The 288,358-nt window shown below is 37.2% G+C and overlaps 1 protein-coding gene across 2 annotated transcripts; it reads right to left on the bottom strand.

The window, feature by feature from the left end:
- Positions 1 to 82,338: 82,338 nt before the first annotated feature.
- On the bottom strand, positions 82,339 to 272,682 carry Phex (phosphate regulating endopeptidase X-linked). Of its 2 annotated transcripts, XM_027927395.2 has the most exons (22): positions 272,565 to 272,682; positions 267,358 to 267,426; positions 259,855 to 260,016; positions 228,747 to 228,833; positions 227,502 to 227,728; positions 219,411 to 219,479; positions 217,052 to 217,168; positions 212,940 to 213,023; positions 211,502 to 211,647; positions 201,102 to 201,195; positions 198,566 to 198,694; positions 179,232 to 179,333; positions 141,434 to 141,511; positions 132,737 to 132,840; positions 123,668 to 123,726; positions 102,364 to 102,418; positions 98,292 to 98,359; positions 95,824 to 95,954; positions 90,484 to 90,549; positions 89,324 to 89,428; positions 85,015 to 85,091; positions 82,339 to 82,558 (listed from the first exon to the last, which is right to left on the bottom strand). In XM_027927395.2, the coding sequence occupies exons 1-22, from the start codon at positions 272,680 to 272,682 to the stop codon at positions 82,456 to 82,458; spliced, it is 2,250 nt and encodes a 749-aa protein (XP_027783196.1). In that variant the 3' UTR covers positions 82,339 to 82,455. The 2 variants fall into 2 exon arrangements, with proteins under 2 accessions (XP_027783196.1, XP_027783197.1); XM_027927396.2 differs by lacking the exon at positions 85,015 to 85,091 and having other exon boundaries at positions 82,465 to 82,558.
- Positions 272,683 to 288,358: the final 15,676 nt, after the last annotated feature.

Genomic DNA, 288,358 nt, shown 5'->3' with positions numbered 1-288,358 from the left:
GGAGAATTTCACATGTCATTAGTTATGCTGGACCGCAGGACCTCTTCTCTAGATATATGAATTGCATCAGTGGGTTTCAAATTAACAGTTATTAACATTTGGAATCCTCTTCTTTTTCTAAATTTTACCAGTACATCTATTGACCTTCACAGCTAATATTCTGGGTAGTACATATGTGCTTGCAAAGGCCCCAAAATAGAGAATGGAAACATGAAGAGAGAGACAGAGGAAGAAAGGAACATGAGTAAGGAGACATAGGGAAGATTAGGATTAACTATATGAAATCGTCTGCATTCTATTGTTTTGAATGTTTGAAAATGACAATTTCATATGATTTAACCTAAATATAAATATCGCCCTCATTTTGATAAGAAGAGAAGAGAGAGGCATTATACATAAGAATGATCTAGGTGGATGTTCTCTCTGATAATCTACTTTTAGATATCAAAAACAAGTGACAATTTGTACCAGGGCATGATTTTGAGATCTGTGAGAATGGAAAGAAGGCCTTTAAAATGGCCACATCAGGATGAATGGCTAAAGGGTCAAATGCTAGTCCATGTCTTCTGAGTTGCCATTCTCCTTTTAGACTCTTAGTTCAATGGATTGTCGATTGTCCACTTTCTGAGGGATGGTTCTACACTGCATCACTATGATATAAACAAAAGTCCTAAGTCTACCTTGTGTTGTCAGTCGGAGTACCCAGGTGTCCTGGGACTGATAAAAGCCCACAGTGCCATTTCTATTTATTTTTTCATTTCACAAGTGAGGCTAGACTGTTTCCGATTTTGTCACTTGACAATTTGGTTTGTGTCAGAGTCAGTGTCTCTTACCTCAAGGAGAAGGAAAGAGGAAGGAAAATGACAGTAACTTATTTTCCTTCAGAACGTATATTTTTCTGACACTCTACTTTCAGATAGTTGAAAACTGGATCCTTGCCAGGACCTCAGAATGAGGAACATGGTGTTATACCACGGAGAATAAATTGGGCAGTGGTTCTCAACTTGGGCTGGTTAGCACACTTACGTGGCAGGAGCCGTTTTAAAGCACATATTCACAGACCTACAAACTCAGAAACCAGAAGAGTCTGTCTTCTGGTTCTCAGTCAGGGTCATTTAGCGCCCCCCAGAGGACATTTGCCAATGTTTAAACAGTACTGGAAGTTTCTATTGAGTAGAAGTAGGGACACTGGTAAACATCATACAATGCACAATAAAAAAGAATCCATCCATGTATACACACACACACACACACACACACACACACACACAATCTTATTCTTTAGTTGGTATGTGTGGAAAAGTAACCTTATTGAAAATAAGGTGAGTATATGCGGCTTGTGATGTATTATGGGGGAAATGATTTAATTATGGAGGCAGAGAATGCTTATATTTAGTATTTTGTGTTGCCAAATCTTTCTTATTTTATAGTGAATACTGAGATTTAAACATTGATTCATTAGGCAGAAATGGAGTCTCTGCTATACCTACTTGATACTAAGGTTTCTACTAATGAATGTAAAAGGATTTTTATCATTGTTTTTATTTTTGAAAGTCTTTCCCATGGTTTCTTGGAATAGCAGTTGCTAATGAAGAGAAACCATCCCCAAAGGTAGATTTAGAGGTAGATTAGAAGTCCATCTTTTTTAGACTCCTTTAATTCATGACTTTTCTCCTTACTGCACGTTCATTCTGGGGAAAATTTGCACATGAAGAAGATAGCTCTTTGGACCTTATTTTTGCATCCACCTATGCATTCATTCACATATCCAGTATTGCTTGAGATTATACTGTATTCCAGGTACACATAAGGTTTAGTGCTGAGGCTACAGCAGTGAACAGACATAAAAAGATCTTGCACCCAAGGAATTCACCTTTTTTGGGGGAAAATGCACACACAGAACTCAGTAAGCTACTCTGTATATAATTTGTTAGGTGGTATAGAGAGAAAATAAACAGGAAAATGATAAATGGTAGAAGGGAAGGCCTCCTGAAAGAGGAGACACTTGGGCAGAGAGCTAAAGGAAGAAAGTGAGAAGATGAAGAACATACAGTACCATGGGAATAGCAAGTGCAAAGCTCCTGGGTTAAAGATATATGTTTGCAGCAGAAAATAAGACTCATCTAGTGGATCTGATCGAGCTCATATTTTGAGATTTGCTTTAGGGACCCCTGGGGAATTTGTGAAATTAACTTGGGAATGTAACTCTGTTCACTTCTTTTCTACCTACATGAAAATTTTAAAATAAGGAGCAATAACTTAAGGTCAGATAAATATAGTTTATTTGCCCAAAACAGAAGGATTTGTGTTCTGTATCTTTATCCAAAGGGAGAAAAAAAATATGGTCCATAGTTAGGGACATAGTGCTTATTAGATAGGGGGGTAGCAAGGGAGCATAGCAGTTTCCACTTTGCAAATGACTAAGGATATTGGATAGAGGAAAAGTATGGATGAGCCCAAAGCTTGGCCCAACAAAATATAAATGGATAAACAGAGGCACTAACCACTGATGTGGGGCTTGCTACATAGATGGAAGGTCACCACCCCTGGAAAGACATTCATGCTTGAAGAAAAGTAAAAATCAAAAAAAAAAAAAAAACACAACAAAAAAATGAGCATTACTGTTAAAAACAGGCATATATTCAAGGTCTGGGAATGCTTAATTAAAATATACAGATATCTGTTCAAGGCACCTAGAGAGCCCTTGGAGAGATGGATAAAAAGCAGCCAAGAAGGAAAAGGCTCTTTTTAAGAGTTTCCTAAAAGGGTATGCAAAAGTTACCAGGATAGCACAAAGCTATTTCTAGCCCTTTAGAAAAACTAAACAGAAGCAAAGCCTGACCCTTCCTTGGTAAGTTGTGCCTATTACCAGATAAAGCTTTCACCTCTTTAAAGCTTTGAGCCCACTCAATCATCTTATAACCATGCTATCTGACAAAAATAGTCATATTTTCATTTGTTTTTCATTTTAATTTTTGATAACAGATTTTCTGTCTGCAATTCACACATTATCCAAAAGCTTCTGGCTTTCTGGAATTGTTTGGAGGGGAAGAATTATAATTATTCAAATGTCTGGGTTGGTGGTTCGTAACCTTATGAATACAAAATAGTATGGGAGCTTAATAACCCTTTCACTGTTCCACTCTACCTTTTGGAGCAGGTAAATGGATGTCTAAGAAAATCCAGGAAGATACATGTGTATATGTGTCATTCTGAGGTCTGTAGGCCAAAGAACCTTACTTTGAAAAACACTGACTCCCTTTCCCCCATCAGAATTCATTTGCTCACTGATATAGTATGGTTATTTGGTGAGTGCTAAGGAGAAAAAATAAAACATGGAAGCTGCCCAATTTGCATTATAATTGTTCCAAAGTGTGGCTTCTGTTTATAGAAAGCATGGGTTCATGATCCTCTCTATGCCTAGATTCAAGTACTACATGACCTAGTATGTTGCTGACTACCTGGCATGAGATGAAGAGAAGTGTTTGTGGGGTTTTGTTTGTCTGTTTGTTTGTTTTAGTTGTAGATAGACACAATACATTTATTTATTTATTTATTTATTTATTTATTTATTTATTTTTATGTGCTGCTGAGGATCAAACCAGTGCCTCATGCATCCTAGGCAAGCACTCTACCACTGAGCCACAACCCTAGCCCTAAAATTGTTGTTCTTGATGACTTGTGTTTTACCTGGTCAAGTCATGGCATGTCCACTAAGATGACAGTAAGGTACATCAGCTATGCCTTAAAGTTGGCAAAGACCGTTGGGAGATGCAACCCTGAAAAACATGGTTTGATAGCAACCCAGCAAATTGGAAAGGACATTATTATATCACTGTTTGGTTGAGACCAACCAATATGATTCCATTCCTTGCCCAGGTTGTTAGTTTGTGTTTCTCTTGTTTGACCAAAAGCAGAGTGTATGTATAAAGAGAAGAAATCTGGATATGGAGATACTGGGGCCACAGACCTCAGAGCAGCTTCTGGGTATCTGTGTGACCCTAGCAAAGTCATTTCTCTTCTTATCCTCTGAAGAATCAAAAGGTAGAATTAAAAAAAAAAAAAAAAAAAAAAACTTCTAAAGGACCTTCTTGTTCCTGCCCACTAGTTGTGATTCCAAAACCTAAAAGGATGTTCACGGTTAGTGCTTACCTTAGAGATTAAAACCAAGCATTGGATGCTTTTCAGGCAGAGGGGAAATAGAACAATTTGGGCCATGGGACACAGAAAGAGGATTTAGTTGGAAGGACCCAGGAAATCAGGAGGCAGGAGAGGGGAGAGCCTGGGGGAAAAAAAAAAAAGAGAAGAATGTATAAACCACGGTTTTTCAACCTTGGCACTATTGACCCTGATGAAGTCTCCTACATGTGGGACAGTCCTGTACACACCAGATGTCAGTGGTGCTCCTCCAATCTCCAACTCTCAGACCCCAGTTGCAACAACTACATGTCGCTAGACATTTTTGAATGGCCCATTGGCAACAAAATTATTCCTACTTAAGAACCATCAGTTTAAATCAAACAAAGATGATGGCTTTTTCCAGAAAATCCTCATAATAATTATTCCACATATTGAAAAGAAATATATGCAATTTCTACTATTGTACACATGAAACTATCACTTGTCAACAATGTAAATCTGAAAGGGAAATATTATTGTCCCTTCACAAATTGAACCTCCAGCAAGTTCAGATATATGAAAATAAAGGAAAGTTAACAGAAGTGAATGGGTATAACCACCAATGGCATAAAAATGGCAGATAAGAAAAGGCAGAAAACCAAGTGCGTTGGCGCACATCTGTAATCCCAATAGCTTGGGAGGCTGAGGCAGGAGGATCGTGAGTTCAAAGCCACCCTCAGCAACTTAGCAAGGCACTAAGCAACTCAATGAGATCCTGTCTCTAAAAAAAATAGAAAAAGGGGCTGGGGATGTGGCTCAGTGGTTATGCACCCCTGGGTTCTATCCTCTGTACCAAAAAAGAAAAGAAAAGACAGAAGACAGAGCATAACGTGGTATGAATGAGGATCAGTAGGGGCTGAAAAAAAATGAGGAGATCCTTGAAGGTGAAGAAAGAGATGTGAGGGGAGTAGAAAGAAATTAAAACCTACAAAAGAATGAGGAAATTCATACTCTCTCTCCCTCCTCCTTGTGTGTGTGTGTGTGTGTGTGTGTGTGTGTGTGTGTATTAGGCAGATTTCTCAGGGTAGAGATAGAGAAGTCTTATTCTGAGGGACAAGAGACTGGATGAAAAGAACAACTACCATCTGAATACAGGAGAACAAAAGAATTAGAGGCTGGGGCCACAGGAACTGGAAGCACAAGCACATGCAGTGGTAACACCTGAGCACATAACATCAGCAAGCAGGGTATCAGTGGTACTTGCTTATGTAAATAGAATGGCACAGCTCCACCAGTCATTTTGCAGCCATCAAGTCTATACTGAGGGTCTGCTAAGTGCCAGGCACTGTGTTATCTACTGGAGATATAAAGCTAAAACTCCCTAGCTTCATCCTCAAGAAGATGAAGTCTATCTGGTCAAGTTCACTAAGAGGAAGACAGTCCATGATTGCTGCACTGGGAGGAAACACACTGAGATTCTCAGTTCTTGTTGCTTAGACAATGAAATAGCATAATCGGGGAAGAAAAGCAGCTCCCAGCACGCTCCCTACCACCTTCAGTTGGCTTTAAAACAGCGATCAGGATAAAAGTCTTATATAAGGTTATATAAGAGGTTCCAGAAAACCTCAAAGCCATCCCTCCCCTCAAAGAATGAAGATGATTTATAGCACTGATTTTCAGGGAGACCCTCTTACTGTCCAGTCAGCTGAATTTCTGTAAATTTTAGATGCCCAAGGGTTGGGTTGCTGTTTTGAATTAGTTCCTCTTGCCAAGGGATATAAGAAAATGCTCCCGAAGGAAGCCTGCAAAAACAGCTCATTACTGTGCAATCCATTCCCCCGCCACCTCGCAGAAGATTCAGGCAGAAAAGCTTTGTTGCCACCGTCTGATAACAGAGGTGGTGGCCTGAATACTAACCAGAAAGCCGCAGAGAAGGATATGTTTTCTGAGAAAATGTGTCTCTTCTGCAGGTAGAAAAACAACAAGACAAAAAAAAAAAAAAAACCCACAGGTCTCCCTTCACAAATCTCAAGTGGGTAAAGCTGCAAATATCTAGGGAAGGATTGGGAAGGTTAGGTCTGGGGGTCTGGTTTTGTGTAATCTGTTTTCAATGCTTCCCTTTTGCAAGCTCACATACAGTGCAGTGGGTTTGCTCAAATGAGCGCAAACAAAGGAATAAATTTGTTTGAAAGGGCAGGCTTCATTATACTCTAATTAATGTAAATCTCACCCACAGAGAGTAACCAAAATAAATAGCTATAGTAATTAAAGTTTAGAGGTTTTTGTTTTGTTTTGTTTTGTTTGGGGAGGGGACAGTTTAGGAGTGGCTGAAAAGGATTCAGATGGGGTTTCAGGAATGAAATTTTTGTATAATAATTTTTCAGAAGAACAAACTACCTAAAATAGTCGGGTGGTTGTCCCTAATCCAGGTCAGTAAATTCTTTCCTTTTTCGGAAGGGAATGCACCATGCTCCCTCAAAAGGGTTTTGGAAAACAAAGAGACAAAGTTAAAAACTAAAATTCCTTCAAAAGTTTTTTTAGCCTAAAACAATAAAGGAAAAGAGAATGAAATCATTAAGGCACTGTCATATTGAAATAACCAGACCAGCAGAGCTGAAAAATCAAAGCTGAGTTTATTGTTCACCAGGCATGGGAAAATTGTGTCATGCCAAAGTGAGTTCATTGAGTCTTCTAGAGTCTCCCCAGGCAGAAGGGCTGGATAGGGTCAAAAAAGGAATTGTCAAATAAGGCAGGATTCTGTAAAGTATTTTTAATTGGTTAGGGAGGGGATTATAAACTCTCATTTGGGATTGGCCCTTGCCTGATTCACATCACAAAAACACAGGCAACATTTTCAAAGTGGTCCAAGATGTGCTACATTGAGATTCTGCCAGGTTTGGGGTCATATAGCAGTCACTTGAATAATAAAATCCCTAGTACTATGTAGGAATTTCCACATTGTATTTTTCAAGATGCCCTGATGATGTAACACAGGCTACCAGTAAGGCAAGTTCTAGGAATGCAAACATTTCTGTGAACAGCAAGACAATTAGTGCCATGCTTGCTTCCATTTGTGACATATCCACACTGCCTGTTGAGGGAGCCAGACAGTGAGGCTTTGATATGCACAAAGACTAAAATGAGCCTGGTATAGTTGATAAGCAGCAAGAAGGGCAATGTGGCTAGAGAAAAATAAGAAAGAGGAGAATAAGAAGAAATAAAGAGATTAAGCAATATACTAGTCAGGGTTCTCCACAGAAACAGAACAGATAGATTTCCAAGTCTATGCAGAATCTCAGTCACATTGACTCAAAAAATTGACCATCACTGGTAGTGTCCAGGTCTGCCCAGAACATGGTAGGACCCAAACTTTTACTCCAAATAGAAATCCATTGAAGGATTTTGAGAAGGAAAGTGGCAGAGTCCAATTTACAATTTTTGAAAGATTTCTCTGTCTGAAATGTGAAGAAAATTCATTCTTTAGGGAAGTAAAAGTAGAGGAAGAGAAAACAGAAGGCTTGTTATGATACTCCTGTAATAGTGGTCCACGTTATGCTTTGAATATAGCTCTTGCTGCTCTGCCACTACAACTTATTTTTAAAATGGGCATGTGTCTTTCTCTGCTTCTCTCCCTGCTCCTCCCTAATAATGTCTCCCCTTCTTTAATCTCAGGGGAAACAGGATTATCTTTCTTCCCCATGTTAGGGTTATCTGTCCTTGAGTACATACCCACCATAGGACCCATTTTTTTCAGAATTAGGGATGGCACCAGAAGATCTCAGAAATGACTATCTCCCAAATTAACAAGTGAATTACAACTCCAACAGAGAACATGTGGAATTCAGCCTTTGAACCATCTCTTTAAAAGCCCCTGATCCTGCTGATGGGCAGAGTCAAAGCCTCTGGGACAGGAGCCCCCTCTGCTTCTCCTTTGCTAGCAGAGCAATAAACTTTCTTTTCCCTTTTTCTCAAAACTGTGCCCTCATTATTAGATTGGCAACCAGGACAAGAAACAAGCTTCCACTAACAGTCCAAGAGATAATTGTGACTTCTAAGTCAAAACAGTAATAATGGATAGGGGTAAGATTCATGATCTGTTTTGAAGGTAGAGCTAACAAGACTTGATAAAGGATATAGAATTTTTTTAAAAAAAGAAATCAACATGACTACTGGATTTTCAGCCCAAGTACATTTTTAAAGTTTCAGGAAGGGTGAACTCTAGAAAATCAAAGGCTTTAGGGGGCTGTTTAGATCAGGACATGTTAAATTGAAAATGCTAGTAAAAAATGCATGTAAATGGCATCTGGGTATATGAACATGAGTTTCAAATGAATGCTAGAGGTATAAATTGGAATCATTAGCATTCAGATGTTATTAAAAGCTACAGCACTGGTTCAACATGGAAACCATTTGATAATATTCCTCATCCCCATAGGGCATGTTTATATGTTGATGGTAGAAATGGTTTATATGTTGATGAGAAGAAAAAATGAGCAATACAAAAGAAAGGAGAACAGGTGAAGGAATACAGTCCTTGGTTTGAAAAGGGAAGAGATGTACATGGGGACAGGTTGACTTTGGAGTGGAGCAGTAACAGAATAGCTATGACAGGAAGGGAAGGGAAAACATAAGGTTAGAGATGCCTACAAAATAAATTTAGTAGAGTTGTGGCAGGAGAAAGAGACAGTAGTATTTTTCTGAGTACTTCTCGGTGAATTAAGAAACAGAGCCATCAAGAAGAGTGAGGGAAAGAAGGCAGTACTAAGTTTTTAAGGGGAAAAGAAAGTATGAAATAGTTTCAGAGAATGCGAGAGAAAACTGAACATAGATAGTCAAGTAAACTCAAATTTACAGCCATTAATTTGAAGTGAGGCCAGTAGCAGGGTGGTGCATTTTCCCTCAGATATAAAATGGACAGAAATTTGGGTTATCCTGGGTTAAGAGGATTGGATAATTTAGAGGCCAGAGATTTAAGTACAAGATTCTCTTGGATGTGAAAGTTGCAGGACAGAGTAGTAGTGGAGGGGAAGGAAAAAAGGAAGTGAGCAATGACCTAAAATCTCCATTAAAATAGGGAGGTGGCCAAGAGGTCAGTAGATATAGAAAAGAGTTGACAGTTGAAATAAAAGGCTAGTAGGACGGTAGCATGTGCTTCGAAGGAGCTTTGGTTTTGGAAGTCTGGTGAGTGAGGAAGAGAAAAACTGGGAAAATAGACCAGTGGTTCTCAACTTGGGGTGACTGTGCCCCAACGGGGCTTTTAGCAATGTAAGGAGACATTTTTTGATTGACATAACTGGGGAGGGAATGCCAGTGACTTCTAGTGGGTAGAAGCCAGAGATGTTGCTAAACATCCCAAGTTGGATAGGATATACCTTGTGACAAAGAATGATCCAACTCAAAATGTCAATAGTGCCAAGGTTGAGAAACCTGGAGTTAGATCAAGAAAGTTAGGGAATGTTCACAGGAGAAGAAGGCTTGTTCACTGGACAGACTGAAAGGGCCTCAGTAGTAAAGAAGGTATTGGAAATTGATCAAAGCAGGAGACAAAGCCTATGGGGAAATGGACCTGGAAAGCAAAAGGGACCTGGGAAGATTGACTACTTGATGGTGACTAAGTGTATCAGATATCATTGGTTTAGTTCTGAGAATGAGATGGAAGAGCCATTCTATTTACAGTTTTCTTCTTTGGATTAGTCTCTTTGGTAAGTTATGGAGGTAGAGAAGGCAGGATCAAAGATAGAGGAGACTACACACACACACTCCCACCACCACCATACAAATACAAACCCAGGTGCTCACCCAGAGGAGAATCCCAGAGTTTCTCTTTTGTCCTGCTGGTAGCCAGAAGCAGGGCAGTCTTAACGCGAGCTCAACCTAGCCTTCAAAGGTAGGCCATGAAAAAGAGACATAATTTTGTACAATATCAAGATAGATGTCTATAAATGGGCAAAAACTCAAAGTCATAAAATCCTATATTAAAATGTCACATTTTGAAAATGATGGAAACTGAATATGTGTGGTGTGATAAAAAAAAATTGTAAAGTGTTACTGTGCCAGATGAACGTACCTTAAATGTGTCATTTACATTTTGACAGTCTCAAATGCTCCCTTTTGATTCTCTTCTTTGTGCTAGAACACTGCAAATTCAGAGGAATTATGGCTCTTGTTGTTGAAGGACTTTCCCTCATCCCATTTTCATAGACAGAGTCATCCACATGAAGGAAAAGCTAAAAATTTCTTAGAAACATTATTTTTTTCTCAAAACATCAATAATTTCTCTGTTATATAAAGTAAAAATTATGTTAGTGAATAACCACTCTGTGCCAAGAATTGTGAACCCCAAAGGAATACAGTATTTTAATTACAGCAATTCTAGCTATTTCATTAAAACATGTATTTAATTTTCTGAGGGCACATAAAAAAGCACAAAATTTTAAGATGATTCTTCAGATTTGGTTGTAATATTATAAACTTTACAAGTATTTAAAAATTTGGCCATAAAAGAAATTTTATAGTTTTAAATGTGCTACTTTTAAAATGTATCTGGGAGTTAAACCATTGAGTAAGATTTTGATACCAGATATATTTGAGTTGACAGTCAAAACATTGTTTGTAGCCCTGGATTATTTTATTTCAAGTACCAACACATTAAATTGTGCATTATAAATCCAAATTTTTCAGGAACATTTTCATGATAAGCAAATGACCAATGATATCAATATAGCTATTTGACTCAGTTAAAATTCTGCCCTAGTGATTTTTTTCCCCATGCTGGTGACACTCAGCTTCCTTTCCTTGTGAGAATGTCTCCTTGGTCTCAAGGGCAACTGAATTGTATCTCATAGAATGATGAATACAAATTCAACACTACCACCTAGAAAATATCCTAACACTGATAACAAGTGTAAAGAAAATAGTTAAAATATTGCTTCTAAATATTATTTAAATGTCAGCAAATTATTTTGCTTTGTGTGAATAATAATGAGTCTATGAAAACTTATTTCTGAAAAACTCTACTGTTAAAGTTATAAATTTTTTTGTGGGTAACCTCTTGCTGGGACTACCAAGAAAAGTATTGCCTATTAGTGAAGTTGTATTCAACTCCACTATTCCACCTCAACAAGTAAATCAAGATAAAGAGAGACTGGCGTTTAAAAGGAATAAAGTCATTTATTTCTTCAGAGAAGGAAAAGAGAAGGTTGTGGAGAGGAATGAGAAAAGTACTCTATCCAGCTAAAACACCTTGTTTGAGATTATTTTCCCCTCTTCTTTTTTTCTGTGTAATAGAAAAATAAACAACAAGGAAGACAGAGAGAGAACAGAAAAAGACAGGGAGGAAGAAGGAAGAGGAGTAAAGGTGGGAAAGGGAGAGGGAGAAGGAGGGAAAGTGGGAGAGGGAGAGTGGGGGAAGTAGATGTGGACAGAAAATGCTATGTCATTCCCTCCCCTCCCACCCCCACAGAACTCCTTCTCTGGCAGCTGATGGAGACTGAGGCCAAGAGAGAAGCTGTGGTCTTGTTATGAATGAAGAAGATCTGAGAACTTTAAATCAAAGCAGAGTCACAGAGCAGAGAAGCTAGGCTGAACTCAGGGAGTTCAGCACCAGAGCAAGCAGATGAGAAAGGGGACCAAAGGTTTTCCTCTCAGAAGCTGTAAAAGTTGAAAGAAAAGGACCAGGTATTACCATAGCTGTCAAATGGTGAACAAAGGAAGCATTTTAACTTCAGCTGGTTTACTTTACAAGTTATAATTAAGTTACTTTTAAAAATGTCTGTTTTACAATACGAGTTTAATGAAGATATGCACATTTGATAATTATAGTATAGAAAATGTACAGTTACTCATCTTTGGGTGGGAATTCAGGCAGAAACTGCTATGCAAGCCTCAGGAAAATTGGTGGCCCAGTCAAAATGAAACGTGACCAAGGTATTGGCATTTCCTTGGCACTACCTTGGCACTTAATAAACATTGGTTGAAAGAATCAATAAATACATAAATGAATAAATGCAAGCAAGCTGGTCAGTGAATCCTTAAAATTTCAGGAAAGGTGTGCTAGGATTGAAGAAGCCAACCTGGAACGAAACAAAAACCATGTTATAAACTAACAGAAAATGCCTCCTCCTCCAGCAGTCAAGAGCATCACTCAGATTTTAATGACAGAGTTATGCATTTTTACATTAAAATAAGCACATGGATTTGACAGCTTAATTTACAGTGTTTTCTCCTTACCACTTTGTTTCTGCTAAACAAGAACTAAATGCCCAAATGTATGCAATGTGGCATTTCGGATGTTGAATGGCAATGAACAACCTCAGTGACATAGTATGACAAGCATTTCCTCCCAAGAAAGCTTTCCAGGATGTAAAACTTGCTTCCCATTTGTGTTGCTTGAGAGAGTGATTAGCCCTCCCTAAAACATGCTTTGCAGTTAATCCTCTCAATAGTGCATTGGTAAGCCAACCAAAGAACTCCGTGCATTAAGGGATTTGGTCAATGACCATGTTTTAATGACCATCAGATCACCAGACACTAGAGTTCTTTTACCTGAAATTTCCCTCCTGACAGGGACTGCTTTAAATATTCAGGCACTGGGAGATGGGTTAGGGAGCAAAGCCAAGAAAAGAAAGTGAATTATCAGCATACCAGCAACTTGGAAACTAGCTGGCAAGCCAGCTTCTTAGGTAGAAATGCCCTTAGCAGAGGCAGATTGTCTCACATTCCATGTTGAGTCTTTTACCTGCTCTTTTAAGTAACAAAATATGGCACAGCAGGAACATACCACCTAGAGGACACGTCCTCAAGCCTAAATTAATGACTCCATGTAGCAGCATGGAAAATATTAGATATGAATCTGGGGAATAATTAAACCTGGCTTTCCCATTCCCTTCCAATGGGACGTGGCACTTCCCCCTATTATGCAATGTCCAGCCTCATCTTGGTCTACTATGGGGTTATATTTGTAATTTTTACACAGATTGTGTTAAATAGTCAAGGATCTTGAATCAGATAGTTAACTTCCGGATTGGAACCCAACACATTTATTTTATGGCAATGTAACATTGGAAGAAATAATTAATCTCCTTAGGAATAAGTTTCTTCACCAGAAAAAAAAAATGGAATACGGCTAGTACCTCTGTTATGAGGTCATTGTGAGAAATGGAATAATGCATGTAAAATGTTTAGCAGATTGGCATATAATACACACTATAGAATGTTCACCACTAATAACAGTTATCTATTATCATAATTATAGCTATTCTTTGGAATTATCAACTCTTAAAGTTAGTAGAGGTTTTAAAAAGCATTAAAAATAAAGTTCCACATTAAAATGCCCTGCTATTATTTCATTTTAGTTTTAGCATATACTTTGCAAGTTCTACCCCCCAGAGATTTCGATGGAATTTGTCTGGTTGGGGTCTGGAGATCAAAAGGTTCTTATATTTCCCTAGTGATCTTAATGTGCAGCCAGTATTGAAAGTCACCACCCTTCACATTATAGATTAGAAGAGTGAGTCCCTTAAAGCTGAATTGACCTCCTCAAGGCCATATGGCCACTGGGTATGTATGAGACTCAACCTCAATTTCAATATTTGATATGTCTTGAGACTCAACTCCAAACCCTATACAGTACTTTTGCGCTTTGCTCATAACTCTTAAGAGTCTCCTCAGTAAAATTCTACCTGACATTTCTTCTCTCCTAAAATATGTATTTTTCATCTATATAGGGGATTTGGAAAAGAAGATGTCAAGTTCTTGAGTGGCAAGTAACCCCTAATGGGCAGTACAATCTTCAGTCTGGGGAATTTAAAAGATCAGGGAGCTGGGACTCAAAAATGATTCCTAGGTGCTGGACAATGAAAGGATTTTAGGACAGTGAAGCACTGTCCCTACAGGAATGTTTCAATGTTGTCATCAGAGGCATGCATGACTGAGAGCTGAGATGGTTTAGACTTCTCTGCCTGGTGGTCAGCACACTGGCAGTTAAGAAGTAGACAATAAAGTCATATTTACTAGAGCCTGTTCAATATTCAGGCCATGTCTTTGCCTGCATCTATTTCTCTTCCTTCTAGATTTTGGATTTGTAGGTATGAAATTTAAATTTTCAACAACATAAATATGTTGTCATACAGCAGCCTTACTCTATTTCAGGCTCATTTCCACCTCTGAGGCTTTGATTATGCTGCTCCAACCTCCAGTAATGCCTTCTCTTCTCTTCCTTTCCATCTGTGTAATATCCTACCCATTCATCAAGGTCCATCTTTGCTTTAACTATCCCTACCTTGAAAATTTTCTCTTGCTGGTGAACTATCATACTGAGTCAATATCACAGAGTTCAATATGTAATCCAATTTAGAAACTCAATTATAAGCTCCTAAGGGTAAGAACTTGCAGAAACATTTTTCTGTATCTAATATAACACTAGACTGGCTGAGCATATATCAGATTCCTGATAAACAACTCTAGTTCGTTTATTTTTGACCTCTTGCTAAAGGGGAAGTAATGAGTGGGATACTGGAAAAATATTATGGGTAAGCTAGGAATAAAAGGGATTAATGAGTAGATAAATATTTGTTAGGTTGAGGAGGAATTGATCTAAAGAGTAAATAAGTGTATAAAGAGGCAAAACCTCTACTCAGGAGAGTAAAAGTGGGCCTGCTAGAGATAAACATGGCATGGAAGATGGTTCCTGAAAACAGCTAATTCTCAATTCACATAGAAAATTCACAAGGAGATTAGAAAAGTGATTTCTTCCCTTTGAAATACAGAGAGAAAGTTAAGGTACGTTTTGTGGAAGTTTGGATTATCATGCAGCAAATATTTTCTCCGTCCTCTCCCACTGTGAGAACACTATACTACCTTGCCCCTTAATTTTGAACTTCACCATGTGACTTGCTTTGGACAATGGCATGTTAGAAGACGAGATGCAAACAAAGTCTTAAGGGTGCTTGTATGACTAGAAAGAAATATGGAGATTCCTCAGAAAACCTGGAATGGAACTACCATTTGACCCAGCTATCCCACTCGTTGGTTTATACAAAAAAGACTTAAAATCAGCATACTATGGGCTGGGGTTGTGGCTCAGTTGTAAAGCACTTGCCTTCACGTGTGAGGCACTGGGTTCAAGCCTCAGTAAATAAATAAAGGTATTGTGTCCATCTACAAGTAAAAAAAAAATTTTTAAATCAGCATACTACAGTGACACAGCCACCTCAATTCACACCTCAATTCACAATAGCTAAACTATGGGAACAACATAGATGCTCTAACCAGATGAATGGATAAATAAAATGTGGTAAATATATACCATGTGATATTACTCAGCTTTAAAGAAGAATGAAATTATGGCATTTTCAGTAAATGGATGGAACTAGAGAATATGATGCTAAGCGGAATAAGCCAATCCCGGGGCTGGGGATGTGGCTCAAGTGGTAGCGCGCTGGCCTGGCATGCGTGCGGCCCAGGTTCGATCCTCAGCACCACATACAAACAAAGATGTTGTGTCCGCTGAAAACTAAAAAATAAATATTAAAAATTCTCTCTCTCTCTAAAAAAAAAAAACAGAAATAAGCCAATCCCAAAGATCCAAATGCTGAATGTTTTCTCTGCTATGGCAGGTGTTAATTCACAATAAGGGGGAAGGTAGGGAAGAATAGAGGTACTTTGAATTAAGTAGAGGGGAGTGAAAGAAGGAGAGGGTATATGGGGGTAGGAAGGATAATTAAATGAATCAGATACTATTACCCTATATACATTTATGACTACACAACCAGTGTGGTTCTACATCATGTACAACCAGAAGAATGAGAAGTTATACTCCCCCCAAAAAAAGAAATTGAAGGATTGAGGACCTTAACATCCCTGCTGTGTACCACTATGTCTTTAAATTATGTATATATACACACACACACATGAATGCATATACACTATACACACACACACATATGTATACATATATTGCTTTTTAAAAAAGGTAATGCACATGACCAAGTATGATGATACCCAAGAAAGCAAAACTAGCTCAACATTTGAAAATTAGTGTAATTCATCACATCAAAAGGCTAAAAAAATTAAAATCACATGATTATATCAATACTTGCAGAAAAAGCATTTGACAAAATCCAATACCCATTTTTTTTATAAAATCTCTCAGTAAACTAGGAAAAGAGGGGAACTTCGTAAATTTGATAAAACATACAAAAATTCTATAGCTAGCATCATACTTAATGGCAATAAACTAAAAGTTTTCTTACTAAGATCAGGAACAAGGCAGAATGACATCTCTTCCACTCTTTTTCAACATCATACTGGAAGTCTTAGCTAATGCTATAATCCAAAAGGGGAAAAAAAGGAGAAAAGGTATACAGATAGGAATGGATGGAAAAAATGGCCTTTGTTTACAGATGACATGACTATCTGTGTAGAAAAATCCAAAAGAATTCACACACAAAAAAATCCTAAAACTAAGAGGCAATTATGGCAAGATTGCAGGACACATGGATAATAAGTCAATCAATTATATACCAAAAAAAGAACAAGTATAATTTGAAATTAAAAACACAATACCATTTATATAAGCACCCAGAAGTAAAATATTTAGGTATAAATATACCAAAACTTGTACAGATCTATAAGGAAAATTTTAAAATTCCGATAAAAACCAAAACAAGAACTAAATAAACAGAGAGACAGTCTGTGTTTACAGGTAAGAAGATGCAGTATTGTCATGATGTCAGTTCTTAAGTTGATCTGTTGAGTCAATGTAATCCCAATAAAACCCTAGCAAATTGTTTTGCAGAAATCAACAAACTGATTCTAAAGTTTATGTGGAGGGGCAAAAGATACAGGATAGCCAACGCAATACTGAAGGAAAAAAACAAAGTTGGAGGAATGATAATACTCAAATTCAAGAGTTGCAAAGCTATTATAATCAATATTATGTGTTATTAATTAAAGAGTTGACAAATAAATCAATTGAATGGAAGATAACCCAGAAACAGGTCCACATAAACATAGTAACAGGGCAAAAGATGGTACTAGAACAACTGGACCTCCACATAAATAAATAAATAAACAAATAAACAAACAAACAAACTTAAACACAGATCTTATACCTTCCACAAAAAAATAATAAAAAGTAGATCATAGTCCTGAATGTATGATGCAAAACTCCTAGAAGATAACAGGATAAAACTTAGATGACCTTGGGTGTGGCAATGAATTTTTAGGTATAACATCAAAGTCACAATTCATGAAAGAAATAATTGATAAACTGGACTTAGTACTGAAATTATAAACTTCTGCTCTATGAAAGATAATGTCAAGAGAATGAGAAGACAAGCCACAGATTGGGAAAATATGTTTTGAAAATATATCTGATAAAAGATTCCTACCCAAAATATTCAAAGGTCTCTTAAAACTCAACAACAAAAAAAAGAAACAAGCTGATTAAAAATGCGTCAGAGATTTTAACAGACAGCTCACCAAAAAAGATATCCAGGTGGCAAATAACCAAATAAAAAGATGCACCACATCCTATATCATCAAATTTAAACAATGAGATACCATTACAGATTCATCAGAATAGTCAAAATCCAGAATATTGATAACACCAAATGCCATCAAATATGTGAAGCAATAAAAATTCTCATTTATTGCTGGTGGAAATGTAAAATGGTACAGCAACTTTGGAAGACAGTTTGGCCATTTCTTATAAAAATAGACAAACTCTTATTATACAATTCAGCAATTATATGCCTTAGTATTTACCCAAAGGAGTTAAAATTTATGTCCACTCAGACACCTGCATAGATATTTATAGTATCTTCATTCATAATCATCAAAACTTGGAAGCAACCAAGATGTCCTTTAGTAGATGAATGGATAAACTGTGATACACCCAGACAATGGAACATTATTCAGCACTAAATAGAAATGAGCTATCAGGTTATGGAAAATATGGAGGAATTTTAAAGACATATTACTGAGTGTAGCCAATATGAAAAGGTTACGTACTATCTGATTCTGATTGTATGACATTCTGGGAAAGGCAAAACTATGAATACAGTAAAAATATTAGTGGTTGCCGGGGTTGTGGTAGACTGGGAAGAAAGGAATTGGTGGAGCACGGAAGATTTTTAGGGTGATGAAAGTACTCTATATGATCCTATGATTATAGATACATGTCATTATATATTTGTTCAAACCATAGAATATGCAACACCAAGGATGAACCGTACTAAACTCTGGATTTGGGGTGATTTTAAAAAAAGGTAATACATTCACATAATTGAAGTTAGATTTTTTCTATACACATACATATGAATAAAAGTGGAATGTCTCTCTTCTACCTGTCCCACATCAATCTAGTCTCCCATCCATTAAAACACAAGTAATTACATTTAAACTTTTTAAATATAATTCCAGAATTTCTTTGTGCAGATAGAAATCATCTTCTCATAACATAAATCATCTTCTCATAACATAAATCCTACCTGTTGTTCTGTATTTTTTAATACTTCATAATATATCCTGCTTTCCATTTCAGGACATGAAGAATGCCCTCAATTTTTTAAAATTGCAGCATAATATTCCATTCTGTGATTGTTATTGTGACCTTTTAAACTTTCAATAAAACTGTATTATTGCTTGAATGATTTCAAGTTTTATATTTCTGACATATAAATGTTTTATCACCACATTTATTATAAATGTGATAATAATGATTCAAAGTGAAAATGTGGTAATTACAGGATGAGTTTTATGGTGTCTGAAAACAATTTCTGAGATGTGAGGAATATTAATACCAAAAAACTCAAGAATCCTGAAGTCCTCTTGGTAGAAAAAGTGAATTCAGAAATAAGAAACTCCTCTAGGGGGAGACATCACTAAAACACATAAGACCTGGATTCATGCAATACCCACAAGACATGAACAACTAGAACTCATCTTTATTTGTCCATGCTTTAAATATTTTCCCGATGAGCAAATTAAATTGGAAAAACACAGACCTGCCTTTTATTTTCTGTTAGAATTCTGGGGATATAGCTTCTGCTTTCACAGGTCTTTAGAGTCATGTTTTCTTTTGTTTCTATTCTTTCCCAGAGCACCATCTGGAATTAGATTTATGAATGTTCAAAATTTTACTTTATAACATCAAATTCCTTACTTTGCAAATTCCTTGGGGTTTTAAAATTTTGTACAGATAAAACTATTCTGCCTTTTGCTGACTAAATATTAAGTTTAATAATAAATTATAGCCATTATTATGAAAGTTTTAGTTGTCAATTTTTGCTACACAACAAACTTCACCAAAATGTAGCAACTCAGAACAAAGATTTTTATTTTCTTCACAGTTTTGTGAGTCAGGAATTCAGGAAAGTCTCAGCAGGTGGGCTCATCTTTTATCCATGTGGCATCACCAAGGGAGCAGGAGTGTCTAGGAGTGTAGCTCAGTGATAGAATGTGGGTTTAGCATATACATGGCCCTGGGTTCAAACCCTAGGACCATGAAAACACAAAAACAAGAAGGGAGGAGGGCAGAGGATGGGCTTTTAATATAACTTCTTTACTCACATGCCTGATGCTTCATGGTCTCTGTCTCTCTGTAATTCCGTCAGTCTTTCTTTCCCTCCAAGTATTGCATTATCCTCAATGTTTTCCCATGTAGCTTATGTCACTCAGAGCATGGAAGTGTAAGTGTGACCAGACTTCATATCTGGCACCATGGGTCTCTAAGAGTGAGTGTTCCAAAGGACAAGATATGGACCTTACCAGTCTCTTCTGACGCAAACTCAAAAAACATCAGTGTCACTTTCACAGTATTTTTTCGTCAAAGGGGACATGGAACTCATCTATTGGAAGAAAAAATATCAAATAATTTGTGATAATATTTAATTTTCACAAAGAGGATATAATCTGTCTCCCAAAATTTCACCACAATATACAGGCAATATATGTATTTATATCTTAAAGATATAAGAGATATTAAAACAGTACATGAAGAAAACTTACTATACGGCTTATGTTTTAAATTTATTTTTATTCATACATGATAACTATATATAATAGCAGAATTAGGCCCAGACAGGTTATAAATCAATTCCATTTATAATCTATTGGCTAATGAGCCTTTATAGATGCAAATGTATCTGAGAATTGTAACCCCTGGCTGGGCAGCTGCTATTCAGGAACACTACTACACAAAGTGGAAAACACAAATAGTTGTTGGACAACTAATATATCCACCATGGTGTTCAATGAATGTTAGTTTTTATAACTTATTCTCATAATGTCAATGGTTATGATTTTTCCATTGGTCCAGAAGCTAAAAAATAAGTTAAAATTTCCACCTCATGAAGAGATCTACCTCTATGTTAGACTATGTCAAGTGCCTGTCCTCTCATACCTCCACGTCATAACCTTTGAATCCCAAATTTCAAATATTGAACTTAATTCTCAATAGTTTGGTGTTTAATAATTAAAGTGAGTTCTTCCAAGTCACTTCAGAATAAATCAATCATCTTCCATAGGAAGGCCAGAGACACAAATCTACAGTGATATTAGACAGAAAGTGAAAGAGAATGATTGGAGGCTACAACAGACCTTTGATGGCAGGTGATTTAGGGCAGGCCAAGAGTTTTGTTTGGGGAGAAGGCATTTTCCCAACTGACATTGAAAATTAAAATTGTTGGAGGACATTAGCAGCTTCCTGCTTGAGTGGAACACTATCTAGAGATTTAAAACCAGATACACACACACACACACACACACACACACACACACACACACCCCTCCATGGTCACCACTTTCTTACAAGCTATTAAAACCACTGTCTGGAATACCATTAGTCATGTGCTAGAGTTCAGCATGAATTCCTTAATATCAATGGTATAAGAAATAGGCATTATTAGAGAAAGGGGATTTACAAGACAGGGTCAGGAAAAAGGAAGTTGCGAGACCCCATTCTCCTGTTATTCCACAGAAAGATAAAATGCTAAAAGTTAAACAATCTGCTGGACCTGCAACATAGAGTTGTATTTCCCTTAGGTCAAAGGTTCTCAACAGAGGGTAAATTGCACTTTAGAGGCATTTGGTAGTATCTAGATACAGTTTTGATTATTATACTTGGGAGGGTAGATGCTATTAGAATCTGGTAGGTAAAGGCCAGAGATGCTGCTGAACAATCTACAATGGAAAGACAATCCCCTACAACAGAGAGTTATCACATCCAAAATTTCAGTGCCAAGGGTTTAGAAATACTGCATGAGAGAGACATTCCTACTATGGCAATCTCTCTCCAAGTAGATTCAGAATTGCAAAAGTTCTGCTCTATCCCCTTGTATCAAGTTCTACAGAAAGGTTGCTATATAATGTCCTTCTGATTTTAGTTCCATCAAAAAGGAGAGCCTGCATGGCATGGCATGCATACAGTATAGTCTAATTTGGACAGTGATCCCAAGGAACAGAATTTGGGGTAGTAGGAAAAATGGAACAGAAAGGATATGAAGTGAACCTTAGAGCACATTAGTAAGCTGTCACTTCTGTGGGCAATTGGAACTCAACCTTCTGGAAATCCCCTGAGGGAACATATAGAATGTGCCTCAGAATTATCTACCCTAGGGACCAATATGTATCTACTGACTGTCATCTCCCAGTGGTCAAGGGTTTTCCCTTTAGGTTTATGCATATCCTCAGAACACAGGAGCTGCAGGGAAGTTTTAGATCAGATTTTAGTGTAGCCAAGGTAAAGTAGTGTTAATTTCCACTTGCATGTAACTGGTTGCCATCACAGGAAGATAGGTGGGTCAAGAGGATATGAGGTGGGGCACAAAAAATGCCAATATGCTCATTCTAGCTATTTATTTTGCCGTAAGGGGTCCTTCATTAAACTCTCTCCACTGTCCATCATTCAGATTTACAGACAGAAACAAGTAATCAAGCTTATAGTAATTTATCTGCCAGAGTGAGATGCCAGCCTACAGGGAGCCTGATTCCCTCTCCTGGTAATGTTACATTTCTATTTGTACTGAGTTCTTTTTTCCAAACAGCTCTTAGGCAATATTTAAAATGTCCAGATAGCATACTAGGTTGGAGCCTTTCTCTACATCTTCTGTCTATAGAGTTCAAGGTTTTCAGATCCTTGAGGGAAGTGGTTAGGCTGCTGCAGCCAGCTATTACCACCCTTTGGTACCCAGGATTCTGTTTTCACAGTGAGTCCACCACTCTGTAAATTCCAAACTATCAACTGCTCTCAGGCCTGGCAATCTTCTGGTGGACAATGAAGCCATGGGGCATTGGTCATAACTGGACTGAGAGGTCTGGTTTGCCCTTTCAATGGCTATGGTAATCAAGATGACCATGGTCATCCAGTGGCCTTCCCTCATTCCAAATGACCCTGCTTGACAGACCTCCAGATCTCTGTCTTCACCCCCAGGAGGTATCTTTCCTACCTCTAGGGTTGCCCATTGGATCTTCTACAACCAGACAACAAGAATTCCACCCCTTCTGTTATGCCAGGTGTGTCCATTTGTGGTTATTACCTCTTGTGTTAAAGGACTTATAACAAATTCCACAATGTTACATCATGTAGAGAAAAAAAGAAACTTACAAAGCCAGGGTCATAAGAGATGACAGGGCATAAATGTCCCACCCTCGCATTAGCCACATGGAGAAACATCCCAGGGTTGGGTATGGGTTTACATGTAGGAAAAAGAGTGTGGCTCTTTCACTCCGAATCTTCAAGCACATATGAGTGAATGTAACCAAAAACACACTCCTGGGCACCAAGATATCTGGATTTGGGTCCCATCTGTTTTCAGGAGTTGCCCGAGACCACCAACTGGCCAATATCTTAGGACTTCAGGAAAGCTGAATTTGTGTACATCACTCCCACTGGGAGAAATGGCACCAGAATGAATCAATTATTATATTTAGTAAGGTAATATGCTGTTCAAAGTCCCTCCCCCTATTTCTGAGCTATTAAGTTGCTTTCTATTTGGTTGCCATTTAGTTATCTTCATTATTTGGAACTGTTATAGACATTTTGCTTTTTAACAAATGAGGTGACATGATTGGATTAATGTCTCAGAATATGATTTTATTAGCAAGGATAAAGAATGGATTAGCAAGTAAAGGTTAGGTACACAGATCCTCTGACGGGGAGAAAGAGGGTGGCCTAGTCTAACAAGCTCATTGACTAGACCACCCAGGATGAGCTTCCTGGGTCACCATTGTACAATCTAGCTCCTTGCATCCCAGAACCATTGCAAAATACTGTTTTAGTAATGTATTGGTGGAAAACGTCAGCAAGCAGTTCTAATTTTACTGCTAGGAATGCCCTCCTACCAATATACCTTCACTTATCCTTCTCACATTTTCCTTGCTCCACACATACTGCACCTAAAACCTTCAGCTACAGAAAGAAATGTTAACTCTTAAGTGGAAATATTTCCTAGGAAACTAGCCATATAACCATCTAATCTATTAAAAACTAATTAAAACAAAATAAATGAATAAGAAAGATTCACCATCATTACATTAAAATTCTATTGAGTCAGATGCCCATAGTTTCTAAAATACCATCTAGAAGAATCTGAAGGGACTAATGTTGACTTTTGATACTGTGCTGGGAAACAGTGAGGATACACGACAAGAAAAACATTGCATCTGTCCAGATTCTCTCTCTGGCCACTACTGCATCCATTAATTTTATGTCCAGATGACAGCATGCCTCCTAATGTTTGCCTTGCCACTTTTATTTTTCCCAGTCACTTTCAGCAGTCCCCTTGGAAAAAAAAGTAAAAACAAGTGCCTGGCAGGGAAAACACAAACAAAGCTTCATTGGTCCAGATAGACATGTGCCATCATCAGTTCTGACAGCAGCCTTAGACAAGGAGCAGACAAAATGCTCTCACTTCCATTCTTAAAACAAGAGAGAGAGAGAGAGAGAGAGAGAGAGAGAGAGAGAGAGAGAGAGAGAGAGAAGAGATAAAATTATAATGCATATTGGGGAGGTTTCCTCAAATGAAGGCAGCATTGAAAAAAATATTACCATTGTGTTTGAATGCAATTGATTCCCAGTGTGTTTATAGCACAGACGAAGTAAACATGAAGAACAGCAGGTAAACAAAACTGCCAATGTCATTTAGTCCAGAAGGGTGCTGCACCCTAACAACACATGGAGAGAATCAGTAATCACGTTTTCTTTCAGCCTGTGGTTAACAAATCAGATAGACACACAGGGCTCTCTAGGTATAATGGTGTGCTAAAAATAACCTCCTCACCTCCTTATGTAACCCAGAGGCAATCTCATTCAGTTTCTAAATTTAGAGTCCTTAGCAAAGGCCAGTCTGGTGGGGAGGTGGTTGGTAGTGCCAGTTAGCAAAATGACTCATAGGGTTCAGCTAATAAAAATTAAATTTATTTCTCTCTGCAATAATATGTGAAAGGATTCAGGTATAGGAAGCATTTTTAAGAGCTGCAAATAAGATAAAGCAAGCTCTGTTACAGCAATCAGCGCAGGAGAGAATGAAAGAGGGCCATTTAGACTCCAATTATCTTGTAATGGAAACAAAAATCATATTATGTTTATCTCATAATCTTATGAGGAGGAATTCTGATAGTACCAACAAAGCCACAGCTTGCAGACTGTTCATAGGTGGGGGTCAGCAACTGAAATTAAGGTGATAATTTCTGAAGCAAAACCAAGATTTACTGGCTTTGACATTTTCCATTAAACAGACACATGCTTTCCTTCTCTGACCCATTCCACCGTTCATCTCCTGCATCAGTTCTAATAGCAAATTTATGAACAGAACTACACAAACACATAGAAACACCCTACACAATTATTCCCCCTTCCTCATTATTTAGTAGTATGGTTAAATAATAAAATCACCTTTGTTTCTAATCTCTAATTGCAAATTATTATTTACCCTGGTAACATTTCCATTTATCCAGTTTGAATACTACAAGAAAATTCTAATGACCAGAAATATTTTGCAGTAATCTTTTACAATAATAAATGCTCATTATGGTGTTTGAAGACTTACAACATCCTGAAGTATCTCTTGAATTATGATAGAAAGACAGTTTCCTGATTTCAATGAAATATATTATGATTCTTTGAAAATTGTTTATTGTTTATTGTGGATAGATGAGTGGAATTTTCCATAGCCATGGGGAGTGAAAACATAGCTTCAAGTCCAAATTTTCTGGCAGTTTATTTCAGGAAAATTTATTTGAATATGCTGAGCTCAAAATCCTCACCTGTAAAATGGGCTAATAATATCTTAATAAAGTACTGTAAATTTCAAATGAAATAGTACTTTGAAAATGATAAACTACAAAATTATTCAGGTTTGTTTTTTACTCTTTGAAAACTAGGTAAACTGCTGGGCATCGTGGTGCATACCTGTAATCCCAGCAGCACAGAAGGCTGAGGCAGGAGGATCTTGAGTTCAAAACCATCCTCAGCAACTTTCTAAGCAACTCAGAAAGACCCTGTATCTAAATAAAATATTTAAAAAGGGCTGGGATGTGGCTCAATTGTCAGTGGTCAAGTACCCCTGGGTTCAATCCCTGGTCCAAAAAACTAAAAATAAAAAACTAGGTAGAATATAAAACTTATCAGATTAACCCTTTCTTTCCTTCTCAAGTGGTTGAATACATTTAGCAAAACTTTATCATAATGAAGACAGAGAGTAGTTCTGCATTTAAAAAGTACACCCTGTTTATTTTTAAATAAAAGTGTTCTAATATCTTTAGCACACATTTAAATCAATATGAATTCTGTATTGAGAAATTCTAGGTGGGGCTGGGGATGTGGCTCAAGCGGTAGCGCACTCGCCTGGCATGCGTGCGGCCCGGGTTCGATCCTCAGCACCACATACAAACAAAGATGTTGTGTCTGCCAAAAACTAAAAAATAAATATTAAAGTTCTCTCTCTCTCTCTCTCTCTCTCTCTCTCTCTCTCTCTCTCTCTCTTTTTAAAAAAAAAGAAATTCTAGGTGAGATAACTGTATTTTCTTTCTAAAACTATTTCCTTATAAATATAAGGAAAGTCCATAAATCAAATGGACTTCTACCACATAGAGAAATTATTAACAACCATATATAATCTGATAAAAGTAAAAGAGCATATTCTTAGATGATGTGTATTGAAATACATTTTTGCAATCACATTGCACAGCTTATATGTATATTTCATATATCAGAAGCTCACTACCAAAGAGATAGGGTTTCCAAAAATATCTTCTCCATCTTTGCTACTTCTTTCTATTCCTGGTAAAAACACTTAAAATAATACCAACCTCTTAAATTGTTTTAAATTCACACTATAGCCTTGTAAACTATACCCCCTAGGTTGTACAGACCTATATAACCTATTAATTTAGTATAACTGAAACTTTATACCCATTAAACAGCAACTTCCCATTTCCCTCTTCCCAGACCCCTAGAAACCACCATCCTACTCTGATTCTATGAGTTGTACTATTGTAGATAAGTGGAATCAAGAAATGTAAGTTTATATACATGTATGACTGCACACATAGAGTGACTCTGCATCATGTACAGAGAAATGAAAAGTTGTGCTCCATTTGTGTACATGAATTGAAATGCATTCTGCTGTCATGTGAAACTGATTAGAACAAATAAAAATAACTTTAAAAAAATAAATGTAAGTTTATTGTACTTAATCATGTATTTGTACAGAAAGAAAACTGGAGATATAGCCACAACAGAAGAAAACATTAATTAAATTCATAACTTGAACTTTTATTTACATATCCATTCCCACAGCTAATTATTTATTCAAATATGAGCACCTTCCATAAGTAGGGCCTGTAGGGAAATAAGATGCTGGAAAAGAAGAAAATATGATAGCAACAGCTTACACTGATACTGCCCTTATGTTATGCCAAGCATCATTCTGCACTGTTCTAAGTACTTTACAAATACTGATGTATTTAATCCTCCTAACAACTCTGAGTAAATATTATTACTATATCCATTTTATAGATGGGGAAACTAACATGCTGAAAGGTTAAAACTAATTTTCCCCAAGGTCTCTCAACATCTGACTGGCAGATGAACAACTCAGATAGTCCAGCCCCTGAATCCATGTGCTTAACCACTATGCTATATGGCCTGGACACTGAATCTTCTTTTTCCCCCAACAGCAAGGATGTAGCCTGCTGGCCCTGACTTTGATTCCAGATCCAGAATGGTCCCAGATACTTGTCAGTATTTCCTGTTAAGTGTATATATGGCTAATCAAAGTTCTTCCTTGATGGTGACATTAATCACAAAATACTTAGTTACAGCAAAAAGTGAAACCCTCCCAAACTAGAAAAAAACAAACTTTGTCTCATGATCAAAGTATCAATGTATACTCTGCTGGGAATCCCTGCATCTGCACTTCTTGCTATACCTGCCGTCCCATCTCTTTGGAAATCCTTAATGAAATAAATCAGGAATTTGCAGTATAGTGAGCATGAGGACTCCCACTGTGGAAATAGCTGTTGAGGAACTCATCACAATTAAACCGTCCTGAACTTTTCAAGAGTGTTTCTACCTTCACAACATCTAAAATTCACAAGAAAGAACCAGTGTAACTAAAGTATTTAAAACACTAGATAAAAAAACTGATCTGGGGCCCACTTTTGTTTTCATCCCTGTCTAGGGGCTTAACTTGATTGGATCATTTAACTCCAGAACATCCCATCTATAAACCAGGCAAAATGTCAGGCACAGTGGTACACAACCTAATCCCAGTGGCTCAGGAGCCTGAGGCAGGAAGCTCACAAGTTCAAAGCTACCCTCAGCAACTCAGTGAGGCCCTAAGTAACTTGGCAAGACCCCATCTCTAAATAATAAATAAACAAAAAGGCTAGGGATGTAGCTTGGTGGTTAAGTACCCCAGGTTCAATCCATGCTACCAGATATATAAATAAACCATTCACATTGGGAAAGAATTCAAAAGCCTTTTATATAAAACTCCATGACTCTAAAGATAGACTTGACTAAAACAAAGGAACTTGAGTAGAAATATACACAAAAGAGAGTATGAAATTTTTCTTTTGTATTATTCAACAGTCATAGACCTAATCATTTCCTAGGAAATCCCTTCAAAATTTTGTGCTCTGAGGCAAGTGAGGCTCTAGTCCCCAACCAGAAAGTCCATCACAATCATCCCCTACCTCCAGGTGGATCTGCCAATGTAACAAAGAACCTCTATAAATGTTAGCCTGTCAGGGCTGGGGTTGTAGCTCAGTGGTAGAGCTTTTGCCTAGCATGTGTGAGGTACTGGGTTCAATCCCCAGCACCACATAAAATAAATAAATACATAAAATAAAGGTAAAAATATGTTAGCTTGTCCTGGTATACAATACTCTGTCAGCTATACCCAATAAGAACCATAAAAGCCAGGCACAGTGGCACAAACCTGTAATCCCAGCAGCTCAGGAGGCTGAGACAGGAATATCACGAGTTCAAAGCCAGCCTCAGCAAAAGTGAGGCACTAAGCAACTCAGTGAGACCCTGTCTCTAAATAAAATACAAAATAAGGCTGGGGATATGGCTCCGTGGTTGAGGGCCCCTGAGTTCAATCACTGATACAAAAAAAAAAAAAGAATCATAAAAGCCACCCATATAGTGAACCACAATTCACAGGAGCTTGCTGAGCATTAACGCTTAAGAGAGAAAGAAATGCAATGGAAAGCCTACTACTACTGAAGCACTAGAAAGAAATGGCATCATGCTCACTAAATTCAAAGTAAATAATGAGAAAAATATAGGGAAAACACATACACAAGGAATATGCTCCCAATCCTCTGGTGTGTAGTGACCTATCTAACTAATTCAACTACATATGAAACAGTTATGAAATAAGTGGCCAAAATATTTGGTGCCAAGTTTACGCACAAAATGTGTACACTTTACTCATAGAAAGGAGGTTCAAGTCCTCATTCACAATGTGTATGTTCTAATTTTATTTCAATATTGCCATATTGAAATAAAAACAAAAAGACTCAAGACTGTAAGTTTGAAGTGGGGTAGGAGGTGGGGGTGATTAGCAGAAATAGGCACACTGGCCAGGTATGGTGGTGCGTGCTTATCATCCCAGCAGCTTGGGAGGCTGAGATAGGAGGATCATAACTTTGAGGCCAGCTTCAGCTGCTCAGCAAAGTCCTAAGCAACTTAGTGAGAAATAAAATACTCTTAGTCTCAAAATAAAGATAAAAATAAAAGCTGGGGATGTGCCTCAGTGGTAAAAGTGTCTCTAGGTTCAAACACCAGTATATAAAAAGAAAAAGAAAAGAAATAGGCACACTGACTGGGGTAAGAGGAAGGGAGAAAAAAAAAAAAGACACAGAAACTTAAAAAAGGAAACTCAAGTAGTAGTCAAAAGATATAGCAATGTCAGGCCATTCAGGGAATTGAAGCCCCTTGATTACATCAGTAGAACATGAAAAATTAGCACAACTATTGTTATTCAAGGTGATCCTATAACACCCAAAACATTTAGACCACATTCAGGATTAGAAGTGAAGGAATGAAAGAGAAATGAAATGCATTATAAAGATTGCCACCGAGTAATTAAAATAAATTAAATGTTGACATACATACAATTTTTTCTTTAAATGGAAAATTTCTATACCAGACCAAATCATTTCCTTCTATTGCAACCCAGCATGCTTACTGGTGATTATTCTGAAGATCCATGCAATGCATCATACCAAAAGCTTGAAGTAATGGCATGCAAATGAAGATATTTGGCAAAAATACAGACAGAATTTAGGGTTTGCTCTCCAGGTCACAAAAGATGAGACAGGAGAGGGAAGGGTACTTATAGTGGAACAACATTATTATTTTAGTTACAAAATCCCTGAGGTGAAGATAACATTATCTAAGCTTTGAAATCTTAATCAAAATCCTTATCATGTGAAGTGATGCTATCTCTGAAATTTAAATCCCTGGGCTTGAGCCTATTTGCTTATGATTTCTTGAGATTGCAACGTCAACATCTATGTTTTCAAGGGATGTTTGAAAGTCTCCAGTTATCTTCCACAAAATCCAGTTCTTCTGCATTTCAGTGTAATGGAATCCTATATGAGGTGCCTGCTGTTATGCAAGCACCTTGAAAGGTAGGTGATTTTGTGGGTGTGGAACCTGATTGAACAAATCTTACTTCACACCTCAAGCTGGCCGTGAAGCACTAAGCAATGTGGTGCTTGTTTTGTGAAACCAGGGCCAGGAAGCTCAACAAATCCTAATATATATACACATTTAACTGACTCCACAGCAAAAATGCTCTTTATTTCCTCCTACAGGTGGAGAATATTGATTCAACTACGATCCCTGGGCAGAGAGACAGAATTAAGATTTCATCTGTTTGCCTTTGTAGAGAAATCCTTTCCATCTAATAGGGCATGGAGGAATGACCTACACGAGCAAGCACAGGCATGTCTTTCTATTTCTTCCCTTTCTTCCTTCCTTTTTTTCCTCTTTCTTTCTCAGATGTCTGTATTTTCCCTGCATTTATATGTGTATGCTCCATAGTTTCCCCCATCACTATATTGAACTAGAAGTTGGAATAAAGCAATGGAAAATCCCCTTACAGAAATCCCTACTGTCAAATAGCATCTCTTACTGAGTCATTTGCTCCTCTAACTGCCTAGAAAATGGCCTCTTCCAGTGAACTAAATGGCTTCTCAAGTTGCTTGAGAAATCTAATGCACCTCCTTCTACCAGGCAATCTGCTCCCTTTTCATATGTAGCATTAGGCCTATTATCCTTAATTCTACACCCACACATGCTGTTACCTAGGCAACAGCATCCCCAGATCACACATTGGTCAAACCAAAATCTTCCACCATCTTTGTGAGTCAAATGGATGGCTAATATAATCAAATGTACCAAAATTGACTTTCAAAACAGTTATAAAAGGAAATTTGTAAAAATAGATAGAACCTTTGTGGTCAAAAGGAAGGTTGGTGTGTGCAGGGAGGTGTTTGGTTAGTTGTTGAAGCATGAGGAGACAGTCTCTTTAGGCCAGCTTGGTCTTCCCAATTCAAGTAGCAACTGAGAAGGTGCTGGTGATGGTTTGGGAAAATTTTTTCTGTTCCTTGGAGGAAAAAATCCAAATGTAAGATATTGTGACAGTTTGGGATCTCCAGAAAGACACTCTAAGTGAAGGATTGAGGTGCAAATGGTTTATCTGAAAGCTAATTATAAGCAGCATTCTAAGAGTAGGGTGGGGGTAGGGTGGGGTGTGGAATGGAGCAGGAAAGAGAAAACAACAATGCATTAATGATCTGATTTCTGCTGTGGATAACTGGGGCACAATCCTACTAGAGACCATATAATAACAGTGTAGAACATATCTCAGTATTACCTGACCGATGGCAGGGAAGCTGGGCATTTATACACCTATTGCCATCCTTTGTAAATTGAGGGTCACTCACATGTATTAATTTCCAAAGGATTTGCAGCCCACCCTGCACAGGGGCTCAATGAGCACCTGCTGCCACAAAGAATCTCTGGCAGAGAGACATAAAAACCTGATGGTAGTTACTGGAATCATCTGCAGTGATCTCCAAAGTTTCAACTAAAGTATCAAAGGCAATTGGAAACATAGTGAAAAATTCCAAACCACAAAACCTTATCAATAAAATTTGCAGGAGTCTTGACAACCAAAAGACTAGGACTTGAAATGGGGCAAAAAAAAAAACAGTATGTTTTTTAATCAAGGCCAGCATTAATTACACTGTCATTATTTTCTGATCAAACAACTCAGAAAGAAGCTGGCCTCCGAAGGTGAAACCAGGACAAGAAAGTATACACATTTAAGGTCCTCACATGGCCAAGAAAGGAGTGTGTGTGTTCAAGAGAAAAGGAAGCCACACCCAAGAGAAAATCAAAAGTAAAAATCCTCTGCATCAGACTCCCACCCACGAAAGCAGGAAGTCTCTGCTCTGTCCCTTGGGACCATCTTTGACATCTGGTGTCTTGACAGTTGCCCCCCAAATCAAGGAGAAAGTCACCATGCCATGAGTTGGGAAGATAAACCTAGGGCATTGTGGGGCTTTGCCTTAAGCCAAGGAACATGATGGTAGCAAGCACCTCAGAGAGTAATGGAAGAGTACAGCAGTAATGTCTGACCTGTCAGTTCAGCTAACAGTTCTCCCTTCATCATCTTACTCATTACCTGTTTGGCCCAGACACTCAAGGGACTCCAGACAGTGAGGTGAGGAGAAGGGGGAAGAACAGTCACATCCAGCAGGAAGGAGACCAGGAGAGGAACACACAGGCCAAATGAAACTGGGACTGTAAAGAAGAGGCCAGGTAAAAGCAGAGTGATTGAGTGAACAGGCTTGAAGTGAGACATGGTTTGCTTTTAGCAAGTTTTCTAACTTCTCGGTGTTTCAGGTTCTACATCTATAAAACAGAGATGATATTAAAACCTACCCCAGAATTATTATGAGTTAAATGAGATAATCTTGATAATACTCTCAATGCAATGCCTAGAACACTCACTAAATGGTTACTTTTGAGTAGTTTAGGAGAGCAAAGGGCTTGAGTAGGTCTGTAGATGGAAGATATGGAGGCTGGGAAAGGTGAGATGTTTAAAGTTAAAGTTGGAAAATGACATCTTACAGGGATAGGGAGAAGATGGAATCAGGAATCAAAAGCACTAAAGTCCTCAGGGAATTTCTATTTAAAAATTTCTGATAAAGATGCAATCTATTCTATTATTATTAATTTATAGGTACAAATTCTCTACTAGACCCTGAACTCCTTCATGAACCTTTAATTGTTGAATTCAACCTATGTGTTAGGTACTGTTCTTGGCATTAAGGTGGTGAATTTAACAAAGTACCCGGCCTTCATAGGGCTTACACTGGGGTAAAAGGAGTTAGTCATAAAGACATAAACATTACAAGGATTACAGTCATAAGAGCTACAGGAAATAATGAAGCCAGGATGAAAGGAGGATGAAGTATCAATATGGAAGGTGAGGATGATCTGTGAAGGCTCTGTTGATAAATTGGTGTTTGAGCAGAGACTCCATGAATGTGGCCAAAGGGGCCAAGTGGATATTCTAAAAGAAGCTTTTCAGGCAACAATATTAATGAAGAGTGTGAAGAAGAGCATGGCAGACCAGCAGGGCTTAGGGGTTAGGAGGGAGCCAGATGCAGAAGTCATGTAAGGCAAACCCTAGTGCACAACAATCATTTGGGAAGCTTTATAAGACCCAAATTTGGGGCTGCAACATAAACAAGTTTACTCAGCATTTGAAAGTGGGACCCACACATGGGACTCTTTTAAAGATTCCCTAGATGATTGGTGTATAGCAAAATAAAAGAACCAGTGAAATAGGTCTTTGAAGGCCATATTAAGAACTTGGGCTTTTACTCTGAGATGGAAAGCCATGGAGTGTTTTCAGCAGAGAAGGGCCATGATTTGTATTTTCAAAGGCACACTCTGATTGCTGTATGTGGAATGCACTAGAGGGGGAGAGAGGAATGATGCAGCAAGACCATTAGGAGGCAAAACGCTATCATTGATTTCCTGTATCCCCAGTGTTTGAAGACATAAAATTAATATCCCAAAGACATTCCCTCTGCCTGAAACCTCCAGATCTATGAATGGTTTATCACCATAGTTCCTTCAGAGACTTGCCAGATAAAATGCAGGATGTCCAGTGAAATTCAATTGCAGATAAAAGATAATTTTTCAGTATTTCATGAGACATACTAAAAACTATTAGTTATTTGCCTTGATATTCAAATTGAACTATATTTTTATTGTTATATTTACTTTTCTATTTTAACTGGGTCCTGTCATTTTACTTGCTAAATCTTTCAACCTTACTTTCATGTTTTACTCAGAGGAGGCTTTCCCTGACTATCAAATACAGAAATGAAGCACTCTCCTCTGGATCCTCAATCACCTTTATTCTATGTCATTTATTTTTAGAGCTCTAAGCCTCACCTGGCATGGTATACATAGATTTGTTCCTCAGTTGTCTTTCCCACTACACTGTGAGCAACTGTAAAACAGGAATTCTATTATATTCTCTTTGGTATCCCCAGAACTAGAACAGTGCCTGGCACATAGGACATACTCAACAAATATGGTGGCAGGAATGAAGTAAGGAAAGAGTGAAAGGAGGGAAGGAAAAAGAAAGGAAGTAAACATGGTAGGGAGGGAAGAACTGAGAAAAAAACCAAGGACAGAAGAAAAATGGATAGCACTACAGATATTTTCTGGAATAATGAAAGGAATCTTTAGAAAGCTCAATTCTGACTTTTCCTCTCAGGGCATAGGAGTTGAGGTTATCTGATAAAACTGGGAGTCAAAGTTGGGCAGAAAATTCAAAGAGAAAGAAGAATATTTAGAATGCTCCCAGCAATGAGGAAATAGGAAATCAAGTAAACAGTGGAAAATAAACAATTGTCAGAATAAGGGACCTGCATGAGGTTGACAAGCAGAAGGTGTAAGAACGCTCACTTAGGTAGACTTGCAATCCTATCCAAGGTGGCTGAGCAGCTAGTGTTAGGAGAAAATGCACATAATAGCTGTTTGGACAAACAGCTGAGGACTGAGAGGGCCAAATGATCAAGGAGTCCAGAAAACTGACTCCTAACTTAAGATAACCCAAGACTGGATTAGGAGGTGAGAGGATCTAGGGGGAGATTATTAGACTTACACCTGAAGAAGGGGATGACAATGGGATGACAACCAAATCTTGTTGCAGGGGGATATAGAGTTAGAATATTGTGGTCAGACAGAAGAATTTGAGAGTACAAATCATCAGAAGTTATACCAGAGCAGTTCATTGCTCAGACCCTGATGCTAAATTGTTGGAGTTTGAATCCCAACTCTGCCACTTACTAGCTGTGTAATTTTATGTAAACAACTTAATATTTCTGTGCCTCAGTTTCCTCATCTATAAACTAGGATTAATAACCATTCTTATGGAGCTGGGGTTGTAGCTTAGTGATAGAGCACTTTCCTAGCATGTGTGAGGCACTGGGTTCAATCCTTAGCACCACATAAAAATAAATAAATAGAATAAAGGTATTGTGCCCATCTACAACTAAAATATTTTTTAAAAATAATCATACTCACCTCATAAACTATGCTAATGGTGATTAACTGAGTTAATGTATGTAAAGTACTTAGACTAGTTCATAGTAGGTAGTTTGTGTTACTATTATAACTGAGTGTATGGGTTATTACCATTTAGTGGAAATGAAAGTAATTGTAATACAGGGGGACCAAAGTAAGACAAAAAAATAAAATAAAAAAATGTACCAGATGGGTTTTATCATAAGAAATAGGCACAAATAACTCCAAGAAAAACTAAAGCAAGGAAAAAGTAAACATAAAATAAACATTGAATACATCATTAACAACAGAACTTATTAACACATAGTTTTTCTAAAATTAGCAAGTGTATTTTTGAAGATAAAACAAGTAAAATTCAAAATAATGCAGGCCATTAGGCACATGATATATTCACATTTTAATAATTATAATTACAAATGAGATACTGAAAAACAGGGGCTTTTCTTTTTCATTTTTGTACCAGTTGTGTATAAAGCAAGTGAATCATCAAATATTTATTGGATACATGAATTAAAAACAAGTAGATGGAAGGAATATTTACATCCTTTACCATTTATTGTCTATGAACTTGTTTGCTTTTAAATTCTTTTTAAAATTTTCAACAGGCATGACTTTCCTGTGTTCATATATGAATACACAACAGTTTAACTCCACATCATGTACAACCATAAGCATGGGATGCTAATTAGAATAAGCCATACCCCACCACGTATGTATAATATGTCAAAATATACTCTTACCATCATGTATATCTAAAAAGAAGAGATTAAATAAACACACACACACACACACACACACACACACACATATATATATATATATATATATATATATATATATATATATATATATAAATAATTTGAATGCCTTTGCAGGTATTAAGGATTGACTCACAACAGACCAATTTTTGTCAAAAAAACCTAGGAAAATAAATGATACCAAAAAGAAAGAAAGAAAGAAAAAGAAATAAAGGAGGGGAGAAGGGCTAGAAGAAGGAAGGAAGGGAAGGAGGAAGGGAAGGAGGGAGGTAGGTCTGTTTGAAAGCATCAGACAGCTGCAGAAACAAGCAGATCAGTAAAAACAGGAAACTGCAGAGAAGTGAGCTGGCATTCTGCATCTGCTTTTTCCTGAGGGCACGTGACAATTCTAGCCATGAGGCACTATAGGCGGAGAATGCCAGCTTTAACCAGAAAGAAGACTGCTACTAAGAGGCAAAGAAAAAAATCAGAGCTTTGAAGTCTAGGATCCAAATGAAAAGGAACAAACATAGATCTGAGTCTTGGACTTGACTGATTTTCCCCTAGAAACATTTGCTGAATTCTGAAGCCCCACAAGACAAGAGGCTAACAAGTTAAGCAGAAAGTCTGTCAACTACAGAGGGTTGCTTTTGTCAGTCTTTCCATACTGAGATGTCTAAGACCTTGGGATTGGCCACAATAGAAGAGTTCACAGAATATCATAGATTCTTGGTTGGAATACTTAGGGGGCTATATTCTAGGGTTATAAAGCAACAAATAGATATATACTTAAGAAATTCCAACCCAAACCTGGATGTGTTTCCTGATGAAGTCCTCTGAAGAAAAATAACATCATCTAGACCCTTCAAAACTTCTTATACACAAGTATCTGAAATTTAATCAAATACTACCACATAGTCCAAGAATCCCAAAGTAAGAGAAAAATGAATAGTATTCATAGACCCTACCCAAAGATGGATCCATATTAGCAGACAAAAACTTTGAAACACCTGATTAACATTCACGACAAATTGCATAAAAGAGAATAGATGAAAGGATAGAAAATTTCAGAGAAATACTATCTATTAAAAATGGAAGCAGGGCTGGGGATGTGGCTCAAGCGGTAGTGCGCTCGCCTGGCATGCGTGAGGCCCGGGTTCGATCCTCAGCACCACATACAAACAAAGATGCTGTGTTCGCCGATAATAAAAAATAAATATTTAAAAAAAATAAAAATTAAAAAAATAAAAATGGAAGCAAATGGCACTACATTTTCATGTGTATCTGAAAAGAACAAATAAAATTATTATTTTTTTAAAGAGAGGGAGAGAGAGAGAGAGAATTTTTATTTATTTATTTATTTTGGTTTCAGCGGACACAACATCTTTGTTTGTATGTGGTGCTGAGGATCGAACCCGGGCTGCATGCATGCCAGGCGAGCGCGCTACCGCTTGAGCCACATCCCCAGCCCCAAATAAAATTATTTTTAAAAATGAGAGTGAATGGGAATTCTACAACTGAAAAATATAATATTTGAAATTAAACACTAAACAAATTGTGTACTAAGAGATGAGACCAAAAAAAAGAGGAATTCATGGATTGGGAGACAGTCCAGTGGGAAATATATACCCTGAAGTACAGAACAAAAGGATGGAAATACTAAAAGGAATATAAGGCAGATATGGGAAGTAAGTAAAATATCTAACACACATGTAATTGGAGCCACAGAATAAAGATATGATAGAATAGTGAAGAAGCAATATCTAAAGAGATAATGTTCGAAGATTTTTCCAATAGACAAAAAGCTATAATCCACACTTTTAAGAAGCTTATTGTACTCAAAGAAGGCTAAAGACAAAAAAAAGCCAGATATAGAATTGTAAAACTTATAATATTGAAAATGAAGAGTGTTTATAACAGCTCAATTCACAAAAACTAAACTATGGAACCAACTGAGGTGCCCTTCAATGGATAAAGAAAATGTGGTATATACATACAATGGATCTTAGTCTTAAAGAAGAATGAAATTATGTCATTTGACAGTAAATGTATGGAGCTGGAGAATGTTATGCTACATGAAATAAATCAATTCCAAAGAACCAGAGGCCAAATGTTTTCTCTAATATGTGGCTGCTAATTCACAATAAGGAGGGGCTAAGGAAAAATAGAGGCACTTTGGATTAGACAGAGGGGAGTGAAGGGAGGGGAAGGGATATGGGGGTAGGAAGGATAGTAGAATGAATCGAGCATTAGAAACCTATGTACATATATGATTGTGCAACCTTTGTAACTCTACATCATGTACAGCCAGAAGAATGAGAAGTTATACTCCATTTATGTATGGTGTGTCAAAATGCATTCTACTGTCATGTGTAACTAATTCGAACAAATTTTTAAAAATTAAAAGAAAACAAAAAGTGTAGTTAAGGGTGTACCTCAGTGGTAAAGTGCTTGCCTGGTGTGCAAAAGCCCTGGGTTCAAATCCCAGCACCACAAAATAAATAAATAGATAACTAAAAATAAATAAAAACAAACAAGGGGGAAAGATACATGAAGGTAAAATATTAAGACGCATAGATAACTTTTCTAAAAATGTGATAGAACCCAGAAGGCAAATGGAATGACAATTTAAAACTTCTGAAAGAAAAAAAAAACTGCCAACTTATTTTTCAGCAAAATATTCTTCAAAAGTGTAAGTGAAATAAAGACGTCTTCTGGCAAAAACAGAAAGAATTCATCACCATCAAGCCTGCAATACAAGAAACACTGCAAAGATTATTTTTCTGGAAGGAGGAAAATAATCTGAGAGAGAAATATGAAAATACAACCAGGAATGAAGAACAACAAAAGATAAAACTAAATGAGTACTGAATATATAAAACAATAAAAATAATTTGTGGAATTTAAAATATAATCAGACTACATGAGAACATCACAAAAGACAAAAAGGAGATAAATAAAGTTCAAATTGCCTACTATCCTAACATTTTCAGAAAAAAGGAGAAAGTAACAACTTGTATTCAGCTAATAAATTCAGAAAATATGCCATAGTCTCTAGGATAGCCATTAAATGAATAGTAAAAGATGTGCATTTAATGAGCTACCTGAAGTAAGAAATTGAATAATAAAATTATTATTATCCAAAAGAAAGTAAGAAATGAGAGATAAGGATCATAAAACAGGTAGATCAATTAGAAAACATATAGTAATACAGAAGAATATAAACTCAAATATATCCACAATCATGTTAAATATAATTTGTCTTAGTGGATTAAAAGAACTTTCAAGTATGCACTGCGTATAACAGAAAAAATTGGAACACAATTACACAAAGAAGTTGAAATTGAAACTATGTAAAAAAGACATTCCATACAAACATTAACCAAAAGAAAGTTAGTGTTCTATACCAATATCAGATAAAGTAGATACTAAGACAAAAACAATATTTGATGTTAGGAAAGATATTTCATAAGAATGAAAAGATCACTATACCAGGAAGTTATTAAAAGAAGCCAATCATATAGCTTCAAAATATACAAAGCAAAATTGGCAGAATTAAAAGGAAAAATAGACAAATCCATAATTATTGTAGGAGAATTAAATTTAATTGTCCAATTATATAGTATAAAAATTAGACTTTTGAAAATAATAGTTTAAAACATTTTACTATAATATGAATTGTAATGCATTCTGATATCATATATACAAATTAGAATAAATTTTTTTAAAAAAATTTTCTAATCTATTATATTTCATTAACTCTATATATGCATTACTTATATTCCTTCCTTTTTAAAGGTCATTTATCAAATGTTATGGTTTTAAGCAGATAAATTAAATAATAGAATTACATTTAGCAATATCATGATAAACTCTAAGAAATAAAATACAATGAAATCAAGTGGTGGAGTGAGTTGGAAGAGATTAATAAATACTTCCTGATGAAATATAATTACAAATATTATATAAAATTATAATTATAAAAGTAGTCACCAAAACAAATATGTGAACATTTGTAATTATCAGAATAGACTAAAAAAAACAATAATACTAATCAAACGATTAAAAGATGTTTAAAAGATATGGAACCAAAACCAAACAACTATAACCAAAAACAAGATGAGTATACTTCTATTTCTGCTAATGACAGATTAGGCAATTTGGATATACTTTCCCACTAAGAATTTCTAGAAAAGTATGACAAAAAAATGTTTAATCTGATTAATGGCCTCATAATATTAAAAAGATAAAGAGGTATTACCTGGACCAAATTCAGAAGAGAATTGATGCCCTGAAAAATGAACCCTGTGATTAGAGTCTCTTCTGCTGGGGATGTAAAATAGCCTTGAAGGGATCAGCTGAGAGACTTGTAATTCCGTCAACATAGTAGAAGTGAAGGAACAGACGGTAGCATCAGAAACCACTAATATGTGGAGTTAACAGGGTACTGACTAACCTTCCTCACTTTCCACCTGGATTTGCAACCTAAAATTAGTGTGAACTGAAAACAGACAGGCTATTGTAAGGACTATAGGTCATATTCAAATCCTTTTAAGTCCCTGAAATTGATGAGGTGATCCAGATTGCTAGTGCCTTTGGGCAATGGGCAGAAGCAAACGAGAATCCTCTCTGGAGGTAAATAGCATCATCTTGCATCTCAGATTATTTCTACCAACAATTTTTCAAATGCAATGACCTGGCATATAAAGAGAAGCACACAGGCAACACACACACAAGACAACATGAATTAAGTCCAGCAATGAAAAAAATAGCTATAAAATAACAAGGAAGGATATTGGAGTTATCAAACAAGCTTTTGTTAATAAATATGCTAACCAAATAAAATTCAACTTTGAGAATTGTAGCAAAGAAATGGAAATATATATATATCTATATCTCAAGGTCCTTCTCCCAGCACCAAAAATGTACCCAAATCCAAAAATAAGTGAATAGTCTTTATAGCATTGGTGTGCAAAGTTATTGATTCATTTACTTAATAGGAATATTGTGAACAAGTTTTCTGCATAAGCCATCGTTAGATTCTGAGAGAGGTAGGATGAACTTTATAGACCAGGTGTCATCCCAGCAATGTATGAAAACATGAATTGGTGTGAACATACTTTATATACAAACAGAGATATGAAAAATTGTGTTCTATATGTGTAATAAGAATTGTGATGCATTCTGCTGTCATGTTTTTAAAAAATAAAATCAATTACAGATTAAAAGAGAGAGAGAGAGAATCATGAGTTCAAAGCCAGCTTCACTCAGCAAAAGTGAAGCACTAACCAATTCAATGAGACCCTATCTCTAAATAAAATACAAAATAGGGTTGGGGATGTGGCTCAGTGGGCAAGTGCCCCTGAGTTGAATTCCCCATGTCCCCCCCAAAAAAGAACTTTCTAGCTTATAGTCATATTTATCACACATATTATTCTAAGTCAAAAAAGCCTTACCTGGAAATGCCCTATGATTCTCCCTATGTTGTTTTTTAAAAGGTGAAGAAAAAGGAATAAGCATTCATGTTGAAATGCTCTGGTTCTAAATTTATTCTGTAGGGGAGTTGCTAAAGATGGATGGATGGGAGGCCGTCATTACTGTGTGGTGTGTACAAGAGTTGGTCACCTTAATCTGGAATGGTAAGAGAAGAATCACAATCATTCATACCCCCAGAGCACAATGGCTTCAGTCTAAGTATTATGATCACACAGGACTCTAGGTCAGCACCATTCTTCAGCCCACATAAGAAGCATAAGAAACTTGGTCCCATCTATATTTGAAGCTGTATTGATTTTGGGACTGTTGAAAGCAATATATTTCTTTTCAATTTCTTTAAAACAGGAAACTGCTGAAGCCTCCTGGAGAAAATAACCTATTCTCAATACTGAGAGGACAGTTGAATTAAAGTGTAAGTTACTTAACTTCCAAGATAAATATCCCTCATAGCAAATATGGCCTTGAAAAGTTTCCATTTGGAGCCTGGGAGGGAACAAAGTTATTTCTTAGGAGCATGAACTTCTCTGAGACAGATTCGTGAACAAAGGGGATAAAAGCAGATCTGTTAAAAGAAAACATGTCCTACATATCCTGTTATTTGTCCCAAATACACTAGTGATGTGTTGTTGAGAAAAAAACAGGAGAATACCTAGAAAGAGTAGTATGTCCCCACAAACTTCTCCCTAAGGCCAGGGTAGGCCCACATGCCTCATGTACATGTATCCATGACCTCTGTAACAGCCACAGATGATGCTGGCTGAAATAGAAGTCCAATAGTCTGGGACTTCATGTCTCCCCTGGCTCCAGAGTTGTTCAAGAGGCCTCATTTGCAATCAGGCCTGGAGATGGGGACCATTAAGATCTGCCCAGTGTTAGGTTTCACCAGCCCAGCACTAAGTTCCTGAGCAATCTTATCCTTACTGCCCTGTCATACTCCAGTGAAGGGGTTGTGATAGTATTGGTGAAGGCAGACCCTTTGCCACCTGGGCTGATGCTAAGCTGGGTCATGCCTGAATCTCACAGCAGCAAGGACCTATGCAGTTTCACAGGCACAATGAGGCCCACACCACAACTGGCAGTGACATAGGCTGACACGAGTCTGTTGCACTGGAGCACAGGTCTCTGCCTGGTGTCAGGGCAGTTCTAGAGCTCTACCTGTGAGTGATGGCCTGGTGATAGCTGCCCTGGTGGTGAAGACAGTCTCTTGACCACCAAGGCTGGCACTTAGGCTGGGTTATACCTGAGTCTCACAGCTATAGAGATGTGTACAGATTCAGGGGGTGGGCAGGTGTGCTCCAGGCCCAGAGCAAAGCTAGAACTGATGCAGCCTAAACTCAGGTCTGTCCCACCAGCATACAGGTCTCCACCTGATTCAGGGGCCAGTGTAGAGGCTCCTTGAACTGTGGCATGCATATGGGGCTTTCAGTTTCTATCTGGTATTGTGTCTCATCCCTGTGGGTCTGGTGCTGAGCTCCAAGACAAAACCCTGTGTTAGCTTTCATGTCCTACTCATTGCTGTGCTGCCCAAAGATGGGGGAATGGTGGTGATTACAAAAGCCACCTGGCTGGGGTTGGAGCTGTGGCTCAGTGGCAGAGCACTTGCCTAGCATATGTGAGGCACTGGGTTTGATCCTCAGCACTGCATAAAAATAGAACAAATAAAATAAAGGCATTCTGTCCATCTGCAACTACAAAAAAATTTTTTAAAGCCACTTGGCCTAAGGCAATTCCAAGGACTCAGTCCAAGTGTATTGTCTGACACTAGGGGTCATAGGACTTTGCTCAGGACTCTGATACTTGGTTCCAAGTCTAAGACTTGGACTTAATTCCTTCTCCCGCAAGTGGGAGTGGTCTCTCTCACAGCTGGGCTGCTTAGAGTAGGAGGAGGGGTGGAGGAGGGGCAACTCTTTACTTCCTGCCTTCTTCAATACCTCTTTTCATTTTCTTATATGAAAAGCAGGCACTGTATTCTCTCAGCTCATTTTCTTAACTCTTGTGAAGGTAGTTTGCTATGTGAATAACTTTTTAGCCACCATCTTGTTACACCTTCCCCTACAATTAAAGGATTAGAGGAATGTAGAAATCAGTGTTCTCTTACACCACTCTCCTCAATTATGTTCTTATATAGCCAAGTGATCCAAGGACTGAACTTATGAGATTCTTGGGTTGTTGTTTCATGGGATATTACAGATGTGTTACACTTCCAAAGTGAGTGAATACATAACTTCAATGGCTCCTACACTTCTGCAGTTATAATAATCTGGGTGATCCTATTTGGCTTTAACACATTCAAAGTAAATCCAAGAGGTTATCCTCAGTATAAGAACAAAACAATGAATTATCCTAAAATAAAAGACATATAAGGTAAAGAATTTGGGGTTTTATGATAAGATTGCTAGAAAATTTTCTCACAAATTTTCTTCCTCCAATTAAAATCACAATCCTTACTATCTTCACATACTTAAACTGAAGGAAATTTTGTTCTTGCTGCATTCAATGGCTAAGTTTGCCAGGTCTTTCCATTTTGATGTAAAATGAGTACTTGAAATGTCAGATGGCTCCTATATAATTCAGGATGTTCTCCTTGACAATCTTGGTGGGGAGGGGGGACTGTCAATTCAGGAAAAATTATGTTTTAAATTAAGTACTGAATTCATGGTACATAAAAACACAACTTGATTAACATTTAACTCAAGAATATAAACAGAGCAGCTATAGATATTGAACATGCATAGTCACAAAATGGTTCAGAGGGATTCCAGGTTAATTACCCACTATTCCTTTCTTGCTAGGAAATGGATAAAACCATTGCTTAATGATAAAGATAGAAAGCCTGTTCTGGTTGAGATTCTTTTTTTCTCATCACATTACTGGTGTAATGTCCACAGATACATTTCTGTATGGCCCAACACAATTCCAAACAGGGATTACTTCCTGCTGTATGAAGGGATTATGGGTTCTACTAAATCCCTGAGAGGCAAACCTCCTACAGTGTGGCTGCACAGGTTTGGTAGATCTCGCTAAATTCAGGCAGGGAAAGTAAAAGAGTCTCCCCATTGTTCAGACTTATTTATACAAGTGTTTCTAGCTCCCTAGAAACAGAAGATGAGGGTAAGCTGTTAAAGTATAGCTGTTTAAATGTCTGGTCATAAGGGCAGGGCATGAAAATCGGACAGAGCTCACTTTCACCTGGGAAGCATGGCACTGGTGCTAACTAATAGATGCACAAGTGAAGGTGGATTCAAGAATATACAGACAATTCAACAGAGCTACCAAGCCATATCTTAAGCAGCTGGATAGAATTAAGGTTGCTAATCAGTTCACTTTCAAATAAAGAGATTAGCTTAGATTATCTAAGCAGGTCCAATATATATAATCACAAAAGTCCTAAAGTAAGGAAGAAAAAGGCAGAAGAGTCAGAACCAGAGAGATGTCATTATGAGAAATATTCAACCAACCCTTGTTTCCTTTGAAAGTGAGGAAGACACCCTGAGTCAAAGAATGCAGGAAACCTCTAGAAGCTGGAAAAAGCACAGAAACAGATTCTTCCTTAGAAGGAACTCAGCCTTGCCAACACCTTGATTTTATTTCCTTTCAATTGACTTTTTACCTGCAATACATTGATTTTAGCCCAGTGATACTTCCTTCAGACATCTGACTTCCAAAACTGTAAGAAAAAAAAATCGGTAATTTTAAGCCACTGAATTTGTGGCATTTGCTACAGAAGCAAATTAGTACAATTGTTGGAATGGTGTTGGGCTTTTGGGACTTCTTCAATGTTGCCAGTCTGTTTATGAAAGACTGGCATGAAGACTAGTATTCAAGCAGTATTCAGGCATCTTCTTCCAAATCATTCCCAGGTATACCACCATGACTAGCCTGTCTCCACCTACCAAAATATGCCCCCCAAATCAAATTGCTATAATTTATGTTTTAAAAATACCTCACATTAAACCAAATTTTAATTGTACAACTGGACATTGTATAACTCTCTGACTACAGGAGGAAAGAGGGCATAATATGTTATATAGCTAGCTATTGCTGGATGTGGATAGTGGATGATCCCCCTGTCATTGGCTGATCCTGTGTCATCAGCCAAATCCAAGCCTGGGAAATATTCCTTGCCAAAGGCAAGGATGTTATCTGCTTTGACTCTCAGCTTTTGTGCTAACAGTTATCGGATGTCCCAGGACAATGAGTTTCCTGGGTGAAGCAAAATGTTCCTAGCACTGCAATAGTAGGATAGCTGCAAAAAAAAAAAAATGTTTCTAGCTCTGTAACATTTTAGTGCACAAAGAAGCTTCTGACAACTAACAAGCCTTAAACAATTTACAATCCCCACAGAGTTTAACTTCCTGATTATGAGACCTTATATAATAAACTTGCAGAGCTAGTTCTGGGTCATTGTTCCTCCATCAGAGTGCAGTACCCTACCTGCCCCCAGCTTTACTTGATAATGTCTCTGTGTTTTCTTTGTTTCTGTGTTTTTCTCGTCTCCAGTTGCCCCTACTTTGTTGTTGCTGTGTGGGTTGTAGCAGCTCTATAATTCAATATCCCAAAATTCAATGACTTAAAACAATAAACATTTATATTGCTGCTCACAGAACGACTGTATGATTCTTTAGTCTGAGCTGAGTTCCCGTGTAGGTGTGCAGTCAGCTTTGGGTTGGGTTGGTAGCTATTCTAATCTTGGCTGAACACTCTCACATATTTTGTGGTTAGCTGACTGTAGATTGGTCTAAAATGGCTTTGAATGGGAAAATAATGAGCTCTCCTCAGCATGTTCTCTTTTTCCTAGCAAGATAGGCAAAGTTTATTCTGATGATGGCAGAGCCCTCAGAGAGACTGGAAGGACACAAGGTCTCTAGGCTCAGACACTTCTGCCACATTCTGTCATCCAAAGGCAAATTACAAGGCTATCCATTATGCAAGACAGTGAGAAAATGGACTCCATCTCTGGATAAAAGGACCTGTGAAGAAACATAAGAAGGGATGAAGAATTGAGGCTAATTTTGCAATCAGCCTGCCATGTGCATAAAGCAAACATTATATGAAGTCAAAAATTTGGGGGAAAGTTTGCACACAAATGAACAATTGTCAGTGACATAAATAGACCAACTCTTTCCTACTGTATGATGATGTATGCTAAAAGGTGGGATTTTTCCCTTGTTTTTATTCAGCAGAAGAAAAAAAGTTCTGTACTTGATCCCAGCCAAATAGGAACTCCATCCATACCAGATTTTTTACCCAGGTATGACCTTGAAAGATACTGAAACTATGGCTTCTTTCTGTTGGAAATGAAATATATCTATTGACTATTTTGTCAAAGGAAAAAAATGTATTGTTTTACTCAGCATAATATTGTTGGAACTGTTGGGGGATGTGCCAAATTCTGACACATTTCAGAATGATTCAGTTACTAAAACTTTGCTAAGATAATTCCAAAACTCAAGACATTTTTTTTCCCTGAATTATCCATTTCATTGCCCACTTCTTCCCCCTCCTTTGCTTTTGTAAACGCAATTCAAGCAGTTTGCATTTTTCCATCTGGGATTTCTGAGCCATTTAAAAATTAAAGCAACTGGATCAGAGTAATAATAAAAACAGTCAATAAACAGTATGGCATGGGCACTGAACATTAGAACATAGTCTGACGTTAGGTTTTGCTCTGGCATGAATTCTATCAGGAGAGAGCTATTTTAATGAGACCACTCAGAGGACTAAATATGTATTCTCTGGAGTATTAGGGATACTGCTGTGGAAAATCTAAGATGCAGGAGTCAGGCTGACTAATCTCCTTGACAGCTGAGGAAAGGAAGCTGGCAACACCTACACCACTACATCCAGAGTTATTGACCTCACCAGAAGGTTCAGTGTCAGTTCACCTTAGGTCTTGTCCCACAGGACCACCTGGAGGAATGAACACAACTCAGCAGAGAGAAGCTGTCAGTATTGCCAGATTCTCAGGACTGAGGAGGAAATAAGGAATTAATTGGAAGAAGGAAACATTTTTATCTTCATCAAGGTAATGATAAGGAGTGATCCAGATCAATGAGAGCAATTCTTATCAACCGCAAAAGTGTTGATGAACAAATCAATTTTTTAAAAGCTGCAGTCAGGCCCAGAAAGCACTAACTCAGTTTCACAGAGTGCCCCAGTCAGGTAAGACCTTTCCTATTTTCTATCCCTCTCTTACCCCAATCCCTTGCACTTCAACCCGGGAGGACCACAACCTCCACTTCATTAAATAGGGGAAAAGAAATCAAAAATAAAAGGTGGATAAGGCAAGAAGCTGACCACAATACTGTCCCTAACTGTTGGCCTTTCCCCAGCTACAGCTAGAGATGTAGAGAAAGTTTCATACTTTGCCCATCACATTAGACTGGAAGTTTTAATTAACTGACCAGAGGGCTTTCTATCTCAGAGTGTTAGGAAAAACCATGGATGGCCTGAATTTTCATCCAGAGCAAAGTAAAATGTAAAAAGGAGAAGAAAACTGAAAACAAAAATACAAATTGCTTTAAAATTAAATATCACTTTTTATCCTTCTTTGATGAACCAGTACAAAGATTCATCTCTTGTGGAAGAAACAAAAATAAGAAATCAATTATAGTTACATGATAACAGGTAGTGATAGGGCATGAAGAAAAATAAAGCAGGTTTAGGAGATATGGCAGGGAGGGGTGGTATGGGTGGTGTTGGAAGGTGGGATTTTCTATAAGGTAGCCAAGGAAGGCATTTGAACAGAGACACGAAGTGACAGAGTCAGCCTTAAGAAGATCTGTGGGAAATTGGTCCAGGCAGAAAAACCAGCAAGCACAAACTGCAGAGGTAGGGAGAAGAGTTTGGCAGTCCACAGAATCTTTTATAGGATATATGGCTGGAATAGAGGAGTAGGAAGGATTAGGTCATAAATTTGGAAAATTCACCAGGACTCTAGTCATATACAGTCATGAAAAAGGAATTGGACTTGAAATGCAATCCAAAAGTGTTTGAGAGCTAATTTCCATTCTAAAATGATTACTTTGGTTATTATATACAAAATGGATATAGTAACCCTGACAATGGAGACTGACCAGTGACTAAATTTGCAAGGCAGCTACTTCCAAATTACCTAGGTTACTTACAGAAAGGGCAGATGGCTAAGCTCCATTCATTCCCCAAACCCACTGATTCAGAATACTGTGTGAACAAGGCAAAGGATGCTTTTTTTTAGCTGACTCTTCAGAAGATTTTCTCATGTTGTCAAAATCGAGAATCAGCACCATACATCACGCAGTGACCATTTTATGAGCACACAGAAGAGAACTGATGCTTAGTATCAGACTTATGTTCCCCATGAAATGTGCAGGCTTTTAATTTGCTTCTTTGCTTTAACCATATTTCATTCATCATTAACAATGATCTGTGCAGAATTTAGCAGTTCAAAATCTCTTGGTTCCAACTTGAGCTTGGGCTCAATTTTACTATTTATCTTACCTTCATTTCCCCATTGATATTTATTTTTTATTTTTAGTATTTTCACATTCATTTTATTGTGTTAAAGAATTAAACTGCAGCCTTGGTAGTCTTCAGAGCAATATAATACACCATACATACATTTAATTTGGACTTCTGTCCATTTTAACTTCAAAGTCTTCTCTGATACAGGGCAGGGATTCACATTATTTTTCCCTTAAAGAAACACTAACAGTAATTTTATTTTTCTACCCACAACTATCATTCAAACAGTAACTGGATGAGTTCATTCCTAATACCATTTAAAAATTTTGTCTACTACAACACATTCATCTGATCTGCTTTGCTGGATAACATATGTTTCCTAAACTAAACTAAAAATAAATCATTTTAAGTCTTCTTTTTTTAACATGTGAAAATTTATTAGGATACATTTTTGTCCCATACATCATCTAAATAGTGTCATACCACATTCCACCCTGGTGAATGTCATTACAAATGGGAGAACTCTTCATGGGTAGTTGATAAGACAAAGCAAATTTGGCTATTTTCTTATTACATGAAACAAAGAGCAGCATTGTATTTTTTGAGATTTTTTAATTGGTTCATAATACTTATATATAACATTAGGATTTATTTTGACCTAATTATAAATAGATGGAGTATAGTTTGCTCCAATTAAGTCCCCAGTACTTAACTCTAACTCTCCCCCTCCTCCCTCTCCCTGTTCTCTTTCTTCTACCCTACTGATCTATTTATATGCATTGTTTTAAGTTAGTGTCTTGTGGATATACATACAGGTGCAATTCACTGTGATGTAGTCATATATGTATATAGGAAAGTTAGGTCAAATTCATTCTACTGATTTTCCCTTATCCTGTCCCTCCTCCCCGCTCCTCATCCCCTTCTTCTACTCCCCTGATCTTTCTTTTATTTTGATGGTGTCTCCCATTTCCTTTCTCTCTCTCTCTTCTCCCCATCCCCTAATTTTAAACTAGCTTCCACGTATCGGAGAAAACATTCTACCCTTGACTTTCTGAGTCTGACTTATTTTAAAAGTTTCTAAACAAGACAAATAAGAGAATCAGATATGAAATAGTAAAAATACCCACAATAATGTAATAGGAACATTTACCACCAACATTTTATACTATTGTGTGCCATGCTTCTACAACAAGGATTTCTCACTAGTAACATTAGAATCTCAAAATTGGTGGGTGTGAAAATCACTAATGTTTTTAAAAGTCTATTAATTATTTTAGGCTGGTCAAGGTTAAAATGGCCATATCTTATTTCTTACTTGAGCTCTAAGTTCCGAGATGTGTTTGTAAGCAATTGGCCGAGGCAAGAATTTATTTAGCCTGTACCTGAAAACAAAATGAAATATTAGCAACCAGTTCATCTTTTGCAAAAAGAAATATTTTCTAGAGCTGGGAATGTAATGCAAGAATAAGTTGCCTAGCATGCACAAGGCCTACAGATCCCTAGCACTGCCAAAAAGGAGAAAGAGAGAGAGAGAGAGAGAGAGAGAGAGAGAGAGAGAGAGAAAAGAAAAAATATCTTCTAAATTTATATACTATAAACTAGTAAGTGATATCTGCATACAGACATTTCATGTTTATACTATATACCATTTATGAGGAAGGAAAAACTTCATGAGGATTAATTAAAATGATATTTCATAATATTCTAAGAATGTTCATTTATACATATGAATTCTGTATAAAGTGTAAATAGTAATCTTAGCTGTAACATAATAACCCCCTACAATGCAAAAGCTGATTCTAAAGACACCTTCTAAAGTAGTTAAATTTCATAGGATTTAGTCATTATTTTTTTCTTCTCCAATACAAAGTCATCTGGTTAACTTCAAGCTAAAATGTTCCAAGGTTAGATTTCTCTACCAATAAAAAGAAATAGGAAATAGCTAAGCCTAGCAGCACATGCCTATAACTTTAGCACCATGGAAGTGGAGGGAGGAGGATCACTTGAAGTCAGGAGTTCAAGACCAGCTTGGGCAACACAGAGACATTGTCCCCTCTTCTCAAGAAAGAAAGAAAGGGAAAAAAAGAAAAGGAAAGGACAAGAAGAAAGAAACGAAGAGAAAAAAGTTTTAATTTCAAGAGGAACAATCCTTATCATACAATAATAAAAGACAAGTATGAGTTTGTGACTATAAGAACTCCCCTCATTAGTACATTATTCCATTTCCTCCATGACATTCAAATTGGACTTTAAAATTCAATACACAAGAAACCACATCAGAACAGGATCAAACTCTACCATGAAATGAAAAATTATAATAATGTCTATTCAGCCTTAAATAACTAGTTTAGGACAATGGTCAGAATAGCACACACTTCATCTAAATGACACAATTTAAACAGTGCTCTAAAATAATGTTACTTAATGACATATAATAACTAATAAGTGTGGTGCATTATGTGATTCCAACCATTCTGTTAAAAAAAAAAAAGCATTAACAAGTAACAGCATCCCTACCAGCTTGGAGCTTACAGAGTCAATTACTTTGGGCATAACTTTCCAAATGATTTAGTAATGCCTTTTAACATTACAAACATAAATCTATCATAGTATTGGAATTCTGACATATTTTGGTGTTTCTGGGGCTGCCTAAAAATGAAAAGGCATCCAAGTGAAATGCATTATAGACTTATTAGACTTCAAAACTTCAGTTCCTAAAATATGAAATAATTCTCTACCATTCAGCTATCTGCTTATACGTTCTACTAAAATTTTTACTTCTAGGATTTTTATTGTACTTTGGGAAATTAGTGGTAAAACACAGCTTTTAAATCCAGCATGTAACTTGCTTAAATTCACATAAAAATAGCATTTTACAACTATATTGAAATTTAATCATTTTAAACAGGTTAACAAAATGTACAAAAAACGAAATACTTTGAAGATAGAACAATGTAAATTTTTTTCAAAAAAAAAATCTTACCACAGAAGACCACCTTTGGTTCAATTTACCACAGTAGGGGAAAGAAGTGGTTAAAATATAGCTGTGCTCTGGTCAGCCACTTATCCACACTATAGTATAAAACATGAAATAAATCCTAAAGACAAGGTTTAAAGCCATCTTTAAAAAAATTCTAAGTATTTTATAACTGTCTCTGTAAGAGGTGCTTTTTCTTCCTCAAACCCTCAAAGTTTAATTAAAGGTTGAGTATATTTAAAGTTTTTTTCCCTCATCAGCTTTTCAGTTCAAAAATCCCATTATCATTGTTAATAGTGTCTATATTGTGTTCAATCTGAATTATGTGACCCAGGAAGCAAGGTTGGAGGAGGTAGACAAGGTGACAGCCCTTTTTATACAAGCCTTACACCAGGACTTATTTCATCTTGTGTAAATGATGAGCTCAGAATTTCCAGATCTTCATTGAACTGGGGTTAAAATAAAAAAAGTAGGATTATAATGATGATGAGAGAATTCACATACAGATAGATCATAGTTTTGAGCTAAGGTAGATCCTAGAGGAGAATTTATTTAAAAAGGCAACTGGGCCATAATATATCCAGAGGAAGAGATTATTGGTAATGGATTAGATATCATGGGTAGAGGTGACCTTCAAACAGAGTAAGGGGTACCTGCTTCCTTGGGAGAAGGGGCATTGTATCCTTTACTGATAGTGTAGGAGATAGGAGTGGCACATAACGTTGCTCTGTGGATATATATTATGGTGAAGGAGTGATACCACTGGTTGACTATGAGGTAATAGTTCTTTAGTACCAGAATGAGAATCATCATCAAGAGGAACAATTATTAAATTACTGTATTCTATTGATGAAATGCAAATGCTTTCCTGATGGACCAAAGGAGGTGGAGGTGTAGAACGTTCTGAAGGAGCATCAATATCTTCATGAGGCTGACTATCATACTTGTGTGGCACCACCTACTGCATAGGAAGTGATAGCATCATGTTGTGCTGCTTTGGTGGAATACAGCATGTATGGTCCTCGTCTAGTAGCAGTTGAGGGATTTCAGAGATTGTAGCTGGTAGTGAAGCAATGAAAGGATGAACTTTTGCATGGGTAACAAGTTTCCCAACTATCTTTTTTTATGGCAATGGTTGATATGAGCTTTGAAGTCTCTTTGAGATGAATACATTCTCCTGTATCCCTGAACAATGCTACACATGAAGATAGAACCTCATGTATACTATTCAATTCTCAGTGCAGGGTTATTAGAGATTGGACATGTCTTAGCTCCATTTTTTCTTATAAATTAGCATAGTTGTAGCAAAAAGCATGCTTAGATGAAATTGTTCAGCCACAGATTTTAATAGGCAAATCACATTTGTCACAGAAATGAACTGGTAAATCCTCATTTTCATTTATGATGTTTATCTTTTTTCTTTTTCCCAATAGTTCATCTTCTTTATAGTCATGTTGCTCTTCCTTATATTCACATTCTTACCAGCAGGGAGCCCATTCACAGTTCTCGGAATTTGATATATGGATTTGTTTTTGTTTTTGTTTTCCCTTCCTTGGAAATGATCTTTAAAGGAATTCATCTGCAAACATCAAGTGCCTCAAACATTTCAGAACTATGAATATCTGGTAACTATTACCTGAGTCATCTCCAGGGCCAGAGCAATGTGTGGATCCCAGGAAGCTAGAGTACAAGTGAAATCTGATTCCCCCCTCCCCTATGCAGCTTTCACCTTCAAGGACTTCCATCTCCTCTCATCTGCCTTATCCCACTACTCTAGCGAGGGAGTTGGGACAGAGGAAGTGAAAGCTTCAAGTGTTGAGGTTGCTGCTGTTTAGTGCTAAAAGAGAAGGTGGTCTTTATGGAAATAGAAACTGATGGGAATGAGGAATAATCTCCCTGCAAGTGCTACAGGAAACGTCCAAGACAGACTAACTGCCTTATTTTTATTCTTTTGCACTTTTGTAAACTGCCTTAAATCCCTCATTGGATTAGATGGGATAGTGTGTGTATATGTTTATGCATGTGTGTCCATGTGTGTGTGTGTGTGTGTGTGTATATATATATATATATATATATATATATATATATATATATACAAAAAAAATGCACACACATTTAAGATTTTGTGATTTCATGATACAATGAACTTAAAATCTCTATTATCTGGAGTAAGAATTGCATTTATCTAATCAAGGAAGAATCATGTAAAATGTAGTGAATACGGAACTAGACCCTTTCTATCCATATTTAAAGAATGGCTATGGATATTTAGACCAAATTTTCCCAGTTCCAAAGTTTCCACCTGCCTGTAGGTACAAACTGGATCACAAAAATAACAACACGCCATATTTTTCTGGCCTCACTTCCACCCATAATTGTGGTATTTCTACAACTCTAGCAGGAAGAGCAGTATTTCCTGTATGTGGGAACATTTACTCTCTTGGCTATGTCAGCTGCCAGTCCCCCTCAAAACAACACCAGATAGCTATTAAGATAATCACTTATATTGGTTTTTCCATTGCTGTTAATAAATTAAATTATTTTAATTTATTTCCCAATATTAAATAATTATTGCAGTCCTAGAATAAACCCAAGCCTGTCATGGTGATTTTTTATTTAACAGAGTGCTGGATTCTCTTTGCTTTGGTGATAACACATGCTCAAATTCCAAATAAAATAGTTATGATTTTAAAAAGAACAAAACCATTATCAATTAAAGTGTCGTATGTTTATTGAGATATAGAAGAACACTACCTTAGTAGAATCCAAGTAGTATCTTACAAGGGTGGATGGCAGGATAGGATATTAGAGACTAAGCTGGGCATCTAATTTGGATTGGGCAGATTTTATGACATATCCATAGATTGGTGAAAAGGAGGTAAAAATATTGAAGTGAATTTTGGTGGGGGAGATATGATTCTTGCTATGTGAACTCTTATTTTCCACACCATTTTTATTTTTTGGAAGAGGGTATTTCCTGAAATAAGCAGGTGAATTTGCTTATCCTCAGAACTGGCTAACAGAGGAACAGAAAACTCTTCATAGTCCCATTATTGTTTTACATGGTGACAGAGAATTATGTTGGTTTCAATAATTACCACACAGCAGTGACTATTTTCCTTCTCCCTGGCTCTGGCTTGTTGAGTTATTGATTAGGGCTACATTCGTGATAAAAACACAGCAATGTTCATATAACCACCAAAGGCGTCAATGCTCACCAATGCCTCAAGCTACTGAAGACCCCCCACTGAAGATACTGCTGAATCCAAGAACATAAATGGATTTCCATACCCTCTTTTATTTCATTCTGTTACATGACCTACAAAGCACTTCAGACTTATACTCTTCAGTGTCTTAAAGAGATTTTTCTGATTTTGAACTTTTAATTTTTACTTTTAGTTAATGCTCCCCTGCCAAGGACTTAAGCACTGCAAGATCATAGTGTCTGGTTTAAATTTAATTTAAATGATGTCACTTTCCTCTGATACCCTCCACTATTTCTTGAACCTTTTCAGTATCTCAGAAATGCTACCCTCTCTTAGGATTCAGTAACTCACAGGAAGCAACTTTATCCCTCTTGAAAATAAATTCCTTATGGACACATCTCATGAAACCTCCATACACACGTATCATTAAGCCCAGTGCACTTTTTCCTCTCAAATCAGGCCTCTCCTTACATGTTGAAGTTTTAGGTCATTTAGAATTTTGTCGGCTTTAAAAAAAAAGCTGTATTTTTTAATTGACAGATTAATTGTACATATTTATGTGTCACATTATAATGTTTTCATACATTTATACATTGTATATTGCTCACTTCAGGATACTTAGGTTATCAATCCTCTTGAACATCAGTAATTTCTTCATGATGAGAACATTCAAGATACTCTCCTCCAGCTATTTTGAATTATAATAACACATTATTAACTACAATCACCCTCTGTGTAATAGAACACTAGAACTTATTCCTTCTGATTCTGATTTTGAACCTGTTAACCAATCTCTCCTCATCCTCCTACTTTCCTAAGCCTCTATTCTGCTTGCTAATTCCAAGAGTTCAGCTTTTTATTTTAGATTTGACATATGAGTGAAATCATGCAGTATCTTTATTTCTGTAACTACTTTATTTCAATAAACATTATGATATCCAGAGAGGCACTATGTTGCTGCAAATGATAGAATTTTGTCCTTTTTTATGGCTGAATATTACTCCATTATGTATATATACAACAGTTTTTAATAAGACAAACTTGTTCTTACAAATGTATGAATGCTTTGTTTTGCCCTATGATAATCAATGAAGCAGAATTCTGAGCAAAACTAAAATTTATAGCATTAAAACATGCAAATGTTTTTGTTTTACAATTATAATGACTTGCTTGACAGGCTTTTTATGAGAGTCCAAGTTTTTTTAGTGATATGCATGTAATTCAAATACCATGAGTACAAAGGGGAAGATCTGTGAAATATAATGTTGATAATTTATTGTCTCTTCTTTCCTTGAAGGAGTATTTTTCTGTTGAAATTGATATTTTTTTAATTTGACAGAATTTTTGTCCTTAAACATGACCCTGAAGAAAAATGTCAGTTCCAAACTGGTTAAAAATGCTTCTTTTGCTCATTGGGTCTACTTCAAATTATTTCATGAACAATAAGTTCAGCTTTTGAGTAATGAAAGCATGCTTTACCACAAACAAGCAATGTCAATTTCTAGTCCAGATACTCCACACCCAGAAACTGCCCTCATTCAGCACTTCCAATACCTCTAGTTGGAGTATTTGTTTGTAGCTGAGAAGTGCTCTCCAAAGGCCCATGTATTAAAGGTTTGATCCCCAGTGCAGCAATGTTCACAGAGGGGGCTTTTGGAAAGTGATTGGATCATGAGAGCTTTAATCTCATCAGTCAATTAATCCATTGATAATTGAATGGAGTCCTGAGAGGTGGTGGAAACTGTTAAGTGATAGGCATGGCTGGAGGAAGTATGTCACTGGGAGTGTGCCATGGAAGGGTATTTCTTGTCCCTGTCCCTCCCTTTCTGCTTCCAAACAGCTAGGAGCTGAGTAGCTTTCCTCCATCATACCTTTCCCCATTATATTCTTCTTCGTCTCAGGCCCAAAGCAATGGAGCCAGTCAACTATTGACTGAAACCTCTGAAACTGTGAGGCAAAATAAACCTTTCCTCTTTTAAGTTATTTATGTTAGGTATTTGTCCACATTTATGAAAAACTGACTACCACAGAAGCCTATCCTGGAAGCCCTTAATAAATATTATTTGGTCAAATTGTTGCTAAAATAAAGGGTGTTGACCTTCCGTTTATTCCCATCAGATTTAAGAAGTTATCTTGTTACACTTGAAAAGCTGTCTTTACAAATTGATCTTTATTTAGTGCATTTAAAAAAGAAAAAAAATTAAATGGGTTTCCATTCAGCCACATCCTTTAGGGTATACTCTGTCCTTCAATCTCATTGCTCTTAAAAGTTGCTAGACTTACATTCGATTGACTAAAGGGAGATTCAGTGTCTGTCAGCCTGTAACAGTGATGAGATATAAAAAGGTTTGGGTTTGGAGATTTAAAAGAGATGGACCTTTGGAAATTGCTCCTATTCACAGAGGCCTATTAGAATTTGGCTACCTCTTTTAAAAAAAATCGAAATGAGATTGGCGATGAAGAATTATGGACTGCACAAGGAAGGAGTATCAACATACACAATTAATACCAGGAAACAGGTTGAAACATCTCCGTTTAAGCCACATGCCATCTGGCCCAGAAGCAGTCATTCTACCAGAGTGACACCAAAGGTCGGCAGGAGCGAGAGCCGTATGTCCCACTGCCAGGCTCCTGGATTTTATTTCTCATTTAAGGGAATCTGATCTGTCATTCCTCTTGCTCCTGTGGGTTTTAAATTCACATAATCAACATATCACTGCCAGAGCCTTAGTAATAGCTGAGGCAGTTTAAAGGTGAGCGGAGAATAATCGTACTCCCATGCCAGATGCCTTCAGTTCTGCAAAGAAATAAAACGTCCATCTCAGGCTCCAAAAAGTCAGGCAAATTGCTCTGTGTGAAGGAGATCTCGCCTCTCCTCCCAGATGTGCTAGTAGCTATATTTTACATCCTGGGAGGGCTGGTCCTTTGCAAATTTAGAGCAGTGGTTCTCAAAATGTGGTCCACAGACCTCTGGGGATTCCCAAGGCCCTTTCTGAGGACCTTAGAGGCCAGAACTATTTCCCTAATAATACCTAGATGTTATTTGCCTTTTTCACTATTTGACATTTACAGTGATGGTGAAAAAGCAACAGTGGTAAACCCCTGGAATCTTAGCACAAGTCAAGGCAATCTTACCAAATTATACTATAGCAATATATATATATATATTGCTATAGTATATACTGCCAGTTTCACTTAGAATGTTCTTGATGAGGTGCTAAAAAATTATTAATTTCATTAAGTCTCAACACTTGAATATACATCTTTTTCATATTTAGTGTGGCAAAGTGGAAAGTACACCTAACACATTCACTGCATACCAAATTGCAATGGGCAGTCTTAAGAAAAATCATTTATGCTATCATTTGGGTGGGAAGTTGATCTATCTGCTTTTTTGTGGGACACTATTTTTACTTGATAGAACAACTGATAGACTATTCAAAATTGGATATTTGATGAACATTTTCTCAAAAATGAACCAATTTATCCAGTTACTTCAAATAAAACAACCATCAATATTTGTTGTCAATAATAAAATTCAAGCTTTTGAATGTAAATTGGAATTTTGATAATCTTGTATCTATGAGTGTAACAGCTTCCCAGCACTAAAAACCTAAGCTGATAAAAATCAGTGATGATTAATAATGAGCTTTATATTTTGAAATTCTATAATGATATGCTTCAACATTTGCAAGATCTGCAAAACTCAATCAATGATTTTTTTCCTTATCTCAAGACAGTGTCTTGCTGAGTTGCTCAGTGCCTCACTAAGTTGCTGAGGCTGGCTTTGAACTCTCAATCCTCCTGTCTCAACCTCCTGAGCTGCTAGGATTATAGGTGTGTGCCACTGTGCCCAGCCAACTAAAATTTTCAAAATGCACAATGCTTGATGTTAAACAATCATGAAGGATTAAATGAAGGTCAAGATAGCAATGGGTTTTACTCTGAGTATGAAAATTCATTTTTATGTTTCAGAAAATCTATTGCAACTAATATCTCAGAAACTATAACTGAGTTTTAGTTTCAAAGAACACCCTCAATTATCTGAAAGGCTATTCAAACACTCCTGCTCTTTTCCAACAATATATCTGTATGAACCTTTCTTCCTATACTTCACCAACACCAAGTATCAAAAGAGATTGCATTCAGAAGCCTACAAGAGAATCTATTTGTCTTCCATAAAAAATTCATTAAATATATTTGCAAAAAATTTTAAACAATGCTACTCTACTCACTAATTTTTTTCTTTAGGAAGATGTATTTTTCATTAAAAAATGTATTACATGCATTAATGTGTAATGGGTGTGTGATTGTTATATTTAAATATTATATGAATATTGTTATATTTAATTTTTGTTTCATGATATATGTACTCTACATAAACAAAAACTCTTTGGTGTCCTCAACAACATCTTAAAAGGTAGAAGTTCTGAGACATCTCAGCATGTGAGAAGTGTTACTCTAGGTGAACACCTTTCTTCTCAGAGACTGCCCTCCCTTCCCGCTGCCCCAAACTTTGTCGTATCCAATTCAAATGGCCCAGAGGGTCCCAGAACTTTCCCATCTGCTAATAATGGTGGCATGGGGAATGGAAAGAAAGAGCAAAATAACTTAAATTCCAAGATCTGTGCCAGGCACCTAACACATGGTATCTCATTTAATTCTTACAATAGCTCTGTGAAGTAATAATAATTGTATAGGTAGGTGCACAATAGGGCAGCAGGATATCTGTGTAGCCAATCTTATTGCATGGGTCAGAAAAAACACATACTCCTCTTTTTGCTCTCTGATCATTATTATGTGAGCTGCTTCCCCCTGGCACACTTTTCCACCATGATATCCTGCCTCACCTTGAGCCCCAAGGAATGGAGCCAGCTGTCTGTGGACTGAGACCTCTAAAACTGCATTTCTGGTACGGGAACAAAGAATAACAACAACAACAAAATCACTCCTTTAAAAGATTGCATAGAATCTCCTCAAAATCAGAAACAACAACAAAATGAACAAGATGAGATCTTTGGCCCAGAGACAAGATCACACTTGCCTGGCGTCTCAAGACTGTCTGGGAAGCCAGGTCCACACAAGAACATGAGACATCTGTCAGTCCACTTGACAGCAGCGAGGATCTCATACCAGCCATCTAGGATAAAAGCAGCCTCTACCATTTCTGCATCTCCAGAAAAGAAAACACCATGACCTCCGTTGAAAATTTACCAGCACCCCAACACAATCCATCAGTCTGACTGGAGTAGGCTTCTCCACCAGGACAATGCAGACACACATGTCCCATATCCAAAGCCCATAGAATTCTTCAACAGATAATTTTTTAGCATGTACGTGGGGTCGCACAGGAGAACTGTGAGCTCACTTTGCTGCTTGCTGCCTCATCTTCAGCAAGAGACCAGCACATTGTAGACATAAGGAAGTTCTGCACAGATGTGTTCCAGCCTGAGGAACCACCAAGAAGGAAGAAGAAACTTGGAGAGGAGGTAGTAGTCATGCAACTCAGAGACTTCACCACATAGAGATGTATTGTGCAGACAGAGAAACACAACAGAAAATATGGACACCGTGGACTGGTTGGGATGGCAATATTCTGGTCCCTTTGGGTTTAGGCTCTGTTGTCCTGTGGAACCTGAGAGAATTTTCAGTCAGCTACACCTCAGTTGGAAGTGCCCATGAGATTATTTCCTGAAGAAAGTGATAATGAAGAAGAGGAACTTGCTGTCCCAGAAAGAACAAGGTAGCGAGAAGGAAGACAAGGAGTACAGAGCATGAGTGTTGGCACTTCCAGGCTCTGCCTACACCCCCACCTTTAGCTTTTCCTCCAATAGAACCATAAATGTCCAAATTTTCCAATTCAGAATGTTTTGAGGTCTTTGCTCTTTGTTTATTTCCTAACCATTTGCCTTCCCCCTTAGACTTTCCCAAGAGTCATCTGTGGTCACTGTCCTGCCTCTATGTATGCTTCTCTGCCTACTATGTGACATTAGGCTAGACCACAGCATCCAGGGTTCCTTGATGGGAAGTAATCCTCACCCAAAGTGAGATGTGTGGGGGAGAGGGCAACATCCCAGGGAGGTTGGCGGGGTGGCACGTGGTGTGAATATCAGCCTGGATAATACAAAACTCTACATCTGGATTCAGAAGAGAGTGGCTGTAGGCCCGGCTCTGGCCCTGACTGGACACATTACTTTGGACAGCCCATCTCGGTTGTCTGAACCTAGATATCTTTATTTGTGAAGGGAGGAATTTTTCAAGATGGTATTTGAGGTCCTTTATTTCAAATGTGTATGTATGTATGTGTGTATATATATATATATATATTTTTTCTGTTGCTATAATAAAATCCTGAGACTAAAAAAAGGGAAAAAAAAAGAAAAAAAAACACATACTAGCTAAGAATTATTTATAAATCAAATAAATGAAAACATCTTATAAAAACAGCACTGCTAATTTCCAAATGCATGTGGGTGATGTGATAAATAAAACTTTGCTGTAAAACATTAGCAAATTCATAAAAGCTTCTGATTCATACAGTGTTGTTTTAAAATCGCAATCAATGAATCGTAGCATACTTGTGGGAAGCATAAAATTTTCTGATAATTGAAAAGGGAACAAAGGGATCCTCCTCTTAGAAGACACTGAGAACCAGTACACTGCAACTACACTGAAGCTACAGCAAACTCAGTGCCTTCAGGCCAATGCTAGGCTGTTTGGTGTGGTACCCTTAACTCCAAAAGTTCATATTTTCCATCAAAGTATTGGAAACTCTAGTCAGAGTCAACAGAGAGATAAAGCCAACTAATAGCCTGGTGCCACATGGGTTAGATGAGGGAACCAGATAGAAAAGGCTGGAAGAGCTCTGGCTAGGGCCTAGCACATGCTAGACAAGAATTCTACCACTGAGCTGCAACCTCAACCTCAACGTCTGCAGCTTTGGAGACAGAATTTAAATAGTAAAGAGAGCAATTGACCTTCCAAGTCCAGGGAACAACACAAACAGAAATGTGGAAAAGGCAATACACTTGACTCAATGGAGGGCTCAGTTGGGAAATGTAGTTTAGGGCCAAACGCTGGAGGGCTGGATGAACTAATGAGGAGTATAAACTTTTCCCTATAGGCAATTCAAAACCATCAAGTAAAGAAATAAAAGACAGCAAAGTGTGGGGTAGATTGGCAAATTGGGACAGGAATTGAAAAGTACTATTAGGAAGCGATTTACAGTTTAGGACTAAGATGGCTCAGGTCTGAATAGAGGAAATAGAAGCCAAAAGTAATGAGCATTACAGAGATGTTAAAGGGTCACACTTTGATGACTAAGGCAATAGAGAGGTGGGAAAGAGAGAAGAGTCCAATATTTCAAGCCCAAGAGACTATCACATTGTCCAATTACAGAGGAACCATTTGGCCTGGGGCACATCTGCTTTACTCTACATTTTCACACATTTGGTGCTACAAAACGTGAGGACTTTGTTTATTGACATGAAAGAATTCTGACTGTTCTGACAAGGTAATCAGAATGGTATCCTGAACTTACCACTGGTCAGTTTCTCAGCCATTTATAAGATGTCTGCCCCTTCCCTCCACACGATAGTAAGATGTGGATTTATTTTAAGGGCTGCAGCTGCTTGGTCACTACCCAGCAGTGTTAGTTTTTTTTGCTGCTGTGAGCAAAAGACCTGACAAGAACAATTATAGAGGAGAAAAAGTTTATTGGGTACTCAGTTTCAGAGGTCTCAGTCCATAGATGGCCAATTCCATTGCTCTATGCTCAACATGAGGCAGTACATCAAAGCAGAAGGGCCTGATGGAGGAAAGCAGCTCAGGACATGACAATCAAGAAGCAGAGAGAACTCTCACTCACCAGGGACAAAATATATACCCGAAAGGCACACCCCAATGACCCACCTCCTTCAGCCACACCTTCCTGCCTACAATTACCACCAGTTAATCTCTATCAGTGGATTAATGTGGTGGTCAGGTTAAGGCTCTCATAATCTAATCATTTCACCTAAAAACCTTCTTGCATTATCTCACACATGAGCTTTGGGGGACACCTTCTATCTAAACTGTAACACCAGTCCACATACAGACAGGTCCCCTCACTGAACAATTCTGTTGGATTCTCCCTGGACTATTTGACTGGCAAGGTGTTCTGGCTTGCCTTTAGTTTTCAAGGATGCTGCCTTGGATTGGAGGCCTTGCTTTTATACTCACATCTTGGCTTTCTGGCCTATGACTCAATTGTATTCAGCTTTACTCCATAGCTCTGGACAAGTGGCACCTGCCTCCAATCTCCCTATGCTTTTCCAGACCTATTTAACTCTATCTTGTCTCTCTCTGTTGTAAATCAAGATCAGATGGGCTTTTTACATAGAACTAGGGACAATTCTCAAAAGCGTTTAGCAATAGTTAAAAGCAAAGGGATCATAGAAATGACAAGATGGAAAAGGAGAAGGAAAAAGCTAAAGAGGAAAATTTTCAGCCTGGAGAACAGGAAGGAGTGGGCAAGGTTGATGAGATAATTGTCTTCAGGTATAGAAAGGGCTCTGCTGGAGAGAGGAAGCTGGCTGTCCTCCCATCCGGCCAAGGGCACACCAAGGGCTTAGTTGCAGCATGGGGGATTTACGTAAGATAAAAGAATTTCTTGAACAAATGTGGAAATGGGTTTCAGAGGGGTTTTGTATAATTGCCTTCGCAGGAGATGGCTAAGAATAGCATAACTCCTCCAGCAGCCGGAAGGCAAGGAGGTGTTCTATGGACAAGCAGGAGGTGAACATTGTTTGTTGCCCCTTCTATAACCTCCACCCTCCCCTTTTACTGTAGGAATAGAATTTTCCACACTCTCTTAGGCACCCATGAAAGAGCTCAACCCTTTTCCAGAGCAAGGGTTCTTGGCCAATTCCTGATATTTTTAGAAGAAAATCAGCTAGTAAAGCCTTTGCCCCAGTGGTCACCAGAGCACTCTAGTAGTGATAATTCCAAAAGCCATAGAGGCAATTTCTGACAAAATGATATCCTAGGCAGACTCAAAATTGTTTCTTTAACTGAAGGGTTGCATGGCTGGTTTTTAATTAGAATGGATTAATACAGTGTTCCCATTTATAAAAACCAAAATTGAAAGGATAGAAAAGCAATGAGGTGATTTAACTCAGGAAAATATCCTCTGAATCCTCTTCCTCACAAATATAACCCTTCAAAAAAATATAACCCCTCAAAAGAGAGGGGAAATTAAATAAAATAATTTTTGTTATTTTTTTTATTGTTGGTTGTTCAAAACATTACATAGTTCTTGACATATCATATTTCACACTTTGATTCAAGTGGGTTATGAACTCCCATTTTTACCCCATATACAGATTGCAGAATCACATCGGTTACACATCCACTTTTTTACATATTGCCATACTAGTGTCTGTTGTATTCTGCTGCCTTTCCTATCCTCTACTATCCCCCCTCCCCTCCCCTCCCCTCCCCTCCCCTCTTCTCTCTCTACCCCCTCTACTGTCATTCATTTCTCCCCCTTGTATTATTTTTCCCTTTCCCCTCACTTCCTCTTGTATGTAATTTTGTATAACCTTGAGGGTCTCCTTCCATTTCCATGCAATTTCCCTTCTCTCTCCCTTTCCCTCCCACGTCTCATCCCTGTTTAATGTTAATCTTCTTCTCATGCTCTTCCTCCCTACTCTGTTCTTAGTTACTCTCCTTATATCAAAGAAGACATTTCGCATTTGTTTTTTAGGGATTGGCTAGCTTCACTTAGCATAATCTGCTCTAATGCCATCCATTTCCCTGCAAATTCTATGATTTTGTCATTTTTTAATGCAGAGTAATACTCCATTGTGTATAAATGACACATTTTTTAATCCATTCGTCTATTTGAAGGGCATCTAGGTTGGTTCCACAGTCTTGCTATTGTGAATTGTGCTGCTATGAACATCGATGTAGCAGTGTCCCTGTAGTATGCTCTTTTTAGGACGTTAGGGAATAGACCGAGAAGGGGAATAGCTGGGTCAAATGGTGGTTCCATTCCAAGCTTTCCAAGAAATCTCCATACTGCTTTCCAAATTGGCCGCACCAATTTGCAGTCCCACCAGCAATGTACAAGTGTGCCCTTTTCCCCACATCCTCACCAGCACTTGTTGTTGTTTGACTTCATAATGGCTGCCCATCTTACTGGAGTGAGATGGTATCTTAGGGTGGTTTTGATTTGCATTTCTCTGACTGCCAGAGATGGTGAGCATTTTTTCATGTAGTTGTTCATTGATTTTATGTCCTCCTCTGAGAAGTGTCTGTTCAGGTCCTTGGCCCATTTGTTGATTGGGTTATTTGTTATCTTATTGTTTAATTTTTTGAGTTCTTTGTATACTCTGGATATTAGGGCTCTATCCGAAATGTGAGGAGTAAAGATTTGTTCCCAGGATGTAGGCTGCCTATTTACCTCTCTTATGGTTTCTTTTGCTGAGAAAAAAACTTTTTAGTTTGAGTAAGTCCCATTTGTTGATTCTAGTTATTAACTCTTGTGCTATGGGTGTCCTATTGAGGAATTTGGAGCCCAACCCCACAGTATATAGATCGTAGCCAACTTTTTCTTCTATCAGACGGCGTGTCTCTGATTTGATATCAAGCTCCTTGATCCATTTTGAGTTAACTTTGGTGCATGGCAAGAGAAAGGGATTCAGTTTCATTTTGTTGCATATGGATTTCCAGTTTTCCCAGCACCATTTGTTGAAGATGCTATCCTTCCTCCATTGAATGCTTTTAGGCCCTTTATCAAATATAAGATAGTTGTAGTTTTGTGGATTGGTTTCTGTGTCCTCTATTCTGTACCATTGGTCCACCCGCCTGTTTTGGTACCAGTACCATACTGTTTTTGTTACTATTGCTCTGTAGTATAGTTTGAGGTCTGGTATCGCTATACTGCCTGATTCACACTTCCTGCTTAGAGTTGTTTTTACTATTCTGGGTCTTTTATTTTTCCATATGAATTTCATGATTGCTTTCTCTATTTCTACAAGAAATGCCGTTGGGATTTTGATTGGCATTGCATTAAACCTATAGAGAACTTTTGGTAATATCGCCATTTTGATGATGTTGGTTCTGCCTATCCATGAACAGGGTATATTTTTCCATCTTCTAAGATCTTCTTCTATTTCTCTCTTTAGGGTTCTGTAGTTTTCATTGTATAAGTCTTTCACCTCTTTTGTTAGGTTGATTCCCAAGTTTTTTTTTTTTTTTTTGAAGATATTGTGAATGGAGTGGTTGTCCTCATTTCCATTTCAGAGGATTTGTCGCTGATATACAGGAATGCCTTTGATTTATGCGTGTTGATTTTATATCCTGCCACTTTGCTGAATTCATTTATTAGCTCTAATAGTTTCTTTGTAGACCCTTTTGGGTCTGCTAGATATAGAATCATGTCACCTGCAAATAGTGATAATTTAAGTTCTTCTTTTCCTATTTTTATGCCTTTAATTTCTTTCGTCTGTCTAATTGCTCTGGCCAGTGTTTCGAGAACTATGTTGAACAGAAGTGGTGAGAGAGGGCATCCCTGTCTTGTTCCAGATTTTAGAGGGAATGCCTTCAATTTTTCTCCGTTCAGAATGATGCTAGCCTGAGGCTTAGCATAGATAGCTTTTACAATATTGAGGTATGTTCCTGTTATCCCTAGTTTTTCTAGAGTTTTGAACATGAAGGGATGCTGTACTTTGTCGAATGCTTTTTCCGCATCTATCGAGATGATCATATGGTTCTTATTTTTAAGTCTATTGATGTGGTGAATAACATTTATTGATTTCCGTATATTGAACCAGCCTTGCATCCCAGGGATGAATCCTACTTGATCATGGTGCACAATTTTTTTGATATGTTTTTGTATCCGATTCGCCAGAATTTTATTGAGGATTTTTGCATCTAGATTCATTAGAGATATTGGTCTGTAGTTTTCTTTCTTTGAAGTGTCTTTGTCTGGTTTAGGAATCAGGGTGATGTTGGCCTCATAGAATGAATTTGGAAGTTCTCCCTCTTTCTCTATTTCCTGAAATAGCTTGAAAAGTATTGGTATTAGTTCTTCTTTAAAGGTTTTGTAAAACTCTGCTGTATACCCATCCGGTCCTGGGGTTTTCTTAGTTGGTAGTCTTTTGATGGCTTCTTCTATTTCCTCGATTGATATTGGTCTGTTTAGGTTGTCTATATCCTCCTGACTCAATCTGGGTAGATCATATGACTTAAGAAATTTATCGATGCCTTCACTATCTTCTATTTTATTGGAGTATAAGGATTCAAAATAATTTCTAATTATCTTCTGTATTTCTGAAGTGTCTGTTGTGATATTGCCTTTTTCATCCCATATGCTAGTAATTTGAGTTCTCTCTCTTCTTCTCTTCATTAGCATGGCTAAGGGTCTGTCAATCTTATTTATTTTTTCAAAGAACCAACTTTTAGTTTTGTCAATTTTTTCAATTGTTTCTTTTGTTTCGATTTCATTAATTTCAGCTCTGATTTTAATTATTTCTTGCCTTCTACTTCTTTTGCTGTTGATTTGCTCTTCTTTTTCTAGGATTTTGAGATGAAGTGTGAGATCATTTATTTGTTGTTTTTTTCTTTTTTTAAGGAATGAACTCCAGGCAATGAATTTTCCTCTTAGAACTGCTTTCATTGTGTCCCATAGATTCTGATATGTGTGTCTGTGTTTTCATTTATCTCTAAGAATTTTTTAATTTCCTCCTTGATGTCTTCTATAACCCATTGATCATTCAGTAACCTATTGTTCATTCTCCAAGTGATGCATAATTTTTCCTTCCTTCTTTTATCGTTGTTTTCCAGTTTCATTCCATTATGATCAGATAAGATGCATGGTATTATCTCTACTCCTTTATAATGTCTAAGAGTTGCCCTGTGACATAATATATGATCTCTTTTTGAGAAGGATCCATGTGCTGCTGAGAAAAAAGTGTAACTGCTTGATGTTGGGTGGTATATTCTATATATGTCAATTAAGTCTAGGTTATTAATTGTATTATTGAGTTCTATAGTTTCTTTATTCAACTTTTGTTTGGAAGATCTCTCCAGTGGTGAAAGAGGTGTGTTGAAGTCTCCCATGATTATTGTATGGTGGTCTATTAGACTCTTGAACTTGAGAAGAGTTTGTTTGATGAACATAGCTGCACCATTGTTTGCAGCATATATATTTATGATTGTTATGTCTTGTTGGTGTATGGTTCCCTTGAGCAGTATGTAGTGTCCCTCTTTATCCCTTTTGATTAACTTTGGCTTGAAATCTATTTTATTTGATATGAGTATGGACACTCCTGCTTGTTTCCGAAGTCCATATGAGTGATATGATTTTTCCCAACCTTTCACCTTCAGTCTATGTATGTCTTTTCCTATCAAATGCGTCTCCTGTAGGCAGCATATTGTTGGATCTTTTTTTTTTTTAGATCCATTCTACTAGCCTGTGTCTCTTAATTGGTGAGTTTAAGCCATTAACATTTAGGGTTATTATTGAGATATGGATTGTTCTTCCAGCCATATTTGTTTATTTATGTTACTTAAAATGGTTTGTTTTTCCTCTATGATTATTTTTCCCTTTGTACTACCTTCCACTGTTGGTTTTCATTGTTATTTTCCATTTCCTCTTCCTGTAATGTTTTGCAGAGGATGATTTGAAGAGATGGTTTTCCAGCTGCAAATTCTTTTAACTTTTGTTTATCGTGAAAGGTTTTAATTTCCTCTTCCATCCTGAAGCTTAATTTCGCTGGATACACAATTCTTGGTTGGAACCCATTTTCTTTCAGTGTTTGAAATATGTTGTTCCAGGATCTTCCAGCTTTCAGAGTCTGTGTTGAAAGATCAGCTGTTATCCTGATTGGTTTACCCCTAAATGTAATCTGCTTCCTTTCTCTTGAAGCTTTTAAAATTCTCTCCTTATTCTGTATGTTGGGCATCTTCATTATAATGTGTCTAGGTGTGGATCTCTTATGATTTTGCACATTCGGAATCCTGTAGGCTTCTAGGATTTGGGATTCTGTCTCATTCTTCAAGTCTGGGAAGTTTTCTCATATTATTTCGTTGAACAGATTGCTCATCCCTTTGGTTTGGACCTCTATACCTTCCTGTATCCCAATGACTCTTAAGTTTGGTCTCTTTATGTTATCCCAAATTTCTTGGATGTTCTGCTCATGGTTTCTTAACAGTCTCGCTGAGCTGTCTATGTTCTTTTCAAGTTGAAATACTTTGTCTTCATTGTCTGATGTTCTATCTTCTAAGTGATCTACTCGGCTGGTAGTATTCTCATTTGAGTTTTTAAGTTGGTTTATTGCTTCCTGCATTTCTAGGATTTCTGTTTGTTTTTTATAACCTCTATCTCCCTGTATAGTTGATCTTTTGCTTCTTGGATTTGTTTATGTAACTCATTGTCGAAGTGATCTTTCATTGTCTGATTTTGCTGTCTAATGTCTTCCTTGAGACTCCAGATCATCTGAAGCATGTAAATCCTGAATTCTTTATCTGACATTCCATCTGCTGCAGCTGTTACCTCTTCTAAAGTTGTGTTGACCTGCATTGCTTGTGGTCCTTTCTTTCCTTGTCTTTTCATACTGCTCGCGTTTCTTTCTGCTTGGTGAGACTGTTGTGGTATTGAATTTTCCCCCTATATATTTATATTGCTCTTGTATAGTTGCAAAGTCTCCCTTGCAGGGGTGGGCAGCGGCTGTGCTGCTCCTCCAATTGGGGTGATCTGTCTACCACGCTGGCAGGCTGCTGGGCCTGTTCTCCAGGTTGCAGGTCTGCCTACCTTGCAGGCGCAGGCAGCGGCTGTGCCCCTCCTCCAATTGAGGTGATCTTTCAACTAGGCTGGCGTGCTGCCGGGCCCCTTCTCCGGGACATGCGGTCTGCCTACCTTGTGGGCGGCAGCTGGGACCTTCCTCCAATTGGGGCGATGTGTCTACCACGCCGGCAGGCCGTTGGGCCTGCTCCACTGGTCGGTCGCAGGTCTGCCTACCTTGCAGGCGCGGGCGGTGGCTCTGCTCCGCCACTCCTCCAATTGGGGTTATGTGTCTACCACGCTGGCGGGCTGCTGGGCCTGCTCCACCGGTCGGTCACAGGTCTGCCCACCTTGCAGGTGCGGGAGGCGGCTCTGCTCTGCCCCTCCTCCAATTGGGGCGATGTGTCTACTTGTTATTTGTTATATATCCTGATTCTCTCTGTAATCTAAAATATCAATGGTATTATATAGTGGTATAAGCTTCTAGTGTGTGTGTCTATATGTGTACAAATATATGTATTTTTTCAGATATTTGTACATTTTTGTATCTATATAATTATATAAACACATGTGTAAATTGTATATGACAGTATACATAGGTACCACTTTTTTTCTGTTTCCAGAATGATATTAGTCTAGGACTAATCAGAAAAAAATTACCTTTATCTTCTCAACTGACTGATTTTGGAAAAAAACAAAAAGTTTGCATGCAAGTGCACAAGATAATCTACACTGTCCTCCACTGAAAAACTATGAAATGTGTCATTGGGTTTTCATTCCAAGAATGCAACAAAAAGCAATTGCTAATCTTTCTCTTTTTCTGTCACAGCACTGTACATGTGTGTACGTGTATGTGTATATGTGTACGTACATGTGTGTGTGTCTGTGTGTGTGTGTGTGTGTTACTGGGGAATCAAACCTCAAGCCTCATGAATATTAGGCAAGTGCTCTCCCATTGAGTTCCAGCCCCAAACCGAGCACCATCCTTTGATGTATACAGTTGTAAAAAGTTGTTTTAATGGGGGAGGGAAAGGAAGAAGCCTAGATGTGTTTCATCATTCATCAAGATGAAGGCTCTACTCCTTTTTTAAACTGGGGGGGGGGGGGGGAAGCACAATTCCTACATATCAAATCCAAACCCATCAGTTAACAATTCTTTCTTGATAGCTCCCCATCTGTCCCCTCCCATCACTCCTACGCCACCAGTTTATTGTATGTCCCATGGATTACTTCAATGGCCTCCCAACTGGTCCCCTAGGCTTCAATCTTATCTCTCTCCAAGTATTCTCCATACGAGCATCTGCTAACACTTCATTAAATAAAACCTAATCACGTCACCAATTCAAATGTTCAGTGGCTCCCAAATGCTGGTAGGATTGAAACCAAATTCAGCATCATGACTCTTCAAGACCCCTCTCTATCTGGCCTGTCAAACTCTCTTGCTTCTCACTAATCCCTCCTTGGCTACTCTCCAAGTTCTAGCTTCAGCAAGCTGTGTTCAGCTCCTCTCAATGGGTTATTTCAATTCTCACATCTTTGTGCTTTCCACAACCTGGCCTTTCTACCTGGAACTATCATCCTCTACTTTCTTTCCTGGCTGCCTCCAAAACGTGTTACAAAACTTAGGTCCAGTGCTGAGGGTATAGTTCAGTGATAGAGCACCTGCCTAGCATGTACAACAACCTGAGTCCCATTGCCAGCACTGGGGAAGAAAAACAACCACTCAGTCCAGCTTCATCTTTTTATCAGGAAAGCTTCCCAGCCAAGACCCAGTATAATCTCTTATTCACATCCCAGTAATAAGTGTGGAATTGCCTACAAGCACGGACAAAGCAAGAGTTGAAAGAATGAGGGGAGAAAATATTTTTGAAAGAATTTTATATTCAGAATTCCTTCAAAAAAATCAAAGTAGTTATTTTTGTTCTGTTAAACAGGCCCACTAATACATGCAATCTTTGTGGAGGAAAAAAACAAAACTTACTTGGACTTTCTTATATTTTGCTGTTAATTTAAAAAATCTTGATGAAACATACATATATAAATGTGCACAAATCATTCATGGAAATAGCATCCAGATCAAGAAACTTAATATTATCAGTATCTCAAAGGCCCCCTTGTCACTAGCCCCCAGAATTAATAACTCCAATGACTTCTAATAGCATTAGGTTGGTTTTGCATGTTTTTATATTTTATGTAAATGGAAACAAATTATGTTCTGTTTTGTGTTTTACTTCTTTTGTGCAACATTATGTTTGTGGGAAACACTCAGATTGTTGCATGTAGTTTTAATTTGTTCATTCTTGGTTTTGTAGGTTAATATTCATTTATTTGCTTACTATACTGTTGATGGGCATTAGGAGCCTTCCCAATTTGGGACCAATAATGCTTCTATGAATGTTCTCCCACATGTCTTTCAATGAACATAGGCTTGCATTTCTGTTAGGTATACATTAGGTTGAATATGAAACTGCCAATATTCAACCATTTTTTTTTTTACCAATTAAAACGATAACTTAATACCTGGGAATGAAATTGCTGAGTCATAAGACACAAGTATATTCAGTTTTAGAAGATCCTGCCAAATAGTTACCCAAAGTAGTCACACCAATTTATACTCCCACCAGCAGTATATGGAACTGTGCCTATGTCCGTTTTTATTATACCATTCTGGGGAGGGATGGGAGTATATAAATAAATCACATGGTGGTTTTAATTTGCATTTCCTTAATTATCAGTAAATTAAGAAACTTTCACCTATTGATTGGTGGTTTGGTTATCTTATTTTGAGAACAAGTTCAAGTCATCTGCCCAATTTTCTATTGGATTCTCTGCTTTATTCATTTATTATTATTATTTTGATTTCACAGCTGAAAGCATTGTAATTCTTTAATTGCTTAGCTCTATAAATATTTTTATGCACTCCTATTCCCAAAGAACTCTGTTTTTACCTCTATTCAATTATATATTATACTGTTGAAATTTTTATTTGCATATCTACTTTTTCTTATGAATTGCTAAGTATTTTAAGTCATTAAATAATTGGGAAATAGAACTTTTATTCATCACTGTACTCCCAACCCTAGAATAATATCTAGCAAATGACTCAATAAATATTTGTCCAGTTAACTGAAATACATTTAGCATATTTTCCCTAAATTTGTGTTATCTTTTATACTCTGTTGTACATTGTTTATTCCAGCAAGACAAATTGCATGAGACAGCCATTCTGCCCCTGTCTCCACTAAGTTACAAAAGAACACTAGTTGTAAATGAACAAAGATGAGTATCAGAAATTAGAATTTTTCAATAAAAATGAGTGACTACAACTAATAACAATCTCATAACTGATGAGAAAAAAATTAAGATCTCAATAGGTTAATGGGTGAACACTGATGTATAATTTTTACCAAATGGGGTAAAAAAATCTAATTACAAAATAAATCAATTACACACCTATATATTTAATAGATATAAATATTAGTAAAAACGAAATTTTAAAAATTGTTGATCAGGTTTTATAAATCTGACAGCATTTTATACTGTTCTTTATTGCACTTTATGTAATAGTTGTTGGTTTATATGTCTGCTTCCTCCAATGTACTATCACTTTCTTATAGGCAAGACACATTTCTGATTTTTGTTTTGTTAAACAGGCCCACTAATACATTCAATCTGTGTGTGTGTGTGTGTGTGTGTGTGTGTGTGTGTGTGGTATTGAGTACTGAACTCAGGGCCTTCAGCATATTAGGCAAGTATTCTACACTGAGCTACATCCCCATCTCCGTACAATATTGTCAGAATTATATTTTTCAGTTCATTTTGCAAGCCATATGTGCCTTCTTTGATGGAGCAAATTCACTTCTAAGTATTTATTCTAAGGAAATGATCAAGAGGAAAGAAAAAAAAACTCCACACATTAAGTTACTTATCTCTGTATTATTTACAATAGTGAGAAAATGAGAATTTCTAACAATAAAGAATTTATTGAATAAATTATGTCATAGAAAACTGTAAAGAATATTATGCTGCCACTATAAATGGACAATTATTAAGCACCTATGCATTCAGGCCATTGCTGCTACATGAAAAAAAATCATGCAAAATCATATTACACCCTTAATAAAATTATGCCAAATAATTATGCATGGATCCAGAAAGCAGCATGGAAGAAAACAAATAAGAAATTATTGGAAATTTTAAGGTGGCAGGATATTGGAGAAGGTTCTTTTCTTCAATGTTGTAATTGTTCATTCATTCATTCATTCATTTATTACCCTAGTATATCACATATTTCACTTATTTGTTCTTGTCTGTCTCTTCAAGTCCAAGCTCTGAAAGGGCAGGAGAACTTATCTGTTTTGCGTATTACAATATCCTCAGCAGTCACGAAACAGTGTAAAGCATGTAGTAGGTGATCAATATTTATTTTTGTAATGAAAAAATAAATGCGCTTAACAAGGATCTCTTATGTGTCAGGCACTGTTCCAAGTGCTGTAAATATAGTATTGAATAAGATAAAGTTCTAACATCATGGCACTTAGAAGATGTTGGAGGAAGACAAATAATAAGAAGGGAGAAAGGGAGGGAAGGGAAAGGAAGGAAAAACAAACAACTCTGGTTAGATCTGAGAAGGTAAGGGACAATTGAGGGGTGGACTTTAGTTAAGGGGCCTGATTTTAATAGAGTTATGTGAAAGACACATGAAAAGCATTTCAGGCTAAGAAGTAAAGGCCCTGAGACTAAAAAGACGGGAGAGTGCTTAATAAAGTTAAAGAAACAGAAATATGACTGATGTAGCTAGGAAAAAAAAAATGGAAAGTGACAGCAGTCACTGAGAGCCAGGCCATATAGAGCTTTTGGGTCAGAAGAAGTTGTTTGGGTTTTATTGTAAATGTAAAGACACTGAAGATTTTTGGCAGAATAATGGCAATATTGTTATTATAATTCTGTTATCATACTATTATAATATTGTTCGTGAAGTTTGGGTTTAAAGTCACCAAAGTCCTAGATTAATCAACATGCAATATTAGCAACTAAGACGCTGCCTCATGTGTTATAGGCACATGTTAAATGACAGTTGATTTTTCTTTATTCTACAGTAAATAATCACTTTGCACGTAATACCAATTTTCCTGGGTGAGGGAGTGCCTTATTATTACTACAGTTTGTAGACTAATTTTAATATGCTGAATGCTTTACAATGGTTTTTATTTAATGCTTACAATAAAATTGAGGCACTGAGCTTTCAGCTTCTAAAGAACCATTTGTGCTTCAAAAAGCTTTTGATTGATTTCTTCTCAATAAGGTATGTGCATTAACTCAAATTCAATTGGCACCAGAGCCAGGGCTGAGGTCAGGTGTGCAAATCAGAGTTGCAATGTGAATCTCCAAGGACTAAGTTTGGCCTTTGTTGATAAGTAGAAATTTTCTCTGGAGTATTGGGATGAATCTACTCTAGCACTCTTCTAGATATATTCTTACAGCAACTTTGGAAAGTGGACAGAAATACATTCCTTTCATCTTGAGTGAATTTTCCAAGAGCTAAGTTACATGATTTTAGAAGTAATGGAAAATACCAAATGTTCATGTGCACTTGTTTTATTAGAATAACTAAGAAAAAATATGATTGGCCTCTGAAGAAAATACAATCTTCTAATATTTGGCAGTTTAAAGGAATCTTTAGACTTAGTTACAGACATTGCTGGGTAAAGGCAATTATTCAGCACAGAACCTTATGTACAGAAGTAATTATTTCAACAAAAATTTTTATTAGATTTTCTCATTAAGAAAACAAAATGTAGACTTCCCCTTAAATGTAGCAGGCTCAGATGTAGATCTTCCCCTCTTCAAAAATGATTATAAAATGTTTTCTAAAAATGATTAAAGCCCACATGATGAAAATAATGGACCCCCTACTAGAAGCAAGCTAAAATATCCTGTAAAATATCAGAATTCCTCAAGTCTTGGGAGCTCTAGGTAACAGAGACTATAAGAATGCTTATTAGGGTTAAAAACAAGGTGATTGCTTGAAAGTCCCTCAACTACCCACAGACAGTGTTTCAAAGGTTTTCTTCTCTGGAAAAGTGACCTAGAGATATTCTGGTTTCAGGAGACTGAACAGAGAGGACAGGGAAAACCCAGAACCAAACACAGGTATACTTCAGAGAAGTCTGCCAACTGAACTGAGAATGCCCCAGCCAGGAAATCCAGGCCTTAGGGTCACCATAGTTATATGTTTGCCTAAGGGAGTACTTGAGAAAAGTGAATTCAAACCCAGCATTTCATTACTGCTTGCTACTTAAATGCTCATGGGCAAGTCATTAGTCTACCCAAGCCTTGGTTCCCTCACCTGTAAAATGGGTATAATATTAGGTATCTGAGTTGTTGTGCTAATTAGATTAGATAATATAACTAAGGCATTTTGTACATGTCTGGCACATGGTCACATGTTCAATAAATGATATCAAGCATTATCAGTGAAGGCCAGGTTCTGGTGTCCTTTCTAAATGATTCAAAATGAAACTACCATCAAGTATGAATTCCTGTAAGCTGACTCCTTTTGATATGGATGTTATTTTCCAATAGATTACTACAGAAGCACACCTGAAATTTTCACTAAGTCACGGGTCAAAATTGTGTTTGTGAACATTTCCATTGCCCGGTAAAGTATTAGAGAAAAAGCTCTAAAATCAGACAAATTTTGCTTTGTTTCTGGTTCCTCCAATTACTAATGTGGTCTTGGTGAGTTCAAGAAGTATTCCTCACCTGTGCAGGGAGAACAACTATTTGCATGATTGTTGTGAAGATTGTCTATAATGCAGGCAAGGTCATAGCAGAGTGCCTAGGACATGGTGGGGGTCAACAAATAGGAGCTGTTTTAATTATGATTATTATTAGATGAAAAATTATAAATGCCAACTAAAAATTTGGTTAATTTTGGAATAAATGTAATCTGGATTATTTTTGCCATGCATCAAATGTCAGTGGGGAAGGAATTTTATCTATTATCCAGTACTGGTTTTACTAACTTCAAATCAATTTTGAAATTAACAAAATATACTTCTAAATGGTAAACTACACTTTTCTTTTTGTCTAGGATACTGCAGGTATTTCAGTCAAACTGGCAATAGACATAATACTCAATATTTTAAGTAAGCTTTAATTTAGAAAAATTAACCTAATCATTTAGTTCATTTAGTTAGTGGCATTTATCTCATAATCAATGGGCAAATGAAAACAATTTTTATACAAATTCTCTAAAAATACTGGAAATATTGTAATTTATTCCAATATTATGTTTCATAGGATATTTTATTTAATTTCTCATTGGGATATATTTAAAAGCTTAGAAAATATTGTAAATCCATGGCTTAGCCACAGATTCTTATTCAGTTACCTTCTTAATTGAGCCAATTAACAAAACAAAATACACATTCAAATGAAACATGTATCTAAACCATTTAGGAATAATTAAAATTATAGATCAGGTTTTCTTTCACTGATCACAAATTATTGTAAAGCTTTTGTGCTGCTCATTTCCGGGTTCACTTTGGTGTGTTTATTAAAGCACGGTATTGTCAGATCACGGGGAGTATCTCATTTTCATTTTCATATCTCCAATTCTAAAGGGGATTAAATTATCCAATTAAGCCGTTAATTAAAAAGACTCCTACAGAATAAACTGCAGGCTACCAATGGCATTTTCAATTTTCATTGTACTCTGCTCAAAAGCAATTTACTAAATTCAAAAGAGCTCAAAGTTACTGCCCTGGAATTCACTTTATAAGGTACAGTTAGCAGTGCTACCTGAGAGTCCAACCCATTTCCTCTTCTTTTGGGTTATCTGGCTGGACTACATAACCCAGCCTCCCCTTCAGTTAGATTTGGCCACACGACAGTATTAGCCAATGGAATCAGAGCAGAAGTAATGTAGACTATTTCCAATATTATCCCAAATCTTCCACTCAGCACTTCCATGTTGTTTCCCCCTCTGCAAGTTTCTTGCTGATGAACATATATTCAATTATGTGTTCAAAATGGGAGAAGAAACCTTAGTTCCCAAATTATCAGCTGGAGGAAAGAAATTCATGGATCATCAATACCTATTATGTATATAACAGAAACAAAAAGTTAACTTAAACTGTGTTAAGCCATCAAGATTATCTGTTTCTACAGCTAGTATGATATAAATTACTAAAAAAAGCAAGTGAACTTGAGTCTAATTAGAAATATTAATGTAAATACTTTAAGTCTAATTAGAAACATTAGCCTCCTTCAAATTTTGATCAGGTCCACTTAGATATATACTTGAAAGCAAACTCAATACCTATTGGATCTCTTAAAATCAAAGTTATATAGGCCACAGCAAGGGAGATTCTGGACTTCTTGTCTCCATTCCCCAAAGCCCTCCTTTCCTGTCCATATCCCAAAGATCACTCAAAAACTTGGGCATTTATATGCATGTTTAGTTCTGCCACTACCCTACACACAAAAATTCTCATTTCATGGATCAGCTCAGAAGCTAGAAACTCAGGAAGTAAACTCTACAAAAGGGGCACTATCAGGTCATACTCAGCCACTTATTATCCACTAATTCTATCATTTGATATATATTTCCTGTACATGATGCCATGACCTACTACACAATGGGTTGACCTAGAAGCCTAGAAACCAGTACTTTTCCATATCTTAGAGCATATCAGTGCCAGAAAGGTATTTAAAATAATGAACAGAGGACTCTACTTACACTGGCAACCTAACCCAAATAGGCTCCATAAAGAAGTTAGTATGAATTCTATGGTATGCCTATGGAGTTATCTGGAATCAGGCTTTCAGAATCCTCCATTACTTGGGTCTATGGGTCACCACACACTTCTAGTTCTCTGAAAGTGCACTGGGCACAGAGGCTCCAGTAGCATGATGGCAACTATCCTAGAGAGCCATAGCAAATTAGAAACAAAAGCACACAGAAGGTGAGTTAGAATGCCCCATCAAAGGGGTTTGCTGGGATCCGGACCGAAGGAGCACCAACAGTGTCCTCCAGGGGCGTTGAATAATTCCTTCTCTGTGTCCCAAACCATACCCCAAGTGGTCTAATTGTAAGCACTTACATATGCATCTCCCATGTTGACCAGATTGTTTGTTGAAGCCAGAGACAGTATATTATCCACCTAACTATAGCTGGTTTAGGGATGTAAATATAATGGGTGCTCAGTTATGAAGTGCTGAATGAATGACTATAAATTGGACTGTTAAAGAATGGTAACAGCATATTCGGGTTCTTTGGTTTGATAGTAACAATAATGTCACTTTTGTGAGACCAACCCTATAGTGGTCAATTATTTCCTCAAAGGCATGTCTTTTTCATGGAGGGAACATTATGGCAAATGCAGTTAACCACATCTGCTGACTTACATTTTAGAAGAAAATATAATGACTGCCTTACAAATCTTTAATTATCTACAGAGCAAGTTACTACATTAAAATTCTACTTTCCTAAACCAAAAGAGATAGTATACTACAGTGCATTGTATACTTTTTAATACAGTCTAAAACAGAATATTAATAGATGTACTATATCTTCGTATTTTTTTTAAGGAGAGAAATGGAAAGACTTCAAGCTACTTTTTATTGTCCTTAAAAAGACTGTTTTTATTGTTTCAAAAGTAGGGGAAGAAAACACAATCAAACTCATCTCACAAAGACTATTTAGATAAAAAATGCATAATCCAATAACATCTTACTTTGAACCAGTGGGACACTTCCACTGGTGATGAGAATGTTGTATGAAACAATCGGATATTTTTCCATGATTTAAGATGCAACAGAAGCATTATGTTAAAAAATATTGAGGAAGAAGCCTATCAAGTGCTTTGATTATAGAAATGTTGATTGAATAAATATATTTGGAAATAGGAGTACTAAGGGATGATGATTAATCCAGAGGGCAGTAATCCAAAGCCTAAAGACTCTGTCTTTTCTTACTCTGAGATACCTGACAAGTAATTTCAAGCCTGTCCATTTCTCTGGCATGAGCATAACCTGTCTGGCAAGCCATAGTTCCTAGTTGCTTCTTAGTGATAAAATTTATGTGCTGTGCTTTAAGCTCCATTGAGGCAAGGCACTAAATAAACCTGAGGATAATTTATTAATCCTGAATTTGCATTAGTCATATCCCAGTTCATGTGGTAAAAGGAAAAAATATGAAAATAGGACGCCAATGCTGAGTACTTGGTGAAAAGCTCAGCAAAGCCAGTCTGGGATCCAATATGTAATTTACTTTTAATTTACCATAATGATTTTTGTAAAACTTTATTGGCTCTCCTCCAATAGATATGCTCAGCAAGGATCGCCAAAATCCTGTCTTCTCTTCAGAGCCACATTCTTAGGCCAGTTTCTGTCTACTTTTTCCTTTTCCTTTCTAGTTGTATCTTATCTTCTTCCCTCTAAACTTGATCAATGACTGTTTCTTTTAGCAGCCTATATCAAAGAGAAGGACAAGAAGACTATAATTTGAAGAGTTAAACACAAGCATTTAGAAATCTGATCCTACAAAATTGTCTTAGTTAATAGTGATGATTTTATATTGCTACTTTGGTTTGTTTTAATAATGTCCATACTATACACAATTTTCAGTAGAATTGAGTTAGATCAAGAAAAGTTAATCAGTAAAAGTTAACTCTGTCATCAAGAAGCTGTGAGAGACCCAACTGATCACCAACCAGTTTTCCTGGACTAACAAGTGACTTCATTTCCACTTCCAAAGTCATAAATCTATGCTTTTATCAAACACTTTCTCTGACCTGCAGGAATATGTTTATTCAGAATTTTAAAAAGAAACCTAGAAGGAAAATACTATTCATATAAGCATGACAAACTTTAGCTAATTTTAAGCACTCAAGTAAGGAATAAAACAAAAAATATTGTACATGTCTAAATCGAATTGAATTGCTTACTCTAGAGAAAAGGCACATACATTTCCAGCACCCCTGACCTAGTACTACTTGTTTTTAGACATACAAACTAAGGTCACATTAAGCTGTGGTTAAGAGGAGGAAAAGGTAGCTGCCCTTCAGAAGTTTATCCATTCGGAGAGGAGGAAAGTCAAGGGGAAAATCACTCTCCTCTGACTAATGCAGTGTAATTGTTTTCCTTATGATGGTTCCCCTCCATTTTTCTCTCTTCAGAAGTTCCCATGGTTACAAAAGGACGTGGCACACACTTACATGTCTTTTAAAAGGATGACAAGTCACAGAGATGCAAAATGACCTCCTGTGGTTAGTCTGAATTTGTCATTTTGCTTTTGAGATTTTCCCTTTGGCCCACTTAACCCAGTATCTCATGTACAATGAATAATGTGATGGGGTGTGGGGGGGGTGCCTATGTTAAGAAACAGGAAACGCCAGGTAACCACTTTAATGCTATTTCAGTTTTATCCTACATACACACACAACTAAAAGATAGAGGGGTTCACTTAAAAGGATAATGCTCTAAGGATCAAAAACAGTACTGCTCTTTCTTCAAAGACTTGAAAAGTAAAAATTATATTCCTTAGTTCTATTCAGGAATTTTAAATTGAATCAGTATATTCTAAAATGGCTTCAATCAAGAAAATTTTTAAAAGGTTTTCTTTTTAAAGAGAGGGAACATTAACTGAGATGAAATGGAAGAGCATTTTGCTCCCTCTCAATGTAGTGTTTATCCCTTTGCACTAAAGGGAAATGAAAGCCATTTGTTTCTAATGGGGAATTGGAAAATCCTCCACTCAATACCTGCTCATTGAAGAACCAGGATCATGCAGACTAGATAAAATTTTGGAGATTTCATCTCCTAGTTTTCCTGTTGTTGCATGACTAGGAGTTTTTACTTCTTCTGGGACTTAATATTGCCTTTTCGTCCTATTTGATAAACTCAACCTTTACCTAGTAGACTTATTGTCATCTTTGTTCATGCTGACCTGAACAAGGCAATCAGCTGCATCAGATGCAAGTTATGAGGCACATTTTCATTCACATAGACTCCAAAGTTGAAAGTAAGAACTTCATTGAAAAATGTAAAATGGAGATCCAACATAGTTCTTATTTAACTACCTTAGCATTAAGAAATGCTATAGTAATGACTGTCCATGAAGTCTAGCAATGCAGTCCAAAGAACAGCAAGGCCTTCTATATATGCATACACATGTCTTCATCACTGAGGGTTACAGGTTTACTAGACTGAACTTTTTGATGGACACATTCTACTTAGGACTCCTGAAAAGCTACAGATTGAAATGGTATGTACCATTGAGCTATGACTAACTAAAATGGAAAATAGCAACAATTCAGCAGATAGCACTTTAAGACACATAGCCCAGGGATTTACTTTTGTTAGTTTGATTTTCTAAAGAAAAATCCATGGTCCATTTCTTGCTTTTACTTTTTTAAGATCTATGACTCTCAACAGATACTGTTTCGATCCAAGCAGGTCATCTACCCAAATAATGAAAACACATCAAAAATAAAAGTCCTCAGGGGAATATAGGCCTAAATAAGTGGGCAGTTGTCTCAGGATGGCAGAATACAGCACTCCAGCTACCAGAGTCGACAGGAATCCACACCTCTGTTCATCGAGGAATTATGTGGGCAATTAAAAGCTTTCTGGAATTCTTCAAAGTTGCTAATGGCACCATTGACCCTGAAAAAAGATATGGCAAAACACATGTCATTTAATTCATCAACAGGTTCTGGATGAAATTGTAATGGTATATTGCTAGAAAGGATCTTGACATTTATTTAATCTGTTTACAGGAGAAATAGCTAAAGCCCCAAATCATTAAGTAAAATTCCAAAAAATTAACAGCACTAAGACTAGAACCAACATCTCCTGAATGCCAGGCAAATGTTCCTACTACTCTTCCAACATTCTTCAAAATCCTTTAAAACTATACCATCTTCAATACTTAGTTTTTCCAAGATTTTTTAAAATTTAACTTTTATGGAATGTATAATTGATATAAAGTACATGATTCTTAAATGTAGAAACCACTAATTTGTTCATGGGTACCCAATATTACTACCATTCAGATCAAGACAGGATATTTCCAGTAACCTGAAAGCCCCTTTGTGTCCCCTACCAAGGATAACTACTATCCTGACCTCTATCACCATAGCTTTGCCTGCTTTTGAATTTTACATGAATGGAATCCACAGTATTCAGTGTTGTGTCATTGACTTCTTTCACTCAACGTCTGTAAAATCATTCATTTCCAACTATTTTTAAATAATTTTTTCAATCTACAAAAATAATTTCTCTTCTCTAAATTTCTGTTAGTTTGGGGGGATCATATTTACCTAGAATCTAGTTAATGCAACAACCAACTAATGGAAAGCATCTAATTGTTACAGATAAATACTTCTTCACTAGATTTTAGTTCCAAAATCCGGTGTTCTTGCAAGTTCCCAACTGCAGTAAAGACTGTGGATTCCTACTCAGCACTTTGATTGTAAGTGCTTTTTGGAAGTGGTATTTCCATTGTGTGATTTTCACTGCACTCAAAATCTATAGTTACTGCAGACATCAGTTTTAAAAAAAACTGCCCCCCTCATCTATTTCTCACTCAACCTCACATTCAAAAGGTTGACTAGAAACTCAGCATTCTCAGCCACTGACTATTTCTTCCCTAATGACTTTGTTACCTAGAGGCATTTGAATGAATGTAATGGCCTGTATCCAACAAATTCTCATAACCTCTTGTGTTTTAACTGGGATGTATGGGTAGGGGTGCATATTTCATAGTGTGCTTCACCCTAGGCAAGTGTTAAAGATAGAATATAGCTGATAATTAGTAAGCATACTCTGTAAATTATCAGCTAAAAATCCAACATTACAGGCAACTAGTTAGTAAAAATAAGTTTCTAAAAACTTAACTGTTGAGTAATTAATCTACTGTGTGGCTTCATCTGCACCATTTGTCAGTGGGAGCACATTTTTAGTCCATTAGAAACTGTCAGGCTTCATGACAGTTTAGCCCAGTGGGGGAGAATTTCCAACACAGTGATTAGATTTTTATGCTACTGGGTAATTTATGGTCAATGTTCAAAGCATTTCTAAGGCAAGATTTTAGGAATAAGATTTTTAAAATATAGAAGAAATTTCAGATGACTTTCTTGCAATATGCAAATGGATTCATTTAAATATTAAATGTAAAGATATCCAGGTTAATATGTTCTAAGCAAAGAATGAATAACTATAAATTATTATGATTTCTTATCATGATTATATGTCCTCTACTTAGAAAATTTCTCTCGGGCTATGGAACCAAGGACAGGGTAAGTAATATCAAACATAATTTTGTTTTTATTTAATACTTTATACATTCTGACAATTAAGAGTGTAATTCATAATCCTGTTCCCTTCATATGTAAGCAATTGTTTCAAAATATGATGCAAGCTGAAAGCCAAAATATAGTGTCCTGACTCTAGATATGAATTATAATTGCTCAGTATCACCATAAATCTTCCTTTGGGTTCAGATCTATTCAGAAAGTGGGCATGCATTTATGTATGTTGGATGGCTGTGTGGAAAAAGTAAGAAGTATTAAACAGAATATGCTTTAACATGAAACAAACCAGAGTTCTAGATGTTTTAAGGCAAAGTGCCTCATATTATATCTTCTTTGGAGATAATAAAATTTGGGTTTTGGCTCAGACCTCCCCCCAAAAAAATTAGGTAGTTGGGTGTTTTCAATATTTCAGTTTACTGATTGCCCATGGTGATCATAGCACCCATGTATTGCTGCCTTTCAAAATCTGGAAGATCATAAATAGAATTTAATACTAAAGCTATGATTTGGATTCCAAATTACTTTTGTATTCCCATGGATCTCTGGAAACTAGAGATGTGTACAACTGCTCATCAACAGAAATTTAGTTGAAAAAGCACTGAATATACCAGCTTACTACTATTGCAGAAAAAGATGTTTAGTTTCTGTTTGGCCAGATTTGGTTATCTGCAAAATGGAGATTACACCTTCACAATACAGGCTTTTGTTTGCATCACTCATGAGTAGTACACTGGGATGGAATGATGGGTGTGGTGTGGGGCAGGAGATATACAGTTAAAAACTGGTATCACCCATTTAATCATTTACCTAAATTGAGGGGGGCTGTGAGCACCAATTTGAATTTGTTCTCGGGCAGCTTCTGGTCTATAAGAATTGCACCTCACCTAGAAGAGAAAGGCATCCCAATAAATAAGCTTCCATTCCAATTATACATTTTCTAGTTTAACTGCTCCAAATTATACCAAAATATAATTTTAGAATGAATAGATGACAAACAATTTTAGCAGACTAGATAAAACCTTCATCAGTAGTAACATCTATTATTCTAATCCCCAGAGTAGGAGTTTTTTCAATATGAGTAATTATACAATTTGGTAAATTAGAGAGTTTCCAGACATGTGCTTTAAATAAAAAAAAATCATATATGTGCCCCAAAATTAATCAATGCATTTTCTTCAATTAATTTAATGTTTTAAATATCCCATATCAAATGTAATCATGCTCATTTGAACCAATAAAGTAAATCGGCCATTTAGAATTGAGTATGGTCATGAGAAGTTACTATTTTGCCCCAAGTATTTTCCTTGCCTCAACCTAGTCTCAGCCTGGAACAGGAGTACATTTCTCCATTTCCTTTGAAGTTAGGCACAGAAATCTAACTTGTTCTGACCAATGAAACATGAGCAGAATGATAGATGTAACTTCTGGGCAGAGGCTTAAAAAAACTGACAGAAGTTTTAAGAGCCTTAGGAATACATTAAGGGGCAATGCACATTTCCTTACATTTCTTCCCTATACCTGTGGTGACCATGAAATTACATGTCAAGATAAAGATTCCAAACCCTAGGCCCTTATGTAAAAATTACAGGCAGGGCCCTACTGCTAATATATGATGGACTTGGAGCATGAACAAGAAATACACTTTCGTTATGCTGTTCTTTTCTGCAGTATAACCAACTTAATTCTGACTCAAAGTATATCTTCAAATATGATATAATCTTCAAGTATGAACAGGACTAGGACACATGGAAACGGTGGTGGGGAACATTCTAATGGCAGGGCAAATGAGAAAATGATTGGGAGAGGGGGAAGGCAAGACACTGAACTTGATTGCAATAGGTTGTATATAATTGGCAGCAATGGAAGACCAAGTGAGACAGAATGGCGAAAGATTTTTGAAGTCCTAAGCAATAGACTAAAGTTTTTAAACTATATTTTAACATTGTTCTTGAGCAGGAAAATAAAATCCATATTTTTCAAAGATTTGTCTGGTAGGCATGTAGAGTAGAAGGAGGAAATTAAGAGACTAGTTAGAAGATTATTTATGGGCAATGAATATCCACTAAATAAGTAGGAATAGGAATGGAAGAAGTAGAAGGATGAGAAGAATCTCCAAGAAAAGAAATTGATAGGTCACAGCAACTGCAAGAATATAGGAAACAGGAAAGGTGATATGATGCTATTAATTTTGATGACTATAAATCATCAGTCATTGTGTTTCTGAATTGATTTTGAAAATGTTTTTTGTAAATGATTCTTTAATTTCCTCAGAAGCTATCTAATGTGAACTTGTTTTGACATTTGATTTTTACCTCATTTCTTTTTAGGTTACTTCGTCTTATACCCTTACATTATTATATATAATTGTCTATGTCACCTATGTCACTTAAGAGATTTCTGAAAACACATTATAGTTGTTACTATTTTCCTAGTACCTTCCCAGGAGGGAAAATAACTTTGCTTCCTATAAGCAGACTTAACTCCAATGTGCAAAAGATTGAAAATATCCTCATTCTGTCAGTAGGAAAAGCTCTAAGATAAATTTCTCATTAGTGATAAAAATAGCTTTCCACTTTTTCCCTAAATCTCTTTACTTTAAAATAAATCAGAAATGGTTTCATATTACATTTGGAAACATTTTAAAATTATAACTATATCATCACTATTAATTAGTTTATTTCATCTGTGAAGAAGTAATTTGGACTAGGATGTAAATAGTAAAAAGGAATGAACCCTTGTAGTTTGTCCTCTAGATCTGGGATTAGCAGACTCTCTGTAAAGAGACAGATAGCAAATATTTTAGTCTCTGAAGACCAGAAGGTACCTGTTTAACTAATCAACTCTGCCACTGTAACACGAAATCAGCTAGAGTATAGCTATTTTTCAATAAAACATTATTTACAAAAACAGGAAACTGCCAACCTTAACTGGAGAAAATTCTTACTGTTGTTTGTGTGCTTATTTTAACACCTGACCCTATAATTACCCAAAAGGAAGTCTACCTAGTTGAATTGTGTTAGCCTTTTCCTTTTGAAGCAATTGATCTAAAAATATCAAGCATCTTCAATCTATTCAGCATCTTTGCTGGGTGCTATGGAGGAAAATAACAAGTATAAGGATCCAGAAGATTAGCTGTGGAGATCAACCTGAAAGTCTTGAACATTTTGAGAGCAATTAAGTACTCAACTGAATGTTAGTAAAAGGAAGTATAACAGGAGTTAGAGATAAAAGAAAATAATGAGGACTGGACTGGAATCCTTTGGGAAGAGTTATGGATGAGGTGAAACTCAACATGGTTCCTGAAGAAGAAAGCTGAGACTGAATAATAATTTGGGGAGGAAAAGTAGGGAGGGGGCCACATTATAAAAGGAGAATCAGAAGCAAGGCCACAGAGACAGTAATGAGCATGACATCATGGGGGCGGAAGTGGGGATACTGCCTGGATAAGGTTGAGTTTTTCTGATCCAATGAAGCTGTAGGAAATTAAAACAGATCAGGTAGAGAAGGATCAGACTGAGAACTTTGAAAGCCAGATGAAGGTATTTAGACTCAATGTTATAGACATTTGAGAACCATTGTTGTTCTTTTAGTAGATCAGTACCGAAATAAAATGGTATTTCAGTGAAATGTAAAAGAGTAGTAAAAGATGCTGAAGTAAGGAATACATGCCATAAGGCTGTTGGGATAACCCAGAGCAGAAGACATCAAAGCTTTGCCTATAGATGAGATAGGGTAATGGGGATGCTGTAGGCTGAATGTTTGTTTCCCCCAAATTCAGCAGAACCTTATGCTACTGGCATCCTGATTTCAGACTTTCAGCCTCCAGAACTATGAGAAATACATTTTTGTTTATGAGCCTGAACTGCCTAAAACAAGAGAGAATGAGAGGTTGAATCTAAACAGTATTTAAAAAGATGAAACATCTGGGATGGAGCTGGAGCTCAGCAGTAGAGCACCTGCCTTGTGTGTGTGATGCACTGAGTTTGATCCTTAGCACCACATAAAAATAAATAAATACAATAAAGGTATTGTGTCCATCTACAACTAAAAATTTTTTTAAAAGATGAAACATCTAGATTTGGTAAAATATGGACAGTTAAATCAAATAGACTTTCTAACTAGGGAGATAAAAAAACTGGGTGTATGTTAATAGAAATCTGAAAACTAAAAAGGAAAGTGATTTTGTTGATATTGGATTGATCAATGATAATTGGTTTGGTGTTTTCATGCCAGTTTCAAGAGCTAAAAGATCCCAGACAGGTAGGAATTCCTTAATCAGAGTATTAAGAATTAGGAACAGGTAGGAATTCCTTAATAAGAGATGGATGTGCTTACTGAGGAATGAATGCAAAGACTTAGGAACAAATGGTGGTACTGATGAAAACTTTTGTCAAGCTTTGAGCATGTACTTAAATGTTTGCCCACTGTGAGGCCATACATCAGAACCTTTATAGACACATCATGACTTTTTTGAAAATGTTGTCTATACATTTGTGACACAAACCAGTGCAATAACCAATGGCAAAGAATTGGTACTTGCTTCATTAGCCAGAGACTCAACTGAGAATTATACCTTATTTAGTGTTTCCTTCCAATTTCTGCCCCAATAACATATTAAACTCGTGAAAGAGTAACATGATTCTCCTTGCCTTTGTTGTTATTTTTCAGCTCCAACAGTCCTTGTGTATTTATTTGACAGTTGGGAACCCAGACCTGAGTGTCCCCCATAGGTTGAGAGGGATAGAATGAATTCAGCAAGTGAGGCAAAGGAAAAGGAGAAATGTAGGGAAGGGCAGGGCCACAAAAATCAAGGAACACATTACTGGAAATGATTACAAGTAGTACCAAATGCATGAAGAAGTCCAGATATATTGAGGAACTATATGGTTAATTAGTTAAAAAATTAGTTCACTGGTTAAAAAATACCAGTGAACTTTGAATCAATAGGTTAATTATTATATGTTTTACAGAACATTAAGATGATGGACTTTATCCTGAAAGTAATCAGCGAGAGAATATTTTGGACAAAATTAAAGTCATGCCATTAAACTATGATGAAAGCCACAAGCTCAAGTTCTGCATTACATCCTTGATGCCCCTTCCTCAGTGTACTCACATGGGCATAACTCAGGAAGAAGAGCTGGTTGTTGTTGAATGTAATGCCTGGTAGGAGAGGCTCCTCAACTCCTTGCCTTCTCTCATTTACCCATTTCCTATAAGCCTAGAGAGAGAAACAGGATAGATGAGCTGTGAAATGATGATTTTCCCTTTATTCCTCCAATACAGACATATTAAATATATACTCCTGCCATTTGCAAAATGCAATGTATCAAATTTTCCTTTAAGAAAACACCTAGAAGTTAATGTCTTTCCACTTAAGAGTGAAGTAGGTACACCAGAAAAAGACCTTACACTCAATAACTACCAAAGGAGCTGAGCCACAGTACTGAGACATTAAATAATTCTTTTTAAAAAGAATTCAACATGGGACAAACAAATGTAACACCATGACAAGGCCCTCAGGGAAATATATCTGTGGGTACACATATTATCAATTCTTTATTTTTTCCAATTAGCAGGAAAACTATCATCATTGATCACCATCATTTTATAAAACAAAATTTATTTTAATAAGCATATAGGAAGGATATAGCCTTGTAATAATAATCTGGTCTTTTTATTATATTTTGATAAATAGCCTTAAGAAAAGGATATATAGCACATCAAAAACTTGGTCTTTAAAGTGAATGTATTTAGCTTTATGAAAAATTTCCCATATTATACTTGTTTCTTATTTAACCAAAGACCAATGGATGACAAAAACAGTATTATAGACTCTTATCTGGACCAATACATGAGAATCACTAGCCTCTGCCCATAATTTAGACTTTTGGTATTTTAAGATAAAATTTTAAGTAGAGAGAGAGAGCTGTACTCAGGGAAAACTCATATGTACCTAGCCCCAAGGAGGTTTCTGTAGCATACTTTGATATGATTGTGAGTGTATTTTCTGAAAACTTTCTTTTAAATTCATGATTCTTAATAACAAATATTATTCTTTAGGGTAACTTTATGCCTCAAAAACAAAAAAAGAAAGAAATGCAGATCTATTTATGTAATAGAGCATAATAGAGTTGATGGGGAAATACAATTCTATTTATAGAAACTCCAGAATACCCAACTCCTAAGAACATGTCTGCAGTATAAATTGAGGTGCACCCATACAGTGTTTTATAGATTAATTTTTAAAACCACAGCAAACATTGCAGTTCATACCCTAAAAGCTTCCCGCAGACCTCCATTATCGGCAATATTTTCTCCTAGGGTCCTCTTCCCCTTCACCTAACAAAAAGAAAAAAAAAAAGCGTTTCACGGTCAACTATCATTCAGCAAGAGGCATAAATATTATAGCAAGCAAAAGTGTCATATTTTAAAGAGAAAATTACATTCAGTAAATCAGAGGTAGTCATAATATATTGCGAGATGGCAAACTAACCCCAGCAAGGTGCTCCTGAATATAATAATTTCTATTTTATTATGCTGCACATTACTTTCTCACCCTCTTTAATCTCACCAATTTTTTCTAGCTCCAATAAAATATTAACAATATTCTGAGTGACTCTGGTTTAATGGGAAAAAATAGAAATGTCAATACACAGATTACTTTCTCTGATTAACTCATATAATTTGAGTATTCTCCTCATTGTACCTATGTTTCCAAAAATTTGCCATCCATACAGGAACAAGATTTCAAGAACAACCATTATCATTTTACCTCTAGTAATTTCCATGAAAAATTAAAAGAAGGATAGCTCTCCTGGGGAACAAAAATCAAACAGTAGTGCAGACCACAAGGTCAAGGTTTGCAATGTGTATGACACCCAGTCAAGCACAGAGAAGATCATTCTTCTGATTATTTGAAAACCATTTCTTAAAATCTCAAATGAGCCAGAACCTAAATATTTTAAATATTCTAAATCAATACAGCTCACAACCCAAAGCCACCCTGCCACTTGTTTTAGTACAGGCTACCAGGTATGACTGGGTTTTACATTTTTCAATGATTGGGGAAGAACAATAAAAAGGAGAAGAATATTTTATGGTATGCAAAAATTATGTGAAATTCAAATTCAGTGGTCATAAATTAAATTTTATTGGAACACAACTATGCCCATTCATAAACACACTGTCTGTGGTTACTCATTTTACAAAAGCAGAGTTTAGTGTTTACAATAGAGACCACATAACCTACATTGCCTAAATTACTTACTGTTTGGACTTTTACAAAAATATTTGCCAGATCCAGTGTAATAGGCAGGATACTGGCCTCCCAAAGATGTCTACATCCTAATCCCTAAAACTTGTAAATATATTATCTCACAATGACAAAGGGGACTTGTAAGATATGATTAAGTCAAGGATCATGACATGGGAACATTGCTGGATTACTCAGGTGTACTCAATGTAATTACAAGGGTCCTAAACAGGTCAAGAGAGTAAGTGTCAGAGTGATCCAATGTGAGAAGACTACACTGGCCATTGCCAACTTTGAAGGGAGGAACCATGAGCCATGGAATATGGGCAGCCTCTAAAAGTTAGAACAGAAAAAGAAACAGATTCTCTCTTAGTTCCTCTAGAAAATAACATAGACCTTCTGACACCTTGATTTTACACCACTGAGACTTGGGTCAGACTTTTGGCATACAGAACTACATGACAATAAGTTAGTGTTGTTTTAAGTTACTAAGTTTGCAATGATTTGTTACAGCAGCAACAGGAAACTAACACAAGCCATGGATCCTACCAACTCTTTACTTTTAATCTAGCCCAATTTTCCAGGTATTAAATAACACTAACAAATAAAAACAAATCTTTATAGAAGTACTTTGGATTAGACAAAGGGGAATGAAGGGAAGGTAGGGGGGAAGGGAGTAGGAAAAATAGTAGAATCAATCCAATATAACTTTCCTAAGGTCATATATGAATAAGTGATCAGTGTAACTCCACACCATGTACAACCACAAGAATGGGAAGTTATACTTCATGTATGTATGATATGTCAAAATATACTCTATTATGTATAACTAAAATGAACAAATAAATTTAAAAAAAATCTTTGAAAACATTTTTTGCTATAATCACCCAGAATAACCCTGCTAAATTTAGTCCCCAAAAGTCAGCATTCCTGCTTTACCTACATTCTTTTACTACAATTCTATGAGGTAAGTCCTATTATTATCATTCTTATTTAATAAATGAAGATCTGAAACTCAGAATATGTAGCAGTTGTTGTTAGTATCCCATTGGATCCCTTTTTCTACCAGGACTATGAACCCATTCCTGTAACTGATAACAGCTCAGGAAGTAAACCTTAGTTTATGAAAGCTACCATACCTGGAGGTTGCTGGGAAGTTATACTCCACCTTCCAGTAACTGACTAATATGCAGGTGGAAAAGCCCCATCCCTTGCCCCTGGGCTGAACAATTTCCATGGTATGCTTCATGCTCTAGAACCCTTTGTGGGATCAGGGTAAAGCTAAACTCCTCCTGAAACCAATATGTTTTCCTCACTCCCTTACAAGTTTCTCATGAAACTACTTTGATAAATTACTGATCTAAGAAACTCCTCCTTGGTCTTTGCTTCTAATAACCTGCTCTAAGATAGAGTGGCTAAGTAAACTGCTAACATTTCTCAGAGATTGAAACCTAAGCAGTCTTCTGTCTCCAGAGTCTTTGTTCCATAATGCATAACTTCTCAACTCCTCTTGGCTCTTGATATTTGTGTTTATATCCACTCAAGCTTAAATATCTCCTTCGTTTTTAGTCTAAGCTTTATAACTAAAATAGAAGCTTTTGAAGTATCCTCAACCTCTGGTTCCTGGCACTATGGACAATCTCAGTGAGGGACATGGCTCTAAGTTTGACCTCTCAGGACTTAACAGCTGCTGATAGTCTGTATCTTTGGTACCCCATCTATGCTCCTCCCAATTCACTGAGAGAGAGAGAGAGAGAGAGAGAGAGAGAAGACTAAATCTTACAAATGAAACCAGAAAAAATAAACCATGGCACCTTTTGGCTACAAAAGAAGCCACCCACTCTCCTGTGTGAATAAGACAGAAGCCGTTTTCTGATGGTTGGATGGACTTACACTGAGACAGTCATGCCTTTTCTATTGTCCTTGTAATGAAGATACACATTTGTCAGAACTGTTTCAATATTTGACACTTTGTTCAAAATGGATGCCTACCTATACATCACCCAGGTATAAAATGAACTTAAACTAAGAGAACCAGAGTATAATATTGGGGGTAAGAATGCCAACTCTGGAGTTATGAAGATATAAACTCTAATCCAGACTCTACTGTGGGCACGAATCTCTTTGATCATCAGATTTTTCATATGTAGAGCATGTATACCTAGTAATATGTTCACCTCTGAGGAACATTATGAGGGTCACATTAATTTCAGTTAACTGAAAACTCCCTCATGCCTACAGATAATAATCACAAAGAAATATGAATCTTTTTACTGCAAGAAAACTACTGTTGTCTTTTCAGACCTATAAGTCTTTATTTTCTCTGGAGTAGGCTACCTCTTAGTATGAGACAAAGAATCAGAAATATTAACTATCTCTTACTGAGCACTTCTTGCAACAGCATTATGCTAGTACTTCACTCATTTAATTCTTACAACAAATTAATTAGTTCAGAAGTATTTACCCATTTCATAGCTGAAGACACTGATACTTAGAAACATTAACTTGCCTAATTCATAAACCTGGGAATTTATCTTGGTGTATATGATATTCTTTTTTTTGCTGGACATATAATACTTGTACATATGTATATGGTACAATGTGATATAAACATATATACATTGTATAATGATCAAATCAGAGTAATTAGCAAGTCCATCACCTTGAATTTTTATCATTTCTTCATAGTGAGTATATTAAAAATCCTTTCTTCTAGTCATTTTGAGAGATCCATGCAGTATTGTTAACTATAGCCACCCTACATGCAGCAGAATACAAGAATTTATTACTCCTATCTATCATACTGTCCCCATTGGCCAACATTTCCCCACCTCCTAACCCCCTACTATCTCCAGGCTCTGGTGACCACTATTTTCCCCTCGATTTCTATGATTGACTGACTGACCTACCCCCCAATCTCTGTAGCTTTCTTTTTCCTGAGGATGGAACCCAGAGCCTCATGCATGCTAGGCAAATGCTCTACCACTGAGTGACATCCCTGCCCTTTTTATCTTATTTTTGAAATAAATTGCAAGTTGCTGAGGCTAGCCTCAAACATGTGATCATCCTGCCTCAGCCTCCTGAGTTACTGGAATTATAGTCATATGCCATCACAACTAACTGAAAAAGATTTGTTTTAATAAATGATGCTGGATCAACTGGTTATCTTCTAGGAAGAAAATATCAGTGAATTATCATATTAAACTCCATAGAAAAATCAATTTCACATGCATGAAGAATTATATGTAAAATAACAAAACAATAAACAGCATTCCCAGGAAAACTAGAAGATATGACAACTTCTTAACAAAGAATGGAAAAGTGGAAATGATTTTCAATTTTAAATATTTTATGTTGAAACATATCATATACAAAGTCCAAAGGATAAGTAACAAATCTGGGGGAAATATATATAATGGAAACAACAGGCAAAAGTTTAACATCTATATTATTTTAAAAGGTTGTTATAATTTGACAAGAAAACAACAACTCAATAGATAATCACACATAATAAAGGAGTTTATTGCATCAGCATTTGTAACACCTCAACAAGAGATTATTTGACTAAATTATAACAGAACATTCACACCCAGGATTCTGAGGCAGCCATTGGATACAATGTACTAAAGTTGCATGTATCCCTACCTTTAAGCAAGCAGGGGGAAAGTATAACATTGTAACAAATGTTATAACCAATGTTATAGGTAGGGACAGTAAGACTGATAATAGGAAAAGGATATGTAAGTGAAGACAATAAAAGGAAAGAATTGACATTTCATTCACACAGACCATGTATAAAATTGTGTTCGTGTCTTTATGGAAAATTATTATATAATGGAAAATAAACATTTAAAAAGTATGTTTCCTTTGTTCAAACTTCTAAAACTATGAACTCTTAACCAGTTCTCAGACTATTAGTTCAAATTAATGAGAGTTGATTTCAATAAATTAAACCTAAGCAATAGTTTCGATGGAATTCTTTTAAGAAAATGTCATGAGATGTAGGAGATTTATAAGGATGTTATTGTTTGTACTACAGGATTTTTTTGACATTAAGTCTGAATCTAGGCAAATAAATTAATTCATAGATCCATCTTTCTCAAACTGCAGCTTTTATCAATCACCACGGGGATTATAAAAAGACAGACAGACCACAAGGCTATCAGGCTCCACCCCTAGAGATTCTGATTCAGCAGGTCTGGAGGAGAAATCAAGAATTTGCATTTCTAACAAGTTCCCAGGGAAGGCAGATGTTGTTGATCTCAGAAGCACACTTTAAGAACCAATGGTCTAAAGCAAGCTAATATCCAAATGAGGAAAAATGGTCCATGAGATGCTTCCTTAACCACAGTTGTACTCACATTTAAGCCAGCTTTCTTCCAATAATAGCTGCTATACTGGTTAATCATGCACTTTGTTTTTTCTTTAAACTTTTCTTCTGAATCCATAGACCACCAAGGATCTAGGTTTCCATTTTTGTCAAATTTTCTACCTAGCAAAAAGGAAAGTTAAAAGACATTAGTGTTATTTATGGAAACTAAATTCAACATCTTTCCTTTTTCTCACCTTGACAAGCTTTCAAAATGCAGTCATAACAGCAGGGAACACCCTTCCTGAGAACAGCTTCTGCATTCTTTCCAATATCACAGGTTAAATGTAAAGAGGGAGAACAAGGATTGAGAAAATTCTTTCCTTCTAAGGAACAAAGAGCATTTTTAAAAAATGAGATTCCTCAATTTAATGTATGCACCAGTCTTATCCAAATTTGGATTCTGTGTTTTCACCTGATCTGACCTGAAATGTTCTCTGGATTGTGAAATGAAATGGTTTCATTCAAAAAGTCTGTGGAGGGAACCAGAGCACCACTATCAGTGAAGTTCCAAACGATCCATAGGAACAGATCCAGCGAGTTATCCACACATAGGACCATACACCCTACTCAGCCCCATAGGAACATGTTTCCTCCAAGTTGCCAGGAGCCAAGAGACATATAAAAGCTGGTATAAATCAATCTACAGTCATCAGTATGGATAGAAGGACCCATTTTTTCCTACTTAGACAAGGAAGATTGCTCTAAAAAAGAGAACTTGGAACAAGAACAGAAATCTCTAAAACATAATGGGGAAAAAAGATTAGTTACACATGGTATATTGCTATATGCTAACTCACTAATTTCCCTGCACTCTTCAAAACAACAATTTAGGTACATCTAGACTACTGTCTATATTCAAGGTTACTATATGGTTTAAATTTAATTATGCAAAAATTGTTAAAAGGTCTCCAAAACAAGGGTCCCCTAAGAAAGAGCTTACATGAAAGCCCTCTACCCAAAGGTGTTAATTAGAACAATCCAAAACTCTTTAGCAAGACTGTATGCTAATAATACGACCACCTGGAATGGTGTGGAATCACTGCCCTCCACCCACCAACCAAGCAATCATTAAATAGTTAGTGCACATATACTTATATGTGAATACACTGTTCTAAGTATTGGTCACAAAGCAAAATTCTGTCCTTTGGGAAAGATTCCAAATGGATCTGGTGGAGAATCATACTTAAATTTCCTAGGAAGAAACATACAAAACCAATTGCTTTTGTTTCATAGTTAAGACTCTATTCTCAGATAAACCAAATGTCCAAAGGTAGAAAAATGAGTTCCAAGAAGTCAGATGATTACAAGGCAGTTACATTTTAACAGAGAGAGGGAGACCAAGAGGTAGAAAAACTAGGTGATTAAGGGCAGGCTGGTGGGGGCAGGAAGAAATGTCCAGAAGAAAAAGAACCTGAAATGTCTCTGGCCCTGGGGTAGGCATTCAGTAAAGGATGTTAGAGACACTACAGGCACAAGGGAAACAAGTCCACAGCATTCCCTTGGGCCAGCCAAGTTCTTAAGACTGCCTGTACAGACATTATTATTACTGTGTGTATATATGTGAATGCATGACCAATGTGATTCTGCAACCTGTATACTCAGAAAAATGAGAAATCATATCCCATCTGATTCAAATGTATGATATGTCAAGGTCATTGTACTGTCATGTGTAACTAATTAAAACAAAAATAAAATAAAATAAAAGATTGCCTGTAAATCATTTTGTGGATGTGATAATAGTTTGCTAATTCATAAACGTCATAGATTTCCTATGGCTTTCCAATAATACTTCAGAGAAAGGAGTGCTGATCTAAAATAAGGACTCTCAGAGGCAATCATTTCTTTAGTTTAGATTATATTCTGCTCTCTTTTGCTTAAATGTCATCATGATGTACAACATATTCTATATTGTGCCTTATTAGACAAGCCTAGCCTTGATAAAAACAAACTCAGAATATATGCCAATATAAAGAAAAACAATGATTAAGCATTGCATAAGCCTTGGAATTGCATAAAGAAACCAGTCAGCCAAGCTCAAAGGCCTAACTTGGCAGTGCAGCATGTAGAGTCATCTTTGGGGCAGAGCTTGCACCTCCAGGGAAAACATCTCAAAATGGTGAATTTTAAAAAATGACAAAGGGAAGAAGCTATAATACAATTCCTGTAACTACTGTGGCAGGTACAGCAATCCTGATATAAATGCAGAGGTAATATCATTGGAATTACAAGGTCTTCTTTTTTATTCTCCCCCAATTACCAATGAGAATAATTGTTTATTTATTGCAAGCTATCACAGCAAGACATGTGGAAAAGTTTTCAATCAGCAATTGTATTTATTGTATTGGACAATTTTTAGTCTACGATGCTGTTGCTATGCAAAGATAATAACAACAATTAACACCCACATAGTGAACATTATTACAAAAGTGGCAGCTTATAAAATAAACTAGTACTTACCATTATTATCAAATCCATGTGTAAATTCATGTCCAACAATTACTCCGATAGCACCATAACTCAGAGATCTGTATCATAAATACACAATTTGGGGAAAATTATAAGCATGAATCTGAGAGCATAATCCCTTAATTTTTCCAACAAAAGCCAAGACAATCTGTTTTCTAGTAGCCATAATAATAAAAATCTAATAACCATACACATGAAACTGTAAAACAAACTGTCTAAACATACCCTTCTAATCAAAATGAACAAAGAAAATACAAATTCTAACATTGTCTTTGTGACCTTGTATAGACCTTAGTATCCTACCCTGAAAAATTAAGAATATGAAAAAGATGATTTCTAAAATCCCTTCCAGCCTCAGATTTCTATGATTCTACATCTGCTCTAGTGATATTTTATACTTATGAACACTTAAAACAGGGCTTAAAAAGATCCTGTCAGTAAATATACTATTTTTTATCTGAAAACTTGTTGAAAAGTCACTATAATCTTAGAAGTTAAATTGTTTTCCAAATATAGTCATAAAAAAGAAATAGAGCAGAGATTAAAAGGGATCACTCTGTTTTCAAAGGTAGTCACATTCCTGTTTCTGTGGCAGACAAGCTGACAACTGAATAGCAAAGGCTGTGAAGCCTTCATCAAATTTGGAAAAGGTGTTATATTATTTCTCCTCACCTCTGAAGAAGCATGCATTAGACTCCCTACAATGGCAACCACCAATAATTCCACGCACCCTGAGTAGACATGCCCCCTCTTCCAATCAAAAGGGGATCTATTTCCCTGCCCTTGGATCTGAACTGGCCCTGGGACTTCTCAAGACTAAGAGGAAAAAAAAAAAATGGAAGGGGCCAGGTATGATCTTTGGGCTAAAGCCTGAAGAGACCTCATAGTTTCCCTTTGCTACCCTTTCAAAAGTTAACTACAATGTAAAGAATTTCTACATAGTTGGAAGGAAAGGTCAGGTGAACCAAGAGAGAGACTCCAAAAGTTGAGAGACTCTGAAGGAAGAGAGGCCCGTCTCATTAAAGCCAGCCCAAAGATCCAGTAAAGTCATCATCCTCCTCCAGCCCTATGCACCTACCCAGCCAACACCACAAGAAGCAGGGACAAACTGTCTTCAGTTTGGTCCTGCCCAAAATATAGAATCATCAGCCAATAAATGGTTATTTGGTGGTACTTCATTATGTAGCAATTGATAACTGAAACAAACATATGCATAATATATGAAGAAATCAATAATGGGATTTCCATATGTGTATGTGTATAATTTTCTCTCTCACCTATAAGTTCCATGAAGACACAACCCTTATCTACTTGTTCACTGCTAAATTCTCTGTACCTAGTACACAATAAGAAAGTTAACAATGATTTAACTAATGCTTAATTAACTTTACCATTTCATACAAATGGCAGATCTATATGTATCTTATTGAAGTCATTTAACCTGTGGATGAGGAATATAGACTATTTAGAATATTACTGTTAGGATTCTTCATGAGATTTACAATGATGCTAAAAATCTCTCACAGTTGGTTCCTGACATGCAACATCAAAGTCACCCAGCAAATAGATAGGACCCATAACTGGAAAGAACAGAAATTTCTGAAGCAACATGTTATTACAGGATATAATGATCCTTAACATGCTAATTGTTTGTCTCAACTATACCCAAGGAAGTGCTGTAAGATTTAATTTTTCCCCTTGGTGGCAATTCTTTCCTTTGTTATTTCTTTCCTGCAAGGTAATTTGCATTTGGGAAAAAAAAGCTTCCTACTGTTTTTCCATCATTGCAAACCTTCATTAAAGAAGTAAGAGCAAAATTATGCATTTCAATCATGGAGCTATCATAGCAGTATGGGACAAACTTGTAATTTTACGTAGTGCTAATTCTTGCAGCAGTAGCTATCACTATGCAGCCTGCAACATTTAGTTTTTCCAGATTGTTCAGCCCTGGGAATGAATACTCAGTCCTCTACAATCTTCAGTCAATGCTGTTGACTGGATGAATTTAAGGCACAAAAAATGGAAGCTTATAGAAACTGCTCTGCAATAAATGTCCCTTAAGAGGAACTGCACCAACAGACTTTCTATTTGCAAAGGATAATAGAGAACTCAGAAAATGACTAAGTTTAAATTAATAAGTTTCGATTCTCAGTTACAAAGTCACAATCCTTTGGACAAGAGACAAAGAAAAGGTACTTTTATATGATTAAACCTTATAATGGTAATGTTTCATAACATTAAATTTATATCCTCCATTTTATCAATGGACATTATTTAAATTAGCATGACATTATTTAAATGCAACTGGCTGGCCAGAAATCTGAAGAGCTCCTGTATTGAACATCTAGCCTGCCAAAAATAAAACAGGAAAGATGAAAATTTCACTACCTACTCAGTTTCTCTTTTGTTCTTACCATCCAATGGGTTTAATATATACAGAACATTCACTGTCAATAATAAAACAACTATATTATTATCTGGACACACCATGATCTCATGCTATTATAAAGTAGGCTACCCTGTGTTTGGATCATAAAAATCTCCAGGTTGAAAGTGGTTTTGAGGTCATCTAGCTCAAACTTTCTACTAAGAGGCATGGTTTCCTGTACAGAAACTTGTTCAAATGGTCATAAGGTGTCTGCTTTGATATTTCCAAATGACCAGGAGCTCAGCCCCTTCTGAGGTAGCCAATTCTCTTTTTGGGTGGTTCTATAAAAAACAGTTCTAATATTGATCTGAAATTTCTTTCCCCTGCCTTCAATGTACTGATCCAGTAAAGTCTAGCTAAACACCTGCTGATTTTCCTGAATATAAGAAATCATTCTGCCACCTTCATTTTCCTTCAAAAACATGAAAATAATTACACAATTCACCTTCAAATGTTCTCAAATTCTTTCAGTTATTATTATTCAATCATGAACTCTAGACCAGCATTTCCCAAAACACAGGGAAAAGAGTTTTTGAATCTCTAGGTTAAACCCATTAGGTTTCTTTCTTGTAGAACTTGGGAACTTTTATGCTGATGAGTATTGTGATTCTCCAAAAATAGAAGGGTGAAGGGATTACTAACTTCTAACATTTCATGGAACACACACTTTTGGAAATGTTGTAATGCTATCTTGGCCATTTACAATTCAGATTCTCTCCTCTGGAAACAATTTGACTTGTTCATGTCCTCATAATTAGACCCAACACTCAGGTGAAGGATAAGCTGACTAATGTGAGCAGAAAGGATACCCAGTTCTTTGTGGTTATCAATCAATTAATACAGTATAGATAGATGCATGGGAAGCCATCTCACTGGACCGTGATTTCTTTGTCTCCAGCATCTCTATGTTCCCAATGCCAAACACCCAAACAATACTTCATAGCTATTTGTTGAGTGAATATCTTAATAGATGATAGATGGCTTAGTAAGGACATAGAACTCTTTAGGAAAAAAATATAAATCTCTCTCACTGAAGTAACAACTATGGCTGAGCCTAAGATGGAACTAATAGGCACAAATATTAATTCCTAAGTTTCTATGACTTTGACTTTGATATCAGAAAATCATGCTCATGAACTCAGTAACAAATCGTTGAACTAGTAACTTCCAAACCTAACCATACTATTTCTAAGTCTCCATCTACCTAACAACAATAATAGAAGCTCAGTTAAATTTTTACTGATAAACAAAATCAAAGAATTCTAGAACTTTTAGTTTAAAGGAATCTTGGAGAATATTTGGCTTAAAACTTTAGTTTTATGGAGATATATCTATGTCTATATGTAAAATCTTAAATATAGGGAAAATTGATTCCAAATATCTGGACACTAAAGAAAACTATGCAGCTGAGGCCTGAGATGGTATAAAAGTTGATTAAATACAAGCCTAAAATTTGCATTTATTGTAACAATGATGCTGTAGGCTTTCTTGGTAGCTGCCCATGTTCCCTGAGTACTCATCATTTCTAAACAATCAACAACTTAATTCTTTGACTTTATATTTTGACCTTTGCAAAGACACCATGATCTTCCCTCCTAACTTGTCAATAATTGGTTTCTTTACTAATTTACTCACCGAGGATATTCTGTTCCCCAAAAGAAAGGCTTTTGCAGCTCTCCTGCTGGAAATCCTGCGAGAAAGAAAACCAAACAAACAAAAAATGTTAAGGGATATAGAGATTGATTCATTGAATTCCTCCTTACAGCTAAAGCCTGAAGCTTCCAAAGGCCCATCTGGAACTAGGGGCCTCTAATCTCTTTAATGGTGATATTAATTCATCTGAGCTTGAAATAAGTGCATTGAACCATTCCAAGGACACTATTTTGCACAAACATGCTATTGGCAGTATCCGGCTTGTGGAGAACTGGGATCTTTCATATACAACATGCAGAGAAGGCTTCAGGTTGTCCAGCAGCTTCTCCTGATGCAAAAAGGGCCCAGCTTCATGAATATGCAAACTGTGCAGTCACACAAGCCCCACATGAAGAAGGACTGCACACTTGGTGTAGAACTTTACTGTCACTGTCTTGAAATTCTTGGTAATTTAATCTTCTAACTTGTATTTTGTTCATGAAGTCTAAAGGGCAATGGAGCATTTGTGTGAGCAGAAGAGACACACATTATATTATGTCTAGTGTTTTTATGTAACTCATTTGCACACAGCACTCTTGACACCCCAGGAGCACAAGATTCTGGCAGGCCCACAACATGTGGGAGTTCAGCCACATGCAAGTTGACTATAAGACAAGCCTGTTACTCTGGAACTGAGTGAGTAGGTGCTAGGACAGCCCCAAGAAGCCGTGGTTTCCATGTGAACCAGAATTTGCTTAGTTCACTAAAAAAAAGGTAATAGTGTTCTACGAAACAAAATGATTAAGGAACCCTGTCATGTCCTTTATTTCTCCTGTTACTTCTCTGTATTGGCCAACCTCTTACACTGAAAATTATAATATAGAAGGAAAGGGAAAGATAGGGCAGTGCATAATTTCTTTTCCTTTCAATTCTTCCTTACTCGTAAGTAAGATGAAGTTAGAATGTTGGTAGACTGTACAAGTATTAAGAAGTAAAAACAGTTCTGTGCAGCATCTCTACCTTGCTAGTATGAATAAATATATAAATAAATAAATATATATATATATATATATATATATATATATTTTTTTTTTTTCCAGGATGGGGATGTAGCTCAGTGGTAGAGTGCTTGCCTAGCATGTGTAAGGCCCTGAGTTCAATTCACAGTATCACCAAAAAAAATAATAATAATACATGCACACACAAGTTACATATAAACTATGATTTTGGTGGGTCCATATACAAATTACATCTTCTCATATTTGCATTTAAAACTGGCATTATGCAATATAAACAGTAAAATTCATGCTAATGATATAAAATGTTAGTTGTTCTTAGAATACCAATCAATAAGCATCAAAAAATACTGTGACATGTCAATAGAGAGAGACCATGGAAGATAAAGCTTTATATTTTGGCACCTGCAGTGGTACTTTTTTCTGCTTTCTGCACAAGAAGCCCTGCATTTTCATTTTGCACTGAGCCCTACAAATTATGTAATTGGCCCTATGTGTAGATGAGGGGGAGAAATGCTTGGCTTTGTCCTTTCAACTCACCACTAAAAAGTTTGCACCCTGGGTTGATCATGAGAGTTGCCTTTACTAGTCATTACAGCTGGGAATTCAAAGAATAGTAACTGAGAGAGAGAATGAGAAAGAAAGAGGGGGGTCAGGGGAAGGCCTTCTGCAGTGTCCTTGCCTGCTTCAGAGCAGCTGCTCTAGGCCCCATGAGACTGAAAGCTCTTTTCTGAGTTCTTCCTCTCCCCCACTCCCCTGCAAATTTCTTTCTTCCTCCCCTCCATGGCATTAATTTAGAAGTAAAATGTTAGTTTCATAAGACTCTTGCATATATATTATTTTCTTTTGTATTAATAATATCATAGTTTGAGATTTCAAGGTACAAAACTCAATTGCAAAACAGAGATGGATCCAGTTAGGTTTTCTCTTCCTTCAAATAGAGGAAACTGCATCTAATATAACCAAATTTGAAGGGGTAATATTACATTAATCTTCATAATTTCCACATTTCCTTAAATATCTTTGGCATCTTTACATCATTATCCCATTCTCCTCATTGGGGGTGGGGTGATTATTTTTAGTAAGCAATTCTTATTTGGATATATGTACATATATATGCAAGTATATACTACATATAAATGCAAATCACAATTTTTATATAAAATTTCAGTTGCAAACAATAAATCATCCAAAAGCAATGATATTTCCTAATAAGAACAGTGATCATAAACCAATGTGATTTAATTGTTAAACCATTATGGATTCCCCCACCTGCTAATGTGCCCAGCTGGAAGCAGTTATGTCCATCACCAACCTCTTTATAGGAAAACATCTGACACCTGCATGAGCCTTGATTTCTGCAGCTTTTGCTTTCAGGGGCCTCAGACTCAAGTGCCACAGTCATCACATTACCTTGATCAACTGTATCTTCTCAGGTTTGCAGGGCCATGGAACCCAATACTGATAAACACAAGAATCTGATGCCCTCAGGCATGTTTTGCTGAAGTGAATGGATTAACAGTGTAAGCTGCAGTTTGGGAGATGTCAACTAGCTAGAGTGATAGATGGAATCCCAACAGGGTCAACTCCGTATCTTATCTCATAAAGTGGATAAGTTGCATTAGCAAAGATGGAAGTAAAAAATAAATAAATGAAAAGGGATTTTTTTTCTTTCCTCATTTTAAAAATCAATTTTTCTTATGTTTTCTCACATTCATTTGATTTCAGTATGTGGGTGTGGATGTTTGTATATGAGAGGGAGGAGGGAGAGGAATGAAAAATTTTAAACTATTTAAAATGGCAAAATTAATTAATTTGCTAATAGGTAACATTGGCCAGAATGTAAGAAGTATATTGGTGGGAGTGCAAACTGTTACAAGCATTTTGGAGATCAATTTAGTCATCTCTTCATGCTTAAAAATGAGTAACTGGGGCTGGGGATGTGGCTCAAGTGGTAACACGCTCGCCTGGCATGCGCAGGGCGCTGGGTTTGGTCCTCAGCCCCACATAAAATAAAATAAAGATGTTGTGTCCACCGAAAACTGAAAAATAAATATTACAAAATTCTCTTCTCTCTCTCTCTCTCTCTCTCTCTCTCTCTTTCTTTAAAAAAAAATGAGTAACTGGACTGGGAATGTGGCTCGGTGGTAGAGCCCTTGCTTAGCATGCGTGAAGCTCTGGGTTCCTTCCCCAGGACTGCAAAAAAAAAAAAAAGTAAATAAATAAAATAAATGAATAATTCCCTAGGTGATGATATGGGAAAGGCTCTAAGAGATATTAAGTGAGAAAAATTAATCAGAAAAACAGCATTTTAATGTGGTGTATGGAGTTCTTTTGTGTAATGTATGTATAAATGTATTTATACATACGTATATCAAGTTCTGCTATAACAGAATCTGTTATATAAAACAAAAGACAAATATCGTCCAACATGATAGATAACTAGTGAAATTTGGGGACATAACTCCAACTCACATTTGCTCACATAAAATTCCATCCACGAGGAATGCTAGCTAGCTGAAAGCAGAAAACTGAACCCAACTGAACTAAATCACATAGGAATAAACAAAATGCTCACCAGAACACACTTCAACATGACCAACTGCCTTAGTTTACAGCATGGGTTACAAGCTGCACCCACCACATTTGGTTTAAAACTTTCCTTCCAATTGCAGATAGTCCTCTTTGCACCACTACACAATATCTCACATGGGCAACCCCTCCAACACCAACATCATAAGCTAGCTTCAGGTCTTTTCAAGGGAAAGTGCTATATTTACTATAATATTTGCATATTGACCAATTTAACATATATAAAACTAGCTATCTTTTTTATTAGCCCCCCCAGATTTTATTTTTATATGTCACTAATAAAATTTTTGAGGGCTGGGGTTGTGGCTCAGCGATAGAGCGCTTGCCTAGCACGTGTGAGGCCCTGGGTTCAATCCTCAGGACCACATAAAAATAAACAAATAAAATAAAGGTATTGTGTCCAACTACAACTAAAAACTAAATATTAAAAAAAAAAAAGGTTTGATTGTGTCCCAACTCCATTTCTTCCATATGCTCCATGGCTTTTATTACAAAATTTTGCATAATTCAGTGATGCTTAGGAACACATACATCCCTGTATAGCAAAATTGACTGTGCACATACACATATGAGTATGTATGCAGATATACACACACCTACCAGTAGTTCTCAAATGTTATCATGCATGAGAATCAATAGAGAACTTGTTAAACTACAGATAACTAAGCCTTATACTCAGAGTTCCTGAGTCAGTAGGTCTAGAATAGGGCTGAGAATTTGCATCTCTAGCAAATTCCCAGGGAACATTGGTGCTGTGGATCCAGGTACCACACTGTGTGAATTCACTTCCCAAGCACCTGGAGTTCACTGCACTCTGGAGTTCACTGCTGTATTACTTGTAATTGGAAAAAAAAAAAAAGTGTGCAATACGCCAAACGTCTAATAGGAGGGGAATGACTTGTTTACCATATGACCATATCATGAACTGATATGCAGAAAATGGAAAGAAAGAGGTCAGTCTTTTGTTGGGGGATTGAACCCTGGGGTGCTTAACAACTGAGCCAGACCCCCCCCTTTTTTAAATATTTCATTTAGAGACAGGATCTTGCTAAATTGCTTAGGGCCTTGCTAAATTGCTGAAGATGGCTTTAAACTTGCAATCCTCCTACTTCAGCCTCCTGAGCCACTGGGATTATAGGCGGCACCTGTAAAGAGGTCAGTTTTAAAAGTCTATCATGGAGGGGCTGGGGTTGTGGCTCAGAGGTAGAGCACTTGCCTAGCATGTGCAGGATGCTGGGTTCAATCCTCAGCACCACATAAAAATAAATAAATAAAATAAAGGTATTGTGTCCAACTACAACTAAAAAAAATATTTTAAAAAAGTCTATCGTGGAAAAAAATCTCCAAGGTATGTTATTGGAATAAAGCAAGGTATAGATATAGATATCTAGATACCATTTATTTTCTTAAAAAAATAGTTACCCTATCAGTCTGAGTACATACACACACACATTTTTCACAGAAAATGTCAAATACATATCAAGGTTAGGATGTAGCTCAGTGGGAGAGCACTTGCTTAGCATACACAAGGCCCTGGGTTCCATCCCCACTACTATACACAAAAAGAAAGGAAGGAAATGAAAAATATATATATGTATTACAGTGATTGTAGTGGTTAATATTTGGAAAAAATTGGGATTGGGGTTGGTGGTAGGTGATTAAAAGGGCCTTGAACATAAATTTAATGTATTAAACTTAACTACTCAAAGGTATTCAACTTGTGAAATTAAAATTAACTCTTTTAGAAATATGTGTATGTAATACAGAAAATTCTTGCAAAGGCTATCCAAAAACAGCTAACTAAGCTAACATAGTATTAATTTGCTCTTTGTTAACATTATCAAATTCTATTACTATTTCAAACCAAAATATAGATTGTAGTTATATGATTTCAATGACTAAAATCATAACAAAAGAAAATATTGTTGTAACAACCTCATTATTCATTAGTAATAATTTATCTTTTTTCAAATTTGCACCTGGGAAAATCAGTGGGACTTGCTTTTGGTTTTCTACTTAGGTTAGCCTTTCATTTTTAGTGAAGTTTCTCATTATAATTCTCATATGATTGAATATTGACTAATGTAATTGGAGCTTAGCAAAATGCTGACCATGGAATACATGGAGTGCTTTTGTTTCTAGCATAATTGCCAAAGAACTGATCACATTTAGTAGGTGATTACTCCAAGTTCAACTATTTGACTTTTGCAGTCATTAAATCATATCTTGACTACAGCTTTCCAAAAGTTAAATGCCTCAGTGAGTCCCAGTTTCAGCATCCATTTTATTCTTGTAAAAATCATATTAATTATATTTTTTAGTACAGATGAGTATAGAAAAGAAAATTAGTACACTATCCCACAACTCAGATATTAAGAAAACAATACTCAGGACCAATAAACTCACACTCGATAGAGATAAGAAAAAAAAAAAGCAATAATTTCCCTCTGTCCCTATCCTTCTTTACCCAACTTAGAATTTTCTTCCCATCACTGTCTATACAGCCTGATTCAGGTATTTATTGAAATGTCACCTTTTATTATGGCTTTTCCTAGTACTTTCTAAAGGGGTGGGGTGTCATCCTACTCACTTTCATATTTTATAACTCACCATAACTATTAACCCTATCAATGATACTGTGCATTTTACTTATTTTGTATAAATGGTCTATCTTTCCACAATCAGAATCACAAGATTCAGAACAAAGGGGATTTTTATTTATTTTTACTCTTCTCTATGATATCTTCCAATCTAGAATGTCTGGTGCATGGTAAGCCCTAAACAAATATTTGTTGAACGAAAGAAATCTGTACCTTGTAAAAACCAAAGTGGTGATTGAGGTTGAAGTATTACCTATAATTATAAGTATGCTTTGTTAGCCACAGTTCTAAAACATAATGTGATGTCATTATTAGTACTTCTTGAAGTTTCCACATTCAGTGCCAGATCTGGGATATGTTCCATTATTCAAATTCTGGTTTTCCTTCTCCTTCTAAATAAGGAATTTGATTGGTTCCTTATTCTTTGTTTCATGGCAGAATTGATATAATTTTGAGGTCAGCACTTTTTTTCCCTAATAAAATGCTAATCAGAATGCAGATGTAAACAAACTGAAAACCCTGCCCAGCTTTATGTAAGTTCTACCACTTGATCTCATCTTAGTGCCACATACCCTCCCAGCCATGAAATAAAATGTAGGATATACTCCCTTTTTATGGTTATAGCATATGCTGAAGAGAAAAAAATCTAGACAAAATGCTGACTTAAGGTGGGCACAGTGGCGCACTCCTGTAATCCCAGTGGCTGGGGAAGCTGAGGCAAGAGAATTGTGAGTTCAAAGCCAGCCTCAGCAATATTGAGGCACTAAGCAACTCAGGGAGACCCCGTCTCTAAAAAAATATATATATAAATTAGGGTTGGGGATGTGGCTCAGTGGTTGAGTGCCCCTGAGTTCAATCCCCAGTACCAAAAAAAAAAAAAAAAAAAAAAAAAAAAAAACTGAATTAGATCAAAGGTCCTTGACCCTGAGAGTATTGAACTAATACAATCCTTTTTCCCTACATTCTTTGTTGCTTTCCCTTAAATGCAGAATTAACTTTAAGTTCCATAACCATATGAGTAACCTTCAGGAACATTATTATATAGCAAATATTTCGTGGAGAATTACATTCCAAAGTTTTGTTTTTTTTTTAATTTGGAAGTCATTTTTATTTTGACACTTAAATACTTATGCTTTTAAGGCAATTGTGGGTCAGATTCATAAATCTTCCTGTTATTTCCACCAGATTTAACAAAACAGGAGGTCTCCAACCTTCATTGCTAGTATTCAAAGCTCAGAACATTTACTGTTTCCCTTTCTTTATAGTAAATTTTGGTAAATTTAATAACACAATACAAGGCAACTCATACTTAATTTAGGAATGTTTCATTCTTTTTTTAAATTGTTGCATTGTAATTATACATCATAGTGGGATTCATTATGCTTTAGTCATACACACACATAACATAATTTTATCAATCTCATTCCTCAGTGCCTTGCCTTTCACTCCTCTCTTCCATGCCCAAATTCACTTGCTCTACTCTACTGATACCCCTTTCATTATTGTTATTTTAATTAGTCCATTATAACATGTAGTATATATATCATATATATGCCATATATGTGAGTTTGTGTGTGTATATATATGATTCATTGTGGTAAATTCATACATGGAATTGCATAGTTTAGAAGATATTATTCCCATATATTTCCTCATGAAAAACATTTAATTCTTAAATTCAATATCTCTTTTGACTCTTTTGAAGGAATTAGCATTATTTAATTCATTTAAGATCCCCTCAGCAATCTCTGGGACAAAAATGGCACAGCCAGGAGCAAATGACAAAATAAATTCCATCCCCAAAAAGGGGTAATTATGAAGGAGAAATCCAGTGAGTTTGAGAATGTGTGAACTGATATACACACTCAACTGTTTATTGAATTAAAATATATTTCCATATTTTGTATAGATGCTTTCTGTAGAAACATACCTGGGTTTTCCCAAGTATTGAGTGTGTGTATTTATTTACTTTCAATATGAGTGTTTGTGATATTTTTTGCTAAGAGCCTGGCTAAGAGAAGAGGCACAACTAATAATTGCCTTATTAGTTTTGTCAAATAATAAGGTATTTGTTCTTTTGCATGGGCTTACTGATGTATTATTGTGGCTTTATTCTAGTACCTGTTATGACTCTTATTTTCAAAAGTTTTAGGTGCTATGCTATTACTGAACTAATCCATGTATACATTCATATTTCAGGGTTATTACTGATGTATCATCCTTAGCAACATCATCATATTTCTTGGTGAGTTTCACTTGTAATCACCTTCTGCTTACATATTTTATTATTTTATTTCCCCTATGCAATAGATTCTAATTCTCTAGTTCACTAAGTGAATATATTTTATAGTCCTAAATTAGAGATGTTCATATAATTAAATCCCATCATAAAATTGTTGGAAATAGTTGGGTTTGGTCCTGATGCAATATTCTATACATTACTACTGACCACTACCATTTACTGAGTTCCTGTGATAAGCCACATGGTTAAATTTTGAATACACAAACATCCTCAAAGCATCTATCACCTAGTGAGTAATAAAGGACATTACCAGATAGTACTATTTTGCAAAACCTAAAGAAGGGGAGCCTACACCAAGCTTTCTGAAGTTTACTTTTTTTTTGGGGGGGGGGGTACTAGAGACTGAACCCAGGGACACTGGACCACTGAGCTAAGTCCTTAGCTCTTTTTTATTATTATTATTTTTTAATTTTGAGACAGAGTCTCACAAAGTTGCTTAGGGCCTCACTACAGTTGGTGAGGCTGGCCTTGAACTTGTGATTCTCTTGCCTCAGCCTCCTGAGTTGCTGGGATTACAGGCATGAACCACCACACCCAGCTAAAGTATACTTTTTAATTGAAATAATTTTAAATTCAGTAGAGAAAAGAAATACTGGATCCATGCAAGTAGATGTACAGAGAAGAGGAATTATTTATACAAATCTACCTTAATGGGCAGTAGATATGGTGTATAAGATTAGTTGGGATTTTGAGGTAGGAATTATTTAGGATACTGGTTCTCAGAGTGTGGTCTGTGGAATAGCAGCATCAGTATCACCTTGGTATTTGTTAGAGGTGCAAATTATTGAGCCCATCCCCATACCTACTGAATCAGGAACACTGATTGTAAGCTCCAGAGTTCTCAATCAGCTCTCCAGGTTATTCTGGTGCCCACTAAAGTTAGGACACACTGGTTATATCAGGATAGCTATTCTCATCCCCAACTGTACTTTAGAATTCCCAATTTCTTTTCTAAAAAGATACCCAGGTCCCATCCCCTGCCTCAAACTAAATCTATTAAAGCACAATCTCTGGGATGGAGCCCTGAGCATAAGTGTTTTTAAAAGTTCTCCAAGTTATTCAAATATGCAAAAAATAAGGAACTACTTTTTTAAGTTAACTGATCCATAAATCAGCCCTCCTGTCTCATTCTGCTCTCTTCACCTCTCTCCAACACCATGCATTTAACATGCAATTTGTTATCTTATTTTTCCAGACCATACTTTCAAAAATTAAACTTCATATGGCCTATAAATTATGACTATATTAAAGGAAAAAAATAGTTTTAATTGCAACTGCCTTTAAACACCCAAGATAAATGCTAACTCTCAGGGAGAATGAGTGTTACATCTTATTCAGGATTAGTTCTTGTAACCAGACAAGCTAGACACCCGTTATTCTAGAATTTAAGGGCCTATCAGTCAGGACATGAAAATTGCTGCAATTACAAAGCACTTTTAGTTATGTTTTTTTGTTGTAAAAGGATTTCATTGTCACCACTGCTAAGATTAATAGTGGATTTTTTTTTCAAATTGGCATCTTGCAGTAGTTTGGTGAATGCCAACCTTCTCCTTTCCAGAAAGTATTGAGTTCTAACAGCTGTGACTCCTGTCAAGGGATTCATCAAGATGCCTTAGCCATCTGCTGGCTTCCTGCAGGTAACCTCCTGCCACCACATCTATCAGCCTAGAGCTGACAAGCAGAAAGCAGCTTCTGAAATCTGCCCTCCATCTTGAAGCCTTCTTTGCTGGCTCTTCTATTCTTTTTCTGCCATAATTACCTTAGACTACAACAAAGAGAATTCTCCCCACTTTACCAGGGTGACCAACTGTCCCTGTTAGCCCAGGACTGAAGAAACAGACTCCTGGGATGTAGTATATTCAGTGTTAAAACTGGGATGGTCACCAGAAAAACAACAACAACAACAAATGTGCAACCCCACCTTTACCCAACTATATTTGACCTCATTTGCATTGCTGCATTTTTATAGCTCAGTGTTTTTCAAACTTTGGCATGAGGCACAGAGGTTTGGTGGTTAAAATATTGTTAAATCATAAATTGCTGGACCCAACCCCAAGAGTTTTTGATTCAGTAGATGAAGCCAGATAACGCCCATTTATCACAAATGGTACAGATACTGCTGATCCAAGGACCATACTTTGAGAACCACTACTATAGTTCAACATCTGGCAAAGAAAGCACCAATTTCCTTACACTAACAGGTTCTTTCATATATACAATTGTTGTCCCAGGTATTCAAAATTGGCACTAGTGACAGTAATGTTCAGTCCAACTCTGGGAACATATAAGGGGCTCGACAAATATAACTATTATTTCCCCCATATCAATTAGACAAAAAAAATCCCCGAGTCAATCCCTTTATTAATCTTTATTAATCTCCTCCAAGAGCATCTTTAAGATGTAACTTTTCCCAAGAAAAGGTGGGTACAATGCATTTTAAATTCTTAAATGGGGTTTACCATTTGAGGCAGCAACTCTTCTATGTCCAGTAATTTACCCTAAAGAAGTAGTCTCAGATTTAGACAAACACTTAGCCACAAAACTTATCACCACAAAGTGGTTTTGTTTTCTTTCTTACAATAGTGATTTTCTACAACAAATATGGACTCCTTTTGTAAAAAAAAAAAAAAAAAGTAAACAACAATTGATCTTTTTAAAGGGAGGACAAGTGATATTGGGAGTATCAAGATAAATTAGCAAGATTGCTTCCTGACTTTCTGTCTCCCATTGCCATGGCTGTTTTCCAGGCTCCTGATGTTCACTTCACTTTGGCTCACATCCAGGTAGTTCCCAGTGAGCACCCTACTCACACCTTGTCTCTTTAATCAGATTGACCCTGATAATGATTTTGTGCTTTACTGCCAGCCCTATGGTGAAATCTGCCCTGTCCACTATATCTGAAATAGCATTCCCAAATGCCCTGCAGGTGGCAAAGTATGTCTCTATAGGCATTGACCCTGGGACTCTCCACAGTAATGGGAATTCCATAAGGCTGCAAGTCTTCCCAATTGAGGGCAACTTTGTTTTCCCAGCCTCCTTGGTCAGGCCTAAGAGACTGAGGAAAGTGGAGATGGTTGTATTAGGACTTCCAGATTCCTCAGCTAGAGCAGGAAAGGAACACCTCAAAACAATTGTAGCAGATGTCCCACAATCTCGCTAAGTGAAATATCTGTCAATTTTGCAAAGTAATTGATGTTTGTTCATGACTTAATTCAAGCTCACTTAACAATACTTTTTAAATCTCATTGTAAAATTTGTGAAGTAAACTCTTTTGGGGGAGTACATTTAAATGTTCTTTTTTTTTTTCTTTGTGGTACTGGGCATTGAACCCAGGAGTACTCTGTCACTAAGCTACATCCCCAGCCCCTTTTAGTTTTCTTTATATGGGGACAGGGTTTTGCTAAGTTGCTTAGGCTGGCCTTGAACCTCCTGCCTCAGTCTCCAGAGTCATTGGAATTAAAGGTATATGCCATTACACCTAGCTTAAACATTCTTTTTAAGGTAGCTTAAGACATCTCTCAAATATTCCAACCTCCACTTCTTTCTAACCAAGGAAATGATGAGATTAGGTAAAGGGCTTGCAGAGAGCAGCACTCTTAGAGGAGGCAATAATGAACTGTTCCATGATCCAGCCCTTTGGATATAGAAACTGGACAACATCCCACCTTCTGATTCTTACCTACCTCCTGGCTGTCCTACATCCCATGATATCTTGTTTCCATATCAAAACAGAAATAATCCTCTCACTAGTCTAATGTATGAGGCTATGATATGATGATGACTCTAACATATCATGCCTTTAATCTTCTCAGCATGTGATCACATATACTAGCTCATGTAATTCTCACATATGATAACTAGTGTTGAAAAATGTACTATGAACATTAAGAGCATGCAGTCAATAAGCTAGGTTATATACCCAGCTCTGAATATCACTAGTTTTGTAAGCCTTTGGCAAGTTAGTCAACCTCTCTGAGCTTCAACTTCCTCTTCTGTAAAATGGGTCCAGAATACCAAGCTTACAGAACTATTATGAAGATTAGGGATAATTGACATTAAAGTACTTGGCATATTAGTGGCTTCCTGGCAAAGAGGAGCTGCACAAAACAATTACAATATTCAAAGCAGAAATAAAAAAGGTAGAAAATTATGATCTGCATTATCATTATCCAGTTATTTGAGAATAATCTCTTGGGACTTAAGTAATTTACTACCTACTCCCCCTTAGCACTATCACTGCATAATCCTTCTCTTGAGCCATTTGCAAAACTCGTAACTGCTCTAAGTAGCCTTAATTTGTCCCTTCTTTAACCCTATCTTAAAGAATAATACTAAGGAAGCAAAAAAGATTCTTGCTTCCCCAAAAAACTATAATGGTTCCCTATGGCCTGCTCCTCAACATAATCTATGAGATCTTCAAGTACTTCATCCACATATCATCACCCATCATTCTATCTGCTTTCTGATGCATGTAGTTTGTGCCCCATTTCATGGTCCATTCCTGTACTGTGCTCTGTCCTATCTGCGGTCTTTGCATCAACCACTCCTTCCCACACATCTCAACCTCCCTTCTTCACATAGAGAACTTCTTTCTCCTTGCAAAGCCCCCTCAAAAATCACTTTCACTGAGAAGCCAATATGAGTCCCTCAGAATGCATTGCTCACTCTTTGGATGCACACTCATGATGGATGTCTTCTAAAAGACCCAGTAACAAATCTCTCCCCCAGTTCCTCTAAAGCAAGTAATGCCTAAAATTCCTTAAGTACTTACTATTTCAAGCATTTTGCATATATTACTTTATTTAAACTTTACAACAATCCTATAGTATGATTACTACTATTATCTCCACTTACCAGGTAATAACAGGCTAATGATGTTAAGAAATGTATCCAAGGTTACAAATTATTAGTGGCCAAGCCAGGATTCAAATAAAACTGCCACACTTCAAAGCCCACACCCTTAACCACTATTCCATAGCACATTATAGACACGTGCATCTCAATACCTGGCTGCTTGTAACGCCTGTATTAGTTATCTCTTGCTGTGTAACAAAAGAATTTTAAATAGAGTTGCTTGAAAAAATAAACATGTGAGTTGGGTATGTGGCTCAAGCCGAAGTGCGCTTGCCTGGCATGCCTGTGGCCCGGGTTCTATCCTCAGCACCACATACCAACAAAGATGTTGTGTCCGCCGAAAACTAAAAAAATAAATATTAAAATTCTCTCTCTCTCTCTCTCTCTCTCTCTCTCTCTCTCTCTCTTTAAAAAAATAAATAAATATGTACAATCTTACAGTTTCTGTGGGGCAGAAATTTGGAAATTGCTTATTTGAGTGGTTCTATCTCAAGGACTATCAGGATGTTGCAGTGAAGATATTGGCCTAGGCCAAGTGTAATGATGTACACTTGTAATCCCAGCTACTTAGTAAGTGGAGGCAGAAAGATTGCAAGTTTGAGGTCAGTCAAGATGCTGACTAAAAATTAAAAGGCCAGGGAAATAGCTCCGTCACCCCTGAGTTCAATACCCAGTACTAAAAAAAAAAGTAACCTGGGTCATACTCCTGGAAGATATGCTTCCAAGTTGGTGCACTACCTTGGGCAGGAGGCCTAAGTTGCCTCACACATGGACCTTTCCATAAACTGCTTGAATGCCCTCATGATGTCATGGTTGGTTTCTTATAGTGTGATCAATTCCAGAGAACAAAGCAAAACCCTGTCTTTTATAGCCTAGCCTCAGAATTCATACTCTGTCATTTCCACAGTATCCTATTAGTTAACAAGTGAGTCTTATTCACTATGGGAGGGGGAGGGAGTATTTTGTATGGATACAAAGAAAAGAGAATCTTGGGATCTCTTTAAATATTAAGCAAATAAGTAGAAAAAATTCTAAAGACTGCTCTGAGTATCAGAACATCTTCTCAATAATGAAAAAATTGGATTTGATGAACACTTAAATTCTCATCTAGTAGGCTGGGGTTGTAGCTCAGTGGTAGAGTGCTCACCTCACAAATGGAAAGCAGTGGGTTTGAACTTCAGCACCCCATAAAAATAAAATAAAAATATTGTGTCCATCTACAACTAAAAAAAAATTTTTCATCTAGCCCCAAAATGCTATATGTTGGCCTTGTTTACCCCATGTCCCCAAAATGGAGCATCAACTGGATTTAAGGATTTCATTTCATTAAATTCCAGTGGAAGCCACAGGTGAGTTTTTGCTAACTTGGCTTCCACTTTACAGTTTCAGGCAGAGCCAACAAAATATGTGAAATTCTCCCAATTTGAAACAGTTATTTCCTTAACAACAAATCTATGTTTGATTTCAGGATTAATTCTATAGTTTTATGCCAGCATAAGCCCAGCCTCTGGACAAAGGCTTATCTTCTTTAGCGCAATATCTATGATTAAACTGGGGCAACCAAATCCCTTGTATATAACAGCAAAGATAATAAAATCATTGGGTTTAGCCTTTAAGCCATGCTTGTTTTCAAGCCAAAACTTTATTTGCTTAAAATAATTCTTTAATATGATTTGAGATGTATAAAGATAAAAACCAAATATCAAAATGAGGCATTTTGCAAATACACAGTGATGTTGAATCCATGAAACAAATTTTATTCTGAAGACCAATCCATGTTAGTAGAAATGAAAATCAAATGGGTGTTCACTCTTCCCAGTGCCACCACTACCTGATTCAACTCAAAGGATTAAGGAAACTGACAGAAGACTCCTCAACAATTCCAGGAGCCCATCTTCTCACAGGGCTGTATTCTGGGGGACTCAGCAAACTACAGCCCACAGGCCAATCCAGCCTGTTGCTTGTTTTGTAAATGAAGTTTTACTGGAGTACAGCCATACTTATTCATTTACAAATTGTCCGTGGCTGCAAAGGCAGAGTAGAAAAGTTGCACCACAGACTGTATGGCTGACAAAGCTGAAAATATTTACTGTCCGGCAATTCACAGAAAAGGTTTGCCCATTCCCAGTCTATACCTTTGAAGACTTGGCCTAAGACAACCAATTATAAGTTCAAAATATCTATGCATACTATATGCTGTTCCAAGCATTTTTATGGGGCAAAAAGGAGGAAGTGTTGCTATTTATGTTGAGGTATTACTTACATACAGTAAAGGAACTAATCTTTTTTTTTTTTCCAATGCAGGTGATAAAACCCAGGGCCTCATGCAAGCTATGTATGTGCTCAACCACTGAGCTATATCCACAGCCCAAGACAAAATTTTAATATGTATCACCTGTGCAACTACCTCCCAGATAGAGAACATTTTTTGTGCCACTTCCAGTCAATACTCCCAATAAAGGTAGCCATTATTTTAACTTCTATCACACAGATTCCTGAATTTTGTATGCATGAAACACAACAGGATTTACTGTTGTGCCTGCCTGGCTTCTTTCACTCAGCATTGCCAGTAAATAACATCCATACCTATTTTTAGTGTGCAGCAGTTTTTTCCTCTTCATTGCTATGTAATATTCAATTGCATGACTAGACCTTAACTTCTTTCCCTATTCTTCTGTTGGTGAATATCAGGTTCTTTCCAAGTTTTTGCTATTATAGATAAGGCTGACATGAATGTTCTTGTACATGTCTTTTGGTGGACATAAGGATTCACTTATCAGAAGGGGAATTTCTTGTTAACAGGATACCAACAAACACTTTTCCAAATTGGTTGTACTTTTTAAATATAGAAAAATATTGGTTTGGGGAGGAGAGGGGTGGGGAGGGCACATGGGAGTAAAAAAGATGTTGGAATGAGATGGACATCATTACCCTAAGTACTTGTATGAAGACACGATTTGGTGTGAATATACTTTGTATAAAACCAGAGATATGAAAAATTGTGTTCCTTGTGTGTAATATGAATTGTAATGCATTCATTCCTGTCATATGTAACTAGTTAGAATTTTAAAAAAGTGGATTCATTTCTAAAATCTTTTGAGAGCAAAAGTTCAAAATACCCCCAACAAACTTCTGCTGTTTCCTCTGTGATACACTGGCTTTCCCAGGGAGGTGTGACATGATAGTTTTAGAAATACAAGCCGAAGCTGGGCATGGTGGTGCATGCCTGTAATCCCAGAAGCCAAGGAGGAGAGGCAGGAGGATCATGAGTTCAAAGTCAGCCCCAACAACTTAGTGAGGTGCTAAGTAACTTAGTGAGACCCTGTCTCTAAATAAAATATAAAATAGGGCTGGGGATGTGGCTCAGTGGTCAAGTGCCCCTGAATTCAATCTCCAGTACTAAATAAATAAATAAGTAAATAAAACAGAAAAGAAATACAAGCCCTAACCTAGGCAATGTGCTGGTATTTTACAAATTTATCCCACTAAATCCTCTCCCAAAACTCTATAGGCTAGGTAACCTTAATACATGGCAGATAAGAAAAGGGCCAGGACAGATAAATATCTCAACCATGGACCTACAGTTAAGTCCATGGCACTCAAGATCTCCCACTGAGGGTCTTACTTTTTCCCTTTGAAAAGCAGTTTTGCAATAATCACAAAGTTAGGGAAACAGAGATAGATACCAATAACCTTAGCTCCTTATTTTTTTCTTTAGCCACCTTATTAAATTTAAGTATAGTTAATATTTAATAATTAATTTAATAATAATTGATTTAATAATTAATTCAATGATTCATTATTATTATTAATTTAAATATGGTTAATATTTAAATTAATTATAATAGATTAATTACTATAGCACCTCAGTATAATTCCTCATACTGTAGATTTAAATCATTATGATTTCATACTACATTCTATGCCTTGAAACATGCTATCCAGATTGACAAGGATAGAAAAGTAAGAAGTATAAGCACCCTGCAAAAAAATCTCACATTGAAAGATGGCCACAAGCCAGAGGGTTTCACACAAAGGCAAGGATTTGCAAGGTGAGGGAGATAACAACCCTATAGGTTTTTCTATCTTCTACTCAGGTCTCCACTACATGTAGAAGCAGATTTAAGTGGCATAAATCAGAAAATGATAATGGGAACTGAATGAAATTCTCATAAGTCACGTTACTAAGTATAGTTACATCGTAGATGTGAAACCCAATTAAACAGATGGCCACATGCTGTCAGAATCAGCCCCTAATCAATAAAGATGTTCATTTTAGAAAATCACCTCAATTTTTCACTTTTTCAGTGAAGCAAAAAGAAGGCAGTTGTGGAGGGGGGGGAGTCTCAAGAAACCCAGTGGAGAAATGTGCAAGAAGCTCCACCTGTCCTAATTTGTAGTCCAGAAAATCAGGAAGGGAAAGAGGGGAAGCCACCCAAAGGATTCCTTGTCATGTTGCCTGGAAATAGAATTTACAATGAGAGCAGGCAGTGGTCATTAGGAAAACAGAAACAGCTTGAATCTCTTAATTAAAATACTGCTTCAAATTGTTCGTTTTAAAACCCCTCTGTCTATGAGCTTTTGAGAAGACATTGGTTTTCCTTGAGATGGCTCTTCCTGGTAAACCTCTGACAGGTTCAGCTCTTTCCAGGCCAAAAAAAAAGGCAGAGCAGGGGGATTCCTGGAGGTGGAACTATTATTAGACACACCAAGTCCCCAAAGAAGCACTAAGCTTTCAGTGGCATTTGAAAGTAAGTGGAGAAACAAAGGTGAAGAGATTATCTTGTTGATTTTCTTGCCTAAGATCAAATCTGGATCTGACATAATAGTGCATAATTTAGGGATATCTATATGGATTATTAATTTTTATCTTAAAAAATAAGGGAAAGATAAATACAAAAATCAGAATGGTAGTTACCTCTATGGTGAGGAAGAAAATGAAATGGGGAGGGAGAAAGTAGCTGCAATGATACTCGTAATGTTCTGGCTTTTTGCTGTTATGGCTTCATGGGCACACACTGATTTTATGGTTTCTTATAGACTTTATAATCGACATGGGCCAACAAGTCGATTATGTACCAAATATTACATAATAAAACTCTTCCTTTTCTTTTTACTTTTCTGTTGTGTTGTGTGGTACTAGGGATCCAACCCAGGACCTCATGCATGCTACTTATGTACTCTTCCATAGCTGCACACCCAGCTCCAATATTTATTTTCTTTTAAAATAAATCATCTAAGCAATACCCCTTCACTTAATAGATTATTCCAAATATTATTATAATAATACATTTAAATAAATAGTAGTATAATTTTAGTTATAATTACTATCTCAAATATCATAAGTTCCCAAGTAACATATGCAGCTTAGTTTTCAACTTGGAGCTTAGTACCTTAAGAAAGCAACAGTATTTTCGTGATAATGAATATTTATATAGTAAGTAGTGACATTCAAAATATTTAACAACTTATTTGGTTAAATAAATTAGTGTAGAAATTTAAAAAAAAAATCAGCACCATCTGCTTGTTTTCCTTCTGTTCATTATTCTCACAGACCAAAGTCCTACAGACATGTATTTCCAAATGTGGCCACAGGAGGGCGACTCTGGTCGTGAGTAGACAGATCTCAAGCTGTGGTCTCTGGCCAGGAAGTACTGTAGAGACAAAGAGCAGCTTGAAGGACTTAGAGCAAGTAGGCTGATTGACTGGCTAGAGGACAGACATAATAAGATGCTTCAGTGAAAAGGTGTTGTTTGAGTAAACACTTGAAAAGTAGGGGGGGGGGGGTTAAACTTGCAGATCCCTTGGGATTCCAAGGCCAAGAGATCCCCAAGTACAAATACCTCAAGGGAAGAGTGTATCAGATATGCTGTAGGACTGTGAAAGAGGCCAGTGTGGCTAGAACTGAGGGAGGGAGGGAGGAAAGAGTAGGAGGAGGTAAAGGCAGAGAGAGATCCGCCTCTAGGTCAAAGTAAGCAATTTAACCTTTAAGCTGAGTAAAATAAGATACTGGTTTTAAAAAAAAAAAAAAAAAAACTTTGAACAAAGGAGTAACTTTGATTGTAAAATTTTTTAAAATAGATGCAATACCATATTTAGAGTAGACTGAATCAGAATGAGGACAGAAGCAAGGAGACCAGCTAGAAGGCTGTTACCATAATCAAGGTGGGAGATGGTGGTGTGAACAAGAATGATTCTGTCCCTGTGTTCAACACTGTAGAAATGTGATTGAATCCATGAGATTAGATGTTATCACCAAGAGAGTGAATGAAAATGGAGAACAGAGGTGAACAGAACAGACACCAGGGCTGAGCCTTGGAGCATGCTGCCATAAAGAGGAAGAGAAGATGAGGAGAATCCAGCAAAGGTTTGACAAGGAGTGGCCCATCTTCCCTGCAACAGGCTTCAACCAACTTGAGTTTGATGTCTGTCAAGTCTTTACCCTTTTACTACAAAGAGATGTACCTCTGAACAATATACAGAATTGTTCAGCATGATTTCCAACTTCATTTACATGATATCATACTCCATATAATTTTCCAAGTTCTCTTTTCTCATAGAACTTAGTATTTTTTAAATCCATCTATGTAAATACATGTCACTTTAGATCATCAAGTTTTCACTGCCGTATGGTATTCCTTTGTGTGAACGTGCTATATTAGATTCACTTTCCTGCAAAGATACACATAGGGGATTTTCCTTTTTCTGCTACTGTCAATAACATTTCTGTGAGTATTCTCGCATGGGCCTCCTTTTGCCTTGCCTTGCCTTGCTTTGTATGAGAGTTCTCCAAGGCAGAGAACTTTTCAAACTTAAGCATACATTAGAATCACCTGGAGGCTTTTTAAAAGCAGGTTTCTGAGCCCCACATCCAAAGTTTGTGATCCATAGGTCTGAGGTAGGGCCTGGAAATTTGCATTTCTAACAAGTTCCCCATGATGTTGTTGCTACTGGTCCAAAACCCAAATTCTGAGAACCCCAGCACTGGAGCACATGTAGGTACCCCTTTGGCTCCTTTAGATAATGTCAAATTGCCCTTCAGTATATGTCTTTATTGGCAACACTGGGCACTGTCAGAATTTTAATTCATGCCAATTCTGATATCTAATACTTTATATATTTATCATGGCATTTATGATTACATGTACCCAATACATATAAGCAAAAGTTATCAAGATATAACATCATAGGTCTAACTAGAACATTTTCATGGTTTTCTCTTACATACAGTTATTCCCCCTCAGGATGTACAGTCTGCCCAGTTACCTGTCATTCTCCTCCTCAATCTCTAGGATAGTATAGTATAGTTAAGATGATTATGAGAGGAAAGTGAAGGCATGATTTCTTCTTCATGACAAACTTCATTATGGTTTTATTTACTGTAGGTGTTTTTTAGAGTCACAGATGATGTAAAGCTTAAAAATTAATAAGGCAAAGGAAGTGAGGAAAAATGGGTATAAGAAAGAAAAACAAACTTGGGCTGGGGTTGTGGCTCAGTGGCAGAGTGCTCGCCTAGCATGTGTGAGGCACTGGGTTCAATCCTGAACACCACATATAAATAAATGAAATAGAGGTATTGTGTCCACGTACAATTTAAAAATATATTTTAAAAAAAAGAAAGAGAAACAAACTAATTTCATCCACATACCTGGTTGCTTTTCAAGGGAAAGAAAGAATGCCCTATACTTCATCAGAGGCATGGAAATGTTCCTTTCATTTTGTACCAGATTTTTTTTTTTAAAGAGAGAGTGAGAGAGAGGTAGAGAGAGAGAGAGAATTTCAACATTTATTTTTTAGTATTTGGCGGACACAACATCTTTGTTTGTATGTGGTGCTGAGAATCAAACCCGGGCCGCACGCATGCCAGGCGAGCACGCTACCACTTGAGCCACATCCCCAGCCCTTGTACCAGATTTTAAAAGATGTCAAAAGGTTGTACTTACGGATCTGGTTGGTAGATGCACTGTAGAAGGCATTGACAGTTGTTGGATTTGTAAACCACCTATAGGAAGATAAACAAATGCCACAGGGTGATTGTCATTATCCAGGCAGGAGGGTGACAAAGACAAACATGATGTAGCTGGATTTATTAGCAGATACCATAGAACAAGGGGATTTGGCCTGGGGAAAATTATTGCCTCAGTTAGGGCTATTGCCTGTTTAGTGAATAATCTCTTCCTAAGTTGAACATGGCTCAATGAGAACATTAATATGCCTGGTCATTCACTGTTACTAACTTAACAGGAAAACTCAGCACCAGTGCTTCTAAAGAAGCTATAATGAGAAATTCTAGAATCTAAAAGGCTTTGCCTGCAGATGGAAACACAGCAAAAAGCTGATGTTTGCCAGGCCTTGTTCAATGGATCGATGAGATAGCTACAGTTTTATGCTGCATCACCTCTGACCTGTCCATTCAAAAGTTTCAGATTGGTGATAACATAGAGATCCACTTAAAGAGAGGTGAATAAACTACCACCATGCTTCCCAGAGGGTCTACCTGTTCCAGTGGAAAGCTTCCTGATTTTAGTGGCAAAAGAATTAACAATTGGGTCTGTCTATATCATTAACTAGCTGTCTTATAATACTCACTGACCTTCTTGGAGTCCAGTTTTAGCTATAAAGTTAAAGTAGGCAATTTTGGAGGTCCTTTGCAATTATAAACAGTTTATAACTTCATCTTAAATTTATAGGTTACTTTAGGAATTGGAAATTTGTTCTCTATAAAAAAGTCAGATTGTACACATTTTAAGCTTTGTGGGCAAAGAGGCAAAATCAATGAATGGTATTATATAGATATTTGATAGCAAACTTTGCACAATTTTTTATTGAAGGAATTCAAAATAGAATAGTAATTTAGTAGAATTTTTTGTAATGCAAGCCTATTAGTGAGAAGAATTGAATTCTTTTGTGGTGGGATAACATTTTGCTTAATTGGGCTTCAAAGTTATTGCTTCACATCCTCAAACCAATATCAGAGATTTATCTGTAAAAATCATTCTTGGCTTATGGGCTATATGAAAGCAGGCAGCAGGCAAGATTTAGCCCACAGGCTATAGTTTGCCAAACGTAGATGCTTGTGGGTTTCAATCACTGCCCTTCATAATTAAAATCAAATAATTCATCTTAAACTAAAGTGTTCACAATTAAACTTGTGTGGGACTGAGGGCATAGCTCAGTGGTAGAGTGGCTGTGTAGCATGCATGGGGCCCTGGGTTCCATCCCTAGCACCACCAAATAAAACTTGTATGAATCCTCTTCAAAGAAATCAATTTACTCACTTATGTCTAATAAAATAATTATGTCAGTCTAATGAATTTATAGCTGTGAGGCTAATATAAAACTGGTATGAGGGCTGGGGCTGTAGCTCAGTGATAGAGCACTTGCCTCAAAGATGTGAGGCCCTGGGTTCAATCCTCAGCACCAATAAATAAATAAAAAGAATTGAAACTAAAGATATTTTTTTAAAAAACTGGTAGGAAACCCAACTATTGATTATAGCTTCCACTCCTACCTTCTCCTACCTATAAAGAAGTCTATGAATATGTCATATTATTATTATTAATAAACATTCACTAAGCACCTAAGGTTTTATTCTTATAGTCACTATGGGACATATTAGTCCATTTCACAGATGAGAACACTGAGATTTAGAAGCATTATGTACTTGAACAAGATCTAGTCTGACTCCAAAGCACTTTTTTTCCACATTGTATTGTATTGGTGCATTATAATTGTACACAATGATGGGATTTGTTGTTTCATATTCATACATGCACATAATATAACAATATAATTTGGCCAATACCACTCCACCGCATTTCCTCCCTCCTTCTGCACTTTCCACCCCTTGGTTCATTTCTTCTACTGATGTCCCTTTGATTTTTAGAAAAGCTACCCCTACCTTTGTTTTCCTTTATCCTCTCTAGCTTCCACAAATGAGAGAAAGCATATGACCCTTACCAAAGAAGTTCTCTTAAACATTATATTATACTGGAGACATTTCTGGAAATCAAAAAAAGAAGGTGCCTTCTCTCATGTCAAAATTAAAACTTAGACTTATTTCCATGAAATGCATATTCTCTTCCCTCAAATTTAGGATCAGTATTTCAATTAAGCCCTAATGTGTAATATAAACTTACTGGTTGGCACACTTTCCTGAGGAAACAAGTAGAAGGGAAAGCACATTTACTGACAGAGCTTGCCACCTGTAGTGATCCCCAGGATCCTGTGAATATGTTGCTTTATATAGCAAAAAGAACTCTGCAGATGCAATTAAGGTTGAGGACTTGAAAATGGAGAGTTTCTCCCAGACTATCCAGGTAGACTCAATCTAATCACTTGAGTCCTTAACAACAATCTTTTTTGGCTGGAATGACAGAGATGTAACAGGGGAGGTCAGAAGAGATACTGCAGATGAGAAGTCAGGGGATTCCAAGGGTGAGAAGGATCTGATGCACTTTTGCTGCTGGCTCTAAGATTTAGAGGCCATACACAAGGACCATAGAAAGGCCCCTGGGAGCTAAGAGTGAGTCCCAGGCAATAGACAACTAAAGTAAGGACTTCAATTCTACAACCCAAGGAACTGAATTCTGTCAACATTCTTGATGAGCTTTTTCAGAGACTCTTAATAAGAGCCTAGCAAAGCTGACACCTTGATTTCCACCTTCTGAAACCAAAGCAGAGAAACCAGCCAAGCCAAGCCAGATTTCTAACCTACAAAACTGTGAGACAAATGTGTTGTTTTAAGTTGCTACAGTTGAAGTAATTTGTTACAGTAGCAATAGGAAGCTAATACTTTGCCCAAGGAATCCAGCATTTGTAGGTTAAGAGAATCCAGACACCTCTCAGCTTGGTTTCTAAAAATCATTCAATTCAATCATAATACACACAAAAGACTCTGTGTATTCCTACACTATGTTCCTTCTCTTTACATCCTTCCCCTTTCTTTCCCTTTAGCAAAGAATAAATGAGCTTGAAACAGCAAATGAACTTATGCTAGACAAAGGTGGACAAAACAAAGAAATCAAATAACCAATTCCTGAAGTAGACTTTGCTGAGGACTTCTAAAGCTTTAGCAAGGATGACTAAAAATCTTACCTCAGATACATGATCTTACCATTCCTGACCCTGCAGAGCTCCTGTTGACTGTAGGGCACATTTGGAGCCTTGATTATCCCCAGAGCTAATATTAAGCAGCTGCGCCAGCAGATCCTACCAGTTGTTCATACTATTCTTTCTTCTGTTTAGTGCCTATGCCAAACCAACTGTTCAACATTCCATACATTTCCTTTATTATATCCAAGTTTATTATATATTTAGTTTTACCATTCTCTAATGTAAATTGACCTGTGCTAGTTTTATAGTGCATTTACATTTTTTTATATTCCTCCTATGAAGAGATGGAGTCTAAATTCCTCTCCTCTTGATTATGAGCTAGCCTTAATGATTCACTTCTAAAGAATAAAATGCAGTGGGAATGACACTGTTTGACTTCCAAGGCTAGGCAATTAAGGCTGATACAACCCCAACCTCACCCCAGTATAGGAAGCATTCTTTCTCTCTGTTTCTCAGGAAACTTGTTCTTTCATGTTTCTTTATCAGCCAACATGTTGTTAAGAAACTCAATGTACTGGAGAATCCATATGTAGGTGTTCCAGCCAACAGCCAGAATCAACCATTGGATATGAGAAAGGCAACCCTTCCCCATGACTCCAGCACCAGCCACTATCTAAATGTAACTACATGAAAAACCATGTGCAAGAACCACACAACTGAGCCTAGTGACCCCCAGAAACATGAGTGATAAAAACAATTATTGCTGTTTTAACCCTTTAAATTTGGAAGCAGTTTGTCATGCAGCAATAGATATCTGGAACACTGAAAAGTTGGCTGTCCCCAGATTAAGTCCTACCCAGTAAGCTGAATTTCCCCCAGAAAACAGTTTTGTTTGCCCAAAATAATGGTTTAAAAATACTACTGCATTGGACCGGGTATAGTGGTACATGACTGAAATCGCAGCAGTTTGGGAGGCTGATCCAGGAGGATCACAAGTTCAAGGCCAGCCTCAGCAACTTAGCAAGACCCTGTCTCTAAATAAAACATAAAAAGGGCTGGGAATGCGGTTCAGTGCTTAAGCACCTAGGTTTAATCCCTGGTATCAAAAAAATTAAAAAAAAAATCACTGAATTGGAATTTTTTAAATAGAATGTACAGTTACTAGTTCCCTCATGGTCCTCATCATTCCTTGTTGTTGTTTATACTTAGCTAGGTTAGCCATTTCTTCAATGACTGGACCCTGAAAGCATTTGAGTTTGCAGAACTTATCTTCCAATAAGATTTTAAGTTCCTCATGGGTTAAGATAATAGTCCAAATGGTACATTCAGAGTAGAAAATCACTTAATCTATTAAGATGAATTTATTATATTGCAAACATCTATCTTAATAAACAAAGAACATCATTTGAGTACTTTAAATTCTTCCTACTATGTCTTTGTGATGCTCCTGCAGTCTGTGTTTAGTGAAGAATTTAATGGATAAGGTAGGGAAAAGTCATATAAATTTAAAAGCCCAAAATATATGGGGATTAAATAATACTAGACAATAGGACTGATGAAAAGAATGTAATGCCAAAATACAATGATCTGAAGGAATAACATTCGTACTCCATTTTCTTGGAACCATATATAATAGATATACATTAGAGTCAAGTTTCACATTTTACTTGTCAACACTTGAAGATAGTCTAGAGAATATGTAATGGGAAAACCATCAAGTATCTATTTCTTTCTTACTAATATTTTGCAGTTTATATAACTCACATTCTGTGCTACAGCTGATTTTGCAAACAAAAATTCTGTGCAGAACCATAATTTGTAGAGACATTTGATGCATTTTAAAATGTATTTTCCAAAATATATAGAAAGAGAATCTAGGCATGTTTGGTCACAGTAGAATGAGAATGAGTTAATAGGGAAACTGGCTTAAAATCATTTCTGTCAAAGAAGAAGATCCTGAGGGAAAGAAATTACTCTTGACTCAAGCCAAGCAGTAAAATAAATCCACTATTTTTAAGCAAACTGATGAAGTGACAATTCTGAGAACCAACCCCTAAATATGTACCTTCAGGGATGACCACCCAATTAATTTCATTCTTGCTGACATTTCCTATTGCCTTAGAAAATTCTTAATGCACATTAGTGCAGCTAAAATGAATTCCATGAGAATGAAAGATAGAGGGTATTTATCTCCTATCCCCACAAAGAAGTAAAATGTTATTTCAGGGTTTTGTGGAAATATAATCATGATGTGCTGTTCAAAGTGTAGAGGAGCTACTCCAGAATCATCCCCACTTGATTAACTTATGAATTTCAGACTTTAAAAATGTCAATTAAAGCCAATGGCTGTCATGAAACTAAAATTCCCTACAATGCCTGACAAAGTCCAGCCAGATATTTAGGTAGGAAGGGAGGGAGGGAGGGAAGAAAGCAAGGAAGGAAGAGGGAAGCGGAGGGGAGGGGAGGGGAGGGGAGGGAGGAGAGGAGGGGAGGGGAAGGGAGGGGAGGGAGGAGAGGAGGGGAGGGGAGGGGAGGGGAGGGAGGAGGGGAGGGGAGGGAGGAAGGGAGGGAATGACTGTCATATCACTTTACCATGCAAACAGGTTAAATCTCTTAATGTTATTTACCCTGAAATAGACATAATCTGAGAAAACAAGAATCAAAAGTATTATACCTATATTCATTCTTGGAGGATTTCTCCCTAAACATAAACCAATTTAATATCCTTGTGAAAGAGGTAAAGTCAGCTCTCCACATCCACAGGTCAGAGAAAAAAATGCACCTCTACCCGATATGTTCAGACTTTCTTCTTGTCCTTATTCTCTAAACAATACACTAGTGCATCTATTTACATTGTATTAAATATTGTAAATAATCTACAGATGTTTTCAAATATATGGGAAGATGGACATAGGTTATATGCAAAAGCAACTCCATTTTGTATAAAGGACTTGAGCATCCTCAGATTTTAGTATCTGTAGAATGTCCTGAAACCAATTCTGCATAGATTCTAAGAAATGACTATATTTGTTTTCCACTGATGGAGAAAAAAACTACACATATCAAACAATTTGCCTAAGCCCACAAATTCACACAGCATTTTTCCAAGGCATGAATAAAATATTAGCAATAGTCAAGAGCATTAGAATCTGACAACCAATCAGTATTTTAAGATACTGTTAAAGATGACACATTTGGGACTTTTTCAATTAGCAGCACAAGCCCTGCTACATATCCAAATGAATACCGACATTTTGAAATTGAAGAATTAAATTGGCATCATATCTAATATGGAGGAGTTCCTGCAAAAACCATAAAAAGTTACAAAACACTCCTTGGTAAAGCCTTGAATTTTCCACAAATTAAAAAAAAAATTTTTTAACTGATCTGAATTAAAGGGCAGAATGATTTGCATATATCTATAATAATCCTACTATATGTAGATGCTCATAAATATATTAGAAATCATTTGCTAAGGAATGGAATATAGCTCAGAGGTAGGGCATTTGCCTAGCATGTGCAAGGCCCTAGGTTCAAGCCCAGCACTACAAAAATAAAAATTGTTGAAATCACTGGGTTTTGGTCATCAGATTTTAGAGCCCTAAATCTAAAATTTCTATTGTGTAGTTTAGTTTGAGGATTAAACAGGATAGGAAGACTAAGACATAATATGATAAGAGAAAAGAACCCAAGGCAGCAGACAATTATCTTTAGACAATTATCTATCATTACCAAAGAAATTTTAAAGCTATCTGTTTTCTTCTTTGATGCTTTTGTTTGGAGTCAGGGATAGGTAGAAGAGTGATCTAGCTTTGGGTCTATTCCTTCAAGGAAATAACTTACAAGTATCCTCACAGATGTATGTTGTACAAAAATTTGAAAGGCAGAGGGCAGGGATGGCAGATGGGAGCATAGAGTGCTTAAGCCTAGGTACAGGGAATTAGAGACTCTACAATCCAAGACAGAGTAAGGAGTTGAAAAGTGACAAAAAATATCAAAATAACCAGCCAAAGATCTAGAAACTAAGTATCAGCCAAGGTAAAAAAAAAAAAAAAGTGGACTATTGCGGTTAAATCTGCAAGCTTTTTCATCTAAAAATGGCCAATTTGGTGGAAAATGAATGAAGAAAACCCAGACTCAAATTTTAAAAAGAGATCCTGAAACTGAAAGTCAAACAAAGGCTAAATAAGCACTCCACATATCCCTGGTTGAGTAGGAAATTAGGTATATATACAGGGGAGACCAGAGAGAACCCAATAGAAGGTAAAATCCAAGGCAGATGGAGTGCTGGCTGTGACTTTGAAGGCACTCCCAGCCTACACACAGAGCAACTGGCACAGGGTAGAAGCCCAACAGGCTGGAGGTGGGTGAGCATAGTCATGCCCTAATCACTGGCTGAGCACTAAGTTTTGGAAACACGGGGGTAATCACCAGGAATAAAAAATAAGAACTAAAAATCTGAGCAAAATATCCACACCTCCTTATTACAGAGGATATAAATTCTGTAGTGTAATTCCAGCAAAGTCACTCTAAGAAAAGCCTTAGAAAAACAAATCAGAATCCAGAGTTGCTACATCATCTAAAATGTCATTTTCAACAACAAAAAATTATGTTATGCAAAGAAAAAGTATAAAAGAATCAATCAATAGCAACTGACTCTAAGTGAGCCCAGATACTGGATTTGGCAAAGATGTGAAAGTAGCCATTATAAATTAGTTCAAAAAATTAAGCTACATTCAAAAAACTAATGACAAATATGACAGTGACTCAATAAATAATCACAGGGAAGCAGAAACTACCAAAAAAAAAAAAAAGAAAGAAAAGGAAATTCTGGAGTTAAGAACAGATCAATAGAAATTATCCAACCTAGAGAACCAAGAGAAAAAATAAAACACTGGAGAAATGGGCCACAGTGGAATAGAATCTAGTCCCAGAAGCCAAAAGCACCAGAAGGCAGAACAAAAAGTCATCTAAACCTGAGCTGAAGAATTTCTCAATTGTAAGCTTTTTATTCAGTGGTAAAATAGGGGTAACTGTACTTCTACATCCCAGAAGTGACATGAGGATAAAATGAATTAAAAATAGTGAAGTGCTTCCTGGCATATTATAAACACACAATAACTGTTAGCTGCTATCATCATCATCATCATCATCATCATCATGAATAGCAGCAGCAGCAGCACCAGCATCTGCTCAGGGCAGAAATCAGAACTGGCTGGCCCTGGGCCTCAAAGTATTTAAGGAAACTCTCCTACCAATAGGGAATGTTCTTATAGACAGAAGAAGACAAATAAATCTTAGCTGCTATTCTAATAGAAATAATATAGCTCTGAGTTCTTTGATATGCATTACACCTCAACAAATATCTTCTAGATGCTTCAAAATTATTCAATTTTTAGAATATTTTTTAGTTGTCAAAGGACCTTTATTTTATTTATTGATATATGGTTCTGAGAAGCAAATCCAGTGCCTCACACATGCTAGGCAAGCACTCTGCCACTGAGATATTCAGCCCCAAATTATTCATTTTTGCATGTCTAATCATACTCATTTCTAAAATATTTATTATTTTTTAAGATTGAAAAGTTTCCACCTGAGTGTGAAAATCTAGAGAAATATTCTTGCTATATATATATATATATATATATATATATATATATGTGTGTGTGTGTGTGTGTGTGTGTGTGTGTGTGTGTGTTTGTGTGTGTTTACAACTAGATCTAGCAATAATTTTAATGTTAGCACCCTAGTAAGCCTTCTTCTGATAGGTGTTAATGAAGATCTGAGTCATATAATATCAGAAATAAGAGTTGGCTAAATATGACACAGATTTTGCTAAAGCAAAACAACTGGCAATCTAGCTACTCTAACTTGAGGGGAATTACAAAGTTTAATCTAAGAGATTCCACCTCCCAAAGTATTTATCTATTTCACTTTTTTTTTCTTTGAATACTCACTCTGTTTTTGGAACAGCTTTTCTTAGCCAGACGAAATCAGACTGTGCTAAATACTTTCGGGTTTGCAGAACATTGCCAAAGTAGTCCGATTCTGAAAATTTGATCTGAAAAAAAAAAAAAACATAATACATTGTTGTAAGTGAAGATAAGAGATGACTCTAAAAATAGATTTGAGCACATGAAGGAGCAACCAGCAGAGAAGCTACGGCCCTTGCAGCATCTCTCAGCCGTTACTGGTTAACCCAGGATTCACAAAGCCGTGAAATTTAATCTCAGTGATTTTCTTTAAACATAAAAGCTCAAAAATCAATATGGTCATTTCTGGATCACAGTTAAAAAAAACACGAGAAGCTACAGTCATTGACAATGTGTTCCATTTACTTTATAATTGAAAAATCTACTTTAACCTTTACAGAACATATCATCTTAGGTTTGAAATTTCTTGGCTCACAAGTTCTTGATCTTTCTAAAATGTGGGCCTTATTTATTTGTCACCTAAGATTGTTCTAATAACATTCAGTTTAGTCAGCTGAAACCTCATTTAGTTTATAGATGATGATTTAGTCAAATGTTAAAATCCAATTTACTGTAATCGGCATTTGTTCATAAAGGGAAAAAATGAAACCAATTCAGAGACCCTATTTTCCACCCTAAGCACAAAGAAGTCACCAGAATAATTTAATTATTAAGAGAATTTATCTATTAATACAAAAAGGCTCTGGTCACTAAAAATTAATGAAATTACAGAGGAAAATCATAGATTAAAGTTTGCAAGGGAATACAGGAAGTTGGTAGCTCACAATAATGTTGTCTACTAAGATAGGAAAATTGACATAATTATTGTGTTCCTTTTTTCTTTTTTCTTTTTGGTTTTTTGGAAGGAAATAGCAAACACTTTCAATACTAATACATTTCATCTACAAAATCAGCAATATTTAACCTATAGATTCTAAATAATATCTGTACAGCAATAAAAGCAATAGCTGGTATTGCTAATTAATGCTTCCGTTTTAAAATATATTATCATAGCAAAAATAAATGTAAAATATATAATTGTGGCAAATAAGGAAAGCACATTTTTGAATAGGTGAAAACTAAGAGTAATCAAATTATTAGCTATATTTTTTTTTGGTAACTTTAAGACATAGTTTGTCTTTTTTTCTTTTCCTGGTACTGAGGATTGAACCTAGGGCCTTGCACATGCTAAGTAAGTGTTCAACCACTGAGTTATATCCCCAGCTCAAACCAAAGTCTTTTAAAATTAAAATACAGTAAATGCATACATATGAATACATATACATACATATACACAACTTGATGGTTACCAACTTGACATGTCACCTATTTGTTGGCCAATACCTGGCTCACATTTAGTTCCTCCCTAACACAGAGTGGGTATTCATGGTGGCAGTGTACACTCATTGTGTCCACAGAAAACATCTGTGTTTCAATAAGTTTTCTATGTCAACAACCTTAAAAATCTTTCAATGGGATCAGGTATAAAAGAAAGTGTAAAATAATTGAAGGCACACAGAGAAAGGGAGGAGTGGAAGTATCAATTCCCAGCACCCTTAATATTCTATTTGGCCAATAAATTATAAAGACATAACTTTAAATTGTCCTTTTCTTAAAGTGCTTCAGCAGGGAAGGGGGGGGGCGTGATAAATAAATCATTATATATTCATAGAAAACAATACAGTGTTTTAAATCAATGTTCTATATGCATGAACATGAAATAATCTGAAAAACAAGGTAAATAAGTTGTATGAGAAGATTTAAAATTTTAAAACACGTGAAACAATACTATATACTGTTTATGGACACAAACATATATAGCAAAAGCATAAAGAAATACATAGGAATGATTAAGATTGATTTCACAGTACCATTTATATCCAGGGAAGGAGATAGGTAAGGAGGAAGGAAATCAGATCAAGAATTAGACACTGAATTTAAAATGTATCTATTTTATGCATTTAAAATGTATGTGTATTCTGGGCACAGTGACACATGCATATGTGTCAGGAGGCTGAGGCAGGAGGATGACTTGAACCCACCAGTTCTAGACCAGTTTGGGCAATACAATAAGATCCCCTTCTCTAAAATAATAATAGTAATAATAATAAATTAAATGTGTATGCATGTATAAAAGCTATTCAATAATATTTTTGAAGATAAATGTGTTCAAAACATTATTTTACATATTGTCCCAATGTTAGAAATGGTTCATAATAAAAAGAAATCTTCTAATTGATTGTTATTTTAAGATAGAGGTTTTCTCCTAGCTTCAAAAGAAGCATAGAAAGCATCTTGGTTTAGGAAATAGCCTTAACTAGCATTCCTAAGACATTCTTGTATCATATAATTGAAAGATATGTCCAGGTGCATGCCTGTAATCCCAGCTACTCAAGAGGATGAGGCAGAAGGATTGCAAGTTCGAGGCCAACCTCAGCAATTTAGCAAGACTGTCTCAAAATAAAAATTAAAAGGGCTGGGGAATGTAACTCAGTGGCAAAGCACCCCTAGGTTCAATCCCCAGTACCACAAAAAGAAAAAGAGTCCATTGTTCAAACCTGAGCTTTTTTAAGCTTTTGTTTTTTTCCAAGATAGCCCTGCCAAGACTGAAATAAAATTCAGATATGTTTTTTGGGTTCAGAACATTGGGAAATTCTCCCAAAAGTATTTCCTTTAAAAATAATAACTATTTTTTGAAATATTACTGAAGTCAGTTTTTACTTTTAGAAAAGTTTACTAATTGTGATACTTTCCCATTCCATCTAAAAAACAACACCAGGGCCTGGGAATACAGCTCAGTTGGTAAAGTGCTTGACTTGCATGCATGAGGCCCTGGGTTCAATCCCCAGCACCACAAAATCATCATCATCATCATCATCATCATCATCACTAACTTGACACTAAGTTTGGTCCATAGACATTAAAGATAAAACCATCTCAAAACTTCCAAAGAAAATAATTCCAAATCTAAGAACACTATAAATAAATAAAATTCTACCATACCCACAAAATTAATCATTCAGAGTAAAACTTAACTGTAACACATTACAATTTGCCACAGCTTAGGTACATTTAGAAGGACAATTGTTATATTGTTTTAATTATTAAATTGTGAATATTTATCATTTCTTAGACTGGCTTAATTTATGCATTGCACTAATTTAATGGAAATTACAAGTAATGGGGATCAAGTCTTACTTCGAAGACAAAAGTGTTTGGAGGTAAGAGGGGCAGTCATTATTCACATATGATAGATAGGAAATAGGTATAATGAGACTATGGAACTAGGCAAAGCCACAGAGCCCAAATCATTTGACCCCTACTTCAATGTTATTTTCATTGGTTCTTATAAGAAACTCAGTAATTCAACAAAATGAGTACAGGGAAGAAGGAGGAGAAGATAAGAATTAGAAACTGGAAAAGATGTAGTGATTAAATAAAATCATCATTTGGTTTTCTTAATAAAATACTATATAGCTATTAAACTAATGGTAAAAGGCTATAGAAGACAGTGCCAAAATAAGGTTAACTGTAAACATCAGTATTAAATGCTATATAAACATCAATTATAGCTATATAGTAATAGATAAAACAGTACACTCTAAGGGAAATATGCATTATTATGGTCAAGTACCAATATTGTGGGTACTTTTTAGTTCCTTTCTTCTATTTCTCAAATTTTCTTCCACGTGATAACACTTTGACAATTTCAAATATTTCAGAAGGCCCTTGGATGAGAAAAAAAAAAAACTCAAAACCCAGCAATGATAAGGAAAGTTATGTTTGTTGTTATAGAAATAGCATTAAAAATGTGCATGAATATTTAAATCACTTGTTATCTCAAAAAAAAAAAAGTAACCTCTGCTAGGGACAATAATTAGCTCAAAAGCCTCTTGTCCTTTCAGTTACTGGGAAAAATCTAGGTCAAGTTGATAATGACTTTCAATCAATTCTATCTCTAGACCTTTCAATGGAGTGACCTTTGGGGAACTAATTAGGTTCCCATGTCATTTCTTAGGAATAGCTTTCCAGATTATAAAACTCATGGGAACTTGGATTTCTCTTCTTGGAAATTCTGGCCTGGATGTCAAGCACCAAATGTTTCATAATAAATGGAAGAATGAAGTTATTACTGCCTTCTCCCACGAAGTTAAGAAGCATATAACAAGGGCAGAACAAGGAAATATGTTCAGCTTCTTTGTAAAAAGAGTAAGGATATGTTTATAAGAAACTACACATACCAATGGAAATAAACATTCTAATGCACCTCTCCTTTAACTTAAATCCTTTAAAGATACTCAGAGATATATCTAAATATCTAAAAAGATCATGTGTTAGGCCCTCAGATAATTTTCTGAATGCTTAATGGAATCCAGATATTATATTTAGATTTTCCTTGTTTAAACAGCAGAGCAATATGCAAAACTGGTGTGCTTAGATGGCTTTGCTCATAAATGACATGTGTGTATACAGAGACACACACAGAAATATTACAGACCTCTAGAACCTATTCTTGGCTCTCCAATGTCACAGTAACCAGTCACTAGAGAAACATGAGGGAAATATTTTTTGTTTTGTTTTGTTTGTTTTCTGCCAAATTGTAAAGAGTTATTTTCATATTTTAACCACATCTTTTTCTAGAGAATTCCATCCAAATATCACCACACTCTTGCATAGTGATACTGTCATTTACATGCATATATACACATGCATGTGCGTGCACACACACACACACACACACACACACAATGTTCCCACCCCAGAGAATATAATGTGGGTTCACATAATATCTATCTATATGATATGTATACATATATGTATAAGTGTGTGTAATACTCACAACATTGATCTCTGAAACTTTATTTATTTCAAAGTCTGCTAAGTAAATGGAGTCCAGCTATGATTCTGACCAGAAGCCCTACTGCAGTTCTCCAGTCGTTTTCACAAAATAAATGAATGAAGGGCCTTCTTGTGTTTAGTTATTTGCCTATAATGACTCAGCTACCTTTTCACTCTGTTTAGTAATGCTGGGGGACCTAGGAATCTGAACATTCTGTTTCTCAAACTCCTTTGTCAATTGCTTTCCTGCATTGAAGGCACTGGGGGTAAATCAGTGGGTGGCAGGAGGGGAGATGTTTTGCTCTCCAGTCCTCTCTCTGTCTCTTTTGCCCATCTCCTCCTTCCTTATGACAATGACTTTGGAAGAATGTTTGGTCCCTCCTCCATAGGCCAGCAGCTCTGGAGTGGCAGTTCCTCCTCTGCTCTCCACATCCTCTCTTCTGTGTCCCTAGGCCCAGGGTTGGTAGCTGCTTCCTAAAGTTATGAATCTCTAGTTTACCTCCCCTTCCCATTCTTTGTCTTTCAACTTATTTCCTATATTAAATTCCTGTTCAAGCCAGGCACAGTGGCACATGCCTGTAATCACAGCAGTTTGGGAGGCTGAAACAGGAGGATTCACAAGTTTAAAGCCAGCCTCAGCAATGGCAAGGCCCTAAGCAACTCAGTGAGATCCTGTCTCTAAATAAAATACAAAATAGGGCTGGGATGTAGCTCAGTGGTCAAGTGCCCCTGAGTTCAGCCCTGGTACCCCCTCCAAAAATCCCTGTTCAAAATACCTAGTACACTTTTTGTTCTCGTGGATGATACAGCAATCTTGCCAAAATTGGTATAAAACTCACTCTTGAGTCTATTTCCATTAAGGATCAATGAAATAGAATACATATTTATAAGGCTAATTTGAAAACAGATTGGCTCCTACTTTGTTAAACTAACTAATAGGCTTTCCTGCATGCTGATGTGAGTTCAAATAAAGGGCATTTCCTTTCTTCTTGTTCTTTTCAAAAACTGTAAGAGTATTGTTGTGCAGAAATGCTTTGTGCAGTATCTCAGTTTACCTTGTTATCCTCGGATAAAAATAAAATTCTCTGATTCTTTTGCACGTTTACCTCTCAATTCTTTTTTTTATTTGTTCTTATCTCCATATGAGCCCAACTTCAGTTTGCAACCTTTCTCCTTGACCTTCATCTGATCCATCACCTAATCTCACTCCTCTTTCCTTTTGTATTTGTACCTGATGAATCATATCTTCACCAGTGTCAAATGTAGCACGCCACTTTTCATTTGTAACAGCCTTTCATGCTCACAGCTTATATTACCAGAAATTTCTCATAGACCCTGAAGTAGTCCTTATCTACATGTCTCTTAAAACTGAAAACACAGTCCTATTGTATACTAGCGATACTCCAGTCCTTTTGCTATTAACCTCAGTGACACTATTATATTCTATCACATCATTGTTTATCCTATTTTCAGATTGGGTTTTATTCATCTCCTCTATCAGTTTCTGAACACAAATATCTTTTTACTCCGTGTATTTGGATTTTGTTCACGGTTAGAAACTCTTGGGTGTAATTTTGTCTGCTTTGGCAATGAGTCAGATGAAAGCCATTTCTGCACAAAAGTACTTAAAAATCTTGGTGTCTAATGGCTTCATTTCAGGCCCTGGAGAAATGAAGAAGCATATCTAGCATATCCTGTTTGGTATCTGGTTTCTTTTCACAAAAGATACTGCATTCAATGAGTTCTTAAATCAGGTCTCTCAACTTAGACAATCACAGACTGCCAACAAAACTTGATCAACCGAAAATTGTGAGCGAGCCCTGAATGCTACATGATTTGATTAAAGCTTGGGACTGTTCCATCTGTAAAGCCTTTTAAATCAATTTGAGGGATCTGGATACTGCATGAGTTAATTCATGATGATTTTTTCCAAACCAAAATAATCCACTATCATAAGTGCAAATTGAAGATGTCATAGCTAATACTTTTGTTTGTGCTTATGTGCCAGAGTCAGCTCTAAACACTTCAAATACTCCTATATGGTAGAAATTATTATCATCTTCATTTTGCAGATGAGGAAACTGAGGAACAGAAAGGATCCACCACCTACCCAAGGTCCCAGAGATAGTAAGTGGCAGACCAGGGATTTCACTGTATGCAGTCTGTCTCCAGGGTTCATGTTCATAACTAATATACCTAACTGCCTCTTCAATTTCTTCCTCCATATCCTGACTTGACATATTTACCACTTGCACACGATTGTCCAGGTTCTCCTTCTAAGATACTTCATGCTCTGTTGATGCTCTTCTTACTAGCAAAGTTCTCATATTGATCCACAAGACTAATATTAATATATATATATATATATATATATATATATATATATATATATATATATAAAGCCTATTATGTGACAGACATTGTACTAGGTGCTTCCACAGTCATATAGTCTCATCTGTATACTAATACTAAGGCTTGATTATTATCTCCTGTATCCAGACAACCAAAAGGAAGCTAACTAGAGTTATATAACCTGCACAAGATCAAACAGTTAGGCAGTGAAGAGACAAAATTCAAACCCGGGCCACTGTCTCTAGGCTCCTGACTACTTGACAATATGGCATACCCTCTTCCATTTTCCTTCTCATCAGCTCTAGTAAAGCTGATGCAACCAAAGTTTCCTGGACCTAGATTTCAGTCCTGGCTCTGATACTGTGTGTGGCACCAAGAAGATCACTATACTTCTCTGAGTCTCTTATGTTCTATGCAAAATGAGCATAAACATATTCTCTTCATCACTGTATGAATTAGAAGATAATGTACATGAATGTATAAAGTGCTTGAGTATTTTTAATTACCATATAAATAATGGGGTTTTCAGCATCATCAAAATGGTGCATAAGATAGGCTGTCTGAGCTTTAAGATACTGGAAAACAGAATTATTTCCCTCCAGAGCAAATGGATCAATACTTTGCAAGGCCATATCTTAGAGCTCAATGGAGAAAATTTTAAATGAGATTTTTTTCTCACTTTAAATGCCCTTATAAAATTCGGATGCTTGTCCACAAAGCTCAGACTAATTACAGATATGCCACTTGTCGAGCCACGATTTCAGGAAAAAGCTACACCTCAAAACCATAGTTATTTAAAGGCTACTTTTCCAAGAAAATCTAGTGAATGGTAAAAATAGTAGTTTTTCCCCCTGTGAGGAAGAAAAATACTTTACCAGAACTATTTATAAGAAATATAATAACAGTGGTTGTGATTAGAAAGACCTATAATGAATATTTCTACTATAAAATACATGCTCCAAAATATTAGAATAAAAAAGAATTATTACTATTATTCATTACAAACATACAATCCAACTCACAATAAATTATAGTCATATGTATATGTATTTAATTTGCCAAAACAGTCATAAAGTTTAATGAAGTTAACTCCCATTAGGCAGATTTATTACTTTTCACTTAATATGAATGAAGTAAATAAAAAGTATTTAATATAAACATGATGCATTCACCATTAGAATATGCCCACTAATTGTAAAATACTTGATTTGTTTAATTCTTTTCTTTATGATCAAATTAGGCCAAATCCAACTCCATTTGCTTTATGGTGTTCACTCAGCTATGCATTCTTTCTGACACTTCCTTTATTTTGAATCTGCTCTAAATCTTGTGATACGCCTGGCATATTCAGGTTCATATCTAGCCAAGGAATTAATCAAAAGTTGGTACTTTCTGGCACCACCAGGTTTAATTGCTTGGACTTGGGTTAGTTGAAAGGCATAAGGCCAGTAAAACTTGCCAGGAAAAAAATACAATAAATTTAGCACTTACTGCCTTGAGGTCTTCATTAACATGAGTATCATTCATTATAAACTCAGGGTAGCCAACTTTTGCCAAAACAGCTCTTGCCTATAAAAAGGAAAAAGAAAAATGATGTCAGAGTTTCAGCACTTAAATCATTAATAACTACAGGTTGAAGGAATGCAATCTTCATCTGGAAACTCCACTTACTGAATATCTACTACATGCAAACCACTGTGAAGGAAAAAACAAAAAAGAAACAAAAGTTAGTCTCTCCCCTCAATACAGGGAGAGGAGGAATATTCCAGAAAAAAAGAAAGAACAACCAAGCAAAGACAGAGAGAGAAGATATTTATGAACCATATATCTGATTAAAGGTTAATATCCAAAATTACATAAGAAACTCAAGTAACTCAAGAAAGTAAGTAACTAGAATTAAAAATGGGTAAAGAATTTGAAAAGGCATTTCTCAAAAGTAGATGTATGCATCCAACAAGTATATGAAGAAAATATTCCAACATCACAATCATCAGAGAAATGCAAATTAAATCACAATGAGATATTTTCTCACACCTGCTAGGTTGCTATTATCAAAAAGACAAGCTTAAATTGTTGGATGTGAATAAAAGAGAATCCTTGCCTGTGGTGACAGAAATATCAATTGGTACAATCACTATGGTACAGTATGACGGCTGCTCAAGAAATTAGAAATAGAACTACAAAACAGAAAGGACATCCAGCAATAAGATCCAGCAATCCCACTCCTCGGTATATATCCAATGGAAATGAAATCAGTATGTCAAAGACACATTGGCACTCCCATGTTCACTGCTGCACTATTCACAAGAGCCAAGGAATGGAAAAAAAAACAGTGTCCATCAGTTGTTGAATGGATAAATAAATTGATACATATACACAATGCAATACTATTCCCCCATAAAACAGGATGAGTTCTTATCATTTGGGACAGCACGGATGGAAATGGAGGTCATTGTATTAAGTGAAATAAATCAGGTACAGAAAGATAGGTACCACATGATCTTCCTCATTTGTGGAAAATTTTTAAAAGCCCAAATTCACAGAAGCAGATAGAATGGTAGTTACCAGGGGTTAGGGGTTAGGGGTTAGGGGTTGGACTTGGCTAGATGTTGGTTAAAGATACAAAATTTCAGTTAGATAAGAGGAGTAAGTTCAGGAGATCTATTGTACAATATGGTGACTACAGTTAATAACAATATGTCATATACTTGAAAATTGCTAAAAGTAGATTTTAAATGTTCTTATCACCAAAATAATGATAAATGTGAGGTCATGCATATGCTAATTACCTTGATTTAGCCATTCTACAATATATACATATATCACAACATCCTGATATATACCATAAATATATAAATAATTTTATCTGATGTACAGAACACCCTGTCCTGAGTTACTCCATTTTGTATAAGAGCAGCATCTTTCAGGTCATCCCACATGACTTGTTGAGGGTGTTGCTGAAAAAAACCAACTGCCTAAAAACCACTGTGCCACCCAGGGAGCTTAGTCAGTGGGTATAGCTGCTTCCAGAGTTTGCTGACTCTGAGAGTCACTTGCCACCCTCCCTTTAACATCAGGGTTCAGAAAGGAAAAACTAAACCTATCCTGAAACTTGTTCCCTAGGCCTCCAGGCTACCTGAAAACAGCACCATGTATAAAATGATGGTCTCTGTTTCTGAGCTGCCTATAGTTATTGAGGTATGGAATTGGAAGGTCCCCTATAGTGGACCATGGCACCTCACTAGTCAGGTAGGGATTGCTCTTTGAGAGGTAATTGTTACTCTGTGTATCCAACACTTGGTGGTTATTCACTTGCACAGACAAGATGCCAAGTCATTCTGCCTTAGGACTTGTACTCAAAATGGAGTAGCTCAGGATAAACTGCCATTCTATATAAAAGGGTATAACTCAGGGTAAAAATACAGTAACTTAGAGCAGGACACAGACTGTTCTCTACATCTGACAATTTAAATAAATATGAAAAACAGACAGGAATACACGAAACAAATGAATCACAGGGATCACTGGGATACCTGAATGCCATGCTAATGAGGCTATATTTTATTTTACAGCTAAAACATAGCTAAACATTTTTATCAGGGGAATAAAAAGAGATGAGTTGTGCTTCAAGAAGATTATCTGTGCAACATTGTAAGTGATGGTCAGAATAACAGAAAGATTGGAGGAAGGGGGTCCAGAATAATTTGAGATACATAATAACATCACAACCATCTTTTTGATAGACAAAGGTACTAGTAACCTCTATGTTTTGCAGTATACAAAGAATAGATAAAGGGGGAAAAATCACCTTAGGCACATGTCAGCGGTCTCTAGAGCAGAAATTGGTACACTATGGCCCCCGGGCCAAACCCCAGACCTCCTCTCCTGTCTCTTTATATAAAGTTTTATTGGAACATGGCCACACCCATTTGTATGTGTGCTTTTGTACTACAACTTTGAAGTTGACTTGTTGGGATGGAAACCCTGTGGCATACAAAGACTCAAAATTTTATCTGGGCCTTTTGGAGAAAGTTTGCCAGCCCTTGCTCCAGAGAAACATTACAGTTCCATGTAAAAAATATTTTCCCCTCACTCCTCTAATTCTGGGTTTCACAAAAACAAAAAAGCAGCTCACCAGAGTGATGTGAGTACATCATCAAGGTCCTGGCCAGATCCCCTAAGATCCCTTTAATAAATTATATGTGTACACATCCTCATCTCCAGATCTGCTTCCAGATGACCAGCATAAGACCCAGGCATGCCAAAACCATTGGTTTTAATCCAGCAAAGTAGCAATGCAAATGGGTGACCTTTGTATACTGCTCTTGGTAATGAGTTTTTCCCCTAGTTCTTTTCAATTTTCCTCACTCAAGAAATAAAAATAATAAGATAGTACATTTTCCTTATCTTCCTTAAGATAATCCAAATATTAAATATCAGCAGAAACCTGCAACTCAAGACAGAGAGGATGTTACAAGGGCCGTAGGACACAGTCATGATGGGTTTTGCTGTTCCACAGACTCAAATATAGTACAGATCAAATTCTACCCTGTAAGTTACACACACTAAGAGCTTGATGTGACCCAAACAGTAAATAACTGGAGGTTACGAGTCTCCACCAAACACAAAACAATATGTCATATGTCTATAGGTTACCTTGTTCTGAAACTGTTTGTATTTCCCTCATTGTACTTAATTTCTCACTGTATTTTTGCAGTCCACCACAAGTCATGTGTATAACTATAACAAATAAAGAGCTATGGATAGTTCTCCCCATGGTGCTCCCTCTCCAATAAGAAATAAACAAGCTGACTCATCCACAATTGCTGTCTGAACACTGGCCTTTCTAGAGCATGCTGGTAAATTGGTAAATTATGCATTGTTTTTCAAATCTCATTCTCTGGGACCCCCACTGTACTATGATGTCTCACAGAACATATTACCTTCTGTACTGTATAAGCAAGCCATTGAATCCTTTCTTATTATTTATTTAGCATCACCATGAATTGAAGCAAATCAGACCAGATATGAAGAATCCCTATTTACCTCCCAACGATACACAGCTAAAATAAGGTAATAATACCAGTAGCAACATTGCTAACAAACAAATGGAATGTTCTTCTTCTCAAATGTGGACATATGCCTGTATTCAGATTCAAATGCTTCTTCTGCCAGAGCTTACTACTGTAAATTCCACATCCTCCCAGGCACCCCACTCTACATTTTTCCCTGAGAAGTTTCAGAACTGCATCTTTCAAAATTCCATGAAGCATGGTTCCAGGTTAGACTGCCAATAAGAAGCACTCATAGGCCACTGGGAAGACGGAAGAGGAAACAACATTTATTCATTGCTGATAGTCAAAGGCAAGTGCATGGGTATCTACACTTTGCCAGCAACTGCCAGGCATTCTCCTAGGGAAGACCCATTGGTGTGCAGGCAGCAGAGATTATAAGCAGGCCCTACTTTTCACTTCCCAGCCCTGCAATGGTTGCATAATCTTCCAATTCCCTGTGCTAAACATTTTCCTGCTTGATATATTTAGAAAAGTACCTGTTTTCCTGCATGAACCCTAAGGCAGATAGTGATCACATCACTTTTTATGGTAAAATTTCCAGAATTGGATATGTAAAGCACTAATAATTTGATGGTTTGTTATAGGGCAAAATATTAGGAGGCAGGTCTGAAATCAATTATCCCTCTGGTTACATGGATAAGAATGAAGCGCAAGACCTGAGACAAAATAAATATGAATATTTAACACATTGCATATTATATCATACAAGTTACATTTTCTTAGCTCTTTGAGGATGGTCAAAAACTCAAAGGTTTTTTCATCCAGTATATACATTTCCATCCCTTATTCCTACAGACACTTGGAGAGGAGCTGCACTTGACTGGACATCCTTCCTCAGTAGTGGAGGCTCCAGCAACTCTTTACCACTTCCATGACCTTAAAAATGTACTTCTCGGGGCTGGGGATGTGGCTCAAGCAGTAATGCGCTCGCATGCCAGGCGCGGGGCACTGGGTTCAATCCTCAGCACCACATACAAATAAAATAAAGATGTGTCCACCGAAAACTAAAAAATAAATATTAAAAAAAATCTCCCCCCCCTCCCTCTCCCTCTCCCTCTCTCTTTAAAAAAAATGTACTTCTCTAAAGTAAATACTTTCTAGTGCCTACCCAACATCTATTCTCCCTTTTTTTCCTCTTACTATCAAGACCCAAATTCTGCTCAGTATGATAATGGACCCACCAAAAAAATGGCTGCAACACCTGCTTCCTTCACAGCTTAATTTGGCTGTGGCATGACACTTGGGCAAATGATATATAATTAAAAATCCTTGCTGAACTTCCAAGGATCCATTTTAATAGTGAACAGAGTCAGGTGGCATGTGCTTCCTGTCTTTAGTCCAACGTTTCTCAACCTCAACACTACCGACATTTTGGGCTAGATAATTCTGGTGGGGGACTGGCCTGTAGACTGTAGGATGTTTGGCAGCACCTTTGGTTTCTATACAATAAATTCCACTATCAAACATCTTCCCAACTCCTGAAAAAAAGGTTGTGACAACCAAAAATATGTCTAGATATTTTAAAATTCTCCCTGGGGGTGATATCATTTCCAATTGAAAACCACTGCTTTAGCTTTTCTTCTTCCTTTCTGGAATGTGATGCTGGAGGTAGAATACATATCTTGTAACCACAAGGCAATAAACATGAAGAAACCTACATGGTAAACATGACAGGATGAACAGCTGATGACATCTCGTAGCTAATTACTGGGGCCTCAGATAAATTTTTAATAAAATGTGAGTGGCTCAAAAGACTAGAAATGGAACAACCATATGACTCACAATAGCACTCCTTGGTATTTATCCACAAGAACTCAAGTCAGACATACTACAAAGATACATGCATATCCATATTTATGGCAGCATAATCCACAATAGCCATATTATGGAACCAACCTAGGTCTCTGTCAATGGAAGAATGGATTAAGGAGCTGGGGATGTGGCTCAAGTGGTAATGTGCTCGCCTGGCATGTGCAGGGCGCTGGGTTCGATCCTCAGGACCACATAAGATGTTGTGTCCACCGAAAACTGAAAAATAAATATTAAAAATTCTCTCTCTTCTCTCTCTCTTAAAAAAAATATGGATTAAGAAATATGTGTTATATATACACAATGAAGTTCTACTCATCTATAAAGAAGCACCATATTATGTCATTTGCAGGAAAATAAATGGAATTTGGAGAACACCTTGCTAAGTGAGGCAAGCCAGATGCAGAAAGTCAAGGGTTATATATTTTCTCTCATGTGTAGAATTTAGAGAGAAAAAAGGAAAGAAAAGGTACCTCATGAAAACAGAAGAGAGACCAGTAGAATGGAGAAAAGCGTTCATGGGGAGGAAAAAAAGAGGGAAAGAGGAGGCATCAGGGAAGGAAACAGACCAAATTACACTATGTGCATGTGCAAATATATCAATGAATCCCACTATTATGTATAATTATAATGCAGCAATAAAAATTAATTTTTAAAATGTGAGTGACTAATAGCAATCTAATGTATTAATTCTGTATTAAATGTCTATATTTAAAATTCTGAAAGTTGCTGGTGTATAAGTCCTGGACTGTCTCCCCCTACTCTCTATGATGTGAGGAAAATAAAACGTTTATTTGTTTGAGGCATTAGGTATCATGTTTTCCATTAGCTGTAGTCAAATGTAATCCTTATATACTCTCCTTTTCATCATATATAGTTTGAAGAAAACAATTAGGACCTATTTCATAGTGTTGTCTGTTAAGAGTTCAGGATGATATTGCACAAAAGACATTTTTTATGTCTTGGTCCAGAGCACACAATGAATAAATATTAGTTGTACACTACACAGAGAAAATAGAAATATGACTTATCCCAACGATTTGGAGTAACTCTTATATGCCTGTTTGGATGGTCTTTCAGGGAAGTCCAGGCCAGATTACACCCTGAACCAATTACCTAAATTCCCCTGTGAAATTATGTCACTCTTTAGTCACAGGTCCAGCTTCAAGGGCCCACTCTTGCAGTGAGAGAGAAAATGGTGTGAGAGAAAAGCTGTTAGGCAAGTCTGTGGTCAGTGAGGGAACAGATGGTGCTACATGCTGGAAGATTTTCCTAGCAAAACCAGACTCTGCACATAAGCCACATGAATCCAGGCTATTCATACTCCCCCAAAAGTCAGAAGACTCTTTCAAGGGCCACTATATGCACACCTCTGAAAATAGATACAAGAACCACTACAGAATCTAACTCTAGGACAAATAGAAAATAAAGTTGTCTTTACCATTCATCATCTTCGTTTCTGTCTTCTCCTTCTTTTTCTTTCCAGCATCTGTTTTTTCCTAACACTACATGTTCATAACATTTGCTCTCCTGGCATACCCAAATTTGCCTTCTTTGGCAATACACTGTGCTCCAGAATCATCTCCCCCTTCCCTCTTCATCCATCAAAACTCTTATTCCTTCAAGGCAGCTAATCCATTAGCTGTTACTGGGGCTTCAAACTAATTTATAATAAAATGTGAGTGACTAATAGCAATCTAGTGCATTAACCCTGAGAAACAGATGCATTTAATAACTGTATTAGCCAAAGGGATAAATCCAATTATAAGGGAGATTTTTGTAGCTATAAGAACCTTATTTCTGACACTAATCAAATTGAACCAATAGCCTATCCCATTAATCCCCATTGTACCCCCCACATAGAAAAAATACTAAGCACAGAGCATGTGATCGATGCTCAATAAATATTTGTTTGTATAGTGAATAATTTAGTTGATTCTGACCAATGTTATCAATAGTATTAGAAAATATAAAAGGACTTTTGTTATTTTGGGGGTTTTTTTTTTGGTACCAGGGATTAAGCCCAGGGATTTGCACATGCTAGGCAAGTGCTCTACCACTAAGCTACATCCCCAGCCCTTTCTCTTTTTTATTGATTTTTTTTAATATATGACAGCAGAATGCATTACAATTCTTATTACACATATAGAGCACATTTTTTCATATCTCTGGTTGTATACAAAGTATATTCACCCCAATTCGTGTCTTCATACATGTACTTTGGATAATAACAATCATCATATTCCACCATCATTCCTAACCCCATACCCCCTCCTTTTCCTTCCCACCCCTCTGCCCTATCTAGAGTTTGTCTATTCCTCCCATGCTCCCTCTCCCTATCCCACTATGAATCAGCCTCCTTATATCAGAGAAAACATTCAGCATTTTGGGGGGTGGGATTGGATAACTTCGCTTAGCATTGTCTTCTCCAATGCCATCCATTTATCTCCAGCCCTTTCTATTTGTTATTTTGAGAAAGGGTCTGACTAATTTGCCCAGGCTAGACTCGAACTTGCAATTCTCCTCCCTCAGCCTCTCATGTTACTAGCATTTCAGGCATGTAACCACTGCACCTGACTATAAAAAATAATAATTCATATTTAACCTTTAAGTAGAAAAGATCTATCACATAATCAAGAATATCATTCAGTGTTGTTGACCTCAAAGCACATTTCCATATTAACTAATCTTTACCATAGGAGAAAAAAAGAGACAAACTTTGTAAGAACCTAGAAAAACTTCTGGAAAAATGAAGCAAGCTAAAACATTCATTATAATAATCTCTCTTTTTTTATTTAGAGTTTTAATATATAATAGTCCCCCCCCCCCGCCTTAGCTGTGGTTTCAATTTCTGTGCTTTCAGCTACCCATGGTCAACCACAGTCTGAAATAGTAAATGTATCCAGAAATAAACAATTCATGAGTTTTAAATTGTGTGCAATTCAGAGTATCATGAGGAAATCTTGTGCAGATATAGTTGTCCCACCAGGGATGTGAATCATCCCTTTGTCCAACATATCCTGGCTATATATACTACTTATCCATTCATCACCTAGTGGTCATCTCAGTTATCAGATCAACTGTCATGATATCACAGAAGTTATATTCACGTAATCTTTATGTAGTAGCCTAACACTATATCAAAATAGCTACATGATCATTGATCTCATTTTATCTCACCAGGAAGTCACTGCAACATCTCACATCTATAAGAAGGGTGACAATAATATTTTGAGAGAGAGAAGATGACATTTCACATAACAAATCCACATACTTTTGTTACCCATATTGTTATAATTACTCTATTTTATTATTTTTTATTTTTCATTTTTTAATTTTTTTTTAGTTGTAGTTGGACACAACTCCTTTATTTTATTTATTTTTATGTGGTGTTGAGGATTGAACCCAAGGCCTCACACATGCTAGGTGAGTGCTCTACTGCTGAGCCACAACCCCAGCCCTATTTTATTATTGTTCTTATTCATCTCTTGATTTGCCTAATTTGTAAGTTAAGCTTTATAGTAGGGATGAATATATGGGAAGATACATAGTATATATAGGGTTCAGAACTATTCATAGTTTCAGGTTTCCACTATGGTTCTTGGAACATATCCCCCACAGACACAGGGTGGGAGCTGTTGTAAGCTATTTCAGTCAATCAACAAATACTAATTGAGCATGTACTCTGGGCACAGGATTCTCCTTAGTACTAAAGGCACATAATATGGTCCATTCCTCACTACATTTTTATTTTTAAAAATGGTGGAAAATCCTATGACAACTTGTTATTATCATTAATACAAGGTGTTAACAGTATCCTAATTTTCTGAATCTCTCTGTTCCTCATTTTCCTCATCTGTAGGATGTGAATACATTTACTTCAAATACCAATAAAGTGAATTAGAGTTGAAAGAAGTATTTGGATGATAAAGGAATTAGGAAGATAGACTCAGGTAGGTTGGGTGTCAGAAGACTTTTTTTATAAAAAGCCAGACAGTAAATATTTTAGGCTTTGCGGGCTATATGGTGTTTGTCACAATGACTCAACTCTGTCACCATACCTGGGGAAGCAGGAACGAAATAGGATAACACATAAATGAATGGTTATGGTGATATTCCAATACAGTTTTATTTATAGACACTGAAATGTGAATCTCATATAACATCCAGGTGATGTGATATACTCTTCTTCTTGTTTGTTAAAGCCATTTGAAAATTAAGATCCATTAGTAGCTTGTGGACCACACAAAACAGGCAGCATGCCAAATATAGCCCAAGAGCCAGAATTTACTAGGCCAACATAGATAATTCAGGGAGGGCAAACTATTCATTGAGTTGCCTCCATTCTTAGCACAGGGCCTAGCAAACAACAAGTGTTCAACAAAGCTCACCAAACTGACCCATGCTCAATAGTGTGGTTCATGTGCCAAGTGTATATATGTGCAGGCTTGGCTTAGCTACCAGGTTGTTTTTTTTGTTTTGTTTTTTTAATTTGGTTTGACTTGCTCTTTGCTATTAGTACCATATACATGCAACAAATCTTGGTTGCTTGAGAATTTATTTCTTGCCCTACAGTCTTAGGGCTAGAGCTTTAAAAATTACGGGTAATTTCTATAGAGACAGCAGAGTTTTCATAATGTGAAGATTATTACTTTAAGAGAGAGACTATGGCTACCACAAATGAACTCAGCAAACCAATGAACATTGAAAACTTAATACACAACATAATTTACAGTCTCAAGTCACCCTCGCCTTTCCAGAATTTTCCACCAGGTACACTACAACTTGATAATGCTGGGAGGAAGAACAATACCAAATATAATGCTGCTTTATTTGGCTGTGAGCTCTGAAACAGCATGTAATTTTTACACAGATGACCAAACTGATTTAAAGATTGGTTAGGTTGACTGCCTTACTTCTGAATTTTCAAAGCCACTTAGTATTAAGCTGATCTACAGAAAGCTCATTTGTTTTAATCCCCACTGACTCAGCTATTTAGGAAAGTCAGGTAAATTCTCAAATGTCTCGCATGTATTACATCAAAGGGATCACTTTAATCACTTAATTAAACAGCTTTGTGTTTAGTCTACATAGTTAAGTCTCTGAGCATATTTTTTTTCTTTTTTATTAATTTAACCAACATAAGAAAAAAAAAGGAAACAACTGATCACTGCCCTTTCACAAACAATTTATACAGCAACTTTCTTAAGCTTGTGATGGCTTTGAAAGCTTCAGTCAGGCTTAACCATGCCAAGGCCTCATTTTCTCTGATGGGTTCTGTAATAACTATTAAACATCAATCAAAATTCTGAGCTTTAAGCACCCGGAAGTTCAAAAGACTGCACATGAATCACACTATCCTTCAAAACAATGGCAGTTTCCATAATGCCAAACAAATGATTGACTGGTATAGATGTCTTGGCTAGAGATCTTACCCACAGCAGAGCTAATGGTATTGATGAAAATTAGCCTAGGGAACAGGTTTAATATCCTTTGGGGCTATCAGGATCCCACAAATAATAACAATGCAGTTATCTAACAAATCAAATTTTATCCTCTTGATAAGAATGGCACTGATTTATTATGAGTCTTCCAAAACTTTAATTCTGCAAATTGCTTTTGGGTGTGGTTCACAAGCTGATGCATCATGCTGAGGTGGAGGATAGATAGCATCCCCATGAATCAGAGGGTTTTAACAGTGCAGGTCACAGTTCTGATTCTATTAAAACTAGAAGACAGGAACACTCAGATTTCACATCACCCATCCTTAACCCTGTGTGAGCAACCCAGTGTGGCAGACAGTCCCCATTCCTCTCTGATATGGACAACACTCAACATTTCCCTGGTGTCTTTTTTTTTTTTTTTGGTACCAAGGATTGAACTCAGGGGCATTTGACCACTGAGTGACCACTGAGCCACATCCCTAGCCCTATTTTGTATTTTATTTAGAGACAGGGTCTCACTGAGTTGGGATTACAGGTGTGCACCACACATCTAGATTTCTGGTGTCTTTTTGGTGTTTCTCTCACTTCTTATGAGCCCTGAACCCCCAATGGTTAAAGAAAACATTACCATTTTAGATTTCTTAGTAAATAGATGGAGCAGAGAGTAGCAGTAGAATTCAGAACCCAAAACCACCCTAGCATTAATCCATAAAACTAAGGTAGAAGAAATTTTTAAAAAAGTAGAAAGGAGACACAAAGGAAAGACAAGAAAATACAATTTTAATTCAGAAGTTCCACATACTTTTCCAGGCCTGTTACTCCCAAATTCCCTGGAAATCTGTTCATCTACCTATGCACTGTTAATTAATCCCAAATAAAAAGATTAAGCAAAGAAAGATATCTTGTGGAACCTAAAATTTAGGGGACTTTCCAGCACTCTTTATTAGTCAGATAATGAAAACCATATCAGCCTGAGGATCCTGAGACTGAACAGACAACCAGAACCATCTTGAGCTCACCAGACTGATTTCAGTACAACATACCTTCCCACAGCCACCCCTCACAAAGTTTCCTTTAAATGAAGAGCTGTTAACCCCTAAAATGCATCTCTTACTCTTAAGATGGCCCACATTCTCCCTTGAATACATATTCCTTGCTTTACCCTGAAAGGCATCTCTCTCTTGAGATTGCCCCTATTCTCCCTTAAATATGTATTTGTTTCCCAAATAAACCTCTGTCTGTGCCTCTGACTGGCACATACTGAAACTCTTTTCCATCATGTAGGCCAAAAGCCCCAGTAAACCCAAATTGGGTTCCCCCTTCTCCCTTGGAACTCCTCAGCCCCTTCTTTGGAGATACCTCTTCTTCCATGACAAAATAATACATCCAACCTCCTGATAGTTGGGGCAATACTAACTTAAAAATAGAGACAACTCTCATTTATTTCCTTTAAAATTGAACAGAGAGTGGTTACATCATATAATTTTTAAAGCAATGGTTTTTTATTAGTTTTAATTTGATGTAGCAAACTGCTCTCAAATATTTTTTGCAAATAGAACAGCTGTTAGACCTGCTCAAACGAATATACTAAGCCTCAATGAGCTAAATCCATTTGTCCAGACGTAACCAAAATGATAAAAGCCAAAGGGCCAGAACAATCCTATATCATGGCTAAGCTTTTATATAAGCCAAAGTAAATTATATTTTTCTCTGTCTCACAAACATGGCTTTACATCAGGGGGTCAGCAAACTACAGTCTGAAGGCCTAAACCTGCCTACCACCTGTTTTTGTGAGTAAAGGGGGTTTTTCTGGTCCAGATTATGCTACTGTGGCAAAGGATTATTTTGAGCTGAAGGCATATAAGAATCAGGATGCAGAAAGAAGCTTTTTGCATTCGTCTTATCTACCTAAAAGCAGAGCTTTCCAAAAGAATTCAACTGTCATAAATCTCTCCTTTAAGGCAGGCTTCCTATATCAGGGAGAAGAGTGACTCCTATCACCCAAGATGAGAAGTTGGTGCCAGGATGAGAACTTGCATAAACAGAACTTACTAAAAGAAACCTTAGCTTCTATTAGGTTGCCCCATATATCTCTCAGCTATCTCCCACCATTTACTAATCTCTCGGGGGGAGGTGCTGAGGAACAAATCCAGGGCCTTGCACATGCTAGGCAAGTGCTCAACCACTGAGCTACCGCCCTCCCTCTCCCCTTTATCATTTTTTTGTACTAGGGATTGAACTCAGGGGTGCTTAACCATTGAGCTACCTCCCCAGCCCCAGCCCCACCCCCACCCCCCCTTTTTTTGAGAGAGGGATTCACTAAGTTGCTGAGTCTGGCTTTGAATTTGCAATCTTTCTGCCTTAGCCTCCCAAGCTGCTGGAATTATAGGTGTGCGCCACTGTACCAAATCTTCATTCTTAAAATAGTATATAAGCCCCAAATTCTAAGCACTTCTTTGGGTTACATTTCCTGGAAGCTCTCTTTCTCTTGCTAATTAATCTTTTATCAGTACAATTCCAAGGCCCCTAAATTAGAAACCTAAGGGGTTAGAGGAAAAGGTTTTTTTTTTTTCTTCCTGACAACAGCCATGGCTCATTAACATATTGTCTACACCTCTTGGAATTGAGTAGTTGCCACAGAGACCATATGGCTTACACAGAGCCCCAAACATTTACTGTCTGGCTTTTTACAGAAGAAGATTGCCAACCCTTCTTCCACATAAAAGGTTACCAAATTTTTGAAATCTAATAGTAAAGATAATAGGAAAAATAAGATGCAAGGATTTTTTTCAGAAAGTTTCTAGATATAAATGTGTGATTAAATAATAATGATTTAAATTATTATATAATTCACTATAATAAGTAGTCATGTTTTGTTGAGGTAACTATCTGAGCTTTGAACAGATATAATATATAAACATTAACCAAACATCAGAATAAATACCATGGAAAAAAATCTATGTACTTTCATGGAGGAAGGAAAGAACTATTAAAGATCATTTTCAGGATTGGGGTGTAGCTCAGTAGTAGAACACTTGCGTAGCATGCCTAAGGCCCTAGGTTCAATCCCCAGGACAGCCTCCCAATCCCGCAAAAAAAAAAAAAAAAAAAAAAATTTATCTTCAAATGTCAAGATTCAAAGGGCTTAGAATGTAACTGCAATGCTTCGGCCCTAACACCTAACATTTCTCAGAGAAATTTAATCAGTTACTTAATCCTCCTCCAAAGTTAAATTACTTCCTTAAACAGGAGGCAAGTGGGAGATTAACTGAAATAAACATATCCCCTTCTCTCATCAATAGTTCAATTGAGTGGGAATTGCCAACATTCTTCCCGGTATGGTTTAGCACGTAAAAAACTTCTGAACAATTTCTCTCAAGGTGTGGAAGAGATAAAATGAAAACATTTCAGTGAATTAATCAATTAAGACAGTGTGAAATGTCACATAGCTTTTCAAAAAGAGAGGGATATCATAGGGCCAATGCCCATAAACATTGTATATTCCTTCAGCATTGGCATCTTCTAGTTTAGGGCTTTGGACTAATAGTATCAGTGGTACTTGGGAACTTGTTAAAAGTACTAATTTGGGAGGTTATCCTAGACTTACTGTGTGAAAATGTCTCTGAGTTGGGATCCAGAAATCTGCATTGTAATGAAATTTCCTACAGGCAGGGTTTCTCACCCATTGTACTGTTGGGTCTGAACCCTTCCTTTTTTTTTTTTTTTTTGTACTGAGGATTGAACCCAGGGGTGCTTAACCACTGAGCAACATCCCCAGTCCTTCTTATTTTTTATTTAGAGACAGGGTTTCACTGAGTTGCTTAGGGCCTCACTAAGTTGCTGAGGCTGGCTTTGAACTCTTGATCCTCCTGCCACTGGGATTACAGATTGCACTTCCACCCAGCTCTGCATTATTATTTGTGAAGGGCTGTCTTGTGCATTGTAGAATGCTTACCAGCATCCCTGACCTTTATCCAACTAAATAACAGTAATGGTCCTATTCCAGTTGTGAACAAAAATATGTTGGAAATATTTTGCCAAATATCCCTAGGGGTGTAATATCACTCCAGTTTGAGAACCAAAGCTGAAAGAGATTCTCATGCATAGTCAAGTTTGAGAAGGTTTCTGCCAAGGCTTCTGTACCTACTGTTGAGAACCCCCAATATTGTATTATCTTCCCATGAGGAAACTCATCTACTCCTTCAATATTCTTTGGAGACTTCACTAATGGTCACCACTATAGTGCTATTAGAAGTACTTCATGGAAAAATATGCCACCATCTTCCTTCCCACCAATTTTTGAGTGTATCTCATACATTGCAATTCAATCCAATTTCTGGCCAAGGTCACCTGAAATCCAGGATAATGCAGGGCAAATAAGTAATCAATAGTTAGAAAGTCATGATACAAACATACCTCAAGATCTGAGATGTTTAGAAGAAAAGTTCTAATAAGTTTTCTCTCAGTGACTTGGCAAAATCTATTTTAATGTACTTTCAAGCATTTAAAACCACGTTAATACAATTACAGTTCACTGAAAAATTAGCATGCAATCTAGTTTGAAAGCTAAAATCAGTCATAACAGCGTAATATTCCATTTAATTACAAAGATTAATTCAACCCTCATTTATTTGTGTATGTGTTTGGTCTTTTCATTTTTCACCAAACACCCGAGATTCAAATACCATCTGGTAGAATTGCTGCACAAGCATCAGTAGCATCCATTAGAGTGGTACATTTCATTTTAAAGTAGAATTGATAAAAAGACAAAGGGAAGGAGGGAAAGGATGGGTGGAGTCCATAGAAACTCAATTTTAAAATTGATGTTTCCCACCGATCTTATGGGACTATATATCTCTCTCTCATGTGCCCTTTGCCATGCCACTGACAGAAATCATCCCAAATAACAAGCCCTCCCATTCTCACTTACCATATTGTTAAAAACAGGTGAAATTCAGCAGCACTATAAATTATAATGGACCCAAACTATAAATTATGAATTATGTCCACTATTACATCCTCCTTAAAATTTCTTCCCTAGTCATATGGTGATTAAGATTGACTACTTTATTCCTCACATCATTCAATAGTCCATCTTTTACTGAATTACTACTAAAGGCCAAACAAGCCCTGCACACTGATAATCACATTTTAAAGTTTTTATTGAGTTATAACATATACAAGGTGCACAAAAAGTAAGTGTATAAACCAAAGATTTCTTACATATATACATTTTCACACCTATATTAGTAGATCTGAGACAAAATTTAAAGCATTTATAGCACCTAGAAGTCTCCCTCGGATACCCTCCCAGGCAACAGACCCAGCATCCCTAAGATAGTAGCTCTATCTCCACATCTCCACAGATTAGTTTTGCCTGTTCCTTTTCTATTTTCTTTGATACTGGGAATTGAACCCAGAGGTGCTTTACCACTGAGCTACACCCCCAGTCCTTTCTTGTTTTTTGGTTTTTTTTTTTTTTTGATACAGGGCCACACTAAGTTGCTGAGGCTGGCTTTGAACTTGTGATTCTCCTGCCTCGGCCTCCCAAGTTGCCAGGATGATAAGTGTGCACCAACGCATCCAGCAGTTTTGCTTATTCTTGAACTTTTTTAAAAAAATTGTATATTCCTTTGTATTTGGCTTCTTACCCTCAGTACCTCTGGGTAGTTCATCCAGGTTGGGTGCAGCAGGAATGGAAGTACGGTTTAATAAACTGCATTTCTGTCCTGAAGAAGTTCATGATTTGTCACATATGGAGAACAGGATGCAAAAGAAAAACCTGTCATTTATTATATGAACCACACTATTATGACTATAGTAAATGCACTAAAATTTTTAAAAAAAGAAGGAGAAAAGAATCAAAAGAAAGCTTAAACCTGGAAAAACAACCTCTAATAGAAGAATGTTGAGAATGGGGTGGAATGCAATGGGAAGGGAAGGACTCTGTAAGAAGGTCGTCTTAAAAAATGAGATCTCAGAGCTAAACAGAAACAGTAACAGAGGTAACATTGCTAATAATAACAAAAGGAACACTCTTCATTGATACCCCACTATGTACTAGATACTTTAGTAAGAGCTTCAATTTATCATCCCACCTAAATCTTACTTCAACTCTGCACCTTAGGAACAAATCATTCTCATTTCACAGCTGATAAACTGAGACTTGGAAAGGAGAAATAATTTACCCCAAGTCACATAGGCAATAGAACCCCAAAACCAGTTTCTCTCTGAGATTGATTTATCCTTGGCTGATTTCAAAGTTCATGTTTTCCCAACACCCACTATGTTTTGAGGGATGAAAATTAATATTATATTATATAAATATTATTCATTTTTATAAATCAAAATGAACTGAATCATCTGTATGGTACAGACTACTTCTGTATCCATAACTATGCTGAACATGCTAAAACAAATATTTTCAGCTGTAAAATGGCAAGACACGTGCAGAGTTTTAAGTATACTTTTTAAAAGTTCTCCATCCCTCCTACCTAAAAATTATGTTACTCACCTTTTGGTTCTAGACACCAATGAGACTAAACTTTGAGAGCCCCGGAGAGATCAATATTTGGCCAAGAGGGGAAAGGCAAGGCAAGAAAGTACCAGAATAATAAAGGAAATGAGTGAGGGCCAGCTATTTCTAGTCTAGATATATCAGAACATCTATTTTGCATATTAGTCAGTATAGTGAGGTAAATTAGATTTCAGCAGCAAAGGAAAGGTGGTATTTGAGGGAATGGAGCCCCCCAGGGAGAGAAGGCTGTCAATCTCAAGAATGAAATCCAATAACAAACACCACCCTGAAAAAATGAAGTCTCACATGAGCACCCCTGGCCCAAGGATCCCTGGCCCTCATCCTCCCATTTCAAAAGAGGAACAACACATCTTCCTTAAAAATCCTCTAACACTCACAAAGATGAATGAGAGTTTTGGTTTTGAACTAGTAAACCCAAACTTTCCTGAAGCACAGGCCTGACTGACTTTGGGGTTTGAAATACAGGAACATGCCATCAGAAGCAAACCAAAAACCTTGAACCTTACCCTGGAAGCTCATGAGTTAGAAGGTGACACTTCTGAGCTTTGAGTCCTTGGTTCCACATATGAATCCTCAAAACTTTAAGAACTTGCCTCTGCATTATCTGCTTATAAGACTATATTATCAGCAACATCTAATCTTCTGCTGCCATAATAGCCATATCTGGCTTATAAGGTAGTTCAAGGTGAACTACATGTATCCAGTTACCTTGCTGCTCTCTGCCCCTCTTATAGCCAGTCTACCAGCCTCCATCCCCTCAGACTAAACCCCTGAGGTGAGTTACAGGACATAGACCAAGGAAATGTACCCCAAAGCCATCCTCTGTCACCACAATTCAAACCTTGTTATTTATTTTGAGATGCCCATGGGCCACATTTTGAAACAAACCCTAGTTTTGTTTTGATCTACCTCTGAAAAGGCAGTCTATGGAGGGAAATCAAAAAGGCCACCTATACTCAAGGCAAAACAATGAGCCATAGTCAAGGGACATGTGGGCTGTTTGTAAACAGCAGCCTAAATGTCATCATCAATTATTCATCATTCAACAAAGCCACTTAATTCTTACCTGAGATTCAGCCCAATAAAAAATGAAGAAGAAAGTTTTGGGTCAAAAATGTGACACAAGAAATGTCCTAGACCAAGTTGACAAGCCATGGCCTGTAGGCCAAATTCAGGCTGCTGCCTGCTCACACATCCACATTTTTTTGCTCACATACCATCTATGACTGTTTTCATGCTACATAGAAGATCTTAGTACCTGCTACTGAGACCACATGATCTAGAAAGCCCAAAACACTTATGATCTGTCCCTATACATGATAAATTTTCAACTCTTGCTACTCAAAGTGTGCTCCATGATTCTACAGCACCAGTCTCACTTGGGAGCTTATTAGAAATGCAGACTCTCAGGCTCCATTTTACCTAGGACCCTGGGAGACTGGTATGAACGTTCATGCTGGAAAAGCTCTGTTCCAATAGGATCTGCTTCTTAAACTTGGCTACTCATTGGAATTACCTGAGGAGTTTTTTGTTTTAATGTTTTAAATACTGCTGGATTGGGTTGAAGGTAATAACAAGCTGGAAAGTTGACAGAAGTTTCCAACTCCTACTCATCGGGGCATGGGCAGCCCCCATTGCTCTCATTCTTGCTAGATCTGAGAGAAGACACTCAACCCATCAACAATGGTTAAGAGGGTGGGAAAGTGTGGGAAAGGAGACTGCTATGCCAGGTTTCTTTCAGCCCTGTCAAATGTGGTCTCTCTGATGAGCTTATTTTTTGTGAATAATTTTTAGTGGAAATTTTTAATGTTTTTAGAACAACTCATAGGATCTCATTAAAACATGACTTATTACAGATCTATACAAATCACTTTGCCAAACCATAACTTTCATTTTCAAAAGCCTGGAAGAACAAGTCAAATTATTCCATGAACTTGTAAATTAGCTTTATAACCTAACATCATAATTGAGTAAAGGCTCTGTTCTGTGGCCCTAAAGCATACAACCTCACCGCCATACTTGGCTCCACTCTGCTCTGGGACAGGTTCATTTTGCTCATTAGTTCTAATCCTTATAAATCCATGCAAGGAGGCTCTCGTTAGCCTGCCAGTGCTGGGAACACCAGAATATATGAAAGGCAGCAGCCTGCCCCACTCACCTCAGCTCAGCAAGGAACAGAGTGAAGCCCAGGCCTTTCCAAGGCTGAGTACAGAATGCCATAAGTCAGTGGAGTGGGTGTCTATACTGAAAATTATGTTTCTTAACTAGGGAACTCAAATATAAAACTAGAAAAATGATTTGCCTCCTAGAATGTAGCTGGGTCCCTTATGGCCTATTCCAGTTCCAGGTCCTAAAGTCTAGTAGGAATTTCTTACACCTATACATAAAGGTCACATGGCCTGAGGCCAAGTCCTTTCCTCATCTCAGTTCAACAACAACTAGTTTTACTCAAATAGTTCTGAGAGACAATGTAAATACTGGTCTTGAGCAAAACATTAAAATTTCAGTAAATAATTAAACATCACTAACCAACCAATCAAGGAAATAGGGAAAAATTATACTAATTTTACTCATTTCTGTTCCTGTACTATCATGTACAGGGACAGAAATAAGCCAGGCACAAAAAAAAAGACAAATGTGTGACCTCAGTGATAGGTAGAATCTTAAAAAGTTAATCTCATAGAAGCAGAAAGTAGAAAAGTAGTTATTGGACACTGGGAGAAGGAAGGGAGAAGGCTAGGGAGAAGAGAGATATTGATCAAAGAACACAAAGTTTCCCTTAGAGTTGTGGAGTAAACTTTAGTGATCTGGTACACTGCATGGTGACAACAATTAATAATAATGTGTTGTCAATGGGGTTTTACTCAGCTATAATGAAGAATGAAATTATGGCATTTGCTGGTAAATGGATGGAACTAGAGAACATCATGCTAAGAAGTGAAATAAGCCAAGCTCACAAAGTCAAGAATCAAATATTTTCTCTCATATGTGGAAGCTAGAGCAACATAAAAAAAAAGAAAAATCAAAAAGGGGGATATCATGTAGAAGAGAGATCAGTGAAATACAGGAAATGGATACAGGGGGAGGGGAAAAGGGAACAGTGAAATAAATCTGATCAAACGTTCCTATGTACATATATGAATATACCACAGTGCATTTCATGTTTATGTATACCCATGATTGCACTAATTTAAAATATATATATATATATATATATATATATATATATATATATATATATATATAAATCAATAGAAGAAGATCAGTAGAGGGAAGGGAACAGAAGAGAGAGGGAGGGAGGGAAAGGGGAAGTACTGGTGACTTAATTGGAACAAATTATATTCCATGCTTGTATAATTATCTCAAAACGAACTGATTTTATATATAATGAACTAATAAAAATATTATATATATTATATATAATGAACTAATACAAATAAACAGCAAAATAATAATGTGTTGTATATCTCAAAACTGCAAAAGGAATGGATCTGTAATGTTGTCACTCCAAAGAAACGAATTAGTAAGGTGATAAATGCATTAATTAACTTGATTGAATCTTTCTGTAATGTACACATAAATCAAGATTGTACATTGTACCACATATACACAATTATTATTTGACAATTAAAAATATTTTTTAAATTTTAATGAAATTCAACGGCAAGGTGCTAAAGGGAGAAGGTACAGGCAATAATGTAATCAGATAAGAGAGGCAAAGACTGCCAATTGTAGCTAGGTAGTTCCCAAAGATAATGCCAATGACTCCTCCCATTTCTTGGGTGCTCCTGCTGCTCTTTACACCAAGAGATAGAGCCTGTTTTTCCTTCTCTTAAATAAAAGCTGGCCTTGTCCATGGCTTTGATCAACAGAATGTACACAAGAAATATTCTAGGACTTGTGCATTCAGACCTTAAGAGAACTGGCAGCTTCACCATCCTCTCTTGGCTAATCTAGCTTCTCTCTGGAGAGAGCCACTTGAGGAATACTGAAATGCCAGACATGTGGGAATCAGCAACCTTGGACATCCAGCCATAGTTGCCATCTGACTGCAACTATCTGAGAGACTCCAGGTAAAAATCAGCAGAAGAGCTACCCAACTGAGCCCAGCAAACCCACAAGACAGGTAAAAAATGATACATGTTTCAAGACAGCAAGTTTTGAGGTGGTTTGTTATGTAGCAATAGATAACCCAAACACAGATCAGTGCAGTAACCGAATCATTGTACCTGTGTGAAGAAAATTAAGACCTACTCCCTTACCTCTGGCCACTGTCGGATTCAGAACCACCACAAATAGCCCCAAACTCCAAAATTCTTTATGAGAAATCACCCCTTCCATAACACCTTTTTTTAATAAAAAAGGGAATATTGTTCATTTGAAACACCAAGAGTGATAATATTTAAAGTCAAAATGAGATTATTTTGCAAAATTGTTAGTGCCTCTATCAGAATACTTAGGTCATGCCATTTCTTCCTAGCACTGCTATCTCTGACCCTTCCCACTCCAAATTTTGACCTTTTTCTAAAGTTCTTTCCCTCTTTCTTCTCCTAGTATCAGACTGTGTCTCTGGTTCATATGTGAGGTTCTGTCAGAAATGGATTTGCTGTCATGCCCTCAGCCTGCCTTCACCCAGCTACGCTAGAGTCTAGAAAATGACAACTCAGAACACCGGGTTAAATACAATTTCTCTCTCTTCACCCATTTTCCACTATCTGCGTGTCTGGCCCTCAGGTTATTAATGGAACTGACATTTCTGTACAACTGACTGAGCAGGACCAGCAGCCAGATAACAAGGGAGCAGCTGACAACAGCAGACTCAGCCCCAGAGATAGCAGATAAGCAGACGCACCATGGCTATTAGTTTCATCTTGGGCTGAAGGGAGGTGCATCATAGAATCTACACAGAAAACTTGAGCATCCTTAATGGACTCCTTTTCCGTGAAATTAAAAACCGAAACATCAAAACTCATTTTAGTCAACCAAAATAAACACATATTTTAAGTGAATTTCTAACATACTCAATTTGGATTTGGACCAAAAACAGAAGAGATGGGCATTAAACCTCCCCCATCCACTCCACAATTAAAATAATAAATATTCTCCATAATTCTTAAAAAGCATCTCTCTGCTTTGAGTGTCTGAAATTGTATTCTGAGGCTACTGAGGCATTTCAAAGTCCTACAGTCAATCAGTTCTTCAACCCAAAATATACATTTAAAAACTAAAGACTTCACAGTTCATGTTTAAGTTAGTACTGCTTGCTTATCTGATATTGTTAAAAATTGTTAAGCTTTTACTATTCCAAGTTTTATCTTTAAATATAGTCTCATTATTTCACATATTTCAAATTAGTTATACTCCTGAATACTAGAATTATTTTTTAAATGTATGAAGTGGTCATATGCTAGTTATATATTTATTTATACTCTTGATGATCAACATTGAGAATGGGACATTGCAAAAAGAAAAACATGCAACACTATACAAAAACCATTTAGTGTATTTTCATGTTTGTACACTAACATGAGATAGTGTCTCTTATAAAAGATAATCTTCATCAACCTCTAACAAATTTTTTTTTGCAAATTTGCTTTTATAGAAACTCTGCATTACAAGTTGGTAGGAATCCTCTTCCTTCCTATGAGAAAAAAATCTATACATTGTTCTTCAATGGAATAATTGATTAAGGTGCTGATTTATAAATTGTTCAAAAACAGTTTGGTATTTAATAAAAGTTGAACATTAAAGAGGATATCTTGTCATGCCAGGAAGAAAAGACACTGTCAAAAACAACTGAAGTCATGTCAAAATCCCCTAAGGGAAGAGTCACAAGTTGGCCAAGATGAAAAAATTTGAGCTTCAAAAAGAATAATGATTGTAATGAATTTAAACATATCAAATACATTAAAATCCCTGAGTTTATAATGACACTGAAAAAAAATTGCTTTGGTACCTCTGGAAGTTCCAGGCACCATCTTATGAAAATTAATAAATAGAAAGATAGACATTAATGTTGCCTTTCCTATATAAACTATATGTCAGCATAATCAAGAGAGTAATGAGGGAAATTCTTAAGAATGATTTCAGGATCCAAGATGGTGGGCCAGAGGGAGGCAGCATTCTGTGTCGCTCCGTGACCTGAGACTCAAGAAGTGAGAAAACTGCATCTCTGTGAGTGATATTCCTGCCCCCATGCAGGAATCATGGCCACCATGACGATGCAGGCTTCAGGCCTCAGCATCAGAGTAGGTCTCCTAACTACTTGCCCACGCAGGACCACCGGGTGCCCCAGCAGGACCATCAGCATCAGCACCGGCACAAAACTTTTGGCCACCCACCCGAGCAGAAATACAGGACACAGCTCTCATGCGGGACATGTGGCAGCTACTCACACAGAAGATCTGCAGCCACCATTCCTGTGTGGACCCTCATCAACCAACATGGGGCTCCCCTGGTTGCCTCCATCTTGGGACTCTGCAGCAATGGAGATAGTCCGCTACATGCTGTATCCCAACTGCACTGGGGAACTTCATAGCCACATGCTGCACACCTTAGACCCAGTCTCTGAACTCAACATCCAACACCATCACCTGGCTCCCACCACCCAACCTGACACCTCATCGCTGAAAGAAAATGCTTCCATCTTGGGTCACCTTCATCACCATCCTTACTGGGGGCAACTCCCAGTTTGGAACTCTGGCTGGCCAGGTACCCAGTTTCTAACTCCCCCCTCTCCCAAGCAGCTGCTAATTGGGCACAATGGCTCCACAACAACAACAACAAAAACAGCTCTCAGAGAGGCAGGTATGCAACGTTCCCAAAGCGCCACACAAAGAGCCTGGAGAGAAAGGTCCCTTATTAGGAAGCAGTAAGGGAAAGGGTGAATGTGGTACAGTTTAGAGACTAACAGAGACCAGGACCTGAAAGATCTTCATGTGAGATAAGGAGATAAAACCAGGTGCTCACATCACAGGAGCAGGCCCAAAAAGAGATCCCTGAGGTGTAGTCTCCCTTCAGGGTCAGACAGGTGCCACATCCCGCTTCCAGGTGCCCGCCACCCAGGACCAACCCTCCCTCTCTGATTTCCATCACCATCCTGAGGGTGGAGATATCAGTTAACAACAGATGACCCCACCTGTTGGATGAGAAGGGAAGCAGGAAAGAGTGATCTCCAACCAAAATAATCCTTCCTTTGAGTTTTTTTTTTCCTTTTTTCTTTCTTCTTCTCTATTCTCCCACCCTCATACCACCAACATATGTGAAACCAAGTACTGTGCATGAATTAGGATACTGAGGTCTGAGACGACTGAATAGTATATGACAGTTGTGTTGTATATTCTTTTTTTTCTTTATTTTGTTTTTGTTTTTTCTCTAATTTTTACTATTTTAATATTTTTTATTTTTCTTAATATATATTTGTTTGTTTTATCTACTCTACTGTCTTCCCTCTTACTTGTCTTCCCAAAATTACGTCCTCTCTATTCTCCTGCTACTAACTTTCTTCTTTAGATTTCTCTTTCACACTTCCTAAGATATAATAACTCTATATCCTCACCTCCTACCTCCTCAGCATATCATCCTACTCCTCACCCCCAGTTCTTTGTCCACCATCAGAAACTGTAAACCCTTTTACAAAACTACTGAGTATATTGTTGATAATGATTGAATTCACCATTTCTGTACATTGTGACTAAACTGTAAACGTTGATTAGCAACTATTGGTTTTTAGGTGGTATTTTGTTTAAATTGGGATCTGTTAACATTGTCCTTCACCTCAAAGGAGAGATTTTGGAACTCTACAGAGACACTAAAAGCCTATAGGGTAAAAACAATAATAACTCAGATCCACAGTGCTAGAAGAGAAGACACACAAGTAACATGAAAAGACAAGGGAAGAAAGTGCCCCCAAACAAATCAAGATACCACATTATTATAATCCATGGCCAGCACAGCAGAGAAGCAGTTCAGGATGTACATAATTAAAATATTCTGTGAATTAAAGGATGATATAAGAGAGAAAACACAGGCAGCAAAAGATCATTTTGAAAAAGAGCTACAAATACAGGAAGCAAAAGATTACTTCAACAGTGAGATAGAGAATCTAAAGAAAAAACAAACAGAAATCCTTTAAATGAAAGAAACAATAAACCAAATTAAAAGTTTAATTGAAAGCATCACCAACAGATTAGACCACTTGGAAGACAGGACTTCAGATAATAAAGACAAAATATATAATCTTGAAAAGAATGAAGACCACACAGTAAAAATGGTAAGAAACCATGAGCAGAGCATTCAAAAAATATAGGATACCATAAAAAGACCAAATTTAAGAGTTATTGGGATATAGGAAGGTACAGAGTTCCAACCCAAAGGAAAGAACAATCTATTCAATGAAATAATGTCAGAAAAAATTGAAACATGAAGAACAAATTGGAAAACCAAATTCAAGAGGCTTACAGGATACCAAATGTACAAAATCACAACAGTTCCACACACCAAGGCACATTATAATGAAAATTCCTAACTTACAGAATAAGGAGAGAATATTAAAAGCCACAATAGAAAGGAATCAGATTGCATATAGGGGCAAACCAATTAGGTTATGTGCAGATTTTTCAACCCAGACACTGAAAACTAGAAGATCCTAGAACAACATATATCAATCTTTGAAAGAAAATGGATGCCAACCAAGAAACTTGTATCCAGAAAAAAATTAAGCTTTAAATTTGATGATGAAATAAAAAACTTCCATGATAAACAAAAGTTAAAAGAATTTACAACTAGAAAACCTGCACTACAGAACATCTTTGGCAAAATATGCTATCAAGAGGAAATGAAAAACAAAAATGAAAATCAGCAGAGGAATGTATTACACTAAAGGAAAAATTAATCAAAGGAGAAACCAAGTCAAGTTAAATAACAAAAATTAGAAAAATGGCTGGGAATACAAATCATGTCTCAATAATAACCCTGAATGTTAATGACTAAACTCACCAATCAAAAGACATAGCCTAGCTAATTGGATCAAAAAAAAAAAAAGACCCAACAATATGTTGCCTCCAAAAGACTCATCTCATAGGAAAAGACATACACAGACTGGAGGTGAAAGGTTGGGAAAAATCATACCACTCACATGGACTGTAGAAGCAAGCAGGAATGTCCATACTCATATCAAATAAAGTAGACTTCAAGCCAAAGTTAATCAAAAGGGATAAAGAAGGACACTACATACTGCTCAAGGGAACCATACACCAACAAGACATAACAATCATTAATATATCTGCCCCAAACAATGGTGCAACTATGTTCATCAAACAAACTCTTCTCAAGTTCAAAAGTCAAATAGACCACAACACAATAATCATGGGTGACTTTAACACACCTCTCTCACCACTGGACAGATCATCCAAACAAAAGTTGAATAAAGAAACTATAGAAATCAAGAACACAATTAATAACTTAGACTTAATAGACATATATAGAATATATCAACCAACATCAAGTGCATACACTTTCTTCTCAGTAGCACATGGATCATTCTCAAAAATAGACCATATATTATGCCACAGAGCAACTCTTAGCAAATACAAAGGAGTAGAGATACTACCATGCATTTTATCCAATCATAATGGAATGAAATTGGAAATCAATGATAAAATAAGGAAGAAAAAATCCTACATCACATGGAGAATGAACAATATGCTACTGAATGAACAATGGGTTACAGAAGACATCAAGGAGGAGATTAAAGAATTCTTAGAGGTAAATGAGAACACAGACACAACATATCAAAATCTCTGGGACACTATGAAAGCACTACTAAGAGGAAAATTCGTTGCATGGAGTTCATTCTTTAAAAGAAGAAAAAGCCAACAAATAAATGACCTCACACTACATCTCAAAGCCCTAGTAAAAGAAGAACAAACCAGCAGCAAAAGCAGTAGAAGGCAAGAAATAATTAAAAATCAGAGCTGAAATCAATGAAACTGACACAAAATAAACATTGAAAAAATTGACAAAACTAAAAGTTGGTTCTTTGAAAAAATAAGATTGACAGACCTTTAGCCATGCTAATGAAGAGAAGAAGAGAGAGAACCCAAATTACTAGCATACATGATGAAAAAGGTAATATCAAAACAGACACTACAGAAATACAGAAGATAATTAGAAATTATTTTGAAACCTTATACTCTAATAAAATAGAAGATATTGAAGGCATTGATAAATTCCTAAAGTCATATGACCTGCCCAGATTGAGTCAGGAAGATATATACAACTTAAACAGACCAATATCAAGTGAGGAAATAGAAGAAGCCATCAAAAGATTACCAACCAAGAAAGCCAAGGACTGGACAGATACACAGCTGAGTTTTACAAGACGTCTCAAGAAGAACTAATACCAGTACTCTTCAATCTATTTCAGGAAATAGAAAAAGAGGAAGTACTTCCAAATTCATTCTCCAAGGCCAATATCACCCTGATTCCAAAACCAGACAAAGACACCTCAAAGAAAGAAAACTTCAGACCAATATTTCTAATGAATATAGATGCAAGAATCCTCAATAAAATTCTGGCAAATCGAATACAAAAACATATCAAAAAGATGGTGCACCATGATCAAGTGGGATTCATCCCAGGGCTGCAAGGTTGGTTCAACATATGGAAATGAATAAATGTAATTCATCACATCAATAGACTTAAAGATAAGAACCACATGATCATCTCGATAGACACAGGAAAAGCATTTGACAAAATACAGCACCCCTTTGTATTCAAAACACTAGAAAAACTAGGGATAACAGGAACTTATCTCAACATCGTAAAGGCTATCTATGCTAAGCCTCAGGCCAACATCATTCTAAAAACTGAAGGCATTCCCTCTAAAATCTGGAAAAAGTCATGGATGCCCTCTCTCACCACTTCTATTCAACATAGTTCGTGAAACACTGGCCAGAGCAATTAGACAGATGAAAGAAATTAAAGCAATAACTATATAAAAAGAAGAACTTAAACTAGCACTATTTGCTGACGATATGATTCTATACCTAGAAGTCCCAAAAAACTCCACCAGAAAACTTCTAGAACTAGTAAATGAATTCAGCAAGGTGGCAGGATATAAAATCAACACCCATAAATCAAAGGCATTTCTGTATATCAGTGGCAAATCCTCTGAAAAGGAAATGAAGAAAACTACCCCATTCACAATATCCTCAAAAAAATAAAATACTTGGGAATCAACTTAACAAAAGAGGTAAAAGATCTATACAATAAAACTACAGATCCCTAAAGAGAGAAATCGAAGAAGACCTTAGAAGATGGAAAGATCTACCTCGCTCATGGATAGGCAGAGTTAATATTATTAAAATGACCATACTACCAAAAGCCCTATACAGGTTTAACGCAATTCCAATCAAAATACCAATGGCATTCCTCATAGAAATAGAAAAAGCAATCTTGGGGCTGGAGATGTGGCTCAAGTGGTAGTGCGCTCACCTGGCATGCGTGAGGCACTGGGATCGATCCTCAGCACCACATAAAAATAAAATAAAGATATTTTAAAAGAAAAAGAAAAAAGAAAAATCAATCATGAAATTCATCTGGAAAAATAAGAGACCCAGAATAGCTAAAGCATTTCTAAGCAGGAAGAGTGAAACAGGTGGTATCACTATACCAGATCTTAAACTATACTACAGAGCAATAGTAACAAAAACAGCATGGTACTGGAACCAAAACAGGCTGGTGGACCAATGGTACAGAATAGAGGACACAGAGACGAACCCACAGAATTACAACTACCTTATATTAGACAAAGGTGCCAAAAGCATGCACTGCAAAAAGGACAGCATCTTCAACAAATGGTGCTGGGAACACTGGAAATCTATATGCAAGAAAATGAAATGTTTTGGAAAAAAACATGCAAATTTGTTCTTTCTTCAGATTTCCACTTTGTTAATTCATTGAAAGTTTGGGAAATTGAGGAATGTCTTAAATAATGTAATCAAATTATATCAAAGCACTGCTAAATATCTCAGGTTTTCCTTGTAGGCACTTCTAAGTATTTTGTCCAAAGTAGAACAATGGACTGAAAATCTACTGGTTAATGCACTGATTGGTATTTAACAAAAGACCTTTAATAGAGCAGTTTCTTCAAGAACATTTTTTTTAAAGAGAGAGAGAGAGAGAGAGAGAGAGAGAGAATTTTTTAATATTTTTTTTTTATTTTTTTTTAGTTTTTGGCAGACACAACATCTTTGTTTGTATGTGGTGCTGAGGATCAAACCTAGTGCCCCGCGCATGCCAGGTGAGCACGCTACGGCTTGAGCCACATCCCCAGCCCCTCAAGAACATTTTTGTTCAACAGAACAACTTGGAAGAGAATCTTCAAAAGTATGAGCAAATGGGCTGATTCTAGTTCCATTTTGTGAGCATGCTTATTAATAACTCAGAAAAACAATAAAACCAGAAAGTGAATTTATCAAATTATGAATTATATAGAAGTGAGAATGGTAGTTAATACACTGAATGACAGACCTGAGTTACTAAAGATCATCTGGGATACCATTCTAAAGAATTAATTCTAAATTTGGGAGAAGAGCATTGTGAAAAACATGTTTATCATAGCAATAGCTATAATAGATATCCAACCAGACCCAACTATGGGGAGATGTTTAAGTGATCTTCTGTATGACTAGTAAAAGAATATGTAATAATGGTGAATATTCTTTCACAAAGAATATGTAATATTACGCAAAATGCTTACAATATAAATGTTAGGAGACTAAGAAAGGAATCAAATTTACATACACAGCATTGTTCAAGAATGCTTTTTATGTATAGGAGAAATTACAGTAATACATCAAAATATAAGCAGTGGTTATGTTTGGGTGATGGAACTATTGATGAGTTTCTCTTTCTATTTCTGTATTTTACTTTGAAGATTTTCTTTAACGAACATAGATTTTCATAGCAAAAATAATAAACATGAAGAAGATGCAGAAATATTTTTCAAAAGCCAGAGCCATAAACAAAAACAACTAAATGCATCGTAATGAGAAAAAATGTGAAATTCTAGGATGAGGTTTTTTAAAAATGCTAACTTTAGGACTGCAGCAACAAGGCTTAACAACAGCTCCTGTGAGATTAAAAAAAAAAAAAAAAGACCTAGAAATTAACTGACTGTAAATTTGTTATGAGCCAACAGTGACATGCATGGCTGAGGGGGAAAGATAGCCATAATATCAGCTTCGGATTCCTTAATATAATTTGTATGCAAAACATAGGCAGCAATAATATTCCCATTGTGCTGGGTGAGTTGGACTCTATCTAGAATATTGTGTTCAGCCTTGAACTTGAGCTTTAAAAAAAAAAAAAAAAAAAAAAGATGTTGAAAACTGGAGAGAAGCCAGCAGGATAAGGCATCATAACTGCAGCAGAGAGATTGGTTCTCACTTTGGCTGCATTAGAATCATCTGGAGAGTTGATTAAAATGCACATTCCTGAGTCCTCTTCCCGAGTTTTTGATTCTATAGGTATGGGATGGAGCCAAGAATCTGCATTTCTAACTAGCGTATTGGTGATACCAAGAAGCTGGTATCACCTGCTCTGGAAAACAAAACACAGACTGTGAAACCAGATTGCCAGGAATGGAATCCCAGTCTTCCCCCCACTAGCTGAATGACCTTGGGCAAGGTTGATTGCCCTTTCTGTGCGTTGGTTTCTTCATCTGTAAAAAGAAATAACTTCCGCCATATGGATTTTATGTCATTGCAGTAGTTTGGCAGATGGAGCAACAGTGCAAAATGTTGGCATGGTTGAGCTCTGAGTGCCCCAATCTTCGCCCAGGGCACTCACCTGTGAGATGGTGAAAAAAGGACTTCTGCAAGGAGTGAGAAGAAGTGACCACTTATTAACACAGACTTGATGTCAGGAAAATTTCCCCTATAATCACCTGGAGTTCTCAGAGTGTGGGTCCCACACCAATAGCATCAGCATCAACTAAAGACTTGTCAGAAATGCAAATTCCCAAGGCCACCTTAGACCTACTAGATCAGAAACTGTGGGGCTAGAACTGGCAATTTGCATTCTAAGGGGTCTCTCCTGATGGTGCTGACCCATAGTCAAGTGTGAGAATGAATAACCTAAAGCATCACCCAAAACAATTGATATGAGGCACTAGAACATGGAAATTTGATTAAACTCACTCCAAAACCATATCAGGAGGATGCAGCTCAGTGGTAAAGCACCTGCCTAGCATATGTGAAGCCATGGGTTCCATCCCCAGCATGGAAAATAAATACTAGATAGAATATGCCTCTGATAAATATATATATGTCAAACTCTTACTTATACCATATATTTGCTTTTGTGCTTAAAACATATATAACACAAAGATGATACTGAATTTGTTCAAACCCAGAAAATCTAAAATCCACAGAGAAAAGCTATCACCTCCTATGATTTTCTCAGTAGGGGATGCTTCTTATTTTATAAGGGGAGGAGGGGGCAGGAGTGGGAGGTGGAATATCTGAGAGTCTAAAGGGACTCAGGGACCATGGACTTAGGTTACCCACCCACCTCCCTAACCAACAGGAAAGTCCAATGACCCAAACTAATGAACCAAACCACACTCACTTCCTTTCTCCCACCCACCAATGCAACCAAAGCCTCTCCACTCCCACAGGACAGAAGTTTGATAGAAGCTGCTGGCAGTGTTGAGAGTATTCCTCATGCTCTAGGAATTCATCTAAGTGCTTTAGAATACTGACTCCTTTAATCCAAATAACAAACTTCTATGGTAGGTACTGATCTCCCCATTTTACAGATGTGAAAACTGAGGACAATAGAGATGAAGTAATTTCCAAACAGGTCACAGAGCTAAGAAGAGATAGAAAGTTGGTTTGAAACCTAGGCAGTGTTTTTGCAGTCTGTGTTATTAATCTGTATACTGCAATTTCTGTTAAGGCCAACGAAGGAAAGGAGATACAAGTAGGAAGTCTATCTTGGCTTGTTTGTGTGTGAGAGACAGGGAGCCAGAGAAATGGGGTGATAGGGCTGGTACAAGCTCAGTATGGAAGGCACATAGGAGCCAGGAGAGGAGGGACCCAGGGCAAGCAAGAGGCTTACATGCTGTTTTGCCCCTCCAGGTCCCTGGTAAACACTGGAGCTGGTACAGGAAGCAAGGTCTCTTCTCTCTCTCTCTCTCTCTCTCTCTCTCTCTCTCTGTTCTCTCTCTCTCTCTCTCTCTCTCTCTCTCTCTCTCTCTCTCTCTCACACACACACACACACACACCGACACACACTTTTGTGTGTGGTGCTGGGGATTGAACTCAGGGTCTCACACGTGCTAAGCTCTCTAGGGAAATTCACCTTAAAAATAATGAAATACCATTCCATATCTATACAGTATCGCTTTGTTTTGTTTTGTAATACTGGGTATTGAACCTGGGACTCTCTATGACTGAGCTATATCCCCAGCCCTTTTTATTTTTTGAGACAGGGTCTCACTATTGCCCAGGCCGGCTTTGAACTTACAATCCTCCCACTTCAGCCTCCCAAGTAGCTGAGATTGTAGGCATGCACCACCATACCTAGCTGGGGTAACTGCATTCTTGGGTAGTTATACAGGTGTAATAGGAATGAGAAGGAGACTTTGACCAAAGTCCTTCCTTTCCTTTTCTTCTACAAATCAATTTATAATGAGTATGTGTAGTGCAGCAGGAGTAAGGGAGTTAAGTGATGTAGCAAGGGACAAGGACTGCTGGTTGCAGAGTTACTGGAATTAGCAAGTAGGAAGAGCCCAGAGGAAGCCTTGCCCATAGGCTGCAAGGACATGGGCAGTGACAGGATCTGATTACATAACAGAGGGAGAGAGGAAGGAACTGGGTGGGCACTCTCTGAATAGCATGCCCCATGCACATGTTTGGGCTCCTTAGAAGCCTCCTCCCCTAAATTTTCAGAACTGCTTTGCATCTCCATGATATTAAACCATCTCCTATCTCCCCTGCATCCATGGCACTCCTGTACCACACTAGGAGTATAAAGGGCCCTGCAGACAGGAGTGACTGCAGATGACTATCCCCCATTCAGAATCCGCAGCTCCTGGCCCAGCACCTGGCACATCATCATTGTGCTGGAAATGTTTGCAGAATTGAGTTTGCTGGGATGCAGTGAAATGCATTGTCACCTTCAAGGCAAGGAAGTGTGGAACACACAATCCTGGGGCTGTGTCCTCAGTGGGGATCCCCTTAGAAGCAAACCCTGAGACAAGGATTCAAGCACATGCAGTTCATTTGGGAGGTGAAAGAAACACCAGAGGGGCACAGAGAAGTGAGAGTAGAATGGAAGGCAGTCAATAAAGGGCATCTTGCCAAGCAGCTCAAGCCCACTGGGGAAGCCCCAGGAGCCCTTGTGGAACACAGGAGAGGGACGAGGAAGCTGGGGCAGGTACACACACCATTGCCCATCAATTGTTGGTTGAGGGCTGTTGAAGAGGTTGTGGTGTGCCCCCCAGTCCTACACTGTACTCCAGGCCCTCCATGTGAGTGACACAGCAGGCTCAGTGGGAAGAGAAAGCTCTTAGGCAAAAGCAGGAGACTGCAGCTAGAAGATAGACAGGTGAGCAATGAAGTGGTAAGGACAAGGTCACTGGTTCCCAAACTTTATTACCCAAAGGGTTTAGCCCCACCCCTAGAGTGTGGGGGGAGGGCAGTATGTCGAAGGGATCTGCATCACAACAAGTTCCCTAGAGCTGCCTGTCAGGCTCTGCTGAGGACGCAGGCAGGGCACTAACTGGTGGTACCAGAATGCATGCCAGAGGGAAATGCAATGCCTAGGATTGGCAGAGCTTAGAGACAAAGGCAAAGAGGTGAGCTACACTCCTGTTTTGCCCTCTGCAAGAGAACACTTCCCTCTTCATTCAAAGTCTGTGTGTGGGAGTTGCATGCCTGTGGAGATGGGAACATACAGCTGACTTCTCTGCACCTGCTGTGGCTAAGGCAACTCCCTCACAGCACCCTCAGCATGCTACCTCCCAGTGACTTCCATCCTGGTATTTTTCTCTGGATGTAGCCTAACAAGCTTAGGTCCTGGTGACAAAAAGCACAAACAAGCATTTCAGAAGGGATTCAGCATTTGGCTACATAATTTAGTTCAGCTGGGGATGAACCTTGTTCAGAAAACTGCTCCTCCCGATCTGACCCTGAGCTGGCCAGGGTGGCTGAAGGTTACACTGAGTCCTTCTCCCTCCCAATTTAGGAATCATTATATATTGACCTTGAAAGCCTCTTCCTTTGCTCTGGCAAGGGTAAATCCTCCAGAAGATACCCCCCAAATCATTCTTTTATCATCTTACACTCATTCACTGACTTTGATTACCAGAAAAATTGCAGGCCTCCCATCCTATGCTACTTATTTACAATAAGAGTACATGCTTGCAGGAAATGCAGAATCCTGAACAAAAACTGGTGCTTATTTCACAATACCAAATTTGCACTTGAAAGCTACACCATGTGTTTCAACACACAAAAGCATCCATGACCTCTTAAGAGATGAGCAGGAAAAGGCAGAGAGACAGAGATAACAAATTTCCCCTTCACAGAAACAGAGACACCCTCATTTATCTTTTACAATGAGCACCCCCAGTAAACAGTGCAGCAAAGCCACATGGACACACTTCCATTTTGAGATGGGGTCACTGCCACAAAAGCCACGGGGTTAGGCCTCAGACCACTGTGAATATCTGGACCACCCAGTTCAGGAAGTTGGTCACTATAGAATGCTGAGGTCGACACCTCTTAGGAGGAGCTTTAATTAGCTGCAGTCCAGAGCTTCATGGCAAGGGGGTAAAAAAAGCTTTGGCCCCTCGCAAATAGGAACATTTTTTCAGCTTTCCCAATGGGTTGCCAAGTGACTCAGCATTGGCCCAGTGTGGGCACTATTATTGATGAGAAATCTTCCGCCTGGGTGATATACTGCATAAAACACATGCCCAAAGAACAGTGCCAAGTCATGCCAGGAAGAAAAGGCGAATTATTCACCTCCACTTCAAATGCAGGCAAATCCTTTCTTAATGCAGGGGCTACTCCATATCAGAGAGACAAAGCCCTGAGATAGTCAGAGATTTCCATCTAAGATTCAAGGAATTATTAGGCAGAGTCCCTCCTTTCTTGTTGACTATTAAAAGGCAATCAAATTGAGGACAGCAGAGAAAAAGGGCAAGAAAAAAATTTTCTTTTTCAAAAACAGGCCCAAAGTAGAAAGCTGCATAAAAGCTGTCAGCTCATTGTGTTCTTTATGAGTAGTATGAGCTCCACCCAGAGGTCATTTCTAGAACTGCAAGTTCATTTAATTTGGAGAAGGAAAACCTCCATCTTTTGGGGTCCAGGGCGGGACGAGCCTCAGAGAATTGCTGGAAATTCTTGGAAACATCCTTCATTCTTGCTTTTCATTAAAGGCACTACTCTGAAATCTGAAAGATAAAATATACCTGGGGAACCTAGCGAGATCCAGGAGGACAATTGCCTTTGATATTTGTACCTGTCGAGGAACTAGCAGAGTTCCTGGCAGATTGAACTCAGCTCAAAGAAAGCAGAGTGTTCAAAGACTACTTTTAGAAGAAAAACTGACAGCTCTCATGAAATAAAATCGAAGACTGGAGAGCAACTCAGAGGGCAAGCAAGAACACGTCTAATATTAGAAATACTGGGAAGAGTTCTCCTTTAAGAAGGAGGTATGATCTGCTTGCCTAGAAAGCCCAAATGTAAGGCACCCACTCCCTTATGGAACTAGGAAGATTGCCCGGAGGCAATCTTGATGCATATTTCTCAAAGAACTGACTGAAGTTTCCAGAACATTCCCAAGTATCTGTCCATTCATAAAACACACACACCCTCACAATCCACCCCACCCTTGTGGCCTTGTACTAATTCATACATACACTACCCCAGTCCCTAAGGAGTTAGGCTAAAGAGCCCCAAATATGCTGAGGCCTCAACTGCCCAATTCTGTTCCAGATATCCCAGATATCTACCTTCTGGAGCACTTTCCATAACATTCTGTGCACACCTGTCCTTTCATGACTTAAAAGACAGCTTTGACAGACCTTGGAGGGGAAAACAAAATCAAATTTACCATTTGTCTTCCTCCAGCACTCCCCCCCCACCACCACCCAAATTCTTTCTTCACTAGAAACACTGAATAGCCTTTTCACATAAAACATCTATGGCAAGGTCATATTAAAGCTCTAGAAAATATCCTTGCTAAACTTCTGCACACTCCCATTTCAACAAGTCTAAGCATTACCAGAATGTTGCCTTCTTTGTTTCTTGATCATAATGCAAAAATATTTCTGCTTGGGGTTGGGGATATAGCTCAATGGTACAGTGCTTACCTAGCATGCACAAAGCCCTTTGGGTCTCCAGAACCAAAACAAAAAATAATTTAGTGCCCATGATGACTCAGTATGATTCCCTAATGATAACAATCACACTGGCCTAAATCACAAATGTTCAGACTCTACCCTAGATCCATGAACCAGGCTGGGAAGGGGATCCAGAAAGCTATAAAATTTCTAGACATCCCAGGTGATAGCTATTATCAGAAAGGTTTCAAAACATCTCTTGAATGAAAAAAAAAATGCTCCAGATTTTATAGTCTCCCAGCTGCAGAGTGGCATCCATGAACAGTGTACCAGGCATGCTATACCCACTAGAGCTCCAGTTCCATCAGAATACCTAGAATTAAGATAGGCTCCATTTTTTTAATTTTTAAACAACAATACTCTTCATTCTTTCCTCATTTATTCCCTTATCTTGTTTATGGTATCAGAAAAATTTACAAGGCCCACCAAGTTTCTACTGCTAACTTTTATACTCCTACACAATGGTCTACTACTGGTCCACAATTGATAAGCATGGTCTTTGGATCATTTGTGTTAAATGATGGGCTAAGAAGTAGATCTATTTGGTTACTGGAAAGGATTTGCCTCAGGACATTTGCACACATCATGCACAGAGAAGAAGGACACATGGCCAATACAGGTTTTCTTCTTCTTTGCATCTTGAGGGCTCTTCTGCCAGCTGCTCCCGATGGCTCCCAACTGCTCTGCATTCTGCCATATCCAATGGAGGTTTATGGCAAAATTCACTAGGCAGCAGGCCATGAGGCTCTTATAGACAGCAATTAGAAGGGAAAGATGAATTATTGGGTATTTGAAATGCAGTTAGAGAAAGAAACAGTCAGATGTTATTTTCTCTTAACCCCCAGTGATGAAATCTATTTATTCATCCAAAAGCACACACCTAAATCTGGGGTCATTCAGAACCAACAGCTCAGTCAATATAAAAATCAACTACACAGTCAATGTCATCATGAAAATCCATTAAACCAGAAATCATATTTTGTTCATCAAAAGGAATTCTTACCTTTTCTTTGGCTTTCTTTTTCGTCCCTGCATCCATCCAGTCATTTTCTTTCTCCAGCATATCAATGAAGGCCCAGCGAACACCCTCAATCAATTCCTCCATCTACAAGAAAATACCCAAAGAAGAAGTGTCAAAGACAAAAACTTCAGACAAGGTTTTCTGAACTAAAATTAGCTTGTGTAGAAATAGTTCAATGTTCAATATGATGAGGAAGAGGTTTTTCCAGTTTGACCCCATATTCTGGCAGCATTTATTCTAAAACCAGTAGATTATAGCCTTTTCTTTCCATGAGAATAACTGGATAGCCCAGCTGTGAAAGGATAATGTGTTTTTATTATTTCTAATAGGTTATGACTAGGTGGTGATCTGCTTAAGCCAATTTCAATAATTTAATAGGGATCTGAGAGAGACTAATAAAGGCACAGACTGTGTATTTCAGATAGGTATTGCAGAAGAAAGTGAACGAACAGTTGGAAGTGGTACTGTTAACCAAGAAACAGGCAAGAAGAGCCATTACTCCAAAGAGTGCTTTGCCAACATGAATCAGACTTATGCCAAGACCCCAAATTTAGTGCCACTGGTCAAATCAAATGCTTGGCTGTTCTCTATCATCTTTCTACCCTCTTCTCTACTCTCTTTTAGCTCAGCAAAGTCCCATTATTTCAGATCTAGAATGGTAGATGCAAAGGGAGCTTCTACAGAACATCTTCTAAAAGGCCTGTTCCCAGAAGTTCAAAGAGTGAGGCTACATTCACAAAGAGGACAAGTTTGCCCTAGCTTTACTGCCAGCATCTGCAGGCCAAGAGAGGACTGGGAGAAAAAAGACTATGACACTTAATTTCAGAAGCCACACAGCAATATGAGGAGGCTGTGCCTGTCTGTGAGTGCATACCCCTCAAAATCCCGTTCTCCTACAGAGACGCTCTGGCTTCCTTAACAGGACACCCAAGAAAGAATAAATATTGAGATCTGGCCCCAGAATTAAGTTAAATTTGAGATTATGGGATTATAAATCAATTTTAACATTACCTCTAGAAGGAAAACAGTTTAAATGTTTCCTTTGTTCTATAAGGAATTGTAGGCAGGAAGCTCAAAATAATTTTTTTTTCTGTTTAATAAGTTTTCAGCTATGTTTTCAGTTCAATAACAGTTGTAAGGGAACCAGAGCTGTAAATCAGTGGGCTGGGTTCCATCGTATGTAAATAAGAACAAACAGCAGATGGAAGGGGGTGGGGGGAGCTTCACAGCTATTTCTTCCCAACTTAGTAAAAACATGTAAAAAGAAGAGAAACCTCGACTTGGGATTGGGGCATAAGAAAACATGAAATAATGGTAGAGCAAAGGTCCTATAAAAAGCATTGTCAATGGTTCTCAACTTTATCTATACATTGGGAGCTTTGGGGGAACTTAAAAGAAAACTGACAAAAAAAATAATGAAACATTTTAAATTAAATAAAAAATCCTGAGGCCCAGGCATCAGGATGTTGATGTCATTAATCTAAGTTCTAGCCTGGGCTCTAGGAGTTTTTGAAAGCTCAGCAGGTGATTCTAATGTGCAGCCAGGGTTGAGACCCACTGATCTAGGGGAAGCCATTTATTTTACAAATAAGGAAATTAAGAGCTGATGATCTGTCGAAGATCATATAGCCGGTGAGGGTCAGAGCCAGGCCCTGACCACAGAGCTAAAATGACAATTGTGAGCTCAGAGTTTGTAAGAGCAACAACAGTGTCCTGCATAAATTAGACGAAAATGCCAGGAAAGTGGAAGGGAACCAACTGAAAAATGCAGAAGTCAACATTTTAAACAGAAAACACATAAGGAGGGTGTGAAAATGGCCAAGAAATCTCCAGAGACTAGATCTTCTGCATACGCAGTCATCAGCACCCCAAGTCTTTGTGACCTCATCACGCAGCAATGGGCTTCAGCCACCCCATCACCTACATGTGGATAGAGAAATACATCCTCCACGTTAGGGAGGGGCAATGGGGATGGAAAGAAGCTAGGAGATTGATTTGAGAGATTTAGTAACCAAATGAATGGAACCAGGTGATTAATTGTATGTGGGAGGCGAAGAAAACTGGGAAAGTTAGATTAATTCCTAGGCTAGGCTTCAGTGGTTATTGTTGCCATTCTCTAAGACCAGAAGCATGGGGAGAGAAAGAGGGATAGGGACAGAAGCCAGATCACAGGTGCCTGGGGTTATAGCTCAGTTGGTAGAATACTTGCCTGGAACATGTAAGGCACTGGGTTCCATCCTCAGCACCACATAAAAATAAATAAATGAAATAAAGGTATGTGTCCATCTACAACTAAAAAGAAAAAAAAAAGAAAAAGAAAAAGAAGCCAGGTTACAGTGGAATGAGGAGAGCACTATGAACTAAAAGAGTTAAGGTATAGATCTGAGGGTTTGGGTTTGGGCATGTTTGCTGCTACTCCTGTTTTTATTGTTGTTATTTTATTGTTGCTATTGAACATATGAGATATTTGACTGTGTTTGAATACAAATGGAAAGGATCCTGAAGAGAAGGGATTGGGGAAGAGAGAGTTATTAATGGTCTCTGAAAGGGCAAAAGGAAAGATGGGGCTGGAACCCAGAGACTATATGCAAGGATTCATCTTAGAGAGGGGACAGGACTATGAGAGAGGAGAAGGATAAAATGGATAAAATAGTGCACATTTTGCAGAAGAATCTACAGATTTGATGGTAGAAAGTTGGGAGAGTCCTCATTTAATCATGTGGCTTTTTTCCATTAAATAGGATTGAGTTCTGCTAAAAGGATTTCTCTAAAAAAAAATTCTTCAAACATGGATATTCACATCTTGGCAGCATGAACAAACTGCTAAGAATACGGGTATTTACAGATGAAGGAAAAGAAAACAGCAAAAGTTTTCCTCTCAACATCCTGGCCAGCATATACCAATAATAGGAAAAATAAGTGAAAGAATAAGTTTAAAAAGTTGAAAATATAGGAAAATATTTATTTGGGATAAGGTGTATGTAAACCAACCTTACATTTTGGTTTAAAATAAATTAATCAATCAAATTAAATAAAATAATCACTATCCAAGCCAGAGAGATCTTTGGCAAATTTTAGACTTTGGGATATCTATGTTTAATCTTAAGGTCATTTTACTCCTATTTTCTTTGGGGCATTTATAATGAAGTATACACTTATTATTAAAATGGATAACTTTTTCTAAGTAGCATATACCCTCATGAAGACCATAGGACCTTCTCTGGTCATTCTTAGACATTATGATGACTTAAATTCATTAAAGTTTTGTGGGATGAGGTGGTGCCCATCTATAATCCTAGTGACTCTGGAGTGTGAATTAGGAGGATGGAAAGTTCAAGGCCACCCTGGGCAACTTAGCAAGGCTCTGTTTTAAAAGGTAGCGGGGCTCTAAGGATATAGTTCAATGGTATAGCTCTTGCTTAACATATGTGAGGCCCTAGGTTCAATTCCTAACATCACAAACAAACGAACAAACAAAAAACAGTTTTAAGCATTTTTGCATGGGTTTTCAAAGTCCTTTGCCTATAACTTGTTAATTGCCATTCCAATTGGAAATGGAGGCAAAAAGATTTAACCTCATTGTCTGGATGAAGAATGACAAATAGTTTACTCACATGCAGCTTCCCCCCTTCTCTGCCATTCTTTTCCTCCCCTGAACCATCACATCTGTCTCCCCTAAATCCATCTTTTGATATCTCATTCTCTTTGTGGTTCTTTCATATATGTCAAACACAAGTAAATCAATTCATTTTTGTTTTCCCATGAGCTTCAGCTGGTCCTTGCCCTTAAGAGCAACTCTGTTCCAGACCCCATCTCAAGTTCTTTTTTTTTCTTTGCAGAATTTATAGATTTATTATATACATTTTCTGTGAAATGGTGCTGAACTACCCCAGCAGACTTCAAGAACAAGGGGAATCTTTGAAGGTGATTAATATCATTGGTTGGAATGTCAATGCAACTACGAGAAATAATGATTTTAGCATACTGGAACTAGGAAGATAAATCACTGAACATTTATGATTTTTATCTTTAGACTACTCTCCAGCATCACATAATAACATTGCATTCAGTCAAGTCATGTTCCCTGAGGCAACAAAAATCTGATATAATTTTAAAACAAGAAAAAAGAGAAAAATAGGATTTCCTCACCAAACCTTGACCTAACACCCCAACCAGCCATCATATGGCATTATTAGAAATCATTTAAAGTAGAAGTCATCAGGTTAACTTATCCATAGAAAATGTTTATTTAGAGTCAAAGATCAAAATGTAACATATAAAAATTAAAGTGTTATGTGGTAGAAACTGCCACATTCAGGGTAAGGGCCCGCCAGACAAAGCAACAGTGCTTTGAGAGAAGTCAGTTCATCCACCATGGTTATTTGTAGTTTCCTTCAAAGCTTTGTCTCTGGCAATAAAGAAATCTTACAAAGCCAACTCAAGACCTACCCATGGATCCCAAACATTTAACCCCATACTTTAAGTCCCATCTCAGAGTGACTTTCAGGAATATAATCAGAACGATACAGATGTGTTCAATTGCCTTTCCCTTTACATTTATTTGGAAAGATCTATAACAAGAAGATCTGTAAGCTTTGAGAACAGAAAACATGATTTAGATCAAATGAGATCAAGCAAATAAAAAAGTATTTCACAAATTTAAAATTGTTAGTTTTATGATTTCATATTTCATACTCTTTATTATTTTCATATCTCACATTATTTTTCACACATGATTTCATATCATGTTAATACCTAACATTGTCATATAGCCAATGCTCAGTAAATACATATTGATCACTTTATGCTTTTCAAAACCTCCAGTGGAAGTTTTAGCCAGAGCAATTAGGCAAGAGAAAGAAATAAAAAGCATATAAACAGGAAGGGAAGAAGTTCAATTATACCTGATTGCAGATGATATGATACTATCTATAGAAAAATGTAAAGACTCCACCAAAATACTATTGGAACACGCATTCAATACTGTTGCAGTATACAAAATGAACAGCCAAAAATCTGTAACATTTTTATATACCAATAAAATTACTGAAAAAGAAATTATGAAAGCAATTTCATTCACAATAGCAACAAAAAAAATAATATACCTAGGAATAAATTTACCTAAGGAAATGAAAGACTTCTACAATGAAAATTACAAAACACTGATGAAGGAGAATACACACACACCAAAAAACAAAAAACAAACAAATAAAATGGAAACACCTCCCATGTCTATGAATTGAAGTACTTTTGTTAAAATGACCACACAGAAGGAAGGGGATTGAGGGGAAGGGAGGAGGAACAGGAAAAAGGAAGAATGGTAAGTGAATCTGACTTAACTTTCCTATATACATTTATGAATATACCACAGTAAATCTCACCATCATTTACATTCACAATGAACTAATTTTTTTCAAAAAAAGCTATAAATAAATAGCAGAAAGATCAGTAGAGGGAAGAGAACAGGGGGAAGGGGAAGTACTGGGGACTAAATTACAGAAAATTATATTCCATGATTTTATAATAATGTCAAAATGAACCCTAATGTTATGTATAAAAATTATTTTAAAAATGTCATACAGATTGAAAGCAATCATCATGAAAATGCCAATGACACTATTCACAGAAACAGAAAAAAAAATCCTAAAATTCATAAGTAAGCACTTAAGACCCCAGATAGTCAAAGTAGTCTTCAACAAAAAGAACAAATATAAAGAACTCAACAATATCTGATTGTAAGACATACTTCAGAGCCATAATAACTAATACAAAAGACTACTATCATAAAAAATAGACATACAGACCAGAGGAATAGAATAAAGATCCCAGGAATAAATCTACACATCTACATCCAACTGATTCTTGACAAAGATGTCAAAAATCTATGCTGAGAACAAGCTGAGAGTAGTGGTACATGCCTATAATCCAGGTTACTCAGGAGGCTGAGGCAGGAGGATCCCAAATTGGAGGCCAACCTGGGCAATTTAGCAAGACCTTCTCTAAAAAAATAAATCAGAAACAACATACATTGTAGAAAGGACACCTTTCAATGAATGGCTCTGGGAAAACTGGATTAGCTATATGCAGAAGATTGAAACTTGGACCCTATCTCTCACCCTGTGAAAAATCAACTCAAAATGGATCAAAGACCTAAATGTAAGACCTGAAACTGAAAGTATTAGAAGTAATCACAGGGGAAACATTTCAAGACATTGGTACATTCAATGATTTTTAAAAAAAAAAAATATGACCTCAAAAGTACAGGAAACTAAAGAAAAAATAGACAAATAGAATTATGACAAAAGAAAAAGCTTTTGCACAACAAAGGAAATAATCAACAGAGTGAAGAGAATTTCAAAATGGGAGAAAAAATTTTGCCAGCTATTTCATCCAAAAGAGAGTTAATATCCATAATATATAAAGAACTCAAAATACTTAACAACAAAAAATTTGGTAAATGGGGGGGGGCTGGTGTTGTGGCTCAATGGTAGAGCATTCGTCTACTATGCATTAGGCACTGGGTTCGATCCTCAGCACATGTAAATGTAAAATGAAGATATTGCGTCCACTTAGAACTGAAAAAATAAATACTTTAAAAAAAGACTGCTAGCTTTAAAAAAAAATTGGCAAATGGGGGCTGGGATTGTAGCTCAGTAGTAAAAGCATTTGCCTAGCACATGTGAGGCACTGGTTTTGAGCTTCAGCCCCATATAAAAATAAAGAAAGAAAGATATTGTGCCCATCTACAACTAAAATGAAGAACTGGCAAATGAACTAGTGAAACTTCACATTATGTACAACCACAAGAATTTAATCCTAATTGGAATAAACTATACTTCATGTTTGTATAGTTTAAAATACACTCTACTATCGTGTATATCAAATAAAAAATGGCAAATGATCTAAACAGACACTCTTGAAAGAAGAAACAGCCAACAGGTATATGAAAAAAAAAGATACCTGTCATTAGCTATCAGAGAGATGCAAATCAAAATTATGATATCAATTTGCCCAGTTAGAATGAATATCATTTAAAAAAAATAACAAAGGCTGGTATGGATGTGTAGTACTGCATGTTCTTTCTCATATGTGAAAGTTTAAAAAAAAAAGTTGACCTGAAAGTAGAACAGTGATTTATTAAAGATTAGGAAGGTAGGCAGATAAAGGAAGCTTGATTTGATCAGTGTACTTTGTATACATGTATTGAAATAGCATACTAAACCCCATTGGTCTATACAATTAAGACATGCTAATCAAAAATAAGATAAAAAAAATAAAACAAAACCTTCCAATAGACACCTGGCAAAGAAGTGAAATTGAATCAAACTTTTTTCATATATGTTCATGTGTAACCGTTATTTCAGCAATACTAAGAGAAAATACCAAACTTCCTCACAGAAAGTATGTGATTATTCAAGTAGGACCAGGAGGTTTACTAAAATGGAAGCTGAAAATAGAAAAAAATAATGCAAGTTACCCTTTTCAAATGAAGCCATTTTTGAAAAGAGAGACCTATTCTGATATAGAAATTCAAAGCCTGAATCTATGGAACTTATCAGTGAGTAGCAAATCCATCTTTATATTAGGAGGCAAGTTCCCAGCAAATATCTCTGGAATGGTTCCAACCTACAAACAAATATAAACTTTAGTGGAAATCAAATGACTCAATAAGTTTGTCTAGTCATTCTGACATTGGTGATGTCACTGTGGCACAGGACAAATAGCTAAGAATGGTTAAAATATATAACTATATATCACGTATCTTGTAGAAATATTATAGGATGATATAATTCTGAAAAAGACAATAAAGAAAAAATTATTGAGGTTGATTGTATGCATCAATCTTAAATTAATATTGTACTAATAAAATTCTTAACTAAAAGGCATAATCTTGAATAGACTTTCTTCTTTAACACAATTAGAAGTTATCATATCTTAACAATCCGTGAGCTTAAAATGTTTCCAGTCTTCCTAGTGTTTTAGAGCATGGCCAGTTTCCTTGACTTTTAACCACTTGATTAATGAAAGTGCCAAATGGAACTCATTATTAATAATATTTATGATTAACCCTGAAAAAATAGTCTGCAATCTCAGGGAGAGTGTCCTAAATCTTTTATTTCTGGCAATTGTCATTTTATTAGAAATACAGACATTAAATCATTGCATTAATAAATATTAAATATTCATTGATTCATTTTTATACTGTAACTTTTTATAAGAATGAGTTTGGATTGGCTCCAGATAAAAATATAATAATTCCATTAAAATAAGAAGTAACAAAGAGACATGTAGAGGTAGAAGAAATGATTAAGCCAGAAAACTAAGGATAGAAAATGCTGAGATTTCTAGCAGCCAAGTGTGCTAGTAAATCATACCAGTTTGTTATACCATTTAGCAAACTTACATAGCTATTACACATGTTGGCAAAATAAAAAACGAATATCAAATTATTTGGGCCCAAGTCATGCTAAAAAGTGTGTTAGTCTGGTGCAGGAGTTTAGTATGTCCTTTTATGAAAACACATGTATCCATAATATTGGGGTAAGAAGGAGGAATAAAATATATTCATTAGATATGAACATATAGACTCTGTTCCAGTTTTATAATTCATCCTTCCCTGTTTCTCACATACTCATTATGAGAGGAAATGGATCAGAAACCAGAATATTTACAAGTCAACCAATCTCATAATGGTCCAGCCTTTGGCTATGGATAAACTACTCCCAGCAAGTCACTATGACTGGTTACATTCAACACTCAGAACTTATTGAAGGGATAAAGGCTTTTTTCTCAGTAAGTGAATCTCCAGTATAGGGTCTTTGCATTTTACAAGTCTGATCAAATGTGCTCCACAAAACTGTGGCTGATAATACATAACAAAGGCCAACAGTGTCCAATGCTATCCAGAGACGTAGACAACAAACAAGAAAGGTGGGCCAAATGTGTCATCATTGTGGAAGCACACCCAAGGGCAAGATCAAAAGTAGTGTCTAAACTTATTTCAAAAGAAGTCCCAATGAGCTATCTAAATTACTTGTTTTGCTGGATGTTATTTTACCAAAGATTGCATAAATGAGCTGTCAGGATTGGGGTCTGATATTTGTTGTAACAAGATTTAGCCCATAGAGAGTTGTGAAACCCAGATCTGTTATAGAAATTATATTTGGCTCCTTGAGTAGTTTCATGAGACTCTCCTATGAGCCAGACTTAGCATTAAATGATTGGACAGGTTCTGGAACATGGCCAGGGCACTGGCATTAAAAGGATCTTTATCCCAACAGAAAGCTACTACACTGGGTATGCATGGAAGACTAGCAACAGCCACCCCCAAGTACCTCACTCACTCTCACTCTTTCTGAGATAAATTAGGAAGAGGTGATCTCCATGCAGGAGTTGCCACAGCTATGCCAAAACCTTGATGTTATAGATTGTACCTCTACTGCTCATGTTAGGCATGACACACATAGTAACAATAGCTAACATTTACTGGGCACTTATTATGCACCAGGTTTTGTGCTGAACCTTCTTTAAGGATTATCTCATTTAATCCTCACCACAATCCAAAGCGGTAGGTACTATTGTTATCCTTATTTGTGATATGCTGCAATGATGCCCCTGCTTTTACCCACACCCTTTGCCATGTGACTGCAGATCTTCTCACTAAAAATGCAGAGTCCATTTCTCCACTATATAAATCAGGACTAGCCTTGTGACTTGCTCTGGCCAACACAATGCAGACATGACATTATGCCAGTTCTGAGCAGGAGCCTCAGGAGGCCCCACATGTTTCTGCTTGCTCACTTGCATCTCTGCCACAACCATGAGAACATGCCCAGGCTAGCCGGCTGAAGGAAGTAAGATACATGGAGTAGAGCCCAGTCATCCCAGCCACTTCTGCCAAAGCCAACCTAGATCAGCCAACCCCCAGACATTTGAGCAAACCCAGCCAAAATCAGCAGAACTGCAAAGGGGACCAACACTGACTCCAGATGCATCATCAGTAACTTCTTATTGTTGAATGCCAGTCAGGTTTTGTGACTGATTGTTACATAGCATTACTGTAGCAACAGAAACTCATGCACAATTTACAATCAGGAGTACAGGCTCAAAGAAGTTGTCTAATTTTCCCAAATTGGTTAGATCTGGGCTATGAGATGCCATTAGAACTTTGTAAAAAATTATAATTTCTATATTATATAACTATATTAAAAAGTCCTTTAAGACCCAAATTATTTTGGTTTTCCTTAACCCAGTTCTTCAACCAGTTTCTCTGGAAACTGATTTGAACAATAAGATACCATTTACTAGACAAACAAGAACACTTGATAGCCAGAAAAAAATATCCTTTACTTGCATGAGTGTGTCAAAGGGAGATTTTACATATATATATATATATATATATATATATATATACACACACACACACACACACACACACATACATACTGGTCTTAAGAGCAACCCTCAAGAGTACCTGCATCTGTAGGGAATGAATAAGTCCTCGGTTTAAGGGCAATGCTATAATGCATGGCACTGACTTTCATGTGACTTCTGCCATCAACGTTATAGTTATATCTCATTTACTCAGCCACTGAGAGAAACAGTCATCAAGGGAATTGGAGAACTTAAAGAATATTAATGGCAGTACATCAATTCAATTATCTTGACTCACTAATGAGGTGAACTCCTAGTGTATAGAGGTTGTAAGTTCAAACTCCACCGCCGCAATTGGACCCATGTGAGTAGTTAAGTCTTCAATACCAGCTGTAGCAGTATGGGGTAGGAGGAGAATTCCATTCTTAGGATAAGAATTACACTAGAATTGTTCACGTAAAGAGCAGCTCAGAAAAATGAAGATACTGTAGGTCATCTATGGCATTATTTGGGGACATGAACAAAAAATGTCTTTACTATGGAGGGAAAGATAAGCTACTAGAATGCAGGAGAAATTAATGAATTGTTTTACACAGTAAGAAAAGTTTTAATTCTTTGCCCAAAGTCTAAATCTAAGGTGTAATAATGGGCTGGGGTTGTAGCTCAGTGGTACAGCACTTGCCTAGCATGTGTGAGGCACTGGGTTTGATCTTCAGCACCACATAAAGATAAAAATATAAATCTATTAATGTGTAATAAAAGATTTATTCTGCTTTATCTAGATTAACCTTCTGAATATAGAATGTTTTAATATATAATAAAAGACCAGTGACTTTAGATTTGTCTAAGGAGTGACAAAGATTATCTTCTTGACCAGAGTTTAGTTTCTTAACTGGACCTTGACCTTGCCCTCCTGTCTACCCCCTCACCCCCAACCTGTCCTTGTCAGGCCTTCCTAGCTAGGTTCTAGCAAGAATTCTGCTAAGTGGCTTTAGAGAGAATTTCCAACCCTCAATATCATATCACTCTCTATATCAGATCCAACTCTTTGTTGTTTTTGTTTGTTTGTTTGTGGTGCTGGGGATTGAACCCAGGGCCTTGTGCATGTAAGGCAAGCACTCTACCAACTGAGCTATATCCCCAGCCCAGTTCTTTGTTTTTTACCCTTAAAATCTGATCACCCTTACCTGCCTGCAGCAAGAATCCTGTTAAGTTAGTTTAGTAATAATTTCCCTCCTCTTGATGTCTCTTCTTAATAATTTTCCATCCACTGACCCCCTAATTCTGCCTGTTTGCTTGAAATTCACAACTATCTTTGCACCATTTGGAGTTGAGCCCAATCTTTCTCCTCTATTGCGGTAGAATTGACACCCTTTGCAATAGACCTGAATAGACTTTATGACTTTAACAAGCATCAAAATATTTTTTTCTTTATCACCTTATAACAAAACACAGAAATCTTGAGGGAGCAGGAAAAACAGCCTACTGGCAAAATTGAGATATATGAATATATATATGAAAAAAGACAGGTAGTTTGGGTACATAGTGTCTACAAAGAAATAAAACAAGATTTTTTAAATACAGAAGAACTTAGCTCAGCTGAAATTTTCAGATGGGAATTTCAACTTCACTGAATTTTCTAGAAGCTATAGTTAAAGCAAAAAGACCTTTTCAGCATCAACACAAAAGAAAAATTGGTCTTTGATGTATATGCTCACATTTCTGCCTTAGTAACTAGAGAATGGTAAACAACAATGAAAAAAACTGTTTGAAGAAATATTCCATAGATGTGGGCCACCATTTGAAATATTGATGGTCACTCCTTAGACTGATGTAAGTAGAAATTACTGAAAATTGAGCTTAGTGTGTAGCCTGAATCAAAGATATCCTAAAAAGTCATTCTTAGATCAAATCTCTAATAATCAGCTTCTTTCTTGTTTCCCTTTCTTCTGACAGGTATATAAATACAAGAATGCAATGACAACTGGTTGGATTTAAACTTAAGTTTTCACTATATTTATCTTTAAAATATGGACATTCTAGAAACTAAACCTATTCCAGCTGTATCCTATCTCTACAATTCTAAAAAAATAGGAAATGTGAGCCTTTTATTTTTATAAGATGTTACTATTAGAATAATACCCTAACAAGGATGAATTAATTATAGGAAGAGCCACTGAGAAGTCTCTAGTCTCCTCATTCCAGTCATAAAATTGGTAATGATTCAAGAGCAGCAAAGGAATATGTTGTAGTTCAGGTCAAAGGTCCATGTGGTAGATTTGTTCCTCAAGGTGTTGCTATTGCTATTGACAGGTGGTAGGATGTGGGACTTAGTAGGAGATCTTTAGGTCATTAGGGGCATGCCCTTGAAGGGGTCAGGACACCCCCATCCCTTCTTCTTCCTCTCTTTTATTTTCTGGCCATGAGATAAGCATTGCAACACTCCTGCCATGACATTTGGTCGGGCTACATGCTTAAAAGTATCAGGGCCAACTGAACATGGACTGGAATCTCTAAAAGCATGAACCAAAATAAACCTTTTCTCTTTATAAGTCCAGGTAACACAGAATGGAACATAGATTTGGGCTAGAAAAATCTTCACTTGAATCTCTAAGCTATTTGTAAGCTACATGACCTCACGGATTTTGGTGAACTCTCAATTTTGTCATCTAGAAAATGGACACACTAATAGTAATTATGAGGCCAATGTGAAGATTAAATGAGTTTTCATATTGAAAACACATTAAAAATTTTCTGGAAACCTAGTTACACCTCAGTACAACTACCCAACACTATTATCATCACTAGATTTTTTAAAATTTTAGTGCATTGTAATTATACAAAAGAGTAGGGTTCATTTTGATATATTCATAAATGCATATAACATAGTTTTCTTCCCTCCTTCCCTTCTTCCCTCTGATTCCCTTGCTATACTGTATTGGTCTTCCTTCTATTTACTTACTTATTTTTTTAAATATTTATTTTTTAGTTGGACACAATATCTTTATTTATTTATTTTTATGTGGTGCTGAGGATTGAACCCAGGGCCTCACACATGCTAGGCAAGCGCTCTACCACTGAGCCACAACCCCAGCCCCAACTTACTTATTTTTTAATTGGTACATTATAGTTATGGATAAAATTGGAATGCATTGTGATATATTCATACACACATGGCATAATTTGGTCAACTTTATTCCCCAGTTCTTCCCCTTTGTCTCCTTCTCCTCCCTTACTCTTGGTTAAAAAGCTTCATCACTAGATTTTTAAATCATTATCCTGATCATTACAGTGCCACTAGACCCAGATGACAAACCCTTCTCTCCCTAGCTTTCATTGGAATCTTTACCTGCCCTTCATGGACATGAATATCTATCTGTGACACTTACTTATATATTATAGATATAAATTATAATTGATAATAAAATTAAATGGAAGAGAAGAACAGCAAGTAATAACATTAAATACCCTCCCCTAGATATACCTAATCCTCTCTCACCATTTAGGTTATGAGCATATAGATTAGGACTTGTCACAGTAGGATGAGAGCATCATCTCTATTTATGGTGACAGTATATCATTAATTCTCTGGGGAAGTCCCACTTTCTATCCTGTATATAACTTTCCATAAAAGTAATTTGTTCAATGCTTACCTAATATGATATATGATCATCATTTAAATAAAATTTAAAAATTAAAGAAGTCTTTTGACAGACAAGGGTATGATTTTTAGTTCTGGAGATTAGAGATAGAGGGATAGAGAGGGAGATGGGGAGAATGATAATATAAAAGTCACAAATGATATTCACAGGACAAAGTTATTTTGAACTCCAGAGTATTCACAATGTGGGAGATTTCACCAAAAAAATCCAGATTTCTGGTTTCTCTCAAAAATGAAAAATAAAAATTGAAACAAAGTACTCCAGGCCTGCATTCCTGAATGAAAATAGTTAGCCAGAGACTAGTCTTGGTGAATCCTGGATAGTACCTGCACACCTGATCCCCACCAATATATCCCAGCCACCAAGGTCAAGGAAAATTCCATTTATCATTACACTTACCCTGGCTTTTTTCTATACTCAGTCAGCTTTACTCCTGAATGGTATTTAATGCTACTCACTAACCGTGAGTAGAGTTGAGCTTGGACCCCTGGCTTTGGCTTGGTCAAGTCCTTTGCACCTCCAGGTCACTGGATATCTTTAATTTATACATTCAACCCCACATAGTCTCTGAGCCAATGAGAACTAAGGCCCCAAAGTATTTGCTCAGAGTAGAGAAGCTGCTATCCCAGAAAACCTGAAGTATTCTGATAAAGCAGCACTTTGACTCCAATTCCCACCCTTGTTCCCAGGCCATGAATCCTAGTGTTGAGTCCTTGTCACTGATCTTATAGTTCTCCTAGAAATCCACTTGGCTACTGACCAACAATGCCACCCTCCCACTCCTGGCTATTAACAACCTCTCACATAGAGACCAAACCCTGTCATGCTGAGATCAAGGGATCCTTCTTGGATTCTTTAGATCAACAATTTCCATTATGATAGCCACTTAGCAATATGTGGCAATTGAACAATTGAAATGTCACTAGTCCAAACAGAGATGTGCTATAAATATAAAATACACATGGAGTTTCAGACTTAGACTGAAATAAAGCATATAAATTATTGTATTTGTAATTTTATATTAATTATGTACTGAAATAACAATTGTTTTTGATAGACTAAACAAAACATTGTTAAAATTAATTTCAACTATTTCCTTTTACTTTTTTAATGTGGCTACTAGAAAATTTAAAGTTACATACATGGCTCATATTGTAGTCCTACTGGACACCACAAAGACATCCACTACTATGCTTTGGATCTTCAATGCCTCCCAAAAGCTCATATTTTGAAGGCTTGACCCCCAGCCAATGGTGCTGTGGGGAGATGATGGAAACTTGGGGCAAGTAGGTCATTGGGGATGTATCCCTGAAGAATATACTGAGACCTGAACCTTTCCCCTCTCTCTATGCTTCCCTGATGCCATGAGGTAAGTATTTTTGCTCTATATTATGCCTCCACCATGATTAGCTCCTCATCATGGGTCCAAAATAAATGGGCCAACAAACTATAGTCTGAAACTATGAAATAAAATAAATCTTTCTTCTAAATTATTTATCTCAGGTATTGTATTACAGTGACATAAAACTAACACAACCACTCTCCAAAAAATTCTATATCTCCCTATACTCACTCCACTGGCCTGTGACAAGCAAGGCTTATAGCCAACATCTATTCTACTATCTGAAAAGCAGACTATTCCATCTGATCTCTTTAGGTGACTAAATTTCTGTTGAATGACTCTCCTATAATACATGCTATTCTTCTCATTTCTAATTAAATTTGCAAAACTCCTGTAGTCACGTAAGTGAATGAGTAGAAGGGTGTACCGGCATACCTGTATGGTGAATGCGTACTTGTACATAGAAAGTCATAAGGAAAGAATAATGTGGAAGTATGTTTTTTCCCAGTGAAAAAAGAAGGTAACCCTGGTAGGTAGGTAGGTAGGTAGGTAGGTAAGTAGGTAGGTAAGTAAGTCAGTAAGAGTCAGATACCTAAGGTGGGGATGGGGGTGCTCTCCCTCTACCAAGAAAATCTGGAAATGAATTCCTCTCTCCCATCCACCATCAATAATAAAGGGTGCCAACCAGAAGCAATTAGGCCAACCCTGCAGTCAAGAGAGTCTAGAATCAGAGACACTGAAGAGGAGCATGAATTCCTTAGAAAAACCTAGGTGTCTGTTTTCAAAGCAAAATAGTCCAGTGTAAGGGGCACAAGTATGGAGGCCCTCAAGTAGGGTTTGGCACTGTCCATTTAAACCAATCTGAATCACAAAAAAAAAAAAAAAAAAAAAAAAAATTCAATGATCTGAACATTGAAGCAATTATTACACTAATGCAATAGATTTTGGTAAATGAAGTATTGCTATCAATGTCTGCTGATCTGGCCTGCTCCCATGAATCACCGGGTTTGTGCTTTTGGTAGTAACTCTTTACAAACACATGAAAGAGGAGAAAGCCTTGTTACTCAAAGTGTGTTCCCTGGAACGACAGCAGCAGCAGCATCTGGTAGCTGGTTAACCAAATTCTTGGGCCATACTCTAAACCCAAGTTTAAAAGACCCTTGTTAAAATGCAATGAGATTTTGTACTTTTAACAAGAAGATCCTGTGATCCGTGTACATATTAAAGTTTAAAAAGTACCTAAAGTTTAACCTTCTGACCATATTCATTTGCTTAACAAACTTTTTTGATAAATAAATAATGGCAGCCTTTCCTCTGAGTTAAAGTCTCTGGAATTTGCCCCACTGGGGACTTTCTGTTTGTCTTTTTCTTTGGACTGTAGCTAATAATACGGAATGCTTTTCAAGTAAATCAGTGGTTCCAGGTGGTTCTTGGATGGGAGCCCTGTAACAAGGCTATAAAAAGCCAGATCTTTCTCTTATAAGTTTCCAACTTAAGTATTCCCTGAAGCAAATAGCTTTGGCATAAGGGAGGCAAATAATTTTATGTAAAAGAGATGAATATCTGCATACATAACATAGTGCCCCCCATGTACATCAAAATAAGGGAAATAATTGCCAAAATCAACTTCATTTTAGAATGCTAATGACATATGAAAATGGGTCTTTATCACCCAAACGGAGAAAACAAATTTAATCCACATACTTTTCATATTACTTAAAATTTTTACACTGCCAAAAAATCTTCATATATATATACATATATATCCATTATCCCTTAATTATTTTTATATCCTTCCCAGAACTTATAAAGTTATCACTGTGATAATCTGATAAGTTTTCCACTCATTTACTCCAACCAAGGAGCAAAAGAAAACACATAAGGAGAATATAGAATATTTTAAAATAAGACATTAATTCCTCAGTGGAATTATTGGCAAGAGGACTTTCTATTTCAAATATAAAGTCTCAAACTTCACAAAAATTCTCTAAAGTATCCAAAGACAACAAAAACAAATTAATGTAGGAAAATGTAATTAGACTTATGGTATTCCAAAGCAAACTTCAGCACAGAATACATAGCTATGTGTTATGTATCCATACATATTCCAACATTTTGGTATTAATGTTTATCACTACATAATATAAACCATTTGAACAATCATGACTAAATAGACTTTATGTCTTTACCCTTAAATTAAAGATGCTTATATATTTGTATCTGACTGATTACATGGACTTTTTTTAGTAATGGAAGTTCAACCCAGATTCTCAAATACAATAGGCAAGCACTCTACCACTATACCCCAGACTCCCTGCCCCCCCTTCTTCCATTCCCCTTTTTTGAGACAGGATCTTGCTAAGCTGCTGAAGCTAGCCTCAAACTTGCTGCACTCCTGCCTCAGCATCCCTAATGGCTGGGATTATAAGTGTGGGCTACCATAGCCAACAATTATGTGGATTTCTGTTAGTTAATCATACCTAGATGTTTTGCTTCCTGATATCTGTAAAACACAATTCATCAAAATGCACACAAAAACCTGGCTCAATTCAAATTGAAAATTCAAAAACTGCCCTCATAATAGCAAAAAATAATAATAATCTAATTTTAAAATGGGCAAAATACTTGAGTAGATATTTTCCCAAAGATATACAGATTACCAGAAGGTGTATGAAAATGCATTCAACATCACTAATCACCAGAGAAATGCAAATCGAAAGCACAATGAGATCACCTTTCATCTGTTAGGATGGCTCTTGTCAAGAGATACAAGAATGTGGAAAAAGGAAACCTTTGTACACAGTGGGAATATAGATTGGTATAACCATCATGAAAAACGTATGAGAAATCCTAAAAAGAAAAAAGAAAGAAAAAAAAAGGATTCATGTACAACCCAGTCATTCCAAGGGAAACAAAATTAGTATCTTGAAAAGATACCTGCACTCCCATTTTCCTAGTGGCACTATTCCTAATAGCCAAGACATAGAATCCACCTAAATGTCCATCAATGGATGAATGAATAAAGAAACACAGATAAAGTGGAATATTAATCAGCCACAAAATACAAGGAAATTCTGCCTTCTGCAACATTGTAGATAAACCTGGAGGACATCACACTAAGTGAAACAAGCCAGATACAGAAACACAAGTACAATATAATCTCATTTACATATGGAATCTTTAAAAATGTTGAATTCATAGAAGCAGGGAATAGAACAGTAATTGTCAGGGGCTAAGAGTGGAATAATGGGAAGATGCTGGTCAAAGAATACAAACTTTCAGTTATAAGAGGAATAAGTCTTGGAGATCTAATGTTCAGCATGGTATTTATAGTTAAAAATAATGTATTGTATAATTAAAATTTGCTAAGAGAGTAGACCTTAAATTTCCTCACCACACACAAACACAAAATGACATGGTGATGGATGTGTTGATTTGATTGACACATTTCACAAGATATTAGTATATCAAATCATCATACTATATACCTTGAGTATATATAATTTTGATATGTTAAATGTACCTCAATAAAGCTGGAAGAAAAAAATACACCTTCTTTTTCAATGCAGCTGAAATAGATGGAGAAAAACTACATTGCCATGGTGACAAATCTCTCTTTAAATTTGTGACCTGGAATCTCCCCTAGACCTAGACCCTGACTATTTCCAAGTAGCCATACTATATTTCTTCAGTTAAGTCACTCTCCCACTCCTCTGGACAACTAATTAGCACCTTCTCCTCTTTCTTCCAACCTTCAATATCTGCTTACCCATCTTACTCTCATTTGATCTTTCCTCATGTTTCACTGAGAAATGGAAAGAATCCAAAGAGAACACCTACAGATCTCTACCTGGAAGACTGGCAGTGGCCTGCTGATTATATCCTTATTACATCTGGCTAAATTGCCACTGTTTTACCAGCTGAGGAGCTCCACTTACCATCTCCTTCTTATCTTCCTGGAAGTGCACATCCACAAACATTTTTCCAACAACATAAGGAAGGGCACTTTCAATAAAGTTTACACATTTGTCCCATTGAGGCAGCAAAGTTGTGGTCCCCTGGATCACCTGTGGGAGATAATCAATCCAGTTTAATCTTCATTGGATAAAAACTATTTCTAAAAAAATCAACCAGCTGAAGAAAACAATTTTTAAAACATTACACACCCAAGCCCATATACATGTAAGATAGTAGAAGCAAAGGCAAACTCAGATGAAGAAAAATAATTCTGCTTGTTCCTGTTTTTTTTAGAATTAAATAAAAATGTTTTGATAATGAAATATAATGTAACTTGTCTTTTCTCCCACTTTTCTTCATTAAGCAAAGGATCTAAACAATGGTACAACTTTTCTTTAGTCAGTAGGGATCCAAAGGGATGTTCAAGTGTTCAGATAGTACTTAATATCTATTAAGATTTGAAGTTCCATCAGAAAAGGTCTAGATCAAAGTTCCTGCCAGTGAGAGTTTCCTTGCTCTGGGGAATATAACTAAAAATATACTAACAGTAGGATAACATGACCCACCATGAACAACCCAGGGAGCATATTTACATTGTGTCATAGCAGAGAACACACTGGTAAACAAATAAAATACAGATGTAAATGCTTCTCCCTTCAGTCTCAATTATACCATCATAAGAAAACATTTACAAACAAGTAAGGAACTTCGAAAGCAGGACTTGGAGAGCTTAAAGGTTTATTCTTGGGAATAAAGGCAGAGAAATAAATATAGTTTAAGTTGTCCCTGGAGGTTGGGCATGCAGGAAGGCAGTGGAGGGGGGAAGGGAGGCTTTGAGAATGGTGAATGGTGGCCAGAATCATTCCTTGTACAAAGTAAGAACCAGGTTGTTGAAGCAGGGAAAAGAGATTAATGCTTCAGTTCATCTGTTCTTCCTCTGCTTCTGGTAACATGACCCCTCTCAGAGGTAAGGTATGAATCTATTTTTAAAACCTCTAGAGAAAGAGTTCCTACAACCTTCTTTGGCAATTCAAAATTATATTTAGCACTTCACACTCAAGAAACATCCCCTCATACCTAACCTCAAATTTTCACACACTACTTTCTCTTTCTCTCTCTCTCTCTCTCCCTCCCTCCCTCCCTCTCTCATTCTCTTCACAGTGGAGGTGGAAAGCAGCTGGTTATCATCTTTTATGTGATCCATAAGACTTAAAAATACACTCACATCAAAAAAAATTCTACTTGTTTTGGGGCTGGATTGTGGCTCAGCGGTAGAGCTGAGTTCGATCCTCAGCACCACATAAAAATAAACAAATAAAATAAAGGTATTGTGTCCAACTACAACTAAAAAATAAATATTTTTAAAAATCTACTTGTTTTGGATCTGAACCATTTGATGTAACATAAATATATATATATATATATATATATATATATATATATATATATATATATAGTTGTTTTATGCTATACTCTACAAAATGACTTTGTATTCTAGTCACTTTAAAGGGTCAAAATGTACCTACAGTGGCCCACTAAGAATTTCTATGCTCACTAGTTTCTCTAATAAACAAAATGTCTGTTAAATGAAATCAGAGCTTATAAAATTTGCTTTCACTTAGCTTTGAATTGATAGAAAAATAAAATATTTTTAGAAGTCACAAAATCTTTAAGTCCTCTAGTGGTGGCAGAATACTCATAAATAAACCTCAGAAACAGACCATAAAAACATCTGTGTAATTAGGAGGCATCGGGGATGGGCAAGAAGCAAAGACTCAAAATTCAGGTGAGTGGGGAGAGGGAAATCAATTCAGGCACTTGAGCAAGGTCTCAAAGGACACGGAAAAAAATATATGGAGTGGGCCTCATGGAGTGGGCCTAGCAGAATTAGGATAGATTCAAGATTAAAGATCTAAGTCAAGTTAAAGACAAAAACTCTGTCACTAAATTAAAAATGAAACTTTACCATCTAATGCCTATGTCATACATATGTGAATATTCAGGATACTAAAAATAAAAGACAGTTACAGTGCAATCAATCACAATGAAACTCCGTACCCTCCAATCAGTATCTCCACTTTCATCAGTCCTCCCTATCCCCATAAACATACACATTATATGTCAGTGAAAAATTAAATAAAAACTACTTTTAAAAGATAGTTTCAAACATAGCACTAAAAAATGTTAAAACTATAATTATAGTGACGCAGTTAAAAACCCTGGGGAAAAATGGAAATAAGTTAATAAGAGGGGAGAGTTGAAAAACAATGTGACCACGGCCGTAAGTATTACCTTAAATATCTTTATATAGCCCCATCAAATTAGAGCTTGAATGTACTCTTACTGTATTTAAATTGTACCTGAACAAAAAGAAATCAAGCAAGAAAAGACCTTGGGCTGCAAAACTTCCTCCTATCCCATCCCTAAAGGCAGTTTTTATTGGACCAGTTAATATACAGACTGTTCTGGCATGTAAAGTTATCCAGTGCTGTAACATTACAATCTTCTTAAACGTACCCGTGAGAATTCCAGCCATCTATATTGAAAGCGCCTGCTCAGGTTTGGAATTCTGGAATAAACCATTCTCCACACCAAATAATTGGCAATGGTCCTGTTAACATAGAGAAATGCACATTTATTGTATTTTAGGTCGATATCTGATCCTCTGCAGAACACCTTCAGAAAAACTGTTGGCAAAGCTCCACGGAGAGACCGCCTGTTCATATAAAAATGCAACACTTTCACTTGAGAAATGTCATAAAATGATACAATGTCAATAAGCACAACCAAAATTGGCTTGCCTTTCACCACCTACTTACTACAGAGATAAAATGAATATTTCAACCCCAGGTCTGAAAAGTGAACACTTCGCTTTCTTTCTGGCAGAGTCCACTATTGCCTTATCTCCCATACCTGGAAACTGTAAATACCTTCAAATTATAGGTGACTTGATGTAATGCATATGTATTATTTGCCTTCAGAAATTAACAGCAAAATACTGACCAATACCTATTGTCTAAATTTGCACTTATTAAATATGTGAACTCAGGGAAGTCACTGAAGCTCTTTGATTTCTCTTTCCTTACAATACATGAAGGATGTTCCCTGCCTCACAGGGTTATTGTGAGGTTAATATAAGTAACAAAATGTTTGACAAAGAGTAAATACCTAAGGTTATATTGTGTACTTCAAAACATGAACATTCCCATATGCTCTTGCAATGCCCATGATACCTACTTTCAAAAATCTGCTACATTTAAGTGGTGCCTTTTTCTACAAGCAAAAGATGTCCTGAGCTCAGAAGGACACATGATCTGAGTTAATTTCTAATTCAATAGTGATGATGGATTTTTGATGACCCACCTTACTCCCAGCTGTGCCATTACCATGGTGACTAATAACACACATTCCTAAGATGGCCCTTGGGTCAACCAGAAACGTGACATTAGTGTGACATGATGATGCTAATTGGCTCATCAAAAACAACCTACTCTCTCATTATTTGCATGACTCTCTAATGTAGTGGCTGTGCACTCCTGACAGCAAAATATTTTTCAGCATATTCAACAATATGTGGATGCTTGTTTTAATTTCTATATAGGTACAGGCTAAAATATTAGGAATCTTTAAATAAATACAGAACTTTTAAGAGATAATATAAAAATATTTTCAAAAAGTCATAAATTAACCCTTCAAATATTATGCTTATTATTTAAAACATATTATCCTCATAGAATTGGGCTAATATAATGACAGTGCATGTAAATCCATATTTCTTATAGTCTTTTTGACTTTTTCAAAAATTTTGAGATACCCTTTTCATATCTGGTTAGACCACTATTGTTTTCCCTTGTCATCTGGCTAACCAAGATGGCATACTAGTGTGAGAGAAGGGTCACTTCTGCCATTTTATTTCCATTCCATGCTTATGCTTATATTAGTAGTAGTAGCTTCAGTTCATGTTTCTCTGCAAAAAATATTTTAAACTACTGGTCCTTGTTGTGATGCTTAAACTAAACTACATTAAAAAATTCACAAATCTGTAGGTATATGCAAGTGTCTCATGATTATTTTCAATATGTCAAATGCAGTCACAAACCAGTGACTGTAATAGTGCCTCTGCCATGCATGTCATCAAGACCAAATGAAGGGTCTATGGCCACATACATGGTAGAACTTAATAAAACCTAATAATTATTTTAAAATTTAAAAATAAAGATAGAAGATCCAACATTTTCTTCTTGGACCCAAGGGATCTCCTTGGGCTATGAATATCCCCCCTTAGAGGCCACTACCCAAATCAGTAAAGTCAAGCCCCTCACCCATGCTTTGTTCAGACCATTATGATAAACACCCCATTTTAGGTCATTGCTTCAGATCTTTTGCATATACATCTATCTTTATGACTGAACAAGACAAAAAGTGCTCACTGAGCACTTACTCTTGGCCCAGTGTTGTGCCAGGTACCATGAGGAATGTTGAAAAACAGGAACCTAGCACCTAAGTCAAAGAACTTAAGATTTCTGTTTGTTCATATCATTGGGTTTTTAATTGAAGGGACACACTATAAGTACATAAAGGAGCCTTCTTTTTTTTTTAGAGAGAGAGAATTTTAATATTTATTTTTTTAGTTTTCGGCAGACACAACATCTTTGTTTGTATGTGGTGCTGAGGATCGAACCCGGGCCGCACGCATGCCAGGCGAGCGCGCTACCGCTTGAGCCACATCCCCAGCCCCTAAAGGAGCCTTCTTTCCCTGACTCAAACAACATACCCTGAGTACCCAGATATGTACTAATAGTTCTAGATGCTGGGGAGATAGAGAGGTAAGAAATATATAGGCCTTGATCTCCTGAAGCTTTTAGTTGAGCAGAGGAGTTGGGGGAGTGAATAAATAAATATTTGGCAGGTCTTAGCACCCCAAAGTGGGTGCCAGACATTCCCTAGAAGTATAGCATATCTCATACTGAAGGATAAATGTAGACTTCATGAGAGGGACAGGGCTTAAACTATATCTGAAGGTTGGAAGGCTAAATAATGGGAGACTAGGCCATGCATTGGAGGCAATGGTGAGCAGGATCATCAGTAAAGGAAGTAAGCAAAAAGAGAAGCCACACTGGGAAGATGCAGGACAGCAACTGGGGCCTGGAATCTCTAGTGCATCAATGGGGCAGCTCCTGACCCTAGTGCAATGGCTATATTTTCTTTGTCTTTCAAATACTGTTTGCTGAGTGTGTGAGCTGTGCTGGATCAACAGGGGCAGATTAGAAGATCACTGGCTGGCAGATGTCCCTCCACAAAGTCAAAAGATATTCCCTAGAGGGGGTGGTGATGAGTCAGATCAAATGGGGAAGTTGTGAGGATGGAGTGTGACAGTGGTAATAAAAGAGTCAGTATGTCAGAAGTAGACTGGGGTTTTAGAAGTAGGGGCCATTCCAGCTCACCTGAAATCATCCCACATAGGCATCTCACATTATTGATGATTCTCACAGCACCACTATAGGAGAGAAGTTACTATATCCATTTTACATATAAGAAACATGAGGCTTAGAAGCATTAAGTAAACTCATCACACTGTTGGTGGGTCTCAAACTAGTAGAATCACCTGGGGAGTTTTTAAAAGTCCAGATGTCCAGGCCACTCCAAGCCAATTCAATCACAATCTCTTGGGTAAAGCCTAGCGTGAATATTATTTTCAAATTCCTCCTTCAAATCAATGTGAAGCCAAGTTGTAGAAGCAGTGTAATAAGCAATGGAGGCTAGACAAGAGCCAGGTGTTTCTAGATGTAAAGCCTGTATGTTTTTCTCTACACCACACAGTGAATGAAAGCCCTGGAATTTGGATAAGATTTCCTGTCCATTCAGAGACAACAAAACACTCCAACAAAGATACTTTGCAGAAATCTGTGGGCACAAAAAGATAATAGTTAGGCCGTCCAGGCCAATGCATTCCTAAGAGGATAGCATAACAATGAGACTTCTGAGAGTGGAAGATGGAATGCTGGGAAGCTCACACAGCCAACCAATGGTACTACCAAGTGGTTCCACTATGGTATAAATATGCTGACAGAATGCTATGGAGCATAGTTTAGCAGTGCTAATATCACCACATCAGGAACAGATATGACCATAATGAGCAAATCACTGCCACCTAATACTCAGATACATCAAAAACAAAAACAAAACAAAAATTAGATCAGCAACAGTCCTTGAAAATAACACATATTATCTTTTTTTTTCCCAAAAAGCTTTTTCAGCAGTACAGTAATTTCCCCAAATGGCAATAAATAAAGGAAAGGAAAGTATCCCAGAACAGAACCCACCACTAAGAAAGCAATATGAAATCCTTCCCCAAATCCTCTGACTTGGAAGATTTGTTCTTTAAGAAGCTTTTGCTGCTCCATGGTCTGAGTTAGCAGCAGCTTACATTTACATTACATTTAAGAGCTTATAAAAATACCTCCTTTGATCCTGATGACAGTGCCATGGGGTGGTTATTATAATTAGCTTCATTTTCATATAAAGAAAATAAAGCTCAGAGGTCAAGGGACTTCCAAGAACATGTCCAATCTGGGACTAACATTTAGGTCTTCAGATTACAGTTTGCATTTATTTCTCCCTGTCATGCTCCCTGAAGTGAATCAGAGGTTCTTCTCAAACATTCTCAAATCTCAGAAATCTTCCTAAATCCTACAGGTTGCCCAGATGCATGCCTAGAGCCATACTTCTCAAAGCATGTCCCAGTATTGGAAGTTTCAGCATCACCTGAGAACCTGGTAGAAAACTGGCCTTGTCCCATTCCAGACATACTAAATCAGAAAATGCAGGGATGGGGCCCAGCAGTTTGTGTTTTAGCAAGCCCTCCAAGGTATTCTGATACATGTCAAGGTTGAGAACTTTTGGTGAAGAAAAACCCCATCTTTTCATCTTTCTGCATATATGGCTCACTGAGGCCGTCCTAAATCCTAGGTCAGTGCTTCTTAAACTTTAATATGTACATAAATCTCCTGGCAGGGGCTGGAGATATATCTCAGTTGGTAGAGTGCTTGCCTTGCATGCACAAGGAGCTGGGTTCTAATCTCCAGCACCACAAAAAAATCACTTGGGGACCTTATTGAATTGCAGATTCTGATTCAGTTAGGTCAAGGACATAGACTTGAGATTCTGCATTTCTGACAAGTTGTCAGGTAATGCCCAGACTGCTCATGTGTGGACTATACTTTGAAAAGCAAGGCCATAGACCACCTCAGAAGAGATGATCCTCATGAGAGGTTCACATTACTATACATTTTCCAGGTGAGCCTTTGGGAGCATCTGTTTAACAAGAATCATCTGACTTTAATGTACACTGTGCTGCTCTATAAAATAAAACTAAAGACAGGAAAGCTCACAGGGGCTTGGCAAACTCCCAAGGATTTGCTTGAGACAAGTCTGCTATAAAGAGTTCTAAGGCAGATGATGGCCATGTGGCCAGGCCTTGCCAGAAAGAGGAACCCAAGCTGATTTTTTTTTCTAACACCATCCTTCCTTAGTCCCCAACCCCCAACTCTTGCTCCATAGATCAAATTGGATAAAAAATGTCCAAGGCAGCCTTAAGTTGGAGTGGGGAGGAGAAATGAAGGGGACATAGAAACAAGTCTCTCTTTATGTAAAAGCTATGTTACTAGCTCAGTGATATGCCAGTAAACATCTACCAACTGCCTTGCCAAGAAAAAGTAATAATTTGCAGAATTTGCTAGTTTCCCTGGTGTAAAACTTCTACCCTAGTTGATTACAAATTATAGGTGAGATTACTGAAAATAGAGTTAGTAAGAGATGCAAATAACTTGAGAGATTCAGCACATTCCTACCTCCTCACCACTTTTCTACTTTGACTACCAACTCCTTTTCCCCATGTTGGCCTCCACCTCATGCCTCCATTGGCCCTTCCCTGGCCACCTACTCCATTGAACCACAAGGGCCTAATGCAGTCTCTGGCATCACCACCTCAGCGAGATCTCATTGCTCTAGTTTTGTGTCATGTGCTACCTTCCAAAGTGTCAGTGTAACTGTCCCCATAGCCACCCAATTGGAAAGAAAGGTTGCATTGTACTAAGCTAACAGCAGGGTGTGATCTAAAGGGGGAAGCAGCAGCCAGGAAATGGGCATTTGATGCACACTTAATAGCTTTGGAACCCTAAAAATGGCAGGAGACTTGCCAACATTAGCAAGATCTAACCAGTTGGAGGTACAATAGGCACTAGTTGAGCACCTCTAATCTACAAACTTGAGATCTAAAATGCATCATCATGAGGCTACCAGTAGAACATTCCACATCTGACCTCCTATGACAGGGCACAGCCAAAATACAGGTGCACTAAAAATATTGTATGAAATTACCTTCAGACTAGGTACATAAGGCATATAGGAAAAGTAAATGAATTTCATGTCCAGACTTTGGTCTCATTCCTAAGATATCTCATTATGCAAATGCAAATATTCCAAAATCAGAAAAAATCCAAACTCAGAACCAATTCTGGTCCCAAGTGTTTCAGATACAGAATATTCAACCTGTATCTCCAAATTAGCAGTGAAGTGTCTGAAAAATATTCTCCATACAGGGACACATATGGGTGTTAGAGTCTGTAAACAAGTCAAGATGGCGCCTGGCATTTTGCAGAGGGAGTGGTTTGTGAAGTAACACCAGCGAGCCATTAAGTGTGGAGATTCCTTATTGGTTGACTGCTGTATCTAGTTTGTTAATTAAGATAAGCTGTATGGAATGTATATATACCCCTCCGGTCCTACAATAAACGGCTCCCACTCCAGCTATATCAATCTACACAAGTTGCTCGTCACCCCTGGTTATTTTGCTGCAGCCGGACTGAGGCATATGGGGAAAAAAGACATAGGACATACAAATAAGGGTTACCCAATTTAGAATATCAGTTCTGCCGCTTCTTAGTGGTGTGTCCTTAGGCAAGTTGCTTAATCTCAGATTCCTCATCAGTAAAATGGGAATAACACATAGAACTGTTCCAAGATTAAAGATAACTGTTAATCTTAATGGTGGTTAACATCACTATGGCCTGTGTATGGATTTCAGAGGCAGGTTCTCAGAACAGAGGCATGGCAGAAATACTGAACATGAGAAGGCTTAGCTGGCTATTTCTTCAATGGTGCCTCCAGAAGGGAGGTGATAAGATTCTGAAGAAAAGGCTGAAGTCTTCTCTTTACATATCCTGAGTCCAAAGCAGCCTCTCAACTTTGTAGCCTCCTGCCTTTTGAAGGCAACATCTGGCCTCATGCTACTTCTGCCACCCAAGCTGCTCATTATTCTTTTTCCACTCTCCTCTACCTGCAGAATTGCTCCTTATCTTTTGGAGTTCTGCTTATCTCACCTCCTTGATGGTGGTGATGAGGCATCTGGTTAATGTCTAGAGATTTTTAAGAAGTGTCTATTATGTGATATGCACTGTGCTAGACCTTGAAGCTACAAAAGCAGTTACAAGGGTGTCTGCCATCTGCTCACTGTATCATGAGGGAATTGAAAGAAAAGCAGTCATTTCAAAAAAACGAAAAGTTCTCTGATCAAGGTATATCTAGAAAACTCCAACTACTTTTCCTTCTGGTACACATCTAGACTCTATTTCCCAGCCTCCCCAATGATCAGATGAGTCGCATGCCTGAGGTGTAACTTATGGAATATAGGTAGAAGTGACATATCCCACTTGTAGGACTTCCCACAAATATCTATGCAATTCTCCACCCTCTCTCTTTCACCATCCCTGAATGGACAGGGTTCCAAAAACTCAGGAGAGGGCAGAGCCACAAGATTGAAGGATCCTGGGTTCCTGCATCACAACTTAAAAGAAAGTTGACTTACAGGACACCTTATTGGGATGTTCCATGAACAGAGGATATAATTTTTATTGTGTAAGCCAATGAGAATTGAGGTACTCATTATTGCAGCTGGCATATCCTGGCTATATGGTGATTATGAGACCCAAGAGGACCTTTTTTTAGGGTAATTTTTAAAATATAGCCATAGATAAACACCTCCAAATGCATTTATCACACTTGCACCACCAAGAGGACCTTTTTTCAAGTAGCCTGTAAGGCTCCAAGCATGAGGACCAAACATGGTTAGCAAGCACTGGGGGTATAGCTCAGTGGTAGAACACATGCTCAGCCCTCACTGGCCCTGAATTCCATTCCTAGCATGTGTGTGCTCACACACAATCAGCAATGTAAAACCCTCTCCATGATATCAAACCTCACCATGCCAATAAAGTGATGTCAATATTCTCAAGACAATAGAATATCTTGAAATCTCACAAGAATTCACAGAATTCAAGTTGTTCTTGATGAATTGATTATCAAGGGAAAAACTGTCAGAGATTTGGCTTTTGTCTTGATTTTTAAATGAAGTTTTAAATCTGCAGGTATTTTTCTATCTACATCATCTTCTATTGTTGCTCACTATGTTTACATTTGTCTAAGTTATCATGACAGGAACCAGAATAAAATTTTCCCCTAATCATGGTTTTTCCTGCTCACTGTTGTTATGAAAAGTCCTACAATTCTAAAATATAATCATTACTATGGAGATGATTTTTCTAATACAGTAGACCATGGCCCAATTTATCCCCTGGTTTTAAATTAGATTTTGGGGGAAACAAAATTAATACAATGTCCAAAAATTGCTATTATTTTACAAGTGATGATAACAGATACTGGAAGAAACTGACTTGTGAGGTTCTAAACAACGATCTTCAGCCTGGCAAACCCCACCTTCCAATGGAAATTACCAATGAAATTTAAAATGCACTAAAGTGCATATAAGTAGAAAATCATTTCGGCCATATTTTGTAGTATAGATTGAGAAACACTAATCTGAAATCCAAAATATGAAATGCTCCAAAATCCAAAACTTTTTTATTACCAACTTGAGGCCCTAAGTGGAAAATTCTATACCTGTCCTCATGTGAAGGGTTGCAGTCACAATGCAGGCATGCTCTAAATATTATATGAAACATAAAGGAATTTTATATTCAGATTTGGGCCCCATCCCTAAGATATCTCATTATATGTATGCAAACATTCCAAAATCATAAAAAAAAATCTGAAATCTAAACCCTTCTGGTCATAGGCACTTCAGATAAAGAATGTTCCATCTGCATTCAGAGCTAGGAAGTATTTACAAAGAAATTTTTCTAACACAGTGTTCCTCCCTACAACCCCCCCCCCAAAAAAAAAAAGAGCTAATCATAAGACATTCCTGGGCTGCTTATTTAAAATCCAGATTCCTTGGCCTTCCCCCAGCCCCACTGTCTAAGACTCTTTGGAGAAGGGCCCTGGAATCTCTATTTTCAGCAAGGATACAAGGTGATGCTGCTGGCATTACTGGTTCATGGTGCACATTTGGAATGTGAAGGTTCTGCCTCCAACTTACCCACATCTAGATTTGATTTTCACTTAGAAATTTTTCAAAGAATCACTACTTATCTATAAATGGTAGAATTCAAAGTGAATTTATTGCTTCTTCTCTCCCTCTTCATAGGATTCTAAATGTTTTTTGTTGTTGTTTGTTTGTTTGTTTGTTTGGCGGGGAGCGGGGGTGAATACATGCTGCATTTTATTCAAAGAAGTTTTTAATTTTTTTTAGTTGTCAATAAACCTTTATTTTATTTATATTTGGTGCTGAGACTCGAACCCAGTGTCTCACACATGCTAGGCAAGTGTTCTACCACTGAGCTATAACCCCATCCCATTTTTAGGACTTTTATTGCTGCCTGTTTTAAACACAATTCCTGGCAACATAGCCTTGATCAAGTACAATTAAGAAAATATGTTTTGTGGGGCTGGGGTTGTAGCTCAGTGGCAGAGTACTTGCTTAGCACATGTGAGGCCCTGGGTTCAATCCTCAGCACCACATACATAATGAAATAATAAAGGTATTGTGTCCACTACAACTAAAAACAATTTTTTAAAGAAAATATGTTTTGTTTTGTTTTGTTTTGGGTACTAGGGAGTGAACCCAGGGGCACTCTACCACTGAGTAAGTTATACCTGACCCAGCCCTTCTCATTTTTTAAAATAGGGTCTTACTAAGTTGCTGAGGGTCTCACAAAGTTGCCAACACTGGCTTCAAATTTGCAATACTCTTGCCTCAGGCTTTCAAGTTCCTAGGGTTATAGGTGTATACCATTATACCCAGCTCAGAAAATATGATTTTTAATCATGGCTCAGCAATTAATTTAGTAAATTGCTTTTGTAAACTTATTGACCCTTCTGTGATTCATTTTCTGTAGTCATATAGCTTAATGAACACATACAATTCTCTTTCCTGGCATTCTTAGGATTTCTTTTCTTTGTAGCACTAAACTACCAAAGTTACAAATTCTAAAACATTTTTTAAAATAAGAGAAACTTTCAAGTTCCTGAAGTTGTTTCATCAGTGTAATTTTTCTATAGCTCTCAAAGTGGTCTTATGTCTTTTCAAAATAGGTACTTTGGTTTCTTGCCAGAAAATGACTTACTAAAAAGAGAACAGGAGAGGAAAAAAAAACAGCAAAAGACCAAAGGATGAACTGGGGGGGGGGGGGAACATATGTTCATACAGAAATCTCAGGAAATAACATCATTACATAACCAGTTTCCAAAACTAATAAACAATTTAGGCTATCAGAGAGAACAGTATGGAGAAAGACCAGAAATAAAAGGCCAAATCATCATGCATTTCTTGTCATCACAGCAAGTAAATTACACCAGACAATGGTTTGGGCCTATTTGTCACAAAGGGCACCACAATTTTCCCTATGACTCTTTTGCTGTAACTTTCCTTAACAACAATTTTCAAAGGATGTGAGAAGGGAGGCCCTTCTAATTTAAAGAGAAAACAAAAACCAAAATAAATGCACACAAAAAGTTCTTACTTCTTCCTCTCAGAGCCTAATATCCTAAACAAATCTTTAAAGTACTGTGGGACGCGGACCACCACGTTCTCGGAGGGGCTGATGTCTTTCAGGTGGGGATACAGCCTGACATCAATGACCTTCTTGATGTAGCCCAGCCAGTCAAACTGAGGGGAGAGAGAAAAAAAAAATGAGCAAGGAAACCTTTGTAAATTAGGCAGCAAGTAACAAGAAAGGCAAATAGAGTAGGCTGAGCATAATTGATTCCTTGAAATCTTACACCAAATAATTAAAGATACAACTGTTTATAATTTACTTATCTAGAAGATTAAGTGTTAATCCTTGCCATTTTGACCTGTGGTCTTAATCACAAAGAATTCTGCCTTCTTTACTGGGTACAAATGGATAAGACACTTATGTAGTAATGCACATGCACTCAAGCATGCTCCCTAGCTTCTCTGGCCCTCCTCCACTTCCTGAACTCTCTCTCCTTCATCTCTCCATACTGCTTTCTCAGCCCCCTGGACTCTTCCTCTAGTCTATGCTCCATTCCTCCCATGTCTTTTCCTTCTCTCCCCCACTTCCTTCCCTTCTTCTGTATACACACTCCCTGGTCTCTTCCTCTGTAGTCTCTCCATTCCCTAGACACACAGATACAGACACCTCAGTACATTTTCTGGTCACCTCCCCAGCACAGTCTTAACACAGGAGGAAATAAACAGCAACAGAAAGTAACACCCTTATATTCTTCAGAGCATTGCTATTTCGGTAAAACACTGCTCGATGTTTTAGACTGGCTCTCCTAAAAGTGATTTATCAACCTTGTCTCCCTTGTTTGCTTTCACTGTTGAAATGGAAAAACAGTTACTCATTTTCCCAGTGTCCAGCCCCCAAGTTCCTCTCCTCAGTTAGGTGTGGTCACGTGCTCCAATTCTATTCAATAAGAAATAAAGGGAAGACATCTGGGGAATATTCTGGGAAGCCTTTTATGCTGTCCCTGATAAAAGAAAAGTCAAATGTGACCATCACTGGCCCTTCCCTCTTCTTCCTGTCTGATGGAAGATGTGATATATGGAACTATGGTAGCTGTTTTACAACCATGAGTCATCAAACATGAAGTCAAAATGCCAGTACAATATGGAGAGTGAAATAGAACTTGGGTCTTTGACAACACTATTAAACACCTGAACCAACACCAATTACTTCCAACATCTTGACTTACGTCATGTAAAAAAATGGGCTTTAAATTTTAAGCCACTGTTGGAAATATTTTCTGTTCCCTAAAACAGAAAGCATCCTAATGCATACACAAGGGATATTTTATGTGATAGTTGTCAAAGATGATGATAACTAAAAAGACTGATGGTAGGTTTTACAAGGCAAAAATTTACACAGATGAAATACAATCACTTGTAAAGTGACCAGTTAAGAGAAAATTTCCTGGATAGTTTTCACCAACCTGGGGAATCATGGCACTCAGTTCAGAAATGTTCATTTTGTTGTACATGGCCTCACTGGTTCGGTTTTCATGTGGAATCATTATCTGTCAGAAAGACACTGGTTATTTTTTTTTCAAATGAATCATTTCTTACTGCCTGACTACTATCTACATGTGCCAAAACATCTGTATATTATTATTAAATTTTTCAAGATTTTGGTGTGGTGCCCAGCTGAGGGGAGAAAATAAAAAGACAACATCTTAGGCAGGATTAAGAAAATTAAAAGAATTTACAATCCTCTTCAGTATAAAATATTGCCCCCAGTATAAAAAACAACTTCTTAGAATCTCCTCCTCCTCTAAAATTTGGAGAAATATAATGCATTACTGGCTTACTTTTGACAGCCAAACTGAAGTTGGACAGTTTGAGGCAAACATTCTACTTTTACCTGTCTCCAGATAATAATGTCAATACTCTATGAGCCAGAGACCATCATTTGATCTCTAGGGACAAATTTTCACTGACAAACACTAGGTTATCTAGATACCACTGCTACCCATGATCATTTTGTCAGTAACCATTTCCCTTATTTTCTCCTCTTGTTTGTTTGGTTTTGAGATTCTCTTTACCCTTCTGTTGGGGTATGGATTCGGTTACCACCCAGACACATATCCAAACCTCCATCTGTGGCCCTGACTCTCCATACTCTTTCCACACCCAATGCTCATGCTCTTGGCCATTTGGCCAAAACCAAATCTAAGCTTTTTGCATGTGATATGTTTAACTTATTCTAAGAACAGGAACACTTATTACCTTCTTCAAGGGACATCTTAATCACTTCTTTTGACAAAACCATACCCACCCCTGAATCACATTATGATTTTGCTTTAAGGCCTTCTTTTTAAAAATATTTTCATCTTCTTGGTCCTGGGGATTGAACCATATGGTGCTTTGCCACTGAAGTACATCCCCTGTTCTTTTTATTTATTTTTTTTTATTTATTTGTTTTTGGTACTGGGATTAAACTCAGGGGTGCTGTGTCACTGAGCTACATACATCCCTAGTACTTTTTACTTTAAGGCAGGGTCTTTCTTACTAAGTTGCTGAGATTGACTTCCAACTTGCAATCCTTCTGCCTCATCCTCCCAGGTCACTGGGATTACAGGCGGGCACCACCAATGCCCGGTGTTTTAAGGCTTTCTATAATTTAATTCTTTTGCATGACACACAACTCTTCTACCATTACATTCCTTATCCACTATTACCCCTCCATGATTTGGACTATGATTCAAGATTTTGCATAAGATTTATTTTCTCTAACAATCCTTTTCAATTAAACTCTACTTGGTTCTGATCACAAGGGCTACTCCACTAACAAGTCCTCTCCTTGTACAAAGTCTCTCTATCTGGGATTAGGTAAATTGCACGCCCTTTTTTGTTTTGTTTCTATGATGATGGGGATTGAATCTGGGGCCTCATGCATGCTAGGTAAGCACTCTACCACTGAGCCATTTCCCCAGCCCCTAAATGCACACTTTCATGGATGCTTTACAAGGACTTATTTGGGCTTAACTGGGCTGTCCTGCCTCCCCAGCCTTAGAAGTTTCCCTAAGACTATGTATCCCACCAATGTTGAATGGATCTAGTAACCTGAAGCATGGAAGAAGGAGGGGAGCATTTCTAATGGGCCAAAAGTACACACACCATGGATTTTTCAAGGCAAAATCTTAGAGGGCTGAGTGAAAGACAGTTGCCCTACCTGTTCTAAATGCCCCAGTGCCTTTAGCTTCTCCCCCTTTCCCCTCCATAGGGGAGACTGCATGTACCTTCCAGCTGTATGTTAATCATTGCCTCTTCCGTCCATGCCTCCTCCTCCTGCCTCAACTCAGGCTCACAACCCCAGGTTGGAGCCCTCTGACCTCAGAGCTGTTTTCAGCTCTATGCCAGCTATTCCCCTCCATATAATGGATTTGTCACTTAATTGAGCCTCTTGATAATTCCCAATCTTGCCTCAGAGCAGCTGTTTTTATTTCTCTTCTTGGTCTAACTCCCTGGCCTTCCCTGTTTTTTTTCAAAACTTCAATCTAAAGCAGATCTCTGGGCCTCCTATGTGCCTGAAAAAGGGAATCCTGACAACCTGCATACACAGCCTAGAGGCAAAGTTGTGGACTTCAAATACCTGTGGCAGTATTCACAGTATATAGAGGTGACATACAGGCATGATCTTTTGTATTGCAAGTAGGAGATGGGAAAGAGGTAATGTGAACATCATCTCAGCAGGAAGGAAGCCCCATTCACTCCTGACCTTCATTCTTTACCCCTACTCCATACTTCAACTTACTGCTATTACCCTACTAAACATGAAACCAATAAACATTTGGACTTTTATTTGCCTCAGGTTTTTTATCAAGGTCCATTACAAAAGACCACAACCCATATGCAAAGTTTCTTGGTACAAGTTTGTTTGTTTTCACAAAAGTTTCCCCATAAGCAGATATCACTATATTTGTTTTCTCTAAACCTGTGAACATACAGGGCTTTCATACTTTGGTTCTTCTAGAAACTGGTTATTTTATAAACAAAGAAAACCATTTAAGATTTCTCATTATTCTCCCATGAGTTTGTTTTCATGCTGTTTTGTCTCTAACCTGAACCTGAAAGAGTTCGGGAGACTTGGTCAGAAGAAGTTTATGACACAATGACATTAATTGGTAGACAGACTTCCCTGAGCCCAGATCTTGTATCAAACTTACTCAGTAAGAGGGAAGGGGGTATGGGGATAAGAATGATAGTAGAATCAATTGTACATTATTACCCTGTGTGCACACATAATTATACGACCAGTGTAACTCTACATCATGAATAACCAGTAGAATAAGAAGTTATACTCCACTTATGTATGATGTGTCAAAATGCATTCTACTGTCATATATAACTAATTAGAACAAATTTAAAAATTCTTTAAAAAATGAAACTCAAGGACTGGGGTTGTGGCTTGGTGGTAGAGCGCTCGCCTAGCATGCACAAGGCTCTGGGTTCAATCTTCAGCACCACATAAATGTAAAATAAAGATATTGTGTCCACCTAAAACTAAAAAATAAATATTAAAAAATGAAACTCAATCTTCACCTTTATTTCATATTCTAAATTTAATTCAAAATAGATCAGAGACATAAATGTAAGAGCTAACATTCAAAATTTTCTAAGGGAAAATAAAGGAGGATAATCTTATTCAAAAAAAGCAGACTGGGGGCTGGGGTTGTAGCTCTGTAGCAGAGTGCTCGCCTCACATGTGGAAAGCACTGGGTCCGATTCTCAGCACCAAATAAAAATAAAATAAAGGTATTGTGTCCATCTACAACTTAAAAAATATATTTAAAAAAAGAAGACTGGATTAAAAGTAACATTCCAGAGTTGGGGGTTGACTCAATACTATGCATGAGGCCCTGGGTTCAATCCCCAGCATACACACAAAAGAGTTATTAAACATTTATATTCTATTCAGGGTCACACAAAAGTTTGTCTAGGAAAATAGTCTGGTCTTTCTGCTGCTATTCTCTGGCCACAACTGAGCAGCATACAGACATGGAATGTGTTTTTTTAATCTTTATTTTATTTATTATTTTTATGTGGTGCTGAGGATCAAACCCAGGGCCTCACACATGCTAGGCAAGTGCTCTACCACTGAGCCACAACCCCAGCCCTGAATGTGTTTTGTTTGGCTTGGTTTGATACCAGGGATTGAACTCAGGGGCACTCAACCACTGAGCCATATCCCCAGCCCTATTTTGTATTTTATTTAGACAGAGGGTCTCACTGAATTGCTTAGGGCCTTGCTTTGAACTCACAATCCTCCTGCCTCAGCCTCCTGAGCTGCTGGAATTATAGGCGTGCACCACCACTGGACCTGGCTGTTAAATGGGTTTAAACAAGTGGAAAGAATGAAGAGCTCTTCTTCCTGCCATGGTTCTTCTCATACTTCCCAGAGGGGATGCTGTTAGTTCTACTTTGGACCCAAAGGGCAATGACACAGAACACTGTTACTTGATTGCAATTTTTATTTTCATTCAAGATATACTGACTTTAAAATAAGAAAAAGAACATGAATAAAGGATTTTCAATTAATACTCACCTCAGCTATCTTAATTTCTAATCTAAGCACCGACTTCATGTCATGCTCTGCTCGAGAGCTGTTAGCTCCTAAAAGCACAGCAGTGTCCACCATGAACCTATAAAGGGCATCCCGATACTGTAAGAGATAAAAAAGCAAGTGACCGTGTCAATAGCCTACTAGAAAATATGTTTCAGAAAAGCAGGAAAAAAGATAGAAATAAGTGTCCTTCATTTTCACTCTGTGCTCAAAGTATGGTATAGGCATTATATAACACTAGCTACCCACCTACAACTTTGGGAGACAAAAAAAGTGATGGGTTTATGAGACTGTTTCCATAAAAGACAGAGATACTCAGTCATCAAGCATCAAGAGAACTAGGCTTCCCATAACTGGCTATATTATGGATACATGAAACATCTCCAAATGAGCCTAGAATAAATAAAAAGTTAATGTTCAAGTGTCCTCTTTTCACGCAAGTGAAGCTTTAATAAAATAAAGGGAAATGACTGTTTCCAAAAGCAGGAGTCCTGATCCATAAACACTGATGGGAAGTATGATTTATTCTCTTCCAGCTCAATTTATCCACCTTCATACTCAGAAATGAAAGATGACTGCAGTTATTAAGGCCCTGTGTCTTTTCACTTTTGTACAGTTTCCAGCAAGTTCCCCTTGGCTCAGGGGGAAAAGATGGGAGAGAAGGGAGAAATGATGAGAGAAACCTAGCAAATAGCAAATATGAAATTTCCTCCCTAATGTACACCTGGACTCTGTAAGCTATTCTTCCTATGTGTATGATCTCAGGCCCTATACAGTGCTCAGCACATAGTGAGTCATTAATAAAACTGATCTGATCAGTAAGCAAGTTTTGCAAATAGTCTTAATAAGAAAGAATTTTTTTGTCATTCCCAATTCAATTCAGAAAAAAAATCAAACTACTCAATACATATGCAAAGTGACTTGCTAGGCAGTCTGTGGGAAAAGGCAATGCAGATGAAAAATTAATAATCCTTTAGTCTGGTTCTCAATGTGTGATCCAGTGAGGAAGATAAACATGTCATTACTAACCATAACATTAGTAGGACAAAATTAATTTCTTACTAAAGTTTCATGTTTGGAAACTCAAGAACTGGAGAAGGATTCTTACCTGGAAGATTGGGGATGGAGAATTTGAGGAAGACCTGTTTGAAGCAGTGAGGAGGACAAGTTGCTTTGGTTGAGGGAAAAACAAAAGTAGATGAGTCAGAAAGGAAAGGTGGGTTAGGATCAACCATGTAGAGGCCTTGAACTCCTTCAAAGAGCCTATTTTCAAAGCAAAGGCACTGTGGGAGCAATGCTATAAGAACAGAGCTTATCCAGTGGTGCTAAGAAATCAGTAGAAAGAAGGGAAGGAGGGACCAGTTAAAAGATTGCATGCTGTAGACAAGATAAGGGTAAACAAGAATCAGACCCAGGGCAATAAAGGTAGAAAAGAAGGGCCAAGTAGCTAGAAGAGATATTTTGAAGGTGGAATTACTTAGATTTGACTTCTTGTTTATAGAAGGAAGAGATGAATTCAAGCCTCGTTGCTGAGAACCTAGCAGAAACAGAGACGCTCCCAAGTTGGTAAATATGCATTCTACTTTGTAAGAGGACGATTTGCTAATCTTCTTTAATGAATGTCTTCAGCCAGAAAGCTGCTTAGGGTCTTGGCTAGTTTCCTGCCCTCCAGAGCCTTCTCCAAACAGAGGTTAGTACTAGTAGAGATCCAAGAGATAAATGTCTGAAGCTCTTTAAGAAGTTTGATAAAGTTTCCAAAATGAATTAAAAGAGTCAGAAATGGACCAGCTCTTTCCAACCTCCAGGAAGCTATTAGGTTTCCCAGATAGGACAAGAAGTCTAACCTCATTGATACATTCTGTTCTTATAACCCTCTATTAGTCTGTGGCACCTGTTAAAACTACAGATTCCCAGACTCCACCCCAACTCCACTAAATCAGATTCTCTAGGAATTGACACCTAATAGAAGCTTCTCAAGTGATTCTTAGTACAATATGAGAACTATTGGTCTCCCAGGTATCTGCCCCCACACTTCACTTCTACAGTGCATACTGTGCACTTCTAAGGAATAAGTGCAAACTTGTTTCTTGGTTATGTCATTGGCATGTGCTGTCTCCCTGGCAAGATCATGAGGGCACTGAGCAGGGGAATTTGTATACCCTGACACCCAGGCTTCTAGAAGACAGGGGTGGAATTTATCTGTGTGAATAAAAGGTGTTTGTCTCCTGTGTTGGAAAATAATGGTAGTGAATAGCAATACTACTTATTTCTGATGAAGAAGCAAGAATCTTAGAACCCAAATGATGAATCTGACAGTAGCTTCACAGGGTTGAATACTTACTGATTTGGCTTCTGTACTGTTATCCAGGTAGTCTTCCCTCACAGCTAGGGAGAGTGTTGCTTGGTCCAGCTGTTAAAACAAAAACAGAAGGCATTCTGCTGGCACTGTAGATTCTATATACCATGTTACCAATAATCATGAGATCATCTCACCGCAGCCATATTTTGAGCTCGTATCACCATTACAAAAAAAAAAATCCATTCTACTCAGAGCTACATGAAAATAGGCACTTTGTAATGGTGGATCTTAAGTATCTGAGACCTGCCACTGCTTCCCTGATTTCATGGTTTGTAATCCTTTTGAGTTTCTATCAACACTGAATAGCACCAAAGCAATTTGAGTTAGAATAGATCTTAGAGATTATCTGCCCCCACACACACTTATTTGACAGGGGTGGGGAACAAAAGCCAGAGAATTGATATGATTTTCCCAAGGTAATGTGATTGGGCACAGCTCAGTGTAAGTGTCTTCTGTTATCAGATCTATTATCTTCATTACTGCAGTAATTTGCAAATGCCAATGTGGGTGGAGTTGACCAATCAGACCTTCCACTTCCCTACCTCTAAAATAATTTTTTCCTAAAGAAATCAAATAATAATTTTGAGAAATCTTTGCAAATTTTAGAATCTCTCTGCAATGTTAAGGATAGATAACAAAAATCCAATAGTCAGACAAGTAAATAAGTAGAATTATTATGATACATTATAATATAAACTCTTGAAATAAAACTTATAGCACCATAAATCCAGTCAAAAGAAAGAACAGTCTTTTCAAAGTACATGCTATAAAAACTGGACATCTTTATGCAAAATAAAGTGGAACTATACCTCATACTTTGTACAAAAATTACCTGAAAATGGATCATGGATCTAAATGTAAAACCTAAAACTATAAAAATTCTAGAAGAAAAATAGAGGGGAAATTTTTGTGACCTTAAGACATAAGAATGAAATCATGATTACATAAAAGAAGTTAATAAATTAGAATTAATATTAAAAAGTTTTGCTCTGTGAAAGACAAGCCAGAGAATGGATAAATATTTTTAAATAATATGTATGTCAAATGATGTGTATTCATAGCATATAAAGGCTTCTCAAAACTCAATACTAAGAGAACAATCCATTTAAATGTAGGCAAAAGATCTGAACATACTTCACCAAGGAAGATATGCAGATGGAAAATAGGCACATGAAAATATGCTCAACATCATTAGTCATTAGTAAAATGTAAATTAAACCCACAATAAAATACCACCACACCTCTTTTAAAATGTAAAATATATCTGATGAGTGTTGGGGAGGATGTGAAAAAACTAGATCACTCAAATATTGCTAGTGGGACTGCAAAGTTGTCCAGCTAACTTCAGAGGAAATCAGCTTGAGTTTCTTATAAAGTTAGACATACATTTACATATAACCCATCAATCCCACTCCTAGGTATTTACCTAAGAGTATTAAAACTTGTACCCCCAAACCTTTATGTAATTGTATTCTTAACCATCAAAAATTGGAAACAAACCAAATATCCTTCAACCTGTGAATGATTAACTATGATACACAATGAAATACTATCCAGCAATAACAAGGAATGGACTGCTGATATATGCAAAAACATGGGTACATTTGACTTACATTCTAAAAGAAAAAAGCAAAACTATAGGAGCAGAGAACAGAATGGAAGTCACCAGGATTTCAGGTTGGGGAAAGGAATTGACTACAAAGGGACAACAGTAAGTAATTTGTGGGGTGTTGGGATCACTCTATTTGTTGATTGTGGGTGGTAGTTACAAGATTCTATGCATTGATCAAAATTTACATACATATACATCACAAAACTAGATTTAATTGTATATAAACTTAATTTTTAAAAAAGCTTCCAGACACTTCTCTAAATCCTATGGCTTGTTTTTCCTTGAATATCAGCAAATGACTAAAGACTAACTAAAATGGATCCCAACCACAATAAACTGTCCATATTTAAATCTGATTTGCACATTAAAAAGTTAAGCTGAATTAATAAGATACAAAACCTAAATAATTTAACTCAAAAATTAGTAGCATCTGAATAAAAACTGAATCCTACATGCCCATATCATTATTTTATGTAACTTTAAATTGTTCTGATCCATCTCCCTCTAGTTTCTTCTCTTACTATAATCTCAAATATTTTACTCTCTTTTGAATACATGAAGTCTGAATAAGATTATAGTTTTCCATAAAAACCTCCTTCACAAGAAACAAATTTTACAAAGGCCAAGCTAAGAATTAGTGATGTCATGGAAAATTCAAGGAAAAATATTGCTATTGGGTTGTTTCTTGGGGGGAGAGATGCTTTCAAAATATCCATTTTGTCTGTGTATTGCTAAAATCCTCAAATTATTTTTTTCGACCTTCTCTAATTGGCCTGAAACAACAAAGTCACAAGCCAGTCTGGCTTCTTCCTGCTGCAATTCCCAAAATACCACTGTTTCTTCCAAAAATTAAGTAAGACAGGATCATGAAACAAAATATTTTGATTAAGATGCTTTGGCCTTCAATTAAATTTGGACCACTTGGAAACTCTTGTGAGCTTCAGTCTCACAGGAAAAGAAACTGTAGATAATATCAAAAAAGCCAAAGTTTCCTCTCATGAAATGAAGATAAACCCACTTATTTTAAAAGTTTAGATAATTTAAGTGAGGCTACCAGACCTTTTATAAACCCTTACATTATTAGGGGTTCTAGGGATCATTTTAAATATACCAACAGATTGAATAAGATCAGTCAACTAAATCTCATTAGAAACAAACTCTTGAGGCAAAAGACTTTCTCAAGAAGCCAACATCAAGGCACTATATTATTTGAGGATTTTAAAATCTTTATATTGATGACTAATCTGAATATTGCAAGCAGAAAATAAAGCTGATACATTGCACTGAAAATACAAATTTCCTCAAATAATAATAAACTTTGTTTTAGGAGATAGAGTAATAATACAAAAACACCTAACAAATTATGATGCAGAAAAAGACAAAGAGATTAGAAAAATCTCATTTCCAACAGAGTCTCTCCTTCCCATCATGAATTTTCCTAAGCCAAAAAGAAAATGCAAGCCACTGAGTAAGAATGAATTTAATTTGTTGCTTTATACTAGAGCAACCCTGGCCTTCCAAATACTCTTTTGGGATCACACATAGATTTAAAAACATAGAAGTTTTTAAATCTTCTATTGTCCCTTGAATCCTTATTCTTGCTATTTCCTGGCATGAATTAAACCCAAACACATGTAGCAAAATAATGTTTCAGGGCACTCAATTCTGATGTATCTTATATTTTTGTGTTTTCTTTCTCCCATTTAAGCCTGTAGCAAATTCTGTGTCATCTTGTCACAGGGGAGCTTTGCCAAGGGTCATTGTACAGGCCAAAGTGTACATCCTTGGGATGGGGAAATATCTACCCATTGGAAGCAGTGGTTTTTGCCTTCATCGAGAGGTACCATATGCTCACCTAACAAGACACTTATGGTGATATTCCTGCCCAGCAGGAGACATTTTTCTTATCCCTGTGGGTTTGTGATAATGGAGAAGCTAAAAACAGTGGAGAAAATAGAACTGGATGAAAAAAATAAGCCTAAATGCACTGAGGGAGGAGAGTTAGAAGTGAGAGAGATTTCCTCTAGAGCAGAAGGAGATTCTGTCAAGCTGAAAAAGAAGTCAGTGGTTCTTGGGAGCAGAAGGAACCAGTTGGTGTCCCCTAGAACATAGCAGTATCTGAGAGGGAAAAGAGGCCCAGGACCACAGAATCAGAGAAGCTCATCTAAAGGGGCTATTTGGGTTCCAGAGTAAATTTCTTCTCAGATCATCAATGACTAGAGGGTATCCCCAGTCCTAGAAAAAAGTTAAGAAATGGAGAAACTATGAGGTGGTGAGGAGTGCGTAGACTGAGGTTCAGTTTTCCAGCCAAAAGGTGTGGTAGAAAGCTTCATGATCAGATTAGGTTGAAATTGCACAACCAGATTTGAGACCTGACAGGCATGTCAAGAACACAAATTCAGAAGAATCCTTTAATGGTCCTGGGTCATGTTTCAAGAGAAGGGAAACTTTTGTCATAAGAGTCTCTTGTGGACTAATATCTATGGTGGAAACTTGAAAACGTCAAGTCATTTAAACTCATAGCAACAGTGCAAAGTAAATTCTAATTTAGCCTTCTTTACACTTTGGGAAAGGGAGACTCAGAAAGGTAAAGCAATTTGTACAAGGATATTTAGTGAGTAAATCGCAAAGTGAACTGAGACCCTCAATCTCCTCACCACCAAAGCTTACTATTCCACATACCCATGGTCTTCAATGTTCCACAAAACCTAAAAGGGGTTCAGTGGCTCCAAATGTTCATTTAATGAAATTTTGTTTTTTATAGTTTTAGGCACTTTTAAAATGAATAAAAAGCAACACACAAATTCTACAATTTTGGCAGCCACAAATACATTGACTTTGTGGTCAGATTAATTGGGTTTCATTCACATCTCAGAAGAAAGCTTCCTCTATCATCTCTAGACACAAGTTTGCACTTTCTGTAACTGTTATCATGGTTAGGAAGATTATAGATCCATTTTGTTTAGGGGAAGGTGGTTAATTCAGTTGGGTGAATATTCACTAATATAAAATGGCACAGAGACAGAACTAAAGCAAATGTGTGCTGTGTTCAAATGCCAAGCAATGCTCAAATACTTCAGTTTGGAAAAAGCGGCCATATTGGCAAAGAAGAGCAGTAATAATAAGTACACGAGTGCCTCCTTACATTTGGGAAGTATCTATTACTGACAGTTTAGTGTTTCTAGGATCCATGTAATTGAATATTAAGTATGCAAGGCAAGCTGTTAACATGTTCCTCAATTCCCCATATTTTCTGTAAGCTAGTACTGAAACAAGAGGCTTGATTCAAGTTCTTTTTTTTTTTTTCTTTCACTTTGGCACATCATTGGAGATGGGGTGCACTTCATACTGGTATCAAGGAGAACATAATATCTGGTTGTCCTATGTTTAACAATGATATTTGGGTTCAGGTGATAGCAGTCTGATCTGTCATGAATGTCCCAAACTGTCACCTAATGGTTTTAGCAGCTATTGGTGATAGTTTTGTTTTGTTTTTTTTTTTTTAATTTTTTATTGTTGGCTGTTCAAAACATTACATAGTTCTTGATATATCATATTTCACAATTTGATTCAAGTGGGTTATGAGCTCCCATTTTTACCCCATATACAGATTGCAGAATCACATCAGTTACACATCCATTGATTTACATATTGCCATACTAGTGTCTGTTGTATTCTGCTGCCTTTCCTATCCTCTACTATCCCCCTCCCCTCCCCTCCCCTCCCCTCTTCTCTCTCTGCCCCCTCTACTGACATTCGTTTGTCCCCCTTGTATTATTTTTCCCCTTCCCCTCACTTCCTCTTGTATGTACTTTTGTATAACTCTGAGGGTCTCCTTCCATTTCCATGCATTTTCCCTTCTCTCTCCCTTTCCCTCCCACCTCTCATCCCTGTTTAATGTTATTGGTGATAGTTATCTGAATCTATTCTTTCATCAGGTCTTTTTTTAACTTTATTTATTTATTTTTATATGGTGCTGAGGATTGAACCCAGTGACTCAAACATGCTAAGCGAGCACTCTACCACTGAGTCACAACTCCAGCCCATCATCAAGTTTTTTTTTTATTAGTTGTTGATGGACCTTTATTTATTTTTATGTGGTACTGAGAATCAAACCCAGTGCCTCACACATGTTAGGAAAGTGCTTTGCTTTACCACTCAGCCATGACCTCAGCCCAGGTTTTTTGTTTTTTTTTTTTAATGGTAACTTTCTAACTCCATTATTTCTCCTGAATTCTTAAGCTGTGATTCTCTTAAAAACAAGAACTTAGTTTTATCAGTTATTTGGTTACCCTGAAATCAGTGGAATCCAGAATGTGGAAAGGTCTATAGGTCAAATTATCTAGTTTCTTAAACAAATACACATGGTTTTTAAAAAATGAGGGGAACTGCTACAGATTAAAATAGACATATCAATCATATGATTCTTATTTGGAACCCAAATCAAAGACCAAATGGTTTTGATTTGGGTTTTTTTAAAGGACATTTGTGAGGGCTAGGGATGTAGCCCAGTGGTAGAGCATGTGCTATAGCATCTTTGAGGTCCTGGGTTTCATCCCCAGCACTGCAAAATAAAATAAAATGAAACAAAATGGACATGCTTGAGACAATCAGGAAGATTGACAATTATCTGTGTATTAGATACCAAAGTATAAAATTATGATCACTTTTGTGGTTGTGATAAGAGTCTTTTCCATTAGATCAGTACTGAAGTATTTATAATGCAATGATGTTATATTTTGAATTTTCTATAAAATGTTCCATTCCCTCTCCCCCAAAAAGAAGAGGCTTAGAAAAGAATAGCAGAAAGATGAGGGTATTGAAGCTGGGTTGATAGGTACATGGGAGTATGTTTTTCTTTTCTTTTTATTTCTGTGCATATTACTTTCCATAATAAGTCTTTAAAGAAATTAATTCAGTTATTTGATTAGATCTAGATATCACTGAAAAGAAAACAGTTACCATTTGCAATGATTTATCTATGCGTTATTCAACATTTTCTGTTAATCAACAGAGCGTATCAACTTAAGTTTCAATGACATACTCTGGTTCACTTCATAATAGTGCTGAATGTATTTGGAGAAATATCATATACTGTAATTAAGGATGATAGTCTTAAAACATAGTTTTAAAAACTGAGCAACCTATAACCATGGGACAAAGGTCACTTGGATCACCACTATCATTGTATCTTATGTAGCACATCTTATCCTGATGGCATTAGAAGATACCTCAATACTATGCTATCATTCCATCACCCAACATAGAAACACAGCTGTTTCTGGAACTAAGAACTTCCTTCTGAGTAGGTTTGGAATTCTTTCAATGACCAAAGATTTGTATTGAAACTCAGTGTCTAAAATGGAGGTCAGAAAGCTATAGGCTTTGGGCTAGCCCTCCACACAGCCAGGTACAATGGCAGAGATATGTAGTTATGACAGAGTATAGATGGCGGGAAAAGCCTAAAATATGTACTCTCTGACCCTTTACAGAAAAAAAAGAAGTCCACTCTGATCTAACTCAAAAAATAGACTCCAGGATTTGGACTTTGGAAAGCTGAATTATATTGGATGATGGTAATATACTCTAATGGATTTATACTTCTATGATTTGAATATTAACATACCATTAATATTTTCTGGTTTGACAAATGACAGAATTGGGGGTGAAATCAGTGGTTCAATAACATCATCATTATTAGCCAAAGTAACTGTGGAAGTAAAAGTTAAAAACCCAACAAGATCAAAGCACAAAACAATTTGAAAATATTACTTGAATTTTTACAAAACTCTTTCATTGTTGAATCTTCTGTTGTTGCTACTTTTCTGACAGCCTCCTGATTTTATCGATATGATGTACCTTAGGGCCTGTCCACCTGGCCCACTCCCTTATGGAAGAGATGCTCACTTTTCCAATCAAAAAAAAAAAATGTGATCAGGTACTTAGAACAAGTTCTGCTTGATCTTTTGAAAGGAAGGAGGAGAGTTTCAAATTGAACTAGACAATGAGAAAGTAGGTATGTAGGCATGAAACATTAGGAAAAGGGGGAACGAGGAATCATAGCTTGTGTTCTATGTCAGGGGAATGAAGAAGTGAGAGAAAGGACAGAATTCAGAAAGTCTTTCATGACAGCAGGAGACCGACAACCCTCTTCCCACTGGAATTTAGAAGCCCCACTCAGATATCTGGAGCAGATATCTGAGGGTCAGATCACAGAACACTTAAACTCACAGGCTTCCTGAAAAGTTGACAAAAGTTGTCTGCTAATGATTTATATTCTGAAAATCTTGTGGGATCTAAAACAATATAGATCTAATTATCTACATTCTACAAATCTACATTCTAATGTTCAACAGAATTTTTATTTTATCATTTCACTAAGGCGGCATGAATTTCTTTCCCTAGGAAGGCAGCCTAAAAAGCTAATTTTGGAGTGAACAAAGAGTCCTTCCTGGCTATACCTTCAAAATGTGTTCATTGGATGCCTTGTCATCAGGGGACACATACAAACGGATGAACACAGAATTGCTGTATTGACCACGAAATGTTGCAAGCGTCTGCAGAAGACTGAATTTTCTCTCCGACCAAACTCCTTCAGGACCAATATTAGCTTCAAGTACGGGCCAGCGGAAAGGTGAATGCCGCAGAATGTGGAGCAGTGGCTTGGCATCTGCTTTTTCGATGGCTTCTGAAAGGGATCAGATATTAAGGGAGAGTTAGAATTGCAAACTGGATTACCAAACTAGAATGCAAATATATCTTCTCAAGAAAAAGTGCCCATAAGGCCCCAACTTGAAAATTCAGTTGTTAGAGAGAGAAAAAGAGAGGTATCCTGGATTGAGATTAACCCAGATACAGAACTCTAACTCACACTTTAATGTGACTGTCTAAATATGGTATTACTGCCAGAAAGTTGATGGATGAACCTGTTGGATATTCTCTACAATAGAATATGGGTTTGCTACATTGATCCTGGTTAAACTTATAGTACTTGGTGGCACTAATGCACAATCCTAGTTTTAAAGGAAACTGATCAATAAAACCAATCACTCTGCAATAAAGTGAACTAATGCTCCAGACCCTTGACTTTTCTGCCTTCTCCCAGTTTGCCAAATGATACCCCAGATCCTAGATCAGTTAACATATTTTCTAGAAGCACTGGCTCCTTCCTGCAACAGCCTTGAGAAAGCAGATCCAGTAAAATGGGTAGCATGCCTTCCAATCTAGTCATATCCAAGAAATTGAGAGACAGGTTTGAGGCACACAACAGTGATGCTGGTTAAACTAACAAAGAAGTCTGTCACACCTGGGAATCTGGATTTCTCTAGGTCCCAACATGCCCTATGAAATATACCAATTCTTCCAAATATACTTTCTTAGAGCCTCTTTCTCAGACCAGAACTAGCCTGGCTTCTGGATTCTGGTTTTTATGGGGTTTGCCCTACTGCCCTGCCCAAGTTTTTCATAGAGTAACTGATGCCCAAATAATCCAAGTCATCAAAATAAGATGATTTTCCATCAAGCCAGCCACAGAGATTAACTAAGAAAGATTAGTCAAAATCCAGTCTGAAAATTGCTCCTTTCCTCAAATGATACCTTGAAACATTAATAGAATTTTTGTTCTTTTTCCGTAAACAATATCTTTAAACTTTAATATAATTCTAAAGGATAAGGGTGGTAAATGTTTTATTTATTTTATTACTCACTCTCATTCATGCAGGATGAATAAAGGATTTTGGCTTTCTGTACGGCCTCAGAGTCACGCCTTCTACTGACTGATTTCTCCAACAGTGCTGGGAAGGTTAAGAGAGGATTCATTAGTATCCACCCACACAAGGTGCCAAGTTGGAGGTCATTAGACAATAACAGTCCTAGTCTCCAGAACATTAAATGTACATACAGACAACTCTGAAAAATATAGATCTATAAAAGACATACAGACAGAAAAACCGATTCCAAATTGCTTGAGGTTCAAATAAAAACAATTTAACATTTTCTTCTCCCAGGCTGTCCTAACTCAAAAGAAACCAAAAGTTTAATTTCCAACTGAGACTGGACCTTCTGTAGGGGTTAATTTCTTCTGCCACTACACAAAAGGAAACATAATTCATTTATTCAAGAACCAAAAATAACTGAATTTGGTCTCTTGTTTCTGTACCAAGTAATAGTCTCAACGGAGGCAATTTCATCAGGGTCAGGTTTCTTAAGATTTCTTCACAGTTCAGCCTCTCAGGGAGGTCACCTGGAAGAAATTTCCCATTAGAAGTTTTATTCAGTGTTGCATAAACATGCTGTGGACATGGAAGAAGTTATTTAGACAGGAAATGGAGAGGCAAGATTGGCAAGCTTACCCAAATTGCCTGAAAACTTGCCTATTTACACATGCAAAGTCTTGGCCATTTAAATGAGGCCATGTGTATAAAATGGCTGTCAAGCCCACCTGGAAAATTATTTTCTATTTATAAGATCACTAATAATACTGTTACATGAATCTGGGAAATGACAGTTGTCACTGTTGCATTATATAAGGAAAGAGGAAAGCCAGGACTCAATGAAAACAAACCTTTGCAAAATAAAGAGCACCTCAAACTTACTTGAGAGTATCAATTTTTCAACATGACACCAAGCTGAAAAATTCCGATTGGAGACTGAAGCACTGTGGCAATGCCTATTCCAACTATGTCGAACTGCTGTTGTCAAGGCATTTGGGGAAACAACCTAACAGCCTCCAAAATCACAGTACAACAGATGTTCCTAGAGTTCTCTGAATAGCTTCAAGACACAATGTACAATCCTAATCATATTAATAAATAATTACATATTCCCTGAAGAGGTATCTATTTCTAAACTAAAACTTCAAACTACATCTCAAAAAAATGCAATCCACAGCTCCTGTCCAGTTTTTTAATAAGCAGCTGTATGTAAAACAAGTCCACATAACTAAATAGATTCCAGCAAGTTAAATTAAGTTAGGTTAGATGTGGGCATTTTCAATTATTTCAGTTTGTTTGGTGTTTCTTTCTCATGTATCGTCATAGCAATAAAAGTGCATAACCAGCCCCAAAGATAAAGAAAGGACTTTTTTTAAGTAAACAAAAAGCTCTAAAATCATATCCACATATACTCCCATTCAAATCAGATCATGTGCCTTTCCACCATATTGCTTACACAAACATTACCATCATTAGACTATTGTGGAGACACATTCAGAAATAAGTGGTCCAAGGGGCTGGGGTTGTGGCTCAGTGGTAGAGTGCTTTCCTAGCACACATGAGGCACTGGGTTCGATCCTCAGCACCACATAAAAATGAAATAAAGACATTGAGTCCACCTACAACTAAAAAATAAATATTAAAAAAAGAAATAAGTGGTCCAAATTTCATTTAGGATTGCAATCATTTTCTGATGGTATAAACATTCCATAGGCTACAAACATGAGTGTGCTAGGGACCAAAATCAAATCACAGAAAAAAAAAAAGAACTAAAATTATTAAATATTTACCTGAGTATGCTCTCAAGGCATGCCATGTATCACAAGAAGAGAAAAAGAGGACACACATAAGCTAAGCAGGGCAATCTCCAAATCCTAACCATGCACAAATACTAATAATTAATGCATGTCAAAATTCTGGTTTCCATAACAGAATTTGGCTTTTAAAATGGATCCAGCCATCACAGTTTCCTTGTAATACTCCTTTCCTTCCCTTCTCCTTTCTTTCTCTCTGTATCCAAACAGGCAGGGGAACATTGATATGCAGACAGTGATGTGGCAATCAGTTGGCAGCATTCATTTTATATATCTCTGAATATGAATTAGTGGTAAGAGGAATAAAATCTAGCCTGGAGAGTTGTTTAATAAGCAGAAAACAAAGCCTGTCTATCACAGGCAATTACTTGAGTAATTAAAAAGTCCCTAAAGTGTTGAGAAGGGCTCATGGGTCACCCATATAGGAGAATTTCCAACCTAGCCTGTGTTGTTTCATGGAGGATCTCTCAACATCCCTCCCCCAGTCCTTACCATATTACAACAGAAAAGGAATGGTTGGAGAAGTCCTTCTGAACATCAGATTTGAATATCACATATATTATTTTTCTTTTCCTCATTATGCTCTATCAAATAAAATTTGTCTCAAAAATATAAGGCAGCATAATAGACATGCCAAGAGGATTGGCTTTCAAATCAGAGAGACTTGAGTTCCAGTTACAGCTGGAAAATGAGTAAGGTCTTTTATCTCCCTAAGCCTAGATTTCTTCATATGTAAATTTATATAGTAGAATGTACCTACGGGTTTTGGTGAGGATTTTAAAGATTTAATGCACAGGAAGACTTCATCTTAAAATAAGTGGTGGTTTAGACAGGATTATGGGCCAAGTTAATGACACACAAAATTAGAAAGTAATCAAGCTTGTTTCTAGTATTTCCTACTTAACTATGTCTCTTTTCCTCCTTCCTACTCAGGATACTGGTGGCCAAAGACCTTACATGACCTCAAGGTGCTGCCACTCTGTGTACAGAAGGACATTTGTATTGTGAAACCTTTTCCCATTCTATTAGAACTAATTTTCTTATGGTATCTTGTGAGGGACTGACACTTTTTCTTTTAATTTAGTTCAACTTGTCCATTTTTTGCCCTCATAGTTACTATATTTTGTGTCCTATTTTAAAAATCTTTGCTCATCCCAAAGTCATGAAGATAGTTTTCATTATAGATCTACAGTCTATCTGGTATTTCTTTTTGCACATAATATAAACAGCCCTGCCCTTGTAACACACACCTGTCCTCATGGGGAATGAAGCATGTGAGAATTTTTTTAAAAAAATTTTAGTTATACATGAACACAATATCTTTATTTTGTTTTTTTTATTATTATTTGTTTTTATGTGGTGCTGAGGATCAAACCCAGTGTCTCACATGTGCAACGCAAGCACTCTGCCACTGAGCCACAAACCCAGCACAGCATGTGAGAATTTTAATAAAGAATATATTTTTCATCATTACATATCAAATAATATCATAAAAATATTCTGAAGTGAAAAACTGGCATTAATAATGGCTACTCTCTATTCAACAGATTATATCTTTGAGCAGAGGCTGGGTCACATTCCTCTTTAAAGAACCAGGGCCTACAGCTTGGCATGGCTGGTATACAGTAAATGTTTGCTAAGATGAATTCCTGACAAGGAAAGTCAGAGACAGAATTTTTCACCCAACTGAAAAGAAACTATGAGAAGCCAGACTGACTACTTAAATATTTCATCTTACGATCAGTATTATCCTTAACATGCTAACATTCTAACTTCCTTTTTTCACATTCCAATCTCTGCCTCATGCAATGATATCCAAGACTTCATCTGTTTTTATGAACACCAGTTCTTAGAATACCCAAGTTTAATTTTACCAATTGTCTCATTTGAATCACTCATTCCCAATGCCCTGCTCTTCTCTACTGAGGTTGGGGGATACTTGGCATTCTACTTCCTTTACCCTCAGCAGTCAAGAGAAAATCATCAGTCCTACTCCCTCAAATCATTCTTCCTACTAAAAAAGGGCACTTATTGAGCACTCTAGAAGATTAAAAGAAAATTCCAAAGGAAGGCTCAGATTCCTGAGGACTTTATAGTGTCCTGGTTTGTCATGAGTTCAGTAATAGTCATGTGCATGCAGCTCAGGTCAGTCATTTGATGTTTCTACAATATGTAGGAGCTACCCGACTATTTTTATTTTTTTATTTTTTTGTAATTCCACATGTACAAAGTTTTAGGATATGAGCAAAATTCTTCCAAGAAACTTGGGGTTATGCTAATAATGTGAATGAGGTAGCTTGATCACACAGAAAGTCGTACAAAGCTTCCTCTTTTGTGTTCTTTCTCCTGGTCCTGCAATATTTCTTTACCTGCTCTGAAGGGAATCCTCTGGCTGTTTGCTAAGAGACCAGTGAATGCTAGAGCTGTTTGCTCAAATTTGCTGAATGAAAACAGCAACTGCATTTAACCTTCATATCAATATCACCAAAGTAAATTCTCAATTCCATATAAATTATGCCAACTCTTCTCCTTTGGAAATTAAAGGGAGTACCCTCTTAATTCTTGTGAAAGAAAGAACATGGGAAATCAAGACTTTAGAAAACAAAAATCTATATTTTAAGCTTCCATACCTATATAATGAACAGAATGTTCTCTAGACCTATATATTTTTGAAAGCTTATCATAGCATGGCCGGGTTTCTCCTTTGGTGGTACTTAAAAACCACCTTTGGATGGTCCATGGTTGAATGTCACCTCTAATCTTACTATTTTTAGTCTTTGTTGATTTTCTAGGCTGCAGACTTCAATTTGGTTTCCAGGCTCCAGGGTTTATTTACCGTACTAAAAATTTTCATTTTTCTAACTCACACTGCATGGGTATTAAACCCTTATGCAGTTAAATCTGGAGACTCTAAATCAGCTTGCAAAGCCCGTTGTTATTCCCATTAAAAAATAAAATTCAAGTTAACTAAGTCATGGTCTGTGAATCCCATAACCCTCATATTTTTCCACAAATTGTGTGACACTCAGCTTTACAGTTCTCAGCCCACAGCCAGTCAAGCATGGGATTAACTGAGTCTGTTTGACATACTGAAAAGACAATAAGAGCTGATATTTCTCATTCTTCTAGAAAACTCCCACCTAACTACAGGGAGAGAAACTGTCAGAATTATTTTCTATGTCCATTTTTTATGATCATCGTATAAATGATAATTATTGGTTAGCCTCAGCTTAAGAAAGAGGGCAGAGATGATATTCAAGGAATTAAAAACCTCTAACTCATCAATCTAAATCATGGGTTACCAAATAACACAAAAAATATCCTCCTTTTAACACAGAAGACCTCTTGTCCATAATAAAATCAATTTTATAAAACTGCCAGATACTACAAAACTCTAACGGTAAGTAACTCTTTTATTATGTTCACTTATAAGTGAATTAATTTATAAGGATTACACTTATCAAGGTTATACTTTAAATTTTAGCAATGTTCTTTGATAGCACAGCATTACAATTAATCTTCTAATATGATATTTTAACTCAGAAAAATAGCTTTCTTATTTAGATAATCTGTATTGTAAGAGATATTTCAATATAAAGCCTATGCCTAAATTTAAGTAATTAAAATCCATCTTCAGTTTTTTTCCTGTAGTAAAAATTCGAGCTATCTTTTCTTCTTGCCTCCTATTCCAACCATCTTAATTACAAGGCAAAAGCCACATCTGGTTTATACTCCTTGCAATGGTTTTTCCTGAGCAATCCTGATACATCCAAGGACCCAGTCATGGTAACATTTGCTCTGTGCCAGGCACATTATACATGACCTCACTTAACCTCCCCTTATAACCCTAAGAGGTGCATATTGTTAATCCCCCCCTCTATAGGTAAAAGCAAAACTGCAAAAACTTATCCAAGGAAACTCAGCTGGTAAGAGTTAGAGCTTGGATCTGTACCCAGATCTCTGACTCCTGCTCATTTAACCCTCAGATACCCAGTAAAATTCCTTTCCTGTGAAAGAACAAGGTCCCCAGTATCTAAACCAGAGGGAGGAATTCCTCATGGAATTTCCCAATAGATCCCTCAACCCTAACTGGAAAAAGGAAGGCCCTCCCTGGTTATTCAAGTCTTGTTTTTGTAGCAATGGAATGACTTTGTACCAAGCCATCTATCCTCTTTACCTTGTCATCCTATGACCAGAGACAGACTCCTGAGGCATCTAGTCAGAGATGGGAAATGCAATAGGGGTACAAGGTAAGGGTTGGTTATCTAGTTCAAGGAGGCAGGGGAGTCTGCACTATGCCAGGAAGACTTTCAAAGGGAAAAAGAAAAAATAACACAGGGCATCTATTTTCAATTCCAGCTTATGCCACACCCTAAAAGGAGGAAGAATGGGATAAACATTGCGTCCCTGAAATCCTAAAAAATCTGAGCTGCAGACTTCTTCATTCCTCCCTCATCTATGAAAACAGCATCAAAACACTGTAAACATAGGTTTAAAAAGCCACTTCCCAACTAACCCCTGTCTTCACTCCCACCTTCTATGAGGAGGTGAGAGATGGAGGGGTTCTATTCTTGGCTGTTCAAACCACATTGTGTGGTCAAGGGAGATTGTCCCTCTAGAATTAGGTTTCTGACAGTAGGGGATTAGGGGGCGAGGATCTTTGCTTTTCTACCCAGAATCCTCTCCCCTCAAAGAAAAGAAGCAACAGAACCTGTGGCAGACAGTCAACCCAAAGAGGCAAAGGGCTGGGAGGACAAGAACTAACTAACCAGTCTGCCAGCTACAGCCATGGCTTGCCCGACAGACTCTGCTCTATGACTAGATGTGCATGAATTTCCTAAGTTCAGAGAAACAAGGAGCAACAGAAAAGAGACAATGACCCTTCCTGCTGACCTAAGGAGAAAACAGAGAAAAAGATAATTAATAATGCTTTGGAGTTTTTTGCCACAAGAAAGACCAACTCTACCTATGTTTGGATGCCAAGGCAGAAAACAGATGGGCATAATGGGGCCTGTTGAACTGGTCTGCAATACATCAACTACCACCTCCAAGCCATTCTCCACAGGCAGCCAGCATGCTCTGGCAAAACGCATCACTCATCATGTCCCTTGACATGACATTTACAAATGGCTTCCCATTGCCCTAGGATAGAGTTTAAAATCTTTACACAGCCTACAAGACCTGTGTGCTGTGACTACTGCCCCGCTCTTCAGTTTTGTGTTTTGACCTTCTTCCCTTCCAACTAGGAGCTCCAATCACACTGGGTTTCTTGGGTTTCCTCAAAGGCACCAGGTGGACAGGGCCTTGGCTCCTGTAGCTCTTTCCGCCTGGGTTAAAATTGGAGACATCTGAATAGTAGACCCATAATCTGTGGGGGACAAATTATATGGCTGGATTGGTTTGGGCAAGTCACATCATTTCCTTGACCTTCACTTCCTCAGATGTAGGGCAAAGACAGAAATAAACACGGATGGTTGCCGATGTCACAGAGTTAGACTGAAGAACGATGGTGGAAACAAATGATTCTCTAAAGGAATAAAATTAGTATCAAGAAATGCTCGGGGGCGGGGGCTGGGGTTGTGGCTCAGTGGTAGAGCACTTGCCTAGCATGTGTGAGGTACGGGGTTCAATTCTCAGAACCACATAAAAAGAAATAAATAAAATAAAGGTTCATTAACATCTAAAAAATTTAAAAAAAGAAATGCTTGGGTCTTGGGGAAGTGAATTTTTGAATTCAGAATAGAGCAGCAGGGATCAAAAGCAGTTCAATTTGAAACTTAATCTAAACAGCCACTATAGGAAGTCTCTCTGTTTAGCAAGAAAACTTGTGAGTAGATTTGCACATGTTTCACAAATATCAGATCCCACACCTATCATAACTGCTCATGAATATAAAATTCCCTTCTCATTTTATAAGTTAAAAAGTCCATGAATGTTTTAAAAGTACCCCCCACTGTGCAAATATCAACACCAATGAGATTTTCCAAACAAACGTATCTTATTTGTGACAAGCTATTATCCAACCAGCATATGATTAATTTTCCTGTTACGGGTAGTGCCTTTTTACAATGTTCTCTTGACACTTTAAAGCAAATAGTCCATCATTACTAATTCATTAAGCATTCACATAGATACTATTAATCATGATGAACTAATGTGGTATTAATGAGTAGGTTATTAATCTGCAATTACAAGCAGATTTCCTAATAAATTCAAGTTTCCCAAGTTTTTTGAGGAGGAAAGCAAAGAAAAATGAAATTAACAAATCTTTCAGAAAACAAATTAAGGAGAAGAAATTCCTGTTGCTGTATTACAAGATGAAAATTATTCTTTTCTTTTTTTCATCCTAAGAAATTTTTCTATTCCCCTAATACAATGATATTGCAACACATAGGTTTTCATCAAAATGATATTATGGAAGAAAAAACTAAAATATCTGCACCTCAGAAAGGTAATGAATTTCTTCCACACCATACTGTGTCCTTAGATGTACAAAAGCTCAGCTACTCAAAATGCATTCTCCAGACTAGCAGACTGCAACCTTTCTAAACCTGCAGTCTAGCAGAGTAAACCTCCAGACTAGCAGACTGCAACCTTTCTAAACCTGCAGTCTCTCAAGTCCCTTCTCAGACCTATTGCATCAGGACCTACATGTAAACAAGATTCCCAGGTGATTCATGTGCACATTCAAGGTTGACATGACCCGGACAAAAGCAGTTTTGTGGCTGGAGTGAATAGAAGAAAAAAGTTGGGAGTATTACTTTTATACCATCCTATACTAAATCCAAAGTATGTGAGGTGAGAGCATCAGGTAAGTCTCAGTCAAATTGTTTAAAGTCCATAAGCATGGTAGAGATGACAAGCATTTGGGGACTATATGAAATATATTGCATATACCATATTTCATCAATTCTGAGATGAACATTTTTCACATCTTAAGTTCTCTAAAGTTGGAATCCATCTTAAAACCTTCATAGGGCACAGGGACAATGTATTTGCCACTACCTACATGAGGCACAAACTTGATAATAGCCATGCTTAGAGTCAGCACTTCAAATGAGTTGGGTACAGAGTGGGTAAACTGTGGCCCACTTCTCAGTATATATCCAAAGGATTTAAAATCGGCATACTACAATGACACAGCCATATCAATGTTTATAGCAGCTTAATTCACAATAGCTAAGTTATGCAGCCAACCTAGGTGCCCTTCAACAGATGAATGGATAAAGAAAATGTGGTTTATATACACAATGGAATATTACTCAGCCATAAAGAAGAATGACTTTTTGACACTTGCAAGTAAGTGGATGGATCTGGAGACTACCATGCTAAGTGAAATAAGTCAATCTCAAAAAAAAGATAAAGGTTGAAGCTTTCTCTGATATGTAAAAGCTAACTCACAATAAGGAGGGCGGGGCATAGAAGTTCAGTGGATTAGACAAAGGGTAATGAAGGGAAGGGAGAGGGAATAGGAAAAGGAAAGACAGTGTAATTAATCTGACATAAGTTTCCACAATGAATCTCACAATAGTGTACATCCACAAGAATGGGGTCCTAATTAGAATAAGATATATTCCATACTTGTATAATTACATCAAAATGGAATCTACTATCATATATAACTAAAAAGAACCAATAAAAAACCTTCTTGCAAAAAATCAACTGTTTGCCTTGTCTTCAGGAAGATCTCACTGACAATGAAATACTAACTTTCTGAGTTTCCTAAAGGGCCCTCTTGGAGGGAAATCCCTGAGACAAATGGGGAAGAAAAAGATTTTTCAAGAAATGTTGAATCACTGCTCTTGAGAAAGAGGACAACATTTTGTGGGAAAACCAAAACACTGATGATTCAATATTTTTTTAAAAATCTGGAAAGAAGTATTAGGAATACCTAAACCAATCTTCTTTACTTGTGTTCTCCTTCTTAGTGGATGTAAAATAATAATATATAATAGAAATTAATATTTACATATGGCTAAAAGAACTCCTTCAATGAACACAAAATAGAAATTCCATGTGATAAGAATGCATTGTAGGGCTGGGGTTGTGGTTCAGTGGCAGAGCGCTCGCCTAGCATGTGTGAGGCACTGGGTTCGATTCTCAACATTGCATACAAATAAATAAAAATAAAGATCCATTGACAACTTAAAAAAATAAAATACATAAAAAGAATGCCTTGTATAATAGCTTATTCTTAGCATATGTGAAATAATGTGCATCTTACAGCTGGCAATATGTTTGATTCAATAAAATATGGTATTAATTTTGTTAAGGCTGTGGAAGACTGCAATGTTTGTGTATTTTCTGGCTTAATTTTATGTAAAATAAATAGAACCAAAAATATTGCATCTAACTAAAGAGTTACTACCTCCGAAGACTCAGTATTTTCACTCAGGGAAATAATAAATATGCCAGGAATATTGAAGCTGTATTTGGATTTAAATAAAAGACGCCAATATAAAAATTATTCCAAATGACGCCAAAGGCATTTTAAGGACAACTGAACCTCTGGGTGAGCTGTTTTAATTCCTGAATAGTGGGTTTCACATTCAGGTCTCAGGGGCAGAAATACAAGTTTGGCTGAGTGCAGATCTGGGTGTGAGGTCGCTGGCAAGAGCAGCTTCAAGAACATTTTGAGACACAGTGGGCTATTCAGTCTTCAGACCTCAGCAGGAACCACAATTGCCTCCTTTCCTCACCCAGCACCTCCCACGCATTCCCCACAAGACTTATTTCATTCTGGCAGAGGCCTGCAGCTTTCAAACCCCAAGTTCCTCTGCTCCATAGCTCAGAGGTTCCAGACTGACACCAACACCTTTAACCTTAATTAAAAGAATAGAAATTTATGTCTTAATTTACTTTCATTGGTGTGTATCCAGACCAATGTGTAGATCAGAGGAACAAGAAATAAAAACTCTTTTTTTTTTCTTGGATTGTTCTGGGGACTTGGCCAAAATGTCGGTAAATGTAAATTGAGAGAAATTAATAAATTAGCTAGGGCATTGCTTGGCATTCTTTAATGTCAACTAGCAAAGCATGCTGCCAGCTTGGTTGTTTTGAAAGGTTCTCATTTCACAAAACTCACAGAACCTTCTCCAATGGACAATGGCTACATTTCTCCACTTGGTTCATTTATGCATCATCTGGTGGGTTGTGGGGTAGAGAAGGAATGTGGTTAAAAATCCCAGGGGAAACGAGGATATAGCGACGCAGGGATACAGCGCTGCAGTTTCTGCCAGCCGTGCAAGCACCATACTCAGGGCTGAATTCTGGGTTCGAGACGGGGGAAGGAAGCGGTCCATCTCGGTTCTCCACACCGGTCAGACCACAGAGGAGGCTAGCAGCCACCATGTTGGAAAGCTGACGTCACCATCCCTGTTTTCGACTGACCGCAGCTCATTCAGCCATAGAACAGGTAATTTCAGGCTGCCATTCGCCTGCAGCTTGCAGACAGATTGCTAGGGTTCAGTGCCTGGGTGCTTCTTAGAACCTGATCTTATCGGAGCGAACACCGAGCGCGGGGCGGCCGAGTTCTGGCTCCCGGAACCGCCCTGGCCCAGGGCTGGGGAGCCTGTGGAGGCTGCTTCTTGGACCCTGCTCCTATCAGAGCATACACCAAGCACTAAGCGGCCGAATTCCGGCTCCCGGAACTGAGCCCGCGGGGACTGCTTCTTGGAGCCTACTCTTATCGGAGCTTACACCGAGCACGGAGCGGCCGAGTTCCGGCTCCCGGAACTGCCCTGGCCCAGGGCTAGGAGCCCACGGAAACTGCTTCTCAGTCCGGGTCCTGCTGAGGGCCGGTCAGGACTCACCCGTTGCTTTGGTTGCCCGGCAAGGGGAACGAAATGCTGCCATTCGCATAGGATACCAACATGGCAGAGATCTGATGTCATCAGAAAGCGGCGGAGAAGAGAACTTCATCAATACCAGCGGCGACAGAAACAGTTGGTCTCCTGGTAGGGGGGGTGAGGCACAGACACCCGAGTCTCCTCAATTTGTTGTCGAGCCAGAGGGGAGGAGCCGGGCCACCGCCAGCGCCCGGAGCAGGCCCAGCGGCTCGCCAGCGTGGTGACCACGTGACCCCAATTGGAGAGGGGGCGGAGCGGAGCCGCCACCCGCACCCGCAAGGTGGGCAGACCCGCGACCCAGTGGTACATGGGCGTGGTAGGAGGGGCAGGGCAGAGCCGCCGCCCGCGCTTGCAAGGTAAACAGACCTGTGACAGACTGGCGGGTCAGGCCCAGTGGCCTGCCAGTGTGGTACACACGTCACCCCAACTGGAGTAGGGGCAGAGCAGATCCTTCTCCCACGCCCGGATCAGGCCCTGCCGGTGTGGTGGCCACGTGACCCCAATTGGAGTGGGGGCGGAGCGGAACCGCCACCCGTGCCCGCAGGGTGAGCAGACCTGTGACCAACCTACAGATCAGGCCCAGGGGTCCGCAGGCGTGGTAGGAGGGGCAGGGCAGATCCGCCGCCCGCGCCTCCAAGGTAGGCAGACCTGCGACAGACCGGCGGATCAGGCCCAGGAGCCTGCCGGCGTGGTACACACACCACCCTAATTGGAGTAGGGGCAGAGCAGAGTCGCCGCCCGTGCCAGGAACAGGCCCAGCGACCTGCAGGCGGGGTAGTCACGACACCCCAATTGGAGTAGGGGCAGAGCAGAGCCGCCACCCGTGCCCGAAAGGTGGGCAGATCTGCGACCGACCAGCGGGACAGGCCCAGTGGCCTGCCGGTACGACAGACACGTCACCCCATTTGGAGTAGGGGCAGAGTAGAGCCGCCGCCCGCGCCTGCAGGGTAGGCAAACCTGCAACCGACCGGCGGATCAGGCCCGGTGGCCTGCCGGCATGGTACACTCGTCACCCCAATTGGAGTAGGGGCAGAACAGAGCCGCCGCCAGCGCCCAGAACAGGCCCAGTGACCTGCCGGAGTGGTAGCCACGACACCCCAATTGGAATAAGGAGAGAGCAGAGCCGCCGCCCGCGCCTGCAGGAAAGATACGCAAGCAGTATGAAAAGACAAGGAAAGAAAGGACCACAAGCAATGCAGGTCAACACAACTTTAGAAGAGGTAACAGCTGCAGCAGATGGAATGTCAGATAAAGAATTCAGGATATACATGCTTCAGATGATCTGGAGTATCAAGGAAGACATTAGACAGCAAAATCAGACAATGAAAGATCACTTCAACAATGAATTACGCAAACAAATCCAGGAAGCAAAGGATCAACTATACAGGGAGATAGAGGTTATAAAAAACAAACAAACAGAAATCCTAGAAATGCAGGAAGCAACAAACCAACTTAAAAACTCAATGGAGAATACTACCAGCAGAGTAGAACACTTAGAAGATAGAACATCAGACAATGAAGACAAAGTATTTCAACTGGAAAAGAACATAGACAGCTCAGCAAGACTGTTAAGAAACCATGAGCAGAACATCCAAGAAATATGGGATAACATTAAGAGACCAAACTTAAGAGTCATTGGGATACAGGAAGGTACAGAGCTCCAAACCAAAGGAATGAGAAGTCTATTCAATGAAATAATACGAGAAAACTTCCCAGACTTGAAGAATGAGACAGAATCCCAAATCCTAGAAGCCTACAGGACGCCGAATGTGCAAAATCATAAGAGATCCACACCTAGACACATTATAATGAAGATGCCCAACATACAGAATAAGGAGAGAATTTTAAAAGCTACAAGAGAAAGGAAGCAGATTACATTTAGGGGTAAGCCAATCAGGATAACAGCTGATCTTTCAACACAGACTCTGAAAGCTAGAAGATCCTGGAATAACATATTTCAAACACTGAAAGAAAATGGGTTCCAACCAAGAATTGAGTATCCAGTGAAATTAAGCTTCAGGATGGAAGATGAAATTAAAACCTTCCACGATAAACAAAAGTTTAAAGAATTCGCAGCTAGAAAACCATCTCTTCAAAACATCCTTGGCAAAACATTACAGGAAGAGGAAATGGAAAATAACAATGAAAACCAACAGTGGGAGGTAGGACAGTAAAGGGGGGGAAAATAATCAAAGAGGAAAACTAACCATGTTTAGTAACATAAATAAACAAATATGGCTGGAAGAACAACCCATATCTCAATAATAACCCTAAATGTTAATGGCTTAAACTCACCAATTAAGAGACACAGGCTAGTAGAATGGATCTCAAAACAAGACCCAACAATATGCTGCCTACAGGAGACGCATTTGATAGGAAAAGACATACATAGGCTGAAGGTGAAAGGTTGGGAAAAATCATATCACTCATATGGACTTCGGAAACAAGCAGGAGTGTCCATACTCATATCAAATAAAATAGATTTCAAGCCAAAGTTAATCAAAAGGGATAAAGAGGGACACTACATACTGCTTAAGGGAACCATACACCAACAAGACATAACAATCATAAATATATATGCCCCAAACAATGGTGCAGCTATGTTCGTCAAACAAACTCTTCTCAAGTTCAAGAGTCTAATAGACCACCATACCATAATCATGGGAGACTTCAACACACCTCTCTCGCCACTGGACAGATCTTCCAAACAAAAGTTGAATAAGGAAACTATAGAACTCAATAACACAATTAATAACCTAGACTTAATCGACATATATAGAATATACCACCCAACATCAAGCAGTTACACTTTTTTCTCAGCAGCACATGGATCCTTCTCAAAAATAGATCATATATTATGTCACAGGGCAACTCTTAGACAATATAAAGGAGTAGAGATAATACCATGCATCTTATCTGATCATAATGGAATGAAACTGAAAATCAACGATAAAAGAAGGAAGGAAAAAACATACATCACTTGGAGAATGAACAATAGGTTACTGAATGATCAATGGGTTATAGAAGACATCAAGGAGGAAATTAAAAAATTCTTAGAGAAAAAGGTAAACCGAGACACAACATATCGGAATCTATGGGACACATTGAAAGCAGTCCTAAGAGGAAAATTCATTCCTTGGAGTTCATTCCTTAAAAAAAGAAAAAACCAACAAATAAGTGATCTCATACTTCATCTCAAAATCCTTGAAAAAGAAGAGCAAAACAACAGCAAAAGAAGTAGAAGGCAAGAAATAATTAAAATCAGAGCTGAAATTAATGAAATCGAAACAAAAGAAACAATTGAAAAAAATGACAAAACTAAAAGTTGGTTCTTTGAAAAAATAAACAAAATCGACAGACCCTTAGCGATGCTAGCGAAGAGAAGAAGAGAGAGAACTCAAATTACTAACATACGGGATGAAAAAGGCAATATCACAACAGACACTTCAGAAATACAGAAGATAATCAAAAACTATTTTGAATCCTTATACTCCAATAAATTAGAAGATAGTGAAGGCATAGATAAATTTCTTAAGTCATATGATCTGCCCAGATTGAGTCAGGAGGATATAGACAACCTAAACAGACCAATATCAATTGAGGAAATAGAAGAAACCATAAAAAGACTACCAACTAAGAAAAGCCCAGGACCAGATGGGTATACAGCAGAATTTTACAAAACCTTTAAAGAAGAACTAATACCAATACTTTTCAAGCTACTTCAGGAAATAGAAAAAGAGGGAGAACTTCCAAATTCATTCTATGAGGCCAACATCACCCTGATACCTAAACCAGACAAAGACACTTCAAAGAAAGAAAACTACAGACCAATATCTCTAATGAACCTAGATGCAAAAATCCTCAATAAAATTCTGGCGAATCGGATACAAAAACATATCAAAAAAATTGTGCACCATGATCAAGTAGGATTCATCCCTGGGATGCAAGGCTGGTTCAATATACGGAAATCAATAAATGTTATTCACCACATCAATAGACTTAAAAATAAGAACCATATGATCATCTCGATAGATGCGGAAAAAGCATTCGACAAAGTACAGCATCCCTTTATGTTCAAAACTCTGGAAAAACTAGGGATAACAGGAACATACCTCAATATTGTAAAAGCAATCTATGCTAAGCCTCAGGCTAGCATCATTCTGAATGGAGAAAAACTGAAGGCATTCCCTCTAAAATCTGGAACAAGACAGGGATGCCCTCTCTTTCCTCTTCTGTTCAACATAGTTCTCGAAACACTGGCCAGAGCAATTAGACAGACGAAAGAAATTAAAGGCATAAAAATAGGAAAAGAAGAACTTAAATTATCACTATTTGCAGATGATATGATTCTATACCTAGCAGACCCAAAAGGCTCTACAAAGAAACTATTAGAGCTAATAAATGAATTCAGCAAAGTGGCAGGATATAAAATCAACACGCATAAATCAAAGGCATTCCTGTATATCAGCGACAAATCCTCTGAAATGGAAATGAGGACAACCACTCCATTCACAATATCTTCAAAAAAAATAAAATACTTGGGAATCAACCTAACAAAAGAGGTGAAAGACTTATACAGTGAAAACTACAAAACCCTAAAGAGAGAAATAGAAGAAGATCTTAGAAGATGGAAAAATATACCCTGTTCATGGATAGGCAGAACCAACATCATCAAAATGGCGATATTACCAAAAGTTCTCTATAGGTTTAATGCAATGCCAATCAAAATCCCAACGGCATTTCTTGTAGAAATAGAGAAAGCAATCATGAAATTCATATGGAAAAATAAAAGACCCAGAATAGCAAAAACAATGCTAGCAGGAAGTGTGAATCAGGCGGTATAGCGATACCAGACTTCAAACTATACTACAGAGCAATAGTAACAAAAACAGCATGGTACTGGTACCAAAACAGGCGGGTGGACCAATGGTACAAAATAGAGGACACAGAAACCAATCCACAAAACTACAACTATCTTATATTTGATAAAGGGGCTAAAAGCATGCAATGGAGGAAGGATAGCATCTTCAACAAATGGTGCTGGGAAAACTGGAAATCCATATGCAACAAAATGAAACTGAATCCCTTTCTCTCGCCATGCACAAAAGTGAATTTAAAATGGATCAAGGAGCTTGATATCAAATCAGAGACACGCCGTCTGATAGAAGAAAAAGTTGGCTATGATCTACATTCGGTGGGGTCGGGCTCCAAATTCCTCAATAGGACACCCATAGCACAAAAGTTAATAACTAGAATCAACAAATGGGACTTACTCAAACTAAAAAGTTTTTTCTCAGCAAAAGAAACAATAAGAGAGGTAAATAGGGAGCCTACACCCTGGGAACAAATCTTTACTCCTCACACTTCAGATAGAGCCCTAATATCCAGAGTATACAAAGAACTCAAAAAATTAGAGAATAAGAGAACAAACAACCCAATCAACAAATGGGCCAAGGACCTGAACAGACACTTCTCAGAGGAGGACATACAGTCAATCAACAAGTACATGAAAAAATGCTCACCATCTCTAGCTGTCAGAGAAATGCAAATCAAAACCACCCTAAGATACCATCTCACTCCAGTAAGATGGGCAGCCATTATGAAGTCAAACAACAACAAGTGCTGGCGAGGATGTGGGGAAAAGGGTACACTTGTACATTGCTGGTGGGACTGCAAATTGGTGCGGCCAATTTGGAAAGCAGTATGGAGATTTCTTGGAAAGCTGGGAATGGAGCCACCATTTGACCCAGCTATTCCCCTTCTTGGTCTATTCCCTAAAGACCTAAAAAGAGCATGCTACAGGGACACTGCTACATCGATGTTCATAGCAGCACAATTCACAATAGCAAGACTGTGGAACCAACCTAGATGCCCTTCAATAGATGAATGGATAAAAAAAATGTGGCATTTATACACAATGGAGTATTACTCTGCATTAAAAAATGACAAAATCATAGAATTTGCAGGGAAATGGATGGCATTAGAGCAGATTATGCTAAGTGAGGCTAGCCAATCCCTAAAAAACAAATGCCAAATGTCTTCTTTGATATAAGGAGAGTAACTAAGATCAGAGTAGGGACGAAGAGCAGGAGAAGAAGATTAACATTTAACAGGGATGAGAGGTGGGAGGGAAAGGGAGAGAGAAGGGAAATTGCATGGAAATGGAAGGAGACCCTCAGGGTTATACAGTGGAGGGGGTAGAGAGAGAGGAGGGGAGGGGAGGGGAGAGGTGGGGAGGGGGGAGGGGGGAGGATGGGAAAGGCAGCGGAGCACAACAGACACTAGTATGGCAATATGTAAATCAATGGATGTGTAACTGATGTGATTCTGCAATCTGTGTATGGGGTGAAGGTGGGAGTTCATAACCCACTTGAATCAAAGTGTGGAATATGATATGTCAAGAAATTTGTAATGTTTTGAACAACCAACAATAAAAAATTAAAATTAAAAAAAAAAAAAAATAAAATAAATAAATAAATAAAAATAAATTTAAAAAAAAAATCCCAGAGCCCCTGCTGGGGATATAGCACAGTTGGTAGAGTGCTTGTCTTGCATGCACAAGGCCCTGGGTTCAATCCCCAGCACCACAAACAACAACAAAAAAAAAAAACCCACAAAAGAAGGAAATGAGTTCACTTTAACTACAACTAAAACTATTTAAATTTAAAAAAAAAAGGACTGGGGTTGTGGCTCAGCGATAGAGCACTCACTAGCACATGCGGGATACTGGGTTCGATCCTCAGCACCACATAAAATAAAATAAAATAAAGGTATTGCGTCCAACTATAACTAAAACAAAATATTTTTTTTAAAAATCCCAGAGCCCAGGCTCAACAAATGGAAATTACAGACCAATTACATCAGAACATCTGAGGTCAGCCCCAGGCATCTGTGTTTTTAAGCTCCCTGGTGATTCCACCATGTAGACATGGTTAAGAACTACTACTCTTGAACTGCCTTGCCCAGTACAGAAGCCAGCAATCATGTGCAGCTATTGAACCCTTGGAACACAGCTGGTCCAAATGGAGATGTGGAGCCAGGATAAAATATGCACCAGATTTCAAAGATTTGGTAGAAAAGAAAGAATGGAAAATGTCTCATGAATAAGTTTTTATACTGATTACATGTTGAAATGACAATTTGAGATATATTGTGTTAAATAAAATGCATAAATTCAACTGATTCATTTTTGCTTTTTTAATATGGCTACTACAAAACAAAGTAACATATGACTTCCATTTGTGACTCACATTATATTTCTTGAACAATATTACCTTTACAGGCCACTATCCATGTGAATATGGATGAATTACTTTGCTTCTCTTAACCTCGGTTTTCACAAATGTCAAATGGGGATAATACCACATTCTTAGATTTTAGGGCTTTCACCAGGCGCTAAGGGCCAAATGCCCTGAATTCTAATTCTGATTTCATTGCCTATTAGCTCTGTGATCTTGGACAAGTTATTGTACTGCTTGGTGTCTCCCTCATCTGCAAAACACAATAAATCGTATAGCTTAGAGGCATGGTAGAAGCTCAGTTTAGAGAGGAGCTCAACAAATGGAAAGCAAGGGTATTATTAAATAAGGTCACCTCTATGAAATACCTGGCTCTGTTAGGCCCTTCTCTGTGGGATGCACTCTTAGAGTTTGTTTAATTTATTAAAGGCTCACTTCATAGTGATGAGCAGACATATCCTCCATTAGTAATAAGTCAGGGGAGAAATGGGGATTCTGCTCCATTGCTAAAATGCCTGACCCACCCATAACTTCAGTTGCAGTTGAAAAGATCTCAGGGTTGATGACAAGAACAAAACTAAAGCCATCTAATCTGAGAGTTTGGAAACATAAGTACGAATTTTCAACTCAGTCCTGCCATGCACTTTAGCATACAACCAACTTTTTTTCCAAGTGTCTTAATTTTGCCCAATTCGGGGGATGGTAAAAAGTAAGGATTGCTGGGGTTGTGGCTCAGTGGTAGAGTGCTTCCCTAGCATGCATGAAGCACTGGGTTGGATCCCCAGCACCACATTTTAAAAAAAAACTAAATAAACAAAATAAAGGTATTTTGTCCATCTACAACTAAAAACATGTTTGTTTGTTTGTTTTAAATAAGGATTCACCCTTTTCTCTAAGGCAAAGGAAATGTGCATCATCTGCTTTTGCAACAAAATCTGGATGCCCTTGGAAGTTCTCTCAAAAATCCCACATCCTTAGCTCCATTATTTTTTTAATATCTTTTAGTTATTGATGGATTTTATTTATATGTGGTATTGAGAATCAAACCCAGTGCCTCACACGTGCTAGGCAAGCGATTTTCCACTGAGCCACAACCCCGTTAGTTCCATTATTATTCCATCTTCTGGCAAGCAACAGCAGGAACATGTGGCTACTTGAAAGACCTTTAGGAATCATAACCACCAAAGCTCACGTGGGTACGCCTCCAAACTGTCACCACCAATGCAAGAGACTGTTCTTTCCTTGCCAAATGGTCATCCTCTGTCAGGAAGTGGTTTTTCAAAAATATGCAACCTTCCTGAACAACTGCAAAGTAAAATACACTTGTATATGCCAACCATGCAAAATGGGACCTGGGTGTGGGCAGGTGGAGAAATACCATTGTGGGAGTACACATCTTTCTCAGGATGCATATATCCTGTGTCATTAGAACTTATATTTAGTCAAAAGAATCTAAATTTAGTCAACACTCTTCTAAAGAAAAATGTTTATTTCCTCCTACAACATTCAAGCTAACTCACAGGAAATTTTTCATCAAGTGTTGCAATATTTATGCTATGAAAATGGCCCCTCGTCTGCTTTCCCACTCCTTTTTTCCATCTACATTCCCATGCTGAAGTGCTGCTCAGCTTCTCAGAAACCTCAGCATTCCCTGACACAAGTAGAAAATCTTCCAAATGGACTTCAATATTCTTCATCCACTCATTTCACATCTGTCATTTTCCCCCAATAGGCCTGTTCATCCCCTCCTTCCAACAAGCCAAGTCATATGTATTGGGCCTTGTCCTCAAAACTTTATTCCCAGCACCACCATATTTACAGTCCTCCCAGCCCAGATACACTCCACCCCTCAAAGTTCAACCAATAGTCAATGTCTTTCAAGACTGGAAGACAAGCCTGCTTTTTTGTACACCAGGTAGTTTGTAATTGTAAATAAACCCTCTACTTAGTATGTTATTTTCAATAATTTGTACTGTTTGCAAATATTTTTAACTGCACCATGGCAAAAGCTATATCATTTCTGGTTGGGAATTGACCTTTAACTCCTTGCATTCATGATAGGCATGTGGCAACACTTAGTAATTTCACCTGAAAATATGTTTATTCCATGACATAGGCAATCCCACAAAGCCTACACTTAACTAGTTGAACAGTTGGTATTGGCACAAACCTTCAAACACAAACCTTCAGCTTCATCTAATATCCTTAGAAATACATATTAACTACTGGTAATGTGCTCATTACCCAAGGAGTCTAGACAGTAGACTGTTCAAAGATTTGGGGCTTTGTAAACATAGCTTTACAAAGGAACCAGGTATTCAGAAACAGTTAACAAAACATTTTCTTTTGTACTGTGTGATTCATAATACACACAGTACTTCATTAACTCATTAAATGACAAGACCTAACATTGGGTCTAACCACTACTATAATTTTGAAATAGTGATGCAAGCAGATAACATTTCAAAATACCTGAAACATCTGTAATAGGTTAGAAAAATAACCTTGACGCATATTGGTAACAAAGTCACAAGCACTGCTAATAGTACTGGAGTTTTTTGTCAAAGTTCATGATTAATAAAAATGCTAAAGTTCTTCAAAGATTAACATAACTAAAGGTACATCTTTTTCCTCATTCGAGTCCCTAATTTTATCAACAGTGTTCTTAGGGGTCTGTGGGCCCAAGTTGTGGATCCCTTAGGGATGAGGGGGAAAAAGAGAAGGGAAATTAATAGAAAAATTTTAAGTGGCATCTAGAGAGGATCTAGAGCAGCCTAACATGTCACCAATTCCCCTTTCTTCTCTCAATTTCTATAGGAGTGATTTTAAAGTCACATGATGCCCTCTCCCCCCATTAATGTGCTGTTGTCAGATCAAAACCTTCTAGAGTTTAGGGTCATGGCCAAGTTCTGGCAATTAAAGTTGGGAATATGAACAAATACCTTTGAATTTTCCCTCAAAGACTCATGCTGAAATGTAATTGCCACTGTAATACTATTAACAGGGGGTCCATTAACAGGTGATTAGGCCATGAAGGTTTTGCCCTCACAAATTGATATATTATTTGGAGATTGAGTTATCTTGGTTGTTTGCATCTTTTTCTTCTTCTTTCTTCTCTCCTTCCTCCTCTTCCTCCTCTCTCTCCCTCTGTCCCCCCCCTCCCCTCATGCTTGCTTGCCCTTCCACCACCATGTTATGACCCTCACCAGAAGCTAGGACTCTCTGACTTCCCAGCCTCCAAATAAACCTCTATTATTTATAAATTATCCTATCAATGGTATTCTGTTATAGCACCACAAGACCAACCCCCAGGCTTGCCTTTTTCAGGATCAGCTTCCTCATTTACAGGTATATTGAGACTTTGGGGAAAAAACACTAGGATTATAATAGGGCTTTTAAAGTTTTGTATCAGTTATTTTTATTTGCTAGGGAGCTAACATTTCTTAAGCATCCACTATCTATCTGTTAAGCACTTTGAAAATGTTGATTTAATTCTTATGAAATTAATTGTAATAATAGATCCCATTTATTGAATCCTGTGCAAAAGACTTTATACTCATCTCACTGAATTTGTCTAACAATATTGCCAGATAAGAAACAGACTCAAAGAGAAGTAGCTTGCCCACGGTCATAGCTGATAAGTGACAGAATCTCAATTTTTTTTTTCAGAGCCTAAACTTTAGTTACATCCTCTAAGTTCTTATTTTTCTCATCTGTAACTTGTTCAAGATCACACAACCAGGAAGTTCTGGAAGAGTAAAGGCCTATCTCGTTGCCCATATCCCAGTTCTGCCTTCCTGAAGCCAAGAACATAAATGGAGAATGACAGGCCATTCCTCTTCCCCTCCTGTGACTGGCCAGCTCCAGTTTCATCTCAGGATGCTTCTGGGACTGCATATGGGGCACCAGGCATAGGAAGAGGGGGAAAAAAGAAAAAAAAGGCACTCCTCACTCAGCCAGCCACCCCAGCACTGTACCCAGCCACACACACAGGGAACATCCTTTTCTCCTATGTGTAACAAGTATTTACTGACCATGTCCTATGTTCCAGGCTCTATGCTTGGTACTGTGTCCAAAATGGACACAGTCTAGTTCTTATGGAGTTTACCATCTGCAGGGTTGGGGTGGGCATAGGTGACAAGAACAAGTAAACAAGCATTCAAATAAGATGACTTCAGATGCTTATAAGTGCCACAAAGGACACAAAAACCGAGGGACTGGAGATGGGGTAAGGGACTGTTTCTAATATATGTTAGCTGACCCTTCTCTAGCACTAAAATCCAATTGAGTTTATTCCCAGATAGCTCACCTTTCTAATGGCCTAGGCAGCACTCCAGAGCAGCACTCTATGGTATAAATATTATCCAAACCACATGTGTAATCTTTAATTTTCTTGTAGCTACATTTAAATAAGCAAAAAGAAACAAGTTACATAATGTTTAATAATATATTTTATCCCAGTATATTTTAAAATATTATCATTTCAACATGAACTCACCTACTTATTGAGAAAGATTAAAATTTTTTTAATGTCTTGGAAATTTACTGTATATTTTATATTTACAGTACATTTCATTTACTGCTAGCCACCTTTCAAGTACTCAGAAGCCATATGTGGCTAGTGGCTACTGTATTGAGCAGTACAACTCTAGAGACTTTATTACAGTGCCTACTGGAGTACTTTGTGATGTACAGATTATTGTTTCCATGAGGATAATCTTGGAAGCTTTATTAATCTCCATACTTCTATATTCTCTGGGTCTAACACAACACCTGTGACTATATATGAATGAAGAAATGTAAATTCTGGTTGCCATTAGCAATGATCACATGATCAAACAGACCTATAAAGAAGCATGACACAGTATACATCAGAGTACGTGGAGAAAGAAATGTAATCCTTAATGATATGGTTCAGCTGCTTGATCAACCCTTACACAGTCCACATAATTACTAGAGTTTTTGTTTACATGAGCCAGCACATTTCCTTTTTCTTAAGCCAGTTTGAGTTGGGATTTCTGTTACTTATAATTGAAAGCAATTGGTGTCAAGAAAAAAGAAAATGCTCAGTAAATAATCTTGAGTAAAATCTAATCGTTGTGCATTTCAATCTATTCAAAATCAGTATTTGACAGTTGAATTAAACATAACTTTCCTATGTTCATATATGAATACACCACCAGTGGAACCCACATCATGTTCAATCACAAGAATGGGAAGTTATACCCCATGTATGTATGATATGTCAAAATACATCCTACTATATATATAACTTAAAAGAATAAATAAAATTTGGGCTGGGGTTGTGGCTCAGTGGTAGAATGCTTGCCTAGCATATATGAGGCACTGGGTTTGATCTTCAGCACCACATAAAAATAAATAAATAAAGTAACAAAATAAATAGATAAAAATTTAAAAAATTTAAAAATCAGTATTTTTCCCCAAATTAAATATCATACAACTCAGAATGAATGTGATGAATAGAGCTGGTACTTATCAACCTTGCCAACTTATTTGTATGAACTACTAATGAAAGAAGAGCTACATTAAAGCCATAAAGAAATCAGATCTTAAAATTGAATACTTAGAGCAGGTAAGAGTCAAAAGGACAAGGACATCAGGCCAGGGTTGTGGCTCAGTGGTACAGTATTTGTTTAGCATGTGTGAGGCACTGGGTTCAATCCTCAGCACCACATATAAATAAATAAAATAAAATAAAGGTATTGTGTCCATCTACAACTAAAAAAATATTTTTAAAAAAAGACAAGGACACGCACTGGGGGTGGAAAGATATACATAAAAAGGCGGGGGGGGGGGGGAGGGGGCAATTGCCAGAACTACTAGAACACAAGCTTTTATACATGGGTCATTCTTGTGGTCTCTTACTTCATCTAGCTATTTAGAAAAGTGAATTTGTTTTACAGACACATAAAGTCATCAGAAAGAAGTTTATTTATTTATAGGTTTGAGATGAATATCCCTTAATTGGCAATTGCCAACATTTTTGGACACTTTCTTCCCCCGTTTGCCATAATCTATATACCACACTCGAATGTATGTGAGTAGGAAAAATGTGAGCAAATGAAACATTTTCAAGTAAAATTATTTCATCTCACATTCCAAAAGTCTTCAGTACAGCTCAAATCTCCGTGCAGCACCCCTGAGCACATACAATGATGTACTTACAGTGATGCATGCATAATTTGGCAATTTGTTGCTTCCCGTATAGCCACATGAAAGAGTCAACATGCTCTGAGAAAACTAGAATCTTCTCTGAATGGTTGCACCCAGCTTATGTAGTAAGCTCATTCAAAATAATGGGCTCAGTTTTCATTAGGAATAACAAGCCCAGTATAAGGGATAATCGGTTCTTAGTACTTCCTTATCTCATCCCCACTTTTACTAGTCTGACGTCATTTGTTTCAAAGAACCTAATGAAGTCAAGGCTCAATTTAGTATATCTTTATTCCTTTATTCTATATACACACTCTCAGGAAAGCAATATAATTTATCAGGTCTTCAACAAACTGAACTTCCTAATTAACAAATGACTTTGCAGGAGCTGAGTTGAAGTTTTCAGATTTCTATTATCTACAAAAGATAATTCAGCTAGGATCATTCACAGAAAAAAATAAGATTATATAAGGAAGGGGATGGGTTTGAATTTTAGCCAGTAGGTATTTACAAATATATATGATGTATGAATCACAAATCTTTATCTGCACATTAATGCATAGTTCCTACTTCATCTTGTTCTACTGGAGCTGTGTTTGAAAGTAATATACTGCATTTCTTCACAAAAATATTGGCAAAGATGCTATCCCATAATAGAGATGATCTGGCCCTGCCTTGAATCGTCTGTCTTCTATTTGACACAAGTGTTCTATCTCATTCATTGCCTCATGTTTCAGAATTGCTAATTTGCTCAATTTCCATCTGCTCATTCATAAGCAATGCATGCTCTGTTGTCTTGGTGGTCACATGAAGACAAATTTCATGGGGGGGGGGGTTCGGCTAAGGCAAAAACATGACTACATTCAACCTTTATAAAATAATCTTGCTTCTTGGAAAGATCAAGAAATAATTGTATTTCCCAAGTAGAAATCTGAGTCTTATCTGCCATTTAAAGGCAAAATTCACAAAGCCAGGTTGCTGACTTCAATAGAGGTCAATTTTTCATCAACCTGGTCTGTCAAATCCATTTTATTTCACAAATTGGACAGCTGCATCTGTGTGTTCTCTATCAGCCATAAGAAAATGGTTTTCCTTTGGTTGGTAGTATTCGGTTTTATTTTTGGATGTTTTCTCCTTTTATCCAGGGTGAGGAAAAATATCTTGACAGGATTCAATATTTTTGAAAGCATATGATATTTACAAAGGATAAGACCCAAATAAAACTTAGAACATTTTATAGACATTACTTCACGAACCTTAGAACTATCTTTGTAGCAAAACAGAGAAGCAAAGGACAAATATTTATTGAGGGCCTGCTTTATGCCAGGAACTGGACTGGGTAATTTATATAGGCCATCTCCTTTAGTCCTCACAAAAACCCTATGATATGGGGATTCTTATTTCCACTTTAAAGTTGAGAAATCTGCCAGGTGTAATGGCATACAAATGTAATCCCAGCTACTCAGGAGGCTGAGGCAAGAGGATCACCATGTTTGAGGCCAGCCTTAACAACTGAGACCCTCTCTAAAAATTTAAAAAATAAATAAATAAAGGGCTGGGGATATAGCCCGGTGGTTCATCCTTAGGTTTAATTCCCAGTGACATAATCAATCAATCAATCAAAAGAAATCTGAGCTAAAAGAAATCAGTATTTGGCCCAAAGTGACACAGAGGGTAAATGAAAGGGAATCTGGATTCAAACCTAGCTCTTAGGCTTCAAACCTCATGCCTTTAGTGGCTTACAATGAGAAAAAAAATGGAAACAACCTAAATGACAACACAGACATTGATTAGATAAAAATAGTAGATAATATGTCCACTGGTACAAAGCAGCCATGGCAAATGATAGCATAGATCTAATTTATTGACATGAAAAGATGTTCACAGGGCTGGGGATTTAGCTCAGTTGCCAGAGTGCTTGCCTCACATGCACAAGTCCCTGGGTTCGATCTCCAGCCCAACAACAAAAAAAAAAAAAAAAAAAAAGAAAAGAAAAAAGATGTTCACAGCATAACAAATAAAAAAGATTATAAAAGTAGAGCTTCTGATCCCCTTTAAGATCACATATATATTTTTATATGTATATAAATTATATATCTATACATATATATAATTTTATATGTATATTTGCATTTAAAAAGTTATCACTGGTGGTAGAATTTAACATTTGTTTTTCTTGGTTATCTATTGTTGGTCCATAAGAAGTTCATATTACCTGGATGGAATGATGAATGGAGAGATGGTTGGATGGATAGGTACACAGACTGATAGAGACATAAATAGATAGGGAATATACAAAGAGATAAAAAATTGAAAGATCCAGTGTTCAAGCAAAAGAAGCACATTTGATATTTGAAAAGTTCTATTTATGCGCTTTAAGAATATCTAACCATCTGAACATACTTCTAAAGTTCAGAAAAAAAGATATATAGGTATCTATATCACTGTGCATAGATATTTATTTTCTCATGCACTATTTATAGCTATAAATGTACATAAATGTGCAGATATATGATGAGATAATATTTATACATTTATAGAAAATGAGAAATAACATGATAAAGCCAAGGTAGCAAAATCAGGGAATCTAGGTAAAGTAGGTATGGGAGTTCATTGTGCTATTTGTTCCAATTCTCTACATTTAAATTATCTCAAAGTAAAAAATTTGAAGAACTAATCATTGATATTTCAAACACACATATCTGAAACAAGATGATACCAATTTAAAAGAAACCCTATTCCATCATTTGCTCTCCTTTTTTTAATACTTGAAGCAAGAACCCTATGACCACTTGGTGAATTTGCCCATTATGATACTTGTCACAGAAGAACTTGGGATTTACTGAGTTGTGTATTCCCTAGAGCAAGGAAGTCTGCCACTTTGTTTCTCAAGACCAGAAGTATCTTGGTCACATAATTTGACAAATCTAGCACACATGAAGCCATGGACCAATATGAATCATAAACACAGACACAAATGTATAAAGCAAAAATAATAGCTTATTTAATTTTAGCAGTGTCTTAAAATAAACCATTCACAGGTAAGATTTATTTCAAAATTATAAGTTTAGTTCATCATGAGGAAATTTCCACCTGAGTCTCCCAATAAGTGTCAGTGGCATTCTTGGGCACAACATTTTTGCAAACTAGGAACAACAGAACAATAAAGAATAACTATCAGAAACTCTATGTGTGAGTGTGTGTACACTGATAGGAAATACTAGATGCATTCCTGCCTGTAGTAGGGACAAAAAAAATTACACACATTATCATTGCTATTATTCAACTCCATTCTGAAGACTCCAGCCAATAAAATGAGAGCAAAAGAGAAAGAGAGAAAATATGATTTATAATTATTTCTTAATTTTATGATTAGCTATCTAAAAAATCCCAAAGAAGCCACCAAAAAACTATACTTACTATGCATAAAATGGTTCTAATCATATTCAATATAGATATATTGAAGCTTTATATCAGACATAAGAGATTGTCAAACATTGTCCTTAAAGGTCAGAGAGTAAATATTTTTGGCTTTGTGGGCCATGTGGTCTCGTACCAACTATTCAGTTTTACAATTATAGCACAAAAGAAACCATTCATTATGAATAAATGAATGAATGTGGCTGTGTTCTGATAAAACTTTATTTGTAAAAACAGGCAGTAGACTGGGTTTGGACTACCATTTGTAGTATGCTAAGCTCTATAACACCGCTACCAAAAAAAAAAAAAAAAAAAAAAGGCTGATAAGGAAAGTTATTTAAAACAGCAAGGAAATATATAAAGCCCTGGAAATAAACTTTCTAAAGGACAATTTAACTATATGCATCAAAACCTAAATTATGAATACTCTTTCAACCCAATAATTCTTAGGGATATACTTAAAGAAGAATATAAAGATATGAACACAAAATGTTTATTACAGTATCATTTATAATAAGAAGAGAGAGTTATCTACTACACCATTCTTTTTTGGGGGGTGGGGGTACTGGGGAGTGAATCCAGGGGCACTTAACCACTGAGCCACATCCCCAGTCCTTTTTTGTATTTTATTTAGAGACAGCATCTTATTGAGTTGCTTAGCATCTCCCTGTGGCTGAGGCTAGCTTTGAACTCACAATCCTCCTGCCTCAGCCTCCTGAGCCTCTGGGATTGCCAGCATGTGCCACCACAACTAGCTGACACCATCCACTTTTAAAATAGGTTACAGAGTAATATATATATAATGTCAGCTAATTTTTAAAATAAATGGCTTTGCATATGAGGTCACGCAATATGAACCCATATACGTAAAACTATAACAAATTTGCTTTATTAGCAGTAGTTTCTAGAAGTAGATTTATGGGCAACATTCTTTCTACTTTTATATCAAGACAACCCCAGAAAGTTCTTTTATTATAAATACTTCACATCCTAAGGATATAAATCTTTCAGTTATAACTAATGTAAAAGAAGCATCTATCTAGAACTCTTATATTTTTTCTATCCTTCAGTGATATTCCCACATGTATGATTGTGTGTATGTGTATGAATATGGGCTTCACATATGAATACACACCTACCAAGGAAGAAATGCCAGGGAAGAGAAATAGAAAATGGACAATAATGGTAGATGAAGGATCAACATTAATTAATGTCCCACAGGGTAATAAATATTAGTCTATAAATTCACTCTTGAAGATCTTATTTATGGTTCTATGATACAGGAATATCATCTTTTAGGATAGAGGAAAATCCTAACATTCTTGCAAATTCTCATTCAAAATTTACCAGATTAAATTTGAGCCTCCTAATAGAAAATAAAAGTCCATGTGATTTATATATAGTTGTGAAATTTAATGATATTTTCTTTACAATTGCTGAGCAGTGTCTAATCATTCTGCCAATAGTTTTATGTGTTAAGTTTATATAAATTGATATTTAATTTTTATGTACTTAAAAATCTTGAAAAAATGGAGATGGGAAAGAAAGAAAATTACAATTCTTACCACTTCTCAGTAATTCTATGTAGGTGTTACTGAACACTAGTTACATGGCATTACTTGCGGTTGTCAAAAAGAAAACAAACACTATTTTTGCCTTCTGATAATAATTACCTTATCTGGCTTTGAAATCTTCCTAATTCTCTCATGAGGTGTCTTTCTCCAACAGCTTAGCATAAAAATTAGACCCAATGCAAACATAATATCCTTCTGTAACAGACATTTCTACAAGGACATATGAAATAAATATATATAAGCACATGTGAGTATGTGTGTGTGAGCCTGTCATTGCTAAAAAAGGCCATGAGAGAAAAGTTAGTCTCCCTAGAGCCAACTAAGTTAACAAGAACAATATGACAACCACAGGTCATCCAAAGTTCTCAAAAGTGATGGCAAAAGACAACAAGGTGTTAAGTACATTTTATAAGCCATGAAAATCCAGGACACAATAAGCAAGAAATGAAGTTTACCCTGAACACAACAGACAAATAAGTATATTGATATAACATAATTTTCATTAACTATTCCTTTACTCACAGCCTCCATCAAATGTTATTTAGAGAGGGGAGGGGAGGGGAGGGGAGGGGGGATAGTAGAGGATAGGAAAGACAGCAGAATACAACAGACACTAGTATGGCAATATGTAAATCAATGGATGTGTAACTGATGTGATTCTGCAATCTGTATATGGGGTAAAAATGGGAGCTCATAACCCACTTGAATCAAATTGTGAAATATGATATATCAAGAACTATGTAATGTTTTGAACAGCCAACAATAAAAAATTAAAAAAAAAAAATGTTATTTAGAATTTACTATGGCAGTAGAATTTACTATTGCATTATCAAGTATGAACATAACAACCTATATTAGGCTTATGTTGAAATGTGAGAGACTGGAATTCTGCAAACTTTCAATTTCCCATTTAAAAAATCTTGGAAATGAATTTCCTATAGTTAAAAGTGAGTAGTTATGCTTCAAATCCCAAACTATGCTTTTCTTCTCAAATATTGCTCTCTATATATCACCAAACTCCAGTAGAAACTCACCCTTCAACTTGAGGTCAACATTATGTCTCAGCCAAGGATAAACCCCATAGCTTGGCATATCTTCAGGAATTGGATTATTGTTTATCCAGCCATCGCAAGCAAACCGGAAGAAATTATCACAAGGGTCCACAGACAGATTTACTTTACTCAAGATGGCAGCGGCTATTTAAAAAGAAAATCACAGGATTAATGACAAGCACTGAACATTGTGTACTGTTCTTTTCCAAATTAAACAACAATTTCATATCAACCAGTTCCCAAGCCTTGGCTCTATGTTCCTCCTCACATGACTCTCTGGATCAACATCACTATATGAAATGACCACATTCAGAGTGAGTAGGTAAAAGTTCCATTATATGTTATTGGTCTTGCAGGATTATTCCTAACATCTGTGGGGTGTCAGACCAGAATACATATGGAGTATGTGGTAGACTTTTGGCAAAGATAACACTTTCTTCCATTCCACATGTCTGTCTGCAAAGCCACCTTGTTACTCTTACCATAAAGCAATAGGGTCTATTTCCCCTGCTTTGAATCTGGGCTGGTTTTACCACTGGCTTTGGCAAACAATTGGCATAAATTACTTTTTGTGAGTTTCAAAGCTAGGCCTTAAAAGGTCTTGCACTTTCCAAACACTCCCTTTCAAATGGAGCCTCGAGGCTATCCTTTGAAGAAGTCTCCTGTAGACCAAGAGGCCACACAGAGAAGAACCAAGCCAACACCAGCTGCCATACATGTGACAAAGGCCATCAGGGACCTTCCAGCCTAAATGAACTCCCAGAGCCTATGCAATACCAGAACCATCTACCAAACCCAGAGACCCATGAGAAATATTAAATCATTCTTGTCTCAGGCCTCCAAAGTTTGAGGTGGTTTGTTCCACAGCAAAGGGTAACTGAAACAGAGACCCACATGTCATCTACCTACATATTTTAAAAAAAAGTTTTTTAGTTGCTGATGTACCTTTATTTTTTATTTATTTATATGTGGTGCTGAGGATTGAACCTAGAGCCTCACATATGCTAGGCAAGTGCCCTGCCACTGAGCCACAACCCAAGCCCCTACCTACATATTTTAAACACATACTTGCAATATTCCTTCATAAAAACCAGGAAGGCCAGTATAAATTCTTCAGCCCCTTGACATCCAGTGTAGGTCTCAGAGGAAGGGAGCCCTGAAAGAAACCCACACAGGCCCTGAAAGGAAACTTGGGGCCATTTGGCAGGCAATTCTGGGGTGTAGGAGGGAGCTGCAGACTTGGCCCCACAGGCTCCTTGACTGGGCTGGGGGAGAGGAATGGCCACAGAAGGACCAAAATGAAGTATTCTAAATAAGGGGCCCAGGTATGGGGTAGAATTGAGTATTCATATGAGTTAACAGAAAGATACAATACACTAATCTACCCTGTCTTTCCTTTTATAAGCCCAAACACAATTATATATGGACCATAGTTCATAGATAGGAAATTTTTACATAAATATGTATCCATAAATTTTGAAAGAAAATCTTCTATCACAAAATGAAAAGGTTCTAAATTTTCTAATATTGACCTCCAATTCTCTTCCAACTGCCATACAATTGCTGGCTACCACTCTGGCACAAAGATATGCACCAACTGATTAAAAAAACAGCAGCCAATATTTTAATAACATTGGAAGAAAGACATTCTGAGCGATTTTCATACCTTAATTAATGCAAGAATATATTTCTCTTTGAAGTAATGAAAATCCGATGACTTTTCAGCTAGATGAGAATGAACTGCCCCCAAAAGTATAATATGCAGGGCTGGGGTTGTGACTCAGTGGTAGAGGGCTTGCCTCACACTTGTGAAGCACTGGGTTCCATCCTCAGCACCACATAAAAAAATATCAGGTTGGAGTTGTGGCTCAGTGGTAGAGGGCTTGCCTTGCATGTGTGAAGCCCTGGGTTCAATCCTCAGCACCACACAAAAATAAATTAATTAAATAAAGATGTAGTGTCTGTCTACAACTAAAAAAAAATGTTTAAAAAAATTTGAGCTTTTAAAAAATAAATAAATAAGGGTATTGTGTCCATCTACAACTAAAAATTTTTAACAAAAAGTACAATCTGCATAAATAAATAAAGATATTATGTCCATCTACAACTAAAAAAAGTTTAAAAAAATAAAGCTAGATATTTCTCTATACTACACTGTGAAAATTTCAAACAGCCCTTGTCCTCATTGAAGTGAATAATCAACAAACATCCTAATTTCTAGAGGACTTCAAAATCCCTGCTGCTTTCAACCCCCCTCCCCAAAATAACCAACCAGCAAAAACTTGGTTTACCAGTTCAACAGATTTTAAATTGACTTAATATTTTTGTTTTTCAGAATGAACTCAGTTGTATTTAATTACATGTATGCTTACTGCTACTGTTTTATCATTACCATTTAATATGCAACCATGCTAGGACATATAAAGTCTTCCTTCCATTTTATATTTATAGTCTGTGCAGCCCCAGAATGAATCTGCAATGTGACACCTCAGGGATACGGTTCACACAAGTCTCAGTCCCACACAATATTTACAGTCACACAGGGGAGCCCTCACACGAATTTTTATTCACATAAGCTCACTGTTTTCTGGCTTCCTTCCCAAACTTCCCTTCCCCCAACCCTCAAATACATCCTCTCCATCTCCTCAGTTTGCTAGCAGGTACCTACAAAAACTGCAAGGTCAGCTCTGACCTCGGCCCTGATGCTAAAGTAGGGGAATACATCACTTGCATGAATTTGGAAAGGAGCCCTCTGAGTGAGAAAACTCTTCCCTCTGCCTTGCAATTCATCATTCACGATTCACAGCTGGGCACAAGGCTGTGCTTTCTGCAGGAGAACTGTGACTTCAAATCACGAGGGACCATACTTGTCAAGACACCAAACTCCTTTCCCCCTACTCAGCTCCATAGAGAAAACCCAGAGAATCTTGTTTTAATAAAAGAAATATGATGATGAAGGAAACCTGTGAAAGCTCAGGCTGTGTATTCTCTCAAGTCATTGCAGATGAAGTTAATTGGTAGGCAGTCTCCAGCTAGTTTATGGAGTACAGATGGAGGCATCTTGCCATATACCAATATGAGTTTTTAGGTTTAGTCAGGGCTCAGGGGAGAGTCTTATTAAGGGCCTCAACCTCATTATTTATATAAAATAATAAAATCACTAACATTCAGTATTTCTGCTATGCCAGGAACTATATGCTAAGCCCCTTCCAAGCAATATAGCATCATCATAAACTCTGGAGTCAGACCACTTGGGTCAGAGGAACAGCAACAGTGTGCAATAGTTGTACAACCTGGGAAGATTACTTAACCTTCATGTATCTTAATTTCCTCATCTGTAAAATGAGGATAATAATAATAACAACACCATATAGGATCACCATGCTAATTAAATGAGTAAATATATGCAAATTGCTTATAACAGTGTCAGGCACATTGCCATATAACTATGGTCAGCAGATAAAATACAAGGTGCCCAGTAAAATTTGAATTTCAGATAAAAAAAAAAACTACTTTTAGAATAAGGTTAATTATTAAAATAAGTATATTTAAAATATTACGTGGGACATATTTATACAAAAATATTGTCAACACAATATATCTGCAATTCAACTTAACTGAGCATCCTCCTGTATGTATATATTTAGCTAAATATGGGAAGCATACATGTAAACATTTGCTATTATAATTCCATAAACACTTATCTGGAACTCTGAAGTTAGATTTTCAGAACTCACAGATTTTTCAGATTTTGAAAAAGAAATAGTGTATAACCACATATGATATCATAACTCAGAAATGTCTGGAGTGGACCCCTAAAGCAAGCACTTAATATTTCTAGGAACATAGAAATGCTACTTATGTTCTCTTAAGTATGATCGATAAAGCCTAAAATGACCTCACATGAGTTAAGATCCACTTTATCCATCATAGGAATTGAGGTCACGTTTGCTCTGGCCACCTGGGAATTGCAATACTTTCTGGGATTGCATATTGTGGACCTGGATTACTAGTACCATTATTATTTTGTTTTATTCTCACAACTAGTATGATAAGTTAAAACCTGTTATCCTCATCTCATAGATGGTAAAACTGCCACTTAGGATGGTTAAATATTTAACCCAGGATCACATGGCTTATATGTGACCATAACAGGCTTCAAACACAAGTGAAAGGCTTGTCCACCTTTATCCACTATCATTAGCATGACCTTTCCTTGTTTCTTTATATTCTTTCTACAGCTCTTATTTTGAAAGAGGGATCAGAAGAAGTGAACAAGGAGAGAGGAAAGAAAAGTTACAGGGAGGCTGAATCTCAGAAATTGTTGGCGTGTGTTCAGAAGTGGAACAGAAGGTGATCAAAAACATCCATCTCCTGAACTTTTATTATGTGGATTTGTGCCCATATACCCTCATCTTCATACCAGCTCTTGTGTAAGATCATGGCTTATACAATTCTCCTACCACATCTATTCGAGCTGTTCTATAGACCCCTGGACAAAATGAAGCTCATGTCCCATCAAAGAGGACTGTATTTTTTGTGACCCTTTCACAACTGAACAGCAAAATCAATATTTTTCTTTTTTTTAATAATTTTTATGTAAATCAGTGGATGTGTAACCGATGTGATTCTGCAATCTGTATACGGGGTAAAAATGGGAGTTCATAACCCACTTGAATCAAAATGTGAAATATGATATATCAAGAACTATGTAATGTTTTGAAAAACCAATATTTTTCAACATTAGAAAGCCATTTTACAAAACAAAAATTAAAAACAGGAAAAACATACTAGATGGCAGAAAGCAACATTATCAGAAAGCAGTCTTTAGGTTTAACTCTGGCATTGTTATGATTTGTAATAAGCAAAATTCATGCAGTAAGTGACCTTCCATACCAAAAGTTGTCTAAACTCAAATTGAAGATTCTGAGTTTTATAAATTTCAAATTCTCCTAGCCATAAGAACCCTAACCACAGCGAAAGTACCAGATGATGAAATTTTAAACCTGTTCTCTGTGCCACCTATTCCCTCACCCTACTCTATGACATCCTCTCTCCACTGGAGAAGGCCCCAGGTCAACTGCTCAAGTTGGAAATTCCCACATCATTCAAGAAGAAAAAGAATCACCCTTTGAGGGATGATATCAAGAAGCTGAAATAGTTTAGTCACTAGACTCTAGGAAGTCTAGTGGGTGGCAGGGTGGAGATGAAGGACTAAGGGGATCAGAAACACAGAGTTACTTGGCATGCTACCAGAGCACCAAGGAAAAGATGGAAAGGATCCAGACATGGAGGTAAAGCCAAACTCTGCAATTGGCTCAGGATAGGACCGTGGGAAAGTTAATTAGCCTCTAGAAGCCTACATTCCTTTATCTGTCTGTGGGACTTGCAATGGTACTAAGTTCATAATGTTCTTCTGGAGGTTTTATGAGATGAGGTATGTAAGTCACCCAACATGTTGCCTGGTTAAAAATATGTATTGATCACTTAAATGGGACAAGAAATTAATTTTAAAAAGTAACTATGGGTAAATGGCAGAAAGATCAGTAGAGGGAAGGAAACAGGGAGTGGGGAAAAGGGAGGGGAAGGACAGGTACTAGGGACTGAATTAGAACAAAATATATTCCATGCTTTTATAATTATGTCAAAATGGGTTCTACTGTCATATATAACCAAAAAGAACCAATAAATTTTTTAAAAATAATGGGACAAGAAACCCTTCAATAACATAATAACCTAATTCATGACCTTTGTCTAAGTTCTCAGAGTTTATAAGCCCTTTCACCTAAGCCTTTCCTATCTCAATTTATGCCACCAATCAACATCTAAGCATCACGCCGAGTCTCTTTTTCTCAAAGCGCATATCAAATCCTTCAGCATCCTTCTGCAAGCTTTCTAGCTCCTAAGCCTTCTGCATTCTCAATTTCTTGAGTTCTCACCTGCTCCACTGAAATAACTTAATCTCTGAGTGACCCTCCTTCCCTGTCCCCTACTGCTAGACTGAGAATTGAACCCAGAGTCTTCTACATGCTAGACAAGTACTCCACCACTGAGCTGTACCCATGGCCCTTTTTAATTTGAAACAGGATCTTGTTAAATTGCTGAGGCTGGCCTCAAACTTGCAATCTTCCTGCCTCAGTCTCACAAGTACCTGGGATTACAGGCCTGTGCTACTGTGCCCCACAACCTTCCCCCATTCTTGCTTCCCTACTTGACTTCTCCACACAGAAAGATTTCCCTAAATCTAGTTCTCCACCAAAAAAGATCTTTTAAAAGGCTCATAAGGTGTACTCTTTCTTCTCAAAACCCATCAGAGGTTCTTGTGTATGCTTAAGAAAAATCTAAACTCATGGCAGCTAGTCTGCCTATTCACTCCCTTTTCCTGCATGGTGCCCCTTACCCAGCAAATTCTGCCTGACCCTCAAGCCACACAAGCTCATTCTTCTGTGGGACCTTTGCCCCACCTGGAAAGCCCTTGCCTCAATCTTCACAAATTAATTCCTTTCTCATTGTTCAGGGTCCCCTTCATGTCCTCAGACTTTTCAATCTAGCCATCCTGTAACTTTATCACATTATTCTGTTTAAATATTTTAATTTTCTGCATATACTCCTAGCTGATATTTTTCCTGTGCATTGATTGCCTCACGTGTCTTTGATTGTCTGGTTCATTGATATATTCCCAAAACATAACTCAGTCCCTGGCTTGAGGAAATATTTGGTGAATTCATGTGTTAATCTTATCTCTTAAGGTCAAGTGGAATAGACCAAATGCTTAATGTGATCTCTATGCTATGACTTTCCCTTTGGAAAATGCCATTGGGGCCCTTCCCACTTAAAGAATGGAGGTAGGGGCTGGAATCCATGGAGGTAGGAGCTGGAATCCAGCTCCTGCAAGGTCCTCACACTGATTTGTGGGGGGAGGGCAGAATCTAATTGCTAAGGCAACTTTAAGCACAAAGTTTCACTTTGGGTCAACCACTGATACGTGGTCTGATCATCTCAAGAGAAGTTTGACTTGCAACATGGAATAGAAGAACCCAAAGGGACTCCCAGCAACAATGGAAGCATGGATTTACAAAGGACTCCTGCTTAGAGGCAGACAGGTTAGAGCCTCTGACCAGAAGATACACAAAGACTGCTTATGATAAACAGGAATCTTCAGCCAGCTGAGCCATAGAATGCCTATGGTCTCTGCCTGCTATGGTCTCTGTCTTAAGAGAGGCCCTGCAACCTTCCAAGCCCCTTCCTGAGTTCCTTATCACAAGGCTTGGAATATCACACTGCTTGATTATTGCAAGAAAACAGGAAACCCAAACTCCACTACTTCACACCAAAACTTGAAAGTAAACTTAAATTTCTTTAAAATTGCATTTCGTATTTGGTAAACCTCAAGCAAACAGAATACTAAAAATACCACCTGTTTTCTCGTCTACTCCCCAAGGTACCATAATTATAACTTGACACAGGGTGGAAAATGGAACTTACCGGCTTCGATGCACTCTGGCTTCAGGCAGTACTCCTGTTTAGCTTGGAAATTTAAGAGACCTTGACTCACTGAAAAAACAGACCAAAATAAATGACAGACTTGTAGCAGACCACCATCAGGTAAACCACCATCAGGCACATATGCAAGACATTTGATATCAGTTCATTCTTCTCAGTATTGACATGGTATTCAAAACTCCATTGGCTCAACCCCTCAGAACCACGCTGTACGCTACCTAAGTAGCCTTGGTAAGATTCTCAGTTGCTCTGAAATTCAGTTTTTGTCATATGTAAATCAAGTGAGTGAGTATGAACAGACTGAGAGTCTGCTCCCCAGAGCAGCAGAAGCACCTGGAAGCTTGTTAGAGGTGCACATTTTCAGCCCCACTCCAGACTTTCTGACTCTATCTGTGGGGTTTTGTTTTGTTTTCTTTTGGCAGGGTTGGTTTGGGTGCTGGAGATTGAAGCCTGGGCCTCAGTACGTGCTAAGAAGGCACTCTAGCGCTGAGCTCCTTCCCCAGATGGCCATCTGTGTTTCATCAAGCCTTGCAGGTGATGCTAATGTGAGAGCCAGTGTTAGATGATCTTTAAAGTGTCTTCCATCTCCAATTATCTGTAGTTTGTCTCACACTTTCACTCTTTAAGTTTATAACGACATCTCCGTCTTAGAGATGGAAAAATTGAAACTTTTAAACTATGCCATTGTAAGCAACTCCAGAGTGGAAGGAGAAAATTAGCATATGTGGCATTTAGAGTTTGGGATCTTATCTAAACCATCCATAAAGAGGGAGAAAAGAAATAAAACCATGGGCATATAACTCAAATCATCTGGTAACAGTCATTTTCTGCCTGCACCACATACTTTTCCTCCCACCAGGCCCAGCCTAGCTACCAGACATATGCACCTGTGAGAACCAAGATTCCAGCTATTTCCACTCTTCCCTTCCACCCTACCTCAAAAAACAAAACCAGGGATGGCCCTGGACTTGATCCTCAGCATCACATTAAAAAAAAATAATAAAACTGTACAATTAAAATAGCTTTCACCAGTGCCTTACTTCCCTCATTTGGCTGGCCACATTATTCAAATGGATTTCAGCACAAATACTGAAGGATACCACGTTTGTGAACTCTAGACAGAACCTTTTTCTGGGCATTAACAGATGTGACTTAGGGATTTCAAAAATATTTGAAATATGTTCCTCGGTTGCTGGGGAAGATATATGGAATTCGTTATTGCTGTTTTCTGTGAGCAGAAACAAGGAGTTGTTTGAAGATGAGGCCATGGGGAGATGAACCATGGTGTGAACAAGGACTGAGGCCCTTCATGGCATCCTCAACAGAGAAGCAGAATCAGAGAACTTGGTGGCACTAATACTTATGTTTCTGGAAGCAATGGAAGACCTGAAGATCACCTGCCAGTGTGGCAGTTTTATTATTTATTACCCAACATTCTAAGAGGAGTCTGTTTTTCCTTTGTTCTTTTCTCTGCTGCCATCCTGCAAACAGCCTTTTTACCTGTGTTATATAATAAATTCAAGGAAACTGTCTACAGTACATCTCAAGCCTATTTTTAAGAAAAGAATTTTCTTAGCATTAAAGTGTGTTTTGATTTCTTTAAAAGAAAAAAAAGTTAGGTTAAAAATATATACAGTCAGCATAAAGATTGGTGTGGAATATTCCAATATGCTTGGGTGGTAAAACCATGGGCATAGTTTTTCCCTCAGTCTACTTTGATAAGTTTACCAAATGTTTTTTTTTTACTAAGCATGTATTATTTCTTATAATTAAAAAAAATAAACTTTACTATAAATAATATTTTATTATCCTACACAATAACTTCTTGATACTGGCATTTTTTCATAAAAAGCTAATGAAATGGTTAAAGACTTAGTCCTTTCATAAAAATTAATTCTTGACAAAAACTCTCTAAGCATGCAGAACTAAAATCAGTTATCTTTTGCTGAGGAAGAGTAGAAGAAAGGTTTTTAGTATAATTAATTGGGACACAGACCTAAGCCTTCAAGCAAGAGCAGTATATCCATGGGGGGTTATTTTAAGATCCTGAAAATAAAGGATCTTAAGGATCAATGAGCCCAGGTAAGATAAAGGTGTCAGTGAATGAAATATAAACAATAAAGCTAATATTTTTAATATAAAAAATTTAAATGTTACTTTTTACTGGTTAGGAGCTTTAAAAAAAAAACTTATGTAGCAATTTGGTTTCTCACTTCAATTTCTCTATAACCATTAGAAATGCCTTCAGAATCCAGTGGAGTCACACACATATCAAGAGTATGACAGATCAAGAGTATGAGAAAGGACATAGAGCAGAGGTCAGCCAACTATTGCCCACAGGCTAGATCCAACCCACTGCCTGTGACTGTTTCTATGAATGCTTTTGACATTTTTAATGATTGGAAAAAATACAAAATAATAATAATAATTCATGATGCATGAAAAATATATGAAATTCAAGTTTCAGTGTCAAGAAATCAAATCCTACTGCACCAAACTGTGCTCATTTGTGTGTATATTGTCTATGTATATTTTTGAGCTACATCAACAGAGCTGAGCACAGCAACAAGGACTGTATGTATGGCTCATAAAGTTGAAACTATTTACTATCTGGCCTTGACAGAAAAAGTTTGCTGATCATTGCATCTGATAAACAGACTGTGAGAAGGGGAAGGGAAGAAGAAAGAACACTTTAAAATAAACTGGCTAGGGCTGGGTTTGTGGCTCAGTGGTAGAGCACTTGCATCACATGTGTGAAGCACTGGGTTTAATTTTCAGCACCGCCTATAAATAGATAAAATAAAGGTCAGTTGACAATTTAAAAATATATATTAAAAAAAATAAAATAAAAAACTGGCTAAAGGTGTATACCTGATGTTTTAATTTCTAGTGCTTTCACTTTTCTGAAATCACCCTAAGGCCACCAGCAATCACTTACTATAGAAGCATAAAGGTTTAGAAGAGAAATTATCCCAGAGCCTCAAAGACAAAGACGAGGTAAGGAAGGGTTCTGAAAATGCAGGCATGTGACTGAACTTGGACAGACAGAAAAATACACTGCAAAGTTAACCGGGAAGTACTGTGAAGCATATTGTCATGAAGAGCATTGCCTGGAAGGTCCCTAGAGATTTTCAGAAAGGATTTTGCTAGATGCAGGGTGGAGATGGGTAGCAGAGCCTGAGAGACAGGCATTGAAAAAAAACATGGTAGGAAGAGGGTGAGTCTGTCATAGTGCTGAAATGTTTAACAAAACATAAGGACCCCTGAATTTATATGCCCAAATGGAAGTGGTATCCTGAAGCAATGCTTCTCAAACTTGCATTTGAAAATAAATCCCCTGGGGTCTTGTGAAAATGCAGACTGTGAATCAGTAGATCTGGAGTGGAACTCAGCTTCCAAGTGATGCTAATGCTGCTGGTCCAGGGACCACACTTTGAGCAATGAGTGTACTGAGGCTACACCATTAGTTTGCACTTATTCTCCAACACCATTAGAGCCTCTCCTAGACACTAGAGGTGAGAGCTGGGTTGCTGGGCATATTGGATAGTTATCTTCTATTTTATACAGGCCTCCTTGTCCATAATAGCATTGACTGACTTGGTGATTTTACTTTGCTCCAAAAACATCATCTAAAAATGATGCCAAATAATCACTTTCTCTCAAAGGACAAAGACTGCCATAGAGAATCTTCCAATTAATATGCCACAGACTCAGAATGTAATAATCACAAAAGTAGAGTTTGGAAAAAGTTTCAAGCAGTGGTAACATTTAAAAGAGTACATATTTTTACACACATGATAATCATTTGAATTTTGATGTCTGGAAGTGTTTGCAAACCTAACCTTGTAGTAGACACTTCCCACTTAGTGTGTAGTCCCTTGGTATGCCCATAGAATTTCTCCCCCAGTTTTGAATTTCAGGAGAGGATGTTCATCTAAACCCCAAGTGTTGAGAAATCTCACAGCAGTTTTCAAGAGCCACAGATTCAGTTGCAGGAACAGGAGATTTAACTTCACCAGAAAGCAATAAATTCATCTAATTTCCTAAATCTCCAGCCACAGAAAACATGGAAAGATGGTTTTCTCATTTTAGCAGAGTTCTCAACCACACAACCCTAACTCTTTTCAAGTTTAATTACTGGTTTTCCCCTGCCAAAATAAACATGGTCTCCTTCATCATGTATATGCCAAGGAATGCTTCCAGGCTTGCTGCATTTCAAAGTGTACCTAGAATCTCCCAAGAATGGGAGTTGTTCCTTCATAACTCTCAAGCTAATGAAATATTATGGGCTGTTTGAGAAAAAATGGTAATAGCCAAAGTTTCCAAAAGCCTAAAATTTTAGGACATCCCTCACACCTTACCAAGATGTCTGACTCTTTGTCATAGGGATACACTTGGATCATCTCATAGACTCACACATCATTCTTACCATGAGTCATTAAAATAATTGAATCACACAATACCTTTCAAATCTTGAAAGAAAACTTCTGTTTTCCTTCATGTTAATTTTTAAATCTATTAGAAAGGCTGAGTTTACATTGCATCCCATCAAGTCACTTGATTAGAAAGGACTTGAAGAATACCATTAAAGGTGCATTGAAAGGACTGATTTGTATTTTGTGAATTAAGTTTTGTGATTCGCCCAGGCAAATATAACCAAAGTCAAATGAAAAGAAATTCCAGCATGGTTTCGATCATCATATAAAAAGTTTTCCTCACAGCATAAATGAAAGTATGACTATGAATTTATAAACACTCAATTTTCAAAATGTAATTCATGAATATTCTTTTCTCAGTGCAACAGAATCCCGTAGTCACTCCAAACAACTTTATACCCATGTTCCCTTCTAGACTATACATTTGCTACTAAAGAATAGCCTTCTTGGGGCTGGGGCTGTAGCTCAGTGGTAGAGTGCTTGCCTTGCACAGGTGAGGCCCTGGGTTTGAACCTTAGCACCACATAAAAATAAACAAATAAAATAAAGGCATTCTGTACAACTACAAAAAAATTTTTCAAGAAAAAACAGCCTTCTTTTACATATGCATGTTTGATAGAAACTGAGACTATACTGCCTATTAACACAAGCAAACAGCTGTACACCTGTATTATGGCAAGGTTTGCCAGAATAAAGCATGAGGAAAGTTCTTGGCATGTACCCAGTTCCCCTGGCCTCCAGCGCTCCACTTACCTAGAAAGAGGATGGTGCCCAGCACCACAGTGCCACCGATAAACACAGCCAGGGCGACTTGAGTGCCTCTGTTGGCCCCCTTTCTAGCCTCTCTGCTGCTCCCCGTTTCTGCTTCCATCAGAAAGACCGTAGAGAACACTCAGGAAGAAAGTCACTTTTCGTGGTTTGGTAGCTGGTCTCAAGAGTTTGTTAGGCGTTGACATCCAAGGCTCTCTTGCTTTTCTACTAATGGACAGCTTAAAAAATTCACGTCAGGAAACCTTCCCTCACTACCCTTTCTCAAATAATCCTTCACAAATGAAATAAAAGAAACTCAAAATATTGGTTGCCTTGGCTTTCCCCCTGACTAGACAAAACAAACAGTGGTTGCTTTATCTTGGTGCTCTCCCTCAGCAAAGTCCCTCTCAACCGGTTGTTTGGCAGGCTCTTCTCTCAGGCGTTCTGAGTATACATGTTTTACTATGTTGCTGAACAGATGTTTTAGCTATTTAAATGTATAGTCACTTGGGGAGGAAAAAAAAAACAATTGTCTTTATCAAAACTGGATTCTCGTCAACCTCCCCCCAACCATGATAAGTTAGGTGACGAGGACTCTCCGGACCTACTTCAAGATCTCAGTTAATCATGTAATTCTGCTGCAATAATCATTCTGCTCGCCTGAATTGTCCTCATCAAAGATATTCTTTCAGTGTGTGAGTCCCTTTTTAAAGCCTTCTAAGAGTTCCTAGGATATCCTGGAGCATTTTATTTTAGGAACTTTGTGTATGATAGCATGTGCCAAAAATCAGAGTCATAGTCCAGTGCAGTGCAAAGTAGCAATTAAGACAACCTACAGAGGCTGATGGTTTGGACTGGAACTTTTTTTAAGGAAGAAGAAAGAGCATTTCCTCTTTGTGGTGCTAAGAATTGTACAAATGACAGTTAAGTATATGAATTAAGCTTATTAGCAACCACAAAAGAGACAGTGAAGGGTTTTTTCCCCTGGATGTTTTGGTGAAAACTGCACCCATGTATTTTGTCCTCTGGTTCCCCTGAGGCAGTCATTGGTTAGTATGTTTTTGCATTTCCATATAGTGTTTATTTCAGCAGATTCTCCAGATTGAATTTGAAGGTATTTGGCTTCACTGGAAAGATTGATAAATGACGGGGTCTTTAATTTTTTGATGAAAATTATTTAAATTATCAAAATTTGCTTGCTTTATTGGGGCAGGGCAACCCCTACTCCAATTCTAGTGAAATTATATAAATGTTATTCTCTAATGATATAGATATCATTAAGTCATAACATAATTACCACTTACCTGTTTCTGTTTTGCTGGAGATCATAATGCAGTAGGAATCAGGGTGAAGGATTCAGCTACCTCCCAAACCAGGAAAGTAAAACTTGTACATTTGGCTTTGGGAGTCTCCCCAGAGTTCAGAAGGTGCCAATGAGCTCAGTATAACATGATCACTTGTTCACACTCCTATCTGGCTAAGCTTAGTCAGGACATAAGCCCACAGCATGGAATTCTCCCGTGTTTTAGAACTTCTTCCATAACACATCCTACCCTATTTTCTGTTCATTTCATGTTATCCCCAAATCAGAAGATCATAAATCTGTGTCCAGTTTATGACATCATCATATGCTGTTACTCTTATATGCTCATTGGCTATTAATGTTATTTTGTGGCTGTTATTCAATAACACAGTCTAACAGGTCTTTTGTCCCTAGAATGGGATTCTCCCAAAAGTATCTGGACTTGACTTCATAATACATCTTGAACCATGAGCTCCTTGAGGTTAAGGAACATGTCTGTTTCATTCAGTACAGCCCCAGCATCAAGAGTTCCTGGCCCATCACAATGAAAGGGGAAATAAAAGAAATGAAAATCATTCAAGTTAGCCCTAGACACTTGCTCTTATGAAGCAGCTTCAGGAACTTCAGACATTTGTTCCTGACAGGGCAGGGGTGGGAAGCATACAGCCTCTAGATTCCTTCTAAATGCTCAGCTGATAATGATACTTCACGTGGGGATAGTACATAGTAAGCTAGTGGTAAACCTGTATACTTGATAGCAAAGGCATTTTAATCTCTGTTTTACAAATGAAGAGACTAAGAGCAAGGAATGGCTTTAGGTGACATGTCTGGAAAAACTAGACAGGGAAAGATTAAGAGATGGGATCATTGCCATACACTATGTGTCTGCAACTTCACAAAGTTTTCTATGCCAGTCAATCACAGTATCAGGGCACGCTTCTTCCCTCCTTCCTTCTTCAAATCTCCTCATATCATTCAGGGTCTTGACTGACACGGAACAGTGGTCATGGGTTGCCATCTTGGACTAGCAAGATTTCCCTAGAGTTGAGGACAATTTCAGGTTTGCCCTGAAGTTTTACCTACCCATCACTGACAGACAGGAATTCATTCCTGAACATTCAACTGCTGAGTTAAAAGCCATTAAACAACAACAACAAAAATACCTTCAGTAATTTTAATAGAAAATCTATGATGCATTTATTCTAAATTAAGACATGCATAGAAAAATATATTAGTTGAACAATGAAAACAAGTCTATTGAAATAACAAACAACTTTCAAGATGTCAAAAATAGTTTGTTCATATAATGTAATGAAATGAAGGTTTCCTTTACTCACCAAAGAAATAAAGAAAGACTTGAGAGTGGGTGGGAATGATAGAGGAAAGGGGTGTGGGTGAATCATTCATTATAAAGTGAATTCTTCATTCTGTGCCATTTTCTGCATTAATGTTTCAACCTTTTGGGAGGTGGTGATTATCTTGCACTAAAATAAACTGCATTTAACAATAAAGTAGCACAGGGAAAAAAGAACTTCAGGGCAAAATAAATAAATTAAAAACACAGAGAAATAATGAGTGTTCATGGAAAACTAAAGCAGGGAGCTGCAAATGACCCACCTCCTGTTTTTTATAAATAAAGTTTTATTGGAACAAAGTCATGCCCATTCATTTATAGATTGTATATGACTGCATTTGTGCTATAAAGGCAAAGTTAGGTAGTTTTTGTCACAGAGACACTCTGGCCCTTTACAGGAAAAGTTTACTAAACCACAGGCTGATGTAAAAGATGCTACTCTTCTTCCCAAACACATGGCACACATATACAAAGCAAAATATTCATCTACACTGACATGAAACTCAAAATTGTTCCATTTAGTATTTGCAGAATAAAAACCACTGTGCCAGGGTAGTTAGTGCATGCATCTTTTGTCTGAAACTGTAATATTGAAACTACAGCATATTGTTTAGTATGTTTGGAAGCAAAAAAGTCATTTTTCTGGGGATAAAAGTAGGAAGACTGTCCAAAATTAAACCTTACAACTTCTCCAGGACTATAAAAATAAATCAATGAAAAGTCACTCTGCAAGATAAATTAATTGATCATCTGATCTATGCATCCACTCAAATATTTCAATTAAGAGCATCCAGGGGCTGGGGCTAGGGCTATAGCTCAGTGGCAGAGTACTTGCCTCGTATGTGTGAGGCACTGAGTTTGAGCTTAGCACCTCATAAAAATAAACAAATAAAATAAAGGCATGCTGTCCATCTACAACTACAAAAAATATTTTTTTCAAAGAGCATCCAGGAGTATCTTGGGCATTAATAGGAATCAATCAGTAAATCATCTGAGGTTTCTTTGTTTCTTAAGTGCCTGGCTCTGGGCAAAGCCTTGTGAGAGAAAACCAAGAGGCCACGGTAGAGACTGTGGACTGGTCAACAAGATTCAGGCATGAAAATATGTGAACTCCTTGGAAACTTGGCCATGGAATGCCCCTAAAGCACCCAGACCTGGCCATTAAGGCAGCAAGTGTCCAGAGAAACAGAGATCTGAGTATTAGATTTGTTGGGAAGACTTCCAGAAAGAGAATCTGCAGAAATGGACAGCTTGAGGGCAGAACGGAAGGCTTCTAGATAGGTCAAACCACATCTTGAGACAGGATTTGCCTGGGCATTTACCCCTGTCCCTGTAGGTAAGATAATTTGTCCTGGGTTAAATGAATCCAGCAACTTCAACCCAAGCTGCCAACTGGCTGGGATGACAGCTCAAGCTGAATTTTTGTGCTAGACATGAATGCATCTGGTCATTAATTGGATGTGCAGAGTCTTCTGTTTCAAGCAGTAAAATCTCATGTGGGCCATAATTTCAGGGAGAGAGAAGGAAATGATTCAAATCCTGAAAAATGTTTTCATCCAGCCACTAGAAGGAGAAGAGGAGAGGCAAGAAAGAGGGAGAGAAGAGCTAATGATGAAATCTCTAATCTAAGGGCTGTGGTGGGCTTTGTTATTTGTTAGCTAGGCCCTTCAGACTAGTGGGGTTTAAATTCCAGGTCTTCCCCTAATGAAACACATTACTTACATTATATCTGATGTTTTTAAACATCTTTCTTAGGTAGATGTCCTTATCTCCTTTTACAGATAAGAAACCTGAAAGTTTGGAACTATTAAGTGATTTACTGAAGGTCACAAGGCTGATATTTATCTTAAGGCCAGAATGGTCTCAAATTTCAAACTCTGGTCTCTCTACCAGTTCCTTGATAAGTTTGTTTATCAGGTAATTAGTGAAGGTAGGTGTAGCAATTCAAAGTGACACTTGAACAGACAAAAAGTGATAAAGTATGCTTCCTTTAATTCTCTTGTTTACAAGACTAATTATCAGGCTTTTATTTCCTTAACAGTTACAGAAGCCATCGTTTAATATGGAGGGAAAGGTTTTTCAGTTAAGGAACTAAAACAGCAGAATGTAAAATGTCTCCTGATTTGTTGCTACTTATAATTGAACATTAGGAAGGATGTATATATCTGAATGGGTATTTATTTATGTATTATTCATTTTTGAGCCAAAGGAAGATTTTATTTCTTGATTGTCTTATCTCCTTGGTTGTTTTAGTCAGCTTTATGTCACTGTGACCAAAAGATCTGACAAGAACAATGTAGAGGAGGAATAGTTGATTTTGGCTCACAGTTTCAGAGGTTCAGTCCATGGTCAGCTGGTTCCATCACTCTGGGCCCATGAAGGAAAGGCGTGGCAGAAAAAAAAAAAACAGCTCAGGACATGGCAAGAAGGAAGCAGAGAGAGGTTTCCACTCACCAAGGACAAAATATAAACCCAAAGAAACACCCCCAGTGACCTTCTTCCTCTAGTCATACCCTAGCTGCCTATAGTTATAGCCCAGTTACTTCATCAGTGGATCAATCCACTGATTAGGTTATGTCTCTCTTAATCTAATCTTTTTACCTCTGAAAATTCTTGCATTGTCTTACACATGAGCTTTTATGGGACACCTCATATCTAAACCTTACATCAATCATACATCTATTTCTTTATTACTCACTCACTTCATGTGTATCATCATCAGTCCTTACAGTAGTCCTACAATACAGAAATCTTTTGCTGTGTTCTACAGATAAGAATGCTAAAGCCAGCTAAGGATAAGCAATATTCCCAAGGTCATATGATGGGTAAATGACAGAACCCAGCTGGAACTCAACTCTGTCTGGCTCCTATTTTGAAATGTACATGGGATTTGTTTTAATTGAGTGTGACAAGATGACACACACAAAGACAGCCTTTGAAAGAAGAGTTTATTTACAGTTTCCAAGAGGAGGGTGTATGCCATGCTACACAGGGACACATGGGGATGCACTATGGTTAGCCAGCAGGCAGAGGGGTGAGAAAAAACTATATGCAAAACCACTGGTTATGGTTTTCAAGGAAAGAAATGGGCAAGGCAGGATAAGCCCTTGAGCAGGTTTAGAACTGGATAGTTTGAATAATTTCAGTAGACTCTAGTCTGTACAGTATAGATGGTCTATAGTGCTCTGGTACCTGGTCCTGGGATGATTTAGGGCAGGAGAATAGAGTCCTGCACTGTGGGAGCCTGATAAAATGATGCAGGTAGGATACAGATTCAGATAAGGTGATTTGTATATCAAAGTTATCAAAGGCATAGGTAAGTCTTTACTATCTCTAGGAATCTGCTAACCTGGGAGACACTGTTCCAAAACCCCATAACATCTTTTCCAGAACATCCCACCACATAACACTTTTTAAAATGTAGTATCTATTCATCCAACTAGTGTTTAGCTGATATATCCTCAGATTGATCAGACCCACTCTCACCCCTAGGTAAGAATGCTACCCTATGAAAGATTTTATGCCTTTGATTAATAACAGCCAATTTTTCAAGGAGGGTTTACTCAGATATTTATGAAAAAGAGGCTCAAAGAAGTAGTTCTCAAATTTGAGTGGCTACCAGAATCTCCAAGAGGGCTAGTTAAAACAGAGATTGCTGGGCTCAAGCCTTAGTGTTTATGATTTGGTAGGTCTAAGATGGGCTGAAATTTGCATTTCTAACCACCTCCCAGATGATGCTGATGCTGCTGGTCTAGAGACCACATTTTGGGAACCACTGGCTTTGGGCAGCCATTAAATCCCTTTACAATGTAGTAAAATGCACTGAAGAACCAACAAAACTAAACATTAAACTGATGTAGTGAAACCAGTAATGACATTCAAAACATTTAACAACCAGTATGGCATGGCACTGACTGGTGCTATGGTTTGGATAAGTGTCCCTCAAAGGTCCATGTATTAAAGTCTTGGTTCCTAGCCCATGGTATAACCTTTAAGAAGTGAGGCCTGAGCTGCTTTCTTCTGCCACATCCTTCCATCATAGGTTCAGAGCAATAATACTAGCCAACCATGTACTGAACCTCTAAAACTGTGAGGCAGGAGGATCATGAGTTCAAAGCTAGCCTCAGCAAAAAGCAAGGTGCCAAGCAATTCAGTGAGACCCTGTCTAAAGTTTCCTCATGGCTCAGTGGTTGAGTGCCCCTGAGTTCAATCCCTGGTACCTGCCCCCTCAAAAAAATATAATTACATAAGTCCAGCCCTATATTGTAGGGTCTGAGACAAGAGTACAAATGGAGCCGGGCATGGTAGAGCATGCCTGTAATGCCAGCAGCTCAGGAGGCTGAAACAGGAGAATCAAGAGTTCAAAGCCAGCCTCAGAAAAATTGAGGTGTTAAGCAACTCAGTGAGACCCTGTTGAATGCCCTGAGTTAAATCCCCAGTACCACCACCCAAAATAATTGCAAATGGAGGTCCAGTCACATATCACCTAAAACTGTCAGGCTATTAGGTATGAAATCAAATATTCCATCCTCCTACCTTGCAAATATACCTCATCTGGAAGGTCAGGTCACAATTCAGAATTATCAGACTCTGGTAGAGTTCCAGGTAAAGACATATTGGAAAGCTGGCCCTTGGCCCACCCCTTTTCTCTGCTCACACTCCCCCACCAGCCCAGACACAGTATTCTCTCAGGACAAGGGAAGATAAATCAGAGACTCTCATGGGATCAGAAGTGGGCTCTGTCCAACTCTGGAGAAGATGCTCTGAGTCTCAGGGAATACAAACTTGTGTTTTAGAAGGGGACACAGGTACATCCCCTTAGCACTAAAGATCCTTCACCCCATGGCCGAGGGCATGGCCTGAGGAAAGCCAGTGTGGAGCCCTCTTGAAGCCAGGACCCAGGGAATAGTCCTCTTGCCCACACTAAGGGCAAAACTGTTGCTACTTAAAATGTAATTTTACAATATTACATGTCTGTAATCCCAGTGGCTCAGGAAGCTGAGACAAGGAGGATCCTGGGTTCGAAGCCAGCCTCAGCAATGGCAAGGTGCTTAGCAACTCAGTGAGACCCTGTCTCTAAATAAAATAGGGGACTGGGGATACAGCTCAGTAGATAAGAGTGCTTGCCTCAAATGCATAAGGCCCTGGGTTCAATCCCCAGCACCACAAAATAAATAAATAAATAAATAAGGCTAAGGATGTGGCTCAGTGGTTAAATGCTCCTGAGTTCAATCCCCAGTACAAAAAAAAAAAAAAAAGAAAGAAAAGACCTTTACCATCCAACCTACCCAAATAGATTTAAACTTCTAGAATTGTTTTTAAGCAAAGAAATATAGATCTCAGGTGTTAGAGATGAGCGACCCACTGCAACTGAGGGCCTTGACAGCTAATGCAAAAATGAAAAGACCTCAGTTATAGGTTCTTAAATGAAATAATTTATGCAGGTTCATTTCTTTAAGGAGACAATGTTTGTCAAAATGTCAAATTTTAGGAACATTTTATTGTGTTATTATATAAAATACATCAGATGATATATAAATTTCAAAAGTGTCATACATTATGCAAAGAAAAAACATCATTTGTCTTCCTAAGTAGGTGATAAATACTACATTATACAATAGACTGACTCACTGATATTATTAGCCATGAATTCCATTTGGAGTTTACTGCTTATCTCAAAAGCTTAGCATTATTTAAATATAATAACTCCCAAACATAACCACTTGGATGATTGATTCCATTTAATCACCAATGTTTCTTTAATGGTGAAAAGGCTGTCTTATTTTCATTTGATGCTAGCACACCAAATTCCATGGTATGGTATAATTAAGAACAACTGTTTACTTTTTCTTAAATTCAACACCCCTCACCCCTACCTCAAAAGCTAGGCATTAAAGTACTAAATATAATGATCTTGGTAAACCAAATTACTATGTTCCTGGCAGCCCTTCCCTGCTGTTTCCCTTAAACATTTCTATCTGAAATGATGATGAATAAAAAAAGAAAACAGAAACCTGGGAAATATACAGCTCTCCCTTGACTGTATCTTCCACCTAACCATCAGAGTTTCCATTTGAATGCTTAAAAACACTCACTCCCTCTATCCTCCCTCGGTCCCCTTTTGGCCATTTTAGATTTTCACTAGTTTTATTTCAATTGTCCATAGAGTATATCATGCAGGATCATGAAACACCAACACACAGTTTTGTGTCTGTGTGTTGGTCTCCCTTAGTTGATTGGGGATGTTCATGAGGGCCTTCAGTCACCTTGATTCCTTCAGTACCCATACCAGGGCCTCACATAAAGAAGTACCCAGGATATTATTGAATAAATAAATGATCACCTTATTGTCCCTGTGAACTATGTAATACAGATTGAGCATCCCTAATCCAAAGGTCTGATACTCAAAATACTCCAAAATTCTAAACATTTGAGTACTGGCATGACACCACTAGGAAAATTCAATACCTGAAATTGCATGAAGGATCATAGTCAAATCATAAATGTGCTAAAAATATTGTATAAAATTAATGTCAGGCTGTGTGTATATGGTATATATGTGAATTTCACTTTTTATCTAGGTCCCATCCACAAAATATCTCATTATGTACACACAAATATTCCAAAATTTTAAAAAATTCCAAAATCTGAAACATTACTGGTACTAAGCATTTTAGATAAGGGATACTCAACCTGTATTAAGAGTTACTCTGCCATAAAGAATAGCAGATTCCATTGCCCATAGTAGGGAATAATTCAGTGCATTCCCTTTATAAATTTTGGAATCTAAGAATCAGAAAGTCCAGATATAAGATCCTATATTATTCTATCCAAATCCTGCTGGGGTGGGGGGATGGCATACAAAGAACTGGCAGAACTTAGTGACAAAGACTGACAAGACATGCCCTTGTAAAATCTTTTTAAGATGCTTTTAATTACATTTTATAATCATCAGGAGACTAGCCTTTGCTGACAACACTGCACTTAATTCAAAGTTATTTTTTAAAGGTGCAATTAAAAAGACATCAGATTCTGGGAATGCTTAGAAGGAAATTACTCAGAGTGGAACTGGACTAAGTAATCAATACAATATGGCTGTCACTGTCTTTTTTCCCCTACTTGCTATCTTTTAAATGTGCTTTAATATTGTGACCTGCCTCTGATCACTTTTAGGAATAGATGGTTTAAAAAATAGGAATAAAGACAGCTAATCACAGGCATTTTATTGCATAGCTAAGCGCAATTATTTGGTCATTAAAAAAACAAGCAAGATCACTCGCTGACTGCCACTGCCCCCTGGCCATTTGCCCACCTTTTGCCTGCCCATCACCAGCCGCCCACTGTCCACCTGCCAATTGCCTGCTGTGCACCGGAGACTGCTGGCAGATTGCCCATTGCCTGCTGCTGCCTGGAAGTCAGTGTTGGGGTACCCATCGGTTTGGTTAAATGCAGCCACTGCCATCTTGGGACACTGACCAGGGCCTGAAGACATATTATCAGGGTACCTCCAGGTCTGACTGTACCTGAGGTCTTCCTACTGGGTGTGCTAATGGCCACCAACTGGCGCCTCTTTGCAAGGTTGTTCCTTTGTGTGAGTGCATTCCTCATGATCTCTCTGCAAGTTGAAACGGCATTGAGATCTTGGGACTGCAGAAAGGCAGAGCCTAGATCCTTCAGATTGCAGCTGGATGGGTGTGGGCCAGTCTGGGCCTGGCAAACCTGTGGAAAGCCAGAGACTGAGGCAGTTCCCCCAGGGGGAGCACAGGTTGGAGAAACTGGAGAAACCCGGGTCTCTCTCCAGCTCAGTGAGTCCTAAAGTGAATGGGGACAGAAGGGGCCAGGTACAACAGGTAGGAAGACTGGAAGAGGTTGGGAGGTCATCTTGCTATCAGCTCACCCAGCTAATGGGTCTGGTACCCACAAGATTGGAGCTACCATCAAACCTCAGACAACCCCACCTATCTGTGGAGAAAGAAAGCTGAGAAATTTTTTGAAAGCCAATGGAATCAATTGCTCAATTTTCTATGGAGACTTTCCCTTTTTTTCCCCCCTCTCTCTCACATCTCTATCATCTTTGAATCCAAATATTTTTCATGCATCAATTTATTGAGGAATGGGATGTATGAATGGTATATTACAGTTTTGTTGTGTATTTATATTTTTACCTTTTGTGTGTGTGTGTATGGTCCTGGGGATTGAACTCAGGGCCTTGTGCATGTGAGGCAAGCACTCTACCAACTAAGCTATATCCCCATCCCTATATTTTTACCTTTTTAAAAAATAAATCTGTATATATTATTTCTCTCACTTATCTGTCTCCCTGGATTCTCTTTCTCACTTCTCTCATGCTAACAGCCAACCTCTATTAATTCCTCCTTCGCTTTTACTATAAATTTTTACCTCTATCTTCTTTCCTTCTCCCTCATAAACATCACATCCTACACTACGTCTGTTCCCTCTTTGTCCATCATTTGAAATGGTAAACCCTTTTAGCAAACTTACTGTTTATATTGAACACAATAATTGTGTTTATTGTAACAAAACTGTAGACACCTTAATAGGAGGTCTTTAAAATTTTTTTAGTTATACATGGACACAATATCTTTGTTTATTTATTTTTATGTGGTGCTGAGGGTTGAAGCCAGTGCCTCACATGTGAGAGGCAAGTGCTCTGCCACTGAGCCACAACACCAGCATGTGATAGGAAATATTTGATTTAAAGTTGTATATTGTTTGCAGTAGATGCTGTTAATGTTGGTCTCCCCCTTAAAGGTGAGATACTGGAAGCCTTCAGGGATACTATAAGACTGCAGGGTAAAAACTGTACTGCCTCAGATCCATACCACTAGATAGGAAGACACACAAACAACATGAAAACACAAGGGAACAAAATGCCTCAAACAAACCAAGATGTTCCAACAATAGAATCCATAGAGAACACAGCAGAAGAAATGTCAGAGTAGAAGGTACATAGTTAGACTCATCTTCGAAATAAAGGATGATATCAGAGAGAAAGTAAAGGAAGTGAAAGATCACATCAATAAAGAGGTAGAGACTATAAAAAGAAATCAAGCAGAAATCCTCAAAATTAAGGAAATGATAAACTAAATTAAAAATTAAATGGAAAGTATCACCAACAAACTAGACCACTGGAAGACAGAACCTTAGGCAATGAAGACAAAATATATACTCTTGAAAATAAAGTCAACTGTACAGAGAAGATGGTAAGAAACCATGAACAGAACTTTCAAGAAATATGGGATAACATGGAAAGACCAAATTTAAGATTCAATGGAATAAACAAAGGCATGGAGATACAAACCAAAGGAATGCACAATCTTTTCAATTACATGGTATCAGAAAATTTCCCAAAACTAAAGAATGAAATGGAAAATCAACTACAAGAGGCTTACAGAACCCCAAATGTACAAAATTACAGCAGACCCACACCAAGGCACATTATAATAAGAATGACTAACATACAGAATCAGGATAGAATTTTAAAGGCTGAGAGAGAAAAAATTAAAATACATATTGGGGGAAATCAATTTGGATTGCAGCTGATTTTGTAACCCAGACACTCAATATCAGGAAGTCCTGGAATAACATATAGCAAGCTCTGAAAGAAAATGGATGCCAACCAAAAATTTTATATCCAGCAAAACTAAGCTTCAGATTTGAAGATGAAATAAAAACCTTCCATGATAAAAGTTAAAAGAATTCACAACTAGAAAGCCTCCACTACAAAATATTCTAAGCAAAATATTCCATGAGAATGACAAAAAAAAAAAAAATGAAAACCAGCAAAGGGAGGAAATACACTAAATGAAAACTGAATCAAAGGAGAGACTAAGTTAAGTTAAAAACCAAAAACAAAAAAAAAATGACCAGGAATATAAATCATATCTGAATAATAACCCTGAATGTTAATGGCTTAAACTCATCAATCAAAAGACATAGACTGGCAGATTGGATTTTTAAAAAAGACCCAACAATATGCTGTCTTCAAAAGACTCACCTCCTAGGAAAAGACATCCACAGACTGAGATGAAAGGATGGGAAAAACATATCACTCAGATGGACTGCATAAACAAGCAGAGGTTTCCATTCTCATGTCAGATAAAGTGGACTTCAAGCCAAAGTTAGTCAGAAGGGACACAGAAGGATATTTCATACTGCTTAAGGGAATTGTACATCAATAAGACATAACAATCATAAATATTTATGCCCCAAACATTGTAGCATCTACATACATGAAACAATTTCAAGAGTCCAATAGACCACAACCCAATAATATTGGGTGACTAATACACCTCTCTCTCCACTGGATAGATCTTCCAAACAAAAACTAAACAAACTATAGAATTCAACAATACAATCAATAATTTAGACTTAACAAACATATATAGAATTTTTCATCCATCAGAGCCAATATACTTTCTTCTCAGCCGCACACAGTTCCTTCTCTCAAATAGACCATATGTTGTGCAACAAAGCAACTCTTAGCAAATACAAAAAAATAGAAATACAACCCTGAATTCTATCAGATCATAATGGAATAAAACTAGAAATCAATGATAAAAAAATTAAAGCTCTTCTAACACCTGAAGACTAAATAACATGCTATTGAATGATGAGTGGATAGCAGAAGAAATCAAGGAGGAAACTTAAAAAATACTTTGATGTAAAGGAGAACAACAATACAACATATCAAAATCTCTGGGACACTATGAAGGCAGTGCTAAGAGGAAAGGTCATTGCATTAAAAGAATAAAAAGTCAAGAAATAAATGACCTAACATTATATCTCAAAGCCCTAGAAAAAGAACAAATCAACACCAAAAGCAGTAGAAGACAGGAAATAATTAAAACTGGAGCTGAAATCAATGAAATTGAAACAAAAGAAACAATTCAAAAATTTACAAAACAAAAAGTTGGTTCTTTGAAAAAATAAATAAAATTGATAAACCCTTAACTACACTAATTTAGAGAAAGAGAAAACTCAAATTACTAAAATTTGTGATGAAAAAGGAAATATTATGACAGATCCTACTGAAATACAGAAGATAATTAGGAACTATTTTTGAAACTTTATACTCCAATAAAACAGAAAATCTCAGACATCGACAAATTTCTAGAGACATATGATCTACCCAAACAGAATCAGGAGGACATACACAATTTAAACAGATCAATTTCAAGCAATGAAATAGAGACACCATCAAAAACCTACCAACCAAGAAAAGCCCAGGACCAGATGGATTCTCAGCCAAGTTCTACAAGACCTTCAGAGAAGAACTAACACCAATACTCTGCAAATTATTACATGAACTAGAAAAGGAGAAACCCTTTCTTACTCATTCTATGAGGCAAGTATCATGTTGATACCAAAAGCAGACAAAGACACATCAAAGAAAGAAAACTTCAGACCAATATCCCTGATGAACATAGATGCAAAAATTCTTAATAAAATTCTGGCAAATCACATATAAAAACATATTAAAAGGAGAGTGCACCACAATCAGTGGGGTTCATCCCAGGGATGCAAGGTTGGTTCAACATACAGAAATCAATAAACATAATACATCATAGCAATAGACAAGAATCATATGATTATCTCAATAGATACAGAAAAAGCATTTGACAAAATACAGCACCCTTTCATATTCAAAACACTAGAAAAAAACAGGGATAGTAGAAATATGCCTCGACATTTAAAAGCTATCTATGCTAAGCCCAGGCCAACATTATTCTATTTGGAGAAAAATTGGAAGCATTCCTCTAAAAACTGGAACAAGATAGGGACGCCCTCTTTCATCACATTTACTAAACATCTTCCTTGAAATTCTAGCCAGAGCAATCAGACAGATGAAAGAACAAAGGGATATGAATAGGAAAAGAATAACTCAAACTATCACTATTTGCTGACAACATGATTCTATATTTAGAAGATAAAAAATCTTCCACCAAGGCTGGGGTTGTGGCTCAGTGATAGAGTGCTCCCCTAGTGCAGGTGAGGCACTGGGTTCGATCCTCAGCACCACATAAAAACAAGTAAATAAATAAAAATAAAGGCATTGTGTCCACCTACAACTAAAAAAATTTTTAAAAAGTCCACCAGAAACATTCTAGAATAAATGAATTCAGCAAAGTAGCAAGATATAAAATCAATATACATAAATCAAATGATTTATTCATCAGTGATGAATCCACTGCAAAAGAAATTAAGAAAACTACCCCATTCGCAACAGCCTTAAAAAAATAAAATAAAATACTTGGGAATCAATCTAACAAAAGAGGTGAAAAACTTCTACAATTAAAACTACAGAACACTAAAGAAAGAAATTGAAGAAGACCTTAGAAGATGGAAAGATCTCCCACGCACCTTGGATAGGCAGAATTAATACTGTCAAAATGGCCATACTAACAAAAATCTTATACAGATTTAATGCAATTCCTATTAAAATCCCAATGACATTCTTCATAGAACTGGAAAAAGCAATCATGAAATTCATTTGGAAAAATAAGAGACCCAGAATAGCTAAAGCAATACTTAGCAAGAAGATTGAAGCAGATGTCGTCACTATACCAGACCATAAACTATACTACAGAGCCATAGTAAAACAAACAAACAAACAAAATACAGCATGGTATTGGCACCAAAATAGACATGTAGACCAATGGTACAGAATAGAAAACACAGAGACAAACCCACATAAATACAGTTATCTCATACTATACAAAGGAGTCAAAAACATACATTGGAGAAAAGATAGCCTATTCATCAAGTGGTACTGGGAAAATGGAAATCCATATGTAGCAAAATGAAATTAAACACTTATTTCTCACCCTGCACAAAACTCAACTCAAAGTGAATCAAAGACTTAAGCACTAGAACAGTGACCCTGTGCCTAACAGAAGAAAAAATAGACCCAAATATTTACCATGTCAGCTTAGGACCATACTTCCTTAACCAGACTCCTAAAACACCAGAAGTAAAATCAAGAATCAATAAATGAGATGGATTCAAACTAAAAATCTTTTCAGCAAAGGAAACAATCAGTAATGTGGAGACCCTATAAAGTGGGAGAAAATCTTTACTATACACACCTCATATAGAGCATTAAACTCTAGGATATAC

Source organism: Marmota flaviventris, chromosome X (assembly GCF_047511675.1).
Source record: "Marmota flaviventris isolate mMarFla1 chromosome X, mMarFla1.hap1, whole genome shotgun sequence".
Lineage (NCBI taxonomy): Eukaryota > Metazoa > Chordata > Mammalia > Rodentia > Sciuridae > Marmota > Marmota flaviventris.
The sequence above is the reverse complement of the archived record's forward strand: the minus strand, read 5'-3'. Positions and strand labels throughout refer to the sequence as shown.

Excerpts from the sequence above, each read along its gene's own strand:
- Phex (XM_027927395.2), bottom strand. The coding sequence starts at position 272,682 with ATGGAAGCAGAAACGGGGAGCAGCAGAGAGGCTAGAAAGGGGGCCAAC. Across the intron at positions 219,480-227,501 it reads CCAATGAACACATTTTGAAG|CTGGACCAAGCAACACTCTC; the intron begins GTATAGCCAGGA and ends TTGTTTTAACAG. Across the intron at positions 198,695-201,101 it reads GATGGCTGGAATTCTCACGG|GTGATCCAGGGGACCACAAC; the intron begins GTACGTTTAAGA and ends TATCTCCCACAG.